The 288,358-nt window shown below is 41.7% G+C and overlaps 4 protein-coding genes and 1 long non-coding RNA gene across 28 annotated transcripts in view; 1 reads left to right on the forward strand and 4 right to left on the reverse strand.

The window, feature by feature from the left end:
• Window positions 1–87,563: 87,563 nt before the first annotated feature.
• On the reverse strand, window positions 87,564–127,731 carry LOC139623681 (uncharacterized). Of its 7 annotated transcripts, none has more exons than XR_011691574.1 (5): window positions 127,553–127,731; window positions 126,445–126,601; window positions 104,076–104,577; window positions 89,851–89,903; window positions 87,564–89,511 (listed from the first exon to the last, which is right to left on the reverse strand). It is a non-coding gene; the product is annotated as an uncharacterized lncRNA (long non-coding RNA). The 7 variants fall into 7 exon arrangements; XR_011691575.1 differs by having other exon boundaries at window positions 87,564–89,531; XR_011691573.1 differs by having other exon boundaries at window positions 87,564–89,903; window positions 127,553–127,729.
• tbx1 (T-box transcription factor 1) lies at window positions 116,124–126,354 on the forward strand. Of its 2 annotated transcripts, none has more exons than XM_071482086.1 (8): window positions 116,124–116,941; window positions 118,157–118,547; window positions 120,806–120,907; window positions 121,344–121,515; window positions 122,644–122,799; window positions 123,823–123,890; window positions 124,520–124,620; window positions 125,264–126,354. In XM_071482086.1, exons 1-8 carry the CDS (start codon window positions 116,758–116,760, stop codon window positions 125,644–125,646), a joined length of 1,557 nt encoding a protein of 518 aa, XP_071338187.1. In that variant the 5' UTR covers window positions 116,124–116,757; the 3' UTR covers window positions 125,647–126,354. The 2 variants fall into 2 exon arrangements, with proteins under 2 accessions (XP_071338187.1, XP_071338188.1); XM_071482087.1 differs by having other exon boundaries at window positions 116,129–116,941; window positions 118,208–118,547.
• A 4,083-nt stretch (window positions 127,732–131,814) lies between the features above and the next one.
• Window positions 131,815–156,924, reverse strand: gnb1l (guanine nucleotide binding protein (G protein), beta polypeptide 1-like). 4 transcript variants are annotated; one of them, XM_071482089.1, is made up of 8 exons: window positions 156,787–156,878; window positions 153,143–153,205; window positions 149,912–150,083; window positions 149,368–149,493; window positions 149,099–149,261; window positions 145,545–145,637; window positions 139,125–139,340; window positions 131,815–132,700 (listed from the first exon to the last, which is right to left on the reverse strand). In XM_071482089.1, exons 3-8 carry the CDS (start codon window positions 150,019–150,021, stop codon window positions 132,422–132,424), a joined length of 987 nt encoding a protein of 328 aa, XP_071338190.1. In that variant the 5' UTR covers window positions 150,022–150,083; window positions 153,143–153,205; window positions 156,787–156,878; the 3' UTR covers window positions 131,815–132,421. The 4 variants fall into 4 exon arrangements, with proteins under 4 accessions (XP_071338190.1, XP_071338189.1, XP_071338192.1 ...); XM_071482091.1 differs by lacking the exons at window positions 131,815–132,700; window positions 153,143–153,205 and adding exons at window positions 132,708–134,164; window positions 138,374–138,598 and having other exon boundaries at window positions 156,787–156,924; XM_071482088.1 differs by lacking the exon at window positions 153,143–153,205 and having other exon boundaries at window positions 156,787–156,923.
• Window positions 156,925–166,545: 9,621 nt separating this feature from the next.
• On the reverse strand, window positions 166,546–192,802 carry txnrd2.2 (thioredoxin reductase 2, tandem duplicate 2). 4 transcript variants are annotated; one of them, XM_071482093.1, is made up of 17 exons: window positions 192,658–192,802; window positions 190,191–190,256; window positions 190,029–190,085; window positions 189,789–189,933; window positions 189,140–189,214; window positions 187,967–188,045; window positions 187,544–187,606; window positions 187,238–187,308; window positions 182,652–182,671; window positions 182,152–182,243; window positions 181,925–182,057; window positions 174,851–174,987; window positions 171,972–172,067; window positions 171,287–171,379; window positions 169,975–170,046; window positions 169,626–169,723; window positions 166,546–168,986 (listed from the first exon to the last, which is right to left on the reverse strand). In XM_071482093.1, exons 1-17 carry the CDS (start codon window positions 192,731–192,733, stop codon window positions 168,863–168,865), a joined length of 1,497 nt encoding a protein of 498 aa, XP_071338194.1. In that variant the 5' UTR covers window positions 192,734–192,802; the 3' UTR covers window positions 166,546–168,862. The 4 variants fall into 4 exon arrangements, 3 of the variants coding, with proteins under 3 accessions (XP_071338194.1, XP_071338193.1, XP_071338195.1); XM_071482092.1 differs by having other exon boundaries at window positions 181,883–182,057; window positions 192,658–192,801; XR_011691581.1 differs by lacking the exons at window positions 166,546–168,986; window positions 169,626–169,723; window positions 169,975–170,046; window positions 171,287–171,379; window positions 171,972–172,067 and adding an exon at window positions 180,479–180,599 and having other exon boundaries at window positions 174,853–174,987; window positions 181,883–182,057.
• Window positions 192,803–195,322: 2,520 nt separating this feature from the next.
• arvcfb (ARVCF delta catenin family member b) overlaps window positions 195,323–288,358 on the reverse strand; it is a 227,768-nt gene continuing 134,732 nt past the window's right edge. For 4 of the 11 annotated variants that reach the window (XM_071482095.1, XM_071482101.1, XM_071482098.1 and 1 more), the window contains 19 exons: window positions 279,944–280,102; window positions 279,465–279,485; window positions 277,004–277,147; window positions 273,448–274,088; window positions 266,618–267,123; window positions 254,977–255,160; window positions 243,250–243,367; window positions 242,949–243,120; window positions 241,142–241,159; window positions 238,457–238,528; window positions 213,950–214,077; window positions 211,651–211,801; window positions 210,335–210,527; window positions 209,132–209,243; window positions 208,097–208,184; window positions 206,529–206,582; window positions 205,069–205,160; window positions 202,587–202,699; window positions 195,323–198,432 (listed from right to left, as the gene is read on the reverse strand). In XM_071482095.1, the coding sequence (XP_071338196.1) occupies window positions 202,598–202,699; window positions 205,069–205,160; window positions 206,529–206,582; window positions 208,097–208,184; window positions 209,132–209,243; window positions 210,335–210,527; window positions 211,651–211,801; window positions 213,950–214,077; window positions 238,457–238,528; window positions 241,142–241,159; window positions 242,949–243,120; window positions 243,250–243,367; window positions 254,977–255,160; window positions 266,618–267,123; window positions 273,448–274,088; window positions 277,004–277,147; window positions 279,465–279,485; window positions 279,944–280,102 (2,955 nt within the window). In that variant the 3' untranslated portion in view covers window positions 195,323–198,432; window positions 202,587–202,597. The remainder of the gene's footprint in view (window positions 198,433–202,586; window positions 202,700–205,068; window positions 205,161–206,528; window positions 206,583–208,096; window positions 208,185–209,131; window positions 209,244–210,334; window positions 210,528–211,650; window positions 211,802–213,949; window positions 214,078–238,456; window positions 238,529–241,141; window positions 241,160–242,948; window positions 243,121–243,249; window positions 243,368–254,976; window positions 255,161–266,617; window positions 267,124–273,447; window positions 274,089–277,003; window positions 277,148–279,464; window positions 279,486–279,943; window positions 280,103–288,358) is intronic. The other 7 variants (XM_071482097.1, XM_071482103.1, XM_071482096.1 and 4 more) reach the window with 6 other exon arrangements.

Here is a 288,358-nt window from a genome sequence, read left to right on the forward strand (position 1 = left end):
GTCAGAGTGAGTTTCTTAAGGTGTTCAGACTCCTTTTCATGCTCCCCATCATGACACTCAGTGGCAGCACTGATTCTTATATGTTTGTCAAATGATTCAGTTTCTACTCTCAAGACATTTGGAGACACTTTCAACTTGTTTTCACTCAACAGGAATTAATTTTTTTCCTCGGCAGCAAAACATGTTTCTTATGTTAATAGGTTAAACTGAGCTTCCAGAAAACTTTTAGTGCAGACTAACTCTTAAAGACACTGTAAAAGGACTTGAACAAACTTCCTTGCCTAGCAACAGTGCTGCCAAATTGGGCGGTTTTCCTGTTTGGGTGGATTGTTATAATTTGGGCTCCTTCTTAAACCATTACAGTGACTTCTACCCACGAGAAGTTTCACTATATCCCAAAGGTTTTTCAAACTGTAAGGAGGCTGCAGAGATGTGAGACTAAGATACACTGTGAAGTGAAAGGGACAGGTACATGCAGGAGTTCTTAAACCAACAGGAGGTTAGTTATTGTCATTAGGTCCATTTATCAACACAATCAACAGTTGTAACAGCAGCTGTAACCCTCGCCCAGTGACACACAGCTTATAGAGGCAGTTCATTGCCACAATTTGTGTCAATATTCTGAGTCAAGACTGAACACAGTGTGACAGTTTCATTTTAACTTTTTCCTCAAATATCATTACATCCACTGTCCATCACAAACAAAAGCTCCTTAAACATCATATTTTACTTTTCCTCAGTATCAGAGTAATTCATTGATAGTTGTCAATACATCCAGTGGTTCAATGGTACATAGCAAACATTACGGCAACAAATATAGACTAAGAAAAAAGAACCCATGTTAGCATTATACTTCCTGCCTTACACAAGTTTACATGTGTTCATACAACTGAAGATTTTTAACTTTTAATGTGACATTATCCAAAGGACTTTGTAGAAATAATAATAATTATTCTGATATTTAAGATGATATTCAGGCCCATACAGTGACGTATCTATCGATGATGATTGTGTATTGTATTGTCATTAGCTATCAAGATGTGCTGGTTTCTATTTTGTGGTTTTACATAATAGTAACATGTTAGTTCACAGACAACAATTCAGAAATCATTAACATAAATTTGAGCTGATGGGCAATCAAATAATCAATATTTTATATAATCCATATTACCTGTTCTGCAGATGAATTATAGACAGGCAGTTTAAACATTAGGTATACTTTAATGGAAGCCTTTCACCTTCACTGTGCTCTTCTCCTCTCCCTCAGTGGTGGTTGTGTTGAAGAGCAGCTGACCCTCCTAACTGTTACTGTCATCACCCTCTCTAATGTCAGGCCCTTCGCTGTGCTAAACGAGGCATTTCACCACCATATCAGGGGCCCCGCGCCACCGACTCGGATGCCCGATGCTTTCAACTCCGACACACCTGTGTGTCCCACAACATCACAGCCATTTCCCCCGTGCACTGACAAATGAGCACACACACGCAAACGCAAACACCCTCCCTGAGTCAAATGGTGACTTTTGTTTTTCACTGTGAGGGGCTGTTGTTGTCGATGAAGGATGGCGCTCGTCTCATCAGCGCGGTCAGAGTTAGACATGCTTTGGTTTTTCATTAGTCTGGTTTTCTTGTGGTTTAACACTGTTGTTGCTAAACAGATGCTGTCACAGATAAAATTCAAGGGAAATCAATCACATCAACCAATGCAGGATAGTCAAATCAAATGTAGGATACAGACGGCTCTTGACGGTGGCAGCTTTTCTGTGAACTCATTTAAAAACTACCTAACAGTAATTGACAGAATTTTTAATTTATTGTGCAGTTTAATTTGTGTGAAATATTCTTATTTTTTTTCACCACTTTTCCTACTGAATGAAATGTCTCACGCAATTAGTCATTTTCTACCTGGGTCTGCATCTTGTAATGAGACAGTGTCTTTTCAGCAAATTCCCTAAACCAACACGTTTATGCTGAAGTGACGAAACCCTCCAGTCTCTGTGGTTATTATTACAGGGACAAAGGAAGAAGTCAGGTGACGTCATATCACGACAAACTCGACATTTAGGAGAGACAGCTGTCCTTCCTGTTTCAAACCAGCAGTCACTGCTGTGTCTTTTAACCATGACTGTTCTATATCCTTGTGTAATAATGTGTTTATTATTGTAACCATGATGACAAATGTCCTCTAACCTTAAAAATCAACTTTTTTTTTCAACCCAAACCGTGATCTTTCCCTAAACCTAAGCAAGTTGTTTTTGTGCCTAAACCCAACAAAACCTTTACCACAACACTGTCACATCATCAAAGGGTTGCTTACTTTATTTTTTTAACACTTCATCTCTGCCACATCCCCTGCTGCTGTGGGGGCACAATCCCAGGAAACACTAGCTGTAGTTGATAATAATGGATCCTCTGCAGCCTCAACAGTCCTTCAGGTTGGGAACCACTGTGTAAGACAACCGAAGGCTCCTTAATATGACACACGGAAGTGTTCGCATTAAAAAGTACAACCAGGTGATGCTTTTTTGATCCAGAGATCTTAGTTTGTATTGTAAATAACTTCCTCTACTTTGCTGCTGTGTAAAGGTCACAACTTTGCTCAGATTCTGTGATGGTGCAGTGAAGTGTACAGGCTGTACAATAACCTGCTGAAAACCTAATGTTCTCCCTTCAGACACACTCCCTCTATGTGTCTAAGTGTCTAATACAAATTTTAACAGCTTTAATTCAACCCACTGAATAACACCATTCTGGATTTATCCAGGAACAAAGGTCGACCAGAATATGGATATTTTGACATTTAAAATAAAAAAAAAGCATTTTCTTCCACTTGCTCACACACACGAACCCACACACACACACACAGTCTTTGAGGCTTTTTACGTGGGTGAAATGTAACTTCAGAAAGGCCAGAGTGTGCAGGCCTCCCAGTCTCCAGTTCAGCCCACATCATTCTCCATGCATCATTACCACTTCAGGAACCTTGAGCCAACAAACTGTTCAGTGGCGCTGCTCTTATTTAAAGGCAAGAGGGGAAATGGAAAAATACACACACACACACAGAGGTAGAGAGAGAGAAATGCCAATCTAGACTACACACACTGATTTCCACGCTACAAAACAATAACACACTTCAACTTTCTGCATCAAAAACACTCACAAGTGTGAAGTAACCTCACTCAGTAAACACACACACACACACACACACACACACACACACACACACACACACTCTTCATTAAATTCCAAATGGACCAAATTTAGATCTGAGAGCTGTAATTAATAGTTGGAATATACACTCAACGCTATTAAAGTCCCCCCTCAGGACTTTTCACTGCAGAGGAACTTTCAAATAATTAAAACCAGTAATCAGATACATGCACAAGTGGCCAGTATGTGTCTAAAGATAGATGTGTGCTCCTTGTTTTCCCTCATCCCAAGACAATATTCGTCCCTGCACAGGAAAGGAAATGAAGAATAAATAAAAGAAGGCATTGGCCGCGCTGGAATAATTATACGCCACTCTATCCAATCTACATAAATAAACACTCACAAGGAAAAAGAGAAAGAGAACGCTCACGGTTATGGTTAAAATCATTTTTCAGGCCGCAGCCCACCACGTTTTGAGGCGTGTTTATGACTGCGAGCATGTTTTACATTGTAGATGAAATATTTGGTTTAGTTTGGCCGCGCCACGGCTGGTGAGTCACAGTGCAGGATTGATGTAGAGTGTGTATCCTAGTGTGACATTAACCATTCATCTCTGACCTACAGCATGGCAACACCAGGAACTCAACAAGCTTTCCTTCCAGCATTATGGGATGATCTGTTCTGACCTGCCAGGTGATAATTGTTATAAAAGATATGACCCTGAGAGTCTGAAGGCACCCTTGCTGCACGCTGACCTTACATCACTCAGGTTTGAACATTTGCTCAAGAACCACTGTAAAACAAACATAGTACACGGACAACAAAACATCAGTCACAGCACATAATATTCATATTTCAAAACATTGGTATTTTAGTGTTTTAGTCACAGTGGAGCAGTTAACAATTAAGTCAGAGTACAAATTCTCAATGTATGAAAAAATAAATGAGCATCAAGTTGCTCACTGGTTGTTTCCTTAAGCTTGATTTGTGGTTTTTCGTTAAGGGGATACGGAAAAGCTCTGGAGATTACACATGTAGCTGCTGTTGTTATGCCAATGTTCAAATTATGAAGGAACCATTATCTGGTTTTAAATACAGCAATAAATGATCGCCTTAAAGAAATAATTAAAGCCAAATGAAACCGGTGTCTCATCACGAGTACTTTTATCACTGAGTTATGCCACAGGCAAAGAACTGTGTGCTCTACTGAAACTATTGAAATATCATGTGGCGACTGCAAGAGCTGTGATTGGTCAGTTTGAGCTGCTTGTGTTGTCTGATGGAGAGTAAAGACAATACTTACTCATCTTTTTTTGTGATAGTAAGACACAGTAGCAAAGATATCAGCACTGCAAAGCCTCTGATCACCACCATCAGCAGTGGCGGATGTGGCTCGAGAGGCATCATCCTTAAACTGACCAAGAGGTGAGCGATTTGATTCTCAGCAAGATACTGAACCCCAATTGTGGTAAAAAAAAAAAAAAAAAAAAAAAACCTGTGTGAATATTTGTGTGTGAATGGGTGGATGTGGGTTGAGTGTAAGAGTGCTATATAATCCATCTACCATTTGCTACATCACACTTAAGTGAAGAACGACTATAACTCCTGAAACTGATTCTGGTCTGACATGGAGTTTTTTGTTCACTTTGTCTTTACACATGTATTTCATGGTTATTATAATGAAAATGCCGGTGGGTGTGATTGTCTGTCTGAGTCAGCTGTTACAGACAAGCTTATACAACAGCAAGGGTTTTTAGTTTGTAAATAGGATGAAGCTGCATAACATCACAGCTTCAAGACACCATCCACGTGTTTTTTTTTTAAGAATTTGTGTGCATTTTTAAAGACTTTACCCTGGGCATAAAAAATCAGCTATTTTATACAAAAGCTACATTAAAAATACACATATGCATAAATTAAGCAAGTTTAATTCAGGTTAAGGACTCTCCACAGACAAACTGTGTAAAATGAATTAATTTTACAATGAATATGCCTCAAACACATTGCTTAACATCTATTACATCTGATTATGGGAACACAAACAACACTAATTTCTGTCTAAGTCAAGCTGCTCTGCTAAATAAACCGCAGAAATCCAGAAAGTACAGCTACAAAGTCAGGGCTAGCTGTTCCCTGCTAGCACCACATGCCCAGTTTATCTGATAGGAAGCTATGAGTCACAGTCCTTGTTCACAGCTGTTATCTGTTTGCCTGATCGAGACACTTGTTGCCCTTAGCTGTTTACACTTATTCTGCAAAGGCTGCTGCTCCAGCTCCAGGGCTCTGTGGGGATGCTGGGCTCCCCCAGGCTTAACAGGGCCTTGATCAGATAGCACACCAATAAACATCTACACACACACATTTACTCACACACACAGGCAGGCCAGCAGCCCTACACACAGGTATGCGTGCATGTCGAGACTCAAATACAAAGCACGCATAGAGATGCATGCACAAATTCAAACACTCACGTACAGACCATGTTCTCAGACACACACCTACATGCACATGGATCAGACACATACTAGCAGGGGTCCAGATTAGCACCCACATGCATCGGTTGACTTAAAAAGCAGGACTAGTTTGGCTCGATGGTTCATTGGCCGCCGCGCTCCATCAGCTCCTCCATCAGTCTGTCCATCTGTCTGCTCGTCTGTCTGTCAGTGCTCAGATGAAACGCTCTGGATGCCCGCTCTGAGCCCAGCTGACAGACTGAACAGGCTTCACTCCACTGCAGCACAACAATATTGTCGCACTACTGCCTGTAACGCAGCTGCTCCACAACATAACTCAGGGTCACACTTAATGTCTAATCATTTCTAATGTGTTTGCATTGGAAATTGTGTGTGCACAGCAAATAGAAGGAGATGAAGTTGTTTAAGTCTTAAAAATGTATGTATTAATAATGTATGTATGTATTTATTAATATAAATTATATTTATTATTCATATTTATGGAGTTTTTATTACAAAAAATTAAATGGGGGGATAGTAAAATATGGGACAAAACAGTATTAGTCTGGTTTACAGGTGCTACTGTATTTCACTGGCATACATTAAAATGAATGAATGAATCTATCACAAACTGTCATTTTTACATACAGTGCTTTAGGTCTGAGGGCTAAACCCATGACAGGCTGCATGAAAATTCTCAGAGGTTTGCGAAATGATGAACAAATGGAAACCCTTGATTAATAAATAATAATCTCTATCTATATCTCTATATTATAAAAGAGAATTACTAATTATCATGAGATATTATGTCACAATGAGATTTTATGAGATACAGCTTTAATTTTTTTTAATTTTTATCCCCATTATGGATTAATTAATTGTAATTATGAGAAAAACACTTCATCCTAAGGAAAATAACTATGGTTAATTTTTTTAATATTAAATTTAACTAATTAATTTCAATTAATTTCAAATTTTTTAAAGCAACAGTAATGAACTTCCATATTGACACAAAATTATGCTAATGTTCACTGGAGATTACTTTTTATTCAGAAACAATGAAGATAATCTTTTCTTTGGTCACAACTGACAGACGTACAACCAGTGATATGGGGTCGCAAGTAGGCAATTCTTCATTATAAGGGGTCCCAAGCCAAAAAATTTGGGAACAACCGCTTTAAATAATCCCAGTGTGATGACAGTACAGTGCAACACAGTGTAGTGCAGCACAATTGTAGGTTTAATTAAGCAACAAGTTACTTCATAGTTTAAACTGCTGAACACTAAAAACAGCTGAATCCAAACTGTTTGTCGGGAGTGTGTTTACTGAAATGTGTCATCAGAGTTTAAATGGTAACAGATGCCTCAGGAAGACGTGTTATCAGACAGCTCTAACTCAGTGACACTTAGGTTTAATTAAAAAATCCTGGTGTTGCCCTCCCTGGCCAGAGGGGGGTGTAAGAGCCCCATGTGTGTGTCCCCTCTCTCTCCCCTGACCCGTCATCTGTGAGGGCTTATCACTCCACTACGACTACGGCTCAAGTGAAACACCCTCACTCATGACTATATAAGTATGAGTATTAGTGGTGATGGAAGCAGGTAGACTGGAGATGCCCTGCTGGTGAACCTCGACGTTTGATTGACACCAGCAGCCTGTCCGGCTAGTTTGAATTCCAGGCGGCTGTTCACTCAGCTTCTAATCGCTGCCTTACTCATTACTGCAGCAAACAGACAGATATTTGTTAATGAATCCATATGCTTCAGTAACCCTAGCTTCCTCCGAGGCACTGGGAGAGCACCCACCTCTCCTCCATGGCCTCTGCTGGGAGCAAGCTGGGGGTAAGGTGGAGGGGGTCAGGGCAAAGGTCAAGGGCGGGGTCACAGGGTTTTAAGCTGCTAAGGTTCATCAGGCAGAGGTTATCTGGGACTAATGGACTGGTTAAAAGCAAAGAAATGCAACAATACTGAGGGCCACTGTAGTACTCAGTGCAAATAATTTATACAGAGGGATAACACACATTTTGCATATATGTGTGTGTGCATGTATGAACACTAAATGTTTATTTGATAGGTTAAGAAAACCTTTTCATGAACGGAGGCTGACTGCTTCCCTTTGTGTTATTGTTGACTCACTTTAGATGATGCTACTGCGGCAGCAGATGTTTCCTGTCGTTCAAATAAAGCACATTTAAAATGAATTTAGAGACAGCAAGAGACTTAGCAGAACAGATGCCATTCACACTAAGCTCATTGTCGCTGTAATACAACTGTAATGAGTTTCATAATGAGATGTTTGTCTACTCTCAAGTAAATGAGAGGCAGGATTCATTTCTGATTCTGCATTGTGGTGGAAGATTAAGCAAAGTCCTGATTCCATCTCAAAGCACGCAAACTGCATTGTATCACAAACAGCATTTGTATCACAGACTGATGTAAAGTGATCCTCAAAGACAAGAGCCTGTGATTCCAGCCTCTGAACTGAGGCGAGAATGTTACAATAAGCCACGCGGTGATACCATTAAAACTATTTCAACCAGCAGGTGCCAGGTGAGTGTTTGTGGTAGTTGAATGTAACTTCACCAGGCAATCGTTTGCCTGATGACAATCCAGCATGGAAATGTTGTAAATAAATTGTTAATTGCAGGTTAGACAGTGTGCAGGATTTTCTAAATACTTAGGATCCAATATCGGTAAGTCCACGACTTTGGATTAGTTAATAGCTAAATATTCATTTAAAGTTCAATATTTCAACAGTTATAAAATGAATAGTCATAAAGTTGTACAGCCTAACGCCTTTGGTGAGCAACTGACTTTTCCTGCAGCGCCAAAAGCAAGCCAAAATTTTCACATATCCCTAAAAAAATATCTCAAATTATTCCTGCCTGGCACTAAATTTTGTACAGACATGAATAGTTTACCAGTGATTTATCCTTATGACTTCTGGTGACCCCTTCACTTTACCTCTAGCACCAACATGAGGTGGATATTTGTAGTTTTGAGTGAAGTTTGCCTTAAAATTTTGTACAGACATTCTTTCCCACCTCATGATAAATTGAAAGATCTTGGTGATCTCTTAACTTTCATCTAGCACCATCATCAGCTCAAAAACATTAATTTTTATTATATTTTTGACTACAAAATACATAAAACACTAATAAAAAAGCCTAACAACAAATCTATTGCCTTTGGCACAGACCTTATGATGAAGCTAGTTGGAGTCAGTTAAGTTTAGCATTTCTTTCTTTAAAATCTTAGTCTCGTATTCATACAGAGCAAACTGCTTTGTTATAATGTCTCAGGCAGACTTTCCATTGAAAATTGATGACAGCAGTTCACAGCCGCTAACTCTGAAGAATTGTTATGCTTGTTATTCTTTTAAACAGGTTCCCAAACTCCTAAAAACAAAGAACAATGACATAGAAGGCAGCAAAAACCGTTGTTGTGTTAAAGTGATAAATTACAACAATCTTATATTAAATAAAAACACAATTTGACATTCTTAAATGCTGATTCATGGCTGTACTACAGCTGTCTAATAAGAGTGACAGAATAACTAAAACACACAAGAGTTTTTGAATCACCAATGGAATAAATGTCTTTTCAATTTTGTTTTTCATTCATCTTTAAAGCATGAAGAACAAACATCTCCGCAAAGAGAAGCCCAATAGAGGCGTTCTTTATTCTCTCTCCTTTAAACTCCAGCATTCAGTGTTAAACAGTGTCGACAAAACATCTGTGTTCGGAGGTGCTCAGAGGAATAGTTTATTTCAGATCCCATGTTCTGCGTAATGAAAGTCACCTTCCCTACACTGGCTGGCACACAGCTCGGGAGAAGTGTACAGGAAAGGGCTTTGGTGGTGGATAAGGCCGGTCATAAAAGGCTACTGTGTGGGTGCTGAGAGACATATCAAACCCTTGTGCCACCAGCAGGCGAACTATCAAACAATGTTTTTTTGTTTTTTCCAGTCAAAATGTCCTGCAGTTTTCCTTAAGCTTTTCCGGGCTGTAAATCATGCTCACACTGACAGTGTGTCCCAAACACACACTACGCTTGATGCTTTTAATCTTTTGATCATTGAGCCAAATAAATACATGTTCTAGACCGCAGGGTGAAAAATAATAGGAAATGGCCCAGAGGCACAGTGGGCCACAGCTCACTGCATACCGATACGCTGTGTCTGTTTGCTGTGCATGTATTTGTGTGTATTTGTATATTTGTGTTGTGTGCATTTGTGTGTGTGTTCATTGTGTTTCCCTGTTTGTGTGATCCAGTAAAAGATACCTCACAGAGCTTAAAGGCAGATTCATTTCACATTTCTTCCTAAAATACCACAGCGTTTGCATAAAGCTCAACAAAGATGCTCAGCAATGAAAAATGAATATGGCCTGGCAGCAGAATTCACTTCAGCGCTATCGCCGTGTAACGGCTCACAAACAACATGACTGCTCAGCTCAGAGAGCTAACACCCACACCAGTAAAACTGATGAGAGCAGATTTATGCTGCTTCAAGCTTCATAAACAAGCAGGTCTGGAGGCTGCATTGAAAAGGAAATCCATTTAAGACCAGACAGAACAAATGCAATACAACACTATGTAGTGATGTGCAATAATACAATATGACAGCAAAATGGACACTTAAATGATCCTTGTGCCTAATGACATCCACAATTACTCCACCACAATATGGTTCAACATGTAGTCAGCATATTGCCATACTCCATTACAGCAGCTCTAAAGAAATTATGAGAAGAGATTATCATAATTTGAAAAGTGCCCTCAGTCCCCAAATCTCTATTATAGTTTTTAGCAGCCATGTTAGCAGCGTGGCTCTAGAGATAGGACTCAGTCAACTGTTGTATGATTTTGTAGAGATGATGCCCAGAGGAAGCTGACTGACTGTGATATCTCAATATCTGAGGTTACGTTTGTGGTTACAAATACCTTTACCAAGCCTTGGCTGTGTTTTGTGTTTAGTGCCAGTTAGCATATGTTAGCATGCTAACACGCTGAACTAAGATGGTTTTACTATCTTAGGTCATTGCTTATACATCGGCATGTTAACATTATCACTGTGAGCATGTCAGCTTGATGAGTATCGTATTTATGTCAGTACCACTTTGCAGTACAGCCTCCCAGAGCCACTAGCATGGCTGTAGACCTTTAATACTTAGTTGGTTTATAATCAAATACCCTTAAAAACTAATAGCAATATAGTACTAACTTATTAAGTACAAATTATTTAAAGCCAGCATACTAGCATTTAAAATAAAGATGGTAAACATATTTAAATAATCTTTTAAACATCTGTCCATTAGCATGCTGATATTATTACAAATGTCATTTGTTATTTTTGATGTTGTCAGTATATGTGCAACACTGGTACTGCAGAATCAAAGCAACTTTGCAATAAGTTTTTTGATTGCTCTGATATAGATATTTTTAGTTTGCAGCTGATGATGTGTGTTCAGTCTTTATCAAGATTCTCCTCTCAGGGTAGAAAAGAAACATTTAGGCTATCAAACATAATTTTTAAATGATTAGAATATTTCTTTTTAAATAATAATAATGATACCATATATACTAAAGGATAATTTATTTAAGTTTTTTAAGGCTATAATCAAAATCCTCTAATAACGTAAAATTCACATACTATTCATGAATCACACAATAAATACATATCCAACTACAATTCTGCATTAAGATCATCTGAGATGGATGATGTTCAGTAGCTGTTAAATTTGAATTAAAAGACAACATCAGATTAATATATCAGTCTGAATGTACTAATGCGATCAGTTAATCTCCAGCCTTGGCCTCGGAGTGTCACTCTCCTGGCAGAGCTGATTTGTCCTGTACGTTAGCAGAGGCATGAGAGAAGTTGACCAGTTTGTCTTTGGTGCAGAGGGAAGGTGAGCCGGGGCTCTGAGGAGCAAAGCTCATCCATCCAGGTGGCTGCTGACAGGGCCAGATAAGCATCTCACCCTGGGCAAAAATAACACAGCGTCCCATTGAGACCTGATAATTACACGGGCTCGCTGCCACACCAGGCCTGATGTATGGCCTCAGATAGCCATCTCACACCCACCTAGCTGCTGCACACACACACACACACACACACACACACACACTCAAACACTTGCACTTAACACACAGGTTGAATGAGCACATACACATACACAGTGAGATGGGATATCACTTCTATTACAGATCTGGAAAATGCATCTGCAGCTAACTTTAGCTGTAACAGAACAGAGAGGTATGATGTTTCACTTTACTGTGCACATTAGCCCAAGTGGTGAAAAATAAAGTTTCAGAAGTGTTAAGATGTGTTGTGAGGCCGCAGGTGTACAAGACTCTTTCAACACAGACTTTCACAAGATAAGAAATATCACTGACACTTAGCGTGACGGGGAGATGTTGCTGTGCTATCTTTTCTTGTCACCAAACATGCCACTCTCTAATGCTATACACTCAACAACCTGCTCAGAGCCTTATCCCAACAAATATCCCCCGGTCAAGTATTATCAATAGCAAACTTGAGATAGCATAGAGATGAAGCACTTATCATTCTATTGAAACCTTTCTCTACTGCCTTAAGTTAGAACTAAGATATGAAATATCTGAGGTTCAAATTTATTTTCTTAAGTCACTGAAAAAGAAGTTTAGAAAGCACTTTAACTTGACGTGGGCAGCCCCAATGTGCACTAGTAGAAGCTTTGTAACTTTGTTAACAACCATGAATTTGCATTGGTTTCTTGTCCACTTGGGGGCAGCAGAAACAAATTGAAATAACACAGACATGTCATTACTTTTTAAGTTAATATGGTCAATTCAGCAATCAGTCGTCCATCCAGCAGGCACAGAGCAACACTGGAATTAGCAAGTGGTGCTTCAGGCCATTCAACTCCTGAGGGAAATATATGACTCTTCATCTAGTTGCTATAACTTTTTCTGTCTGCTGTTTGATGCTAAGAGGCTAACGTACAGTGGGTTCATCTGAGATTTTTCCCTGAAAACAGCTGCATATTTCCTGCACATGGTGCTTATGAGAACAGTAAGAAACAAAACAGTCGTATCAGTGAGCTCAAAGGTGCTAAAATGCTGCATAGAGCAGAGGTGACTGCAGAGTCAGGGGATCATTATGACCTTTTCACATTCTGTACATGTTGTCATTTGATCTGTCATAAACATACTTATTAGCTTCAAGCTAACTTGTCTTGGGCTAGAGTCAATCCTGCATTCGTTTCTCATGTTGCTCACCTGTGTAGAGTGGTTTAGTAGTTTGGACAGGCTGAATGAACTGAGTAAACATGAGTGACAATTCAATATCAGTAATATCACTTTTTACCACCCCTGCCCAAGCAAAATTTAATTCACAGAAAGTTGTTTTCACCATAAAAATCCTGGAGAGCTGTAACAATATAACATGTATATAATATTTTCAGTCTACATCACAAAACTGATGACCCACCAAGAAGCAATTAACTGCAAGTTGTTAGCCCCTGGAAAGCTAATGTCATCTGGCCTGGTGAACCTTCACACGATTACATCAGTTGTGACTGCATTAAGAGATCCCTCCCCTGCTGTACTTTGCATAATCCCCAGAGTGTGAAGTACAAGCATGGACTATTGTACAAGCTTGCAGGTGATCCATTCTTTTCTAAAGTTGCCATTCTTCATCTGATGGGCTGACGTGCTGACAGCAATGGCTAATACGGACCATTGTGTGTCACATGGGACGAACAACATCTGATATGACCACCTGGAGGTAAGTTCACAGAGAAGGGGGAGAGTTCACGGCACGTCTGGCATCATGTGCTCGTCCCCTGGGCACCAGCACCTATGAGTTATGGTACAGCTATCATGTAGCTGGCCACTTCCTGATGTCAGCTACAGTCAGGACAGTGACTCAGAGACAGGTGTATGAGTGAATATGTGAAGAGGGGAGATAAAATCAATACATTCCAGGAGCACAAACTCACCTTTGAAGAATCCACCTGATATGACGTCAATAGATTTACACCGATCATCCTTGTTATCTGTGCTGCATCACGGCAGCATTTCCCTTTCTTTTCTTTCTTAATCCTGTTACTCACTTACTTGAAAGATTAAATGTTTTTTTGGAATAAAGAACTGGGTAGTTAAAAGGAGCAGCAATTGCCACAGTAACCTCACAGATAAAGAAAAAAGCATTAACTGCAGAGACTCAGGTTTTATTATCTTCATTAAAACAACATGAAAGTATTGATAAGACATGCAGGATATAAACTCTTAGGGTCTCTTTGCAAGCTGAGTTATGTGTAGGACAGCCTTGTGTAGCCTGGGGTTAACAGCATCAGGCTGAGGGAACATGTGCAGCAGTAGAAGCAACCCATCAAAGCCTCCCAGCCACAGAAACAGGCTTCATTAATCTCAGCCACCCTGACAGGACCATTGTAACCTTATAAATAGTCCAGGCCCGTATCTGATACTCCACAGTGACGGGTGGGGAGATGGAACAGAGATGTACAATACTGGGGTTGCACATAGGTGATATCAATCTATACAACTATGTAAGCACACACACACACACAGAAAGTAATATCCCCCCAGCTTTCTTTCACTACAAACCTCTTGCCACTTGCCACCCACTGCCGATCGCAAAAGAGGAGAGGATGAGATTACTGTGGTGGAACCTGAACCCACAGGTTTGGTTTCTCAGCACATGTTCTGTAGCATAAAACACGTCCTTTCAGGAAATGGGAAACAACAGAAAAGACACATCCACTATGGACTACGATGACAAATTGCCTCATTGTATGCAGAATCGGTTGAGGTGAATTACCGTGAGTGGAATTTGATTTAATCTAATTTTGTTTGATAATGTAATATTTTGAAAAACTGGCTGCATAAGATGTCACTCATAATGATTAGATGTATATTTTATAGCAACTAGTTGTTATAGGATGAGGCAGCTGGCATCTGTAATCTGGTACCCACAGGTGTTTGAGAAGCAGACAGTGAGAGGAGCCTGTCAATATGTTCAGAGTGTGGGCAGTTCGTATCCCATATGGTCGCTGTGGGATTTCAACAGGTTTTCTCTGCTACATCTTAGGCTTTCAGGCTTTGCCTTTTGTTTTTTCTCATTACTTTCACTCCATAGTCATGATCTGTTTTGCTCAACCAAACTTGACTGAGCTGGTCATGTCAGCAGCAAAAACATCTCTAATCTAAACTACAGCCATGCTAATGGCTCTGTGAGCTGAATGCTAACATGAGCACATGTTCACCGTCTTAGTCTAGCATGTTAAAATGCAGACATTTGCTAATTATCACCAAACACAGTAATATCCCATGCACAAATGTAAAAAAAAATTTATATATATTGAATTTCCATATATGACATACATGCACATATAAATAAAAACACCTATATAAAAATTATATATAAAACCTTTGAAATTTGAAATTGGAATAATTTCATATATTGACATATATGTCTAACCCATACAAATATGCATGTTTATGTATATATGCTTCTATTGTAGACATACACGATGTAACATAGATTTATATCCATCCCACAGCCTGTTAATTTAAATTAATTAAATTAATGAAGAAAAACATATATAAAAACATATATAAGGTCATATAATTTTTATATTGTGATGTTTTAATAAACTTGCATATATAAATTTAATATATATCATTAACATATATGGTTGCAACATGTGCAACTATATAAAACTTCATCATATAGATATTTTAGTATATGTACATATACAGAATTTTACCGTGGGTATTTCAAATATGTTGAAAACTTATAACTATATAGATTCAGAGGATGTATATATGTGATAATATGTGTGATAATGTGACATGTACTGCAACATCACTCTTGATATAGGGACATATCTGTCATATATTACATTTCTGTATGGAATAAGACTTTATAAGAATAATAAGACTTTACGCGTGTAACATTTTTCAATACAACTAACAAAGTGCTTCACACCAGTCAATATAAAACATGCAAACAAATTAAAGTAAAATATAAATTAAATGAAATGTAACTGTGGCTGATGGTAATGTCGATCATTTTGCGAGTCAGTATTGGACAAGTTAAAATTTTGACCAGATGGTGGCGCTAAGAAAAAGTCTGGGGATCAGTAAAGTCTCAAGTTCATCCTTTTCAGAAACGTTAATGGTTTTACCAAACTTGAAGGGAATCCATCCAATAGCTGACGGGACATTCCACTGAAGTTGAAAAACAGAACATCCAAACATGTATGTCTGTGCAAAAGTTCATGGTGATCCAGTAATCCAATAATTCTTGAGATATTTCAGTCTGGACCAAAAGATGTAGCAAGCAACAGACAAACACTGGCTTAATGAATTTCACTCAGCAAAGTGTTTCTAATTCACACCAGAGTCAGAGAGGGACTGGTTCTATACTGCAGCTGGTATCCAATTATATATTGTTATTCTATTGTGAAACATTATGACAAAGACACTAAATATCTGTTTTGCCTAGTTTTAACTTCATTGACGTCAAATATGAATTCAAACTTTGAAAATATTCGCCGCAGTGTTTCCTAAATGCTGAGCTGAGTCATTCTCAGCCTCCATTTCCTGACGACAGCCACTGTTGCTACTGTTGCATTATCTCCCGCTGTTATCATCTTGCAGTTTAACTGAGTGTAACAGACTTTCCTCCACTAAAGGTCCCTCTCCTGCTGTGTCCTCTGCTCCCACACAGCATAACATTTCTGGCTCATACACCTCAGCACATGGCTGCCAGCGGGGGAGAACATTCACACCACTGACCCGTGAACCTGTCAAACCAACTAATCCCCACTGCCACAGAACCTGCACCCCCTACTCCTACCTTAATTGCAAACAGGGTTGGGATGTAGCAATGTAGCATTTAGTTGTCAGGAACTACATGTAAGTCAAGTACAGGTGTCAGCCGGGAACATGAGCTGACGCACTCCTGCTCAGGCTGCTTACTACCAACTTTTAGGTTAATTTTACAGTTGATCTTATTCTTTCCTAAACCTGAGCTGTTTCCAAGGGCTGGAATAAAATGTTAATTAGAAATATTGTCCTATTGTATTTGTTCCCTTTAATTATTCAACAAGTGATCAACAAAGTCAACTTAAACCTGCCTCATCCTGCCTGAAGAAGCTGCGACCAAAACAAAACACAAGAATTTCTGCTGTTGGAGACTTTCAGTGTATTTGGCTAAAGGCTGTTTAAGAGGCATTTCCAACTCTGTCAGGCATTAAAGCAAGACTGTGTAACTTCTCTAAAAAAATGACACATTCTCCCTCTTATAAAGAATAAGATGAATTCATAAGCAATAAAGCAAAGCATTCAACACACTCAGAGATTTCGCTGCCAACTTTACTTGGTCTGGTATGAACAATCACTTATGTTGGCTAACCTTAACAAACTTTGTGTAGATATTTCAGTATAATGGATTTTGCAGAGTCAATTTGGCGCCTCTATGACTCCACTGCTTGTGGTGAGATGATACTGTGTGTTAGCATTAGCCTTTATCCTGTAATTGTCACTTGTTGCCACAATGACTGCTGTTCAGCAAATGTTACTGAGGCTTGGTTTGTGAGGGGACACTTCACTGCCAATATGAATCTTCAAGGTCCCGTGTTTTTTGAGCCTCAAGGGAATTTGTTTAAAGTTGGGTCTTATTTTGTTGTGATTGAAATATTGTGCTCACCCAAGTAACTGCTGAGAAACATGGGGGCATCATTACAGTGAAGTGTGTTATTTAGTTCACCTGAAATGCACATACCACATTGCAGATGAAAACTGTGTGCTATGGTGAGTATGATAAGTCAACCCCCAACAGCTTAAAACCTGTACCATCATCTGCCTTGTTGACTTGAGATCTGTTTGACTCCTTTTTGCCCAAACCTAACCTTTTCTGCTTGCAATCCTGCTTTAATAAACTGTATCTTTGGTTTTCATAAGGAGCCAGAATTCACAGATTATAGTTAGCTACAACTGCGGCAGAAGCTTCATCAACCTCTATCCCTCTTTCATTTGATCTTTACTGTAGAAAGCTGATGAAGTTCACTCTGTGTTTTTAATGGCAGAAGTCGGAGCCCCATGCAGAGAGGGGCCAGCTCTGATGGAGGACTGTGCTGCTTGAGGAGAGGCGGGACAGAAGAAGCCTGACTGGGTCGTGACAGGTCTTTGGCCCGCAACAGCTCCCATCAGTCACCCGGCCATGCACACCCCCACTCCAGGAGCAGTGTGTCAGAAGCTGTTGATGAACTTGTTTTCCAGACAGCCGTGCTACCTTGGCCTGTGGTTTCGAGAGAGGGAATGCACCCAGTGGGACCTGAAACTGAACCACCTGCTGCACTCGCCCACTCCACTCCCTGACTCCCAGCCTTCTCCGTTTACCAAACACCAGTTTCTAAGAACACTCAGCCACCGCTATTTGCCATTTGGCATGGTAGGGGTGTGTTTGATGGGGGGGGGGGGTTGTATTTGTGTTTGTGTATTGTATGTGTGTGTTTGCGTGTGCATGTGCGACTGTCCATCTGTCCATCTGGAACAGGGGTTATATGTGTATAAATGTGCGTGAGAGCATGTTATGAGGGGTGAGGAGACAAGCAGCTGAGGTCTAATGAGCTATAATGAGGTCTAATAGTGGAAAAGCCATCTAGAAGCCATGACCTTGGCATTATGACTGATGCCCACAACCATAACACATCTAAAAACAGCCTGGGAAACAAGCTAAAACACGCCGTAGTCTCACATGGTGGTAAGTCATCGTCCATATTTCACGGGAGGCGTCAAATTACCTCAGCGTTAGCAGCGATTACAGATTTTAGCGATTTGGCGGTAAATCCGCAAATTGGACTTTGGTGGCTGGTTTTGATGAGAAAACCATTTCCATTGGAGCATTTACGAGAATAACAATGATAGTTTAGCATGTTAATCATGTTAATGTTGACACAGGAGAAGGCAGCTTGCTCATAACACCCGTAATGCCATTTGGTGAGTGCTTTTATCCACAGCCTTGACTGCATATATATTTAGTGTGGGTGGCCACAGTGGGAAATGAGCCCTCAGTATAGCTACTGTCATTGTTGGCTCCATGTTGTGCATATCAAAATACAGGACACATTAATAGACTTTGTCAGGTATTCTGTGATACTAAGAGCATTTGCAGACTGTTGTCTGAATTTAGTGTTTATCATCATCTAAAATCTGTGTGCAAATGTATCATTATAATTTATTATTTGTAGGTAGTAGTTTAACAAAACAATCTTAACTTAAGGTGCACTTATTCACACTTCCCAAGCTTTCGACTGTATCTCAGTGTCTTCATTAGCATCATCAAGTTTGCTTGTTGTCATGGAGATGCTGACATGAAGGCTTAGTAGTTGTACGACTGCTTGGAATCAAAGTTTAATGTTAAAGTTCTGACCTTGGAAATCATAGTTTGTCCAAAGAACTCAAAGTCCTCTTTGTAGTTTTTTTTCTGGAGCTTTCTACTGTATTTCAAACCTATGGCCAAACAAAAGCATTCTACAAACCTGTAATAAATGTCTCTGTGTTTTACTTCCAGTGCCAACGTGCTTCCTGCAATATCTTTGCATGGCATTGCTCAGTGTGGTCAGGGTTAGGAAAAGATCGTGTTTATGGTAAATAAGTGTGGATAATATATGGGTAGGCTTCAGAAACAGGTTAAGGTTAAAAGAGACTGTGGTTACAGTTCTTAAAAATGCAAACATTCATTGCAGGCCTGATGGGATGTGAACTTGGTCCCCTGAGTTGGAATTTGTCAAATTTTATTAACAATGAGTAAAGACATACAAAACAACTGCCCAATATGCCAGATCAACTACAAAGTCTTACTTAAAAATATTATCAATAATCCCTCAACTATGTATCCAGAGTGGCATTTTCCCATTTGTTTTTCTCTCTTTCTTGAAGCAGCTCACCGTCTCACAGGTTTCTCTCTGTCCAGCAGCAGATCAGAGATGTGGCAAGTGGTGAGCTAAAAGGCCATCTGGACTGCAGCTGATTTTCCATGTATAACACATACACACACACACACACACACACATGCACGCATGCACACACACACACACACACTCTCACACTCAGCCTTGTTCACTTTTTTTAGTCCACACACTGCTGAAGCTGACGAGGTGATACCTTTTATGGGGCGGCTAACACAAACAATTCACAGGCCATAAGTCCTTGTCTCAACGGTTTTTGTTTGACCATAAATTACATAGTAAAGCACCCAAGGGACCTTATCCATTTAACCAGGAATATAGAGGAGATATAACAGCAGAGCTGTATAAGTGAAAGGTCGTCTCTGTGCAGAGAGGTTACATTTTACTTTAACACACATTATATTTAGCCCATATTGTATATGTAAATATAATTACCATTATACACCAATACTGACCATAATTTATATTTAATCATAGGTATAATGTTACATGCTGTGTCTGCACTGGTTCTTTACATTTGGTCCATGTTGGAGTCTCCTGTGAACTTAAAATAATTGGATTGCAAGTATGAACATTTATTCTTATATCATTCTCATACTTATTTGATATCATAAGTGATCTTTTCCACCCTGGAGCCTCATGAAAGCAACACTTATACTTTTATTTTTTGTGTTAAAATCAATCATTTTAAAGCACAAAAAACCCATGTGGTCAAATCATATTCTATCCCATAACTCACCCAACTGTGTATATTTGTGAGAGTGTGTCTGTGTGTATTTGTGTGTGCTGTGTATTGGTTTGCTGTGGCCTGCTGGCTAGTAAAGAGAAGGCCTGTCCATGTGGACTGAACACTGCTGGAAGAATAACAGCAGTTTCTGGTTTAGCCGCGTACAGGGACTTATTAAGCCTGGGAAGGTGTGTTGTTCACTGCACTAGACACTTAACAGCCCACATCAAACTCTCTCTCACACACACACTTGCACAAACATGGGCTGTGTATATGTGACTATACCTCCCTGCTGTTTCATTGCTCTGTCAGGGCCATTTAACCCTCAGACATTCACTTTATTTCAATCAGTGCCGGACAGGTATGCTGAGCACTGAGAGCTCCCCCTGCTTCAGGCGAGATAGGCTCTTCCACTAAATTAAGTTTGACTGGCAGGTGGTTGTGTTCGGTCCTCTCCTGAATGTTCAAACGGAGGAAGCTAGCTGGAGCATCATCTTTAGCATCAAAGGTCTCTTTGCAGCAGATCAGTCAGCCAGACTAACAGGAGGAATGTAGCTCCAGGGTAGACCAGTTTTCACTTCCTCAACCTGTAAAAAGGCCTCCAGTGGTGGAGGGAGCCAGAGGTGAAGGAAGTTAGACTGTGACTTCAAGGTGGCAAATTCAAATCCCTCATCTGGTCTATTGAGGACAGATATCAAGATGCGCTTAAGCACGACCCTTAAAGCCTCACTACTCCACCGTAGCATCGCAGTTAGCTGTGCTTTCCCTAAGAATCTCTGAACGGTTAGTTATTCAGTTTGGTTGAGGTGAGGAACTTGGTGAAGGTTGGTTGCAGATTGTGATCATGTGTAACAGACGCCAACGCTGACTGTGAACCAGCTCTCTCCAATGTCGGAGCCATACACAGCAAAGCCCGGCTCTGTGTGTTTTGTGGTCATGCTTCTTGCGTCTGACAGAGAACAGTCATAGGTTATGTTGAGTGTTTGAACAAGCAAGCAGTCTCAAGATGCCACAGCCTCAGTCTTTTCTTTCTGTTTTTTAACCGACTGAACCACCAAAATGCTCAGAATGAAGAATCTCTGACTGCAGAGGAGTCACAGATTTCCCGAGGTTTTTTTTTAACCAGCCTAAATGATAGAGCACTCACTCTTCCACTCCATATAAAATGACATATAGTCCCCTGCTTTCTCAGAATACTGCCTTAAGGGGAAATCTCAGAGGGCCCTTAAACATTTCTGCCTGGTTGTGTAAGACTGTGTGTTCAGCCCATAACAAAAGATGCCTTGGGCTTAATGTTTTGGAAAAGAGTTGAAAAAAATCTTGGTGGAGCTGACCCATGGTGCTCTGAGGTGAAGGCTATTGCTAATTAATACTCCTGTCTCACAGTTCATTTTATCCTCTGGCAGCATCCAGTCCTGGTCCTGGTCTGGTCCTGATAGACTCAGGATTTCAGTTCTCATTTGTGCATGATTGGCCTCCACAGGGCTGCTGATTAATAGCCATGGGAACACAAGGCGTAGGGGCGGGGCCTCATTGGGCTGCCTCGTGGTCCTGCAGCACAGTCTCTGCAGGGTAGACAGTAGTACAGTGCCTGTGGGGTTTGTTACATGCAGCACTAAGCTGCTTCTCTGAGCCTGCTGGGTTTAGGGACAGACGCTGATTGAGATCCATATGACTCCATATGTTCCTTCTCCTATGGATGCAATGTGTTTGATCTCCAAGCTTTGATCTTAAAGAGATTCTTCAGTGTCGTCCTTCAGATACCAAAGAAAAACCAGAGATCCTTCACATCCTTAGATGTGACTGTGAACCCTAAAATAACCTCCGAGCTCCCTGTATCCTCTTACAATGAGAGAGCACGATGACTGAAACCAGTGACTGGCACTTCATAACAATGTCTACTCTTTCTTTCAGGCTGTCACACCCTCCTGGGAATAAACTGTTGTGCAAAGTGGTTCATCAAAAGAGAAAAAGTTTTTGCATTTCAGTTGTTCATGCTTTCTTCTCTCTCTGATGTCTGGGAAACTAAACTGCAAGATGTCTGATCACAAAGAAAAAGCTCAAGAACACAAGCTGCCCTTGATCCATGTGAAGACATGAATCACAGAAGGTTGTCTCATTAAATAATTGACAAGTTTTGAATTTTCTATCAAAAATCAAGTTTATGTAGATGAGTTTTATAAAAGGGGAAATCAACAAACAACCTGACACTTTAGAGTGTTCCCAATCTTTAAACGTTGGAGTGTTTGAATTATGACAGGAGTTTTTGGGGGGGTTTTTTTCAACAAAAGTTCTGTTTTGTTTGTTTTTTTATCACAGTGGGCCTTTTATTGTGGTTGCACTGTGTCAGTGCAATGCTGCATTGTTACTGGGCCTAAAAATTCTCTGCCTTTTATAATAATTTTTATGTTTGATTTTTTTTTTTTTTACACAAAAAAGTTCAATTACATTGTTAAAAATTCTTAAAATTAATAAAAAATAAAAAATTACATTACAATACTTTCTCCCTTATTGAAAAATCAGAATCAAGAATATGCAAATATTATACATTTCAAGAGTTTAACTGCTTGCGGTGACCCTCATGGTTCAAGGGTAAAGATGTCGACCATATCGTCTGCACAAGATGTCTCCTACTTCACTGAAGTTCATCCTCAGTTTAAATGCACTGGAGGTTTCAACTTTCCACATGTAAGTTGCATTCTGGGCCATTATTGTCCTCCAATCCAAAATATCAATGTTCACTTGTGCACACACACACAAGGTGAGCACAGAGAAACTTACCCCCTTCACCAGATGAATGTGAAAACAGTCTTCTAGTGTCAACCTTTTGCACATCCATCATTCTGCACAGGGAAGCTCAAACATCCTCATGAAGCATCAATAAACCAAACACATTTTTGACTGTAAGGAGACTTTAACAGGCCTATATCACTGGATGAGGAAAGCCTGATGGTCACATAGTGGTATACGAGCAGACTTTTGTTGTAACTCACAGTAGTTTGGGCAGAATCCTGAGATTTTGTCTCTCCTTTTGTGAAAAGTCACCTCCTGTGTTTCTGCAGAGATCATTTTATGGTGTCACCTTTCTCCATAGCTTTCTGTAGGTGGTTCCCATTTGCCTGTCACAGAGCATATTGTTACTCATGCTATCTTTCCAGCTCCATCCCATTGCTACCACTGCTGCTGCTGCTGGAAACATAAAATCTATCATTTTCTAAGAACATTTTCCAGGCATGGCTCACCAACAGATGAGTGGTCAGAAGACCAAAGAGAAAAGTATTCATGATCAGGCAGTTGGATCACTGTTGTCTTATCCAAGCAATACAGGGAAGGAAATGGAATTTGTTTATATAAATGTTTTAGATTGTTACTTTAACCAAACCAAAGTGCACAACACTGGAAAAACATGCCACACTGTGGTTGTCAGTATGTGTCATGGTACGATTGTACAGTGGAAAAACCATATCAGAGGAATCCGAGATCAGGCCATGGGAGGCTGGCATCCGTCTGCTCCTCTGGCCATTCACAACAATACGCTCCAATAGGATGCCTGTCATAATATTAGCAGGAGCATTTTTTTAAAGGGCTCAGACAACCCCAAAATAATACGCTGTACATAATAATACAGAGCATCGAAACCATATCCACACCAATCCACACCAAGAATTACAAACCAAAACCTCTTCAGAAGAGAGAACATTCCCTTTGTTTGAGATGAAGATCACTTCAGTAGATGTATAAATTTGCACTGCATTGGATTTTTCTCAGATGAGACATCGGCCTAATTAAACAAAATCTAAATTACAAGGGAGTGACAGGTCCAGAGAATGAAGACATCCCTGCTCCACCTCCACAATTACCTGTCCATCCTCACCTCTGCCTCCCCCGGTATCAAGACTCAACTCATATTCTGACCATGAATTAGACCTTCAGTGCCCCGCTGTCTAAATGACTTCCTTGGGTCAGGAGTCAGTGTCCCATCACTCACTAAACTCTGGCTGATGAGTTAGTTAGGTCAAGGTCCCAAGATGGTTATTCGCTTAAATGAATCCTAATGCAATATTAGATTTCCTGTTTTTAAGTGTATTTAATTATGTGAATACATGTTCTGTTATCTGCTCACAGGTAAGCATTATGAAATAGATATCGCTGTAACTTTTTAGCTCCAAAATCTGCTGTATATTCTAGTTAAAATGAGTATTTTTATTGTCTTGTTTCACGTATTTAATCGTGCAAAGAAAAAGATCACCGTGTCTATTTTTAAACTGACTTTGTCCGTTTTTTTTTCAGCCATCACTTTGTGTGATTGCCCTTTTTTCCGCAGTGATTCAAAACCTTTCCCACAAGTTTTTGTTCATAGTTTAATTTTCTAAATGTGACTCAGCATCTGTTTTCTGTGGTGCACACTTCTTCTCGGCTGCCCTGCCCTCCATTTTTCTCACACGAATAACTCTTCATGTGAACTGCAGCCTGCTGCTTAGATTGCGGCTGTGTTTGCGCACAACCTGAAAGGCTCTCGATGACACATTTGTGGCAGGAAGTAGCTCTGGTCATTGAACACTATTCACAAACACAATAGCATGCAAAAGGCAATATTTACATCAACAGCAACATTTAAGGCTGTAACAATGTAGCCCACGTACTGCAGCATGTGTCAATAAAGCGATGCTACAAGAAGTCTAAATCCCAAGTTAATTTGTCCCCATAGAGTCTGGCACGGCCGAGTGGGGTGGGAAGAAAGAACCAACAATTGTGTTTTGTTTTTGCCTCCAGCTTCACAAACAGTGGCGCTCACAAAGTATCCTTTCTGTGCCGTTTCCTTCCACTCTGATTGGACTAATTGGGACCTGTTGACAGCGAATCCCATCCGTGCAGGAACAGGCCAATCACGTCCCAGCATCTGTCATCCCTGGCACACAGGGCTTCCACCCCCCCTCATAAAGGCCTTTGTCTCTGTGACCTCAGTGACCTTTAGTATTTTTTAATATGGAAAGCCTGATTAAGTCTCCCAAAACAGGACACGAAACATTTTGGTGAACAGAATTTTGTACAATGGATTAAGGTTGTACCCTTCATGATATAAACAGCTGTGTTACAGCTCCCTTACACTGTAAAACATGAAATGTTAACAAAAGCCAAAATGTTAGTAAAAATAAGTCATCAACACAAATGAAAGTTCCAGTTTGCCCACTAACATCCAGTTAATTATTTACTTGTATAAGTGCATCACATTTGGACTCTGGTTCCTGCTTGTGCTTTCTGCAGTAGTTCGCAGCCATGGTCAGAATAAGACCAATGTTACTCAGCTCTTACTCTTTAACTGATGACTTCACTGATTTCATAATAATAAGGATCATGATTATGATTAATAATAATCATAAGTCATGAACACAAGTATATGAAAATAAAATCTGGAAAGTTTAACTTGAACCTGACTTGAACTTGACAAACTACTTTAATGACATTGTGTTTATAATAAAAGAAGAGATATTTCAGTGTGATTTATTATGAGATTTTACAGCACAGGGGAGTCTTAACCAGAGTGAACATGGAGTGATTTCACAGTTTTAGTTTTCTTCCAAGTTTCCTTCTTGATTCATAAAGTTCCAGCAAAAGTGTACATTTTTCAAGTCAAGCCGATGACTTTATGGATCAATTTGCTGCATCCAGGGTGAATCTGTGCCTCTCTAAACACAGCAAATTATCAGCATTTGCTCAGTCTTGCTCAGGAAAGAGATGAGTTTGGTTTCTTGGCACAGCTTCATTTTTTCTTTAAATGTTTAAAGTAATTTGTATTTCCCATTTGTGCCAAAGATTAAACTGCCATGTCTAAAATGGGAAATTAAATTAGGGGAAAAGCCTTTTAAAAATAATCAATAATGAAAAATATCTCTGACACAGGCTGAATGCATTTGAATTTATTAGGACAAGCTTTTGGTTCCACTCCTTTGATAAACGAAAAAGCTTCTCCTGTTAAGGTGGAAATTTACGGACGAAACTTAATCAGAGTTAGATAAATCATACTATGAAGGAAACAGAAACATCCCTACTACATGGTTATTTTTCTTTCCTTTGCTTTGGACATGTGCTAAGTGACAAGGCACAACAGCACCTTTGCTTCAGCCTGAGACAAACGACCAGAGGAGGAGCAGGACTGAAGGGGCTAAGGAAGCCACTGAGCTCCATCCAAAGTATCTGAGAGCAACTTATCTGTCAGCACCATTATGAGCCTCTCATATCTTGGCCTGCACCTGTCTTTGGCGGTTCAGGGGTTTGGTGACACCCCCCCTAAAGCCCCCCCCCCAGACTCCACACCACCGTCCATCCTCAGGAGCTGAGGAGAGGCCTGGGGATCCCCATTCATCCAGGAGATCGACAGAGCAGCAGCTAGAAGTAAGGGCAGCTGTGATGAGAGAGAGAAAGAAAGGAGTGTGTACCATGTTCCCTTTGTGCTTTTAACTACCTCCTCTCTTGTCTTCCACAGCCATGTCAACACAATAGAGTCTTAACAGGAGCTGTCAGCAGACAACACTAGTGTGACCACTGTGGGCACCGGGGTTAGCCGGGATCACATTAGCTCTGTGTTTGTACGGCACTGAAAGCCAGCTAGCTACAGTTAAAGCACGTTTTGTATTGTTTTCTAAAGGAGCTCACGGCAGCTTTCAGCCTCGTGTTTACCGACACTGAACTCCAAAGAGGTAGCGAGTGTCACATCACTGAAGAAACAGGGAGAAAAAAAGTTAGGTAAGGTGTCCTGCACCGGGTTCTACTTTGCACCTGAGGTTTGATCAATATAGTCAAGTGATGACATGTCAATTTGCTCTGGCAGAAAAGAGATGGCGAGGCCGTGAATGGCGGCGCTGAGAGATGGCGGCAGGTGAATTGTTCTGACAGCGGATACAGTGTATCAACATGCTGCTTTTAAGTGTGTGTTTATCTCCCCACCGCCACTCAGTCAGTATTTTCTTACATTTGCCGCTCTATTTGACCAGTGCTTGTGAAACTGATACTCTGCCAATGCCCATTGTGCTTCTGCTTTTGTGATGAGGCAATGTTTATGAGTTATTGCACTGTACACACAGCCACGAGCCAGCTGCAGCCATTATTTGATGTTTGATACATGTAATTAAGTCACAATGGCACTTAAGAGCTTTAAGATGCGGATACAAAGGAGGTGGGTGGTGTGATCTGATAAGGTTGAATCAGCTCATGATTTTAGTTGTTACTACACAATGATTGGGCAGGTGGTTTAGAAAAACTGATTAAGAACACACAAGTGCACACATGAAAGAAAAAGTCCTGAGTAAGAGACCCCCTCTGGTGCACTGTGAGGAGCAATGGGCTCAGGATTTTTACGCATTATTTCTCAAAAGAAATGTTGAAATAAGCCTTTTGTGCATGGGGATAATGAAATTAAACATTTATTCACAGGCTTATGTAACAAAGTGAGATGGAGGTGTGTGAAGTCTGTGTTTTATAGCTCCCTGACCATTAGATGGCAGTAATGCATAGCTGAGCCTCTCCTGAGTGAGAGCTGTTCTTTTCTGCTTTCTTGAAAATAGAGAAAATGTTTGGCTGAACAATTGTGTGTTTGAGTTTAAAGCAGTGAGTCAGCACTGCTCAGTCTGGGGATGCAATTAGTAAAAATCACATAAACATAAGTGTTTGCTTCACATACACGAACACTAGAAACACTGCAACAATTTATAGTCACTGTCTCTAATTGGAAAGTTCAGGATGGGACTAAAGCATAGATACATAACGTAACCTAACTTGCCTGTCATACCTATCTGTAGCAGGAGCATATTTCCTCTCTTGATCTTTACCTGTGATACGCAGACAAAGGGTCAAACAGAGGAAACCTGAGCCCTTTTCCCAGGGTTTCAGCGTTTACTCTGAGCGCAGGATCGGACCACAGATTCCAAAGAGGCTAGCCACCAATAAACAAACAAGCAAATCAACAGAAAGCACGTTTGACAGAGAGAATAACTCACCGTGGTAGCCGACTGCTGTGGCTTTTTTGTGGTCTGGCTTTTATCTGTAAGACAACACAGAGGCAGCATCACAGGGCGCTTGGTCTTTCGTGCACGCAGTGGATCAAACCAGCCTTATCTGTAGGCACTGCTCACCAGTGTTTGTGTTACCTTAGCTTCCTACTTTTTCACGGCTAAGGATTTCACCTTATACCCCTATTTATTTTAGATTAAGATTATTTGTGTACTCAGTTTACAGTTTGACTCATTGCACATCCGCTGTCAACACATGCACATACCTCCAGAGACCTCACATTATAACAACGGTTTTTACTGTGCCAGATGGTAAAATTGAATTGTACTTTATGAAGTTTCCCTCAGCTCTGCAGAGCGGTTTAGCATCTTTCAGCCCATTGTTTTGGTTCAATCAAACTAGCGTTGTTTCCACATATAGCAGGCAGGTATTCTGACAAAAAAAAAGCTGATAAGCTCACTGTGACAGTGTAAGCAGCAAGCTGGTCAGCATAGAAGAGCATTTAGCAACTAAAGCGCCAGATGTTTCCCTCAGGAATTGTCTGAGACCAAAACAGCCAAAGGGAGAGTGAAGATTTTACCGACATTCACCAGGTGGCCAGAAACTCTGCTCCAAATGAATGCTAACATTGCTCTGTGTTGGTTAAAGGTGTAGATAGCTAACTGTCTGTCAGCTTAAATATCAACTTCATAAGGTGGTTCCTCCAGCTTGTTCCAAAATCAGTCAGTGCTTCATTAAACACATTTTTCCACACAGGCGGTGCTGTATGACAGTCTTACCTGTCCTCTTTCAATTGTTTGCTTACACTGTAACAAAACAGTTGCTGTGAGTTATTCTTCTGTTGTATATCTGACAGTTTGCAGCCTCTTAAGACATATTTGTTATGTTACAAGGACTTGTGTGCCAAACCAACCAGCTGATAAGTATGAAGTAAAGCATGGAAAAAGTGTGACAGCGTGTTAGACCTTGAAATGTCTAACGCACTGCCCCTGATTCAGGTGTTAACTACTCCCCCTTTCATCATGCCTTGTATAACTTTGATATTATTGTTGATTCTGCATATGAATTGAGCTCATAAAAATTCATGTCAGACTAAATTGTATTTCTTCAATAATGTTGGTACAATAAATTTATATGTGGGTGAGGTTTTATCCTGTACTACACCTCCTGTTATTAGTCAGTCTCCTTAGCTCAGGGGCAATCTGCTGCCTCAACCTGCCTTGATATTTATGACTTTCGAACTTGTATATTCAGCACCAGCAGTCTGGGAGATATGTTTATCCAGACTTCATCATAGTAGCATGAGTGCATTCATTTTCAGTTGCTGTGGACCCAGTGCTTGGCTCAGCCATTACTCCATTTTATTTAGAAATTTTGTAATTTTTGCATCATTAGGATAACACCTCAGAAATTGCATATTTATGCTTGCATACACATTTATGCAGGTAGAGGAAAAGTTTTTAAATTGGCATACTGTCTGTTAAAGGCATGATGTGACTTACCAAGACATTAAATGAGTGTTGCTTAAAAACAAAGATGCCTAAAAGGGCTGTAACAAAATCTGTCTGTCCAGTTGTACTTTTCTACATGTCTCAAACATACTGCTCTAGACAAGAGTTCAACACAAGTGGGACTGGGAGGGATAACATGGGTCTGTGTTTCAGTCACATTATGGTTATATACACTTCAGTTATCCTAAAGTAAAAGAGACACAGATGATTAAATATAACATTTATTTCCCACTTTACACACTGCAGTCAGCCAGGAACCAGACAGAGTGACAGACAGTATGACAGGCAGACAGACAGATGGTCCGTGGGGGAGATGAGCAGCAGTGACTGACATCCATCCAGCCCTGTGTGAGCCACATGCCACAGTCATTCCCTCTCAGCCAGGCAGAAAAGCACCACTCTTGTCTCTGCAGGCTGCGAGCTGCCAAATGCTGCAGTGTTGCTCCTCGTGAGCACAGCTCTGAACCCAAACCCTTCAGCCAAGTGCAAGAGAGGTATTAGGGCCCACGTCAAAACAGCTTACAGCCACACAGTGGGCGCTAAAAGGCCCGGGCCTATTCATGGAGTCATTCAAAGTGACAGCACCCTGAGCCTCCCGCTCTCTGACAACTCTGTGCAGTGGAGTGAGGAGGGCTGGTTCTTGGCTAATGTTAGGGAACATGGTGTAGCTCTTTGTTACCATGGGAAGCTGAGGTCTGGTTTAAGGCCTGGCTTAAAAACAGGAGTTTTCCTTTCAGAGAAAAGCTGGTCACATGTTGGTGGCAGCATTTACAGGCATTGAGTTGCCAGATATTGATCATTCTCTGTTCAGTGTCTTCTTCTGGTTAAATTGTTTACTTGAATACCCTGTGGGTGAGTCTCCCTGTTTGCCTGAAGAAACCAGGAACCCACCACATCCTCAAGTGAGCAACAGTGGGTTAATTCTAACTAATAATATAATTCTATTCTGTTTTGCTGTTTGACTGAATGCAGAAGCCTTTGAGAAAATGCAGAAAAGCCTGACAGGGCAGGATGTTCCTGTGCCTCGGTAACCTTTTTAAAATCAGACTAAACTTCAGTCACAGTTCTCACAAGCAGAGAATGTGCCTAACCTGGTTAACCAAGTTAGAATGTGTACATATGCTGGCGCAAATTCAAGCAATTACATAAAGAAAAAAAAAGTACAGGTATGCGTGTGTATTTATAACTACTGTTGGAAGCTCTCTCCTGTTGGGAGGTATTTTTACAGGTGCCTCATCTGCACTTATGTATTATTGAATTACACTGTGCAGGTTAACAGTTGTACAAGGGCACCCTCATGGCTAATTGGAGCGCTGACAATGAATTGCAAACATCCCTGGTTGGATACCAGCTCAGTGCCTTTATACATTATGTTAACCCCATCTCACACTCAGCACAAAATGAACTCATTTTGGTTTATGGGAAATGGTCACAAATCTGGTTTAAAGTGGTATTCAAGTGTTGTTAGTGCACTTTATAAAGAAGAATTTGTGAAAGACATAAATCGAAGCAGCAGAGGTTGAGATACCCAAACTTTAACTGCAAAATTAACTGATCTTACACTTCCCTTACTAGTGTCTTTCACTTAAATCAGGAGGGAACTAATATGGGAAACAAGAGATTATGAGAAATTAATTTGAGCTAAAATTGAATTTATTATGAACCGAAGGAATAGACTTTGATGCTTAGACCCCAGCAGGAAGAGGATCACTGTGGGAGGAGGTCCATAAGTTTAAGGTCCTTGCAATTAAGGGAAACTTCCCCCAGAGCCTAGACACTGTTGGTGGTGGTGAGGAATGAAGCTCAAGGATGGGAACGTCTTCATGAGAGGGGAACTTCTGATCAGATGGTTTGACTGGAACTCTTGAAGTTCAACAGCTTACGAGTGATTGGCTAAAGGCCAGCTTGTCAGGTTGTGATTGGATGAAGACGAGAGTGAGTGGGTGGAGCTTAGAGATAGCGGGAAACTGTGCTTGTAACTTAAAAGCCCCCAGGGGGTCAAATGCAGCTTAGTGTCTGGTAAACTCAAACTTTCTTTCACACTTTCACACCCTTTTATAATTAATTTCTGTATATTCTGAGATCAATTTTAAGTAAATCGATCTTCATGTGTAAAATTGATGTATTGGCCCTTTAATTGTCTTTAAAGATTTGTTGCAGATAAAGAAAGTATGATCTTGGCAATAAAAAATAGGGAAATCATGATATTTGAGTTAGGTCTAAATGGCATTTACTACATATTATATTTTGGAAGTTTTCTATAAATGTTTTAAGGGTTTATAATCAATTGTGATCAACTGGATTATTTTGATGACAACATTATGAAGGAGACAATCAATACTTTGCAATGAACCAAATTTTGAAAGTGGCTCAGTATCTAAAGGAATGAGCGAAGCAGAAGTAGCAAACATGATTTTTTATCTTTTCTATTCTGTTCATGAATATTTTCATCAGTTTTGGTTGCATTTGTCAGGATCATGTCCCTTTGACCCTTGACCCCTTTGGCTTCTTGTACTGTTGCTAAACAAGGTGTTGAGGCTCACTGAGATGAATGAAACAGGACACAAAGGCACATGACAAGTAAGTTTCAGTGTGACATTACTGGTATGTACGACAGGAAGGATCCAATATCACTCTCTGCTGAGCTAGAGACAGATTGTCCTGGCAAGCTAAATAAACAGTAGATTAATCTGTCTTCTTACTGCAAGCTGACAAACTCAGTCATGGATGAAATCGAGGCTTTTGACAGGTCGTCTTTCAAGATGAAGCACTGATAGTGAGAACTTGAGAAGGAAACTCTGAAATGTGAGGCTTCTGTCAGACAGATAAGAACAAATGATGAGACTCAGGGAGTACCTTATGACATCACTGTTGTTATGTTTGACAAATATTAAAGTGAATGACTGGTGAAGTTGAGTTAATATTTTAATATTTCATGGTTTATTTTATTTTGAAAGACCCAGTTTCAGGGTCACATTGACAAACTATAAATCATCAGATACATGTTTGAGATTCCAGACCTCAGCTGTGTATAAGTGTATATTTGTATATGTGGACTTTGGTGAATTGTAGCTTACAGTTTGTTAGATACCTAAGTGTGTGTATAGGGACACATAAATGGAGCATTTGTCATATTTGGTGCACTGCAGCAAACACATACACACCAACACATGATGTAAATTACTGTACATCAAGAAAGCTTATTGTGTTTCCATCTCTTTTTGACATTTGAGTTTTTTTGTGAATAGTGCTCACTCTACTGTACACATGTATGATGAATATTTATATGGCATAACATGTTGCAACCATATATTTTAACAATACAGAGGCTATTTCATTTATATGCATATTTATTAAAACAACATGAATATAAAAATTCAGTATGCTTGCACAGTATATGTTTTTCTTATTAATTTCTCATTATATTTAAACATATATAACTTCCCATTCTGGGAAAGTGATCTCAGACCTTTGGAACCCACTGTTTATAATATCAACATCTATTTAAAGGCTTTATGATGAATATACTGTATATTTATGTAATATATGTCTACAATATAAGCATACATTCATAAACATACATATTTTAATGGGCTGGACAGTCAAAAGTATAAAACTGTTCCAATGTCTTATAAGTTTCATACATAATTTTTACATATATCTTTTTGTTCTATATTTGCTTTCATATTTCATATAGGGAAATAAATGTACATGTATTACATTTGTGTATGAGTACATTCTCATCCTTTGTTTCAGCAAAATTAAACTAAGGTGTTTATAGATATTGTTGGTCCCTACAGGGTTTTGTGTTGGTTTCTCATTTAAAATATCCTGGAAAGCTGAGTCATAATTATCATCATCACTTAATCTACAGTTTTGGTCAGTTATTCCTAAAGTGAGAGAGGATAATGAAAAATAATTATACTGTTATATTTTCCAAAGATCTATATTAACTTTAGGCAAAATGCTATGTTTCTGGTGGGATTCAATTAGCTTGCAAATACCTAGTGGTTTTGCTGTGGTCCTGGAAAACATGGCTGAAACTCATTGCTCTTTTAACACAATGAACGGCAATGATATACAGTAAATTCTGGGTTAGAAATGTTGGTGTGTAGACGTCTGCTGCTGCACTCCAAATATGACATGCACTCCACTTACAAAGCGTATGCACACTTCTATCTATGATCTATCAAACTGTCTGGATGTGTAATATGCCTACATATGATATTACATGTACAAGTAGGTGCATCTATTTGAAATGACCACCACCATGTTTGTAATGTCTGTGTCTCAATTGTGAGTCTGATCTTAGACGTTGTAAGAAGGTGCCTAGTGAGGCGCTTGACACTTACTACCAGTGCAGCTCAGGTGAGACCACATCCATATTTCTAGCAGGAAATGTTGCTCAGATAATATCTCTGTAAGGCTTTTGATGCTATCCCAGAGACAGAGCTGCAGCAGGTGCCAGGGGACCAGTGCAGGGCCGCCCAGGCAAGCAGCAGGCTTGTCTTATCGACAAAGCCTCGTGTTGTCAGCACAGCAAGTGTTGAGTCTGCTGCTGGGCACTGACATCATCCAGACACACACAAACTCCAAGAAGGAAAGAACTGTTTGTTGTCTCCAAAGCTCATTTTTGTTCTGAGACGTTCTCCTGTATGCCGTGCTGAGAGCAGCGCTACTGAATCATTTTTCAAATAGACAGAGGCACACAACATAAACAGACAAAATTAACAATATTTTCTTTGAACCCTCTCCCTAACTCTTCAAACTGCAACACCCTTCAAAATAAGATAATAAAGTATAAACAATTCAAGATCCTACCCCTCAATTAAAAAATTTGGAAAAAATAAATAAACACAACATAGCAATTGGTAATGGATATGATACACTCTTATGATACACACTTTCTCCACTGACTGACAAAAAAATGAAGTGTCAGCAATTCTGATAATCAATTTTAATCATTCTACTAATTAATGATTGAACATTCACTGGGCCCAACTTCTCAAATGTGAGGATGTGCTCTATGGCATCATAATGAAATATCTTTGCTTCTTTTGTCTGACCAAATCACCTGGGAGGACAAATTGTAGTTTGCATTTCTTACAATTTGGGTGTCGTTTGTAGCCAGAATAATTACTCAATTAATTGGCTTAGCTTAGCATAAACAGGGACTTAGCCAACATAACTCTACTGAATCTACTGAAGGTGTCAAAATCATCATCAAAATACATCAAGGGAATATCTTTAGGAAGAATGGTGTTCATCCTCCAATAGAGACTTGAAGAATCAATGCCAAGGAGCATTAAAGCTGTTCTGGTGGCAAATGATGCCCCAATCTTACTAACACACTTAATGTTGGCTTTTCTGTAATTTGTCACCTAAAGAACTCTTCCTCTCAGGAAATTCCACTGAAAATTATAACTGCAATAACTAACTAAACTCAAACAACTGTCTTACACACTGTCTCTATTTTACCTTTGTTAAGTACCACATTATATCATTCTTTCCATAAAACTTAATAGTGAATTAGAAGGGAAATTATGGACACATAAAGTAAAGCTTTACTGAAAAAATAACTTAATGTATAATAAAAGTAATGATGAGTTCCAGCCCTGGCAATATTTTAGGTTAGGTCAAAAACTTTACCGCACAAGAATTAACCTTAAACATGCAAAACAGAGGGTTAGGTTTAGGGTTAGAGTTTATTGCTCGATAATAGATACTTTGTAAATAAATTGATACACAGTCACTGTATCAATAATGATAACAGTACAATACAAAATATAAAAACAAAACATATAAACAATAAACAATAAAAACATATAAACTTTACACCCTGTACCTCACATACATAAACACACACTGACAAACAGAACAGTCAGGTGGATTTCAGACTTTCAGACCATTAGCAGTGTTAAGCAACATACCAACACACAGCAAACATCAGTTTCTCCAGCATTGTGCTGTGGGACACTGTCATTTGGAGGCTTAGCGGAAGGAAAAAGCACATGTTACAAGCTAAATTCCACTGCTGAGGATGAGAGAAAATACCAAGCAGACTCACTGCACGCTACAGTACAACATGTGTGCCTCCCATCTGGTATGCATGTTCACTGTAATCAGTACAGGAGCATACACAGTGTTTCGAGGGCTCAGCCTCTTATTTGCACGGTTATCTGAGGAAGTGTTTTTTTAGCTGCACATCCGAGGGACCCTCTCCTCCCTGCAACAAGTGTTACTACCTGGTTTAAACCAGATGGCCTCGGGCTGCAGCAGCAGCAGCCAGCAGCAGGCAGTGTGAGCACTGTGCAGCATCTGATGCTGTAGAGGAGACTTTAGAAGATGAATATTTGATATGATCGATGGCAACTCACAGAAACCAGTGAACAAATATGTCTGCTGATTATAATTTCTGTGCAAATCTTGTGAATAGACCAAAAGCACCAATGAACTGATCCTAAAGGTTTTGTATGTGTCGTCAAAGCCTGACATAACACACACTGTCAGGTTTTGTAAACCCTCACTAGTGCACCAAATGAGTAGCTGAAAATAGTCCCCAACAAATTTACTTCTGGTTTCAGCCCTTTATCTGTTTGCCTCTCTCCAACTCTGTGCTGTTTTGTGGACTATTTATTTTAAAAACTTTTAGTGGAATTGGTGTCATGACTGTACTTATTCTAGTCTAATATTCTAATATTCAAGTAATTTGTTTATTCTGCATCTGTAAATGATCCTAAATATTTCTACCTCATACTCTTTATATCCGATTATATGCAGTGTTGATTAAACAGGGGTTAGTTATGGTCTCTGTGTCTGATGACTCTGTATATTAAACCAGTACTTTTAATTGTGACATATGACCATTTCAATATTTTTCACAGACTTTTCTACCATGACAGGAAAAAAATCTGCAAAAAATGCAATTCATTTTATTTATTTATTTATTATTTTCATTTATTTAATTTTAGATCGATTGTTACATTTCTAAAATAGTTTCAAAATAACATATCATCTGCAAATCGCTCTTGTTACGTGAACAAGCCTCAATTATGTAAAGCTAAATCTTTTAATATCCAGTGAGGTGTAATTGAGGGAAATGGGGATTGATAGGCGCTGGAAGATGATGCTCCCAGTGGCACGGGGTTAGAGGCGATGAACTGTCAAAACCATCAGGATTAACTTTGTCTGCTGTCTGCCTGTCTGTTGGCGAGCTGGCGTGTTTGACAAATTGACTGGAATCACTTGACTGACAGATGCAGCTCTGCACGCCAAACACACACACATGCAAGTTGAGCAGTAGGAAGGGAGAAAACACTGAAAACAATGATGCATCAGTACTAACAATCTAACAGTACAATACTTTAAAACACAGGCATATTTTTCTGCAGAAACTTTTACTTTAGCAACTTGTGTCTTAAGCTTCCTGGCCTATAAAACACATGACAGACATGTGATAAGACAATGAGCTCATCTTTAGATTACATGCTGTGTAAATGACTTGGACCAACCCCTAAACTAACAAGAGACCTCTAATCTTTGCCCAGTTTCAGGGCCCCTGTTGATACGCCAGAGTCAGGCTCCTGTAGCGACCAGTGTCATTGTTCACTGGGCCTGACAAATCTGGACAGGTGGAGACATTTCTCTCTGTCTTTGTCCACCCCCCACACACCCTCCCCCCTCCCCCTCTGCTCCGCCCCACACCATCCTGAAACTGGATCTGAGAAGTTGAGTCATGCACCACCATTCTTCATAACTCAGTACTATCGTTGCTTGAAGTCCTGTTGCCAAGAAACCAAATGTTTTGCTGCTGAGCTTTTATTTGGCCTTTTTTCTATCTGTCCCACACCCCCTCCCTTCACACACACACACACACACACACACACACACACATACACACACACACACACACACACACACACACACACACACACACACACACAGGTATCCCAGGGATTGCATCACTGAAATGCATTCAAGATCTCCCATGGATCATCACAAGGCCCATTTTTTCTTTTTTGCTTCCCTCCATCTGCAGAAGAGATTATCACTGAATTCTCTTTCTCTCCATCTCTCAATCCTCTGCTTCCTTTTTCATCTTTTTTTTCCTGCATCCCCTCTGTCTTGGTCTGCACCTCAGGTTTCTGATCAGCAACCATGGTTGTTGATTGACAGGTCTGAGAGCTGCGGCTAACCAATGGGAGTGATTAATAGGAGCTGCTCAGCAATAAACACAGAAGCCGTGTGATAAAAGAGTAATTCCTCAGTTTGCAGCTCAGCAAGTCTGAGATGAGTGGAGAGGAGACATGATGAGATGAGAGGAGATGAGCACGGTGAAAAAGCCTCCCAGCCTATAAATAGTCTGAGGCTGCCTCGCAGACAGCACTTCAAACAGAGCGGGCCCGCACTAATGATAAAGACAAATATCTGGGGTAGACCGAGGCATTATTGATTCTATCCATCACGCCTCGAGAGAAGCCTCGCTGGGAGGGCGTGTTGATGGCTCGCTTTGCCTACTGCAGTGAAATCAAAAGATCCGAGAGAAGCTGAAATTCAATTCCAAGGAGCAAACCACAAGCTGACTTCCACTGGTAACAACAGCTCCTGTTTACTTAGCAGCAAACGCAGGTGGTGAGAATATATAGTCCTCTTATTCTTCCCCAGCCTTTTCTTCACCCCTTTCAATGGACTGGACAGGACAGATAAATGCCAAACACTGATGCTCACTCTCTCTCATACACACACACACACACACACACACCAGCCACTATAGGTAAAAATACTCACAGCTACGCATTGTGGAGGTAATTGATTGAACTGTGGAGAGATCACAGAGAAATGGAGAGGTGAAGGTGATAAGTCTTTCAGTGATGCCCGCTTTTAACAAGCAACCGCAACTGCAAAATCAGATGGGTCAGCAGCATGAAAACAGCAGAGGAGAAAAAGGAGAAAAAAGAATGAATGAAAGAAGATTGTGTGTCAGCAAGTATCTCATGTTCATAAAAGCTGCTTTGCAGAACTTTGTGCTTTTTGCTTGAGCAAAATAAGCCCTTGAAATACAGTATGACGTGGATGATCCTGAAAGCGCCATTTACACAGAAGAGCATGTACATGTATGTTTAACTCATAAACTGGTGGCAGAAGACTTGTGCTAATGCTTTATATGACTGCATGCAAATACAAATGAAATACCTATTGGGTGTATATACAGGTAGAAGTACAGTAAATAATGCCATAGCACATTTGCATTTGGGGAGGGACCTAGACCCAAAGCCTGTAGTCCCTATGTCCTTTCACTGTAACTGTCCTGATAGAGAGCTAAACTGCGTGTGGCATTTTCAATTAAAAAACATACAAAAAACATATTTAAAAGTTTAGTTGCTTTGCCATGTACTTATATATAGGTGGCCAATAAGTATTTCAGTGATACACCATACATACAAAATGATTACACTGTAATTTGTGGAGTGTAATCTAAAGCGTTGCCTTTGTTTTCACTGCAGGCTGGAGCTGTGCCTGCTGAGTGCTTAAGATGTGAAAGAAAAAGGGGCCTGTGCTTGTACGAAGGGGTATCAGGATGGAGTGATGGAGGGATGTTGTTGAGGAGGGAGGATGAGGTCAGAGGGAAACGGATCCATCCATTAGGGGATATAATGAGAGGGAGCAGCTGCCTGCTGCTGGGTCAGACAACACACAGATGTGAGGGAGCCTCAGGGCCCGACAGAGCCCAGAACGCTGGAGTCCCTGTGGCATGACCTCACTCGCAGAGCCAGGGCTCCCACTAACACCAACACTGCTCTCTGCAATGCCAGGCCCTCCACTGGCTAAAGAAAGAGATCAACCATGCCCGAAACGCACCTGAGAAAACCCCTGTAGTTCCCAGAACATTCAGGTTGTTCTGCTCCTGTGCTGCTTGGCTAAACTCTGGGCGACCTGGAGGGGCACAGCATGCCAGAGACTGATCTCAACATCACCTCCACTGCCACTAGCTGCTGAATCAAATACTCTCATGGGTGGTTGAATTTTCTAAGCTTCAGTAGTGTTAAATGGGGTGTAGAGTACATTAAATTCTCTGTATATTTTTCTTCCATTTGAAGAGGTCAACAGAAGTGCCAGTTGGTGTCATGGTGTCATTTTCTCTTCTGGACATCTTGTCTTGAAAATTGCTGGACAAAATCTGCTGCTGGAAGTCAGATCTGAAACCTGAAAAAGTCCAATCTTATTTTATTTTTTCACTGCTTTAATAACTTCAACTTTACCTTTGTCTTTGTTCACATATTGGTCCTACTGATACATGCATCTTGTTGCTTGCAAAAACAACAGTGTGACTGATCTATTGTTTTAAGCCATGAAAGCTACAAGTAGACTGCAAATAGATGTCACCATTACTGCATGTAAAAAAGTTATTGTGTCTTTTTTCCTGAGCCCGTTTGTGCTGAGTTTTGGAGCCAGATTGAAGCGTGGGAATACCAGCAGGGTGACTCTTCGACTTTCCCGATGACAGCAATGTTCCCTTGGCAGAAACCAGGAGATTCACCCTGTGGTTAAAAAGGATGAAGCAGAAAGACAGAGAGAGAGAAACTGATGTCTGTAATGATCAGGGAAAAAAGGAGACAACTCATTGCCGTCCCAACTTTTACCCTTTGAAGGATTCACATTTTGGGAAAATAAACTTATTTGCTTTCTTGTCTAGAGTTAATCAACTTTACAGGTGCTGCTAGGTGCTAATCTAGCTGTTCATCTCCAGTCTTTATGCTAGGCTCAGAAAACCATCTGACACCTGGCTGTAGTTTCATATTTAATGGACAGATATGAGATATATCAATCCAATAAGCATGTTTCCCTGGCGGTGGATAAGTCATTACTGTAGCACAGGGGTCTCCAACAGGTGGCTCACGAGCTTCCAGTAGCTCACCCCCTGTTCAGAGAATATAGTCTGAACGAACCATGGATGCATTGTGTAAACTTTAAGCAACACAGCTTCACGCAGTAAGTCTACTCCAAATGCAGCTCAATCAAATACACACAGATGTCAAATGTAACTGCTTGGATATATTCTTCATGTATTATGCAGAATATTAGGAAAACACCAACACTTACACAATATTTCACACGAACAACTTTCCTAAATGTTTACATAAATGGTCATATATTTAATTGTAGATGAGGGTAAATACTTGGATCCTACTCTTGGGTTCAGAAAGCACATCCAAAGGATGAGCCATGCAGTAGCATTATTAGTAGTAGTATTTTTCCTGTTATACTCATTATGAGCACCATCACACAGTGCTAATGCACTGTGCACAAGCACATGTGCATGTCACACAAAAATTCACACAAGCATACGTACAAACACACTCACATATCTTAGATACTGCAGGTCCTTCATGGTAAATTAAGAACACATTCGTGGAACTCACACAAACATCTGTTACACATATATATACACACACACACAGACACACACAGACACACACACACAAACACAGACATAAAAGAATCGCAGATGATGACATACATGCATGCACGCACATATACTGATTTATGCTCTTCAGATCCCTCATTGGTGCTAGTGCGGTACACTCAGGTGATGACACTCATTTCACACAGACACACACATACTGAAGTAGGAACAGCGATTCTGGGAGGTGTTGACACACGCAGCCATTTCAGATGACTGTGCGGCTGACAGTCGGTGGTGAGTTGAGTGCTGTTCTCTCTGTTGTTACAGGCCCCTGCAGTCTCTCTTTCTCTCTCTCAGACGATGACATCCAGCTTAGTCACTCAAGAGCGGCTGCCTTGTAATGCATGCTCACTTTTAGCTGCAGTACTCTCCAAACACAACTGGAAGCTTCTCTCAGAGGAGTGGGACACTGTTGTCGTGCTTTCTCTCACAGACAATTGTAGTATGGACATGTTTGTATATGTGCCACCCGCTTTTAATCTGGTGAATAAAATGTTCATCCTGCAGCACCCCACATTTCACATTGCATATAGAGTGACACTTAACTCTTTTATGTGTAGATGTCACAAAAAAATGTCCTTCAGTTTTTTTATTTATTATGGTTTAAATAGCTTCTTGAAAGTTTTTTATGATTCAATTTTTTCATATTCTTACATTTTATCTTTATTTAATTATTACTTTTGTTTTTGTTCTTAAAAAATTCTCATCCTATAGTGAATTCTATTATAAACAGAGATTAGCATTCGGCATGAGATAGAACTTTAAGACTCATTGTCACAGAGAGATTTACAACACGTTTGGGTTTTGCAGCTTAGTCACAGTCAGATGTGAAAGCATATGATCCACTGGTTTTTATGTCAAGAAAAATGCTCAGGTATGTTGTTGCTGCAAGCGCTGAATATATAGTTGCGTGGCAACATTGCCATTCAGAGCAACACAAGCAAGAAACACAAGCCAGGCTAAAAGAAAGCCAGAGAGCACTATTTGGGTCATTGAATACCTCTGTGTTTACCCTGAGCCTAGTGTGGGATTGACGCTTCGATCCCCACCTCCTCCTGGGAGTTTTTCCACCCTGACATGTGCGACGGGGAAACTTAAGCCTGAGCAGATCTCCCAAACAGGAATTTTCACTTCTCCTCTTCATAATCCTATAACCCCCACCTGCCTTTAAACCACTGTGTGCATGTATGTGTGCATGTGTGACAGGTCTAAATCTTCTCCAAACAGCAAATCAGTACAACCCACTGCTCAGTGTAAGCACCCAACAATGAAGAGCAGGCAGCCAGCCAATCAGCACAGGGCCGAGCGATGATTGGACATGCTGCTTTATGACCTTTCAGGTGAGTCACACAAAGACCACTGAATATTTACCGAACAGCAATGGAAACTGTCTCCATTGCTGCTCTTGGCTGGCCCCTATGAAATGCTAATACAGAGTAAACATGTCAACGATGCCATGTTTTAATGTGAGAACTTTATCATCGTCTCTCTGTGAAGAGCCTGCACACAGGGGTCTTTCATCTGGGATCATTTGAGTAGGACTCTGGTAACAGAGCGGACATGCTAAAATAAACCACTGCAAAAAAATTTACATTTTCATAAGTAAGTCTGGTGTCAAACTTAGTCCCATTTTTTTAAGTAAAAAAAACGAATTTTTAAAAGCTTTCAAAATCCATCTTAAACCAAGTTTCATTTTAACTGGAAACAAATAAAATGATCTTTTTTTACTTATTTATCTTCATTATCTGAGAAATCATAACCCTCCTAAACCCTTTTCCAAACAACCAGTGATTGTACATATTTTTTGTAGTCTACGGGTCTCTCAGGTTGGTATGCACTCAATCTTACAGGTTTATTTGGCCATACGGGTTTATTTGCAGAGCACAAGTAGTAACGCTGAACTGTAATCAAATTCAAAGGAGCACATGGCCATTTATCTCAGGGTCAGGGACCTTGAAAAGACAACTATGATTTGGCACTGGTGCGAGCAAATCCATCCTTCACATCTGCCTGGACTGGCAAGAGCTTATACAACAGCTCAAGTATAAAAGCACACATCAAAAAACACTCACTAGACCACAGAGGACGCCAGAGGAAAGCTCCGCTTTTCCTCCAGAAAAACATTACGGAAGAGAATGTTTCTTAGAGGGAGCAGCAGGTCTGATCTAGCTGTTACTGTAGTTGTACTGTATTTATTTCCTTTAAGGCTTCCACTGAAGGCAGACTAGGCTCAGCAGTGAAAGGTAGCTAGAAGATGGCAGAAGGGAAATGAGATGGAAAACAGGCAGCTTACTTCATACACACACACATACACACATTTTTCTGGCAAACTACCATACCTTCCCCCATCATCATATGCCACTGTACCTCTGACTTACCAAAACACAAGAAAAGGGTTATTATTACAGTCTCCCTCGCAATATGCCATTTAAATCAAATCACTACATTGGTCTTTAAAAACATGTCACCCACCTGTTGCAGGAACTGGAAATTACACAGCAGGGTGAGAAAACAGGTAATTGGTTGTTTCACAGGAGCGGCTGCTGACAGGAGACTCTCTGTGCTTAATGTCATGTAGTTTAAAATGCAACATTTTTTTTCCAACATCAACATTGTGAAATAAACCGTGATGCTTTGCGATGATAACCACAAACCAATTAGACCATGGTTTCTTATCTCATGCTTGTGTTAATTTGTGCTTACTGCAGCCTTGTGGAAACAAGGCGGAGTCACAAGTTCCAGGGATAGTTTCCACCTTAGATTCACATTTGAATCTAAGCGGGCTTCATACAAGAATCACACCTATAAACAGATTTGTTCTTAAAGAGGAACTCCACTGATTTTAAAGTAGTACTGCATGCATATGCAGTAGTACTCCCCAAATCTCACAGATTGCCTCAAGTGATGTCACTTGAGTTGCATTATGGGTAACATAGGTTACCAGGTTTTGACAAAGAGGAAGAATGTGCGGAAGAAAAAAGATGATATCTCTGGTTCTGCTGTATCGATACCTGTTCAATATCTCATGCACAGATTTTTTATAACTTTAGTGTTTAATGTGACACCACAAAGATACAAATTAAATTTCATTATTCTGTTTAATGTATCAGTGATATAAGGCTGCCAGTGTACTAAGTGGTTTGACAGGGAATTATTCATTTATTTAGTCATTCATTTTTTTAATTTTTACATGCATGAGGACTTTCACATTTCAGTTGCTAGAAAAACTCACTGTTGCTGTCTAGGTGAGCAGCCTCTGTGATACCTCACTATAATTTTTGTGCCTGCCAATTTTCAACAATGGTCTCAAAAATGAGAGCGCTGATCAAGTCTTTTGCACACTTAGTGTTCATTAGATTGTAAAGATTGACAATATGTGAAACTACAGTACCCATGAGCCTGGCTGCAGATGCATTTACATAGTGTGTGTGTGTGTGTGTGTGTGTGTGTGTGTGTATGTGTCCACATGCTTGCAGGTAGATACATATCTCTGCAAACAAATGCACATGTCCTCACATACCTTCACATGTAATAAGACACAGATGACATGAACCTTTTCACCCAGACCTTGTTGATCCTTTCTGTGCTCATCAATGAACCAATTAATATGTTGAGAAAGGATTAGCATGGCTTTTAGTTCAAAAACAACATCTCCCACAGTGCCTCAGATGCGCTTGCTGCGGTGGAATGCCACCTGCCATTACGAGGAGATTACCTGTAATCTCTTATTACTTAAAACAGGGTGGAGAGGCTTTCATTGCAAGGCATCTTAAAAAATCAAGCTGTGCTGTCAGCCCAGCTTAAGACTTAGTTTATACACCAAGTCATATTTGTAGAGAAACATGCCTGCATTTGTAGCCTGGACTACTTAGTAGGACACAGCCTGAAACAACCGCACAGACATGGTTTTCAGCTCAGACTTTAGTGTCAACACAACTCAAAATGAGCTCCTATGATCATCAAAGTGTTAAACGGTATTTATCTAAACACAGAAAACTGCATGGAGATGTTTACAACCCAAATCCAGAAAAACAGAGGCAGCGAAGACATGTAAAGACAGAAACAGTGGTGAACATGAAAATATTGGTGTGTGAAATTCTCTCTCTCTCTCTCTTTCTCTCTCTCTCTCTCTCTCTCTCTCTCTTTCTCTGTCTCTCCTGGATAATTGCTGTTTTGTCTTGACTGCATGTGCTGCTATTTATTTGCACAGGAACTGAGACAGTTTCCCTCGGGGCGAGAGATGTTTTTCAGCAAGGAGTGTTCCCGGTGTTGTACAAAAAACTGGAATGAGAAAAGCATTGCTATTATTCCCAGCTCTCAAAACACCCACATATAGCTTAAAAGCAACATCACCAGAATATTAAACCCTGTACCAACAGATTACCTGATGTCTACTACATAAAATCATTACACAACTTGCAGCTGCAGGGGAGGACAGGCAGTTCAGCATGAAGTGTCCTGCAAAGTCAAACCACAAACATTTCTAGGCTCTGCATGGTCAATATTTATCTACGCAGCTAAACAATGGCTACCTTTCAGCTTGAAGCCTGGTATTTTGAAGTCAAACACAAAGCGCCGCCTGCAGACATCGGACACAGCGGTAGCACAAGCTTGAAGCGTTTCATGTGGTTGGTGGGGACACATTTAACTTTCAATGTGATCCCCATTAAGTTGGAGGAAAGAGAGGGGGAAATGAGGAGACAGAGAGATGACATGAGTGAGAGAGGAGGAAGTAAAAGGAGGAAGAGGGGTTGTTGGAAACAGGTCAACAATGAAAACCTGTGCAGCAACAAAAGGAAAGATGAGCTGATGTCGGCGTTCTTTCATAGCTGCTACCTTGATTGTTGTATAACCTGATATGTTTTCTGACAGCAGAGAAAGTCAGCTCCCAAATCTGTTTTAAGACCCACGCTCATCACACTACAGTATCGGTGTGCTCCTGTGTTTCACCTTTGTCTCTGTGGTCCAGATGTCAACTGTGGCTACTACAAAGTGAGTGTGCCATTGGATTGTGTCTATAAGGCCAGCCCAGAGCTGCATGGGGGAACGGGTGTCTCTGACATGTAAGGCAGGAGTTTGTGACAGGCATCTCCCCGGACGAATAGCAGGCAGAGTGAGGATGAACAGAACCTGCAGATGAAAGACCCAGTGCGGCTTGACCCACATTTCAATGTCCTCCCATCAGTCCCCAAACAATTCAGTTCCTGCAAACGAAACATACCACTGTGATACACTGAGGAGGAAAACTGTGTGAAACTGCAACGTATTTCTATAGGAAGCATCTGTATATTATTTTGAAAATATTTTGCATGTGTCTGAACATGCATGTGAGCATATGGGATTGCTTTTTGTAGACTCATGATGATGTGTACATCAGTGGGTGTAGGGGTGTGTGTGTGTGTGTGTGTGTGTGTGTGTGTGTGTGTGTGTGTGTTTGCAAGGATATATATCAAAGAGAAATGTACCAGGTTCCAGGTATTAATATTGACAGTAATGTACAGTATATCTTATTATTTATTATTCATACCGCTTATAATTTCAGAGTCACTGGGGGCTGACATTGGTCGGGCGTGGTCGGAGTACATCCTGGATAGGACGCCTCACAGGTCTGACATATAGAGATGACCACTCACACTTACATTTACAGTTGATAAGTTAACCTGTCCTGCATGTCTTTGGATTGTGGGAGAACATGCAAACTCCACACAGAAAGGCCCCAGCCGTCCGGCAGGTTCAAACCCCAAACTCTCTTGTTGTGAAGGTGTGACAGTGCTAACCACTGCACCACCATGCCGCCGTATATCTCATCAGTCCAGTCCAATAGCCATACTGCTTATCCTTATAGGTCACGAGGGGGCTGGAGCCAATCCCAGCTGACACAGGGCGAGGTTGAGGTACACCCTGGAGAGGTCACCAGTCTATCACAGCGCTGACATATAGAGACAAACAACCAGTCACACTCACATTCATATCTGCGGGCAATTTAGAGTCACCAGTTAATCTAATGATATATCATATTTCATCATACTGTATCATTTATCATTCTTTTGTTGATTTGTTATTGTTAAATAAGAAATAAAAGAATATCACATCACTGGGGGTCACATCAACGTACAGTAAAATTAAGTGAAGCCCTTCAGAGTCCTATCATTTTCCCAGCAATGGCTCAGTTTGCTCTAAGTACTAACATCTAAAACGAATGTGTTAATGCTTTGTTTGTGTTAAAATGCGACATGTAGCACGTTTAACCTGAAAGTGAACCGCATTGAGCAATCATTGAGAAACCTGATCCATCTTTAAATACAGTACAGTCAACATTTCAGAGGTACTACCTCTGATTACCAAACAATACACAAATCACACAAGGTTGAAATTGGGTAATATTCATTAACAGTGGTCCACTGAGCTGTGCTTGTTTAGGTTCCCTGCATGATTCATCATAATAACAGCTGCTTGGGTTAATGGTTTCAACTGAATAATCAGTTATATCATTTTGCCACGCCTTTGTTGACACTTGAGTCTTGGTGGAACCGCTTTTCAATTAGGTGATTAATTTCATTGAACTGACAAATTAGTACCTCCTGTGAAGAGCTTCCCTGAGTGTGAGAAGCTTATTTAGAAAGACTGCGCTTTATTTCACAATTAATCTGATCTTGATGAATGTGTCACTCTGGCCATTTGTTATCCAGCGAGGGAGAGAGCAAGCGAAAAGGAGAGCTCGACTGTTCCACTGCTAATATGGATTGTGGTTTTTATTTTTCTTGATGGTGGTTAGGTTAGTGTCTGGAGCCAGAGCCGGACCACCTGGGCCAGAGGTTTGTAACCAGGGTGTAGGTTTTCAGCTCCACACAAAACCAGTGTTTCAAATATCATAACTCTCAGAAGCACAAAGCCAAGATATCAAAGTGGTAACAGCTCATATGTAAAATGTGAGGTGAGAACTTCCACATGGCCTCAGGGCGTCAAGTGGAGCGGAGTTACCTTTTCCTCATTGTCAACAAACTGCTTATTCACTTTCACAGAGAGCTGAAGTGGATACGGGTTTGTCTCCCCTTCTATCTTGACAAATTACTGTGATTTCAATAAGAAGATAGCATTTTTAAATTATTATAATAATTACTGGTAATTCCACTGATGAATGTTCTACTCAGGGATGCTCAAATGTAATATCCACATGTGCTCCAGTACAATCAAAAAAAACAGCTCTCAAGTCAACATAGATCTCTGGTGTTAAAGGAATTAGCAGAGCCATTTCTTAGGATGTTTTATGACATCACACCTCAGAATATAGTATAAAAAAACATGTGTCCTTTTTTTCCTCAGCCATGTAGTGTGTATGATAGTTCATCAAGCAGACAAGTGAAAACACAGAGAAGTGTGTGTTTCTTGCAATGCCTGAAGCTTTTAGTCTGACCTTCTCCCCTCCCCATCTCCCTTTCACCTTTTCCCTCTCTCTCCTCTGCCCTGGGGCACCGAGGGTGGGACTTTGGGAGAAGCGAGTGAGGGGGAGGGCCCTGGCATCACCCATACCTAGGCTAGGAAAAAAGAAAAAACTCAAAGGATGATGGCTAGCCTTGACGTTGTTGAGACAGTGGCTGAGAAGGAGAAATGAGGTAAATATCAATGGCGGTGGTCTCACATAGCTCATAAGTCAATGTCTGCAGTTCACTGTCCGAGCATCAGCTCAGAGCAGCCCCAGGGTTTGCCCCACCACCACCACCACTGTCCTCCTGGAGAATTGTACCCAGGCAAAAATAAAGCAACCTGAGCCGCGCATAAATCATTAGGAACATTTGTTACCTCGGGTAATTGTGCTTCATTCATCTTCAGGCCTTTTTCCATTTGTCAGCTCCCAGAGGCTGCTGGGTGTCAGCTGTGCAGGTCTGTGCTGTAGGTTAGACTGTGCCTGACCAGAGCTACAGGAGCGCGGTCATACATACATACATTGGACATCTGCAACCAAGTTATTTACTTGTGGTGCTTTTTTTGTTTAGTTTGTTTTGTTTTTTTGTTTTCCTTTTTGTTTTTGTTTGATCATGTTTATTTGAACTTTATTATTTACTTCACACTTTATTATTCATTTACAGTGTAAGAACATCTTTAGATTTTTGGTATCAAACATATTATTGTATATAAGTATAGTACACAAAATATTAATAATAAAAATATACATTTATCCAGCCCTAACTAAGATGTGTGTGTATGTATCCGTGCATATAAACCATATATTGTCATTATCTCTTTACTTAAACTCAAAAAACTCAAAATTATTGATCATTTAAAACAAACATATAAATACAATTAATAAATAATGTAATGACAAGAATTAATTAAAACTGGTACAAACAGAAATTAAAAACAAAGAGATTAAGAATCTAAATGGCTATGCAGTCAGTTCAAAGTGTGGTGCAAAGAAGCCAAAAGCAGTTCCTCCAGGCTCAGTATGAACTCGAGGGACCTGAAGCATAAGCCAGTAATTAGTCCTGGTGTAATGTGGTTCAGTGGACCAAATTAACATGGAAGTGTGATACTAGGGCAGTTTTCCAAGAAGGGCCTTGTAAATAAACAAATACGCCTCTCAGAGAGAGAGGACCATCCAACCTTTCTGTACAGGATTCAGTGATCACTATTATAAGCATATTGTACCATCTCTAGCTTTAATTAATGTGAAGGTTGAAACTTTAAAATTAACTGAAGCAGAAAGACAAGTAGAAAATCGGAGAATTTTTCACTTCTCCAAACTGAAACTCCTGATATCCCTCCTTTTTCTCCCTCGAAGACCCCTCATCTCTGTTTCAGAACCGAATACACACACTGCACACACTACTACATATGCTGCAAGTAAGTGCCTGCTCTGCAGCCTCATGTTGGCTACAAATTAACATCAAACAGTTTGTGGTTGACACATAAACACACAGCTGAACGCAGGCAGAGAAGAAGCTGAATGAGCACAGGCTGGGGGTGTGTTTTCATGTGTATTGTGATCCGCTCTTTAGGCAGGCATCTATTAACACCAATTGTAACCTCACTGCCTTGGAACCTGTCTCCAGCTGTTAGCACCCTGCCACCTCCATTCACCTTGGTGACATGAACGTCTTTAACACACTGTTGTCTGGAACACACACGTTACGCACACACATACAGCTCTAACACCACTCTACTCAACAAAAGGCAATCTTGGATCTGATGACATCTCTCAGGTCCTTCTTTCTCTTAAAGCTCCTTTACATCTGTACTTAAGAGTAATTACCTCAGCAGGAGAATGTGACACCATATAAAAAAACAGCCCTGAATGATATAGTCCCTTTAGGCCAGTCTGTGAGGCCTGATATTCAAACTGATTGGCTGTTTCATTGCAATTCACAAAATCAGACATGTGTGCTGTGACTCTGAGGTCTGAAACCAGGCTACAGACTCAGACGCAGGCAGGTAGCCAAGGTGTTTCAGGGAGTGGATGTGATAGGTGTTGTTGTTCTGGAGAGATAGCATGTTAAGACATAGTAGGTATATGGGAATTTACATGAAACAGATGCAGGTTTGTTGGCTACAGTCGCCGATATTTCTGCACCAAACAACACTAAGGTTAGCTCACTTTGACAAGGTACAATAACTGTTATTCAACTGAACAGCAACATTTCAAGTAATGCCAATGAAAAACATGGTGGCCAACTTCAATGTGCATTCCAACCATGCTGTAAAGCTTTGAGTGCAGGTGTGTTTTTGGTTTTCCCAGTGTGGAAACCCCTGCATGCCCACAAAAAATGCTACATAAATCACCTGAGTGCTTTATTGAAAAGGTTTTTTTTTTACGGCAACAAGTTTGCAGGTCTGACAAAACGGCTTGTCAAATCGGATTCACCTGAAGCTAAGATATCCTGACTTTTAAGGACAACAAGTAACAATCCTGAAAATTGTTTTTTGGTAGATATTCCATTAGGTAAAATGTAAACAATATGGTCACATGAAGAACTAGGATAGAGTAAGAATCTGTAGAAACACTACAAGTCATTTTCAAACTTTAAAGTAAGGCCACAGCTATACTGTAAATAAGTGCAGGAATTGAAGCGAGTTTGCTTTTCCGTCTGATGATGAAGAAACTATTACAAATATGTGATGCACATAAAAAAGTTAAAAGTAATGTCAGGCTGTTTCAGAATGCCAAAGCAGAGAGGAGAGGAAAGAGGAGGACAAAGAGGTTAGTGCCTGAAAAGATCGACTAGCATATTGCATTTGACCCTGAGAAGTTAGCCTGCTCTGCAGCAGGTTGGCCGTGCGGCACAGCTTACCACAGTGATGTATCCTGGTTAAAAGTGGGCCAGGTTTGTGACACCACAAAACCTGAATTAAGCCCAAAGTTAGCTGGATAACCCACTAAATCTTGTTTTGTGGTACAGGACCCAGCCTCCTATTTCTACTGGAGGGTTTTTCTTTTTTTTGTTAAAAATGTGTAGTTGCCAAACCCAAGCTGAGATAACCCCAATGACATCATCAGGGTTATTTTCTCAAACTTGGCAAAGCTGCTCTGGAGCCACAGAAGATTTACACAGCTGTTTTCACAGGCTGAGTAGTTTCCTCCACGACAAGAAAACAAATCTTTAGGTGTAAATTTAGCAGAGTGTACTTTCACAGGACAATGTAATAGATATATCTGTCTGCCACAATATTATACTATTCTCTTCTCTCTCTCTGTTGTGCATGTTAATGTATGGAGCAAATAGAGACAATTTAACCAGAGCAAGAGAGAGAATGTGTGAAGTAATTACAGACAGAGGCACATTCGTAGAGTGCTCTCGGCTCTTCTAAGGATCGGGCCCACAAGTAGTTGGGTGGCTGCTGCTGACAGGTGAGGATGTCTTTTATCAACAGGTGTTAGGAAGCCAACGAAGATATGAGGACAGATAGCACAGGCAGGCGCTACAAACAGCCCAGGAAGAGAGTAAGAGAACGAAAGATGGAGAGAAACCGCAGACAAGGTGTGTGCACAACCACAGCCACATTCTCAGCCTGCAAACACCCTTTCACCACTTCCAGTGCTCCCACCCCCACCACCCCCCCTGCCCACACACACACACACACACACACACACACACACGCACTCTTATCTCTCCAGATCTGAAGGAGGCGGATGCGCTGAGCATCTACACATTGCCAGTTCCAGCATAATTAGTAGAGGACATGCAGCCAGCCGCTGCCCGAGCTCACTAACACACATTTGGTCCCAAAACAAACAAGCAGCGATCTAGAACAAACAGTGCTAATGCCCTGAAGTCAACCCAGCCTTGTATCAGGAATGTTTCATACCCTGCTCACACACTCCAAAGCCCTGCACATGGAAATTCATTATTAGGTTACAGCAGATAGATACACAAACATACAAAGGGCATGGCCGGCTCGTGGCAGAGGTGACACAGGCAGTTGCCTAGAGCACAGAATTTAAACTGTCTGACTGATGGTAAATGCTAGAATATATCAGCTGGAGGGACACAGTTTTTATCAGCTGGCATTATTTCTTTATGAAAAAGGTCCAAATCTTCATGTGGGCAAGAACGAAAACGATGAAAAGTGGAGGAGGGAAAAAACCCAATATAGTATGTTATATTATATCACCAATAAAATTGTGTGTAGACTTTCATTTATAGTAGTGATGCGGGTATTGCAGGGTCAAGTCATAAAAATTACTATTCTGATGAACAGCAGATGGGGTGCAGGTGGGTAAAATAATATATAATCCATGAGGAAATTTACATTACATTCTATAAAATATGAACATATTTGAAGTTTCATTTTTATGTGCTTATGAACTTTAAAATTGTTTGTGTTCAGGAAGGCTTTTGCGGATATACCTGTTGCTAATTTCATTTTACAAAAAAATAACTTTTAATTTAAATAAATGTTCATTCATTTAAAACCAGCTTACTTCTGTGTAATAGCATCAGGGGTAATGCCCCACTGAGTAATAATGGTGATGTGTGAGGACAAGACAAGAGGTTATAATAAGGCCTCTAAGCAGTGCTGCATCTTCAGGACAGATTGAAGGCTAAAGTGAGCTGCTCTAATAAAGTAATGAGATGGACTGGGGCTAGCCTGTTAGCATGCTAACTTCAAACAATGTGTAGTATTTTAAAAGCTTGGTATATTATACATTGTTAAAGCTTTCAAAAAATGCAGTAGAGTATAAAGTACAATACTTCCCAATGTAGTGGCACAAAAAAGTAGAATAAAATGGAATTACTCAAGCTCAGTACCAGTATCTCAAAATTGTTTTTAAGTGCAGTAATTGAGTAAATGCTCCTCCACCTGCACAAAGGTGACAGAGGCAACATGTGCAAAATGCAAGCACATAAACACTGCTTACGATTAAATTTTTAAAAGATTACATGGAACAGCTCTGTTTAAGTGCATCATATTATCTGATTGTTTTGGATTTTGCATTTGGAAAAAGGGTCAGGACTCACTCAGTCATTAAGAAAATATTATTCAATATATAATGCATGACATGCGAGACATAAACAAAGGTACATCTGGGATGGAGGTAGTCCATGAAGGGTTTTGTAAAAATACAAAAACGTGTGCTATTGAACATTAAACACACGAAACACCTAAGACAAACAATATGCAACGTACCATGAAGAATACAGTGTATTACAAAGGACAGGATGGATGCATCAGGACAGGGAACAAAGCTTCCTGCCTGCTCTGCCAGATGGGCACCTTCACTGTTGTGAAAAGTTCAAGCTGGCTTCAGTCCAGGCAACAGGCGCAACAGCAATATCTATCCCCAGGGAAACAGGGCTATCTCCTAGTGTTCAGGTAGCGGAGGGGGGAATGCCGGAGGTCAGCATCCTGCTTCTAAACCTGGAAGAGGAAACTAATCTGGGTCAAAGAGGGCCACAGTGTTGAGTGAGACTTCACATGGGGACGGGGTATTCAAAGTGTATCCCGCGCTCCACCATCTTCATTAAAACCCTGCACCTGGGCTTAAAACTGATCCATGGGTAACCCCCTCATGGTCACCACCAGTCAGGCCCCTAAACCCCCCCCCCCCCCCCCAATACTACTCGCTCTTCCATTTTGGGTCAAGCTCGGAGTTACAATACTGAGCTGATGTGGACGGGAAAGGGATGAGATAGGATTAGAGAGATAACAGAAGGCCAAAGCTGGGTTTGTTGCTCAGAAAAATGATCGCTGCAGTCTCTGCTTGTTGGTCTCACAATTAATAATGGGTTGTAATCAGAGACATTTTTCAGCGCCTCTCCTGGGTTTCAGGAGCTTGGCTTCCAGTTGCCATCCGGTGTTGAGAGGGTGGCACAGGCCCAGACCCAGCTAACACCTGATGAAAAGCCTCTGTTGGCTTTCATCTTACACATGGACACACACACACATAGAGAAATGATTAAGTGCTCACATTTGGGACAAATTCTCAAGCCACTTTCAGAGATGGCATATGTAACGTTACTGGTTTCATCTCCCTGAGAAAACAATGGATTTTTGTCATTCATACATAAATGTTCAGGATATAATGTTTCTTGTGACTTCATTCAGACATTATGGAACCAGTGATGACTGCATGATATTTGTTGATATTCTCTCACAAGCTACATCAGTGATGGATTTTAATGCTTATTTTGTTGTTGAAACCTTAAAGATGCCCTGTGGAATTCTTTGTTTAAAGTCAGTGTTTCTACCAAAGTGCATTGTGTGTATCCTAAGGTCTAAGAAATGTGCTGAGTGCACTTCTCTCTGCAGAAAACATTGCAAGGCTGGTTTGTTTGAAACTTTTTGAACCTAAATTATTTACATCCAGCTAACTAGCAGACTTTGCTGGCACCTTGCTGCATTTCTTGGTGCATTAGCACCAACCACTGATCAGTGAAAAAGCATGAAGCCGTTGGTAGGAATCACATCACTATGTGCACGTAAAAGAGGGACCCACTCATGGAAACATTGCTCCATAGCGCTTCTACACAGGGCACCTTTAATTAATGACCATTTTGAATGCAAGGGACATTGTCCTCTCTGTTTCATCAGTAAAAATCCTAATACTCTAATCTCAATTACCTTTATATTAGATACAGAAATATGCTACCTTGTGGGACTCACATGCTGCATATACTGTTTTGGCCAATCTTCTTTTGTTAAGAGATACATTAATAAAGCTCAGGTGAACAAAATGTGTGTTTACTTTCTCAATGCATGCTTTAATATTTGGCTGTTGTCACCCTCACATGTGCCATGTTGAGGACAAGATGTGCTGAGTGTTTATACAATGAGGTGCATGTCTGTAATAAGCTTTAGTCTTTTGTGGCAAATACGTCTAGGCCTGTCTGTTTTAAATAACACCGTGTGATCACACAAATATTTGTTACAATTGTTGTCTGTGCCACCACTCATTAAATGCTGTAAAGATAGTTATGTTATCTGACACTTTCATTGTACTCTCTATGTGTGGATAAAAGTATCTGTCACGTAATGTGTAGATCCTCAGCGCATCCGCATTTTATCACACAAAATCAAATGCATCTGAGGTGTGGATGTTTATGGTGAAGCATAATAACTCAAAGCTATTTGTGCTATGAGGTGAATGTTATTTAACTGCCATTCCAGTACATTTGTCTGCAGGCCTATGCCATATGTCCTGCCAAGAGTGTTTACACCAAAAACCATTCCCTCTGAGTAACTCTGTGCAGCCGAGCAGGCCATGAGTGGCGTCACGCAGCTGTTCCAGCTGCGGCCCGGTCTGAATCTGTGTTATTGTTACTGGTAGCATTACCACGCTTAAGTGCGACAACATAATTTGTAACAATACGAACAAATTAGCTCGATGCCATCTGTGTGCAGGATGTACTTATAGGTCTGTGAATGTAAAGAGAGCGACACAAACCACACAAACACAGAGGAAAGAGCCTGCACATAAAAACATGTGAGCACAACGTCTCTCTACAGTTTGTCTCTCAAACACAAGCAGGCTCAGATTTCAGGCCTTGTGGTCTCCCAAAGATATATCGAAGTACACATCAGGCTGTGTGTCACTACTGTTTACAGGAAAGTGATTTATGGGGCTTTTTGGGGAGAAGAGGGAAGGGTGATATGGTCTGAATGAGTTTCCGAGAGAAACTGAGAGGAGGTCACGCTACCATTAAATAATCACCAGAAAATTCATTAATGAGGATTATTTATCCAAGAAAAAATTGACAGAACTTACAGTATTTCATGACCATCATACCATAAGATCACATCAAAAGAGCCATTAGTGTGTCTACAAAGTTCAGTTTTTCGTCTTGCGGTTCGTTGGATGTGGAAACTTCGCATAATGCTTGTGCAAATGCCAGACATAACTGCATGGGAGCAAGATAAACATAGTTTGCATGTTTTCAAATAAAGCAACTGTACCAGACATGTGGAAGATCTATGTTCCTCTATGCCGTCTTCATATGACAGGCTCTTTGTGTTGGACTTGTCTGACTTGTAGGGTTCCATTCTATTTAGGCTAAATGTGTGTATCCATGTGTGTGTAGAAAGCTTGTGTCCATGCACTTACAGTACATGTCGAGCCATAGCGCACGTGCACACTTAACAGGTCCCTAGCTGTGTATTCTCAAAACACTGACGTCTTTGGCAAATATGCCATTATGGAGGCATAGTGGTGCACTGTCAGTAGAGATAGAGAGCAAGATAAAACCTCTAGTTCAGGAAAAAAAAAAAAAACCTCCACTCACAGTTTAACCGATATAAGGGCATGTAGCTTGTCTCATGCAGGAAAGAAAATTGGGCCTGAGCCTTTAGAAATACATACTTGTGACACAAAAAAAGTTAGAAGAGGCAGAAATGGTGACTGATCTGTGGAATGGGAATGTGTTCTGGTAGAGCTAATAAGGCTGCAAGACTGTTGACAATGTTGTGAAAGATAAACCTTCCTGCAGTAGCCAAAACATCGTCCCTGCCTCTCTCATTCACTTAGAGTCCAACTGAAATTTGAATTCTCTTCACTGTCTGTGTCAAGAAATGTAAACTATTATTATCTATTAGCTAATATTCACATTTTTCCATTTTTTAAAAAAAAACTTGTATAAATAGATATTTACATTTTGACAGAGGATGTATATTACACTGATTTAATCTCAAAGAGGAATTCAAATTGAAGTGACATTTTAATGCTATCTCTGCAGTTTCCACAACAATATCAATACCATTACATATATATATATATCTAATGATATAGTGTTTTTTTATGGTACAACAAGGACCATGTGTCAGTATGTTACCAGGAAACATGGTGGTATTTCATCAACGGCATCAGGACAAACTTCATTCTATTAAAGCAATTTAGATTCTGATGGGGGTCAAACTGAGCTGAACAATATCAGCCACATGTGCCGTGCTGCAGTTTCAAACCACATGAAACAAAAAGAGGTGGGGGCGAGAGGAGCAGCGGGGCACCAATTCAGTCCAGATTCAAACACTCAGTAGAAGGTGGCCAAGGCTCAAACACCAGAGGACCACCCCAAAGTCACCCAGCGGTCTTGCCAAAGACAAATGGGGCGCTGAGGCTTGGTGGCATCACAGAAAAATAGATCCAGTTACGGTGATATATGGAGTAGCTCAATCTTACTCTGGTGTTTTGGTTTTAATTGTTAAGTTGCATGCTGCCAAGAATGCAAGGAATTTCAACAAAGACCGAAAAGAACCAGTGGAAAAAAATCAAATTGATCCATAACGCTTTGTGTGCTTTGGCAGAGCAAGAATGGGCTCTTTTTTTTTTTCTTGGAGGGTGAGACGAAGACAGAGGTACAAGACTGGGAGTGTGGTGTTTATTGGTTTCTGCCAAGCCAGTCAGAGAAGCAAACACAAGCAGAGTGAAACCTGATCGACTGGCACCAAGCCTGGACCAGCAGTGGCGCAGCGCAGTGTCAGGGGAAAAACACTCACAAACATACACAAGCACAGGACCCAGGTCTCCAAATAATCACAAGATGAGCAGGCCAGATTGAAAAAAAAAAATAACCCAAACACATCACTGAATTTAAGGCAGAACCTAAAAATGTCCCAGCATGTTTTATGGAACAGAGAACAGGAGTGTTGTGGATGTCTGTCAAAGTCTGATCGAGGACTTTAAGAGTCTCCTCGGATGCTGGGAAGTTTTCCAATTGAAGTTTACTAATTCCATCCCCTTGATCCCATCCCACTCTTCCCCACCCACACACACACACACACACACACACACACACACACACACACACAGAAACACACATACTCCGGCCCAGCAGGAAAATCCCTCTGTGGCCAGGCATTTCTTTTTAACTTGATATGCTTGTGAATCACCCCCAGTGCTGCAGTGCTGCTCCACTAATGAACACAGGGCCCACAGACGGAGCTGTCCATGCCCTGCTACGCTCCCCGATCGCACTGGAAAACAGGATCCAGCTGCCCGGCACCCTGTCATTATAGAAAAAAAAACTCCCAGAACACCCTCTGCCTGCCCCTAGACCCGTCTCATCCCCTGACCACATCTCATACTCACCAATCATGCCTCCTGCAGCTAACCTTGGTCTGGACTTAACCTCAGGAACCTTTTCAACCCTAACCCCAGCTGGAGCAATAAGCTGCATCTCACATTATTCACTTCTTGTTTTGATTACTTGTCTTTATCAGAACACCACAGTCGAGAAGTCCCACGTCCTTCAGCATAAACACATGCTCGTACTGCACCTGAGAGTCGGTTCAACAACTGCAGAGCGAGAATAATCTTGACAAGTCTAGGAATTCATCTTCACTGTGCTGTTGCTCCGGATGCCTCAAATGCATTTTGTTTACATGCAGCATCTGACTTCTGTAGCTCCGTTTTCACGCTCACTGCACACAGTTCCTGATAGCTGTCTTTATTTTTGGTGATGCAATATACATACTATAGTGAAAGCGATAAATCTGCAGCGACAGTCTTGGATCTGTATCTGTACCAGACACCAATATAAATATGAATATGATGTATGTAGGGGAGGGGGGAGGGGGGGGGGGGATTCAGGGGGTTGGCATGAAACTCTCATCTGATAAACTCTTCAAAGTGGTGGGCTTGTGACGTGTGAATCTTGGCAGCAGGATGGCATGGGAAACAGCACACAGACAAACACACACACATGAAGGGACATTTGCGTATGTGCACACACAAATGCAGACAAAGGCACAGACACACACACACACACACAGCCCAGCTGATACCAGCATCAGGGCAGAGTGAAGCCATATCTAATATGCTGAGTGAAAAGTAAACACAGCACTGTGGCATCAGGGCTTCCCGCTCACTGACAAACCAACTGACTCAAAACAAGCCCGGGGCCAGAAGACTTCCAGGAGTCCAGGGTGGGGCTGGCTGGTTGGTCATAAAATGCACATGTACACAGTCACTCACACACAAAACAGGAACAAGAGTCAACTAGATATAATTGCTCTGTTGTTGTTCTGTCATTAGCAACTATATCAGAGATGCAGCCAAATGATTTACAGGGGGATGTGGGGAGATTTGTAAATCCAAAATTCCTCCAGTGGGAGAAGGCTGTGACAGTTATCACATTCATCCAGCACTGAGGCGGCATTAGTAACTGTTAATAAATGTATATGTTTTGATGATTCATGCATTCTCACTGTGTCCTCAAGCAATCCCGCTGATGATGTTCCAAACCTCTGTGGCATGTGACGCTTTGAAGTGAAACTACATCTCTTCACAAACCTTTGACACAAGTTGCATATGCCTCTGAGCTGTATTTTTATAAGCTGAAATCACGAATCTGAAATATGCTTCAAGGGGTTTTACAATTTGCACAGCATGTAAAACCTTCTATCCAAAGATCTTTGATGTGGAGAAGGGACAATACACTTTATGAGAAGGAAAGGAAGAAACCTCAAGAAAAGGATCATTGAAGAGACAAAATATTTCACAATAAAAAAACAAAATCTAAAATAACAACAAACAGACAGAACTGCTGATCTGGATTCATTGAATATCAATCAATTTAGAATATCTATATAACTGTACAAACTATATGAAAACAAATGAACAACCTAAGAAAATACATATTGCAGAATCTGAATTATTTTACTTTTGTTGTGTTTTGGTTTCTTATTTATTCATTTTACCCTCTAATATCTTATTTAGATTGGAAAGCCTGATTAATATTGTAATGTCATGTGTTCATTATTTGGTTTGTTCAGTGTGACCTAGTGTGTTCGATCAGTGCTGGAGCTCTCAGTCATATCACAGGGATTTCATTGGCTCCAATACCATAAACTGATGGAGTTTGCTCAGTTGCCGTGGCAATATATCTGTTGACATGGAGCTTCATTTCACTACTACAACTGTTACCAAGGTCAGGAATGAACTTTGATGATAATTTGTGGAGCAGACATACTGTATGTTGTTTTTCCTCTTTCTTATCTAGTTAATAAGCTTGTGACACCTTAGATTTATCCAGGGGGTTATCTTGTGCCATGACTGGACCCACAGATGAACACGATGTAGTTGGATTGACTGATGTAATAGTTTTGGATCTAATGTAATACAAGTGTATAATTGGATCTTGTAGATCTTTAACTGGCCCATCACAGATCAGTCCTGCATTGGGTGCTCTGCTCTGTTTGTTGATGTGTCAAGAGCAAACACCTCGCTGCTCTGCGATATTTTGACAATGAGCCTGTGTGTGTGGCTGACTGGCGTTTAACAGACTCCCCTGCTGGCTGTGTTGTAGACACAATAAAGGAACCATCAGACGTGGCAGAGGGGGATCTGACTTCTTCTCCACCCACACACTGTGCAATTCTGTGCTGCAGTCTGTCCTGTGGTCTGAAAAGTTTCACAAATCATGTTAACAAATATCCCAGGCTGAGTATCCTGTGGTTTTTCACTCCAGAGTACAAGGACTTGTGAGCTTTTGTTGTGGCCACGGAGATTCAAGATGATCTTGGAGAATGCTAGGAGCATGTGAAAAATATTTGTAGCCATAAAGAAAGGCCAATTGGTATTAATGGTGTGGCCTGTGGTAGAGGCCACGGGAAGTGTGCGTTTGAATCAGTGTGTGTATGTGTGTGTTTGGTCTGGGTCAGTCAGACACACTTGTTTCCCAGTAGGATGGATCTGATGGGGGCCACAGGGCGAGGAGCAGACAGATTCATCAGAGTCGTCAGTTCAGGGTGTCCGGTATCCCAGAGTGCAGTGCTGCAGCTGCCAGGCCTGCATTGGCCGCCATGATGGGCTCCAGGTGGGCAGAGAGGCAGCTTCAGATACAGACCCTCCAGTTAGGCTCCTCTGCTTTGAAACGCTGCAGAGGAGTAACTGCATCTAAACTTCGTCCGTCTTCTTAAAGGTGCTGCTGGTTAAGAGACAGTATTTTATTTGAATATTTTGTATTTCTAAATATTGTAGTGTATATTATGTTTATTTTGACTCCATTCGTTTAGGCTGTACAGTCCCTCAAAAGGAAATATTGTATCATATATTTGCTAAAATATAGCCTGACATATTTGGTATTTTTTAGAATTTTTTAGAAGAAGTCTCCCTGCTGGTTTTCTTACAGAAAATATGTACATAAATGTCTGCCTTGAAAAGATTATTTATTCTGTGATCATCACAATGTTTGGATGTGTAAAGGTTAACATATTGAAAATTGTGTCAGTGATTAAGTCAGTTTAAATGATTTCTTATGTAAAACTACAGAATGTTTAGGAAAGTCCTCTGCATTCATTTTTTATGGTCAGTGTTTGTTTATCAGCTTAGGTGAAATGTATTCACAAACACTCCCACCACTTGTTAGTTTGTCTGCAGCACAAGAATTTTTCTTAGATCCTTATCACACATTTGAAAAATAACCTTTAGCAGCTCTCGCTCATAATGGATTTTTGTCTCTCCTCTCCTTCAGTCCGGGATGCCTTGTTAAATCCGGAAATTTGTGACAAGTTTGATTTAGGGCTGTTTGGACTGAAACAGCAGAAGCTCCTCTCAGCAATCAATCAAATCAAACTGAAAGCAGTTATTTTTCTAACCTGACGTGCATTGCAAAGGTATGAAGGCAAACCTATAAATATACCACTGCATTCAGCTTTCAGAAACCTTCCACTTATCATGGAACAATTTATCTTTCTCACACTTCCTGTGGTGATGTACAGTACAGTCATCCCGACCACCAACAAGAAAATAATGAGGTAATTCATTTGCCAATTTGTGAACAAATAAATAATATAACATCTGACAGGTAATGAATTTGATCTTTAAAGTTGATCTTTATGTTGCAGAGTGAAACAGACAGCACATTCAAACATCAGAAATATGGCAGTAAAAACATGCTTTTACAAATATTGAATTTATATCTTGCATGTGTTGTGCGCATAGCTTGTCATCAATAGTAAGCTTAAAAATTCTACAATGCAGGCTCTTAATGTAAATCTCATTTTGTGTTGCACACAATCACAAAAGATGAGGTGGCCGCTCCCAAGATATTTAATTATACTGCAAAGTTGTATGCACCTATAAACCGTTCTAAATATACTACACTACACTAAATATGCTGCAGATTTAGAATGCACCAAAAGTGGGGCAAAGTTATATTTTTCAAAGTACAAGTAAGTCTAAAGCCTTAGCTATGAAGTCCAAGTCAAGTTAAAGCCCTAACCTTTGTGTTTTGAGCCTTAAATAAGCAGTTCTGCAGGAATGAGTCTTAAAACCTAGAAATTAGTGAGCATTTTTACACCTCTGGTTTCCTCATTCTGATGTCTATGGCTTTTTCATGGGTTTTTGAGATGCCTGAAATAAGGTTTGTGGTTAACACGAGGTCAAGACATTTTCACGTTTTATACTACAACTGAAAATACATCAGTATATACCCCAGTTGTGTTTTTTTTAAGCTATTATGTGCTTGCTCACAAGTGGCTGAATGAGACTACAGAGGTCATTGGTAACATTTAGTGTCATCACTCCAAACATGAAAACTACTCACCAGTCTGCTCTGACAGCCTGTTATTACTATTACTATTGCTAACTGTCTAAGAGGAAAGGCTTAAGTAAGTGCACTACTCCAAACGACAAGTTGGAAGTTTGCTGCTGGTTATGTTGAGTTCCCCTGGAGTAGTTCGTTTTTGGCCTAACATTAGCTTTTTACATCTGGTGATTGTATTTAGGCTTCAAAAATCATAAAAGTGATGTTCATTTGTGAAGATTATCATGCTAAACAAAATGTGTAAGAATGATGCATTTTTATTTGTCACTATTTGGCAATAATCCAAAAACCAATAGATAAATCCAATTGGCCTTTTGTCGAGTGAATCAGGGTGATGCTAATAATAAATATGTTATTCCTGCAGCACGCTATTATGGGGCTAACCTTACTAAGGTTAGCCTTACTGATACTGATGGTTTATTGATTTTATAAGAAGAAATTTATCCAACCAAATCCTGAATGCAAAGACTTGATCACCATGCTGACCTTGCCAAGGGCTAATTGAATTCATGTTTGCAAAGTTAACTAGCTTGTAAATAATGTTTAATAGTTGGGTAAAAAACAGTGTAGCTACAACGTAGTGTTTCTCTTAAGTCCTCAAATGTGGAACAAAGTTGGAGTTTGTTTCACTGAATGTCCTTCTGCCATTTCTGACCCATCTTGAATTTTTACATCCAGTTATTTATCTATTTTTCTGTTTATAAGACTTGTCTTGCGAACTGGAAAGAAAAAGAGAATCAGCAAGCTTTAAGAAGCGGCAGGGTTTTCAGAGGCAAACTCAAACTGACATCAAACATCTAATTAAGATAAGAACTGCTGTGGTGGTGTCTGAGGTAAAATCAACAATCTAGTAATTAACAGCTGTGTCACTTTCAGGAGAACTGATCCTGGCTTAAACAAACAACTGTGACATTTGCAGTGTAGATTCTCAAGGATATCCTGTAGAGTGACTTAGCTGGATTAGGGATATGGTGGGGTTTTTTTTACTATGTAGTTTTTATCACTTTGAAGTAAAAGCACGATATAGCAGCAGGGTGTGTAAACAATGCTAACAAGGCCAGGCAGTGTGTAATGTCCTGTTCAGGATGCTCAGCTTCTTGCTCCTCCTGAGCAGGTGCTGAGAGATGTCTTGTAGGTGTAAATGTGATCATTGTTCTCTTAAGCTTGTGTCTGCTAATGAGAAGCTTTGGAGATTGACAGCAACTCAAAATGGCATTGTAATGTATAGTAACTATTATCCAGTCTAATGTACACATGCATAAAATTAACTAAATGGCCACAAGTAAAATACATTTAAAATATAACAGCAATAAAACATGAAAAGGAATTAAATAGTTTCTACTTGTACAAACCCACATCTAAAGGCCAAGTACTCCTTCCTTAGAAGAAAAAAAAAAAAAAAAAAACGGACTCTTTGCTACCTCAGTGAAATTGGACCCACACCCAGAAAACACTTAGATCCAGATGGTACAGATGTGCTTCCACATGCGGACAGTGAAACTTCTCTAAATGACTGATGCTGAGACAACAACAAGGCGAATAAGCGATTAAAACCTCAAGAGCCCTATAAAAGTATTTTTGGTGTCAGGGTTGTCCAAATATTTGTCCTTAAAAGACACGCTGTAAACAGTTGCTTATTTAAAACATTAGCAGTCATTTGGAGTATAAATGTTAAGTACCATGCTCACTCTGTTGTAGTTATGTTTTTGGTCTCCACCAACTCCTGAGGGAACTGTCTGTCTGTTTTGAGTCTCTTCAGGTTCACCAGCTTGACTCTAAACAGTGGATTTGAGCTTTTCTTGCTGAAAACCGCTGCTTGTTGCAGAAAACAGCTGTGAGAGAGGTGAGAGTGAACCAAAGCAGTCAGTTTGAGGGGAAGGCGACTAAACAATGAGCTGAAAGATGCTGTAGAGGCTGAAGCTGAGGGGAGCTGCAGATTCAGGTGATAATTCTCAGTAGGGTCATCACTGCTCGTAACCTCCTTTAAGTTGTCACATTGCTTTTTCATACATTGCTATTATATTAAAAAAATATGACGATACTATTGATAAATAAATAATATATCTTATATAATATATTAAAAAGCTAAATGTGTACAATTCACACAGTTAATCAGTTAATAACATAAAGAGACAAAGCAGAAATGATCATCAGGGCCCATATTCACAAAACACCTTAAGGCTAAAAGTAGTTCCTAACATGCTGATTTAAGAGAAACTCCTAAAAATAATGGGAATTCAGTCCTAACTTTAGGACTCTTAATTTGTGTGCTAAGACTTAGGTGATAAAGTAGCACCTAAGTCTGGGAGAAGTTAGAAGTAGTTGAGAGGACTCTTAACTCACTAGGGCCAAATCACAAAAAAATCGAAAAAGGGCTGCAGTCACCGCACAACAGTGTGTTGCTATACTGGGCAACAGGGAAAATGCAACTTTGCAATGCTGACAACTTGGAGATCTCCCCGCTGTCAGTAAGCCAGCAAACTATTCTATTCACCAAACAATACATGTGCTCCATAGACCCCACATCATAGGACAATTCATATGATACCCTTTAGATGTTCTCCAACTACAGAGAAAGAAAGCCAGCTTCATAGCATTTTGTGCCATAGATGAAACACATGTAAAAATTATTACAGGACGAGGGCATATTCGTAAACAGAAAAAAAATCCCACCATCAACACGCGGATTGTATTCGATGCTACCTATACAATTCTGACACTGTTGTAAGGAGGTGAGGATCTACACAATTCATGGATCTTAATGGAGAGTGGCCTGAGGCAGCTGTTTGGCATCATAAAAGGCATCATATTCCAGCTGGATGTCACTTTGTGAGGGACAGTGGATATCCATGTAAGACATGGTTTCTCACACCCTACCTCAACCCACAGCCAAGACCTACATTACAACAGGTACAGGTACAACAGGCTGCCCGTTAGGCTTAGTTAGGTAGCCTTTGACAGGTGATTCCATTGAGTGAATTCAATGTAAGTTTTCATTGTGAAATTAAATTCTCCTGCGTCTAGACAAACCTTATGCATTTTAGAGAATGCCCTACTTTTGTAAACAGAACGTAATCCATTATTATTTAATTTGTATTTGTTTACTTCTCTGTGTTTTTTTTTATTATTATTACTGCAAAATGTTGCACATCCATTTTCACCAGCACAGACCTGTCTTTCATTGACCAATCACTGTGGTTCTTGCAAGCAAACTTGTCCATGGGAATTGACATCAGCCATAGCAAAGGAGTGGCACTCGTAGTTTTTACTTTTCCTAAGTAAAAGTTGGTCTCAGCAGCTTTGTGAACAGGATTTAAGAGAAAATTTTTAGTGTGACTCAGGAGGACTAGTGTTAAGATAAAACGCTTTGTGTATACAGGCCCAGATGTGTACCTCTGCTTTAACTTTAATAAGTTAATGGAATAATCATTTCCACCATTGCCACCAATGCACATATATAAAGCAGTATTATAAATCACTAAATTTAGATGATTTTTTGAATTTATAACTTCTAGACAAATGGATATTACTGCCACTGATGAATGAACAAGGCACAGATGGTAGGTCAGTGGCTACTGATGGATCCGATGCTAAAAACCTGGACAGAGGAAAATAATCTCCCTAAAGAGGCAGACTACCATCCCTTCAGCAAAAAGAAAAAACACATAACCCTTACCCTGTTCTGCAAACCATTAAATATGCCTTTCTGCCAGCGATTTTCTATCCGTAACTGTCAAACATCTTTACCTCATCACTTTCAGAAAGATAATACAAAAAAATTAAAAACAAAATTAGTGATACATTAACATACTGTATCATATTTTATGGCATTTCTCACTATGACAAATATTTTCAGCTCTGTGTTTATCTCCTTGGCAGCCAAGGTGCCAGTTTTACTCAGCGGAGGAAAACACGCATGGACATGTCATCATGATACAAACACAACTGCAGCGATAATTCAATTGCAGCTTGTATTTCTTCTCTTAACAGGCTGGATTTGTGGATCAACTTTTCTGACCTAGAGCAGTGTGTGGGAGCAAAGTCCGAAAAAGGGGGAAAGTACATGCATGTGTTTGTGTGAGTGAGAGAAAAATAGAGAGAGTTAACGTGGGATCCTGATCTCTCTGGGACTTACTCATTCCCAAATGTAATGTAAAACCTATGGGACAATGAGGGGCTACACAGTGCTGAGCTTTACCCGGGCCAGAAAGTCCACCCAACATGTTGTCAAACCATGAGGAATTTATTACTAATGTTGGTCAGCTGTAGCGACAGGGCGCGGGGGGCTTTTTTTCCAGAGAGGAAAAAGAGAAATCATTAATTATCTACACCGCCACCCTTGATCATTCCCTGAATTTCAGCTGAGTTTATCTCCAAAGCGTGCATTACCATCCCGACTGAGTCTCTTCAGCTAGCGTGTCCATTTATAAAGCTTGTGGCTTAACAGCAGGGTCATCCACTGACCTCGCCATTGACAGCCAATGGTGTGAAGGATTGGAGGGAGACAAGGCAGAACAAAGCAGACATGGCAGCAGTATATGCGCTGTGATCCAGACCTTGGCCTCAACATTGGCCTTCAGCTTCTTTCCCAATGGGAAAATGAGCCTGGAGCACCAAAACAACTGACTTTACAGGAATGTACAAGTAGAAGAAATACAACTTCTTGTCTGAAAATCGGAAGCACATTTAAAAGGGTTCATCCTCACAAAGAAAAAAAAACTACACAGATACATACATACATACATACATACATACATACACACACACACACACACACACACACATATATATATATATATATATATATGTGTGTGTGTGTTTGAGCTGCCATACTAACACTGTGGTGGATTAAGTTTTCTTTTACAGTTATTGCTATTGTACAGTTGCAGTATTCATCAGAAAGAGCTGACAACTGAAATGAAAAAGAAGTGCACCTTAAACAACCCTGTTTATAACATGCAGAGGTCTCTGCTGGTACAGGCACGTTGTCCAGTTTGAGTTATAGTCCCATCAGTTTGAAGGTTATCATTTAAAGGATTGCACAGTGACTCATAATATTATGAGAATTTCTCAACTCTGGAAGGTTATCACATTGACAATAATTTAAGAGTAAGTGTATAATGGTAAACGGCAAAAATACTGCATGCCATTGAAATGTAATCTACCAGGAATGTGCGCTTGCACAATGCTGTGTATGAGCATCTGAAATTAGTCAGGGAGCACTTATACAGACACCTAATCGTTGTCTGTTCAAAACTGATTACCGCACGGTTCATATATTGTATGTCTACAGCTGCTTTCATCTGGATCAAACAGTCATAATGTGCAAATACACATAACTTTTTGTCTTCTCCGTGGTAACAGCAAAAGTATGTCTTTGTAAAACAAACATTTCTTGAAATCAAATGATCAAAGCCAAAGAAATGTTTGTAATGTCATGCTATAAGCATAACATTTACGTGATTATAGGCAATATCATTGTATTGTTTGTTTCCAATGTTGTATGTGTTTAGTGTGTTGTCAAATATCCTTGTTTAGGCTGCATATGTTTCGAAACTAGACTGTAGTGGACATGATGGTTATATATAAAATAATACCGGCAACAGCAGTGAAGAATTGTCTGTTACGGATCCCCGATGACCAAATTATGCTGGAACACAGCTGGAAAAGCTGTAAACAGTAGACACACCTGCACAGGCTCTTCTTTACCAAGGCTGTCTGGCATCTGTTGAGTCTTTATAATGGCTTTGCTGCTGGTAACGTTTTCCAATATCCATATAAGGCTATTTGGACAAACACTAGTACAAGGATCGGCAAGTAAGTTTGGCCTTGGGCCAATTTTTTCCTAACCCATTACATGGTGGGCAAGAACATAAGGCTAATTATGAAGAGACTGATTGATTAAAATACAACATAAATTTACTTTAATGTGTCGCCACAGTCACATATATACGTTATTTTTTTCATATCACATCATATGTCCAGTATTTCACAGGTCTATCAAGCACAACAGAACCTTTGGAACTTCCTGTCACAATTTTTCATAGTAAAAGCTAAAAGCTTGTTTGAACTATAGAATTGCAGAAAGAAAAAAAAAAACATTCTTGCACTCTTATTTTGCAGTCAAAATTGCTAAAAAGGAAGTGATTCTGTGGGTAACTGTTACTGCTATGGCGGTGATCTATTGTAAACCAGGTGCTTTGCACTGCTCCTGATGTGACACAGTTGTGTCTCTCATTCACACTCAACATGGATAAAAGTATAATAAGACTTTTCAGGTGGAGGAGTGTCTCTATTTCGACATTAATGTGAGACTGTCAGTTCCATATTGTAAGATAAAAAAAAATAGATTATCAAAATAATCTGGCGGGCCAGATATTATTGCTGGCGAGCCAGTTCTGGCCCATGGGGCGCCAGTTGCCGACCACCGCACTGGTAGAATGAAGTTGTCCAACCATGGATAGGACACCCAAGCGCAGCTGCACAGAAAGATATGATGCAGTAGACCTGTGCAATGTCAACCACTGTTTTACTGAGCAAGCAAAATTTCCCACTCACCACTCACAATTAACATATTTATTATTCAGATTTCAACTGAGGTTGAGAGATATTAAACTGAGGGTGCAATGCATGCTTTGCACCCCCATACAACTGGGCCAGGGCAAAAGTTAAACCATTCTCAATCTTGCATGTTTTTCGCAGCAGTCCTCTGCCTTTGCAGCCCCACTGCATTAACACAGTGGCCCCATTCAGATGAATGAGGGAGCTGTTTTTGCAGAGTGCTGTTATCTGAACACAGACATCCTCTTCTTTTTATATTGAGGGAAATGGGAGTGAGGAATCAGGAGCCACTTTGAAAAAATGTACATTGATGGAACAACTTTTCAGGTCTGCACCTACCATTATAGATGTTTAGCTGATTAAACCCACATTGCATCCTGAAGGCTCAGCATGATTTCTGTTGTCCCAAATCAGTTCTCTGGACATCCAGTAGTCCCCACCAATACATGGACCTGTTGATATAAGAGGAGAAGCAACAAGAAGCAAACTAAGCAGCTCTTACTTTCCAGTAATCCATTATATCAAGTAAGTATCACAAAATAGATAGACCAGCAGCCATGCTACAAACAGTATGTCAGCTAGCATGCAGCAGACAACCTAAAGCTATCAACCCAACATATACAAGCGATACATCAGCCTGACACTCAGCTCACATTTACCCTCATGATTTTTGCATCAGAACCTTTTGATAATCCTTTCATGGCTGGGACAACCTGTCTGTCTTTCAGTTAAAGTTTCCAGATGTCCAGTTGTCATTTACAAAAGTGATATAAAATATGCTCTGTTCATTAAATATCTATTTGTTTTTAGTCCCAAATCAGAAATAATCCTGGACACTCCGGTTGTCATTCATACCAGTCTGTCAAACACTGCATTTTAACTTCTGTGTTACACTGTCAGTCAACCTGGCTCAGATTTTTATGCGTTGCTGTTAAACCTGGCCCGGCACGTTTAACTACTCCTAAAGCTAATTCATGCTCATGTTAGAGCAATTGTGTTTATTATCTAGGTTATGGGAGGGCAGTTAACATTAGAGGAAAAAGGGTGGGTAAGTAATCTGACCCTAAAGGTTTGGGTGCTACACAGAACCATCAGGGAAGGCTTTAATAAAAAACTTGGCAGGTGATTGGATGAACCATCTGTCAATCATACGACATAGTAGGGGGCGTGCCAAAGAGGAAAGACAACAATCTTTTTTTATTTTATTTTTTCTTTTCATTGCCTTTTGCCTTTTTTCCTTTATTTAAATTCTTACTCTTGAATCTATGTTTACTATGTTGAGCACAAGTCTGTATTGTTAATATATTTGAATGTTTTCAATAATTTAATTGAAAAAACAATACACCAAGAAGAAGAAATTTGCACAATAAAAAGCACCAACACCAAAGCTACATCTAAAGCTAGATTTAAAAAAGAGTCACAACTTCATAGCGGCCTATAGTTCCTCCCACGTAGAATGCTGATTGGTCCAAACAGCTGTGGTTCAACCAACATCCAGTACCTCAGAGCCTGGCAAAATGGACTCTCACTTGCAAGAAATCCAGCTGTCTCACAAGGTTATCGTGGAACTGAAACCAGCTGCAAGAAACATGATTCATTCCATCCTTTGTATGAGCATAAAACATTGCCAAGAATATAAAAGTGTACTGCTTCTTGAAACGCTCTATTAAAGTCACAGTGCTGTGGAAGTGCACCACAGGTGCGTTGGCTGCAAAGATGACTGCAGCCAAGCCAAAGGTTCGCCAGCTGACTATCAGTCCTACACATAGCGTAGTACTATTGTAGTAATTTATGTAATACATATAGTAAGTGACCACATTTTCATAACATTTACAAAGAATTTTATTTTATTTCTGTGGAGAATATCTGATTCTGATTGGATGGAGGTGTGCACATTGTTTTCAAATACCCACATGGCTCTGACATAATGACCTTGCCACTGTTCTAAATTAAAGGGGCAGCAGTTGTATAAAGTCAGGGTGAGCTTTCAAAAGACCCTTATGATGTCATAGTGATGTCATTAGGGTTGTTTTGTCTTGGGCTTGGAGTTTACATATTTATAAAATGAAACCTGCCCTACAAATGAGAGCTGTAGAGCTTGAATGATATGCGTATCTACCGAGCAGGTACAGTATAATGAAAGATGCCATTGAGTTGCAGTATGGGAAGTGTAGGTCCAGTGTTTTACAACTTGACTCATTCTGGGACTTAAAGTCAACATACCACAGCCTCTGCTACCATTCTTCTTTAAATCTGTCTCTTAATAGAAGTGTAATACTTTATTTTGCAATATTCCTTTAATTCTCATATTTACATTATTTACATAATTTCAGATGGCTACAGCTTCAGTAAATGCCTGCTCAGAGTTCTCATTTATAGAACTTAATATCCAAATATATGAATCAACACCAGGTAAAATTTTGATTTGCAGGAAGGTGTCATGACATAATACATTTCAGCCCACACATTGCAATTAATTTTTAAGTAACTGTAGGGCTCTTTGTAGATTATCTGTGTAGATTATATCTTTAACATGATTAACAACAAGATGACAGGGACATCAGGTATCATTTGTTGTAAGGAAATTAGTAAGGCTTCAAGGGTACCTCAGCTGGGGGCATGGTCGATCCCATGTTGCGTGTTGAGAATCACTCTGCTGCAAAAACACTGCTACATGGCTTCTTATGCATACACAATATGTCTGGTGCATCTCAAGCAGGCAAACAGGCAAACAGGTAAAGTTTGGCTCATGGCTGCTGTCCAAAAGCCATGAGTCACAGATCACAGACAGCAGATGGTGTGATAGCTCAGGTCCTTGTTAACGTTGGCAGAGAACAGCAGGGTGCCTCACTCGATCCCATCCCACCCAGCCCTCCACGTTCCTCCTCAATGCACAACACAACAGTCTATCATAAAAACAGAATCAGAAATCACAAGAAGCCTCAATAAAATTTAACAGGAAACAAAATGTGAAACAGTCAGAGAGGAAAAGTTATTTTTGGAAGAAGGGAAGAAAGTGATCACAGTGAGGGAAGATGATATTTTCTTAGCAAGTATACACGGCCTGTGTGTTTATATCTTAATTTGTTATTGTTGTACACTGCAGTATAATCTCTGTACAATCACAAGGAGTTTGACAAATGAGTCTGGAGCACAGTGCCAAGCTCGCTGCGCAATTGCATAACTCTCACCTCTGAGATTCATTAATAGCTGCGTAATGGAAAAGCAGAGCAGCAGCGGCAGCATTACACTCCACTGACAGAGAAATTTGCAGCTTTTTTCCTCACTTCACATCTTTGAAAAGTCTTGAGACAAATTCTGTGCGTAAATAACCATTGTGCTTCAGGGCGATACATTCCAGATCAGACGACAAATAGCCATTAACAGTCGTGTTATCAATCACACAGGTACAGTGCACTGTCACTGGCTCTTTTCATGCATTCCAAACGACAGTCATAACTTTGACCTGACAAACCCAGTCAGCTTGAGCAACTTCCCCAATCTATCAAAGCTGTCAGAGGCATAGCACAGCTTTGTTCTGATTAATTACACCTTTGCTGGTAGGAGCTGTCATTCAGCCAAACAGGTGATATACACACTATCATGATGTTGTGAATGAACATGAATGAGCGTGGGTGTCATGAGTCAGCAGCCAAATATTCAAATGAACATTATAAGACAGAGAGGGAGAAAGAGACAGAGAGAGAGAGAGAGACAGAGAGAGAGAGAGAGAAGCTAAACAAGGAAACCATTTAGCTGCCCCCAGGCAAAACTATCCAGTCTTCACTGTCCAAGAAAGCAGAAGTGCTACCAGTGTCAGAGGATCAGAGTTGCTGCATTAGAGTGACGAGTGAATGCAATTTCCCCTGAGAGAGATTGTATCATAATGATGTCAGTGTCTTTCTGTACACATAATATGTTTGAATAAACCTGCGGGGATCTCAAGGGAACTCCAGCATGCAGCAGCGTTACAGTAATGTGTTTAAACTGGCAAAACACACATCCAACCATGAGTCTCCATGAGAAACATTTCAAAGCCTATAAACTAAACATTCCTTTACATACAGTTCTTGCAGATCATGTTAGATTGGTCCAAACTGGACACATTAGCACAATAAACATCCATACTGTTGGTGCACGCATGTGTGCATTAGTGTGAATGTGCACACAGTATGAATGTTGGTGTGTGTGTGCAAGTATGTGGTTTGTGCTTCCCCTGTTGTCGTTGTTACCTTTGAGAATTTAGCACTGAACAATACACTGAAGTCACAAAGAGTAGCCTCAGCTGTACTTTGTGTTTAGCTAAAATTAGGAAATGCTAACATGATAAACGAAGATGGTGAACATTATGCCTGCTAAACATCAGCTTGTTAGCATTGTCATTGTGAACATATTAGCTTGCTGATGTTAGCATTTAGGTCAATGCTCAACAGTCCCACTTGTCCTATTTTGATGAAGCCCATCATCAATAAAGACTCTTTTATCTTGCAACCAAAATATATTACTTGACCCTTTCCTTAAAAATAAAATTATTCGTTAAATTGTATTTCTCAAGATAAAAGAGCCTTTATCAATAATGGATTATCATCACAGGCTCAGCAAGCTTATATACTAACAATGACAATGCTAGTAAGCTGATGTTTAGCAGATATAATGTTTTCAATCGCATGTCCCTAATGGAAAACATCACGAGTGATGGATAAGTAAAGATTTTGACTTGATGACAGCACAAGATGAAGTCTGGATCATTAATGTTATCACAATTCATTTTAGAGGAAAAGAAATATAACTAATTCCATGAAAATCCATCCACTATTGGTTGTGATATATCTGACAGACAGCATGATCCAGTGCTATATGAGTCTGAGCTCCACACTCTATAAGTGTCTCTGTCTGTCTGTCTGTCTGTCTGTCTGTCTGTCTGTCTGTCTGTCTACTGACTGCAGTGAAACATGATCAGAAATCAATAACACAATTTCGCTCACAAATGCTGAACAGCTGTGTGCAACTAAACAGCACACCCTCCATGAATCAACAAGTACTGGGAAGGGTAATTATACCTGTTAAGTGTGTGTGTAGGCACTTGATGTGTGCACATCTCACTATATGAGAAACCTGATGTGTGTGAGTGTGAGCTTTGTATTTACAGCAGGTCACGCTCACCCTAATCCCCATGCCATGTTATCCACAACATCCAAAACCTCTCAAACTACAACTTCCGCTGAAACACACAGCGGCACATCATACAGTACACTTCAGTGGTGACTTGCACCAGGTGCAGCCGCACACGTGCTCATTTTTTTACTCTCCACTGCACTTTCCACAACACCAGTGTGCTGACAATGAGCATATCCTCATGCCAACACACTTTCCCCTGTTAATGTTTCATGGCTTGCAAATCTACTAAAAGGGTTTCAATGAGGCAGCTGCCGAGGGAACAGGACGTGAGGACTTCTGTCCAAGGACAATGTGTCTCAGTTGACCATTACACATAAGCGCAGTGGCCTCCAGAGGCTAAACGTAGACCACCATGACACAGCCCCGGAGAGTTTCAAGTGTTAAAACATGTCTGGGAGCAAACTGAGACACTTCAGTCTGTGTGCTCAGGTTGACTCGAGGGCCAGTGGGTCGTCTGCATGCTAACGCTACAAAGCTCACAGTACAATCATGCCTCTTGATCCTTATCTGAGAAAAAGTGATGCAGACCTGCTCTAAAACGCTTTGCTGTGCTCCGCTCCACAAGCAAAAGCTTTTTAAAGATTGACTTCTTTGTGGAGGGGAAAAGCTCTGAAGCTCAAAGGAACAGCTCTGGCTGGTGTTTTATTACAACGTGTTTCTTCAATGGCCTAGTGCTTGAAAACAACTTTCCAGCTGAGCAGTTCTAGCATTAACAAGTCGTTCATCTTTGATGAGCTCCATATGCAAAAAAACAAGAGGGGAAAAAAAGAGCCTGTGATCAGAGAAATAAAATCATATGTATATTCTGTCACGCCTCACATCCTGTGGAGCGGTGCAAAATGTGGTGTGCTTGAAGGAAAACAAATAGCATGTCCCAGCACAAGGCTGTGTTTGTTTCTGCTGCTTTCATTGGAATTGCATGAGCAAATGTGAGCCTTGAAAACGAATGTGCGGCTTAAAAAACTGTTTTTACATGATTTATTTCTTCTATGGCGGATTGCAGGAATACTTTGTCTTATCTTCAGGAAGTATTCCAGCCTGCTGTAGGGACATGTCAGGAGCCAAGATCTCTCTTGCTCACAAGCAGTGTTGTTCCCTGCAGCTATATTCTCAACCTTGGGTGGTCACTTTACATTTTCTTATGCTTTTTTTCCACTCCCACTGATTCAAACATTGCAACACAGTGACAATGAGCAGTGGTTTTATCTCAGTTTGACGGGCCCTGTTGTGTCTTTGTCTTAACTAAGAACACCCCTCTTTCCCACAAACACAGACACACTTGCACATATGCACTGTCTGCATGGAAGACAAACACATTCATGTCATACTGTATCTGCAAGACAAAAAGCCTCCCATCGCCCAGCCCCACCCAGATCTTCACAGTTGACAGTCAAGTTCTGGGTCAGTCAAGCTTGAGCTCACATCCGTCTTGCCTTTTGACACACATCACAAATGAAAAACGAGACAAACGAGATTTCCACATAAAGGGTTGGAGGGCTCATCTTCAGCGTCTGAGGCAGCTTGCAGTTCTGGGTTCACCAGAGTACACATGCACAGAGACATGTACGTAGGCTACACACACTTGGCTTGGACAAGAAAAATGCTTTCTGAGCAGTTTAATTTGCTGCGTTTTCCACGGTTCTCACCAGCACCTATTCTGTATCAGATCACATTGTTCCTTTAAACCACCATTCAACTAGCTACACTGCATGGAGTATGTACAATGTAGTGTGTATGTGCCAAGCCAGTGTGGCAGATCCTAGGTCACAATAGTTCGGCTCAGTTTAGCTCAGCGATGTTAAAAGAACATCAGCACCCTGCGGCGAGGTTTATGCTTTGGTGGTGTATACTATGTGCCAGTGAAAGGGGAACCGGGGATAGAGTCATCAGGATTGTGGGATGACCCTGGGTTCATGGTGTACCCCCCCACTGCGTGTCCCTTTCATCAAGCAGCCCAGTTGTTGGTTTAGCTCAGGCCCTTCTCAGCAGGTCTTGGCACAGGGTAGAGCCCGTGGCCAAAGAGGATTTGGTCAGAGGAGGAGGGAAGTCTGCTCACGCTCAGCAGCAGCTTTTCCACTATCAAGCACCACCTACTTCCAATCATGCGTTACCCCCAAATCCTCCCTGTGCCTGCAAAACCGGCAGGACCAGATCTAGCAGAGAAGAGGTTTAGTCTAAATATTCCCTAAAGTTAACACAGAGAAACAAAGACACAAACTCCCACTAATGCACCATCACACCTTTCAAAAAACTTGCATGGGTATCCAACAAAGTTAGCAACATCAATCACATTTCCTCAGAGACGTCTTATATGTTATTACAGCATTTATCTTTTAGTGGTGAAGTGGCACATCACAGGCGAGGAGATAATGACACGCTTTATTGAAATGGAGACGAATGCACCCTCTCCTCACCATGGGTGGTCTAGTCAGGAGAACTGCATGGAGAAGAGCCCCATAGGCAATTAACATGCAAGCCAGACTGAAGATCTCTGGTTTATGCATTACACACAGCTGGGCTGAAGATATCACTCAAGTACATCATACAACAGAGTGTGTGCATGTTTCTAAGATTTAAGAGTAACAGCATGCGTTTGAGAGTGTGTGTGGTGTATGGACCTGACAGTGACAGTGTAAGAGTGGTGACGCAGAGCGTAAATCAAAAATGATTCCATTTACAGCAGCAAGTCTAAACCAGCAGGATCAGGAAGTGCTGTGGGTTGGTCCTAACTGGAAGATAACAACAAACACAGATAGACAGAAACTAATTAGTCATATATGTTGCACTTGATGTTTTTTTTTCAGTTTGAACTGTAGTTTTTTCCTTCAGTCAGTTTTACACTTAAATGGGCAGTTTCATAAACCTGGTGTACAAACCAAGCGGCAACCTCTCAATTGAAATATGAAGCCATGCAACAGGGAGCTGTTGAAAACTGCAGTTCCTTAAATGACCACTCAAGGCTCCAAGGGTGAGTTAATCCCCTTAGACTCCCATATTAAAATGCCCAACTTTACAGCAGAAATAATCATGTTTACAGCCTGACAGCCTGTTTTGGTTTCTAAAGCTAATTCCCCCTTCATGATAACTGTACAGGGGATGAATTTCCATATAACTCACCCAGTAAAATCTTATCAAGCATAAAGTTATGTATAATTGAGGGCATGTTGCTTTGAGTGACAGGTGGTGAGCATATACTTGCCACAAACTTGCTTTCACTGAAACCTTGGTTCCACACACACACCCCATCTCCCCTTTTTTGGATTAGCCAGGAGTTAGGTGGAGTCAGGCACTGCAAAGATGATGAAGGCAGAGCATCCCACTCTGAGCTTCAAAACTGCTCCACAGAAACTTACAGGTGACGTCTATGGTACAAATCCAAAAACGATTAAAATAAGACAGTCTATAGCAATTTTAGCAGTTCTGAGAGGCTGCAGTTATGCATGCATAAGCAGGTTCACAATGCTAATATTACTGATGTTAAGAAGGTAAAATCTCTTACCATGTTCACTGTGTAGGTATGTTAGGTTGCTAACATTTGCTAATATGTACTAAACACAAAGCACAGCTGAGACAGTATTGGACAATTTCGGACTGACTAGATGAAGACTGAAGGGGTCAAATTTGTTGAGATTTTTCAGTCTGGGCCAAGGTGGTGGTGTGAGCCATCCACAAAGCCACGTCGCTAACTTGGCTGAAAAAAATGCCCAGAAAATCCAATCTGCTTGCCAGACATTGTGCAACTGTTTTCACAGGCTGTGTAGTACGCCCTGGCACTGGTAAATTAACTTTGACATATAAAATCTGTTGAGTAGACCTCATAAGTGAAGCATGATATAGGATTTGAGACAGAAACAGAAATTTAAAGACTCTGTGATTATTGACAAGGACACAGTGTGAGATCTGTGACCTTTACAGACTTTCAGTGTGTCTGAAGTGCATTACAATCAACTATAGTAAAGTGAGAATAAAGTAAAAATGCAGATTTATGGACAGAAAAAGCAAAGGAGTCTGCAACGCAAACTGTTTCTAAAAGTCTTCATGTTTAATTTACCTTATAAAGAACTAAACCACCAGAGAGAGGGAGAATTAAATAAAGATCTCATCTTTGTCCAAACAATTTCTTTAGGTACACCTGATCCAACATGGGATTTTGTCTTTTTGTCTCATACTTCTTAAGTAACATAATGGTCCTTATTTTGTTCTCTCACATGTGCTGTGCTGATATTGTTGTCAGCTTTTAAAATAAGCACAAAATGCAAAATAAGATTTGTTTTTAAGCTTTTAAATAAGGTGTCAGAGCATCAGAAATTTGTCTCAGTGATCAAATTCAAGTTTTACTAGTTGCAGAGTCTCTAAGATACAGCTCAAACAAATGTAATCCACAAAGATACAGATTCAGACAGGAAGAAAATTGTAGATAAACAGCAGCACAATAACAGAGAAAAAAGATCAATACAACTGCATGTAACGTAATGTAACTTTATAAATGTAAGGTAATAGATTTGTGTGTGTGGCCGTCCTGCTGGGAGACACCACATCATTCATCATCTTATTAAAGAGGATTATAAGAGGAGGAAAAATGGATGGTTGAATCTACTTTCTAGAGAGCCATCATCATTGGATGAGAGTGGCAAGTGGGTGGGACAGTCTGAGCATGCACTCGTTTTCATTGGTGGACTGCTGTGTCTGCTGGTGACGGCAGCTGATCTCTGGGATTGTGCAAAGTCAGGTGCAGCAGTCAGTCAAAGCTCTGGCTCCCACTCAGCAGGCTGGCGAGCTGCCCTGAAACACTCACCCAAAGCCACAAGAGATACCTGCAATTTGTCACCCCTATAAAATAACATTCTCCATCTAAATTGTCATTTCGAGGCAGAGAAGTTTGTGTTCCTACAGGGAATAGCGCTTAGCGTCATATCTGTGTTTCTTACAAAGCATTTTATTATCGAGAACACCACCCACACCCCCCACCCCCCACCCTCCATCCCCACTGTATCCCCCAAGACATCCCCATCTCTCCCCACTCCTAGTGTGGTGTTTTTGTAGCAGTTGGCTGAGACAGAGGAAGGTTTTAAAGAAGACATTTAATCTTTCCTGGCTGTGAAGCTTTCAAACTAGTCAGTGTAAAGAGGGGCAGGAAAAGCCTAGAGGGCAGTGCATCAATTCTTTGTCTGACGACTGGTTTGGCAGAATGCCAAGGCCTGATTTCTCACACCATGCATGCCACAGCACACCTCAGGCTTAGGAGACAGAGAGAAACATGGAAAGATTGACGAATGAATTAAGATCATTATTAAGTTTCACTCTGTTCCATTTACAAATGCTGCGGACCTTGTTGTCAGTCGTGCCTACACAGATATCAGGTGGTCGGATTTCTTACACATAGGAAATATTTTTTCCTGTGAGCTCATTTTGAATGAATTATTTGCAGACTGTACAGTTGTTTCTTTGTTTACTACGTGTTAGGTCAGTTGATTATTGGCATAAAGAGGCATGTGAATGTCGTTGGAAAAAAATAAATAAAATGTTAAATATATCAAACTGAGTTTTGGGGGGTTTTTAGTTTTAGTATTGTGAGTATTAGTGCAGATATCACTAACAGGATGTGTCACTATTGGTTGCTTAATCATCCCTCCAAAAATATTTAGCTGTAGGCTATATCTAACAATAACTTTATGATATCAAGGCATTTTTTGCTTTACTTACTTACTGTGAACACTGTGTATTATTTTTGACCACAGCAGGGCCAGACCTATAAACACAAAAAGTCTGTGACTGACTGAGTGATTAGAGTTGAATGATACACCATTGGTCACCTGAATGCCTTAGCTAGGGCTGCATCCCTCTGACGACGCCCTAGTAGGCCGTGAAGGCCAGAGCGAAACGAGACAGTCAGGCCTAGAGAGGATTTTCACCAGCTGTGCACGCCCCTATTGTTGAATTGCAACGCATGGCTTCTGTCTCCCAAGAGCCTTGAAAACAGGTACCTTCTTTTCACAAAAACTTGAGGTTTTAAGGCCCTTGGTTTTAAAAGTTGAACAGTTCGTTATACATCTGAGCTGAAAGCCAATATTTAAAAATTTGAAGTGTAATTTGCTCACTGTTGTTGTTTGCAGCCATATTATTAACAGCACACAATGAATTTTGGGACAGGTTCGGCCACAAAGGGTTCACCTACTGGATCCTATGTTGTCCAGGAAAGAAAGGAACATTTCTGGGCCGCATTTGAAATGGGACAGCCTAGTCGCGCAGCTGTTTAGTAATCTGTCTTCAAATACAGTCTCCAAAGGATACAGTCCCTAAATTGGGACACAGTTTATGTCCTCATTTTCACACACTGACCATACATACTCTAGCCACATACTAGGCTTTGACCTAGTTTTGTTTTACAATAGCTCTGTATGTGTGTTACAGTTGTAAGAGGTATATGCTGGATACTGAATTATGCAGGAAGAATTGAGGATCCAGACCAGTGGACGACCAGCTGCATGGTTTAAGTTTCTAACAAGGAAAGTGTAAGAAGAATTTTTAATCTCCATACTGGAAAGAGTGGGTAAGAGTCGTAGTATAAAGGCTGACCACCAGATAAAATGATGACACTGTTGATCCCTGTGGAGAAATCATTACAGCAAAAACTTCATAAATTTAGTAACAAAACTATAATAATGGGTTTTTAAGACAGAATACAAAATGAGCACTTAAGCACTTCACCATGACAAATGGATTGGACAAATACAATATTGGCATAGGGTCTGCTGCTTTGTGCAATTGCAATGAATGAAACCACTTCAGTGTTTCCCTGAGAAAGGAAGGCGAGGGCTCTGGTCAAATTTTGAGCAGCCAAATCTGGATATTTTTTTTATCCCCTATTGTCCTCGACTTCTGAAGTCATCGGTCTCCACTGGTTTGCACAGGGGATCCATTACCATTCTGTCACCATGAGTGAGGTTACACGTGTTGCCATTCATCTCCCCGAGTGTTACCTCACACATCTGTCACAAAACATGTAGATGAATCGAGCAGTAAGACTATTCAGTGTTGTCATTATATATGACATAGCTCACTCAATGGTTACTTCCCTGAGGGCATCTTTTCCTCCCAGCTTATGTTTCATAAACTACTTTGCTCATGGTTTCTGAGACACAGGCCAAATACTGTAGATCGTTCTGTATGCTTTTCTAGAATATACCCTGCTTTAAGCTGTAGCCGTGCTGTAATTTTCCCCAGTGGTGGAGATCTTCTATGTTGTTATATCACGTGTGATGTGTGTTTGTATAGCCTATAGATTTGTGTGAGAGCACTCAGGTGTGACTCCTTTCTCCTGCAGGATTTCCTCCTTGGTGTCAGCTGAACTATACATAATCAACATTTACACAGCTAATTGTCTGGTGTACATTCATCAGTGTTGTATTAAACACATCACAAACCCCTACTGTCTACTTCATCATGCCAGAGGCCGAGCTTTGGAATGGGAACAGTCGTGTACTGTGTGACTACAATGGGCACCTTTTTAATGCTAATCAAACACTCATGTTCCCTACTTTCACACCAAAACACACACATGGAATAGTCAGTGCAAATATATAGACAGTGGACAATGACGAAAATACAGGAACTGTTTTACCTGTGAACCAATCTGCTAAGTCTCCACAGTGACCTCAGCTCTTGGATGTGCTAGAGGAACCATCTCCTTCAGTTAGTCTAGTCATTTATCTCACTTTGTCCCTGCATATGATTCAGTTTTATCCAACAAAGCTGAATGGATTATCGAATCCTCATGTTCTGCTTGCTGTTTGTTCTGGTGTTCCTGCACAGGCACTCCACGTTGCTGTTAACTTTAAAGATATTCCAAACACAACAATGGACCAAAAAACACCAGGACCTAGTAAACTCTGTGGTTCCTAATTTTAGCCAGAAAAAACTGTTAGCTCCTGGGATTTCTAGCTATTTTTTCTCTGAATTCTTAAAATGTGCTCACCAATAGAATTACACCACTGTAATATTGACCTTTTGACTTCTGAGGCAGGTAAAATAGCTACTGTTGAAATTACCGTTAATAGCATCAGGTGTGCTAGTTCCAGATCCCTGGTTACTGTATGGACATGCTAGCTCACTGGCATGGATTACTGAAACACCTCAATAGAGCAGAGCTCATGAGTGTTATTGGCTCCACCTGTGCTTTTCCTGCTAATGAAGATTTTCTGCTGTGAAAAAGGCCTTTTAAACAAAGCACCCAGTAAACAATGAGATATATTTTTGAGAGTGTATAGGAAAAAAAAAGAAAAGTAAAACATATTAGCTCATGGTCACTTTGACAATTCTAGATCTGTGATCGACTATGTTTGGGCAAGAAACCAGAAACTACTAATGTTTGTACTGGTAACTACTAAATTCATTAATGCTGACTTTATTTAAGTTAGCCTAATTCATTAATCACAACCTAGCTACAACTTGAAAATAAGCTGAGCACAGCATTTGTTGATCGATATTGATTTTTCTGACACACTGAAATAACTACTTGATCCAAATTATGAACATCCTGATAGAGGACTATAAAGTCTACAAATTCAAAATATTGATACAATCCATATAAAAAGTCAAGTTCCTGTGTTTAGCATGCCGTGCCTGCATACTTTAAACATTGGTCTTTGCAAATAAAAAATAACAAGAGACAAAAGGTTTGATAATTTGATTTGTTTGCACCGGAGCTTAAAAAAGTATTTTAGCAATGTGGCCACAGATGGCTTTTGGAGCCCAACCCTAATGATCAGTCTTTTCAAGTTTTCATACTTTTCTGTTTTACTGTAGCTTGTTAGACAGCCTTAACAACATGACACAGGAACGTCTCCGTCTAGTTTCTCCCTTTCCATTTCTAAATTTCCCTCAGTGTTTCTGTTTAGATTGGCTGCATCACAGTGGAAATACCGAAATAAGGAACTTCGCCCTGCAGCCTCTTGGCAAAATCAAGATGTTATCACACATGACCTCACTGACACAGCAGCGACAGCAGCAGACACATGAAATAGTGACACAAAGGTCTATGGAAAAGGCCAGGCAGGGAATCCCTGATATTCTCCTCCTTCAACACTATTATTACGTGCCACTGTGTGTATAAGATTATTATTATCATTATCACAGGGCATTCATTGTCAAACAAGAGCATGTGTACTCAGTGAACATCCCTCTGATGAAGAAGGCTTAAAACAACATATATAAGTACACAGAGAGGTTAAACACACAGATGTGCAGTATAGACTGAATGTGTGCACAGGTGTAAACACACAACTGCTGCAGACTGACTCTGAAACTTTGATGACTGAAACAATTAATGTGGTAAGGAGTGTGTACAGCTCAGTTTAGTTCATGTACTACTCAGAAATTAAAACAATGGTACCAGTGAGCCACTCTTATTACTTAAACTACAGGGAGTTTTACAGCCCTGCCTTTTAATTGATGCTTACAATCAATATGAAATATTTTCTGTGAGAACTATTAGAAATAGTATGGGTCGTGAAACATGTGAATTGGTTTAACCCCAGCAGGTACATCATGGCACTTGTGAAATGGAAAGACTCCTGCAGAACAGCATGAGAATATGCAGATGATGATTGGCAGGGCCCTCTGCAGAGCAGACTGGCTGACCGACTGGCTGACGGGCTCGCTGGCCAGCTGCTTAGGGGTTTTCCTTGTTTCCAGCTGGAAAGGAGGGGGACATCGGGGTAAGGAGAATGTAGCAGGGTAAGTTAAGAAGAGAGAGATAGAGAAGGAGAGACAGTGATTGAAAGAGAGAGAGACAGAGTAGGAGAGAGGCGGACAGAACATGGTGCCAGCGATTTGCTCTGCTGTTGCCTCGGGATCCTTAATAAATACATCCATAAACTTGCTGTGTCCCTCTCTCTCTTCTCTCTTTTTGCCAGGCACAAAGTGGAGGCTAAGAAAACTAAACTCATGTTAGTGCACCTTTTTTTTATTTCTACAATATAGCTTACTCAGCTTTCTAAGGAAATTAAAGTCAGCAGCTCTGGAAAGACCCACTGGACAAGGGCAGCCCAGCTAACACACTGCTGTTTGATATGTAGCTGACGTACTGTCCGCTTCCTATCATTCTGTGCATTTACCCTTTAATATTGAATAATTTCTTCTTAGAATCAATTAATGTCTTAGGCTACAGACACTACAGCACTAAAATTACACCTTACAGAAAAGCTTAAGTTGCTTTCCCACATTCTGTTGGTTAGTTTAATTTGTTGGTCTTAGTTTACACACAGCACCCCACAATGAGTGTAAAGACATTTCTAAAATCCACAGGGGAAAAGAACATCTCAAGAAAATGCCCTTTCAGAAGTATTCTGACAGTATTCAGTGCTTTGTCTAAAGTCCATTAGATTCAAGTGAACATTAAACATTCTTGATGAATGAGACTGTACTCCCATAACAACACAACCTTGTTGTTTGTGGAAGCAGCTTATTATGATGACGTGTGAGACAGCATCAGCCTTTTCAGCAAGTGGTCCAAAATCAAAGCTTTACGTTCAAGTGACAAAGTCAAGTATGGTTGTGGCTTTTAAGACAGAGGCAAAGGAGGAGGTCATGACATTGTGGAGCAACTCAAATTTTATTATTTTATAATCATGACAGTGACATTCTTGAATTTGCCCCTCTAAGTCTGCATCCACACTACTACACTTTAGTTTTAAAGTGCATCACTTTTGCTACATTTACACAAAGTCTGCATTTTAATGCTTCAACTCCCTTTCTCGTTCGAAGTATTTTTGCAACTACCCAACTTCAGAGTAGGTATGCGTTTTCAGGTGTGTTAGTATGGACAGAGATCATTTAGGATTCAGAGCTAAAACAGTTCACTGAACAGAGATTGTATCATTTTAAAACACTGTTTTAAAGTGAAAACATTGTAGTGTGGACGTAGCCTAAGTTTGCTATCCAAATAAATGTTTAGCTAAAAGGAGCTAGCTGTATCACAAAAACCCTAATGGCTTGCTGACATGGTTTTGTTGGCTGTTGAGCCTGTCCATTATCTCCTTAATGTGACAGTATCAGGAGCATTGTGATAATGTTAGTATCACTGAGCTAACTAAGTCAAAGTGAGGATGTTGTCAAGGCTACTTTACAACCTTGACAACCACATCTGAAAGAAGTTTGACAGTCACTGTAAACATACTGTACAAGACATGAGACACATGACAATTACCTTGATCTGGAACAGTGAAGAAATGGCTGACACCAATTACTTTGTAAGACTTGGTTGCTCAGACTGCACTGATTCCACCAATTAATTAGTTTTCAGTAATAGTGGGAAATGACCAGATGCCTATGTTATTCCACATTTTCTATCCATCTTTACTGCAGTTGGTGCAGTTTACTGCACAGCAAGTCCTTGTCATCTCTGTTTTGAAGCTGTGAGGTGTGCTGCTTTCTGGCCCTGGATGTGCATATATTATGATATTGCACAGAAACCAATCTGTGTATACTGTGTGTATCTATTTATCTGTCTATCTATGTTTTACATGTCTATGGCCTTGACCTGGAAACAGCCTGTCTGTAACCTGGTGAACTCTGCCAATCCGTTCATTCCTCACCCTTCCCCCAACACCCAGACGCTGCAGCTGTCCAATCTCCCTCTGGGGTCAAAGGGAACATCCTAATGCTTGTCCCACTTGAGACTGGCACCTGTTGGCCCTGTCTTAGCCTGCCCTTCATAAAGACAACAGAGAATTCAATAAAGCAGGCTTAGAGCCACGAGGCCTGATGGTGCCTGTGTTTGTCATGGCTTTCATCTTCCTCCTCCTCATTTCATTTGAATCTTAAGGAAATGCTTAAAATGTCAATTAGAAGGTTCAGGAAGTTTAGCTCCTAGACATATCACAGCTGAACAATGACGGATACATCAGTCGAGCCACAGTGGGTTTATCAATTGGAGAGAGAGGCTGCAGGGACTGTCTATGCTGGGACTTGTTACGCAGTGGAAAAAGTTGGAGGAAAATTGGCAAGCAACTTGTCTTCCTGAGTTTAAAATAATCAGACCCTGTCTAGGGCTTGAGTTTAAGATAAGATCATAAAAAGCAAATGTATAACCATCAAATTATACACCTGCTTGTCAATGTAGACTTTTATGGGTTGGGTTTATAAGGACAAAGCCAACAACCATCTCTTTAGTAGTTTCTATACCAATACATGGAGTATATTTACTGTAGAGACATACCAACTATAGTGGTATTATGTATAGCTTGTACCATAGACTGCCATACCAACCTGCCAGCTGTTGCCCATTGTACCTGTTTTCTCCACAATGTGATGGCGCACTTCCTCTTATTGGTGTCTTATTTTTAGCTTAATGTACGCTCAGCTGTCCAAGAGTGTAATTAGAGGGCAGATAGATCCCAGTGTCAAACTGACACATGGAAGCTGGAGGAAAACCAGTCTGATTGTGACTTTGACAATGTGTGAGTCAATGCTCTGATCCTCTCCTTCATTAGAGCAAATCCCTGCCACAAAGACAGATGAAGAAGAGATTTAGTGTAGTCTGGGAGGTCCGCCTAAAAAAGGCTAATGTGCCTTGTGTGCATGCATGTGTGTATTGTATCTGTGACGTAACTTGAAATGTTTCCAGGCTTTTTTTTTTTCTTCTTCTTTCCGCTGTGTTTCTATATCACCTCTTCTCGCTGTCACTCACACTCAGACACCCCTCTGCTTGACTTATAATTAACTGCAGTTGTTAATGGGCTCAAGAAGAATTTAGTTTGTAAGCCGATCCTACAATTAGGGCTTGTTGACTTTGCATAAATGTTGGGGGCTGCCCTCCCCAGGGGCGCAGGGCAAATGAAGGGCGTCTTTGAGGGGCTGCCAGGCCTGGCTGGACCTCCTGAGATGTTAGAGGGGAAGTGGGGTCTAAAACACACACAGAGGAACCCCTTCCAACAGTCTTACCCTGAATCCTTTGGGGTCATACAGGACATCAGGTTAACCTCTGGAAACTTAGATGAGACCCCATGGACCAGTGTGTCTCAAATGTGCATCCTCAAGAGGCTAACCATGCAGAATTATTTAAAAGAGGAAGTCAGCTTGGAACAACATGGATATAATGACAGCACATCTACGTTTATCAAATTAAAGTAACCCATGTATCGCTGTTTTAAAATAATAGACATTTCTTTTATGTTCAGTAACAGCACTCCACCCAGACAGGACTTCAGTTTCATTTAAATATGTATGAATCATTCTGCTAATCCTACCCTTCACTGCTGATGTTTCAGGTTTAAATCAACACTACATCCTGTATTTTATTTCTGTCTTTGTGTCAAATTTATGTCTGTGTCTGTTTCATTTGATTTTAAAAGATCTTCAAGAGTCTCTCAGTGGTAAAATTATAGTATTTAAGAGTTTAATGAGTTGGAACTGTTGAACATATTCCAGTCTTGAAACACAAAGCTATGTTTTATATAAATCAAATATTTTAATCTATTGCTGTAATATTCAAATATTGTGTTTTGTTTGTAGACGCAGGCATGGAAACCTTCGGCGATTCCTGACAAAGTATTTGTGGGTCTTCTCCAGAAAACAAGCCACACGATTGCCTTTCCTTTTACTGAATGCTGCGAGTCACAACAAGTGCCAGAGCTCTTTTTTCTCTTCTTCTCTGTTGCTTAAGAGCAAAGTGATTCAGCAACACAAACAGAACATGTTGTAAAGAAACTAAATGATCAACATATCCCTGACCCCATGTCAAATCAGCTTCCAGAGTTAATGCATCGCTAATATTTTGCACATAAAACCTTCAGTGGCAGCAACTCGATAGAAAACGGATTGTAACTCAAGTTAATTACAGTAAACTTTCATTTAAATATATACACAATTTTATCGATTTCTAATGCTGTTTTGATGCTTTAAAGCAATTTTTGACGAATGAAGTAACAATCCTTTCCTTACAAATGAAAACTTAAAATCAAAATCAATACAAAGCCCCCTTTCTTGGTTCAGCACCTTCAGGGGTTTTGGTGCTACAACCTTACTTGGTTTGTTGCAGCCAGTTGCTTTTGGTGCTGACATGAGGAAATCTTTGATAGACATTGCCTAACAATATCACTGAGCCTGTTTGCAGACTTTATGACAGTTCTCTACTTGTGCTACTACTATGCTTTAGCATTCACTGCTATATTATGTAATTCACACTTGTAGTCAGTTCAGCAAATGATAGAGAGGCATTCAAGAAAAAAAAATTGGGAAAACACATTTTTTTAAAATACTGCAATGGGGCAGCAGGTAGACAGACAGTGCGGGGTACTTCATAAGCTGTTATTTATTTCTGGCTTCATCTTTCAAAAACACTTATAGATTAATTCCTAGTTAACAGACAATGTTTAAAGTTGACTTTGGCAGATTTACATGTTGCCCTCTCAAATGCTGCCACCATTACTGTGGTGGCAGAGCTGATCAGAACACATCCACTCTGAAAGTGACAGATGTTTGGGTTGATCACAGTCGTCACCTGTGGCAGATGAAAGTAGCCTGTGTGATTGTAGAAAGGAGTCAAACTACCAGTTTGAAACAGGTTATGACACAGCTTTTCAGAAAAAACATCAAATCTGTGCGACCTCCACCATCAGGATGTGACACAGCTGTGTGGCATAACGCTATCTAACAAAACCTAGCAGGTCTCTCCTGTTGTTTATAATGTAAATCATCAAATTAAGGACTTCTGTCACTGGAATCAGGAGAAATTCATCACTTAATAAAAATCATTAAGGTAGTGGTGTAAAAGTGGAAGTTGGCTGGGAAACGGAGTACAAAGCTAGAGAGAGATATACTGGGGTAACTAGCAGCTCACCATCTCCTGGTCTTTAGTGTTCTCCAGTTAGTCCATTGTTGGCAAGCTGCTCACTACAGAATGAAAACACAAGGACTTTATGGAAATTATGCAAGTAAAATTTGTGTCATGGAGGGGAGGTTTGTGAATTTTACTTTCCTTTTTTTCTGAAGTTGAAATTTTCTGGGCTAAATTTGGTTTTGTTTTGTATATTATAAATTTTGATTAAATGACATATAAAGACTATATTTTCAATATGTAACTAGTTTCATTGGAACTCCTGGACAGACTTCATGGTAAAAGTGATTAAAAAGTGAAATCCTTGTAAAGGGTTATACAGGATTTACAAATGAGGTGCTGCTGCAGTAATAGCAGCTTGTCTACTTCCGGCTACGACCTGGACTCATCTATAGGGAAATCCGTTAACCTCTAAATGGTTAACTTATGCTTCACGTGGAGCCCCGTCCGTCACCCCCTCTGGAAGATCAGAGGTCAAGGTTAACTGGAAAACAGGTGTATGAGGCTGGTTGGACTGCAGGGTCTTTGCACACTTCATGCACATTGTGTTTTTGTTTCATATCTGTATCATTTTAATTGCATTTGACCTTAATAGACTTTATTTGCGTTGACATCAAGGATTCCCTCTTTCCTCTATTTCTGTCCTTTTCACACTTTCACTCTTCTACAAATCAGGGTGTAAACATGTCTTGGAAACACTTAGTGTGAAGATTGATTCATGAGCTCAGCTATGACTGTAAAAGTATCTTGAGGATTCAGTGTGTGTAAGAAAACTGTCTCTTTAGAAATGATCCTGCAGCCCATCGTAAATCACTCTTTCACCAATTTGTGTGCGCACAGAGTTTGGCTACAACTGTGCACACACACACACACACACACACACACACACACACACACACACTCACACACAGTACTTACAGGCAGACACACAGCAGCACACACACGAAAGACAGGCTCAATTCACTTCAAATGATCGGTAATTTATGAGGAGGACCTGCTGTGTTGTCAGGTCAGAGTTCAGAGCTAAACAGCAGCAAAGATATGCGGGGGGGGGGCTGCTTTACCAAAAAATCAGTGCAAGAGCTGTAACTTTCACTGTCATGCACCAACACCTCTGTGTTGTTCACTTAAAGTTCAGATGGCATGCTGTAGCTCAGGCAGAGAAATTCTTCACCATTGTTACATTCAAAGATCAGCGAGTTTGCCAGGCTGGTTATGTTTGTTAATCTGGCTCTTGATCTGTTTCTGTTTGTTTTGATGGTGTTGTCATGTGTGCATATGATGGTCCCATCCTGTAATCACAGATTTTCTGCTCTTCTTTTTCCTTTTATTAATTGTACAATAGCTTTTTATCCAAGGATGATTTCTTAAAATTAACATATTAAGAAATCATCAAGCGTACAAGATATTGCAAGTCTGAAGAACTTGCTTTGGTCAGGTGATCTCGACTATTGGAGAACCTTGACAAGAGACAGAAATCACCTGCTGCTGTTTTTGGCTGAGATGAAACCCTACAGGCTGTGAGCTCTCTGGTACATGACTGTTCATCCCTGCAGAGCAATCAGTAGGCCAGGTGACTCCCTTTGGATGGCTGCCAGTGCTTTACAGATCATCATAATGTTTGAGTGGTTGGCAACAGATATTACAGGTTGAAGGTTCCTTTTGTTTCTTCTAAATATAAACCTGTCTGGATGTATGAAAAACACAGAAGACCTTATTATATTTTCCAGAGCTGCAGGGTTTGTGACTGATTATTCTTGTGTGTGCACTGGCCTTGGATAGAATGTGTTTTCAATACAACTGTCTCAGATGTGTTAATTAAACTTTGTGGTAATTTTTTTAGACAATACTTTAAAGGAAAACACTAACCTTATTCATGTTGCTTTTGCCATCATTTCTGTTTGTAATAATAACATTGTACTCACCAAAGCAACTGCTGTGATATGGGAACATGGTAAAATCATCAAAACAAAACACAAGAAGTTAGATGATCATGTTGTAAAGACGCCAGAGGTTGAGACAGATGATCTAAACCACTTGGGAGTAAAACTAATTAATTGCACATCCACCATGTCGGTCATCACACTTGAAAACTGCATGGATAACCACTGTAAGAACATTAGGTGAAACATTTACTTAAAAGCTGAAATTTTCCATTCAAGTTAAAAGTCATGTTTACTAAGATATCATTCAATATCCTTGTCATTGATTAGTCCAACCTATGATTTGAGCACCCTTTGTTATTCCTGACTCTGTACAATTAGTGTTAACGCCAGTAAGCCAGACTTACTAGCTTCCAGTTCACAAGTTAAAGCTAGTTAGCCTAGTTTGCTAGCTTCCAGTTTTTAAGTGAAACTGAAACAAACCGAAGAACATGATGGGTTCTTGCAAATGTGAAAAGTGGTAAAAGCACACATTTTTCTATATACGAGCCTTATGTAAATTTAGCTATTGCTGCATAGGCGACTGTCTAGGAAAAACGTTGCGAGTTCCACATCAAGCTTCATTTGTTTACTCGCGAAGAGCTCCAGTGGCAGAAAGCAACCCTGTCATTTTGCTTCTCCTTCTATTACTTTTCTTCTTCTTCTGAAGTTAGCATGCTAATCAGCTAGCCTCGTCCTGGTCAGCCCATCCCATCATTTTCCAATACAAAGAAACAGCATCAGGCTGCCCTGAAGAAGTAGCGCTGCTCAGAGCGTGCGTTATAACCTCTTGTATTGTAAACACAGAAGTTCTTGGCAAGACTGGCAAGTAAACAGCTGTTAATGCTAACGTTGGCTATGTAGCAATAGCAAAAATTCAAATAGCTCCTTTAAACTACTGAAACATAACTAACACTATTTGGAGAAAAAAAAGTCTTGTATAAACTCCAGTCAGAAGCACAACACACACGTTGACAATCTGTCTCATTGTATTTCCAGCTCTCAAATGTGAGTCAACCGCTGCCATAGGAGACACGTACCTACCCAGAAACCTAGACACTGTTCCACAGTCATGTCCAAAAACAGTTTATCTTCTTGTGAAAAAATATGGAAATTTAAAAACTCAAATTTCAGTTTGACTTAAAGGAGCTATTTGTACGTTTTGCTGTTGCTACATAGCCAACATTAGCATTAACAGCTGTTACTTACCAGTCCAGAAGAAACGTTGTGAGTTCAGCATCAAACCTCATTCCTTTACTCACCAAGCGTTGTCTCCTGCAGTGGAAAGCGATGCCAATGTTAAATTTAGTTACAATCAGGATTCTTTTACTCAAGATAGCATACAAACCGGCAAGTTGTCGTCCGTTCACCACGTCTGGTCCCTTTCCGATACAGAGACCCTGTAGTGTCAAGGCTGCCCTAAAGCTCTTGACAAGACTGGGAAGTAAACAGCTGTTAATGCTAACACTGCCTATGTAGCAAAGCATAAATAGCTCATTTTTAAAGTGGTGCTCAGCAATTATCCTAAAGAAATTTTGTATTTCTCAAATGGGAAACCTCAATTAGCGTTCCTCTTTGCTGTTTCCGTATATCACAATGATGTCACTATTTCCCAGACTTGAGTTTGTGCAATTGACGCTTTGCAAAATGTTGAGACTGTGAGAAGCTTCACTAATTGCCTCATATTTCTCTGACAACATATCACCAGGCCTGTTTTAACGCTAACACAAACTTATCTGCATTCAGAATCAAACTCCATGTCATAGTGATTCCAGCATTTTGTCCACCTCCTTGTATCGCTTAGGGATGTTGTGCTTTACCATGTGTATGGAAGACAGATGAACGGTTAGTCCAGCTATTATATCATATCTCCCAGTGAGACACATGTTTACAGGACAGCAAATCGAGCTCTAATGAAGTCATCGCCAAGAGAAATGCTGGGATAGGCCTGCAGCGAGCATGTGTGTCCGATGCCAAGTGCCTCTGTACAGTGATGAACGACTGCAGCCGAATTTTGCTAATGATCATTTTGGAAAAGCAAATAGATGTATCCAGCATCAATATTTCTTAATTATGGTTGTTTCCTGTGGAATTCTCTGTTGACAAAAACAGGGCGAAACAATCAATCAGGCGAGAGAGAGAAAGAGAGACTCTGGGAAGCAGGAAAGTAAACCTCAAAGGATGGATTTCATCATTCGCAATGGATTTTCACCTTTTTTAAAGTGTCTAAGTGTGTGTGCGCACATGTCTGAGAACAGTAAAGGGAGTGACACACACATTAAAGAAAGCAAGTGTGTGTGGGGCAACCAAGAGAAAAACACAGTGACTTTCTCTCCCCTCTAAATCCCCTGAAGGCTACATGCCAGTGGCTACATGCTGCTCACAGTGCTTTAATGCCCCGTCAGCTGTGCCAGTGGGAAAGAACACACACACACACACACACACACACACAGGGTATCATGAGCTGAAACACACACACTGCAAACTGCACTCACACTGCTAACCCCGCAGCATAAAGGGCTGCAGCTGCTGCCAAGGAGCACATATGAATCCTGAGAGGGTTTGGGTATAGTGGCACCACATGTGTGTATATATTTATATATACATGTGAGCGGCCTGTGTGTAACTGGAAGCAATGGTGGTACTGGAACTGTGACTGCTCATAAGATAGTGTAAAGTTACAGCTACATGCACACTGATCATCTACCACCCGTCCCACTTTCTTCACACCTCTTTACCCTCTTTTAGTTTAACTTATTCCAGGACTCAGAGGTTCCAGAGGTTAAACTCCTGTTAATCTTCTGCATAGGCAATGTTAGATGACTGTTGAAACACTTCCAAGGTAACAGTAAAAAAAAAAAAAAAAAAACAGATCTTCAAAAAGGCGATTCACAACATCTTAAAATCTTTATCACTACAAGCCACTTCTTGATAAATCAGCAGACTTATCGCCCAGTCATGCAGTTCATCTCAGCTCAACAGAGGTTTCATTGTCTTTCTTATCTGTCTTTCTTAGCTTAATGTTTTACTTTCAGTCTCACCACTCCCATCTACCTAATTTCCATTTCAGCAAAAAAGCTCTGATAAACCCACTGTACATTTCTTACCTGGTAATAAAACAGCAGAAAAAGTTTGCAACTAGCTGGTGAAGAACACCTTGAGCTAAAAAGCCAGATATGTCCCTCCTGAGTTGGTAGAGACCAAAACAGAGCTAAAAGGACTGCAAATATGGGACTTGAATAAAGACAGGTTCAATGGAGGTGAACATACACACGACTCCAGATATATGCTAATGGTGTCGTCCATCAATGTCAGAATGCAGCAGTACCATAAATAATTCTGTAACAAATGAAAAAGGAGAGCTGGAAAGAAACATTAAAACCTGGCTGCTTTCTCAACAGCTGGCCAACCACTCAGCTCGGTCTTGGACGGTTATAGAAATCTTGAGATGCAGCCTCCCTAATTCCAGCATCAGAAAAGAGCATGGGGGGAGCGTCTCTGATGCTATCTGACCATCAGCTCTCATATACTGGTAACACATGTCTGGTAACACATTTTCCATATTAACTTTATAATACCCTAACACGCCCAACTAGCACTTACTACACACCTTCAGTCAACGTAAATAATGCGTCATGGCTGTGTTTACAGTTTGTTGTGCTCAGTTAATGCAGGTTCAAGGAGGAGTGTTATCCCCAAGGAGCATGTATAATTTTTGACACAAACATGAAGCCAAACACTTGAATCAGTTGACATTCAGAATCTGGGTTCATTTAGGACGATAACGCTGTGTTTTGTTTTTATGTGCAACTGAATCTGCGACACCAAGAAAGAATAATCATTTCCCAGATATGAAACTGAAATACTTAAAATAATGGTCATTATGTAAATCTATAGATAAGAATACCATTAAAAGGAAACTCTCTGCAACTTTATAGGCTTGAAGCTGGTTTTGTAGATATAATGGAAAATGCTCATTTTCAAACACAAACAAAAAGTTTACATCGTGAAAGCTTTAGTGTGTTTTCAAACATGCACTATCAGTCGTACTTTATCCTTCTGCCACCTCATTCATACCCACCCACCGCGCTCTCTGTTAACTAGACTCTCCAGTGTGAAAGGCCAGGATTAACCTTGGATTTGAAACGAGCCGCAAGCCCATACACTCACCAATCCCTGTGTCGGACCCACCCTCGTGAGCTCATCTCTGCCTTATGAATAGCCCTGGTCACAGGTGAACACACACACAGATAGACAGGGACACCCACACAACAAATAGGGGCAAATAGGCAATTATGCGTGCCGTTACACATGCAGACACACACATACACTCACGACATCAGCATGTTAGCTCTCTTTCTCTGGTTTCGTGAGAGTTTCTTCAGTCAGATTTGGTGGTATTGTTGCTCTGTCAAAGGGAGCTCTCAAAAGGAGGCAGCGATTTCAAGCCAGACGCAGCGCTGAGAGGGAACATGTCTTAACCTCAGACACCGCTCACACATCCACACACACATACACAGAGAGTCAGAGTGAGTGTGAAGGAAATCTTAGCTGCAGCTTCTTATCAGAAAGGTTCCTCAGAGAAATGTCCAGCTCAGAGCAGAGAAGTCGGATCTGTCAAAAGACCTGTTGGGAGGAGAAGGTTTAGCAAGTCGCTGCACGGTGGAAAAACTGTGTGGTAATTGTGTATGTCTGCCTCCCTTCTGCTCCCACATGTTATCACATATTCTCTATCAAAGTCCTATACAACTACTGACTAACTTAAAACACAGCTTTTCATAAGTTACAAACAGGTACATCAGATACATTTAGATACAATCACATTTAAAAGTAGAACACATTATAATAATAACTGTCGCTTCTGTGTTTTTAAATATGGATGGAAATTGGTTGTGGAGGCGTGTCCACCCATATTAAATTAAACCTTAATCAATATACAAATATCAGTCATCTAACTTAAACACATCATGTTTCAACAGTAAATATATATATTTGTTTTGATATATGTTCTCAAACACACACACCACATACATGGTAATAACAGAGTAGCAGTATTTTTCTTCTATTCTGCTGCTGCTAAAGTTACTACATATTCTTCTTATTTGGCTTTCATGTTGTTGACATATTCATGTTATGTCCAATCATAATCTACAGTCATAATTATCTATTTAAGTTGTCATTTCACTGTTCCACATCTCAGTCTCTCCATGTAAAATCTTAAAGTTTCATATTATCTTAAACTGTATTCTCATACTCAGTGTATCTGCAAGTGTCTGTAAATTGTCTTTGTTCATCTCTCTCTCTCTCTCCCTGTCTCTCTTACACACACACACACACACAGTGTCCTGTAGTCTGATCTGCTGAGGAGATAGTGCTTATTAGCGTCCTATAAATCTTTTCTACCTCCCAGTGGGGCCCTAAGTCGTAATTTACAGCAACACGTGCTGCTGATGTTCAGGCTTCAGCCAGTGTGAGTTTCTGAAGGCTGACAGCCGCTGATAGCCAACACTTACTTTATGCCAAAGATAATAAGACCATCATGGGACACTAAAACTTGTTTATAGCCACAGTTGTTATAGTGAATATGATAATGTGAACCCCAATCACTGATCACCAGGTTTTCATCACAGAGGTGACAGTGAATACTAATAACTGGATCAGAGGTTTAAATAAAAGGATGAGATATTATTCTAACCTTTGCTGCTGTTTCCCAAGGGCAGAAGTGCATAGTGCACTATACCAGCAAAATTACTACAATTAACACAGGCCACCACCTCCTTGAGTGGATACAGGGATGGGAAAAAGGAAAAAAAACAGAGGCGGGGTGAGGTAGAGAGGTGTTACAAGAAGAAGAAATGGAAGGTGAAAATAGCAGGAGAAGAGGGTGGAGAGGTGATAAATCTTGTCTCTTGTGTTACAGCAGGCCTGTCAAGGTTGAAACCTGACATTTACATGGAGTGGTATTGGCCATAACTCCAATAATAGCTCCAGAAAATGCAGGCTATCTGTAAAATGACGTTTGGAGGGAACTATTGTTGAAGGTGAGTGACAGCAAAGCAGCACACAATGCCTGGGAATAAGCGTGTAATCTGGGGTATCGGATTCAGCGCGCTGGTAAAACAGCATGCTGGGAGTGAATGGAGTCTTTGTGGAGGCTGTGGCTTACAGGCTCATTTGCATGTAGTGATAAACGTTGTTTACACTGGACATACAGCTCTGTGAAGTGGTAGGTAAACGCAGCAGGAATGATAGATTTACTGGCTCACATGGGAGCCAGACGGTTATGTAGCAGGCACACACACACACACACACACACACACACAGAGCAATTCATGCAGCAGGTATGCAAACATGAACTACACAGAAACAGATACGCAAACACACACTCAGATGGATCATTTCATGCAGCAGGGATGTAACATAGACACACAAGTACACACATGAAACAGTATCCACTCTCCCGGTGATAAATGCCTGCTTCATTTCTCTATTGCTGACGTTCATATTTCCAGCCAATCCGTCAACATCACGCTCAAACAATGTTTATTTTCTCCATGTAGATTTGATAAACATGTAGATATAAGCTAGAGCTGTCATGGGTGGAGGGGAGGTGTAGGGCTGACCAGGTCTACTGCCTCATTCCAGGGTGAGGAATCCCCTCTCTAAGCAGAGAGGGCAGGCTGCAGGGAGGGGACCAGGGGCCACACGGGGTCTCAGCCCCATTTAAGCAGCGGTGGATGATTTGTCATCCTCTGAAGGTGACGGACAGAGGGGTGGCAGTGTGGCTTTGCAGAGATGTGGAGGTGGAGGGGGAGGACAGGGGCAGCGATTTAAGGCAGTAAACGGGTTTCGGGTCACCGGCATCGCACAGTGGGCCAGTCACTCAGCTCCACAACTGGACAAGCTAGAGGGAACAGGATGGAGTCAGGCAATGTGGCGTGTGGAGACAGGGGTGATAGATGATCGCCTTCCACCTCCCTCACCCCACCACAACACCCCTCCAGAACCTGCAGGTCAGTGGAAATGGTAGCTCAGCCCTCTTTAAAATAAAGTTCCTTCAGCTCAAAGCCAGGCCGGGTATGTTTGTTTAACAGTGCCAGGTAGCGTTGTTTGCTCCGTGGTGCATAGAGGGCGGGCTGTGCTCTGCCCGTCACATTCGTAGATGACACTGGAGGAGGTGCCCGGCTTTTCTTTCTTACTCTGTCACTCCTGCTATTGAGCCATGGTGTGAAATGAACATGACAGCCACATAACTGCTCTGCTGGTGGGAGAAATAATATTGTTGATTTTCCCTGTTTCCCACAGAGAGTGGTAGCAGTGGGACGGAGCGTGGGTCAGACATTTTTCTCATGTGCTGCCAGCCAGACACTGCAGTAAAGGAAGATAAATCAGCTGAGGGTAAACACGCAGACTGTGACTGAGTGAAAAAGAACAACAACAGACAGCAGAATTCACCCTCTGTAAAGTGGTTTGTGGTTTGGATGATAAGGTGAAGTGACGATGCAAGTTTGTAGATAATGCAATCATACTCATAGATTTCAATGCAATAGTGTGGGGTTCTAATAGCTGGTTCTATTTTAGATATGACCCCAGACTGACAAAATACACAGATGCCCTAAGCTTTGATGGGCAAGTAATCTCTTATTGAACCTGTTGTCTCTGTTTTTATAAGCAATGTAGAAAACGGTAACAGGCTTGTCATTCTGGGGGCATTTTTTATGCCTTTATTTAACAGGAAAGTGGAGACAGACCACGGGAGAGACAAGCAGTAAAGGGGCCCTTCAGCTGGGAGTCAAACCAGGGACTCATTATGCCCATGTGGTATGCACTCTTACCACTTGGCCATCAGGTCACCGCAGGCTTCTCATTTTCAGTCAACACTGACTGTCACTATGTTTGCCCAGTTAAAATGAAAAATCCCCCCATCATCAGATAATAACAGACAATATCAGTTGTAGCTAATTGGCCTTTTGTCATGGAAGTAAAAGTCATGCAGGTCATAGTTAAACTTTTGGCTATTGTCTGCTTAATGTGCTCTCTGCAAGCTGGTGTCTGTAGCTGGCCAAAGATGATTTATTGGAGAATAAACTCCACTCTGTAGCACCACTCTACAATTGTGAGTACTTCTGTAGTTCAACAAGACCTCAGTTTCATTAGTTTCAGGAGTCTCAGCCAGTTAGCTTATCAACTTAACATTTCGGAATGGAAACCTCCAGTATTTGGAATAAGTAACTCAAAAGAATGATGTGTTCATCGCCAAAAGAGTCTGTTTTTGTGGAAAGAAAACCTTATTTACAGATTGACAAGAAAATATTTACAAAAATGTCATTGTACTGAAAGGCATCTGTCTGATCATTGAGTCATGAAGGTCACATAACAAGTCATGAATCATTTAACCTTTAAATTTAAGTAGAAAAACACTATAACTGCGGTGACACGTTTTCACACAATAGAAGAAATAGATTTATAGTTTAAAGGTCCAGTCCCTCCCTGCTGCTCTTTAATTTGTTCATGTCCCTCCACAGACAACTGCCACTTACCCGTGTGTGCGTGCACACAAACACAAACACTCTGATTCATTTGTTTATTCACATTTTCCAGGTTTGACAATTTATTTAGTTGTTTACATGTTTAGTCAGAGTTTTTTTAGGGGTGTCGCAATATACTGGTACTGTCACTAACTGTGATTTTTTAAAAATGAAATATTAATATTGTGTTAATGATACACATATATGTGTGGATGTTTTGTCTATCTTTTCATCTGGTTGACTTTCATTATCCATGAAGTGTAATTGTTCTTTTTGTACACTTTGTCCAACACACTCTCTCTCTACCTCCCTACACCCGGTTCATTTGCCAAAAAACAGACAAAACAAACAAACAACACAACAAACAAATTAAAGATGAATTTCACTGTTTTTTTTTTTTAGAAATTCCGATGATATCATTATCAAGATGACTTTTGGCCACGAGTAGTAAAAATAGTGTGAGAACAGTGAAATCATAGTGAAAATCTGATATTGTGACAGCGCCGTCCTGATTTAGACTTGATGATGATGAAGGTGATGGTGAGTATAAATGCAGGCTTGTCAATGAGTTATCTGTAGTCAGTGACACACAATTTAAGGCACACGTGTAGTCACACTCACATGCACACACAAACACACTTGACTAGATGTAGCCAGGTCTGACAGAGGCCCAATTGGTGTCTCTGTCGTTGGGTGGGCTGATTTAAAGTGTCCCTGAGGTCTCGTTCCAGGTAAGAAGACAGACAGAGGTCTGGAAACCCCACCCCCTCCCCACTGCGAGCAACCCCACCACACACACACACACACACACGCATGCACACACACTTTCTTAACCCAGATTTCTCTCCATCCACAAAGCATCCTTGCTTTTCTCACACTGGCTCAAACTAGCCCACCCCCCCAAAAACCCGTCCTGTCCCCAACGAGCAGCCACACATTCCAGCAGCACCCGCGCTTATTATTGGAGGAAATTTATAGGGCCATTTATTTAACTGGATCTGAATGACATTGGTTCTGGATGAGTGGAGCTAGGGCAAACTGCCGGGCCATGTGGTCCAGGGAAAACAGAGCAGGGGATAAATCAACTGAAGGAAGGGGGGAGAGAGAGAGAGAGAGAGAGAGAAAGAGAGAGAGAGAGAGAGAGAGAGAGAGGTGGCGGGTGGGAGGGTGGGAGACAGATAGAGAGACAGGGAAACACAGTAAAAGTGAGACACGAGAGAAAAGAAAGTAAAATAAGAACATTAAATGATCGGTCTTACAGTTGTACAACAATAGAGACCGCGAGCAGTGGTTAAGGCAAGGCAGGGCAAAAATTATCTATTGAGCCCCTGGTGACTCACACCGGCTTATTCAGGGATATGCACCATGTGTGCACAGCCTGAACTTAAATAATATTGTCTTAATTTTTGATTTTCTCACAGGGCCCTTTCACACATTTGCAAAACACTGGTGAACTGTACTAATCAGAAAAAAAGAAGTAATCAAAGGGTCAGTGTAGTTTAAAATCTGGATCTAATATCAGGAAGCAGGAAGTATGACACAAAGTGGCATTATTTCCTCCTAAACTGTTGAACTTTGGCTTTCTACCACAGAACATACATCACACTCATATAGACACAAACCCCATGACTCTCTGCAACAGTGAACTGTCAGGAATGTCTCCACATTAATAGAAGAAGCACATCCCATAGCCAAGGGGATCTCACAGGCTCTTAGCGTGTGTGTGTCTGTGTGTGTGTGTGTGTGTGTGTGTGTGTGCATGTGTGCGTGCGTGCGTGCGTGCGTGCGTGCGTGCGTGTGTCTCAGGTGTCTTGGTGATAATCACAGAGCTGACAGAGCTCAGACGTAGAAGACACCTTGAAAAAAGAGATGCTTTAAAATAACTGTGGTAATGTGAGTCTGGGACATTTTTGAAATGGAGTAAAAATAAATAGCTTGAAAAGACAAACTGTCAGTGAAAACTAAGGCAAAGATGCATCTGCTTTTGGTGGAAATATTTAATTTGCACTCCTACAAAAACTGTATGACCCAACTTAATGAGTGTACAAAGAAGGCAGGTGCAACACTGGGAGGATATGAAAAAAAATATGAAAAGTTTTAAAATGAGTCAAATCTTTCTCTCTCTCTCTCTCACACACACACACACACACACACACATACACACACATGGAGAGACACTTCCAGCTCAAGCTACAAGACATCCATATTGTCACAATCTTTGGCTGGTTTTAGGTGAGAAACACAGGCTGCATACACACCCCAGTGGTCAAATCCAGGTGAATAAAGTGGAAAAGATAAAAACAAAATAAAGGTGGATGAGCTTTTTTTGTATGTGAATATAACTGATTACATAACACAAGATTTGTCATGGTTAGATCTTTCTGTTTTGTTTCAATGTTGCCTCCCAGGATTTATCATCACCATCTGTTAGCAGGTAACATGTATGTTCAAATCACCATTTAATACTAAGGATGTGTCCATGAGATGGCCTATAGTAACCTTGAAGACTAGAAAAGATTTTGAAAAAACAGTACCTGGCTGTGATTGTCAAAATATAAGAAATCATTTTGCCAACTGTCAATAATCTATTAGTGGAGAAAGAACAGGATTTACTGTGTCTCTGTGGTTTTAGTTTTTAGTGTGGATAACAAACACTAAGAAGAACCTGAATACACAAGTGTGGAAGGAAGACATTTTCAGTGTGTTTTTGATTGGATGTGGGCATAAAGGAGCAGAAACAAGCTGGAGTCTCATATTCCCAGATGTGAGGGACAATTACAAAAAAAAAAAACGCAGACAGCATATCCACCTTCAACCATGGATGTATCGAGGGTTTCATCACATGCCAACCTGTGATCTGACCCCTCGTTATATTTGAAAACCAGTGTGATCTGGTGCTACCAAGTAGTGACCCCCCCCCAGGATATTTTTCTGATCCTAAATTTGAATGAATGATAGAGAAAAGATTGCAGAGGTAACCTGAGCCCTGTCTACTCAGCCCAACCTAATGCAAACAATCCTACACACACACGCACATACTGGACTAAGTGACTGACACCGACGGCTGTCACAAGCCACTGGGGGAGGGGGGATCGCAGATAATCTCTGTCCACAGTAATGACCTGCCTTCAAAGCAAACTCTCCTTCGCACACACACAGACAGACACACACACACACACACACACACACACACACACACACACACACACTCATACAGATGCAGACTCCTCATCCTGGATCCAGAACATACAGACACCAGAGCCAGTTTGAAATCAGAAAAAGCTGACGACACGCAGCAGTTTCCTGCTCGCTACTGATTAGACTTTGACTAAACCTAAGGAAGGATTTGCTCCATTTGAACTTTTTCAATACTACACCGACTGTCCTAAAGGGGGTGCTGCGTTATTTGTTTAAGTCACAGACTGTAACGTGTTTGCCACTCGCTGTGTATTCACAGAATGTGATAGAATGATTCATCTCATTACTCACTGGGGGGGGACTACAGGGTTTTGTTTTCTTGTTTTAGTTACGGTGACATTTCAGCAGATCATCAGTCATCACCGGCTTTTCTACACAACATGCACACATACACACGTACATGCACACACATTACAAAGAATCTTTTTTTTTTTGTTTGCACACAAGTAAAATACACACAACTTCTATATTATAACTTTAATACACTGCAGCATTCATCATTCGCACACACACAGCTGTACAGGGCAGGGCAGTGCGTGTGGGTCAGTAAGTGGGAAGAGTTGGAGTGTGGCGTTCTCACCATTGAAAGCAGCAGCAGCGGGGATCCCTGCGGACTCACTCCTGTTTACTCTTGTTATTTGGTCAAGCAGACGGCTCTCTGTCCCAGTATTAAGCCAGTTCCCATTTCCTGTTTCTGCTCAGCACAAACACTCAACCAGAACACCTGAAATAGCTAGTGTGTTATTGCTTTATGGCAACAGATAAAATAATAACTCCAATGTAATACAAATAAATAAATAAATACAGTTTGTACACGTTCTGACTTTGTTTTTTTAATCTTTGTATTCATCTTTGGTTAATATTCCAGCTTGCAACAATGGAAGTGTAAATGCATATGTGTAGTGGTGTGGTATAAATGTATGGAATTGCCCTTTGAAAACTACATACCTAACCAGCTACACATACACATCAGCCTTTTTTTTTACCCATCCTTTTTTCAGCATTGTGACAGCTCCACTCCCTCCAGCATCCAGAAGCCTGAGCCAGGCCCTTCGGCCAGGTGAGTCCCGCTGAAAGCATTCCTGCATTGGGGGGAAGAAGATGAGTTGGGGTGTGACTTTAGAAGAAGGACCCATCACCACCCACGAAGGCTGCCACGCTCTCTGCTCCTCTGAAGGCCGCCTACCTGCTAATTTGCATCAGTAAACAAGCATCCGACAACATCAAAGTGCCGACAGCAATGAGGCCTGACGCGGGGATGGACTCGCGTTTAAGCATGTGTGCAGGTATGTGTGTCTAAATGTGTGTGCATGTATCTGCCAGTGTGTGTTTTATATGGGGGAATAACTTTCATCATTGCAACACCGGTTGTTAGTGGAGGATTTGTAGGATTTGTATTTTACAATGGTCATTTTTTTAAATACTACATTTTTTGTACTGATTTTGGCATGAAAATGGTCAAAGAAAACAACATCATCTGTATCAGCTTTCATAACACAAACCCTTGTGTGTATATCAGTATGCTAAAAAAAATCCATCAATGTGAATGTGTGTATACATGTTTCTTTAGATGGGCTGCCACCCACGGAGACATGTCAGGTAAATATTTGGAGGGTGAGGGGCGGTGAAGTGTCCAGCGTCCAGAAAGGGCACATGCCATCCACTCCACGCAGGCATGTGATACGGACGGAGACACCTGATCCTGCATTAGAAGCTAAGCAACATCACGGCTCACCCCAAACATCAACTTGAAGCAAAGGGCCTCTAGCCAAAAACCTGTGTGTGTGTGTATATGAGCACAGCAGCCTGACCTTCACGTACATATTCCTGCTTATACGTGTGCATCATATGAACTAAAAATCACAGAAATCTGAAAGACATGGAAATTCACAACAAGAAGTTGATATTGTTTTTCAGCTCTCATTGTTCCTCTAAGGATGTGAATGCATGTGTGCATGTGTGTGTGTACTGGGAGGGTTGTTGTCATATGTCACTTGGAGACACAGGTGATGACAGAGGCTTTTTAAGGTGAGTTTCCAACAGCAAGAACACAGGCTGAGGGTTAAACATGGCGGCATATAGTTTTTGGTTGGTAATTCATTCCAGCATGAGACTAGACTGTAAAGATTATCAGTGATGCTTCGCTTTCATACTAAGTAGCTGCTTTTATCCAGGTGCATCACATCTGACCTTCTGCTGTGCCATGGAGCTGTGCAGGTTATGTCCCGGTGCCCAGATGCCCACCTCTCCCCCTGCGGTGCCAGGTGCTCTTACACCAGCAAACCACACAGGGGAGCTACTGCTTTTTCCAAAGTCTGTAACAGAGACACACACACACACATATACACACACACACACATACACACAGAGACACACACACACACATACACACACACACACACTCATACGGTCTCTCCAGCCAAACATTCCCTTCAGTCAACCTGCTGTACAGGGTTCAGCGCGGATCAGCAGATGGAAGCTGGAGAGGCAGTGATTCTCTCTGCCGCCACAGGAAGAGTAACATTTTATAATAAAAAGCACACAAGCATAACATCTGTTGTCTTCTGGTTTTTATTGCTGTCTGCAGATTATAATAAGTTAACCTGTGACACATAAAGATCACAGATAAATAACTCTGACTGCTTCTGAACTGTCAAACAGAAACCTATTTTGACTACCTAGAGTATAACTTATTTGATATGTAAAAGTGGGTGAAGGTACCATGTAAATCCGGTTATATCTAGTTTTTGCCATAACCAATAATGTTATTTTGGTTGTATTTTTACATATGAACATAGCTATATTTTAAATAGCTATTTTGCAAGTTAGATATCATGTTGTTTTCACGGGCAGTTCAGCAACAAAGATTTTAAGTTTTAACAGAACTAATTAATCAATTTTTGTATTGCACGTGCAAAAGGTAAAGCTTATTCAGATGGTGAATTTTTTTTTCTTTTTTTATGTTTAACTTCAGTTGTATTTTCATTATGTACATGTCGCTGTTTAAACATGTTGCTTTCTTGAGCACGACAGCAAAAAGAATTGAATGTTTCGAACAAGACAAAAAGGTCAAATTAAAAAGAAAATCTTTTCAAAGGGAGAAAAAACACAAAGTGAAAAATATTGATGTCCAACCCTCTTCCTCTTAGTCATATGTAAACACAAGTCGGTATCTAGGACAATGATGTCAGATACGGTAAGAGACATACAGCAAGCGAGGACATGTTCTAATAAATATCATTACATTCAAGCCGGCTGAAAATATGCCAGCCTGAGAGACGCACTGTAGGACTACAGTCAAGATTAATGAGCTGAGAAATCAGACCCAAACACAAGGGCTATTTTTTTCCACCTCCAGCTCACTCCAGTGTTTAGGCCTTCTTAGCCCGAGCCGCATGGGAGGTTGCTGCAACACGAAAGATTTCTGCTCGTCTGTGTTGCTTGGTTCATCTGTCAGAGAGTCCATCCATATTTTACGGTGCGGGACAGGACGATAGGGGCCTGTGGAATACCTGTATGACAGCATGGGTACAGTAGTGTGATATCAGTGTAAATGACAGGTATTTAAAACTGTGGCAGACACACTCAAGGAAATTTGATCCGTCTGCAAATATGGGCCGGTAAATAAAACTTGGGTGATCAAGAAAAGTGTACTCAGAGTTTTACTGTAAAACCAGACGACTGAAATTTCATCAGGAATTTGGATTATAAAACATCCTGCGTTTTTGAGGTTATGAGCTTTTTGTTTATTGTAATTTCTATTGTCCCTTTTCACGGTTAAAGCTCTAAAAGACATTATGAATGTTATGTCCTGTTTGTCATTCCGCTATTTTTTTTGTTTGATTTTTGTGTCAGCTGCATTAATAAAAGTAAATTTTATTTCCAAAATAATTGTAAAATGACTGACTGTACTAAACTGTAGAATATATCATGTTTTGTTTGTTAAATGTATATGTAGTCCTACTTTCTACGTTCTACAAAACTGATTTATTGTAACCAGTTTTATGTGTTTTAAAAAAAATAATTAAAAAAATACTGGATGTGTGATAATTTGATTTTCTTATAAACCACAAATTAATTCTTTTAAATTTTAGGGTCGAGCTTTTGGTTTTTAACGTGACCTACATTTTCCTTACAGAAGAAATTTAAAGGATATATTATGAACAACTCTGAAAATGCTGACAAAAATTAGAATCCCTTTAAATTTTAATTATAAAAAAAGTTAAAATGTGGACTGTATGAAAAGGTTAAGAAAACTTTTTTGTGTTATAATACATCCAAGTTTTATAAATTATGGTTTCTATCAGTTCAATTTTAAAAGGAATGTGAGTAAATATTTTTAAGAATTCCTATTAAACAAATTCCCATTAAACAAATGCATTTTAAATAGAACCAGAAATGTTATAAACATTATGTGATTACAATAAACACTTCTGATTGGAGTTTATAAATTATACTTATAACAATACAATCAAATAATGTAATTTGAAACAAGGAAAAAATACTTCTTGACACAAAAAGAAAAACTTATCACTTTGTTCAAAATGAATGGATTCCTTTGGTAAATTTTTTTTCCTGCTTCAGTACAATAGATGAGGGAACTTTTTCATTATACAAGGGCCATGTAATCTCTGGACCCTTTGTTTTCCTTTGGCTCTCAAATGTTCCTCGCCACCTCCAGAGCTGGCTAATGGATGCAGATGGAGGAAGTGTTTGACATTATGGACACAGCAGTGCTTGTTTTAGAGGAGCTGGTCATGTGGTTTGCCCTAGCAGGCCACACAGTACCCCCTTAATGTGACCCAGACCCCCCAGCCAACTCCAGTGGGTTTCAAGAACTGTCCGCTCTGGGGGAACTGAGTGTCAGTTTAGCCCCCTGGTGAACACAAGTCAACATGCCTTAATCCCCCCATCACCTAAAGTTACACTTTTGGGTCTGCAATTAGCCAGCAGGCCAAATCCCCTCCACGCCCTACTGAGCTCGCTCTTTCCAAGCCTTGACATGGTGCCGCTGGTTTCCATGGCACAGTGCCGGCTCGGGCCACATGGTCCCTCATCTTTCACTGTCACCGTGCTGGAGAGGAAGCGATCAAAACAAACATGTGGTGGCAGGGAGTGCCTGATATGATGAATCGCTGTAATCAGCATCAGACAGCCCAGCGCTCGCTCTGATTGGTGGAGACTGCTTTTGACAGATTCTCTGAGTGACTGAGCGACGAGATACACAAAGCGAGATCTGTGACCTGAAGCACAGCCTAAAGACCTGATCCAAGCAAAACCCCCGTCAAGAGGAGTCTGCAGGTCGTTCTTCACTGAGCTACGCTGAATTTGACATTTTCTAAGGTGGGGAAATACTTGCAACATGGAAGCTGGGTGTTTGGTGGGCGCCACGTCCATTATTAACTGGCGCACAGCCATGCCAACAGGGATGATGGGGGCGTAAATTCCAGACCGTGGTATCAGCTCCATTCTGCACATTGTTTACCTCCTGTGTGACTTCCTGCTTCTTCATCTTGGAAGAGGAGCACAGGAAGGCCTGATATTCCCCCCCTCAACCCAAATCTCCTGTTCGCCCAAACAAAAAGCCACATTGTAGCTCATTTTCCTGTCTCATTTCCAACCGGGGGTGTGGTATTGGCATTCCTCAAGGTCAAATCTCTGCATGCCTCTGATCCCCTAATTTCACTGTCTGGGGTTGGTGTGGGGGCCTCTCTAATGGACATGTTATCCACTTCCTGCTACTGGTAAGATGCAATCTTGAGCCTGCTGTCACACAACAAATTGCCACGTTAAAACTCCGCTGAACACCTTCAGCGTTTAAAACTGGAGACGTACTCGAGGCCTCATCATCTTACTGACCCCTGAGGTCGGAGCCTTTCTTCAGATGGGCCAAATGTGGGCGACGAATGTGGGCGAGCAAAAAAAAAGAGAAAGAAAACAAGATCAGCCCCTGAAAGGTGCATTTAGTGACTGGAGTGACTTTAAAGGAAACATTCACTCAGCTGAGTCTTTGGAGGAAAAGCAACAGTCTGACCACCCCACTGGCTCACACATTAACTCTGCTAACACAGTTATTAATTTCAGCTAGAGAGGGAAAGTAGTTAAAGGGATACACACACATGCACACACTCACACACACACACACACACACACACACACACACACTCATACACATGCACAGTGGATCTGTTTGTAGTGGCCTTTGACTAGAGGTCTGTGGTTCAAGTTCACGAAAGCAGCAGAGGCCGGGGAAGAGTGAACAAACCAGGGCGGCTGAGGGAGGGCAGATGGAGAGAGTGACCTGGGGATGGAGGGATGGAAGAAGTTGGGGGAGCTGAGGGGCATTATGTGCTGGTCGCGGTGGGAAGGGGGTCTCAGTCTTGAGCCCCCTCTGCCAGAAACAACAAGCAGGCCTTCTCATATTCAAATAAATACCAAGCCAGTGGGGAGTAGGGAGGGGTGGCAGATAAGGAGGAGGCAAGGGGCGAGAGCCAGGCTGGAGGATGGCTTCTCTGCTACACTGAAGCCTATTTAGGATCACAGGCCAGGCCGAGAAGAGCAAAGCAGGCAGTGACAGATTTATAATGAGCGTAGACTCTGCCCTTGCATTTAATACCGGGCTTAAGACGTATTAGAGAGACAAAGGCAGCAGATCCTGCTCAGAGAGAAGAAAGGCCTTAATTAATTTGGGGAGATCACGGAGGCCCCGGGCCCACATCATCGGTTCTTTGTGGCAGGAATGCCAGCTATTTACCGGTGCTCCAATAGGGCTGCGGGAAGAGGCGAGGTGATGACGACTGGGGCGGCCGTGCAACAGATAGGAAAAGGATACTTTTCAAAAGCTAAAAGCTTCCCAGTTTTAAAACAAAGACAGGAGGGAAAGAGAAGAAGTGATTTTGAAAAGGGATCTGACTCCAAGCAACCCCCTACCCCACCCCACCCCCCTACCCCAACCGTCCTATGTCCTACACAGACATTCCACACTGTTTTTCGCTCTCTCTCGGTCTCTCCATGAGAAATTCAACTGATAACAACTCTTACAGGAATATTCAGAACACAACAGTACCACACACTCTGTACACACACACATACATTGACATTTCTCTGTCCTGGCGCCCGTTGGGCATTTTCCTATGCTACCATATGTTAGACTGTATCTTACAGTAGTTGGACGATAACTGACTGTTCAGCCCTTTCTTCTTTACAGTGTTGCTTCAGGTGTGGTGTGGCTGCAGAGAGCAGAGAGTCGAGGCCGGCCTGCATCGACCAGGTCGCTCACAGCCTGCTGAAGGGCACAGTTGGCAGCTGTCAGGCCCATTCGTTAACTCTGAGAAGACATGTGGAGAAAGGACCTTCCCTTCCAAAATAAACAGATAGCGGTGGCACACATCTTCCCAGGCAACTGCAAAGGGGGAGGGAGTAAGTGAAAACTGTGCTTTTCACTATGTGACTCTTTTTATTTCTGCATGGCTGCTTGAACAACCAATAAACCTCAGAATCCAAAAGATTAGGAAGCAAATAACAGATATTTTACTATACTGTATAAACCAACTGAATCAGACTAAACTATATTTTCATAAACAAATTTTACAGAAAGACGTTTTTCAAAATTTTATGTGATGTAATCTAAAAGTATGACATTACATTATGGGATACAGTAGGGTTGTTTCTGAAGCATTAACATGCAGCCGCTGACGTTTTTACATAATAATATCTAAAGCTGAAGCCTACACCCTGTTTTTCCGTGTTTTATTAAAGTGTGTGGGAATATATGTTGGAATTTGCCTGGGACAGACACCAGGGAATCATCATTTTCACCTTTGGTCAACCATTGTGTTCATGTCCATTGTGTTTTTATGCACATGTCCTTTTATGATGACCCCAAAATACAAAGAGAACAAGGCTGAGCAGGAAAACCACATTTATATGCCAACAAGGAAATGTGTTTTGACTCATTTTCCCCCCTTTTCTTTCTTCTTTTTTTTTTTTTTTTTTTTGTTGTTGACAAAAATAGGAATTCTCTGTAATATCTAGGAGGAGGTACAATGACCTTTAAAGTTGTAGACTAAAACAGGAGTCCACTAAATCTCCCAGTTATAAAATATAATTCACACTAAATCATATCCAGGTTGGGTGCAGTGATATTTGTATTATTACTGTATCTACTGAAAGTGACTAGAGGATTACTGAGCTGTAGTCACCTTTACGCATGAGCGAAGGCCCATTGAAGGACGCTGTAGATCTGCAAACACCTGTGGCACAATGTGAGCACACACGACTGTCAGTGTTTACAACCTACCCTGCTGCAAAAAGTTTACACCGTAATAATGTCTTTGTGTATATTAGACACATTTTTAGACACAAACCGACTTTTCTTTTTTTTTCTTTTTTTTTTTTTTATTCATCATGGCAACCAAACAAAGCCACGGAAAAAGTCTTCCAAATATCCAACTAACCGCTCAGTGACAGATGATAGAGATGAAATTACAAATAAGGAAAAATAAATAATGACAGACATCGGACAAGCATCCGTCACATTCATCACCGGGTAAAATGTTTGGACGTTTTTAATGAAAAACACCACTTCGTATTTGCGCTGATGTGGACGTCTCATTCCGGGAAAGGAGGTGGACATTTTTAACCGACGCAGTGAATGAAGGCATACACACATTTAGTCAAGCGACAAAACCAGAGCCACTACTGGTGCTGTAAGACAGGAGACAGCTTGCACCTGCAGGACTGCACATTCATTTTTAGCACTTTTAGCAGTCAAAAGATCCATATACCAGCCTCCAGTTCACTGTATCCTCCACTCATCCGATGATAACGTGATTCAATTAGAATGAATTAGAGGGACAGAGCCGGCAGTGATGTAGGCTAACAGCAAAACTGCAAGAGCCTATTATAACTAAATAGTCTTGGTATTAATTTAAAGGCCTGTTGAGTTCACAACTGCGCACCAGAGTTCCCTGTAGGAATATTAGCACAGGCCTTTTCATTAATTAGCCTACGTTCATAAATACATCCATGGAGGTAGGCTAGTTTATTCATTAATAAACAATGAATAAACTACAAAAAAATAAAAATAAAAATCATTTTAAAATTTCCAAATTTCCCTGTTTCTGTTTATCCATGAAAGTTCATTTATGAGGTGTAAATTCACTGTTAAGTGATGTCTTATTTAAGGACCGCGGCTTTTAACTTCAGTTTTCCTCTGAAAATATTTTATTATTATTCATATGTTTCTCGCTAGTTTTCTTCTTATAATGGGCACCGGAGGTCCTGTAGATAGCTGAGGCGCCTTTTTCAGTATTTCCTCCTGCATACCTGCCTCTCTCCGTGCGTTTCCTCAGGCCCCGCGGAGAGAGGGGACACCCCGGGCCCTCTGCTGTCAGCGGTCAACTGCTCACTTCCTCTCCTCCATATTCAGGGATTTGGACCAATATTTAGACAGGATAGGGTTTTATACTTGGAGTGCGCCGCCTCGGTCCCCACAGCTCCGCTCACGCAGCCTGAACGTGAAAATCACCGGGAATAACTTGTGATTTATTATCTGTGAAATGATGGGAGCGTGTCATTAATAATTGTGGCTCATTAAATTAAAGACTGGAGAAAAAACATCTCCGCAGCACAAGCGTAAAGACATGAAAGGACGTTTTATGTTGTTTTATTGTGCATCCGGGGGGGAGAGAAGGAGAGGCGAGGAAGAGAGCGCACACACAACAGGTCCTTCCACATTACCGATGACCTCATCACATGTCTGTTTGATAAGAACACCAACCACCAGCCGCCGGGCCCTGGCGTTTACAAGATCTGTTCCATTTAACGATGCCAGGGCGGGAGTTTTGTTTTTTTGTTTTTTTGGTTTTGGTGATTTGTCGTGTTACCACAACAGGACACACAGGATCACACAGGCCGCTCCTACAGCAAGAGACTCCTGCAAAAGACAACAGGAAGAAAACCACCAACATGTGGATGTGTGTAATGCACCAAACCACTGAGACAGAGTCACAATGTGTTTGCAGTGTTCTTATTGAAAAGCCTTTACGCACTTATTATTATTATTATTATTATTATTATCATTATTGTTGTTATTATTATTATTATTATTATTATTGTTGTTGTTGTTGTTCTTGTTATTATTATTGTTGTTATTATTATTATTATTATTATTATTATTCCAGTGCGTAAAGGCTCATGTCAAATGACACGGGGGTCTCCTGGTTGGCCCCTGTCACGTTTGTGCAGTTGCCTGTCAGCGTCACACAGAGTCTCACTGTGCTGTGCAGAAACAAGAGCACTGCCTCAGGGATCACAGGCTACACATTCAAAAACTGAAAATCAGAACGGGTAGCTTCTATTTCCCTGTGTAAAATCATTTAAAAATTTAAAAAGTTTAAAAAACAAAAACAAACAAACACAAAAACCCACTTAAATCATTTCTAATAAATGAATAAATAGAAGCTGTAAAAACAGAGTGCATCCTATTTTCAGCTTCATCGTGTCAGATGTAAAATGCAGTAAATGTAAAGTGAACCTGCGGATGCATTTATTAACTTCATTAAACAACGAAATAAAACGTCGCAACCGACGTTAGACCACTCCACGTCAGCGGGGCAGGCGCGGGTTCCCACACAGACAATTCAAGCGCCTGTGGCCTCGAGTGTTTTATCTATTTGTTACTTTTATCAAGGATGCTCGCCCGGAAAATTCCCACCAAAATGCGGAGTTTCATTCCATTTAAACAGATGGAGGTTCAGTGATGACCGAGTCCTCGGCTCTGTCCCTCTCTACGGACAATATGACGGCCGGAGAGGTCCAAATCATATCCGTACTTTCTTCCACTCATTAAAAGTGTCAAATTTCCACAGTGGCCTCAGTGTAAATAATTATCTTAATTATTCTAGAAAAACAGAGAAACACACGGTGGCCGGGTTTTGCACTGACGGGGCAGCTACAGGGGGATGCGACTGTGAATCCATCAGTCGGTGAACAGAGGGGTGTTCAGGGCTGAGGGCTGCTCACACACTCTGCTCACTTTGTCTGCTTGGTGTCAGGTTTGGATCCAAAGAGCCACACTCTTCAGGACTCCGTCCACGGCTGCTGGCCTTCCACAGAGCGCAGCCATTTCAATCCAAGTCAAAGATGAGCGATGAAAACCACAATAAATCTCTATGTCACCAGATTGGAACGAAATCACTATGATAGTGAGGTTGTAAATAAGCAATTCAAATATGCAGCGTTAACATGATTGTATTTTCATCTAGCCTAAATGTGAGCCTCCCGGTGTTTCGCTCAGCTGCAGAGACAGTTTCTCTGCGTGATTCGTCGCTGTCGCACTTCTATGCGCTGAAATCTATTACATTTCTATTCCTGAGGAGCTTGACTGTCTCATTTTACAGTGTGTACTTTACACGGGCTGGCACCTTCTTTTGTTGTAGGCTTTCGATTTAAATTCTGGCCCTGCCACTTCCTCCACTTGATATTTTCCTGCCTGAAATCAAATGTGGCTTTTTGTTCCACAGCCTTTTCCCGCTCAAACTTCACCTCTAATTCAGACCACTGCGCAGCTGGGCCGCTGCTGAGGCCTGCGAGCGAATTCCAACACAGACTCTTCCCATTTTGATCTGCTCCTGTATTTTGTCTGTTATCACCTGAGTATTTACGAAGGAGGCTTCCGACTTGGCAATGATGAAGTGAGTCGGTGTCGATGGCATCATATCTGATAAAACAGGCCGGCACACACTGGGAGGAACACATCACCCGGGCCATGGTTTACACTGGGTGTCACTTCACCATGCCTGATTTCTTTTATAGAGTAATCAGTTTATGAATAAACAGAGTGCTTCTATCTATCTATCTATCTATCTATCTATCTATCTATCTATCTATCTATCCATCTATCTAAATATTTGCCCTAAACAACATATTGCAGTGTTTTATTTATGCTCCCTCCCTCCCGTGGAGAAACATCCAAAACAAACAGGACTAATCCTCTAACTGCTTTATCCCATTAGACCCCCGCTGCTGCCTTCACACTTAATTCACGGACTCCGGTGTAAATGAGACTCTATCCGGTCACCATCGCTGCAGCTCCGACAAAACACACCTCTGGTCGCCGCACATTAAAGCTGAACCTCGATAAGATGAGAGCCAACAGGGCGACACTGGAGGCGCAGGGCGGAGAGGTCAAGTCCAGCCCCGGCCTCACATGCCACGTCTGTTTATTCTGTTTACTGGCTGGAGTTGTGCTCAGTAAAAAAAAAATGCCTGTTTGCCTGCGTGTAACAAGGTCGCCTGTGATGTAAGAGGTGAGGGGTTTGTGCGTAAATCAGAGATAAATGTGCGTGAAATTCAGGTATTTGTACCATGCTGCCTTTGGGACAGTGGGCTCAGAAGGCTGGAATAATAAATGGGGTTTGTGTGGATGCGTAAAACAACCCCCTATATAAATAGTGGCACCCATGAGTGACATCTCTTAGATAAAGTGAAATATCTGCCGCCTCCCAATTATTTAATATCAATGTGGAATTAAAATCAGTTTCTGTTCTTGGTAATAATAATAATCTGTTGCAACCTTGTTGAAGAAAAACTGCATTTGGACTTTTTTTTTTTTTTTTTTTTTTTTTTTTTGCATTGCAGCCCCTGATGCTCCGGAGCAGCTCTGTCTGGGCTTGGACTGATAAAATATACACACGCATATATAGTGCGGTAATTTACTGGAAAAGAGGCGCACTCCGGAGCCTGACATTGCAGTGACGTTGGAGTTGAATTCAAATGACTGACAAGGTCTTATTGAAATAAAACATCCAGTGCAGAGCGCAGACACTTTTTCCTGCTGGTGCAGGGGAGGCGTGGATCTTGCTCACTTTTGACATTCTCGCAGCAGTGGTAGCTTCTCCTCAAGGCAGGACTCAGATGACACCACCCCGCCACAGACCGGAGGAGAAACAGGGGAAGCTCTCTCTCTCTTCACTGCGGATGAACTATGTTTTGACACCAGGACTTGTTCAGATGTTCATCAGATGAATCAGAGCACCGGGGAACTTTTCGCGTCTTCACGGTAGCCGTGGGAATACTTTAATAAGAGCAGCCTGCTCCAGACTCTCGCACACACCGAGCGCCGGTGGCGGAATGTGAAAAACCCCATTTTGGCGCATGTTCCTCTCCATTGTGCGCAGCCTTCTCCTGCTTTCTGTGCGGTTGGAAAGCGGAGGAGGAGGAGGAGGAGAGACGGCTTTTCCCAAATCGATCCCTTGCCTATGGACGACGGCGGTCCCCTCTCTCCAAAGGCAAATGCTTTCAGTATTGCCTCTCTGATTTCGGCTGCAGAGCAAGCAGGAAACGCAGCGTTTGACAAACAGAGCACCGGCCTAGACAAGCCAGACCTGCACAACCACAGTTTCTTTAAAATGCACTACAGCACTGTGACCCGGGAAATGGAAGGTAAATCTGTTTGTTGATGCCCATAGAGCTGCTGTAGCATGTACACATCTCACTCGAAATTACATAACACACTTGCATCAGCTCGTTTAATCGGCATTTTCAAAATAAAAATAATAAATTCAACTAAAGTCAATGCGTAAAACCCCACATGCGTGCGTTTTGTTAAATGCAGGGATGAAATTAGTGTAAAAATAAATTCTGGCACAGCTGGCCTTCTATTAAAAATAATGCAGATTAATCCTAGAAATCACTATCAGGGAGGAGAGGTCTGCACACAAAGCAGCCAGAGTGGAGGGGAAAAAAAGTTTCCTATTCCAAAACGCCAAAGTGTTGCACAAAGAGTCAACTTTAATTCGTGGACAGGATCACATACATTGACAATGAAACCGGGAGGAGGAGGATTTACACGGGTCCCCTGCGTCTAATGGTAAAAACAGACCATAATAAGCGTATCCAGCTCGGAGAGGGGAGTATGTCAATTCCTACATCTATTTGTCCAATAACCAGAAAGCAATAGTCACCTGCTGCCTGTTTGTTTGTTTGTTCATGCAAATCAGCGGGTGTTTACCTTGTAACCCGTTCACGCCGCGCTCCGCCGGTCAGCTCCTCTATTGTTTGTTAACGGGGCTGATGTGGGCGATACCCTTATCCAAAAGTTAAATGGGTGCCGGAAAGCCCATTAAAAAGGGGCGCACTTCTCTGTCAATCAGTCTCGTCCCAAGGCGAGGAAAAGGCACATTACCTGCAGTTCCTTATCTAAATAGAAATAAGAACCGGTTTTATCGCAAAGGGGAGGCCCTCTGCGTCAGATAAGAGAGGAGACGGGGTTGCGGTGGAACACACAGCAGCAGCGCACAACAGGGGCCGCTCGGAGCGCAATCGACCCAAAGCGCATTCACACGCACTCGACGCTCGTTTGTGTCAGTAGCTGAGAGATTCGACGCAGCTTTTTTTTTTTTTTAATCGAAACATTTCGGCATTATTCGGAAGTATGCTATTTTAGCTCAGGCAGACTGTAGTATGCTGGCAGTGGATGCAACCTCAGGGATTAACCAACAGCCGAGACGGAAACTTTTAAACCGAAAGGGGTGCATATGTGCCTGACATCTTCATTCGGAGCTCACTGAATCCTGCTTCTGTGTTCACTCTCTTTCTCATAACCGACTAACAGTACAAGGCATATTTAGTAAATCCAGTTTTTTGGGATGATTTCAGCCATATCCAGTCCGTGGCTGACGCAGCTGTCCCATTTTTGCGATGTTGCAGCCTTCACGACGAGCAGCCTGAGCAGCCTCAACACGCCGGGGGGCTACCACCTCTCTCCGTCCCCCGGGGACCCCTACAGCCAACATGAGTCCCACTTCGAGCCGTGCCCGGCCGCCCAGCACAACTACAACTACCCGGGGTCTAACCCGGGCCAGGCCCCGCCGAGCGACAACGGGACTCCCAACTGCTCGTCGTCGTCCTCCAGCTCCACACCGAACAGCAAAACGATCGTGAAGAAGAACCCGAAAGTGGCCAACATTAACGTCCAGCTGGAGATGAAAGCTTTGTGGGACGAGTTTAATCAGCTGGGCACGGAGATGATCGTGACCAAGGCTGGCAGGTGAGCTGGAGAAATAACACACAGCAGGCTTCTGCCATTGTGACATATCGGCTGATATGACTCCATATCCCTTAGGAAGAGCAACTTTCATCTTTGAAATTTGAGTGTTTTTCTTTTTAATTCTGAGCATTTATGCTGATGCCGCAAATCACAAATGCGGCACATACAGGCCTAGCTGGAATTAGTCTTTTTATTTGAAAATATAAAAACTATGATTACAGCAAATCAAATGAAGGTAAAGCAGTTTAATTTAAAAAAAATCTCCTTTTCCTCTGGAGTTTAGCCTATAACGAACTTTTTTCACTGTTCAGCTGTTCTTTTCCTCTCTTTGTGGGTCCAGCCTGCTTGATTTATTTATTATAAAAGAGTCGACTGAAACCAGGCCGAGTGGATTAAATGAAAACACTGACCGAAGCTCAGAGAGAATACATGCAGAGTGAAGCAGTGCAGGTGAACAGCTGAGGCCTGCAGGTCTTTAAGAGCCGTTAATGAGGAGGTCAAAACGCGAGGAGACGTGTGTGTGTGTGTGTGTGTGTGTGTGTGTGTGTGTGTGTGTGTGCGCCAGCTGTAAACACCACGCTGATGTGATCCTGCTGCATATAATAGATTCAATAAGGATCACTGCGAGAGTCGGCTGCTTTTCTTCAGCGTCACTCTCAGTTTTATACACAGCGCCGTTACAGAGAACATTAGAACATTACAGAGAACATTAGAACATTACAGAGAACATTAGGGCCTTAAATCTGGGAGTCTTTACACGCGTGGACGCGCATCAGATCGTGTACTAACTGATTAGGACGTTGTTGTTACTCGAGCCTCACGACTGGTTTACTCATCACTGCTTCAGTCTCACAAAAGCCCGTTTTTGTTAGATAAATCGCGGCCTATCGATGCACTACTATCTGTTTTTATTTGGTTATTAATCATTTAAAAAACAGTAAACGGTCATTGAAAGAGAGCTGATTAATTTCCAATTTGAGATGACTCAGATCTTTTATTGCAGAATTTATAGGCTACTTTATCCCGCTTGTGTCGCCCTGCTTGGATCCTTATAGGCACACAGATCCTACCAGCGCTGACCTCTGACCCTTGCGGAGAGCCCATAAAATGTTTCACTAATCCTCAGTATATTTATTATTTTCAGCCAGCATGCACTAAACACAGCCGTGTCCAAGCATTTCTGTATTATATTAATATAAAGAGCCGTGAGATAATTGATGTAATCCCGAAAGTTAGGCTTGAGTTTCCCGCGGTGCCTGACAGGAGAAAGGGGATCTGCAGCGGAGCACTTTAAAAGCTCCTCCAGCCTCACCTAGCCACAACACTGACGTTAATTGAGCGTTGATTTTTAGGATCCCTTTCACTGACTCGGCAGATTACTCAACTTTCAGCTGGTGTTGTTGGGGGATATGGATCTGCCCGGCACACAGTAACCTAACCTGGGCGAGGTGGAGGGAGCCGGGCCGCTGCATCTGAGAGGCTGGAACTTCCAGCGGCGACTTTCTCAGATATAATCAGAGAAATGATCGTTATTCAGTTCATAAAGGTCGTTGGTAGTGTAGTGTCAGCGTGCAGAGAGGACCGCCTCTACATGCTCCCCGCTGGAGCCTGGTGTTTTCATACAAATAGCCTATAATTCTGGATATTTTCCATTTCCCCCTCTCGGTCCTGAGAATAAAAAAAGAGGAGCACCACCTCTCAGACCCAGATAACGTCCGTGTGTGTGTGTGTGTGTGTGTGTGTGTGTGTGTGTGTGTGTCCTTCCACTACGTGTGTAGGCCTTCGTGTGTCTGGAATTCATCAAAGGCACAGAAGAGAAGTTAAAGCGTTTTGCCAGAAGTTACAAACGCTGAGTTAAAAGACAACAAACCGAGAGCTCCATTCAGATCAGACGGAGTTTTATCTGGTTACGCACGGACGGAATCACGTCATTTCCAATAGTTTGAAGCCTCCGTCTTCTCGTAGCCTCCAGCTCGGGCCAAATTCAGCACCGTGGGCCTGGAGCTGCATGTCTCTCTGCAAAGTGCAAACATCATGTTTTTTTAAAGACTACTTTTGGCAAATAATTCGTTGGCTCCTCTGACGAATTCCAAATGGCCTAATTCAAACAGATGAACACACTGATGATCCAGTTTTAAAAAGTAGGACATAAAAACAAAATGTGCACCCTACAAGCAGCAGTAGCAGCCATTTAAAGCCTGGATTTAACAGTCGCCCCGTGTTTTTTTTTTTTTTGTTGTTGTTTTTTTCTTTGCCAGGAGAATGTTTCCAACTTTCCAAGTGAAAATATTTGGGATGGATCCCATGGCAGACTACATGCTCCTGATGGACTTCCTGCCTGTAGACGACAAACGTTACAGGTAACTTTGTGGACATCTTCAGACTGAAACACACATCTGCCACTGTGGGGCTGTGAAACAGTGTAGCCCACTGGTTAGGAGGTTTTCACTGACGCGCACAGTCCACGGTCTGCACTATGAAATTCCACAAGCAAAATAAAAACTACATTACGAATAAATGTATCAAATAAACGTATGAAATGTAAATGTGTTCCATATATTCAGACACTGATAAATATTTCCACGATTAACCAGTGTGTGTGAAATATGTCGGTGCAACATTGCAGATACATTTTTCATCATGAGGCCTGCTGTTTTTTCATATATCCTCAGTGTCAGTGTGTGTGTGTGTGTGTGTGTGTGTGTGTGTGTCTCGGCACGTCACGGAGATGTTGTTGACCTGTATTTTAGTGACCACCGGAACCTCCTGTCTAATTCTCTGCTCTGGATCCCGCAGGTATGCTTTCCACAGCTCTTCGTGGCTGGTGGCGGGTAAAGCTGACCCCGCCACACCGGGCAGGGTCCACTACCACCCGGACTCCCCGGCTAAAGGCGCGCAGTGGATGAAGCAGATCGTCTCTTTTGACAAACTCAAACTCACCAACAACCTGCTGGACGACAACGGACATGTGAGTGTGCACCGGGGAGTGGGGGGGGTGCATGCAAAACAAACACTTCGGTTTGACCACAACAGCGTGTAGTGTGGCCTGTAGGTCCGACAGTGTAACAGCCAACACACCGCGGATCACTATGCAAATAATTTAGCAAAAAATAGACAGCGGTTAACTGACTATCGTGATGGTGCAGATAAGAGCCGCTTCACTGCCAGTGGAAGGTTTTACCAACACACTCAGGGGTCCCAAATACTACAACTGCAACAACAAGAAGTCCCTCATTGTGAGGGTTATTATAAGGAGGACTTGAGCAGTTTTATTCGCCCTCAGGCTGATTGATGCAAAGTATTCAACTTTGATATTTTGACTAATAGTCAGACGTGGCCAAAAGCCTATTTTCAATCCACAGAAATGGCGGCGCACATCAGGCTCTACTCCAAAAATGACGGCAAGGAAGTGGAATATTTCACCACTGGAAATTATTTCAGCCCTTCCCGCTCCATCTTCCCCTCTCTGAGTGTTTCAGTGTGTAGTTTCATCAGTTGTGAAATCAGACATGAGAAAGAGTTTTTCGTGATGTCGGGGAATATTTTAGCAAAATGCTGAAAACAACACTTCAGGATGGAAATGAGGATTTATCGAGGGTTCATCGAGGGCCTGAAACAATTACCTCATGGTCATCATTTCTAGTCATGATTTTTAAATAAGAATTCTGATAGCCTAATAAATAATCTCACACAGCCTTTATATATATTCATATGAGCGTCATAGTTTTAAAAGGCCCTGCGCACTTAACTGCTTATTTCCGCATCTAATGGCATTTACCAAACATCCGTCTGTCCGCAAATAGCCTGCGCAGCTTATAAATGACTGACAGGGTTTTTAATATTAGGAAGGATAAATAAGATCATTTTTCACTGGTAAAACTCACCAAACTACCTCGTTTAGTCTTTACGATATTTTATTTTATTTTACTTGATTTTATGTAACCCTAATTTATTTGTTTGCCAGATGTTAATTCGGTACAGCCAAACAGTAAAAGTATAAGACCGAAAATAGTTCGGCCTATGAACCTTTAGTTTAATGTTGAAGTAATTGTGTATGACCGCTGATCCATCCTTTCTTTATTCCTTTATTTTACAGATCATTCTGAACTCCATGCACCGCTACCAGCCCAGGTTTCATGTGGTTTATGTGGACCCCCGCAAGGACAGCGAGAAATATGCAGAGGAGAATTACAAGACGTTTGTTTTTGAGGAAACCCGCTTCACAGCGGTCACAGCCTACCAGAACCACCGGGTGAGCCGCTGTTTTCTACAGCAGTGTGAGAAAGCTGCAGAAATACACAGCTTTGCATCTGTGGAATGGGACCAGATTCCCATATGTAGCACGTATATCATAAAGCAGGCTAAGCACAGAGTAGACGGCTATTTGAACATAATAAATAAAATAAATGCCATAAATGATGACCACAGGTTGGCAGGTTGTTGTTTTGTTTTTTTAACTCACTACTGATTATGACACAGATCATAAAAACAGTATCTTGTTCCTTCTGCGCGCACGGTGAGAGCTGCTCAGCTCTTGGTGCAGCTCTGCCGCTTGGATGTGGCTCTCTGTGCGTAAATGTTTCTGCCCTGCGGCTCCTCGCTGCTCTGTTTTCCGTCAGCCTCAGCCTCCGTCCACATTCAGTGTGAGAGTCGCTGCGGTTTGGTGATTGGGATATTTGTGAAACTATTCTTTTGTTTGATAATGATTGTCACAGATTTTCCAAAGTGTTCATTATTTTTACACTTAAAGCGCTGGTTTACAATTAGAGCAACAATTACAGTTATATTACCGCGTTTAATGTGACTCATGAAATTAAGATAAAATTATACAAATTAGCAGGAACACAATAAAATGATGATGATGGAGATGAGACATATAGGCAGTGCACGTCTGAGTGATTCTGAATCATTTATGATCGGGCTGTGTTGTGTCTGCATGAGACGCTATGCAGCTGTCAGTGTGAAGATGGTTCAGAAATCAGCATAGTCCAGGACAATATAAGCTCTGTATTAACTGGCAGCCTTGTTTTAAATAACACTGAATGACCATGATGCTGAACAACAGACCTGTAACTGTTTACTGACATGTTTTATTAAAGGCGGCAGTGTGCTCAAATGTGACACCTAACAGTTTCAGTCCATCAGGGCAGCGTCTACCTCTGCTGTCATTTCTAAAAGAAGTTGAATGCACTGATTAATAGAAAAGGAAATGACATTTTGTATAACTGCAGCACGCAGCACTGAGGTTTATTTGGTGTTGTGCTCTGGATTTCAGATCACACAGCTGAAGATAGCCAGCAATCCCTTTGCAAAGGGCTTCAGGGACTGTGACCCAGAGGACTGGTGAGTGTTTACACTCAGAGAAAATACTGTCTTATTGGCATGTTTCCACATGATGTCAGATTTTACAAAAGAGCTGGCCGGGCAGAAGAGCATTTGCAAAATAGTTTTGCTATTTGTTTTGCTATGCACAGGTGGCAGATGGGTGGAGTTTGCCACATAAAAGAGCACGAGTGCCACCACATTTCGAAATCACTGGATATTGTTTGAAAGTCAATCATCTTTGCTTTTCTGTCAGTAACAAATTACCAGACTCTCTAATTGTTGGATTACGGTAAACCCAGTCCATCTGGAATAATCAGGAAGGTGGAACAAATACAACGACTTTTTCCAAGTGCAGTTCAACCAGCTCTGTTAATGACTTGTTTTCTTTATAGCATTTAGTGAAACAATTACGCTTAAGTTTATAGGGATTTGCGATTATTTTATGGAACGGGCCAATCTGAGTCATGTAAAAACACTTCACGTTTCATTCATTGTAAACTGGGGGCCCGTTAAAGTGTTAATGCTCATTACATACATCAGTGTAAACTCTTAAAATATGCATTCATCAGTTTAACATATAATAAAGAAAATGTATCCTTGACATTCATTAAATGAGTATGTAACTGAATCCATTCTCTCCGCTCCAGGCCTAGGAATCACAGGCCAGGCTCTCTGCCAATAATGAGTGCCTTTGCCAGAACAAGAAACCCAATGTCATCTCCCCCGCAGCAGAACGGCACAGAGAAAGGTCTGCACCTCGCTCTTTGTTTCATTTCAAAACTGCTGCCTGGCATCAGAAAATGAAACACAGTCATGTTACGTAGTTAAACATTCAGAAGAAATACTTTTCTTTCAATTGTTGGTGTATTTCACTCGTTTCTTTTTACTTTTTTTATCTTTAGCACAGTGGTGCATTTACAGAATCATGCCAATAGTGGCTTTTAATTAAAAATCAAATATCAGCCAGTCAATGTCATCCACTGCGAGGTTCTTACGCTACTATATAACTGCTTACAGCTTCATAACACAGTCAAACCTGCAATGAAAATAAGATTGTCTTCACGATGATTTTATTTATTAGTTTACTACTACTAATAATAATAATTTTATCAATTGAATATTTGTTAAATTGAGAGTTAAACCTTGACTTTAAAAAGCTTGTAATCCACCTGAAAGAATTTTATAATAATAGCGTCTTATTGAGAGCTCCTATGTGTATTTGTTCCTGGCCTCTCCCCAAAAACACAAAACCTGTACATGTCACAACACACTGCAGCGCGGAGGGCATGAACTGAACACACACATTCTTTAGGACAACATACACAACCTGCTGGTACAAAGTATTCACGTGTTGGCTGCGTCTGACTGTCCTCATGTCTCTCCCTCCACAGAGGACAGTAGGCGGGAATACGAGCGAGACCCCAGCGGCACGCCCATACACGCTGACCCGGCTCACCAGCTGATGTCCCGGGTCCTCAGCCCCGCCCTGCCCGTCCCAGGAGGCCTGCATGCCGTCCCGCTCACCAGTGGTCGACCGAGCCCTCCCCATGACCTTCGGCCAGACCCCCACCCTATAGGGCCGGACACCCTGCACCACCACCCTTACAAGTACCCCACCACCTATGAACACTACCTGGGGGCCAAGACCAGGCCGTCGCCCTACCCTTTACCCAGTATCAGAGGACACACGTACCATCACCACATGAACCCAGCTACAGCTAACATGTACTCAGCCACCAGTGGCCCCTCTAACTATGACTACGGGCCCAGATAATGACTGCTGTCCACCGGCGCTAACAGCACGCAGCACTGTGGGAATGGAAAAAGGCAGGAAAGGCGACACAGCTCTGTCTGTTGATGGCTCACACAGCCTGTGTAACCTGTGTGCGTTTACAGGCTGAAACTCCTTTCTGCTGGATAAATCCTGCCGTATTTATTTAAAGGAAATGCATCTCTGGGGGAAGCATGGGCATCTGCTCTGAGCCCTCAAAAAAGGTCTGATTTGACCTTTGAACCCCAATGGCAACAGCTCTACATCAGGGCACCCTCCTACCTGAGCGGTCGGACATTGAGCCAGCAAACACAGGAGGACAGGAGGGACCTCTCCTTAACACAGACAATACCTTTGATCACAGACTGGAACAGATTTTTTTTTTGTGTTGGATGCACTTTTTGATTTGCCTTGTTTTTATTGCTTTCAAAAAAGCCATATGTTATATAGTCCATCAACCTTCTAGGTAGACGAGATGTTTGCATGTTGAGCTCACCAGAGAGGGTGTCGAAACACATCAAATGTTTTTGTTTGAGGAAAAAAAAAAAAAAAATACGAGATTTGATTTTGAAACATTTTGGACATTTTGAGCCGCTCTGAGAAGCTTGTACCATGGCACTGACTTGCAGCAATACAAAGTAAATAAATGAAGCAGAATGACTGTTCTGTATCTGTAAAATAAACATTAAATTCTTGTAATTCATAAAAAAATAACATTCTTTGTGCGAATCTTCCATTGAAAGTCCCATCTGCTGTTGCACAGCTGAAGGGGAAGGGCTTCAAAAGAAAGAAAAACCTTACCTCACTGATAGCATTGTTCAGCTTTCTCCGTCCGGATTTGCCCTGTTGGAATAGACTGAGGTGTCCGCTGCTCCTGCAGTCATTTGGAGTCAGGACTTGGAAGCTGTCTAAACATTAGACTGCACTATAGTTCAAATGTTGAGATCTGCATCTGCACCTACATTTATGAAAAAAAAAAGCATATACATACATAAATGAGTCATTGACCATACTTCCTATCTCTATACACACTTCCCTCTTGATAAACCATGTGTGTAATTACATTAGGGCAGTGGTTACTAATTCATACTATTGTGCAAATCATTTGGTCAAACAATAATTTAATTAATGCTAATTCAGAAATTTGTTTTCAAGCACCAACTTTCCATAAAGTAAGAATACCATGACATGACACACAAACGAGGAAAAACACTAGCACTTGCATTTCCCCTCTCCCCAGAAGGACATCATTGCTCACATTTAATGGGACAGTTGTGTGATATTTTAAGAATGTCACCCGCTCCTATCTGAGCAGCCATTTCCATCTCCTATTTGAAGTCCTCTGAGGAATGCTTTGTTGTCAAGGTTAATCTCGATGGGGAAAAAACGTCTACTTTGGGATTTGTGCCTGTCACGATACGAAGGGAAACGTAACCTGATGATTCATTTCAATAATGTATTTTTTCTCCTTGAACCCAGCTGCCATTGAGCGGGGGGGGGGGGGGCTGAGGGCGCCTGACCTCTGACTGTTTAATGGCTTGTAAAGGTGTCAAAGGTTAAATAATGTTTCCACGCATTTAAACGCCGACTAATTGGTTGTAGAATTTTTTGCAGTTTGGACCGTGACAAAAACATTGGCGCTGCTTACTTTATAACTGAACTTCATTGAAAAGCCAACATGGAGAATTCATTTGAAGCCAGGCTGAAACGTCTATGTTAGCTTTTTAACCTGTGGGAAAAGTTAGTTTGACAAAAACAAAAGTGCCAAATCCATTCAGTCTATAACTAAATAAATGCCTTCTGGAGGGAGGCCTAGTTTTTCATTTCAAAATTGCACAATGCTGATGTAATTTGGTTCGACATTTTATAGCTTTATCTCTATGAGTCTATCTTCAGCCCATTAAAACACCTTTTGACGTGGAGTCATAAGAACCGTGCTGCTGTCTGGTCAGGGAGCGGAGGTCTGGGAGGTCTGAAGCCGCCTGGCGTGACCCGTCGCCGGCTGCAGGTGCTTACAGTCCGCCGGTCAGGAAGCGGAGAGAAACAACGAGAAGAAACGGCGTTCCCCCCCGCAGCGCCGGGGATGGTGGGGGGCTGGGCGTGGGTAACAAGTGGGGATCAAAAGGTGAAACTCGGACTAATTATAGGTTTCAAAAACACACACACACACACACACACACACACACGTAATATTGAGTGGAACCTGTCTACATAAGGATAACCGAGACCTAATTATCTGTGACCACATAAAACACACAAACTACCAGCAGTTGCAGTTGTATTTTCGGTGGGGGGGGTCTTCGTATTAATACAGATGATCTTTATTTCAACGAAGATGTACTTTTACTTAGGTGAAAATGTGGGCTACTCAGCTAAAAAGGTGCACCAGGTTTAAACGTTTCATTACACGCACGTCTGTGATCAGGCAGCTGAGGGTCCACAACTGCGTTAAGTAGAACAATAAGAGTGTTGCAGTGATTCATTGGCTCATTTACAATTGGAACACTGATGTAAAATAAAGCAGTGGTGGAGAAAGCAGGTTGTATATTAAGTATACAATTACAGCCACTTTTTAACTTTTAGTAAAAATAGTAATAAAACAGTCCATTAGCCTACATGTCCTGCACTGAAAATGTCAAGTAAAAGTATTAAAGCACTGTCAGCAAAACCTGTTTAAAGTATTACAATTAATCAGTGCAGGAATACTTCGCCTGTGTGTTATACAATTGTATACTATTTTATTTAATTATTCTTACTTGCGTGTAAAATCATAACTTGTATAGTAACAGTAAAGTTGTAAAATAAATGTAGTGGAGTCCTGTACAGTATTTGCCTCTGAATTGTAATGTAGCAGAAAATGTAGCATTTAATGTCAATACACAAGTAAAGTAGCTACAAGTGGGCCTACCTTAAATTTGTACCTAAGTACAGTACTTGAATAAATGTACTTAGTTACTTTCCACCACTGCAATAAAGAGAGCCTGATTTTTTATCTCCACATATCCAGGCCTGGCACAGTGTGCATCAGTCTGGGTAGGCCTGACATTAAAGCCTGAGGCTGTTTTTAAACCCTGCCCTGCAGTCTGAAGGAACCCGTAAAATTTAGGAATATGAACAAACACAGGAGATTATATTCTCCCTATTATTAGAGTTTAGCATCATAATGAAGCTTAGTTTTGCTGAATTAACATTTTGTTGAGATTACAGATATTTTGAATCCTTGCAATAGCAAATAAATGATTGTGATTTTTTTTTATCTAAGTGAGCAAATCAGAGAAATTGCGCCTACTGGAGGAATAATTATGAACTGCACCTAAACCAATCTGATCAGCATGGTGCCTGCATTTGAAAATATTTTATGCATTACATTTCTACACATGCACCTAAATGGACTCTGGTGTGCTTTCAGCAGGTTTAGGCCATTTTTCAATTTTATATCATTCATTTCACACAGAGGAGAAGAGCAACTTGCTTGGGTCCACTTACAATTCAGTTTATATGCCCAGATCGCTGAGGCTCCAGGAGACAGGGTGCCAAGGACTTGCCACTGAAGTATGAGGAGGCAGAGGATGGATGATAATGAGACCTGAGGCATCATTTGACACTCAGCTGCATCTGGAACATCTGTTGTGACAGGCCTACCAGGGCCTCGATGCATTCGCCGCAACTCTGTACGTTTCTGGTGAAGAGCTTCGCTTGGACAGTTTTTAGAAACAAGGCAGGTAAAGCAGCCAGAGTCATCCACCTAAACAACAGAACACATGTTTCACATTTCCCCCCTCTAGCCTCTCCACGAATACGAAAGGTGTTACGGTTTATGGCGTGCATGAGGTTGCTGACGGACATTTTATGCAGCCCATCAAAACACATCACCATCACTGGGCAAGAGCCTCGATGTATTAGTATTAATTCACATTTGAAAAAATAAATAAAACCAACTTATCCATGATGTGAAACATTGGCTTTGGCCTGTACAGAAAGAGGTTGTTTTCTTATCATCATTCTTTTTCACCGTTTATGTTTTCTTAATAATCAGACTCAATGTGACGCTTTAGCTGGTAATACAATCCATGAATACACCCGAAAGCTCAGGGAGTGACAACATCCACCACACACACACTTCCACACCAACACAATCCAGCGGATTATGTCCTATCCCAAAGCCAGGATGACCTCTGACCTTGAAGACCAAGGAAGACACACATTAGGTGATAAGTGAAGCACAGGGCCTGTTGTGCAGACGGTCTCCCTGTCCATTTATTGACTTCCTAAATGATCCATTATGAAGTGATTTACGAGGTCCACCAGCCACTTCTAAGACCGGTGGGTTGCTGTCTACTCCATTCAGCAGACATCTGCACCAATGGAAGTAGCATTTGATTTATCAGAGAATGGACGGAAGCTGGCCCACGCCACCTCGTGTGTTTGTTCAAGGGCAACAGGAGAGTTAGGAAGCTATTATGAATGCAAGATGTCACCAGAGGGGTCAGACACAAAAGGTATAGATGGAGCTCTGCGGGGAACAAGGAAAACATGTCATTAAAACCAGGCACTTGGAGAAAGAAAAAAGCAAGCAAAAAAAGTTCTTATTCCAAGTATTTTTCAAACAATATCAAAGGATTTTTCAATAAGTCTCAACTACAAACACACCTCATCCAAATCATAACACTGAATACCGACAAGACAAGCCACCAAACCTGCAGTTACACACAGTTTTCCATGACAGAAGCATCATGGCAAGGAAGCTTGTCTAGCAAATGACCTTGTCTTTCCTCTGTTCGCTAATGATTCGTGGCCATTCTGCCGGCCTGGCTCTTTGATTTCTCAGGCCTTTCCTGTACAGCATGATGAGCTTCTCAATTTGGGGTCATCCCAGGAGACAAAGCCTTTATGAAGCAGAACGTCGAGCGTTTGAAGCCCTGGCCCCCGGCCTCTTGTCACAGCGCTTTAACACATGAGCTCCCATGCTGCTCATTGACTCACAGAGATATTATTAGAGACAGTGGACAGAAAAACAACACCTCTCTATTTTCTCTGGGACTTTCACAACAAGACCCTTGGCCTTCGTCTTGACAATGTCGGTTTCTTAAAAAAGACATCTGTATTTAGAATTACGTGGGATAAATGTAATAGTCTGACTATTCTATCACAAAGGACGTTTAAATACATCTTATTTTAAAGTAAATCAGCTCATAAACAGGTAAGGCTAAGAAAGGAAAGCGACTGCAGATCACCACCTTTACAAAACCAACATCCCTCTGTTCTCTGTGCCGGCTGTGATTAACCTAGTTACACAAATGCAGCTCAGGTCAGGCTGGAGGGCCTGTGTGTTAAGCTAAGACCTGCTAGAATAACAACACAGGATTACATAGCTGCTCAGGTGCGTTTGTATGCCTGAAATTCAAGTGCACTGGAGCAAATCTCCAATCAGATAAGTCAACACAATCACATACCTGCGCAGAGCATCACATCAGGCTTTAGAAAACAGTGTCCTGAAAAAGCTGGCTCCCTCCAGTACTACCATAATTAACTATCCACACCTATATGCACTGCAGCACTTCTTTTAAAATGTGATATAATATAATTATTGATGTCAGTGGTTGGTTGATAAATTGGAAGAAAAGACTGTGGTGTGTGTGTGGGTGTGAGAGTGTGCGTTACACCTCTAGCAGCACCACCAAAGAGTGTGATTGTGCGCGGTGCAGATAAAACCCACAGTGAGATTGCACCCGTAGGGAAAATGTTCTGGAGCAGCTGAAAGAGGTCGACCCTGGTGTAATCAAAACCTGTGGTGCATTCGTGTCTGTCGGGAAAAGAGGTTCTGTAAAGCTGTTTGCCTCAGAGCCAAGGTGCCATTTAATAGAGGAGTGTGCACTCAGGTGAAAAAGAAAAGTCTTTCATCTTAAAGAAAAAGTTTTGTCCTTGATCTTATGTATTTATTTTCTTTATTATATTTCTATATTATTTTATCATTTATCTCATTTGACACAAACGTTAGCATGCTTTTATGTTCATTTATGTGTTTTTTGTGTGAGGAGCTTGGTGCGTGTAATTTCTTTGATGTAAACCACTTTGAGCTGCATTTCTTGGTCCTATACAAGTTTATTATTGTTTGAAAGATACCAGCTATCTCAACTGACTTAAGAGCAAAAGAAACAGTGAATGTCTGTACAGGTTTGACAGGTGACCTACCTCTCCTGTGATTTTTATTTTTGTAACAAGCAAAAGTAAACACCGAATTATGTCATGAGAAAATAAGGCCCTGATCTGGAATGTAGTCTTCAATTTCAGTCCAGTATTATTTCCTTGCATCTTCATTTTCATTGCCTAGTCACCATAAGTCTCTAAGAGAAAATTCACTCAGTTATCCGTTTATTAGGTGAGCCTGACAAAGGTAACATGGTGTAGTACAGTCCCATAAATCCTGCCTTCATGCAGGTTATAATGTTCAGTTTTGGTTATGAAGCAGTCTCAGAGAGGTTCTGCTGCACTCTACTGCTGCATTATACTGCCAGGTGTTTCTACTATTTTATCCACACCTTTCATATCAGTGAGGGTGGGCTAGAAACAGAAATACCTCTCTGTGTTGTAACATGGGAAACAGGTTAAAAATCATTTTATCATGCAGCAGACAGAGTATTTTTTCATTTTTTCATGTTTAGAGGATTTCTGGGAGAATGCTGGAAATACCTTCAGAACAGCAGCTGCACCACATCAGTACATGACAGTTAAGAAAGTATTGAGTAAAAGTCTGTGTATCCCCCTGGAGCTCAGAGGTTCAGCCAGTGTCAGCTCCCTCGTTGTATATCGACCACAGGCTGATCCTCTGGTCCTTGGATCCAGCAGCCAGCAGTCTTTGTCTGCGGTCCTGGTGGTCTGAGAAGGCCACGCTTAGCACCATGTCAGTGTGGTATTGAAGCACTGCCAGCGGTCGCAGCTTCTTCCAGCCAAATACCCGCACCCGATGGTCCCAGCCCGCTGAGGCGAGCAGCTTACCATCCTCCCTGATACACAGCTGGGAGACCCCCGGGTTGACCAGCGTCACACAGTCCTGGAGCTGTGAGACAGAGGGATGAGAAGACAGTAGCAGGTGTTAGAGCCATGTATCAAACATGTATCTGAAACCTTTACAGGTAATACAAGCACTGACACGCAAGAAGATTTTCTTTTACTGTGTAAAGGTCAAAGAGGCTGAGTAGTCATTACTTTGTGGTATCGGTCAGAAAAATCCAAGAAAACCAAATAGATGTGATTAAATATATACTAATTAGGTCATAATTAGGTCAGTAAGTCGATCAGTCATGTATCAGTATGAGAAACTGTGACCAACACAAACACTGACCAGGAGAGACTATCAGCTGATCTGATGACTGAGGTCCAAGTGTGGGGCTGGATGTCTGTTGAACCTGGCTGTAGACTTCTGGGACTCAATCATCGGCCACAAAACATTACGGCAAGAGGGCTGTGAGCAAATCTCTCTGCGTCCCACTATTTGGTTTGGAGTAAGGGAGGGCTATTCTGCAAGCTTTGAGCTACCTTTGTCACAGTTTGTGAGAAAGAGAGAGACCATCTCGATGAAACGCTTGTTTGCAGAGGCCTTGTTGCTTTAAATGCCTCTGATGAATTACGCTCACACTGAAAGGTCTGGTCAGCGGGAGAAGAGACCCGATAAATACACTGTTGTAACATCTGCCTGCTAAAGATTAGCCACACTTCTCTCCCCCTGTGATCTACAGTGTCCCAAGGACTGTATCAATCTCTCTAAAGGGGCAACTCTCTGACATATTATAATGAATGGCGGCTAAGATCACTATCTAAAGGGCCTGCTGTGGTGGGCATTCCAGGGGAGTGAACGTGCTCTTCCTGCAGGGAAGGGATCTCTGCTGGATCTTTAGATGAGACACAAACATCTGGATATGGGAGCTGAAATCAAACTGGACAGCATAAAATTGACTTCATAAGTTGTGTCTTGGGAGACTAATGACCCTGAATAGGAGGAGACGGTGGAGAATTTATCTGCGTGCTCCCGTTCCGGGAGGGAAACATCCACAAGCTGCATGTGGAAAATATAAGCCAGGTACTCACGGCCCTTGTGGATAAAGTGGAATGCAAGCGAGAGAGAGAGAGAGCAGGGAGGAATGTCATTGATCAAAACAGAGCAACAAAGCGAAATTCAGACCAGGGAGAGTTGGGGATTTTTTTTTATTAATCAAACCACCATTGCTGGTACAGCTAGTATGAAACAGAAAGTGGCTGGATAGACCAAACAAGCATTGATACAAAGAAAACTGGAGGGGTGAAAGACTGTTTGGAGCTTTGTTATTACCTCAAGAATCTGGTATGCCACTACCTCTCTCCATCTGGTTTGCATTAGAGGCCTGATAATGATGGGTTTAAGTGTCTGTTTTTGTTTGTTTTGCTTCCCATAGTTTGTGTCAGGAAAAGGTATTTGTTTCATTAAAGGGTCAGTTGCAGGCAGTAGATGGCTAATGATGCAGTAATGGTCATTCAGCAGGGCTGGCTGGAAGCAGAAATAAAAAAGTGGTGAGAAAAAGGTTGTCCTGTGCTGGAATTTAAAAATTAATGATGCTCATGTGAAGCGATGCTGGTTGCTAAGCTACCAGTGATCAGTGTTTACTCTGTGATTTCATGTGCCAGTGGCGCTTGACGGTAACAGTGCTGAAACAATTAGTTGATTAATTGATTATTTGATTAAACTTTGATAATTGTTAATTATGAAATTCAATAAATCGTTTTTGATGAAGTCTTTCATCAAATAAAAACTCCAGACATGTGCTGGTTCTGTTGCTGCTCTGTTTTATATCATTGTGAACTGAATATCTTTGGGTTTTGAATTGTAGGCGTCACCTTGGTGTCATCAATTGTGTTAGCTGCAGCCTGACAGGAGTATTATTTACATATTATTAATATATATTTTTAATATATTCATTTTTTATTTGTTGTTATATAATCAAGTGAACAGACAGGGAGTTACATCGATGAAAGCTGCTGATCCATAGGTCTTACAGAGTAACAAGTAGTAACTGTTATCAGTCCACAGTTATCTACCTCAACTACTCATCCCATGCAAGTCCACAAAGGGTCCCATATTTTGTAAAACTGAAATATCTTGTCCTTCAAAATAAAAGCCTCCAGTGGCATGAATTCCAGGATCAATCCGATCCATCATGGTCTGACAGGGTATCCAACAACAACTGAACCTTGGATTAATTGACAGTTGGTGGACGAATCTCTAGCATACAGGCACTTGGGTCAAAACTAAGAGTTAATCAGTATTTTAGTATCTCATCAAATTAAAAATGCACAGCATCATCCAAATATACAACACATATCTTCATACTTATATTTATAGAAGGCCTGGGGGCCTGGAGGCTCATTTTTCTTTACACTTCCTTGGATTAATATGAAGTCAGTGCATTATTTTAAATTTTAAAGTGTAATTGGTGCTCAAGTAACCAGCTAGCTCTGATCACATATCACTGTCAACATCATCTGTAATATCTGGTCAGATGTGGATTTAGTGGGATGATAAAAACAGAGTGGTAACGAAGAGATAATTAATCAAATAGCTAACAAAATGAATTTTAATAACCAAAACAGTGCAACATTTTGGATAAAGATTCATATTTAGTGTATAGACATGAAGGTGTTGTTGATCTTCTCAAACTCTCAGCAAAAAAGTAAAGAACAAGCGACTATGCCAAAAATATATTTCGTTCCAGGTTGTCAATGTGAATATTAGCTTTTTTATTTAGTCTATTAAATATCTATTTCTATGTTGTAGGAAATAGATTATTATATTATTTCAATTATTATTATTATATATAAAATATAATTTATTATTATAAATTATATTTTGGACTGTTGGTCAGACAAAACAAGCAATCTGAAATCGTAACCCTGGGCTATGGGAAAATATGATGGGTATTTATTATTATTTAATGACATTTTACAGACTATTAATTCAGAAAATAGCCAGCAGATTAATGGATAACAAAAATAACAATCTCTTTGTTTTAAAAAGGAAAAGTGTCTAAATTATACTGTTGTTAGTGTTGGTGTATTCCAGCAGCAGTGAGAACGCTGCACTAGCAGTGAGAGCTTCACCACTGCTGAATGAATACCAAGAAAACGCTGCAGACTTCCAGCGCTGCCATTAACCAGGCCTCAGTCTGTAATGAAATCCATTAGCTCTAAACGGGGAGTCTTGGCTCGGTTTATTGGACGCCCCATTTTTCGTCCTATTGCTTCCCTGCTATCTCATCATGGACAGAATCCTTCTTTGGGTTTCATCAGTCATTTCTCTGTTGTTTGAACACTCCTTCCTGGCCTGTGTTACAGCATGCAGACACACACACACACACACACACACACACACACACACACACACACACACACACACACACACACACACACACACACACACACACACACACACACACACACACACACACACACACACACACACACACACACACACACACACACACACACACACACAGCAGGCTTGCTGTCTAAACGCCAACTTTCTCAGCTGTCAGGAGGCTACCAGCTCTGCTCAGCAGCTGGGCCCACAAGACTTGCTGTGGATCTATGACAGATCCAACACAAACTCACACTTCAGGATCCTCTTTTGTAGCATCTCACCGACAGAGGAGACGTTCAAAAGGAACGTCCACTTGGCAGATTTCATTCAAGCCTTGCTACACTTTTCTCCCTGTCTTTCCTGTCAGACTTGGCACCGATCTCGGCGTTCACGCTCATCTACTGAAACGTCCCATCATCGCTCACTCACTCGAGCCTAGCGGCTGGGAGGCTTTTCGCAGGTATTTCTGACACACCCTGTGCCTGAATCACATACAGCAGCGGGGAGATTACAGCCTTTTGTCACCTTGCCTGTCAGAGCCTGGCTCTGGCTGACAAGAGATGGATGTGTCAAACAGGTGAGCAGCCTCATTCAGAAAAAAAAGGATGGGGGGGGTCACTCAATAAAAAGAGCCATAATTTTTATGACAGCCAGCTTGGACATACATTAGTCCGCCAGCAGACTGAGGTTGGGCCTCAGTCTGACAAGTACAAGAATTCACAGAGGACGCTGGTCATGCAGGTGAACACTGAGGGAGACAGTGGGGATATTTTTACATGGTAGTGAAGATGAGGACCAGGAGTTTCACTTGCAGAGAATTGTCATCAGTCTCAGAAATAGCTCACTGTCAGCCATGCTTGATTTGCACTGCTAATCTTCCTCTTTCTCTACCTGCTTTCTCTTTCTCCAGTCCGTGACCTCTGTCTTTCTCTTTCTCCCGGAGCAACCCGTCACTGCACTTGTCACTACATTTGAGTGGCCGCCTAAATATATGTCCATCTGGCTTAACAGCTTGTAAACCCTAACACCCACGCCCTCATAGTCTCACCCAGACACATTCCTAAAAATGCTGCTCGTAGGAATGTAGGAAAAAAAAAAAAAAAAAAAAAAAGGGGGCTGAAGATGATGCTTCATTACTATGAAAAGATATCAGGCCAGCCAGGTCAAACAGCAGATAGAGGCCTCTGGGAGCCATGTGTAATACATTAATCTCCATTCCTGAGGCTATCTGTCTTTATCTGGCCTTGATAAGCTCACTTCACAGCCCTTCAGCTTCACTAAATCATAACTGCACTGTGTTGTGTCACCTTCAGTTTCCCCTCCATTTCACAAAAAGCATCTATCTGCCCTGCCAGCCAGTTCCTCTGCACTGGACTGGATCGCGGGGGTGATTTGTGGGAAGTGGGATGCTGTGGCACTTATAGCCTCCTCAGCCTTTATTGCAGCCTCCCACTGTGAACTACTGTTCCCTTTACTGCAGATGTGTTTTTTGTTTGGTTAAGGGGCCTCCGAGGTTTTGATATTTTTATTACCTCTCACGGGTTGTCCGTCAGGACCTGGGGCCTGGGTCCGCCACCCAGTATCTCCCCCCGCCCCCTTGCTGCTGCCACACAAAAATACTTTTGTGGGAAGAACTGAGGATAGCTGTCTGGACGTCACACTGAGCTGCACTTCGGGATAATTTAAAAGCCCCTGTTGGATACTTTCCCTCTCCTTGTGCTTTTTTCCTGTCATCCTCATCCTGGATTACATGCTGAATCAATATTTTGTTGCTTGAGCAAAATAAACCAAATAACCACTCTCCTCCTGTTTTTGGTATATTGAATCAAGTCCTTGATAGTGTTTTTCTAGACGCATTTTAAGGGTGAAAAAAAGGGGGTTTTGCAAATATTTCTAATTCAAGCGTTCATTTGTAAAAAGCCTTGGAAAGAATAATACCCCTTCACTGTGCAGGAGTGTCCTATATCAGCCTCAGGTTCCCCTCGGCTCTGATTCATGGGAGTTGGCTGAAAAATGGGAGCATTCCCTTTTGCTCATGAAATCAAGAGAAAATACAGTTTCAAATGAGGCGTTAAGTCTCTGAAGCGTTGGCTGTTATGTAAAAGGAATTATGGTAGAGAGCTGGTGTGATCTCTTTTGGTGTGGCAGAAGATAGTTTGGACCCCTCCCAAGTATTTATGAGTGTGAGCGAACCTGTGTGCACTGTGTTTTGAAGGTAGGTGTGCATTTTGCTTTTCCTGGTTAAGAGGAAAGTTGTATTAGTTCTTTTTTTTTTTTTTTTTTTTTAAACCTGCTAAATGAGATAAGTGTGCATGAGATTTTGTTATGTGACTTTATCCAGACCTATAGATATTATCCAGACCCAATGTATGACTAGTGTGTATATGGGTGGTTAGACTCTGGAGTGACAGCGCGAGCCCGGTCCTCGGCCCCTGGCCCTGCCAACACTGTGTAACCAGCTGCTGATTTATGGCCTCTGGAGCCCCGCTGAGCCTCTTCCTCTTTGGCCCCTGATGTTTTCCAAGAAAGCCCAGAGAAAGGCAACACTCCTCCCATCTCCACCGTTACCTTTTTTTAGAATATTTATGACATTTAACAACAATTAGTTCACAGGTAGGGGGTTCAGACCTTAACCAGAGATCATTGGCAAAATAGCTGTTATGATTTGATTAAAAAATATGCCGAGTCATCACATGCTGCCATGGACAATGCAAGAAAAGTAGAAAACATATTGTTAAAAATAGTGGATAAATGGGCCAAACAGTTACCTAACATGAATAGAAAAAAATATATTGCTTAAGTAACAAATCGTTGAAATAGTCAGTGAAAAGTAATAGAATAAAATAAGTGACATATTTAAACAGCTCAAAAGTATTAGAAAAGCTGTGAAAACACTAAAAGTAATTCATAAATTAATAATAAATGTCAATAAATAATATCAGTTCAAATGAACACATATGGAAGATGACTGGTGGTGCAGATGAGGAGGTGCTGTAGTTCCTCTAACGGGGCTGTGGGGGTTCATCAGATTAAAAAGGTTGGGAATCACTAAACTACACAGAACTACAACCCTCCTTAAGCCTATTCTGCTGACCTGCAGTTTGCTCTGTGTGTCCAGCATCCAGGAGGAGAGTCTCTTCTCTGAGGAGCCTGATATGCCCCTCAGACGCTGGGTGTCAAAGGTCAGGCACATGACAGGTTCAGGGTGCGCTTTGGCTTGGCTCAGCTTGGACCTCTGGGTTACATCCCACAGTAACAGGGAGCCGTCCTCGTATCCAGCCAACAGTAGAGGTCCGGGGCCCGAGTCTGGCTGCAAGTAAGGGAGGATGATAAGGGGGGGGGGGGGGGGGGGGGGGGGGGGGGGGTCAGGAAAATGGGAAGGAAGAACACAAAGAGCAGTGGGGTAAGATGTGAGCTGAGAGCTGTGCAGTCAAAACCACGGAAACCACTGTGTGATGCTGGAAGCCGACCGGAGCAGAGGTTATCGTGCTGGAAGCTCCTGCTGACACTCAGGGAGAAGCTGTGGGCTCCATTCGTCAGCCTGCTGCTCTCTCTTTCCAGCACTCCATTACACCACTCCTCACTTTGCTCCTCATCTATATCACTGAGCCGCAGACGTCGCTGCCGGCACCCATAAATATAGTCAAGTGAAATACTACAGAAATACTGTTTCTCCTCAAGCGCAGTTCTCATTTCGATTTTTTTTTCATGTTTTACCTCTGTCACTTTACACTATTTCTTTCTTATACTTTCATGTTCAGATTTTCTACATTTTTATTTGTGCAGTCCACTTTCTGAAACTTTGACCAGAGATATTTTACAACTTTTTGCAAGTTTTATCTTGACAAAAAATGCCAAAAAATGCTAAATAAAAGATCTAGATTACAATTAGCTCTGAACAATATGCTAAATATATATATATATATATATATATATATATATATATATATATATATATATATATATATATATATAGGCTTGTGATACAAGTCACAATTTTAGTTGGAATGGTCAAATTATAAAAATGATAATTATGTGATTTTTGTTTGGTATTGTCCAACTTGGATATTGCACTTGGCCATTTAGCAATTTGATAAAAGTTTCAATTTATTTTTCAGCACTAAGTAGAATCAGAAAACACATCATGTAACAATTAATGGGGCACAACATCAGGGCTTTAGCAACATTACTCATTTATTCTTATTAGCAATTATTCTTATAATTATTACTCTTAATATTATTTATCTCACATAACATTTTCCAATTGTTTCTTATGCGTCTAAATCACAGAAAATCACATAAAACAGAGTAAAGAAGTAAAGCCTCACACTGGAGAAGCTTCAACCAGAGTATGACTCAAGAAACTGTTTCAGCTCCAAATACCTTACAGAAGCTCACACACTAACACAAACTAATGTAGAAAAACGCACTATGATTCATCTTGATTCATCCCCTTTTAACCCCAGGACCCAACAGATCCAGGGTTCAGAACTCGTAAATCCATCAGAGTAAATCTGTCAAATGACATGAAATTCTCAAACAGGCATCAGACACAAAACTGAAACTACAACTCCTCTGTTAAAAATATATAAAACAAGCACAGCACAAATGTAAGTACATGCACATAAAAAGAGAGAAGCAGTAAAACATTTAAAAAGAAAGATCAAGCAGTGCCTCCCCACTGCTGGGAGTCAGAGATCACCTCTCATGCTTCCTCTAAATGAGTGTGTATGATCAGCTGGGCTGGGAGGTTGTGTGGAGATATACAGTGAGCTTGTAAATCACTTCAACTACATAAAGGTGAGCTGATAAAAACAGGAGGCTTCATATATCTTTACACTGCCAGAGGGAAGAAAGGAAAGACAAGGAGGGACAACTGGTTGATCAAACCTACATTCTGCTCTCCAGAAATCCCTCAATTCCTCTGTGTGCTGTGCCTTTTGCAACCTTAACTCACCTCTTTACATCCACATTATGCCTGTTATCCAAACAGTGATTTGAACTTTTCCAGGCTACCTATGGATTCGCAGCACCGATGCACATTTGCACTGATTCGTGCCTTTGCTTTTAAATACCATCAGCCCCTCAGCAAAAAGCACGGTGCCCTGCAGAAGCAAGGAGGGAAAGAAATTTTTTCCATATGTGCGAGGGGGGCCATGTCTGCCATTTTTCCATCCATCTTAAAGTCCTCTTCTCACTTAACGCTCGATATTTCTCTTCTTTCAGCTTTAAACAAATTATAGACAGAGTCGTGTATTCCTTCCAAACACATCAGCGAGGACGAACACTAAGGGATTATGAAAACAAATAAAAACAAGTGAAAATCAGTGGCCCCTGCTTGCTGGCAGGGTCCGGGCTAAGCGTTCCAGGCTTGGGGCCCACTGTTTCACTTAAGTGTAGGACCTCCTTGATTGATGATGTCATGGGTCAGAGGTCAGGGAACCCTGGGTAGACACCTAATTCATTATATCCTCCACAGGCCTTTCTACAAGAGGGCTCTCTGCTGGAGTGGGGCTGGGGCTCTGGGAGGAGATTCATCACCACAACAGCTGAAGAGACAGATGGATGGAGGCTGGTCAGAGAGGCAGGACCAGTGAAGATAGGTCTTCTCTGGCATGGCTGTTAACAGTCAAGTGACCATTTCTTCATAGCTGTATGTATGGAGCACATTGAAGTGCAATGACAGGACAATAACTGTGCACATAATGTGTGTTAAAATTTATTTTGAACAATTACAGGCACTGTAATTCTGTCATAAGCATTCCAGTGAACATCAGAATCATTATCAAGGCCTCTGGGCTGTTTTTTTTTTTTTACATGTGTCCAGTCTGGTGGTCAGTCAGGCAGCTGGTTAAGACCATTACAGTCCACTACAGTCCAGTTAAACGTGGCCTCTAGAAGAGTCAAGACTCCATGGTCTTTCAAGATTGAATTCATTTTCTCTCTTTTCTATTCTTCCTCTAAAAGAGTCACATTAGGTGGAGAGTTTTAAAATCCCCCTCCTGCTGCTGCTGAGGCAACAAAAATGCTGTAACCCATAGAGACACTCAAACAGACGCCAATAAATACAGACAACATAATGATAACTGCTGAACCATTGGATCCAAATTGACTTTATTCCTCAGAGTTTTCAACTTCAGACAAAAAATCCACAGCAATTTTTCTGCAAGACTTGCAACTAACAATTATTTCATTATTGATTAATCTGTAGATTATTTTCTCTATTATTCCAGTAATTGTTAGGTCTATAAAATGTCAGGAAAAAGTAAAAAGTTCATCCATCACAAAAAACATCCCTAAAGCTCAAGGTGTTTTCTGCAAACTACTTTTGTCCAAATCCTAAAGATATTGAGTTTTCCTGTCACAGCAAATACTTTACAGTAGAGATGTTAAAGCTATGTAGGTAACTTAAAAATAACTTGAGCATTTTACCTATTTTCAGAATAATTGCCAATTAATATTGTGTTGATCAATCCTAATTTACTGCTATTTCTAGATTTATACAAACCCTTGTTTCACTGGTTCTGATTCCAGGCACAGATCCTGTCCACAAAGTATTGCCTATAGATTTTCTAGGCCACATACAGTTTTATGCTAGTCCTTCACTGGAGGCTGTTAAACTGACCTAAACAAAACTAAACTGAATTCTCATTTGTACCAATGATCAAACAGAACTAGAATTTTTTGAAAATAACTCTGAAAAAGTTATTAGTAGTAAAATATATATATATCAGGAGTGTGAGCAAAGTGTAGGAGATGATGGGTGTAATAGTTAAGAGGAAAAGAAAAGTAGCAGCAGCTTCACATCACTTCAACTCAGTCTATGGCATCGACTTCATGCACATGAAACAACAATATTGGGCCTTTTCCCTGATGTTATTAATATTTTCATCATTTTTCTGATATTCAGCCTAACTCTGAAAGTCAGATTAGTTCTTATGGTGTTTATGTAATGAGCAACATGAGGTTAAGTCAAGTAAAAGTTATTTATTTGCCATGTCATGTTCTTTATGACAATTTATGTCATTAACTATTATCATAAGTGCTCCAATATTGTAGTGTTAGTTATTATAGTCATCTTGTGTTTATTTAGAGCAGCTAAATGAAAAGTTTAAATGCTCAAACATGGCCACAAAATAAATTACAGCACTCCACAAATACATCCTGGTTACGTACTAGTCTGCAAGTGACTGACCCAAGGTTTTTCTTCTGTTGTGTGGTTTGTAACTAACTGCCATGAGTTGTACTGTGGCATTATCTATGAGCGCATACATGCTGTGTTATTTTGTGCATATTGATTCTATGGTAGATATGAATTTAAAGGAAATGTTACTTTATTCTATTTCTAGGATGCATTTTAACATCTGGCCTGGAACAACAGCTGATTATTAGGCTTTAGGTTCATTTACAGTTTTTTCTCTGCTGATTAATGATCAATGTACCTGACAGATATACTAATACAAAAAAAAAGAATAAATAAGTAAAATCTAAATGTAATTAGAGAGAAATATGTGTGTGACAACCTGAATACATTATATATATAGTAACTCTTATGTCATTTCTTTATGTGGGAAGTTCCTCAAAAATCCTGAACAACCAATAAACAGCTTGTTTGCTGATGTGGCTGCCACAGGCCTCAGGCAGGCACTGCTTCAACATAAGGAACCAATCGTTTCCTCCGGTTTTTGTCCCGGCCCGCCATGATGTCATGGCCACGAGGCAGCAAGGTGATGAGCTGAGAGTGATGGATATCTGTATAGGAACATTTCCTTTCCCCCGCCAGCCTCTGTTCACATTAAAAGCCTTGCACATCATACATCAATACTGTCCCCCTAGCCAGGCCCTATATCTCTGCACAAGTCAAACCCACATGTGGAGGTACTTTCTGCCTTCACGTCCACTGTGCTGTTTCACTGCCTCACAGCCAATCAGACTCAGAGAAATCAGACAGCCAGCTCTGTCACCTTTCAGACATAGCTCAGCATCTGAACTAAATGCCGGGTGGGATTTTGCTGAAGGGAAGCTGAATTGAGAAGAAAGTGAAGTTTAACACTGCGTTTAATCTGTTCCATAAACTCCAACAGAGACGGCTTACGGGCCGACAATAAATCTGTTGGTGAGTCTGTCATGGAAATAATGGAGTTTAATCACTTCTCGTCTCAACTGTGGGGAGAAAAGTGGGAGGGATGGAGAGAGGAGAGACGGAGAGGAGTTAATTGTCAGTGGCTTCTTCCTGGAGTGTGTGAGACAGAGAGAGACAGGGTGGAGAGAGGGGATGACGGTGTCAGCTGTTGCCTCCTGCTGTGTGAGGTTAAGGAAACAGTGGGTAGCATATGAGCATTTGATGTGAAAGACAGGATGAGCTGTTTTTTTTCTGATGACTGACAGACACAGTGTCTCTCCAAATTGCCCATGTGTGTGTGATTGTATGAAAGAGGGTTAACACACTGGGTTTTCAGTCTTTTCCCAGTGCGTGGACGTCTCGACTCACTCAGTCGGTGTAACAGATGAACATGCCTCAGCCTTGAAAGGAATCAGCCTGAAATGATTTAAAATCACCTGGGCCCTTGGCTTTGAAGTCAGACAGCTGCCTGTGCTGTATTACAATGATATTATATAATTTATAACGATATAATTGATCATTATGTTTCCTGGCACTCAACGCTGAACCAGCATCAGTTCATAAATCAGATGATGAAAGGTGGGTGTAACAGTGAAATCAAAGGGAAAGAAAGAAAAACACAAACACAGTGTCAGCAGGCACTGTGAGACTCTCTAACTTGTCTGCATGTCTGGCTAATAACACCACAAACACAGTGTCACCTTTATGGTTTTGTGTTTGACTTATTAAAGTAATTCTAATTAGTATTAAAGGAATACAGGGCTGAATGTGCACGGGCCGGCAACTCGCCTGACACTGGCTTTAAAATGACTAGCTCTGCTTAAGCTTTGATTTCTGTTGCCTGTAAACTGCACAACCCATAAAATTTATTCAAACCATCCACAGTCTGGTATAAACCCCGCTCCGCCCCTCCCCAAAGAGTTAATAATTAACCATGAAAATAATTACAGAGTCTCGTTAATGGCTGGAAAATAAAACCTTCGACAGCATTTACAAAACAGAAAGCAAACTTTTTGCTCGGATCGGACTCAATGTACAGCTGCAGGCTGATATATGGCTGTGAACCCCCGGCCCTTCCAAACGCTCTAATTACAGTGCTGGGACTCTGCCAGCTGAGAAGAAACATTTGGAAAAATGGCCCAGGACGAGTTGTTGGGCTGTAAATCATGTGCCACATCTCACATCTGCATTTTTGTCGACTTTCCTATCATTGCATCTTGTTATGGGCCGCCAGCCAATCAGAATGAAGCAGGTAATTCTAGAATAAATACCATTTAAAAGGTGGCGAGGTGAACTCATGGAGCTTGACATGTAGTTACAGAGGGGCACAATGCTGCTGTTTACGATGGAGGTAAAAAAAAAAGACACTTGAGGCAAATGCCTGGTGCTTACCTGCCACAGTTTGATACACATTACCATCCCCAGCTTAGTGTCTGGTACCAGGGCGCAGACTGGAGTCTTACTGGGAAGCTCAATAATCTTGATCTGCAGAGAAAACATGATAATCAAATCTTACAAAGTCATAAGCGAAAGCTGAATCTGTTCACTTTCACTCTGTGAAGCTGCACTAAGGTAGAGCAGTGATACCATGTTTACCATCTTAGTGTGGTGTGTTATAGTGCTAATATTTGCTTATTAGCAGGACACAGCAGCACAGCTGAGGCTGATGGGAACATCAGTATGTGTTTGAACACAAACTAAAGTACTGGACATCTGATCCAATACATGTAGATGAAATCTCAGAGGATAAACAGAGTTATTCGGACACATCATCTGGAAACAACGAACTGTCTGTATAAACTGTGGCAGTACATCCAGTACATGTTGTGATATTTAACTAAATAAGTGAAAACTTTGATCTGGTGGTGCTAGACAAAAAGTCCAAGCAGTAACCACATCCACCAGGATCTGTGGATTTCTGGACAAAGTTTCATGGCAGTCCTTCTGAGTGGTCAAGATATTTCAGCCAGACACTGCCAGCAAGGCTAAAAAGAGATTTCTGTGTCAACATGCTAAACTGCTTTAGCTTTTGGTCCCAGTGTATCTGTTTTCATTATTGAGACCCAGTTACAAACACACAAATTGCAGTGGTTTGTATACATGTCTACAAGCTGTCTGCCAAGTCGTGATTTGCTTGTTTTCTGAATTCCAATAAAAAGGCTGCAGCCTGAATCTTTTATTGTGGTTCAGGACCTCCGCGGATCAGAGTGCCTCCACCCTGCAGTACAGCACCATCCATCAGTGCAAAGCAGCCGCGCCACTGTCTATAATAAATCCTGCTAAAGTCTGACCCTGCGACATGAATGGTGTTTTCCTGCACACATTGGCACTGATTCTGATAAAATACACAGCCTAATGAAGCCAGTAATAAAGTGTATGTGTGTGTGTGTGTGTGTGTGTGTGTGTGTGTGTGTGTGTACACACATCACAACCAAAATTCATTGCTTCAACTTCCTCTGTGCTGATGATCTGCATATTCATCCTCATTAGGCTTCACATTAAACAGCCCTTTAAGGGAGTGATCTGTATTTTAGCGCTGGGCCACATCTGTCCTGCATGTTTACCTCTGTGAGCCTGACAAAGAGGGCATTTAAAGACTTCTCTGTGCCTCAGGTGATCACTGTTCTTGTGTGGCATCACACTGCCCATAAATAAAGTACCCACACTATTAATTCATGTTGCTGCCATGGAAGGAATCTAACTGTGAGCAGTAAATAGTAAAACCAAATGTGTTCTTAGTTACATATCTGAAGATCAACCTACCTACACACTGATTACACAGTTGTGCATGTTATGTGTTAAGTGTATGTATTGTTTCTTGAAGGAATTCATTTATGTGGGTGTTTGATTAGATAAGCATCAAATGATAAGGATCTGTCTTGGCCAGTTATGTCTGTGGAATGAGGCTGGGGAGACAAAATGACAAAGTCGGCTGTGACTTGATTTGGTCTACCTTTCATGGGTGTGTGTGTGTGTGTGTGTGTTTCTGTCTGTCCGTGTCTGTTGGGACAATGGTATTATTGAGGTGCTGGGAGTCACAGGCGCCCTGATGCCTGGCTTGCTGGACTGGGGTTAGCAGAGGCACGTTTGGCAGGATCAGGTGACTGCTCTGTCCCTTTCAAGTGTGGCTCCTCCGCAGTGGAACAAGTAACATGAATCTGGAGGCAATAAAAGATGGCTGAATCGCTGGCTGCCCTCTCCCCATCCCGCTGCACCGCTCAGACACTGGCTCCACACAAAGCCATACAGACTTGTGGGCGTTGAGCATTAACTAAGCGACGGACAGAATTTGATTTCGTTCCAGTGCACAACCTGATCAAGCCTAGGAAGTCTCTGTGTAACTCAACAGTCAAAGATTAAAAAAGTTAAAAACTACTTTGACCATTTCAGAATAAGAATCAGAATCAGAATCAGAATCAGAATCTGTTTTATTACCAAGTATGTTTCCACATACAAGGAATTTGTGCTGGTGGTTGGCGCAAACAGTAACATAAATAGACTTAGGGTAGGGAATTTACAAGTTAAAAAATTAAAATAAGATTAAAATAAAATTAAGATAAAAAAATATACAACAAAGATGTGGGATATTTGCAATAATGATAAAGACATGGGGAATGTAGTGCAAAAAATATAGACAATGTAAAAAATATATAAATATAATCTGTAGAGATATTTACACTGTGCATGTAACGGGAATGAGCAGTAGTTCTATGGGGGGGCAGGGGGGATCAGGGGGATCAGGGGGATCAGTGACAGTGGGGCTCTCTAGCCTTGTTGATAAGGCTGATAGCAGACGGGAAGAAGCTGTTTTTGTGGCGAGAGGTTTTGGTCCTGAAGGACCGCAGCCTCCTGCCAGAGGGGAGTGTCTCAAAGAGTTTGTGGCCAGGGTGGGAGGAGTCAGCTACTGCTCTTTCATCAGTGAGAGGAGGTTTAGAAGCAGGAACAACCTTGTGGTTTACCATCCAAAAAGCACAGTTACTCCTGCTTTCTTTGCCTTCACAGAACCATTAACTGCTTTAGACAAAAGCATTCACTGAATGGCATGTTACTAGCCACAGCCAGAATTAACCAGCATTTAGCTGGTGCCTGGTATTAAGTTCCTATCTTTGCAATGAGCATGCTGACTCATGACATGGCTGGTCTGTTAATGATGCTGTTCAGATAGCTGTGTGACAGCTCCTGGCTGCAAACTGAACGCTCGCATGTCACGTTGACTCACGACACATTCGCTGGTGATCGGCTAAAAATATTTTCTTGGACACCTGATTGAGCTCAAGCCATTTCACACATATGGGCCAGATCACGTGCAAGAGATCACAGCAGTGTGGAAAAAGATGACAGGACTTACTAACTTCATAAACAGCAGTAAAAGCCGCAAATACGCGTGTGTTTAAAGTCAAACAAATTAACTGGCATAAGCAAGTCTGGTCAGGTTCATACAGTTTGACATTTTTTATACTCAAGTCAGACCAATTTACCATCCAACCACCCACTCACCTATAAATACCTTACCTCCTGCTGCACAGAACACAACATGTGCACGTGGATTTGATTGGTTTCCTGGTTAATTTCACCCAATTAAAATGGAAAATACTAAAAATATTGAACGTTTAACGGACAGCAAAAGCTTGAAAATAGAGCCATTTAACTCGAATTCAAAAATGCAGCATTTTGGAAGAAATCTCACATAAAAACACAGATAAGTATCATTATTTTTATATATAATTACACGACATTAACAACCACACTTTGGTGAATGTTTAGCATGAAAAAAGGAGAGATTCACTCCACCTGTTTTTTACATGCACTTACTTTTTTCAAAGCTGCAAGGGGGCTAGTGCACATCCCAGCATGCACTGGGTGAGAGGCAGGGTCCAAACTGATTGGTCACTATTTTATAAGTGAGCTAAAGGACTCAGACACATTCACGCTCAGATATGTCTCACCTCCTCTGTCTGTTGTCCAGCAAAGGCCAGCAGGTAGTTTCCAGGGCTCGTCTCCAGCAGGGAACACTGACAGAATCCAACGCTGTCGGTCCACACCGAATCCACCACCTCACGACGACCTTCTCTCAGGTCCCACAGACAGACCTGCATGTCCCGTCCCTGACTGCTCCACCGACAGAAAGAAAGAAATAATATACAGACATATGTGCTTAGTGAGCAGCTGAACAAAGTGAGAAACGTTTTGAGAACACAACATCAGTTATCCTGACCTGATGAGGGCCTCCGTCGACTGCAGCGTGCTGACCCAGATGACCGAGCTACCAGAGTGGCCTTCTACAATCCTCTCAGCCCTCCTGCTGTTCAGGTCCCAGATATGGATGACACCCTTCCCTGACCTGCAAAACCCAACTGGATGGTTTATGGAGGCTGTTTAAATCACTCATACAGTAAATACAGTGTGCAATTCAGCACTGCTCTGCTCTCAACCATACCTAAACCAAGACAATAGCAGGAGTGGTCTGATTTGCTCTTGTTCAAACAAACAAATACCAGAATAACATCACAACTTTTGGTGCGTGGACATTTAAAATAGCTCATGTGACACTGTGCTCCCTCCAAACACAGCACCTGAAGTGAATCTGATGGCTGGCTTCATTTCTACTCATATATCTATGAATAAACCTGTCTACATGTAGTTGTGTCTTATGATGGACTTGATGAAGCACTAAGTTTGTAGATTTCCTAATCTACTCGTAACAAAAAGAGGAAGAGGTTAACAAAAACAAATCCAATATCAGAATATGGATTACTCACCCAGAAAACAGGAGGGGAGTGTCCCCTCCATGGCAGCTAAAATGGAGGGTGTTGAGGGGCCCGCCAGCTCCCCTCAGGGTGTAGACAGGGGTCGGAGCAGGACGAGACATCCCAGGGTCATGAATTCAATGGATGTATGCAAGGAGGCCACAAACCAGCGTCATTACAGCCACTGGAACACACAACAAGAAAAGTGAGTTAAGATATAAGTCACTTCTGTGACTGAGCTGAAGATATGGAGAGGTTTGAGATCCAGTCAGCATCAGCCAGGATCACACAGGACTGATTACTGTTCCATTACAATCAGGTGAATTTGGCTCTTTCAGGTGAAAGTTAGGTGTAAACCTAACAACCAATATTGGCAGAAACCATTTCATTTTGTTTTTCCACAAACACAGTCACTCAGAGAGCAGCTCCAGTTTGCCTTGAAGCCTTTCTCCTCCACACAGCAGACAGTTGTGTTTAATGCACTGTCTCTGTTTTCTCTATTGTCAGTAGCTACAAACCCTGTGGCCCTCTCTCTCTCGCTCTCTCTCTCTCTAGTCTATGTGATAACACCTTTCTTACTCAATACGTCATAAATCACAACCTCTGACAGCTTAATTACAGTAAACACACAGAGATTCAACCTTCTCACTCCTCTTGTGATCAACAGCCGTTGTCCCAAAGGCAGAGGTAAGAACTCAGGCTTTCATGTCGTTTGTAGGCCAGGCAGTGGAGGAAACCCAACCAACCGCAGGTATGCTTCAAGGAAATAATGTGTCAACAATAAATTGCAGTATAATCACATGTGAGTGTCTGATTACAGGTGGCTAATATCCATCAATTCATCCATTTTTTTAAATTGCTGAGCCAATGAAACAGGCGATTTGATCAATATTCAGTATTTTTCTATACTATTCAAACTATTTTTTTACAACCAAAAAGAAAAAAGAAAATTCAGGATAACACATTCCACCTACTCACTGTTATTATAAACAATACAACACAGAAAATAACCCACTCAAATGAAAGTGAACAATTAACCTAAAAATGCAAATAAAAACTCTCGCTGGTTTCACTGGCTGACAGCCCTGAGGCTTGTGAGTAAATTCCTCTCTTGCCACATGAAATCTTTTTTCTACCCAGTTATCTGCAATAACATGTTCACCATCTCTACACAAGAACAAATCCTAAATATGACTTTTCCAAAAGGACCAACATCAGCCTAACCACAGTCTTCAGAGGTAAAGTAGAACACAAGACTCAGTTTCTGTCAGCTTTACCTCACAGATCATCTCTGACCACAGTGGTGACATGTTTTCCTCTAGTGCTACCACATGCTAACACACTAAACTAAGAGGATGAACAATTTCAAAACATTAGCATGTTAGCATCGCTGCTGTAAACATGTTAGCAAGCTGATGTTAGCTTAAAGCAGACATGATACATATTCCTTCTACCACTCACTTGCTATTCTGCTGATCAACAGTGAACTGTGGCAACACTCAAGAAATGTGCAAAGGCAAGACAATGACTGCTCGCTAGTAAATACGTCAACGATGCAGGACTATTAACCTCAAAAAAAAAAAACAGACAGCTTTGCCAATGTTTAATGAGGAAGGAAATGTGCTCAGCATGTCAGGCCTTAAAGACTCACAGCAAGCTTTGGTGAATGACACCGACTTTAACTGAGACAACTCCTCAATCACGAAGACTCAGCACAGGATGGATAACTGCTGTATACACTGGGGTTAATAAGCACAACTTCACCCTCAGCCCCTAACTCACAATCACCCCCTCCTCTACTTTTACTTATCATAACCTCTGCTCCCTGCAATCAGAGGAGGCTGAAACTGGAGCCCGAGGCATTCAGGAGCAGCTCATTTCAGGAGGTTAGTGGTTAAATTGTCCATGTGAACCTGTGAAGCGGAGAGACGGACCTCTGACCAGCCTGCCTAATTAAGGACACTACGCCGCAGTCTGAGGGACTCAAAGGACACAGTCGACCCTCCAGCTTTACCACCGCATGTCTGGAGGAGCAAAACAGAGCATTTTTCCATGCTCACTACAGAAAAGATTACTAATAATCCTCCAAATGTATAAAATGACAAAAAATGACACGAAGCATGACTAAATTTGACACACATCTCTGAACCAAAGCAACAGGAAACCCCTTCAGCCAACAACTGTACAAACTTGTTTTTGTGTGGCATGAAGAAAATGGCAAAAACCGTCAGCAGTAGTTTTGTGAGGGTCTATCAGTTAAGCTGCTCCTCCTGTGAATGGGTGGGTAAGGCTGCATTCCTGAGCCAGAGTCCTGTGCCTGTGTGAATGTGTGACAGGGGGAAGCTCAGCCTGATAACAGGTGGATTAAGCGTTCCTCATTGTCCTCCAGCAACAGGCCTGCGCGGAGCTGTGAGTCACGGACACAGCAGCCCGAAACTGACTGTTTTCATTGTCACAAGACCAGGGGCTGTAAAACTTTCCACTGGTAATCACAGCTCACTATCAATTAAAGACAATAGCAGGGGACAGTGATGGAGATGTCACTTTACAGGGCACGCGGACTGCCAAACCAGCCCTGCACCTGAATGATGAGCGTAATGGCCACTTTCCCCTGCCACCACCTCCTCAGTGAACTGCTCCTTCTGTTTTCTAGGTGTCAGAATTTCCAGGCGCTGAACTGACCCCCCAACAATGGCTCTGTTGTGTTGGCTACAAGTGAGTCACCCACAAACCCAAATACAAACATGCAGGCAGCTCAGGAAGGGAGAGAGAGAGATACTGTAAACAAACAGCCCGGTGACAGGATGTCACTCAAATCTACTTGCAAAGACCCTTAAATTGTTCTCTGCTAACAGAGACAGGCGGCCGAACAAACAATCAAGCCAGTCACTTGTCAGGCTTGTATGTTTGACATGAAAACACATCTCTGGTGAAAGCAAAGATACCTAGCTGAAGAAGCAACAGTGTGAAGCCGGGGTGGACGTGAACCTCTGGTCAAAGATCCTCAAGGACAAGAATCTTGTTCTCTTTAGAGAAGCATCAGCAGCTTAATGAAGCTAATACGCTTTCATAAAGTGAAAGAGCAACAGATAACAAACACCGCCAATAGGTCAGTGAACTTTCTCATGAAACATGTTCACAGGAAAAATCTCAGATATTACAGCAAAGGGTAACAAGCCAGGCCTAATTAAACCTGTGTGTCGTGGACAGGGCATAATAAATCACACTGACTGATTAATATACCCGAGCTGGATGTGGCAGCCAGTGGGAAGAGGCAAGAGAGGAGGACTGAGGCTCCTGCTGGCCCTGCAACAGATAAGACAGCTCTGGGTAATCTGACTCTAAGTCCGTGGATAAAGGCAGTTTGTCTCTTCTTGGGCCGTCTGTCCACACCTAGTGGGTAATTAGGCCTAATTATGAGAGAAAGGTCCGCTTCCCCTTCATGTTATTAAATAAGAGCCAGCCTCGTCCGCCAAGGATCTCTCAACACCAGCAAGGGGCTGGCGACCTTCAGATCAAACGCAGCCACTATCTATGCCCCCCCACCCCACCCAAACCTCCACCCCTTCGACTGCAGCGCCCATTCCCCTCCTCGACATTGCTGCACATATGAAGGCTTGAGGAGGGAGTGGACAGAGAGGGTATTCGTTATGATATGGGCATCAAAGTTTTTTTTTTTTTGGGGGGGGGGGTGGGGGGGGGGGGTGGGGTCCTGTCCACATTCCTCGCTTAGCTCTTTGGTATCATGTGATCAAGCAGCTACCCACTTGAGCTGCCCCCTTGTCAAATTCTGCCATTCATAAATAAGAGCAGGGAGGGAAGGATATACTGATCACAGGGGTTTATTATAGAAGCTTTATAATGCCCCAGCTTCACAGGAGCCATTATGGAGGCATGGGATCCCAAGATCCTCTGCTGATACCAGCCTCGTCAAATATGAGATCTGAGCTGCATGATGAAAACTGAAAGTAGATTACACATAGCTCAAAAGCTGCATTCTAGATAGCTCTCTCAGTGAGAAGCCAACTTTATAACCTATTAAACCAAGAGTATTTTTTTCTGTCACATCTTTGCCAGCAAAATTTAAGAGAAATACGCCTAATCCATCCATTTCTGCTACATCATACTTCAGCTATTAGTCATTCTGCTGTTTATCACAGGCACTGGCCTTATCTGCTGTTTCCCTGCTTTTCACCGTCTCGCCAAGGAGGCACTTCCACCTCGCTGGCTGGTCAGAGGGTGGGTGGTGAGCTGGCTCTGAAACCATTAGTCAGCCCTTCTGCCCACCAAATAATACAGATCCTTCTGAGGAGGAAACCAACGTGCCAAATAGAGAGCGAGGTCTATTATAAAAAGTCCAGCTAGACAAACAACATGGGAAGTGGCAAGGAAGACACACGCCCTTTATTGTGTCTTGGAGGGGGTATCTGGACTGGATAAACAGTTCAGTGTCAGATAGAGGCTGAAGTCAGACACAAGTGCACCAACACCCACTGTCAGTCACAGGTCCAATGAGCGGGAAGAGGTGGCATTGTTCGCGTGAATGGCGTGAATGCTAAGCAGGGGCCATAGCAGATAAGAGCTCAATGCCTTGTGGGTGTCATTGAGGCAGGCACTGATGGAGCACTGTGTCAGGGGGTCCTGATTTAGGAGGTCCTGACTGTGGTCAACAGGTACCAGGAGCCTTATCTGTTTGCATTATCAGCCATTTCCTCCATGAGGTCATTTGCCTGGACACTAGAGGATAAAGGACCACAAGAGGGTCGACAGCTCAAGTGTCATCATACATCTCCACACACTCTGGGTGTGATGGCTTTTCAGATCTACTGGGATTTTGCTGTTCATACAGAAAAGACATGAAAACAAGTAAATGTTGCTGTAATCCCAAAAAGACATCACACAACAGGGGATATAGAGCAAGGACAACAACAAGAGGTAACACTTTGTCAAACAGCACAGGCTGCAGTGTTAAAACTGTCAGTCATCTTCAGGCGTGTGAAGAGTGACAGCATGAAGACTAAGTCATGAACAGGAAACGGGCTGACAGAGTGCTACATGCTGCATTTCTACATGGAGAACAGCTTCCAGAGATCAGTCTGAACTTTCCCAGCAAATTTATAAGCACACAAGCTGAACAAAACCCATACAAGTACAAATCTAAGTTCTGCATTATCATGGAAGATGCAGTGAGATGGACAAAGGAGCTCCATGATCAATTTCACAGCTAGAGAGCACACATACAAGGAATACCGTCACCGAGTCTGCATAATCCTTCAAATTCACAATTTTAATATGATAAATAACACAATATATAACAAAAATGATTCACAACTTTCAAATCTGTATCTGGACTTGGATCTGCTGACAGATCAGGCATAGGATACATATGATGGCCCTAAGAGCCCAATGCACTTCAGCTAAAAAAAATACATGCAAATAGACAAAACACATATATAGAAAACATCTACATCAATTTGACAACACATGTGCTGCAAATACTCACAACAAAACCAAATAAACAAAGGCACTGCAAATACACAAAACACAAATAAAATTCAGTATTTGCAGCACGTTTGTGAATTTGGTTGTGTTGCATTTGCAGCACACGTTGTCAATTTGATGATGTTTTAGGAATTTTGTTGCGTTATGTCATTTTCATGTGCTGTCTGTGTTGCAGTGCGTTGAGCTCTCAGGGCCAGCGTACTGTGTCGTAATGTGTCAGCCCTCTTCATTAACTGTATGTGCAAAGGGTCAAGAGCAAATAAAATGTTTCTTTTAATGCTTAATGACTTGCTTTTTACAGTGTTGAGAAATTCAATAAATACATTTTGTATTTGCTGTCAGGTCAGGTCTTACACACACTGTTTTTCCTCAACACATTCTCCGAGTTTATTTATGACCAGTCACACCAGGCTCGATTGAAAAATTTCTGTTTTACCCAATACTGACCAAACTCTTTGCACGAGCTACAGTTACTATTGGATATTGTGAATTTTTTTTAGTTAATGAAATAAAATGTTAAAGTGTTTTAAAATCTGAAGAAAGGCTCAATATTACTCTGTTTCCTGAAGGGAATGTATTTACGGCTTCTCACTTCAAAAATCAACTAAATGTCATTTGCCCAGGTGAGGCGAAACATGTGTACACAACTGTACATGTACATATCACTTCCAAAGCTCCAGAAACTGCCAGAAAGTTGCAAATTAGCTGTAATGCAACTTTATTTTACAGCATAAAGGTGTGTGGGAGAATCCAAATACAAACATTATTAATGGATTTCTTCATGGATTGCAGGGATTATATTTACTTTTTTTCTCAACAAAAATCACTAAACTGACCTTCAGTAATGGTAATAGTTCATACACAAGCAGCTTTTAACTTTCATTGTCATACACTCTTCACTGCCACTCTCTAAAATATGAGTCATAAAGCTATACTAAGATCAATTTGATTTAAGTTAATGATAAAATGTTGCCGTACTATATGAAACATGAGACCGGATCAAAAACGACATAGTTAATATACGAGAAGCGTAGCTGAGAATGATCAGGACAGTTTGTCGTTAAATAGCCATCTTTTTGAATGGAGTTTGGTATGGTCGTCCCTGCATGTGACTGCTCGTTATCACGCTGTGTTCGCGACAGAGTTGATTCGTTTGCTGAAGCCAACGCATTAATCGAAATGTTGAAAAAGTAACACAATAACTTGTAGCTTTAACTGTCAGTTTCGTGACGTTATTTACAAGATAAAGGTTAGCAACAAGCTAGCAACAACCTACAGTAACAGCAACTACACAGATACTTTATCATAACACGTTTATGTTGTTAGCGCTGGGTAAAATAAAGTCACTACAGCCATGTTGGCTTTAACAAGGCTCAATAAAATACCATTTCAGTGAGACACCGGTGCGTTGACAGTTGTCAGAAAGTCTCAGCCAGCTCCGCAGAGGAGGAATACAAAACATGCGCCAGAGTCGAAGGACCTCTATTTACAACCGATGAGCTGCCCATGAAAGTGCCTGTACAAAAGAGTCATATCTCTCTCTCTCCCTCTCTCTCTCTCTCTGACTTCCTGTATGTGTGTGTGTGTATTTGTAAATGTTACATAATGAGGACCCTAAAAAAGTATTTTCCTTACAGAGTGAGGACATTTTGGCTGGTCCTCACTTTCTGACATATGTTATATTAGGGTAAGGGGCTAGGGAATGCATTGTCAATGAGTGTCTTCACAAAGATAGAAGGACAAGTATGTGTGTGTGTGTTCATCACATTCATAGTTAAGGATATGTGTGTCGGGGAAGGCTGTATCTAGAACAAGGTGTTCATTTGCAAAGAGAAAAATCATGCTATCAAAACAATGAAATTGAAAAATAAATAGTTGGTTTAATTGGCACCACAGCACACCAATATAAGCTACATATAATTGTAATATCATTAAGATTACTGTAAGTAGATTTTCACTTGAAATGTCTATTTTCTATTAAATGGAACAGAAGAGAACAGGTAGATTGGAGAACTGAGACCCACGATCCTTTGAAGATAATAATATGTCACATATTTTGCTCTTTTGCCATTTTTATAATTTGCTGCTAAACAATCTGACTAACTAAACACCATCAGAAGTGAGCAATAACTTGCAAAGCCTTATGATACAGCACGAACAGGAGTGTCTTTATTTTTTTCAGCCTTTTCAGTCTAATTGAGAAAAAGAGACAGAGAAAACACAGGGGCTTAATCCACAGAGCACACAGACTCCTTTCATGGGAGTGCTGGGAGAGACCTTTATTTGTCCATTCCTATCATAGAGAAAGCGGGTTTCAAGCTCGGCTAGGTCTGAGCTGGAAGATTAGATGAAACCAGAGTGTTTTAAACCTCTTCTGTGGCTGTGGATTAGAGTCAGACAGTCCCCCTGCACTCTGAAATGAAACAATAAGGAGTACAGGTGGCTCGGTGGGAGAGGGTGCATAGCGTGTAGAGCAGAGTGGGTTTGAAACCCAAATAATCTATTTGTCCTAGCAACAAAAGCCCCCACAATTAGACAACATTCATTTAACTTTAAACAGCATGGAGGAAAAATATCTCAATGCATCAGAATTTATGCTAGCAACATAGTGGAAACATTTGGGGGACACAACCCTGTCACAGTATTTATGCAGGTGATGAGTCTTAATGTACATATGAATTTGCCTAAAAGATGTTTTTACATCCAGGCTTATTGTACTCTGTATTATACTAAATGAGGATTCAATATTTTGGATTTAGAGTGGAGCAGGATTACCAATGTATTTAATTCACTAATGAGATAGATCAACTATATAAGCACTTAATGACATACATGAAAAGGGCAAGTGAGATGTGAGTTAAAACCAATTAGTGCAAATGGAGGTGGCAGGACGGTACCCCTCAGCAGGAGGTGGGAGAAAGTGTGTGCTGCCCTGCATGGACAGATACCATGGCCTACATCCCCATTAATTATTCCTGTCATCTCATCTTACCCAGGGGCAGGGAGAGTGTATGGGACAATGTCAGAGTGCACTTAAGAGCTAGTACCTCAGTCCCCCTGTGGGTCAGAGGAGGAGAAGGGGGAGGGGTGTGACATGGTTGGGGTGTGTATACAGTAGCATCCATCCAACCCAAGAGTCTGCCTGGTAAGGAAATCCCTGGAATCCCACTCTTGCTCCAGCCGCCTGGCCGTGGGGGCAGGCAGGTCACTTTACAGCTCATCACCAAATTAGAAAGGCTGCGGGTCAGTCTGAGCAGCAGCCAGACCACAGGGAGATAGAAATAGATGGGAGTGCTACGATTGAATTTGCTGGCACTCATTCACCAAGCTCCTCTCTCATCATGGAGAGGTAGAGGACTGCACTGTACACCATGCAGGGCAAAACTCCAGGGAGGAACCTGACTCTGCCTTACATCCCCTGAGACCATAAAGTAATGGATAGGCTACATAGTGTGGACACTGAGAGCTACTGTACCAAGAGACTGATGAGCAATAGGAATTTTACATAAGTTGGTTTTTAAATATGAAACTACAGTATGGAGGAAAGACATAGCCTGTAATAGGAACACTTCACAAAAATTAATAATACAGGACCTCTATTCAAGTTATGAGCCAAAAAAGAAGCTTGATACCACTCCCTCATCTGTAAATTCAACATAAAGCCAGGGCCAGCAACCAGTTAGCTTAGCTTAGCAAAAGACTGTAAACAGGTGGAATATAGCCAAGGATAACAAAAACCTCCTACTTCCACCTCTGAAGCTTAGCAACTGCTCATTGGTTCAATCTGTGCAAAAACCAATGGGTAAAAATGAAAAGTTGAGGCTTGTCATCACCAACGTTGTTGCCAGGCAACCAGCAGAGACTGTGAAAGTTGCTGTTGCCAAGAAACAGCCTGACACATGACACATAAGTTTTGGTACAGATTTAACAAAGATAATCTTTCATGCTTTCTGCTGGAGAGAGCCAGGCTAGCTGTTTCCCTTGTTTCAAGCCTCTATGCTAAGATAAGCTAACTGTCTCCTGGCTCAAGGCTCTTGTTTAACGTTGCGACATGACAGTGGTGCCAGTCTTCACACCTCAACACAATAGGCAACAGTGTTTTTAAAATGGACACAGTTAAACTTGATGTTCCTGAATCCATGAACTTGTAAACTTGTTTAGCAGCCTCTGTTAAAGCGCTATTATGAAATATCATCATATCTTAAGAGGGGCTGTTTGCGCCATCAAAAGGTAATGATGATTTTTACACTTTTGTTGAAGCTAACACACATTGCTAACTGACATCCACTTTAATCTTTCTTATTTACATGGCATTTGCAGCAGCTACATGGGCGAGTGATATTAAGTCTTGCTTCGTGTGATGTTTCTGTTATTTTCATTCCACCATATTATGTGAATAAGAAAGTGCAGATATGGATGATGGTACACCACAGGATACTGTAGCCTGTTGATCACTGCCAGCTCCACTGGTGTAATGAAGACATTTTGTCACACCAGGAAATGGATATGAATAATAAAATGCATGACGGATGAACTCAGGTCAGCAGCTTTGGTTTCAGGGTCCTGCTGTTGGGCAGGCTGGCTCGTTGACACTTACACGGCAGGTTTATGTCATATCATTTAAACCATAAGCATGGGCAGCCAGAACCATCCAACCACCAGTCAGTCCAAGTTGTACATATCATAAATTTGTGAGAGTGATGCTATTTCCTACTTGATGAAAAGAACCAGAGATATGTCAGTGCTGGCCACAATTGCACCACAGCTTGCAGTTACAAATTTGGGCATTTTGGGTGTCGAAGTAGAAATTTGTATCTCTGTTATTCCTGTAGATTGAAAGCATAAGCTGAAATGTTAATGTTTCTAATAAAGTAAAACAGCTTCTTCTAACAAGATACAATCTTTTAAAGTTATCAGCAGGTTTCAGAAAACTGGATGAACTTCACTTTTCCCTCCCAGCTGCACAGAGGCAATAATGTATGTTTGTGTGTGTGTATGTGTAACTGCCTCTCTGTATTTTCTACGTGTCATTGAGTAAGTATGCATCAAGTTATCAGAACAGAAGAAGAAGATACAGCCCATGGGAGTGTGTGTTGGGTGTGCAGGTATCATAAAATGTTTTCCTTGGGCATCTGAGCAGGTGTGAATGGAGAGATCTCAGGGAGGGCGAGGAGTGACTGGCCTGCATGTCACTTTGACAAATAGAACAAAACACAGCTTCGATGAATCACTATGTAGCGAGAAGGAGAGAGCTGATGCGCAGCCACTATCAGCAGCTCTAAACCATCCTCCCTTGAAATGGTGATGAGGAGGAGGAGGAGGAGGCAGCCAGTGTCTAAATGTAATATTCTTATCAGTTCTTTTTGAAACTCCCCTTCACTGATGAAGCCGTTTCTCATGGTCACATCCAGAGCAGCGTGCAAGGAAAATTATTATCTCTGATGCCTAACGTTAGAATGTCAGAACTCAGCTTTTTTAAGAGTTTATCCCAGTTATTATGTTACACTCTGTCTGTTATAGTAATTTATATTATTATTCTTAATGCACATTGATATGATGAAACAGTTTGTCTTAACATTACATGCAAGCTTTTCTGTGTGCACCCAATACCTTGTTTAATAGCATATCTACAGTATGGTGGCCCTGGGAGCTCAACAACACTGCAACACTGCAAACAGACAAAACACAAGCAAATTGAGAAAATATTTTTATCAACACAACCAAACACAGACACAAGCTGCAAGCTTGTTTGGTTGTGTTGTGTGTATTTGCTGCGCATGTGTTGTCAATGGTGAAGATGTTTTCTGAAATTTACTTGGTTTTTTAAGTTGCAGTATGTTGAGCTTCAGCGCCACCGTACATATCTACTCAAAAGTGATCCTCAGTGACTCAACCTTGGTTATTGGCACTGAGCTATAATGGTTAAAGGCTTTTTTTCCAGGCAAATTTATTATCTTCTTTTAAACTAGCTGCTGGCTTTAGCTTCATATTTACCACACAGACTTGAGAGTGTTATTGATCTTCTCATCTAAAGTATAATTTCCAAAATATGAAACGATTACATTAAATAAATAATAGGAAGTTCAAAGTCAGGTTTTGATGTGTGTGACAAGCTTTTGATTTTTGGTAAAATAAAATGTTTTCAGTATTAAAGCTTTTACTTATTCCACAGAAAAGACTTGGTAAATTACAAAAAGTAGAATTTTACATCATATATGGTTCAAAAAAATTATTATAGTTTTGCCCTACTACCCTGCAGTTTGTCATTATCATCTAAAGACTCGGGCCATCTTTGTTCCATTGGCAAGCGAAAAGAACAAAGATAACGATGATCTAAAAATGCCTTTGGGTGGACAGAACCCAGATCAGTGAGCCGAGACGCATGCCATGTCTCCTCTTCCAGTAGACGTCTCAACACAGTAATGACCACTTTTCATGTTGCTGCTGCTACTTCATTTGTCACACAGGATGACATTAAGGCCAAAGGTTACTCTGTGCAGGCTAATTACTGAGATGGTTAAATATACACCGGTCTGTGTGTGTGTGTGTACCATAGTTTGGCTGTGACAGTGACACTCCTGTTATAGAACCGTCGGAAAATGTAGAATTTGTTTTGGAAACACAGAGCCGAGGTAAAGCTCTGCACAGATTGAATGTTAGGGAAAGTTCGTTTGTACAGACTGTATACCCACACCATGCCATCCAGACATGCAGCGAGTTTGGACACTCTAATACAGGCCATACACAAGACAGCTCACGTTACTGACACACCCACGCATCCACATTCCCACCTGCCCCCCCACACCACCTCATACACACACACACAAAACATACCATGCAAGCCATCTCTCATCAGATGAGTGACCAACAAATAAACACAGGCAATACACCCTGCACGCAGAATGTGTAGCGTGTGTGTGTGTGAGAGAGAGAGAGAGAGAGATTAATTCACAAGCTGCTTAGCCGCTTTTATTGGCTAAACAGGAAAGACAGAATCAATCAGAGAGGCATCGACAGCAGCCAGAGGGTGAGCCCAGCATGCAGTCCCTCTGCATCACATGACATGTCTGTCTCTGCAACTCAGCCTGAGTGTCTGTGTGTGTGTGTTTTCTTACTATGTGCATGTTTATGGACAGGGCCATCAACAGGAATTATGATCTATGCCAGTTATATTCTTAGGCTCAAGCAGTTTCTTAGATCTCCAGCCAGATGTGTTGGCTGCAGAGTGAGAAACCATCATGACACTGGAAGGTACTTTGATTCATGTGATGTGACTCACACTGATAACACCAGAGCCGCGGAGCAGACACGTTCAGAGAGGAAACTGTCATGCTGGCGTTGATACTGATTCTGCTTGTGTTTGGGAAAATCTTCAGGAAGTGTAATGACGTAGTTTACAACCCTCTGGAAGCTCATATTTGATAGATAAGTTTTACATTTTCCAGAAAGTGGCTGCCTACAGTTTTATCACAACTTGATGAACTGAATAGTCTTAAATCTGCAGGACAGTAAAATTAGAGCCAGGACAACTGTGGACAGCAGCCATATTGGAAACATTTCTGAGTAATGGCTACACAAAGATAAGCAGTGTAGTGCTGTTCAGTCATAACATGTAATCAAACACACTGAGTCATATTTTAACATGAGATTACCAAATAAGTCAGATTTACTTCAGGACATTCTCTTTTATAAAGCCGGTTTCAATGATTCGGACCCACTGGAAACTTATCCTCCCACCTCGCTCCCATCCAGGCTGGTTTTCAGACTTAACTTCAAGTTATGCAATAAAGCTGACAGACTGAATCTTTCTTTTTGTCTGTTTTTGTAAACCTCCTCCTGAGCTGTCCCTTTGTTTTGATGGTGAACATGATTCACGTAAGTCAAGCACACATCTGATTTCACAATATCACAATCAGACTGTAAGACTTTTATCACTCTCAAGTATTTGCACACTATTCCTGCAGTCTGCATGTGATTTCACACATATATATGTGAAATCACAGATATATGTTTGCTTTAGGTTATTTGAATACAAATAAAAAAACGTGACCTGTGGTTTTGTAGTGAAATTAGCATTTCTGTCATTTGCTGGATCTCATTTAAAATGTCTGATTTGGTTGAAGAAATGAAATAGACACAGAAAAATAATAAAGTCGCTCGGTGAGGCTGTACTTCTGCACAGTAGTGCGATGAACTGAATCATGTCAGCATGCTAACGATCTCAAAATGACAATGCAAACATGCTAATGTTAGTAGACATTGTAGCCTCAGTTAAGCATGTCAGCAAGATAAGTACATTTGCGAATAACAATGGCGCCAGAGGAAATGTTAAAGGATGTTATTAAAATAAATTCTGTGTGCGTCATGAATATGTGTATCAACTTCATAGCAACTTATCCCATAACTGTGAAAGCATTTCACTAAAAAATGTCATCTTGATGGTGGTGCAGTAGGAGGTCATGAGGGCTCATCCTCTGGACATCCATAAGTCACTTACCTGGAAGGAGGGCTAAAACTGCAAGAAGGCCATGCAACCAATCTAAAGACTTTTAAGCAGTTTTTCCACCCTGTTGAGGCCTTTATACCTCTTTCTCATTTTCATGCTATTACCTGTCTGAGGCATCATGAGTGACTTGATTTAATCTGATCAGATTTAGGTTGGCTTTATGAAACTGCTTGATACTGGTTCAGTTTCTAAGGCTCTTTCAAGACAGGCTTTTCACATTAGGCCCTTCTGCAACACTGTTTCATTCCTGCACTTTTGTATACAGCTGTGCAACTTGAGCAATTTATGTTATTTGCTTTGATGAAAAAAGTAATGCTGATCAAACAGACAATGATTCAGAGCTTGTTTGAGGTGTAACAACATAATCATAATTCCTGAAAGTCATAGTATAGAGAGCCAGACGTCTTGTTTAGATGAAAACATCAGAGTGTGTTGTGTTGCTTTTTGCATGCTGTCTGGCCCAGAGGACATGGTTTGGCATGCACATACGCACAATGTCCCTTTGTCGTATGCCGTCATCAACATCAGCTCAGTAAATCTCTGCTTAGCTTCCAGTAGTAATAAGACAGCTTCCTTTGTGGCAGAAGACCTGACTAAATGATTTAGGAGTTGAGGCTGCTGATCATAATTGCTCTCTTAGTGATGTCTGGGGATCAGAACCAAAGACTACGACGCTGAAGCCCTCCATTTTTACTGTTGGCCACAGGCACTAGTATTTTGCATAGGGCTGTGGTCTGTTGGACTGGCCTAGATAGGACAAACCCAACCGCAGTGCTACATGTAGCTCCTTTTCAAACACCCACATCCTGTCAGATAAAGGCAGCTGCAGCAGCCATGTGTATTGAATTTAGACCATTCCTGAGGGTATCCTGCTCTTATCAGGGGTCAGATAAGCTCATTTCACAGGCCCTCACCTCTACTGGGCTACCAACAGACCCCAGTCTGACAAGAGCTGACCTTGTCTACTTTTTCTCAGTGTTTGGCGGTTGAATGAAAAGTCTGACTCTTTCTAGAAGTTACAGTTGTAACAAATTCAAAAATGTGAAACAAGCAACACGACCTTGACGTTCATGATGGGGAGTATTCAGACTGCGAACTCGCTCACAATCCAGAGTGAAGATTAAAATGTCTTTGCTATGATGAGTCCCAACAGAAGAAAGGGGGTGTCTGCATTGTGTAAATTTGTAGAGTGAATGACAGGTGAAGGTACACAGCTTCATCTCAACACCCTTGTTCCTATGGCTGTCTCTGTGAACCTACCACTATGCTTGGTACATGGCTTCAGTGGGTGCTTGGAGCTAATTGTCTTGAACTTGGGAGGCCAGATCAGGGAGAAAGCACCAACATCTACCAGACCAGTTTGGAGACTCACCTTGGTTTATCAGTCTGAGGGCCCCTTCTACATCAAGCCTTCTGAGGATCTCCTCCCCAGCCACCGCACCCCATCCAGGCCCTGCAGGCATCTCAGGCTGACAGCTCTTGAGCCAGATACTGGCAGTACAACAGAACAGTCATAATTGGCCCCTATTCATTTCTCAGGGATAATCCTCACCTAGGTTGAGCCTTTTCTGTTCCTAGCGTCATTTTTTCGCTAATGTTTACACAAGGTATGTATTGGTTTCTCCTCCTCCTGAGGCTTTTGCTCCGGCTGAGGGGCTGTATACCCAGCGTCATGTGTTTTAACGTGCGTCTGAGGGTTCTGCTCTTCCTTTTCTGCAAGGCTGCTGGGGCTCAAGACCTGAAGTGACAAAGGCCTTGTGAATGTCTGACTCAGACAACTGTCAGTGCTCAATGGGCTGGATTAAGACTGAATGTCGATCCGAGCGCACCCTGACATGTTGACATGTTCTACTAAGTGCATTTCAAGGTGGATTTAGCCTGTTTGCTCCATTGTGGAGGGACAGGAGAAACACAATTGCTAAATGGGGCTGACTATTCTTGAGGTGGCGGGTGAACTTTACTCCCGCTGTCTGGGTCAGGACTGACACCCGCTTCACTCTCAGGGTGAGTGAGACTGCTGTGGACCCTGAGGAGGTTCAGGGGTTTCAGAGAGCTCTGTCCTTAACCAAACAAACACAGTGGAATTTCTGCCATTGTTGGTGCAGAGGGTTGAGTGACAGGGCTGCATAGCAGACTGCCTGTCAGCCCTCGACTCCGGGTCAACATGTGACCACCCCTTTTGACAATTCTTAATATTAAGACTGAGCCATGTGGCATTAAGATAAACCTGCTCAGATTCACACAGGTCCATATTTACATTGGCTCTGTACTGGATTTAGTTTTTAGACCCCATGAATTGACTGGACCTGGTCAAAAGGCAGCCCTGCACACAACCCCAGGCTAGCCCAGCTAGCAGTTTCCTCCTTTTTCTAGTCTTTGTGCTAAGCTAACTAGCTGCTGACTTGAGCTTCACATTTAGTTTACAGACATGAGAGGTATCATCTTCTCATCTAACTCATGCTGTATTTCCTAAAAAAAAGCATTACATTCATACTTTACATATGTAAACTTTAGCTTTGCTTCCTCTCTGTAACACAGACATAATTTCTTCTTTTGTTTATACAAAATGAACATTGAAAAAGACTCTTTACATTCACACATGTACTGTATGTGTCTCTGTACAAGTAAAACACAAACATCACATCATTACTTTAATGGCGACACTGTGCATTCCAGCATGTTATTACTTTACATATAAATTATGTATTACAAAGCTTTAACAGAAAATTACACTTCTCTATTTACAACTACTAAAGTTTGCGGCCAGGTGACATCAGGCCTGCACTCCCCAGTTTTGGGTTTTAGTGCAGGTCATCATTAGCTGGCCAATCTGAAAGTTGAACCCTGACCCCCCCCCGGCACACAGGTGAGGCTAACTGGTGTGGGAGTCTTGAGCCTGGTGTAACTGATCAACAACAACTGCAAGAAATGATTTAAATTAGACAGATATGTCTTAAAAAAAAAAAATACTATTTGATTTTGTGCGTGTGAGCAGCCGTGCTGTGTATAAAATAACAGAGCAGAGGAGACAAAGCAGGAGGGAAGTGGAGGGTAAAAAGCAAACAGACATTACAGTTCCACTGACGGCCTCAATGACTTCCCTCACGTTGCTTTAGGCCCACCCTGGGGTCTCTGAAGTGGCTCGTTAAGCTCAGGAACATAGACTCAATTACCCTGGGCAAACATGCCACTACCGCTCGGTTTTATGTTGGTTGGCTGGTTGGTTCTGTCCGTCCCTTGGCCATCCTACTCCCCACTCAACCCGAGCCCCCCAAACCCCTGCTGTGCAGCACCGCAGCATGTGAGCCCTCTGTGCTCCGAGTGATAGAGTCAAGCTGTTCCTGCTGAGCGGAGGTCAGGGTCCTTCAGTCAGCACCTCAGCCCTGAATAGAGCACACAGGAATCCCCCATCCCTCCCTAACCAGAGCTGAAACTCGGCTCTCTCCTCCAGCCCAGGTCCAAATAAACCTGGTAGCTCTCTCTCTCTCTCTCTGTCTCTCTCTTTTTCCTCTCTCCATCTCCTGGCACGCTGTCACTCCCCTCATCGAAATCATTAATCAGACTGGGCAGATTAGACTTCAAATAAAAATAAACTACAACCACCAACCTCCTCTTAGTTCCCCTGATTTCTGTAGCAACCACCTTTATTGACAGTCCTCTCCTCCTCCTCCTCCCCCTCTACTTAATAAAGCCAAGATGTCCAGTACAGGCAGCTGTTTGAACATTAGAGCACTTTGGCAAACTGTGGGGGTCTATTACTGCTTTACTGATATAAACAACTTACCTTATCTTTGATAGTGATGACTCTTGAGGCCTAACCTGCCATCCATGTAAATACACAACAGATAACCCTTATCAGTTTGGCACCAATAAAGGCAGTCTGCTTTCCAGCTTCATCCCAAAACACATTTCTTTTATAGGGATTAAAGGGATTAAATGTGCGACCTGAAAGTATTCAGGCTTATGTTTTATCCAGTGACTAATTTATCCTGTCTTCCACTCTTGGCTCAGAAAAAAGGGGGAATTGGAGGGTAATAGTGCCACCTTTGGGTGAGGCTGAGTAGTACAGCTGTAATAGACCTCTCACAGAACTGTTATCAATAGATAGGGTTGCTCTGTGCCTGGGCTGTGGCATCCACACAGCTTTTGACAGCACATTTGTAGCCCAACTGCATTCCCTCATCAAATGGGAGGTAGAGGGGCATGGGAGGAACAGAAAGGGGTTCCGAGTCTACTGGACCCTGCTGGGCCCTAAACAAGCCGGGGCTCCCCGGCCCAGGTCTTTGCTGGCTGACTGACAGGCGGCCTGCCGACTGTTTGTGTGTGTCCATGGGAAATGGGGCGGTGTCGCTGCGGCGACGGCTCTGGGGCCATCCATCAGTGTCATTGTGGGGGTGGTGGTGTGGGGGGTGCATGGTATGTGTCACCTCCAAGACTAATGGACAGGAAGTACAGCCAGAGAAACAACAATATTTGCAGAATATATATTCAGAAAAACGTTAGGGCTCGGTCCACATTTCTCGTATGGTTTCAACAAAACCCTGAGCACAGGCCTTAATCCTGATTGATGAGCCTGTTTATTTAAAAGAAGCTCACTCTGCGGCCGAGGCTCTCACTAACCTGATCTGCTGCCATGTGCTTTTAAAGCATACACACAACATGTATGTATGTGGGATAATCATGATCTTAATTGTCACATGACATGCCAGTGACACTGACCTGGGCAGCCAGTGATTATTTCCATGACTGGCCTGATGATGATGAGACCTACTGCACAGGAGGGAGGCGCATCAAAAATCTGAGAACACTCTGTGAAAGTGGGGCCATTTCAGGGCCACATTAGAGAGGGAGAGGGACGAGAAGAAAGAGCAGGAAAAAACCCAGACTAAATTCTTTCTGCTGTCACTGAGGGACCCTGTGTGCTCACTGGTATTCAGAGGCCGAGGAGCTTAACCTCAGCAGCCCGTGACCGTGGCGTCCAAACCAGAGCGCTTCGTGATGTTGACCTTGACCACCTCCTCTGCACAGGTTGGGTGGATGCCTACTGTCTGCAACAGGTGGGAATATGCTGCCCCACACCTGAGACACACAAACGCACAGAGAGGTCATTCATGTCTCATGACTGACAAATGCATAAGTGATCTACTACCCTTTAATAAGTTCTGCAATTTCTTCAGATTTTGTGCTATCAATCATTTTGTAAGAGCATGTTTGTGCTCCATATAGTGTGTATCTTATTTTGAAACCAAAGCTTGTGTCTGCTAAAGACCTGAGAGATGAACCAGCTATAAATCATCAGTGATGCGCTGTTTTATTGAGGCAGTCCACTGTTTATATCTATTTATTTTTTGCAAAAGACCTATTAATGATCAACTAAACTTCACATACCAGCAATAAGATGTACTAAATCACAAAGTATATATTTTTTTAAATAAAATTGAAGTAAAGGAAGTTATTTTACAGTCCAACATCTCCTGAATCACAACAGCAGATCAAAACATATGGCTTATTTTTCATGTATCTGACATTAAAGTGTGAAGTAATTGACTGAAATGTATTGCTAACTAGAAACATGAGTGCTGAGTTGTGGGAAGATGTAAATCAAATCAACCCAAAAATATTCTGCCCTGTTGTTGTCGTCTTTGAGATAAAAACACATCAGCTCATTGGATGGTTGTTTCGTAGAACATCAATGAAGCATCGATTTATTTAACTTACTGGAAGCCCATAGCAAAGCCCTGCGTGACTTCTCCAGCATTTGGACCAGTGAAATGCAGCCCCAGGATCTTCTGATCTCCAGCCCTCTCACATACCACCTGAGGAGATCAAAACACATTCAAGCCGAGGAGTTGAAACCAACAAGGTGTTAGTGTTGCTCTGTAGCCTATGTGGCTCCCTCATCTGCGTTTGGCTGTAGCTGTCAAACTAACATTTTGGATTTTAGGATCTTTTTTTTTTTTTTCTCATCAGAGTGGCCACAGATGGGGTCAGAGTTTGACAGGATTATGCAATAATCAGACCATTCAGAATATTTCAAACTCACAGTATGTCTACAGTTCAACCCTACCTTTATGTAACACTGGCTGGCGTCGCGCTCGGCGACAGTGAATTCCAGAGGCTTGTAGAAAGCGTGGTAAACCTACACAGACGTAAACACAGAGGACGAGAGATATAAACAGAAACATGATATAGCATATATTATTGTTGTATTTTGTGTTCTGCTTACAGCCAATCAGGGCCTCACAGTGACGAAGACAGCCTCTTGTGGATCTTTACTTTACTTTTTACCAGCAGAGCTTTCTAATGTGCAAACACAAGAGTTTCCAGCAGTGTTGTGATGATGACGATGTGATGATGATCTCTGCTTGTGCACATTTTCTACAGTGACACATAAACTTTGGCTATACATAACAGCTAACAGAGTGAAAGGAGGGTAAACAAAAATTATTCATGACAATACAAAAAAAACAAATACCCCTACTGAAAAAACTGAGTTCTGAAAATGGAGGAACTTAACTTAAAGAGCATTGTAACAAGCAAATTAATAACTTATTACTGTTGTTATTATACAACTTATTTTTTCAATAGAATTAAATTTAATATCAGCTCATAGACCCTTATGCACATTGTAGTCTGTGTTTAAATATCATCACATATTAATTGTAATCATTCACTAAAAATGCAGTTGCACAGCCTGGTTCCTGCACAGTTACAATCTATGTAAAAGCTGTATCTAAATCTCAGTGCTCGCTCATGATGCTGAGGGGTTTCAAAGTCCTTACAGAGACGTGTGTCGTGTGTTTTATTCTATGGGCAAACGTGCCGACACAAGTCGTGAGTGCAATGCAGCTGTCGGGGGCTGGTGCTGCAGCTCCTCCTCAGATCTCTGCGCACCTGTCATCACCCCATACACACCTCAATCAGGCCTCCTGCTTGCCTGTCAGTCACAGCCGGGAGCCCCACCTCGCCGGCTAAACCATTTATCTACAGCCCTGTGCAGGTGTTGGCTGGCATCTGGCACACCACTCATGTACACAAGCTGAGCTGCTTGCTTTTGCATTATGTGCGTGTCTCAGTGTGTGTTCAGGGGTTATGGGACATGAAAAGTGCAATTCCCTCTACGAATAAGGAAATATGTTGTTCAATCAATTTCACAGAAAAGTGAAGACAAAGGTTTTACAGACCAATTACTTAGAAAGCTAGTGGTTCATAAAGATATGATTTCAATTTTCAGTTTTGTGTTTCAAAATGAAAGTTACATTTTTCACCCAAACACTGCATATTGTAATATATTAACCAAAAAAAACATATCTTAAATTAATATTTACAGTAGGAAATTCCCTGCTTATAGCAGTATTATAAAACCATATCAGTGTTACCTCTATGCCATCTTTTCCATGCCTCTTCTCAGCCTCCTCCTCAGACAGACCCACACAACCATACTCAAGAGGGGTGAACACTGTGGTAGGCACCTGTCAATAATAATACACACACAGAAATATAAACTCCAGCCCCCACTCTGGATGTTATATTTAGGTCTGACATTTCTAATAACCTCAGTTATTACAGAATTAGCTTGTCTGTTTAAGTAAGAAACACTTCTGCTTTTCATTTCAAAAACAAGAAGCAGCACAAAATTTATCAAATAGAAATAATGGTGCATTTTTATGCAAGTTATTTAAGATGAAAACTGTATCAAACAGATATTAGTCTTAAACATCCCCCAACTCTTACTATGTAAGATGCAAACCTGAACGCCACTACATTGAAACCCTCATGAAGACTTGCAGAAGGATGGATTTCAGTGGATATAAGATGATGAAGATTGATGATATTGTGGAAAATGCTTGTATGTTTATGCTATGATTAATCCTGAGGAGGTTGGAGGTACAGATGGATGCGGGTGTGGGGACCTAAGAGACTCCAACCACAAACCACCAGAAATTATTATGTTGTTATTTGAATCAAATGAAGCATAAAACGAAGGCCACGAAGACACAAGCTGTGGAAAGATGGAGAAAAATAACCAGCCTTTCAGTGTGTGTGTGTGTGTGTGTCTCTTACATTGTCATAGTTCATGAGCTCTGTGCTCTGACCAGCCAGTCTGCGGGCCAGAAGTTTTCCTGCTTTAATGGCTGTTGGGGTCAATTCAGGACGACCCTAAAACAGGAGAAAATTGAACTGACTTTGGCACATCTGTACCAGTAAACACATAAGATCCAGCTTTGTCCTTGAAGTCACAAATAATTTTAAGCATTTCAAACAAGCTTTGTTTAACAGAGGTGTGGGGGTTTCAATCATTAGGTCAGTCATTTTCACTTTAAAAATATTTGAATCTTTTAGGTGTACACAGTGTAGAAACAGTGTAAATACAAACTCACAAACTTGGTGAACCATGAGTCACTGGTGAATGTTAAACATTTAAACCATCTAACACTCAAAATCTCAGCGTCTGTGTTTTTGACTGTACAGTTCTGGACGTCTGCCAAAACAGACAAACACACAGTAATAGATACACACCCATACAGCACACACACACAAACGCATACATACACATATATACAACTGGTGCAGGAAACAGCAGGGCTGCGGGGCAATTCTAAAGGCATGACTAAAACCTGTTAAATTACCACTGCACATCCTGTTGTCTAAAACATCCCCTGCACCTCTGCATGTATGTGGATGTGTGCTCTGGTATTCCAGTAACTGTTTACACACCAGACAGTCTGCGTCATTGTAACGCATTTCTTGGCACTCTTTTCTGATAAGAAAAAAAAAAACAAATCACTGGACAAACTGAGAGATATCAACCATTCTGGTTTTAAAAAAAGGGGAGAAAAAAGAAAAAGCCGCCCTGCTGATGTGAAAAGCTGACAGACAGATTGGGGTGAAGCACAACTCATCAAAGCCAGCTGTCAATCAAAAAGACGCTCAGTGAGTGTGTGTGTGTGTCATGAGGCCTGGGAGGCAGGAAGGAAGCACACAGCTGGTCGGGGTGAAAAAACAACACCGACATTATATTCAGCAGGTATAACTAGTATTAACACGGCCGGTTAAGCTTCACACAGTGCCAGTGGTTATATGAAGGCGGGCTGGAATAGCTTCACTCAGTGTTCAGTCTTCTGCCAGGTACTCACTGGTGGATAATATGTTTTGAATATGTAAACAAATGAAAATCCTCTCTTCAAGCTATTCCAAAGCTTATCTTTAGTTTTGTGGTGCATGTGGTGAAAAAAACCCATCTCAACTCAGTTTACCTGTATTTTGTTTTTAATTCTATATGATAACACTTATCTGGAGCTTATCCATTGGACAAACTAAAATCCTGATAACATTAGTTTATAGTATGGACCTACATCTGGTGGCTGCAATTTTTTAAAGCAAAAAATCATTGTTTTCCATATTTTTATTTTGACTTGTAATAATTATTAGTTGGAGGTTAGTGAAAAACATCTGTATGCAGATTTATACTGGAAGTGGGACAGGCCCACACCAGATGCTGTTAGAAACTGTATGTCAAATTTGTTCCACTGACATTTATACTCCCCATATGTATATGTAATCTGAGTGCCACACAAAATATACAAAATTAGGAAATGTTTTAACTATGTAAGTTCATAATTTGAATTATAAAGCATGAAAAAAGTAAATCTAAACTAAATAAAAGTCTAAATAAAGGTTGAGAACTGTTACTTGTCTGAGTGGAAATGAGTAGTGGAAACAAAATGGGGGATTAAAACAGTGGGCAAATACAAGTCGGGGGGGGGGGCAGATATATAAAAGGTAGTCTGAAATGTCTATGATTCTAAAATAAGAAAAGCTACTGAAACAAAACAGGCCATAATAGCAAATAAGGACTATATATTTAATGGTATAATTTAAAAAGATTTTGGAAGAGGGTCACATGAAAATAAAATTAGTCTTCAGTGTCCATGAAAAAAACATATGTGAAAGCTACTGACAAAAATCTGAACTACAATTACCACCTCACAGTCGAATGCCTCTGTCACTCAGACTAGTTTCAGATTACATCCCTGTGAATGTTTGAGCCAAATCTGAAGAAGTTCCGTCAGCGCGTTACTGAGATACCGTGTCCACAAGAAGGGGACATACGGACACATACATGCACTGTTCTGCTGTTGTTGCACGAGGTGCCAGTGTCTGATAATAAAGTGGATCATCAGTCCAGCTTCATCCTGCACTGCCCAACAAACCTGATGAAGACTCATAAAGTTATTGAGGATGAACCTTGCTGACGTCTGCAAGTTTTAGCCTGTAGCCTATTCATTCATAAAAACTCACGTTGCTATGGCTACAAGCCGTTCCTTTTACTGCTGGTACTGAAGAAAAAGCCTGAATCTGGTGATTAAAAAATATAAGGAGTGATTTTTTCCTAAAATATCTAAATGGATTTATGAACACTAGTGAACATTGGAGATCCTGTTAATGAGGGTCTCTCTAAATGTGGCAGTGTGTGTACCATGTCTGTGTGTTTGATTTGACTGATGCATGACTCAGTGAGGACGTTGACGTGTGACGTTTCAGGTAAAGTCAGGAAAACAAATATTAGTGCAAACGATTTGGATTCTAATCATATCTGTTCATTAGTACATTCATATAAGCACATACCATGATTTATCAAGTAATCACAATCAGGAAATCGCAAAAATCGTAGCTTCTGCATTTTCTGTGATGCTACAATTTTTCCAGACCTGTTAAGTGTTTGATTCCAGTTTTGTCTCTCAGAGATGACAGACCTCTGGCTGAGCTGTTCAAACTATGACAAGCATTTACAGTGACTATGATGGGTGTGGACTTCCAGCAACTGTGGTAAAGTGTTGTTGTTTAATTTAAGGCTAATAATTATGTTGAGTGTTTTTCCATTCATGACTTGTATCAGGGCTGCTTCTGTTGTCAGTGTGGCGTCTGTCGACATCTCTTACCTCACCGATATCACCAAAAGCGTAGATGTTTGGCACTGAGGTGGATTCGTCAGCACCCAGAACTATTTTTCCCGTCTCATCGTTGAGTTGCACGCCGAGCTTGTCGAGGCCCAGGGCTTTGGTTTCAGGGGCTCTACCTGAGGTCAGTGGGAGGAAACAAAACAAGGAGAATACTACGTTAAGAAGAGAAGTATGGAGGAGGAGACAGGCGCTCTGTACAGTGTTCATAACACATTCTGCTCAGGGTTTAAGACATTCCCCATCCTTCACAGAAAATTAAATTACAGAATTAAAGGAGTTATCAAAAACCTAGATACCATAGGCAGGGAAGTTATCTGTACAGTGTTCATAACACCTACAATAGCATGTAAAACAATAAGGTTGTCTGAAACCAATGGGATGTGATCCCCCCCCAATTAACCTTTAAGGGTTAAACCTGCAATAAATTCCCCCGTGAATTTCTACTCTTACCAAACAATAAAAATTTTGACAGACAGATGCATAATGAGAACTGTTCCACCCTGACAGAAAAAAAGACAATGGAAGAAAAAGCTGTTTTCATTTATTTAGCAACAAGACTAAGTCTTCAGCCCTGCTAGCAGCTCTGAGAGGCTGTATGTAGTTACAGTGGTGCTTTGAGCTAAATGCTGATGCTTACATGGCTGCAATTACTATGCTAACATGCTGATGCTCAACAGTAAAAGTGTTTACCATAGTAAAGATCTCATCATTTTAGCTTGTTAGCATGCTAACATTTGTCAATCAGCACAAAAAGTGCAGAGTAATAGAAATTTCATTAATTTTCCTTATATTTTGTCGTGAACCAAAGTACTGAGCAAATTTAAATCATGACCTGATGATGGCACTAGATGAAAAGTCAAGAAATCACCAAAGTCATTCAAATACATCATCTGGGAACCGTGAATGTCTGTATGAAATGCTGTGCCCATGCATCAAGCGGAGGTCAAGCTAAAAAAGCAGGTCAGTTTTCACTGAATAAGTGAACACTTGCGGGTGGCCTGGTAGTCGAGTGGTTAGGGCGCGTACCATGTTAGCAGGCAGTCACCTGTTCGGCTCCCAACCGGTCCGACTCTTTCCTGCATGTCATTCCCCTCTCTCTACCCCCTTTCCTGTCAGTCTCCACTAATCTACAATAAAGGCATAAAAAGCCCAAAAAATAAGTGAACATTTAGGACACTAGAGGAAATGCCAGTGGACAAAAGTCATTATGAGTCACCTTCCATACAGAAGACTAATGGACCTTTAATATCTCTACTAGATTTAATGAAACTCAGAGTTTTAGGGATAATTCAGTCTGGATCCAAGTGATGGACTGACGAAACCATCCCTAGAAGTGACCTTACCAGACTTCTGTGGTCCACTCCTTGTCTCAACTTGAAGCTAGTGGCTAGTGGCTAGAGTCATGCCACCAGCTTGGCTAAAAATGTCAAATATTTGCTGCTACCATCCTCCCCAATGTGTGGATTTTCTGCTTTTCTCAGTTTTGAATCACTGTCTTTTGAATATCTCTGGTTTTTAGACTGCTGAATGGACAAAACAAGCAACTTACTAAGAAGATCTTAAGACACCAGTTTCAGTGTTGGGCCTTAAAAGACAAATAATTGTAAGACACAAGTTCACACCTCCTAAATGAGGAAACAACATCTGGCCAGCTGAGTGGGAGCGCTCGAGAGGAGGAGGAACTGATGCGCAGCTGGGAATCAGTATCCCATCGACCCCAGGGGACACACCGAGGTGTGATTTTTGACACTTCCTGGGATACGGTTGACTGATGCTGTCAACAGTGTGTCTCCATGGTGATGGGAGCGTGAACCACTCGCTCCCCCGCCCTCTCCACAGCTCCTCCTAACCTGCCTGGGTAGCATAATAAACACCCAGCCCTGAGGTACCCATGTAGATGCTATCGGACAGCAAAAATAACAAACCCCCAAGACCCTTTTTCCTGGCTGGAGCCAAAGAACAACGTGCTCCCCCTCCTCTCAGACCAGGGGGCTACAGAGACCTGTCTAGTACTCCACAGTATGGGTGGCTGAATGGGATAGAGAGCACTGAGGAGGAGGACAGAGGGCAAGTCACGCAGAAATCAGCAATTCCCAAAAGCAGGATCTCTATCGTCACAACACTGGAATAGTCTACATATATATGTTATTCTGTAATCGGTGTAATTTCTAGTGAATTACAGTGAAATTCAAATATTCTACATATAGCTGTCTAAAGAAAGTGTTTTATTAATGTGATATATTAATGGTTTATAACGCTATAATGTAGTTGGAAGCGGATTCAAACTTTAACTGATGTGTTTGTCAAAACTTGTAACTTCATCCTGTGAAACATCTGTAACTGGTGTATAAACAGTAGAAATAAGTGAATAATTGACAATAAAACAGATGTACTCATTTAAAACATTTATTTATATGTATGTATACGGCCATGTGATGCCACTGAAATGCTAAAAGAAATTTAGTGAGTGGATCTTGAATTTTTTGGGATGTATTTTTTTGTTTTTGTTTAACTGCTTCTTCTGAGGTCAAGAGTAATCCACCAGTTTAGCTTTGCATTGCTGTGACACTGTCAGACCCACAAAGGACCTTTAATATTATTTAATGCCATTTCTTTATTCACATATTCTTCGCCAGAACCTGGTACGTGTATAACTGACAAAGAAACTCCACTGCAAACAGATCAGATCAGGTCAGAAATTCAAGTGTGTTGTTAGCAGCACTGGTAACAAGCCACTAGCCTCAAGTAGAGACAGGGCTGGGCCACAGAGGTCTGGTAAGGTCACTTCTTTCTAACTCTACAACGCCCAGATTTTTTTTTTTCCATTTTCAAACTTGTTCAGACCCATCCAACACTGACTCAGGGGACATCACTTGAGGTAATTTATCAGATTTCATGCAGCTCCCTCTGGAGCCACAAAGGGTTTATATAGCTTTGATGTGTAAATTGGTGAGGTTCCCCTTTAAACCTTCAAGTTCAACATGTCATTACAAACTGTAAATGTGTATTAATACTTAATAAATGCTTTATAACACACTGTAAGATTTGGTAATCATATTAAGTGTTATTACAGCATTAGATTATACTGAGTTATCAACCATTCATTACCTGTTTATCCACCAGTTGCTTCATAGGAAAATATATAATTGATGACAAATACATTGATGAACACTTGTTCTCATGTCTGCTGACAACTATATCACATACACAATTTCTTACATGTGGCTTAAAATAAAGTGTTTCATTAGTCTGAGGTTCAGTGGAATTTGGGTCCATAACAGTCTACATCCTGCTGAGGGTTTACCTCTCTGACAGTGCCTGAAGCTGAAACACTAAATACTTGATGTTTTGCTTTAAATATAGAATTTCAGCATACATTTCTGCAAAAATATCAGTATTGGCCTAGAAAAATCTTTATCAGTAGAATCTGACCGGTAAGTATAGATTTCTCTGTTCATATCAGGTGTTCCTGTCTGTAGCTCCACTCAGTGCTGTACTGTGGTTGTGGCCACAGCTCCATTGTACAGCCAGGACACAACAACAGTGAGCCGGCTGATAAGGGACTTAGTAGGGACTGGGACACATACGCACACTGTGGTCCAACAGATAGGCCAATCGGAACAAAGCCTGTTGTGACATTAAGAGGAAGCCTCTACACTGTTAGGCTAATGAGCCACAACAAACCTCCACAAGCTGAAATGAGAGCTGGACGCTTATCTGATCAATCAAATAAACAAAGACAAAAGGGAGAGCGAAGTGAGGGGGAGACTGTTATTCTTGGAGGAAGAGAACATGCAGGACGCCAAAAATTGATTAGGTGGTTCTATTTCAGGTTTTATGAGGCAAATCGATACAGTGCTCAGTAGATGTAGGAAAATGTTATTGTAGGTTCTGTGTATAAAAGGAGATGTCAAGGAAATGGGAAATGTCACAAAAATTAATAACAGTGGTTTTATTTTATTGACAGTTTGGGGTGTTTTAATCACCACTGTGTCCACACTGTGTCCACAAATGAGATGTGTGCAACCTAAACCTCAATCTGTGAAGTCATGACCAATACTTTTAACTTCTGTTTTCAGCATGCTTTCAATTTATCACAACTCAAAACTGTACGTCTTCTTACTCATCTGAGCCAGAACTCTCTCAGCCATTTTAAATAGAAACATGAGTGATGAGATCCTACAAGAACACATTAACACAATTGTAACTGAAGTCAGACCAGTTTGGTTATTTCATAGGAAAGATTTCTGTGTTTGTGTTTCTGTGGGTGAAACTCACGGGTTTGAAGTGAGCGGGTCAGAAGGTAAAAAGGTGATATAATGTACCTCTGTGCACCAATCAGAGCTTAGCAAGATCTGAACTGAAAGGTGATGACAATTGTTGGGTTGTTTAGTGATTTTGTCAGCACTGTCAAACTTGACCCCCACACATTCTTACTGAAAGCAGATTAGCTGAGTTTTTTTGTTTGTTTTTTTTACCGTAAACTCTTAATAAATAATACCTAAAGATGTTTTGGTTTTTTTTACCAACTTTAATGATTTGATTGTTGTTTATTTAATTATGGATATTTAATGTTATTGAGAAATACTAAAAGATTTAAAACCAAAATAAAAGATAAAAAGCAAGATCAGGTCTGCCTAGCTGTCCCTACTGCCCACAAACCATCTCTGTGATATGAATTGTATATTTTTGATCATTCAAAATGTTATTTTCAAATTCCACGGTGATTGCAAACCAAAGGGTAATACAGAAAGATTTACAGCCAGAAGAGCAACATCACATCAGTGACTTGAACTGCGAGAGGCAAATGTCCTTTACAAACTATGAAATGTTTTTAAATGACATCCTTGAGTACTGTAAGGCAACATGAGGAGGAGGAAGACTAATGTGTCCACTGTCCGCATGCAGACAGGAAGCGTGGAAATGTTCTGTTTCCTGGTGTGTTTCTGGACACACCTGGACAGGGGAGCGGCCATGAGGCCAGGAAGGATCAGGGGAAAGGTGGAGGGAGACAGGGCCGGGGAGAAGGATGTAGCAGACAGTTGTGATACTGTCCCCCGGTCCCCTCTGGCCTTTAATAACTCCACAGAGGCCTGGGACCCTGCCTGGCCCCTAGTGTAAGGTCACAGTAAAGGGAAGTGGCCTTGTACTCATAACTCCTGCATGCACACATCAAAGAGCAGAGGCCACGTTGTTACTGGTTCTCACTGAACTGTATGGGAACAAAAGCTGTCATGGATATACATGCAGCAAAGGTTCGGGTAGTAGCACTAACAGAGGAAATAGCTTCTGGTATTTTGACAACTTCTGGAAGCTCATTTAATGAGTAAGACCGGTTTGATGTAAGGTGGTGGGAGTTAAAGTCTGTGGTTTGGTGATTAAGATTTAGCTACAGATAAAAACTAAACTGAAATGATCCAGAGAGTTTGATGCACTGTGAATTGGGATCAATTTTTTTTTTCAAAACCCAAAATGTCAAGTACTTGGCTGAGTTTAGGCGAGGACTCTCACTCTAATGAATATAGGAAACATACAGGATGCAGCCTCTCACGCATGTCATGACAAATACCTACTGACACACGCACTCAATGCAAATATCATTCTCACCAGCAGTGTCACGCTGAGCCGATGTGGGAATTCAGCCACGGGTGAGAAGAATGAACGTCATCTCAGCTGTAGGGTCACGCACATCCTTGTCACTGTCACACGCATAGAGCCAAAGGACCCTCTTTCCCGCACGCACACACACACACACACACACACACACACACACACACACACACACACACACACACACACACACACAGACACACAGACACACAGACACACACTCTCAAATAAAGCAAAAACCTGGTAGTCAGATTTTCGGAAGCACTGCGTTGTCTTTGAGAGCACTGAACACAAATAAACTGACGGCCGTGGCTCTGACGGATGTTCCCTCCATTGTTACGCATGCTGCTGGTGGAGCAGCAGGAGTGGAACGACAGAAGAGAGAATAGATAGTGAAGCTGAGAAAGAAGAGGCAGAGAGCTGGTAGTAGTGGCAGGCAGAGGGCCGCGGGCAGGGACGGCAGTGACAGATGCAGGGTGGGTTTCCGCAGGGCTGGCATAGGCAGGAAGGAGCAAAGAGGGAGAACAAAGAGGGGAATGCAGTGACCCTGTGCCTGGGTGCATCCTGCCCTGTCCTGCCCCTCTCCAACCAGAGAGCCACAGAGCCAGCAGTGGGTGATTAACACTTCCCCTGGCCATGCCCATCACTCAGGCTTTATTACTTTGTTTTCAGCCTTGATTCTTCTGCTATCTGCTGACACCGCACTCTATTGGAAATGACAATGAAATTGATGGAGGCAGGGAGAACGCAGTCACACCAGTGGTTTATATTAGGGATATATTGTTACATCAGAGGGAAACAATACAGGTGGTGATTTACATTCAATCCCTAGAGAGGTTTTAAAAATAGAGGATAAAAAGTGAATTATTGCACTGTACTGTACTGTGAACTGCCTTCATTGTAAGTTTAACAAATTTCATACTTCAGGTGTTTTAATATATGGTTTATAAAAGTAGCATATTGTTGTAGTAGCAAGATGCAAGATTTCAAGCCAAGTCACTTTAGCATATCGGTCAACTCTCATTTTCCTTTAAAAGCAGTGTTTACGGTGTCATATTCAAGGTGTGAGGCTATGCAAGAGATGACACCTGATTTAGCTTTCAAGTCATATAGTACCAGTCAAAGGTTTGGACACACTTTCCCATATTGGAATGGGAAAGTAGGTCCATTAATGTCCAAATCTCAAGCCTACAGCTTTGATATCTGTTGTCCATAACCAACATAATGAGCTACAACAATTGAGAGATATTTTTTAACTTAATTTTGATAATTTAACACATTCTTCATTATCATACTAATTCAGGTTAGTTTTGGATTTAAATCAATTTGTGACACACATGCACAAACAAACACACACACACACACACACACACACACACACACACACACACACAGACTCACCAACTGCCCATAACACAGAGTCGTAGGTGTCTTTGTGCTCACTGCCTGTCTGGGTGTCGGTCCAGGTCACCTGCAAGGCTCCTGAGGAGAGTTTGTCCACTCTCTTTGGGACACAGCTCCATGCAAATTTGGTGCCATAAGTCTCCATGTAGTCTGTCACCAGACCTGCTATTTGCTGCGGAAGCAAAAAGAGAATACCCACCTTCAAACATGATGAAATCCCAATCATGATATGCAGATAATGCAGGCTGTAGCACAGGGAGCAATACCTGATCAAACCCCCGGAGGGCGATGCTGCGAACCATCACTGTGGTGTCCAAGCCGATGCCTGTGAGGAACCCTGCACACTCCAAAGCCACATCTGAGCAACACCCGGTTGAGGATTACAGTGACTGTACAAGACTGACATTATTGCACAACAAGCAGGTGGCTTAAAAACGAGAGGGAAATCACACTCACACATCATCTTAACAAGATAATAGTTCAACTGGATTTGGAAAAATGCCACAATGTTTATTTTATTATGGTTTACCAAATAAGGGCCAATAATGTTTCTTAAACTGGAAGCTTTTCTGAAGGCTGTCAATGGCACTGTGATTTTACAACAACTGCTGAGTTATTCAGAAACACAATTTAAAACTGGTCTGATGTAAATGTTACTTTTTATTAAGCTAATAATAATTGTTAATAACTTAAGCATTTCTCAACAGATTACCACGGGACTTATACAGTGGCTCCATTTATAAGCTCTCTGGCAGACAAAGGATACAGCTGGCTCCAACCACAAGTCTGGAAAACACAAACACAGAGAAGCTCTTAGCTGAACTAATAATACAATAAAAATACATTTCACCATTTGTGCAGCACACTTTGGCCAAATAAAACAAAGCAAGTCCAAAGCTGAAATTGTTTACTTTAAATCCTAGAATTAGAGAGGTGATGAATTACAGAACTTCATAACCTGAGAGGGAAGTGAAGAGGTGTGAAGAAAATGTAGAAAAAGGGGACAGTATGTGTGGATGTGTGCGCACTTGAGGTATCAGTGTCAGTGTATGTGTGTGTGGTCCAGGTGAATCACACGTCTAATCCAGCAGCGAGATTTGTGTGTTGAGGAGGGCTAATTGCTAGCATTTAGGCTAATCCCTAAAGATGGGGTGTGCCATGTTCAGGGCCACACATCAGTCCGCTGAGTGAAGCTAGTCACCCGCCTGGATGAGGCCCCTCTCTCCCTTGTTTTTAGCACTTCAACTCAAACCTGCTTCCCTTTAGGTCTGCTCCACCTGACAGCTCCGGGTGCCTGAGGCACATCCTGCCCTTGTCCACACTAACACTAACCACTAAAAGCCCCAGTGCCCATTTTCCCCATGTCTGTGTAATGCACAGCTGCACTTAGCATGTATTGTGAAGGGGCTTAAAGAAGATTAGGCAAAGAGCTTTAGCTTGATTCAACACTTTCATCACTGAGAAACTGCGTCCTTTCCCCTGAACCTGCGTCTTCCCCACTGTGTCTGATTGTATTTTACATTGGTCTGGAGTCTGTACAACTGCAATATGTATTTCAAATAAAAGATGACCCTGAATACAACCTTTCCAACCCTACTGACCCTTTTCAACAGCGGTGACATCTGTGGACGTGCAGGCACATTTGGGACACAGACACAAAGAAAGCCATCTACCCAAATAGAAAGACACCTAGTAAAATGGTGCCCTCACCACCTTTATGCATTTACTAAATGGTTGGAACACACATTCTGTTCACTACCTAGCTATATAATGAAAACATGGGACAAATCTAGCAAAGACAAATCAGAAAAACTCAAATTATGATATGCATATGAGTTTGTTACCTGCAGTCGAGAACATGGGAATTTAAATAACATTATTTCCATCTTATGCACCCCACATACTTAAGTTATCTTACATGAAGTATTAAAGTATAGACTCTTACAGTGGCCTCTGGGAAATCTAAACTCTGACAGTCTTCAACAGTTTGACCTAAAAGTGTAAAAAAGTGTCAAATCTACTTCCTGCTCCCCACTTTGACTCTCATCTATCTTTGAGACAAACTGCCGTGGCACATTCAGGAAAATTTCACAGGCATCCAAACAGTCAAAACTATAAATGTGTTTAATAAAAAGAATCAATGTTGAGGCTGTCTACTCCACACATGTGGTTAACGTCTCGTACAACTCTGGATTTCCATCTGAGGTAACAAACTGGACAAGGAGCCACAGGACAGACAGCAGCCAAGCCTCAAGAGTTTTATAATGTTTCTTACAGTGGAGTGGTAGCATGTGGTCTGGAGCTCCAGCCAAGACTTCACTGGACCCACAAGTCCTGTGGAAAGAGGTTTTCTGTTGATCATCGGTGGCTCCTTGTTAACCTTGGGCAGTTCTTCAGAGGCCTCGACAACGATAATAAAAACACTAGATCTGGATACTCCTCCTGTGTGTCTGTCTACAGTGTGGGTAGATTTTGTTGCAAGTAAAGGCTTGATGTGAGTCCAACTTTGACTTTTTTATCAAATGTTGCTTACACTCCCTGAAAGCATTTGAGCGTAGACACATGGGGCACACAAATTAAAGTCGCTGATTTGGTATTGAGCTACATGAACAGAATGACAATGAAAAAAAAAAAAGGCTACTTGAACCAGCAATTAAATCATCCTGAATACAATAAATGATCATCTGATTTTGTCCATTCATGTTTGGTTGGAGAAAGGAAATTCAAACATGCACATTAGCAATACTTCAAATGTCTGTGCTGAAAAACTGAGACTCCAAGATAATGTTCCAAGAGCACATTTTACATTTGAATGTGAAAGTATTTTAAATTTTATCTGAGTAGTAAAGGGCCATTTAGACCATGAGCGATAATATTGCAAATAATAAAAAAGAATGGAAACATTGGGGTTCTGATAGGCAAGGAGTATTCAGTTAATACCAATCACCGATACAATTAACAAACTATAACATATGCAATTATATATCTGAAAGATAAAGATAAAAAGCACTTAACTGGCTTTATAAGATTTTCAAAAAAAAAGTATTTATCAGACCAGGGAGAATGTAGTTGGCAGCATGGTGTTGTATGTAAGGCTGACGATGTAATCTATGTAAAATCCTATGTGGCTTTAGAAGAGAGACTTTTATTTTGTCAGGTGCACGTGTATCTTTATGAGAGTAATCCGTTGCAAAGTAGAATCCATACAGTTTCCTAGAAAGAGGTATTTTCTGTTTCACTCTCATTGGCTTTACCTCCTCTTTTAGGGTTGGACTTTACATTGTCTGCATTTCCTTCACTCTGTTTCCTTTCAGTGTTTTCCAGTGTAAACTGCTTTAAAAAGTGTGAAGTCAATGCACTGATATTTTTATGTTTTTGGTGGTTTTAACTATTTTCATTAATAAATCTGCGAATTAGTAGAGAGGTTCATCAAGCCAAGTGTGTGGCTCCTGGGTAGCTTGTGATGCTAGGGTGCACTGCTGAGACCATGCCACACTTTGTGACTGTTCTCATGGTATTACACAGGGACAGAGGGAGTTTATGCAAGACAGCCAGTGACTTCCTTCTTTCTCTCCTGCATAGGGGTATGTGGCTTTATTCATGACTACTTTCATGTTTTATTAATGGTATTGAAACATAGACTCATTTGTCTTTTTGTGCATCTTTTTTGTGATGTCAGTGTGAATATTAGACTCCCCTCCCTGCTCTGGATTCTTTTCCTGGGAAGGCACAAAGAGAATTCATGCAACACAGATCCTGTGAGTGCTTTATGTCTCTATAGTTTCAGGGTAGTTATGTTGATGCCATCTGTGGTGTGGTCCTTGTCCAATATACAAAACAACACTAACACAACACAAACCTACTACTGCTCCATCTCATTCATGTACTGGCCTATCCTTCGACCAGTATCAGAGGCCTGTTGGCACGTGCTCAGTGCTTTCTCCCAATAATATTATGATGGCAGTGAGCTCTTGGCTTTGGCCCTGGGTCCAAATCTGTCATTTGTGTGTGTGTGTGTGTGTGCTCCAAGGCCCATTAGACACCAATCACTCGCGCAGACCTCCCCCCTCCCACACCAGCACTACCTCCAGAAACAGCCTTTCGGACCTCACCTGCACAGCTGACAGCTCTGCAGCACAACGACAGTTCCAGTTCTGGCTGGTGTGTGTGGTTTCGTACCCTTATAGAGGAAGCTAATGCTAATGCTAACCCACAGCTAACCCCTTACAGCCTGCGGGGAGGTAGAGGACTCCACTAACCATCACTCTCTTACATCAAAGAAATTCCTGAACTCAAGTGTTCTCTCTGAGTGGATAATTCTGCTTCCTATACAAATATGTTTTGTTGAATGGGTGAGTGCAACAGTGGTAATTGTTTGAGGCTACAGTGGCCACAGCGCACTCACATTGATTTGTTGACTACAAATGACTTCTTATTGCCTCCAAGTGGTCAAAAAGCAGAACAGCACACTTCCTCTATACTGACATACCACATATTTTAGATTAAACGTTATAGAGGAGCCAATGATCCTAAACAAGGCACAAAATTTAAAAAAAGGAATAACATACTGCATATTAATTGCAAAAAATGTACAGCACAACTTTAATTTAAAGCCACAATTAAATAGGAATAATTAAAAAATAATTAAAATTCCATGCCCCAGGTGCAGACAACCTAGCTACATATGAAGATTGAATATCAAAATAATTACTTCCGCTTATCTGTCTCCATGAAGCAAACAACCACTGCAACCCAGGTATACCACAACCACCAGTCACCATCTGCACGTTGTGCCAAGAGGAAACATCAGGGAAAGACCAATTAACCAGGTGATGACAGGAGCTAAATGGCTGGATTAAAGGGCTTGTTCTGTAAAGGTCAGGATGCACGCCGCTAATCTGAATCATGAGGCGAGGACAGGCTGACAGGAAGGGAGAAAAACAAACTGCATGTCACTGATGAGTGATTACAGTGCGTGACAGTGGGACGTGTCGTGTCAGTGAGCAAGGTAGCTTGGAGGGTAGAGCAAGGCATTAATACTGCAGAGGTTAGAGACTGTGTTTCCCTTGTAGCTCTTTGTATAGAGAAAGACGCCAACAATCCTACACATACTGTGCTAAGATGTATATATTCAAAGGTGATCTCAGTATTTTGGAGCTTTTGGAAAGTCTTCATATAAAAATATATCTTAATGCTTTTGGTATAATGGAAAATTGTCTGAGCCTGAATTTAGACCAACTAAACAGACATGAGGTGCACTGTGTGGTTGAGATCTACTTAATATAACAGTTTAATACAAGAGATTGGGTGTTGGTAGGTGGGGCGATGTTTTAGAAATGAAAGCGTCCTCACGTTTTTCCAGGAGATTTTTTCAGCCAGAATATGTCATCACTGGTGATGCCGTGCTCCATCGCTCCAGGAATCTGTAATGAGAGTTAAAGCAGTGAACATACGCATCAACCTATCAATCAACTATCAACAGCTTTATCAATAACAGGTTGCTCTTTGGTGTGTTAAGGCTTGTCTGCAGCTGTAGGGTATCTCTCTCTCTCTCTCTCTCTCTCTCATTTGTACCACAAAATCAACCAAGCAAACAACACACACTGGCAAAGAAAGAGAGAAACATCTGAGAGAAATGATAATAACAATCATACTTACATTTGTGGGGTACTTAGGCCGCCCACCTGTGGCGATCACGATGTTCTTGGCAGTGAGGATTGTCTGCATGAGAGAGGAGGGAAATGTGAGCTACCAGCCTTTGTTCATATCCTTCAAAAAACAAGGAAATGTCAAATAAAAGCAAGTGGTCTCCACAGTATTCTGCATTCAGGTGATGATGGAAAGGCTTTGAAATCACTGAAACAAGTAACAGCTCTCTCCATACACACTAAGTTAGGATCCCAAAGTTGACTGAATTTAGATTTAGAGCTTCAATTTAAAAAAAATAAAAAGAAGCAAATATAAGCATATAAAAATGTATTTCAATCCAAATTTTAATCTAAATAGTAAAAAAAAAAAGTGGTAAAAATGAAACTGTATGAAGAAATTGAATTAATGTTTTAATGTGAATTAGCAGCTGACCTCTTTTCCTGCTTTGGTTAGTCCTTTAACAGTGTGTTCATCCACCAGATTTCCTTTGACGTTCAGATACTTCACCTTCCTGCAAAACAGAAAACAAACAGGTTGCTCCTTGTGGTGCAATAACCTACACTGGTGCAGATCACATACAGTAACTGTTGCAGATAACCCCTCTTGAGAGAAAGGGGTTTACATGCAGCAAAGGGCCACAGGCCACACTCAAACCCGGGCCACTGCAGTAAGGACTAAGCCTAAATGGTATACATTCTACCTGGTGAGCCACTGGACCGACCCCCTTTATTTCAAATTTCATATATATCACATTTAATTTCAACCCACTTCATCAAATTTTAACTCTAAATTTCGCATTTTAAATTACAAAAAACACCCTTTTGATTTGTTTTTTCATTGGTCAGCAAGAGCCAATTCTAATCTCAAACTCACGTGGTGGCTGTACAACTCACACCAAGACCAAATCTGACTTAATTATCAATGATTAAAAACGGAACATCCATACAATCATGAATTATCATATATTATATTTGTAACCAGTAAACTTGTGTAAAATGACTGCTTTGCACTGTGGTGAACAGTGTCTCTCCACTGGTCTGAAAACACAGCCTCTCAAGGCTGATTGTTAATTAAAGGGAAATGAAATCACATAAGATGCATTATTAACATTCTGAATCCAGGCAGATGATCTCACTGGGCTGAAAACAGTTTAGGTTAAACTCAGGCACATTCACAGAGACATTAACACCTGTTTGCCTTCCAGCCAGACACTCAATCAACATGTGGTCGGTGACTAGGAGTCCTTCAGCTGCGCACCAGCTGAAACCTACAACCTTCAGCAACATTACATGCCAAGAAAATATGCAAGAAGGGAGGAAAGACAGGCTGTATGGTCATAAATATTTATGATTATCTTAAAGAAATTCTGCTTATGAAAATATATGATTGAAAATGATTAAAAAATGCAATAGGAGGAGGTGTGACATGATTAGTGGGTGAGAGACGGATAATACATCACACCTGTGCAGCTGTGAAAAAAACTAAACATTAAGATTATCATGGGACACTAAAACATCCTTCATTGCCACCTTTAAATCAATCAATTAAATAAAACATCAACATTGAAATAATAAGTCTGAATAAATCAAGCAGATCTGGACTCACTTGTCCTGGAGCTGAACTCTGTGACCCCAGTTCAGGGACCTGACGTGGTTTTGAATGGCCTCTGCCATGGTGGCCCTGGAAGACACACAAGAGGTAAAAACATAAACAGACCACAAACCTGCATTCCTGGACAAACTAACACTACACAGATGAAGCTCTGAAAGATGCCTCATAATGTGCCTGTCATTGTTGCTTTGCATGTGTGGGCTCACAGGTACAGCAAAGGGAAAAGAAGCCAAAACATCAGCTTTTGGGATATCAACCCTAAAAGACTAAGCAAAGATGCATTTTTAAAATGAATGATTAAAAAAAAACTGACTCACTAAAACCATGCACACACTTCTCATTTAAATGATTTTTCTTTTCAAGTTTTTTTTTTTAAAGGACTTGACTGCTATGTCTTTATTCTTAGAGAACAACATCCAAGTCAGTAAATGTAGTGAGCAAGGGGAACAGAAAGGACAACTGAAACACTGTGTACCTGCGGAAGAATGTAATCACATCACTCTGAGAGTTCATTTACTGACCTTAAGTAATACCGTCTTACTGCAGCTACATCACTAGATGGTGCTGTTCAGCTACCAATTCTCTGAATTTCTCAGCTGATGAAACATTGTGATATGGTATGTTGTGCTTGGGTTAAACCTACCAGTCATGGCAGACTGGCCCTGAGATCTGCCAGCCATATTTCTTAGCATCCTTGACTGCAGTGCCAAGAAGAGCAGCCTGGTGCATGAGCTTCTTAGGAATGCAGCCAACATTAACACATGTACCACCTAGACCCCACTTGGTGCCTGTTTGGAAAAGCATTTCAACAACAGTGCGTTTATATCTTCAAACAAGAAATAGCATTTTTTCTAATGAACTGCCACAACAAATTCCATTTGACCTTTCACAGATGGCTCCACATAATCCAAAACAGCAACTTTCTGTCCCAGCTGTGCCGCTGTAACAGTGGGTATAAAATAATGGTATTATTAGATAGAAATCACTGTGTAAAGCATAGATTCCCAAACATTAAGGTATAATGGGGACTTTTAAAAGAACTCACCTTCTTTGGAGCAGGCAAGCCCTCCTGAACCACCACCAACAACCACCAGGTCATAGTCATATTTCCCTGTACGAGAATATATGATGATCAATACACAGACCAAGTAGAAATGATTATTAGTGATTATTTGTGATGCATTTACCTCACATAAGTTTTTATACACCTATCACCTATAAGGTAAGTGGCACACTAAACACCATTCAAAGATCTGGCAATTGGTTGGATGTGTGTGACACTACGAAATTACCAAGAGAGACAATTTATTACTGTCATAGTACACCTGAGTGGGGACAGGGACAGGTTTAAAGAGTCCAAGTACAGGTTTAGCAAGGCGGTGAGAGAAGCTAAACGTCTGTACTCTGAGAAACTTCAGCTCCAGTTCTCAGCCAATGACTCTGCTTCTGTCTGGAAAGGGCTCAGAAAGATCACAAACTACAAACCTAAACCCCCCCACTCCATTAATGACTTCCGTCTGGCCAACGATCTGAATGAGTTCTACTGCCGCTTTGAAAGACAGTGGGACAAGCCTGACACTAACCTCCACATCAGAGCCACATCAGAACCCCCCTCCTCCCCTACCAAAGGAACGTCTCTCTCTATCCTGGAGAGAGATGTCAACAGGCTTTTTAAGAAGCAGAACCCCCGCAAAGCAGCCGGTCCTGACTCTGTCTCTCCATCATCCCTGAAGCACTGTGCTGATCAGCTGTCTCCAGTGTTCACGGACATCTTCAACACCTCACTGGAGACCTGCCACGTGCCAGCCTGCTTCAAATCCTCCACCATCATCCCTGTCCCCAAAAAACCAAGGCCCACAGGTCTAAATGACTACAGACCCATTGCCCTGACCTCTGTGGTCATGAAATCATTTGAGCGCCTTGTCCTGTCCCATCTCAAATCCATCACTGACCCACTCCTGGACCCCCTGCAGTTCGCCTACAGAGCCAACAGGTCTGTAGACGACGCCGTCAACATGGCTCTCCACTTCATCCTCCAGCACCTGGACTCCTCAGGGACTTATGCCAGGATCCTGTTTGTGGACTTCAGCTCTGCCTTCAACACCATCATCCCGGCTCTGCTGCAGGACAAGCTCTCCCAGCTGAGCGTGCCTGACTCCACCTGCAGGTGGATCACCGACTTCCTGTCTGACAGGAGGCAGCACGTGAAGCTAGGAAAGCACGTGTCTGACTCCCAGACCATCAGCACTGGATCCCCACAAGGCTGCGTTCTTTCTCCTCTGCTCTTCTCCCTGTGCACCAACACCTGCACCTCCAGCCATCAGTCTGTCAAGCTCCTGAAGTTTGCAGACGACACCACTCTCATTGGACTCATCTCTGATGGCGATGAGTCTGCCTACAGGTGGGAGACTGAGCGTCTGGTGACCTGGTGCAGGCAGAACAACCTAGAGCTAAACGCTCTGAAGACAGTGGAAATGATAGTGGACATCAGGAAGAGCCCAGCCCCACCCACCCCCATCTCCCTGTGTGACTCCCCCGTGGCTACCGTGGAGCATTTTCGCTTCTTGGGAACCACCATCACACAGGATCTCAAATGGGAGCTAAACATCAGCTCCCTCATCAAAAAAGCTCAGCAGAGGATGTATTTCCTGAGGCAATTGAAGAAGTTCAACCTGCCAAGGACTATGATGGTGAACTTCTACACCTCCATCATCGAGTCCATCCTCACCTCCTCCATCACCATCTGGTACGCTGCTGCCACGGAGAGGGACAATAACAGACTGCAGCGTATCATCCACTCTGCTGAGAAGGTGATTGGCTGCAATCTTCCGTCCCTCCAGGACCTGTACGCCTCAAGGGCTCTGAGGCGTGCAGGGAAGATTGTAGCTGACTCCTCCCACCCTGGACACAAACTCTTTGAGACACTCCCCTCCGGCAGGAGGCTGCGGTCCTTCAGGACCAAAACCTCTCGCCACAAAAACAGCTTCTTCCCATCTGCTATTAGCCTCATCAACAAGGCTAGAGAGCCCCACTGTTGCTGATCAATTGCACCAATCACCAGAAAAAATTCCTTGTATGTGAAAACATACTTGGCAATAAAACTGATTCTGATTCTGATTCTGATTCTGATTTAAGAAGTGTTGTTCACCTCACTACACAATACAACTCACCTTACTCACACTCACACTTATTCTTAAAGAGCAGATTCTCGTATTATTCCCATGTTAATGCCAACATATAAAGGGCTGCAGTAAGCAGCGTAAAAAAAGTGTAGTTACAGTATCTTGTTTAACTTGTTGTTGCTGTTTGTTAATCTTCAAACCAAGCAGCCGAATTCAATTAGCCTGAATTAAATTAAATGAATTAACCAGATAAAAATAACCAGCAGACAGTTACAGCTGCTGGTGGTGTGAAAGTTAGCTCTGTGCTAACAGAAACACCTCCGACTATGAACTTGACCCCGGTCTATTCATTGTATCTACACACATTATTAGAACAACATATTGTTTTACCTGTCAGGTTTCTTTTCACAACATACAAACAATTAGTCCTTTTCCACCGGTGTCTGCCTCTACATAAGGCAGCCATGTTGTTATTATGAAAGGACCTCGGCCTCGGTATGCGGTGGCTAGACAACTGCCTGAATAGAAATGGGTCATAAAACTCTCTGCTGAAACGTTTACCGAGTTTGATACGATCACTTTTTTTAATAAAATTCTGTTATTTTAATTATTGATGTTTCTTCCGGCTTAAGATAATCTATAAAATATGGTCTTTTTTTATCAACTGCTTATATGAAAAAAGTTGTACATATTTTACCCTTTCTCAGCTTCTCAGCTTGTAATGCACTTTACACTTCACTTATTACAAAGAGGCATGATCACATCACGCCTGTACTTGCCTCTCTACATTGGTTCCCTGTTAGATTTAGAATTGATTTATTGACCCTGGTATGTGCCCTCTTCACCACTTAGATCTGATGGATCCCTGCTGGTTTCTCCAAGGTCACAGCTTGTCACAAAGGGTTACTGGGCTTTTGCTGTCAGAGCCTCCGCTCCATGAAGCATCTTGCCTGTTGAGCTCGGAGTCCTTTGCTTCTTTTAAATACCTTCTTAAAATGTTCCTTTTAGTGAAACCACCGGGAAATGTTTGACATAGGTTATTTGTTGTGATTATTCCTGTTTATTTGATCTTATTCATTTATTGTTTTTACTTATGTTATTTATTTGTAACGTTGTTGAGAAAAGTGCTATATAAATACAGTTTATTATTATCATTATGATCATATTCTGTCATATTATTTAGAAGCAATATAAAAAAGGTTCAATAATACAAAAGTAACCATTTTCATGGATGTACTGCCACATGCAGGATATGTACATAAATTATTTACATTCAATATTATTAAGTATTTATTGAAATTCAAATTTTTGATTTCATTTGAACAGCATATTATTCATTGACACATTTTATTATATAACCTTTTAAAAATGTGTAGTTCTGTTATTTAGTAATATGGATTGTGGCATAAAGTCTGTTATTCTGTGCACACCATGAACACTTAACACGTCAAAGCAGGTTAAATTAATAATAATCATACTGGCTTCTAGTTCCAGGGCCCTGACAAGTGTCATGGCTTACTGAAAGACTTTGTGGAACTGAGCCATCCTCAGGGTTAATAGTTCCACCTTTGTTTTTTCTGCTATGTCTGTCAGCTCTCAAAATGGTCTATTCATGCTACATTAACAGTAATCTATTTCTGTAATACAGTAATAATTTTTATCAAGACAGGAAATGTTGAAGAGGCATTTTTTCCAGTTGCATTCATTTGTCACTTATTTGCATAAAGATTTTTAAAATGATCACTTGCTGGCTTATATTGTCTAAAAATATCCAGCGTTAAAAACCGGAACATCATTTAATGTGGCAGATCCTGTACTTCTTTCTGTCATAACTAAAAATATAACCAACTGAAATAAGGCTGCCAAAGATTCAGACCCTTGGGAAAGTGCTAGATCTTGAGAAGCTCAGTGCTGCAGCAGTCAGAGGGAATTTAATGGTTTGTTCAAGGAAAATTCATTAGGGGCCAAGTTTTCCAACGCTAAGGTTTAAACCCTCTTCATCATGTTTTCAGTTACCCTGCTTTGTTAGGACGCTAGCCCATTGCCTCACACAGTATATGCTTTATCATAATGTATTACAACACTTCTTTTTTTAATGCAGCAATGCATTTCAGAGGGTTTTCAGGACAGAAAAACACAGACTAAAACTCACATTCTTCAGGCAATGTTGAACATTGTTTATTTATTAGGCTAATACTCTATAGAGTTGGTTTGTCAAAATAATAAAAAAAACTTTATACTACTTTACTTTATACTCTCACACTCACTCTCTCTTATCTTCAGAGCTGTGTAGCCACACAGATAGTTTTAAGATATTTTGCTTGTTTCTCACTTTTCTACCTCCATCACCTACAGTTAAGGTGAACTGAATTACACCTGTGGTGGTCACACCATTGGAAAATGATCAGTTACTTTGTTATCCATTACTTTGGATAATCCACAGTAAATACTTAACATGAAGACTATTTCAGACTATTTTAATATCATCCACTCTGCGGAGAAGGTGATTGGCTGCAATCTTCCATCCCTCCAGGACCTGTACGCCTCAAGGACTCTGAGGCGTGCAGGGAAGATTGTAGCTGACTCCTCCCACCCTGGACACAAACTCTTTGTGACACTCCCCTCTGGCAGGAGGCTGCGGTCCTTCAGGACCAAAACCTCTCGCCACAAAAATAGCTTCTTCCCATCTGCTATTAGCCTCATCAACAAGGCTAGAGAGCCCCACTGTTGCTGATCCCCCTGATCCTCAATTGCACCAATCACCAGAAAAAACTCCTTGTATGTGAAAACATACTTGGCAATAAAACTGATTCTGATTCTGATTCTGATTTGTTTGGTTAAAAAAAAAAAAAAAAAAGTTACCCTATGATGTAAACTGTTAACGGTGAGCACCATTAACAAAATTCCATTTTTATTATTTGGGCGAACTGGCCCTTTATAATTCTGGGGTTAAAGGGCGTTGTAGTCTCTAGGGCCTGCTATCATGACTGAAGACCTTGAGTCTTACTGGAAATTAATAACATAATGTAAAATAAGACACAGGGCAGGCAACAGCTTCTTTCCAGGCATGATTTATTGAAAACACACCAAATTTATACTCTACAAACCAGTATTTTTCCGTTATGTTTAACAAGCGTAATATTTGCCTCTGGGTATTAGTAAAATTAACGTAATACATTCTGTCACTGCGGCATCGCTTCTGCTCGCTACGAAAGCCTTAACAATTTTACTCCTCTAGGAAACCAAAACCATTTTTTTGAATGACTATCTTTTTAAAAGTTTATAATACAATGTAATACAAGGCAGAAACCGCACCAACAGTCTAAACTACTTGGATTTCGGGGGGTGGGGTGGGGTGTGTGGGGGGGGGTGGGGGGGGGGGTGCAGGACGAATTAATGAATGAGCAGAGTGGAGGAAAAAGGGAAGGGGTGATTGACACAGGAGGAGAACAGGGACGAGGTGAACAGACGGGATGGAGAGATGACAGTTGAAAGGGAGCAATAAAGTTATATAAAACACACTTATCTTTATCTACCATGGAAAAGGTTAAGGCACATGATAGGTACAAACACATCTGCTACTGAATAGTACAGTTACTTTATTTTGACGGTCTTGAATCAGTTATATCTACAAAGGTAGGTTTGTTTGATTCGATGTGTGTCCGTGTCCTGCATTTATTTTACAGTTGCTTGGCTTTTTATTTTGTAAATGTACAATGTTCTGCACATCCACAAAAACAAAAACCTTTTTATGAATGCATGCAAATACACCTCTGGATCCTTTGGTTGTGGTACTGCATAGTGCAGTCAGGAATAGACAGTCATATGGGTCTTTGTTGTGAGGGTTCAGTATTGTCCAATGAAAGCACACACTTCTGAGGACACACAAAAGGGATGCTGGGTATTTTATAACTTTTTTAACCTCTGAAATTAAATTTTATACAGTATGTTTTTTTGTAGTTTATTGATTTTTACCACAACGTACATTTTTGTAAACACTGTGTAAAATATGCAAGCTTTATAAAGTCACATACGTCACAAAGGAAAATCAGACTTCAACGCAGGCACATGCCGTTCGCCGTGATGACGCATGAGTGACACCAACTTGGACTGGACTCTCTTTCTGTCTCCCATTCAAGCTGAATCAGGAGACAGGCGGCTGGAATGGAGACCGGACACATTACCACTGGATTCTGAGTGCAGTCTCACCAAGCAAGAGAAAAATGGCAATAAGATTCAGTATCTCTCTGGTTTTCTAAATCTCAACTGCCCGACCTATAACGTTGTAAAAATATATACTATATGACCAAACTTGAAGTTTTAATTTATACAGTGTGATACAACTTTTTTAAAATTTTTATTTTGACTTGAATATTCAGATCCACTCGTCCACCTGTACTCTCTACCTGCACACGAATGAATTAGTTAATATCCAAATGACACCACAAAAAAACTGGCACTTGGAAAGAATAAAATATAAACATCTGTACAGATTTTCTTCATGCTCACGACTGAATATTTCTCTTTAAGATGCACTGGTGAAGGAGGATTCAAGGTTGGTGGTAACTTGGTCTGAATGCATTGGGAAGAAAAATCAAGGGACTTGTATTAACACTGCCATCTGTTGTCACCTCTGTCTGACCCCTTGACCCCTCCGTACTGTCTGTTTCAAAGATGCAGGGGCTGCCAGAGCATTAGTATTCATCATCTTTAGAAAGAACACTGCAGATAAACTTTTTTTTTCTGTGACCTTTTTTTGACAAATACAAAATATAAATAGGTGATCGTCGGCGTAACTCGACAATATTTGACACACACTTAAGTTACGTTGTTATTTCTTGCTTACAAACGTGGTGAGTCTTTATCAAATGAGATGTGCTTTCCAAACAATGTGATATTAATATACAACTAAGAAGTCTGTCATTTTTTGTTTGTTTTTTCCCTTCATTTTACTGTTTTTTTCTTTCTTTTGACCCTAATATACATTTATATAAAACCCAACAAAAATAAAAATGCTTTTAGATCTATCCTTTCAACAAGAGAACAATCTTCTGCCTCTCTTTTCAAAAACACAAATCATTTATAAACAAAATGCCTTATATCCTCTTTAATACACATCATTGACAAAGAGAATCCAACCAGGAAATTCAAAAAACCATGTCGCTACACAACTGAAGTGGTTACACATGTAACCACGGCTCTGTGACTGAAGGTCAACATGCCACTTGGCTCATACATGTTGATCACGATGAAACAGAAAGTCTCTCCATTTTATCTGACTTTTTGAATGCAGTGTTAACAAAACCTGTCACTCCATCGGATGTACACACTTTGTCACTTTCCTTTCTCCAGACCACAACCTGCAGACTCCTTGTTTTATAAAATGGACATCAACCACCTGTTAACCACTTTTGATTTCAAAGCATCTCAGTGCACTTTTTCTTTTTTTTTTTTTTTTTGAAAAAACACAGTGAACCAAATGGATTGTGAATCTATGAGAGCAGGCTGCTGGGAGTACATGTTTATCCGCTATGCTACAGCTCCTCTCAGGCTCGGTTTCTCTCCTCTCACTTCACTTCCTTTCTTGTGTCCAGCCCACCATTCTGAAAACAAACATTCAGTGACCTTCCAACACACCAATTCAAACCTGTTCATTTCGAAGCTTGACAACAAGCTGAAATTAAAATTCTCCAAAACCCAGAAAATCTGGGATATGATCTTTCATCGGACATGAAAACTGAAATTAAAAACTTCATTTTTCCATTTCTTCTCCCACAGGTTTCCTTCCAGCACACGTTTCTTTTCCATTCACTTCCTTCACTTCACTTTCTCGACCCGCCACATGTCCATTCCTTCAACAGCACCGGCCTCTGTCCGTTTCTTGTCACTGGTAGAGCTCAACAATAGTTAACACTGTAAAATTCACATGATGTCCAGTGGGAATGTAGATATGAGAAAGTAGTAGGAGTAGTCACTTTTTATTCTTTTAAACTTTTTTCTGAAAAGCATGAGAATGCTGGCTGCTGCTGGGTAGTCGGTGCTGTGATAATTAATTTTTTTAATCCTCTTTTCTGTACAAAGTCCAACTCCAAAGATAAGCTCCATGTGAAATGGCAGTGGTGATATGAGAGATCCTCCTCTAGCTGGGGGGTCGCACTTTTAAGCCTGAAGCACATGGACAAGAGAAAAAAATATTAGTGGAGCTGTTCTATTGAGTTTGAAATAAGAGTAAATGAAGAGTTTCAGTCCAAAATGCAACATATTTACTGTAAAAATTACAAATGATAATCTTCATACTGTATAGTGAGTTAAAGAATGAGGCTGGTAATATTCACTATTTTTGATATTGTCTGTAAATTCAATGAAAAGACCAACATCAAAAACAAGTGTCAACACTGAGCATTCAAGACCTTCCTACCCGTAAAGGGATAGTTTGGGTTATTTGATGCGGGATTATGTGAGCTACTTATCTACAGTCAGTGTGTTACCTGCAGTAGATTTGGATCAGTGTGCTCCCAGTTTAGAGAAGCTGCTGAGAGCACCGCTAAAGAATCTGACTGATGTGCTGCTGTGGACAGGGTCATCCGCAAAAACCACAGAAAAAGCTAATATCAGTTGTATGCTTTATTTTGAATATTTTCACTGCTTTATCTTGCTGTCAAACACCCCTGTTTGACAGCTACAGTGCTGTAGTTGCATTTGTGCATAGCAGTACAGTAGTTTAGTGGTTCACAAATTGTAGTTCCAAAGGAAAGTTCTGTTTGACAGCGAGAGCCCATTTATTGACTAAGTAAAGCTTTAAAGCTGCAGTATATTAAAAGCTGGAAAAACAACTGTGTGTAATGTGAAAGGAGTCATTCATATGGACAGACCCACTGAGAATTAGCACCCCACTGCGGCTCCCCCCTGCTCCAAGTTCATTTAAGCATCTTTTAGCTCTTTGTTTTGATTTTCTAGCCCCCAGTTCACCATTTTGTTTCAGTGTCACTGCAACAGGACTTCAAATGAACGTTACACTGCGTCTGGTGAATGTTTAGATGGGCAACTGTTTGCTGACATGTTTGTCTTATCAACCAAGTGAGGTGATAATATGTTAGTGTTGTTTTTACAGCTTATTGTGCTGCCCCCATGTGGCCAAGGGAAGAACAGTTACTGAGGGTGCAGCGGCACCTCAGCAGCTGAGGCCGGGGAGACCTGACATGTAACGTCCCAGCTCTTTACGTCCCTATCAGCTGCAATCTCTCTAATGTTACTACAACAGTAGAAAATAGTACATTTGTGGGACTCTAGTTTCAGCCCCACATTACCACACAGCTGGCATGCTCTATGGCACAGAGGGATAAGCTGTATTAGGCTTTGGCTACACAGACAATATTTGTTACTGTCATTGTTGGTTTTGGTCGTTTCAAGGGATTTGTTGATGATAAGAAAAACTAAAATGGAGTTTCTCAGAGTTGGAGTCACATTTTGCTCATCACTGGATATGAGTTTGGACTGAAACACTCCAGTTTAATTCCACTTATGCAAGACAGCTAGACAATGACTTGGCATTACAACAGTACTTGACAAATTGCATCCCTGTCAACAAATGCTTCAATCATGACAGTCCAGATGGCAAATGGAGGCAAGAGACAGCAAAACAGATGCTGCATGTGCTAAGTGAAGTGAAAATGACTTACCTGATGGTTCATTCTTACTTTTAGCTGTAGCTGTTTTTCATTTTTACTGAAGTGGTAAAATTACAGTGTATACCAAAAAATCTTCTCACTTATCTAAAGTCACCCTGTGAAGTATTTCCTATGATAATGCAATGGATGGAGATGATAGAACTGAACAGATGGCAGTGACAAAGGTGACTGAGACAGGAAGATGACAATAAGGAAGTGAGTGAGGTCTGATAGGAGAAGAAGAAAACAGCGGTGAGGAGGAGGCAGGAGGAGATAGAGATGCTGCTGGTACAACAATGACAACTACTGAAGCTCACCCAGATCATCTGGCAGCCTGGCAAAAGTCTTTTAGTAGTACAATAAAAAGTGGGAATTCAGTCAAGAACCACAAGGCAAAAAGTCACTAATGCACTGTAAATAAAATGTGTGCAGGTCTGAGGACATTACTCAGTTAGATTTACTTCCTTGTGAATTATGTCACAAATTACTTTTTATAGCTGAGGCGCATGAACATGATTAGATTTTAGTGGTTTTAGTTAAAGCCCTATTCAGCGAAACTGAAACAGCTGAAATGCACTTGATTCGCTACTAAAAAAAGACATTTTGAGAAATCTCTCGACCTCACAGAGAGGCTGAATTTCTTTTGTTGTGTGACTTAATTGGAAATGTGGACGTCTACGTTACATAAGAATCCACTTAGTAATAATTTATACCATGAATTTAAATGTAAAGTATTTAAATTAACTACTTCAGACTTCAAATTGTATGTAAATTGAATTCATGTTAACTCACCCTCACATGAATTCATGTTACATCTCTGTCTTCTGCATATTATGCATGAGTTGATAATGTATGAATTTGTGTGTGCGTGCATTATGTGTTGGCTCTTCATCACAATTTTAACTTACATGAATTATTTATCTGAAGTCATCTTGCTTTGACCCAGGAAATTGTGTGTATGGCACTGAAGAGATTGTGTGGATACGTGTGTGTGTGTGGGTATCTTTTCCTTTCTCCCTACCGCTTTTCATTAAGGGATAACTGAGTCTCTGGAGGATCCATCTGGAGTGCAGAAGAATGATTCCCCTTCATCATTTGCCACCACTTTCAGGGGAAGCAGTGAGTGAAGCTAGGCGCACATTTCAATCAGTCAGGTGGTGCTGAATTGTAAACACACACCAAAGCCTGTCTGTTGTCTCTGTGTATTACAGAGGGGAGAAGTCACGTTTGTATGTTATGTTGCATAGACATATTACAATAAGTGGATGTTAGCCACTCAAAATTTTAAGTAATTTTTGGAACAACAGGCCTTTGATTGTAGACATTGGCTCAAAAGAGCAGACTTCTCATTTCTAAGAAACAAAATCGACAGTTGCCGACTGTCAGTTTCTGGCTGAAATGACAACTTGTGCTAGGAGAGTTTATCAGCTGCAGCTAGCTTATTAAGCTAATGTTTTAGCTCAGTGACTTGTTTAAACTGCTTTCTCCAGTGGAATTTTTTATAATGTTTACACCTGGTCCTAGCCCTAGTTTTAAAACAAGAATCTTATAAAAGGGGTCAAAAAATATATGATGTGATAAATATAGGTAATGTACCAGGAAATATTCAGCACCCTCACTAACTGATGATCCATGCAGAATAAAGAAAGTAAGTACGATAAGGTAAGGATTGAATTGTTATTTCATTCTAATATCCTGATTGGCCGCTTACCCACATACTTGTTTGTGTTTTCAAACTGAATGTTTTCACTTTTAATGTTACAAGATTTGAGATAAGGACTGAAGAACATAATGCTGGTGATTGGGTGATGGGTTTGACTAAGGTTGCTGAAATACAACAATAAGCAGATCAGAGCTGCAAATGTCAGCCTGGTCACATCCAGGACCAGCTTCCACACACTGAGGAAATGATACACTGTGGATGTGCAAGTCATGACATGCTATTGATTGCAGCTAAGGTTAGGGCAAGTAAACACACCTAAGTCTATTTCTTAAACCTTTGCTTTTGTGGTTTTGTTTTTTGGAAAAGCTTGAGAAAGACACCAACCTCTTTTAAATGCAAGGTGTTGATTTTACCACAGCCCCATGCAAACTGCTTCAGCATGTGAAGAAATTTAAATCTGGAGAGGCCTTCTGTGCCTACTTACAGTTACTGTGCAAAGTCTGAACAACTGCTGTTTGAGAGAGGACTTTAGCAAACAGTCAATTAAACTATAACAAATGAGGCATGCTTTAATTAAAATCCACCCTCACATTTTGTTACACTAAAGCACCAACGTCAGGTTGTGATTGGTAGTGTACTTCAGATGTTTTCAGTGTCTAATTAAATGTTTTGGAGCAAGTGTGTGCAATATAAGAGTGTAATTATGAAGAAATACAGTGCCAACAAAATTCTACATAAAATCTAACATCTTTAAACCTTAAAAATAATTTCCAGTCAAACTGCAAGTGAATTTTGTAAATGTCAATGAAAAGACCAAGGTGACTTCACCAGCTGTGGGTGCAGGGAGACAGCAGGTCACATGATACAGTGTGAGGATGAAAGGAAAACAGGCGGAAATGATGAGCAAACAGGGAATGAAAGGATGCTACAATCCAGCTCAAAAGGTGAAGGTTGTTATTTGTTGTTGTGCTTTTATTTTTCAGACCTACCATGCATGCATTTAGACCCAGGAGTCAACAGGCTGGGGCTTAACATCACAAGCGTCCACCAGACTGACCGCAGGCCTGTTACTCCTGATATAGTGTTTCCTATTTGTGTCATTCTGTGGCCACAGGAGGACGGGTTAAAAAAAAAACACAGCAAAACAAAAAGAGGTCAATACATTTCAGAAATACACGCACGCACACATACACATGCATCCAGGATCAGAGAAGCCAGTGTTAGTTCCCTGCCTTAAGGAAAGCTTGGAAAGAAGTCAGAGTGATTACAAACGTCATACCCAAACATGCAAATGTAAGAGGGAGAGAGCAGTTTCACAGCCAAGTTGCATTCAAAGCGGGCAGAACACCTCTGGGAAGTACAGACGGCAGACTTAGAAGACAGCTTTGGAGTAACACTCGTAGGTCTCTACACTCTGAAGACAAACACGACTATGCTGTACTCCTGTCTGTGGCTTCAGAGCTGGTAAATGTATCTGCCCATTCAAGAAGTGACAGTTTAACTTAATTTCTAACTGGTTCAGTAGTTAAGCTAAACATGATGAAGAGTGAAATAAAAAGTAAAGTAGATTCAAGTACTAAAGCTGCTACTTTGTGCTGTTGTAATTTGCAGCTACAGAAGCATCTTCAACAGCTGTAAAACCTCATGTGACACTGAAACCACATAAATGAAGATGTTTAAGTTGTGTCATCAATCATGTTTCATTAAATGAGAGGATGCTATAATAACATCACAAGCATCCACCAGACAAACAAACGAACACTTCAGAATAAAATCCTCTTTCACAAAACTCTGACGATTCCCTTTCATTATATTATGTATAAATATATGTATAAAATGTGTGGAAAGAAAATTGTGCAGATAAAAACCACAAATAGCAACTTCACACCAGATGAAAGTCTTGTTTATCCAGACCTCCAATGGTTCAGCTACAAAAGAGGGCTTTTCTGACAAAGTCAGAGGTGAAACTAAACCTAAACTTTCAACCAGGGAGGGCAGTGAAACAATGCTTTTCAGCCTGGTGTTAAGCTCCTCTTATAATCAGAACAAATCACTGCAGCAGAACCTTTAATATAAATACAATTTTAAGAGGAAAAGAAATTTTGAACTGCAACAGTCAGTTGATTTGATTGGGAGAGGACAAGGTTCAAATGTGGCTCATACAATAGACTGCTGTTGTAATGACAACAATATTCATTTTTAATTTTAGTTTACATTGAGAGAAAGCTTTCAGCAATATACAATATATAAGCTCAAGTCTCAGCGTCTCCTCTCTCAGATATTTTCTACCACACTAATGCCACCAATGCGAAAAGTCACCCATAAAACTTATGAAACAACTTTAAATGTTAAAGACTTTTTAAAAACTAAATCAAAGTGTTCCTCTTACAAATGAGAGGCTTAATCTGTAACAATAAAAAGCACCTTTGCTGCTAAGCTGCTATGTCCTTACTTGGTCTATTATGACCAGTGGCATGTTGTAGCTAATGTTAGCTAATGCTAGCAAAACATGGACACTGGTCAGGTAGATATAGCTTTGTAATTGACATTACTGTACCTTAGCCCTCTTGCAGACACAGTGGACACTGCTCAGGAAAAGTTACATAAAGCTCACTATAAGATACTGAATTTTACATTTTTTTGCTTTATGTATTTTAATCAAAACTGTAACACTATTATTATAATCATCTTAAACTATAACAAACTGTACCAGATCCATAAAGAAACATGAATTACCTGATAAAATGCCAAACACCGACTTTGCTTTGGAAAGGTTTTTAAGCATTAGTTTTAACCTGCATGGAGGAGCATTTGCTTTATATAACCGTTCACCTAAAGAAACATTTGCCAAACTAACTTTAATGGGCTCTTCATTGTAGTTATTTTACAATCCCACAGGGCAAATCCCATTAATCTAGCACTAAAGTAGATCAAATACAAACTACAATAAGTACTTGAGAGTCATCCGACACATGTCAGACATCCTCTGAACCGTGACTCCTCATTGACAGTGGATTGCCAATCAGCCCGACAATAAACAAACTGTGGCTGTTGTGTGTAATGGCTGTATAATCAGCAGGCAACCACCTGATAATGCAGCAGTCTGTTCATTGCCAAGGCAAGGGTCGTCTCCACGAGGAGTGCTTGTTGGCGGGTTCTTTTAATCAGTCTCAGATTAATTACTTTGCAGACACCAAAAGCTTACACTCAATTAACTGGTGGCTTGCAGATCTGACGCTCTCCACAGCACTGAGCTGCAGCGGGCAACATTAACAGAGAATGACAACTTCCAGCCTATTTAAAGAATCAATAGAATTAAGAGCCTCTAATGAGGACCACCGCAGAAAACGTGAGGAGAGAGGGAAAGAGAAAGAGACAGAGGGAGAGAGCATGATAATAGTTCAGTGAGGCATCATTATTTCCTCCTCTATCCCCCGATCCCCCAGGAGATCAGAGGAGGTCTGTCTGTACCTTCAATGGCTCCCGTTCTGTCAGGTCCACTGAGCCGTCGCCTGTCTTGTATTTGCAGTCCTTGTCCCTCTGGTCAATGGTGGAGTAACCATCTAATGAGGTCAGAGAACAACGGTCAGCTAACTCCTCTCCAACCAAAAAAACCTTGACAAGTAACTCATAGTGTTGAAACGTGTGTTAAATGGGTTAGGGAGGTTTCCTGCACTGGAGGATTCACCACAGTGGCAGAAGTGTGGTTGGACACAGAAAAGTAGACTAAAGATGGCTCCACATTCTTAGTTTGTGTTTGCTGTATCTAAACTTTATGGCACTCATATTGTTTACCACCACAGTACCTCTAAAACAAACTAATTCAGTACTTGCATGTGGTATTTGACGCTGTCCTCAGAACTGTCTTTAAAAATGAGCACTCACACATTTCAGCTCAGGGCCACTATTCATCAAGCATGACAGAGAAGGAAATCTGCCTTAACCAGAAAAACCTCTCCCATACTGTGTTTGGGCCTACTGGTTAGATTATGAGTTAAAGAATATATAATTCTTAACCAACAAAATGACTCATATTACAGTCTTTTCAGAATACGGTGTTTATGCAGAGGCGGGAGACATGAGGTTATGAACAGACATCAGGCAAATATTGACAATTTTAACCTTGAGTGTTATACAATAGAAAAATTTAATTTTGCAACAGTAACCGATAAAATCCGATACAGTCACTTTTTCTCGACTCGTTTTGAAGAGCAATCATACAAATCTATCTGCTTATTCATTCATATATTCATTAAAACTACTGATGGCAGAGCAATGCATCCTACCACAGTGTATTTCTCCATACTGCATGACATCATACAAATCATTTTTCTGATCTGAAAGATCAATATGAGATCAAATGCTAGTTTGACTTTTAGCACAGTTCCTAGGAGGGATTTTTAGACGCTGGATAAATACGGGCCCAGAGGCTTGGAGGTAAACCAACATGATACTAAGAGGGTGACTCTGAGTGAGAGGGTGAAAAACCGAAACTCAAACAATTATAAATTAAATTGTCAGAGTTGCAGTTCTACATTTTTAACAACATCAGGATCATTTGAGTACAGCTGAGGAAATCTGGACTAAGACATAATGAGCGTGTATTTATTATGCAGTAAGTGGAGAACCACCCACATCTTTTGGTGTTGAGCTTCTAATCAAGGCCCAGCTTTGTACAAACATCTTGTCAAGAGAGGGGTCTTGCATACAGCATCAAAGGGTGTCATGTCTGAAGCTCGGTCCAAAGCCATCGTACCGAGTTCAGGATGTTCAGTGGTTTCAATTTTCAAATTAAAAAAAAAACAAATCTTGGCAATGCTTAGTAGCAGAAGAGATGTCAAATCACAGACGACACTGTGGGACACTGCAGACAGATTAGAGGAGAGCTAGTTCTTCTTTGGCTAAGGACGATCATGCAGTCTCTCTCTTACCTGGACCCAGCTCATCCATAGGTATCATATCACCACTGCCACATTTCCTGGTGCCTGAAAAGCATTCATATGCCATTTGTATAAAAGCGGCACACACACACAAACTGAGTCATTGTGCCAAAATGCTCTGCTTTTCAGGGTAATGGTTCTCGGCCAGTGACTGAATAAAGCAAACTGAGAGTGGGCAGGCATGAGTGCCACAAGTCATGTGCGTGTATGGATGCAAAAAAAAAAAAAAAAAAAAAAAAAAAAAGGGGGGGGCCATATAGCCAAAAAATCAGGACAGTAACCTGCTGCTATACTATTGACTCCTCTGTCAAAAAGATGTTTGTTGTTGGGCCAATGTACTGCACAAATTCCCCTCCCTCCCCCACACATTCTGCTGCTGTTATAGAAAACCTCTACCCCAGTTTTTTGATTGCACACAGTTACACACACTTATTTAAGAGTGAAGGAATATTCATTGTCCCTGACCTTATTAAATTAAATTTCCCTTCAGACAAACTTTTTTGAGGGTGTCAGGTTTTGGTTCAACAACAGCTGAATGATGTTCAAAGCTCCATTTCCCATTTAATGTGCTTTGTTTTTAACTCTTTAATAATGAATGGTATTACTGCAACATATAACACACCACAGCTTCCCCACACAGGATGAGAGTAAAAATGTGGCAAGCATGGTGCTTAAATATAGACATGAAAAAAAAAAATACACGTTCTCAGCAAGTGGACACACACTGAGCCAGATGCTGTTCACCAGTATTTGTTAGTGTTTTGTTTAAACCTGTTTTAAGGACTGCACAGGTGGGGTACTCCATGTCAGGTCAACATTACAGTTAGTTTATGTCATGTGTTAACATGTATTTGCAGGGCTTCTTAAAGGATAAGTCTGGTTACATTATATATTTTTTCACTTGTTCATAAATGCAGTGAAATGACCAAAGCCAGCGACGTATCAATCACACCATCAAGTACTGTATGTAGCCATATTTCATTTATCTCCATTGCTGTCCAAAAACGAGCCACACTGTTGCACTGGGTGACATCTTCCATTATTGCAGTGAACATGGGCACTGTATTTTATTTAAAATCAGTTCCACATACACCATATTGCTGCTGAATTAGAGCACCAATGTATTGTATGTATTCATCCACAATTGAGAATAGTTCCAAGAAAAATGCACCGTTTACTAAAAATCTATGGTGCAGCTACTTCAGGGAAATTACGGAATATGAAATATAAAAACAATACATTTAATGTTCATGTTTTTTATAAATCTAAACTAAGACTTTTTTAGTTGTGCTTTTTTTATGGGAATTTTTTAAATCACAAAAATCACCAGTCTTATCCTTTAAAGTAGTCATTGGACTCTCAGTATTACCATGGTTACCATGTCTTACACATTTTTTCTATAGTGAAATAAATAACAGCATTTCATTGTTCCTCATTTTACTGAGGGTCTCTGAGGTATTTTCTACCTCATCCCAACCATTTATCCTCTAAACAGGCAAAAACAGCAACAGACCTAAACACACACACACACACACACACACACACACACACACACACACCTTGGTTCTTTTCCATCAGGGGTAGAGTGGTGTCGTCATAGCCTGGCTTGCCATTCTTCGTTGCTTTAGGGGTGGCTGTCACTGTGGGCTGAGAGAAGTGACAGAGCAAGCAGCATGTTAACATAATACAGCTCAAACAGGTACAGTACATGTAGAACCAAGAGAATTAATTCTCTCTCTTATATATGACATATATGTCCTGGTATCAATAGTGATGTTGCCATACATGTCACCTGTTAGGGGATATATTATTATCACATATATACACCCTCTGGATATATGAAGACAGAAGTTTATAATATATATGAAATACCCATTGTACAAATTGTACATGTACATATATTAAAAATATATATGATGAATTTTTATATGGTATAACACCATATATGTCAACAATATATACATTTAATTTATATATGCAAGTTTATTGAAACTACATACATATACAAATTATATATCTTTATATGTTTTTTTTTTAACTTATTACTTATTTATTTGAAACATGTTAATCTTTTGGACCTTACTGTATATAATATCAACATAACATATGTCTACAATATAAAGATACATACAGAATCATACATATTTGTATGGGCTGGAAATACTGCATATGTCAATATATGAAATTGTTCCAATTTCTTGATATACATATATATACTGATGTTACTTTACATATAGGCTATGTTTTTATGTTATACTTCCATATATTTCATATATGTACATACAGTATATTACATTTGTATATGGGCAGGTTAGGATTTAAACAATAGTGATTTTTACCATTCTACAGTAAAAGAAAAAGTAAAAGTAAAAGTTCATCTGTCTCTGTCTTCAACTGTCTCCGGCTTGTTTCAGACACATGCTGTATTTAAAAAAAATTGTCACTGCAGATTTATCTCAATTATTTTACCCAATGATACTAATAACATTTTTTGTCATTTGAATACTGTCATCATTACTGGAAAAGTAGTTTTTCTCTAAATGTTTAAATAATATATTTGAAGAACCTGACATTACAGGTGCACAGTTCTGTACCTGGAAGTGGCTCTTGTTCCAGCCGTCCTTGGTCAAAGCGTTTCTTAGCTCCTTATAACTCCACACTGTCTGCAGAACGTGGGACGCTGCCTTTGTTTCGCGAGCTGATTGGCTGAAAGAATCACAAGAAGGACAAAATAAATTAAGAAATAACAAGAGCAATTAAAATCAAAAACCCCATCATATAATCCCCAAAACACTGATGGCTGGGTGTGTGACATTAGCACGCTGCCACTGCTGCAATCAATCTCTTTATTCAAAGACTTCAGGTCCCCTGAGTGGCTCCAGGGTCTAGTTTTTAATTCATAGCCAGATGAGTGCACGTTTCCCTTCATTAGCCACCTCTGAGCCACCAGTATTAATTACTTGTGGGTGGGGGCTCACTTCAAAGGAAGCTAATCTCAGAGGGGTCAGAGGAATCACAGCTATTTGGTCTGTGAATGACCGACGGATATTCATGCTGCTTAGAGTGACTGTATGATCAATACTTCACCACACGAGGACGAGCCTTTGAAAAGTGCTGTTCATCTTAAATTAATAGTGTGGGGTTGTGCAGACACACTTCACTTTGGAAGAGCCGACATTATGATGATATAAGACACTTCTTGAAATATCAGAACTAAAATCTGTTAGTTTGCGTTATCAGGTTGTTCAGGAGAACTTAGAGGAACAGCTTCTTTACTTGTATAAGCAGCAGCTTCAGAGGCACCCCCGTATAATAATGCCCTGCAGTTCTAAAAGCCTGTTAATTAATATGTGGTGGGCGATGGTGTGTGTGGGCTCAGGCTTATTAGAGTATAGTATTGTGGTAGCCAAGCTTGGGCTATTAGAGTAACATTACATTATCCTGCAAGAATATAAAGGCTCATGATGCAAACTGCATTCAAGGTCACACCGTTATTATCTGTACTGCATACGTAAAGGTCTCTGCTGTATACTCTCACTTCTGGTATGGTTAACACAAATATGAACATAGAGTTTCTCTTTGGTTCACTGTGAACAATACAAACTGTTTGACCAGCAGATAGTACATGAGTGTGAGTGAGAGTCTTTGAGTAAATTATAACATTTCAGCAGTGTATTTTGTGATAAATACGCAAACAGTTCTGCCAGAGTTGAATGGATAATTGTGAATGTGCCATTTGGGTTCATCCATGAGAAGAAAGTTGCCAAATTAAAACATAAAATCCTCGTAAGTCTTACCTGGTCCTGTTGATGGCGACCAGCTTCTCGATGGCCTGCGCCTGGATGAGGGAACGAGCGTTTTCAGAGCTGTCGGTGACGATCTCGTGGATGGTGTTGAGGATGGCGACCACAGTGTCCTCCTCCAGGTTCTTAGCTGGACGCTGCTGACCGCTGGGCAGGTTGCTCACCAAGTCCCGCATGGCATAGCTTCCTATAAGGTCAATATTTTTTTAAGGTTAAGCAGGTGATAGTGCTGGGATAATAAGGTTTAATTTTTCTAATTAGATCAGATTAGGTATATTTATGAAAATGCAAGTAGTGGAGTACTGAATGAAGGCTTTCAATGAACTGGGATCATTTAAATTGTATCTAATGTTAATTCACCTTGATTTTTGAGACAAAACTATTTTGACTAGAAACAGTTAATGTTGTCACACACAGAGGGAAGATTTTATCAGCTGCTGTCTGGCAAAAAATGTTTTAAAAAGGTACACATTACACATTACACACCCACATACAAATTTAAATGACTTGTTTAAATGCAGCTCTATCAACAGGACTGTAAAAGTTCAGACCTTAAAAGGATTTAATTATGTAGTATTAATACAAAAAAAACTAAAAACTATTCTAAACCTTACATTTTATCGACCAAGTGACACAGTATGTGCACTTGTAAGACTGGTGTGTAGGAAACTGAAATATAATAAAAACAAAAAAAGTATTTAAAGGACAGGTTCAGGTTTTTTCAAGTCCGTCTTAAAACTTATATGCTCATATGTCCACTTTTAAAAACAACAGCGAGACAATCAAATTTTTCCTCCTGCCCACACTGTGATGGATCCTTTCCTAACACAACTCCAGTGTAACACATGGGGAAGATAAGGTACGATCCTCCTTTCTTGTAAAAATGCAAACTGAAATGGAAGTGAAACTAATATGAGACTTATCAGTGGATATCTGGTACTAAAGACTCGCTAACTTTGGAAGATACCCACTTGATTTGGCTCAGACTGCTGAAGCCTCATATTAGCTTTGGCTGAACTGAAAAGTGAATTGTTGCACAGACCAACAGTTGCAGATTTTGTTTTCTATTTCTTGTAATGGGATTAGGAAGAGATCTCTTCAAAGCCAGAATCGACAGGAGGGATAATTACAGCCAATGACTCTTTCAGTGCATATATGAGTATGGGAGTGTTGTGTTGAGACAGAACTGAAAGTTTGAGCCTATCCTTTCAGAAGCCATTTAACAGTTATTGTTGTTGCAGTGCAAAAACAATAAGAACGTCAGTGTGGGGTCTGATGTGTGTGTAGTATTGATTGTTAATGGTCTGTACCGATCAGGTCCTTGTTGCGGCGGTCGATGGACAGGTTGCGCAGGGCGATGGCCACAGCTCGGACCACCTTGTCAGAGTCAGAGCGCAGCAGCTCCACCAGGATGGGAAGACCTTTCTCCTTACGCACCGTGGCTCGGATGTAGTTGGACCACTGGAGGGGAGGCAGAGGGACGTTGTGAGTGCCTTTTATAAATTCAACCTTTAACCTCTAGTGTAGGCTGAGTGAGCGCTTGCTATTGGCAGCATCCTGCTTGGCATTCATGCAGACCTACAGATTCCCACCTGGGAGCTGCCCAGCAAGAGCACGCTGGAGGAGACCAGGTCACCTGCACAGCATCAGTCGAGGGAGGGGAAGGCTTTTCTTTTTTTCTATCATTCACTCAGTTACTACGAGACAGCTTTGCTCCTTGGTCTTGACTAATTCACAACATTACACAGTGGGGTTCTGAATGGACATGTGATATAATTTCTCTTAATTTAAATAATCAGCAGATCTTACTTCTCAATTTTTTGTAACATGAAACATTAAGTTTTACATAAAAGGGTTTCTCTTCTAAGCACTGACACCCCCAGAGATGTAATTAACCCGAGGATGGGTGCATCTGAACCACCAGGTGGCAGTAGTAAGCCTTGGAAAACAGGTGAATCCAGTGGCACAGAAATAAGCAGAAGCAGAGAATGAGGAGGATTTAAAGGAGAAGCTCTGATATCCTCCCAGGGAGCAGGGACACGCTTTGTCCAGCAACCAGATGTGCCAGTGTGATGGGCTTCCGGCTCCACTGTTTGTGAACCTGGCCAAGAATTCTGATCGGCTTCCACTGGGGAAAAAAACACCAAAGGAAGGAAGGATTTCTCCTCAAAATGCCCACCTTAGCTGAAAATCACTACTATTGAATTATTCAGAGCAATACATGTGAGAGTCAGGGCTGGATGTTAACTCATGAAACTAAAAAAGAGTTGTGGTGTTTTTTTTTTTCAGAGGACTGAGCGATGTGTTTACAGTCTGACACATGGGTGTTAGGAGAGGTGGTGTCGTGATAATGCTGCTGTGGGCTGACTACAGCCAGCCCTGCTGAAAAACATAAGTGGCCACTCTTGCCCGAGGTGCTGTGCATATACTGGCATCTGACAACTGGCCTTCCCTGTTGATAATTCACCTGCCTACAAGCCAGACAGCCTCCCAGCAGCTCCACCGCCGTTCTAATTGGAATAAATGTCTGAACCTCGCTGCAGACATCCTCACATCATCCGTCATCACAGGCAAACATCTCCCAGAGATCACAGTGTGTTGTACGGTAGTTATCAAGGCCTTATCTAGTCATGGAATCCCACATGGATGGAAGGTAACAAGGGTTGCATAATGTAATGTAAAAATAATGTAATGTAAAGTAAATCCAAACCAGTTATAGTCTACAAGTGGATTGGAGAAATTTATCAATGAGCAGGTGACTGACAAACTCAGTGCTGAGAGAAGATACATGCATGGCTGCCTCTTCAGGTAAACACAGTGGCAGGAGCTGCAATAGCTCAGCGGCTCAGTCCTGACTGCGGGGCACAGGTTCAAGTCCCTTGCTGCACGTCATCCTCTCTCTCACTGTCAGAATAAAGGCAAAAATGCCTATTGTTTCATTAATTGTTAACCTTATTGTCTATATTTGCCTATATTCTATGATAACCAATATAGGCAACAAGGCAATAATCACAAATTCTTCACATAGAAGGTGGCAACCCTCGTCCTAACTGAGAACAATCTTATCAAAGAACAGATTGTAACTACTATGTATCTCGATCTTATGAAATAAAATTACATTTCTCTTTCCAATACTCCATTCTCAAAGATATTTTATGCTGTTCAGATTGCTTAACTTTGACAGTACAATGCTCATTTCTCTTGTTTTCATCCACCAAGCATCCTGGAAATCAATTTTTGAGAAAGATTTCACTGTCTGAGCTGCCGGCTTCATTTGTGCCTCTTTCTTGAGATTCACTTCTAAGAAGTACACAATTGTTATATGGTTTGCTGAGACCCTATGGAACCCTCAAACCCTATGGCTTTGAATGTATGTTTTCAGAGACACAGTGCATTTGCACCTTGTTAAGGTGACTCTGAGCATCTCTGGGTTCAGGTCTTGTGTCCCTTTATTGGCTCCAGATCTCTCTAGATTTTTGCTCCAATCAGAGTCCTTGTCTATTGAAAGGACAATGATGAGAAGAGGAGCAGCAAAAAGTGCAATATATAAATAAAAAAGTCAGGCAGAACAGTGTGTACGTGTTGTACCCTCCCCAACCCTGGACTCACGGTCCACTGTCCAGCGCTGAGGTTTTGCAGAGCCCCGGCAGCGGCCTCCAAAGTGTTGTAGTTCTGGCTCTCCGTCAGCAGAGACAGGTAGAGCCTCACCACTTCCGGCTGATACAGCAGCTCAAAGCCTGCAGGGAAATACAGAGAAACACACAGACTGGTCAAACTCCCTGGCAAGACGCAGGCCAATTAGGCTGCATGAGGGTACAGGCAGTACAGTGCAGAGATTCATCTCAGATTCCAGCGAGAGGGAACAGAGCAGGGTCTGATAACAGAGGACAACTTCTCAAACGCCACTGAAGTTGGATTTGCAAAGTTCCAATGGACATGTACACAATAATAATTTGACAGCACAGAGCATGAAAAGCAGGAAGTGTCCACTGTGTTTCACACTAGTAACATGTTTATTAAGAAAGGCCTGAACAGTCTCTATGTGGAAGCATATTATGACTGAAAACACTTCAGGATTATAAATGAGGAGAACACAAGAAGGAGAAGTTATTGATCTGACAGAAGTGTTTCAGAGGGACGTTTATCTCACTGGCACACAACCACAACAGTCAATCATTAGGCCTTCCCTCTGATGGAAACCTAATTACATTATCAGCTATTAGACAGAGGAGGCGCAGGGAGAGACAGGGGCGTCAAATCACATCCAATCAAATTCATTCATCCAGGCTTTTTTTCTTGTTTTGCAAGGACATCTAGTCAGATTTCAGTAGCTCCCCCACTACTGTGACGATCCTGAAGGCAACTTCTGACAACTACACACACGCTCAGGTTTTATTTTACATCAGTCTCAAAGAAGTAGTCATGTAAAAGGATCTCAGGATGTTTAGCTTGGAGAAGCTGGAGAACAGTTGATGGCGAAAGTGTTAAGTAAATGTCTTTAGAGCGGGGAATCAAAACAAAGCCAGAAGTACGGCTTCAACAGGGGCACAATCTGCTATTACTCTCTGAGGCTTTTAACAGGCTTCTGCTGTCTGGATCACAAGTTAGCTGATGCTTCGGAACTAGTGGCTAAAATAGTCTTTTACAGAAATACCATTTCACCAGCAGCTTCCTTCCTATCCGCTACAACAGGACATAAGCAATTTTAAATCCTTTTTCTATCCCTCTAGGCTCAAATTAAAGAAACTATAACCCACTGTTTCTTCCCATATCTTCTCAGGGCTGTATTTCCAAGGTTTCTATTTGAAAACCCCTGTATTATGTGGGCAGGGATATATGGAAACCCTATTTGATTGATGCACAAGGACTTGACAAGGCTGAAGTAGAACAAGAGAATCTTTTTGTAAAATGAGTGTGAGTTGAAAGTATGAATAAAAACCCTCAAGAGGGAATCTTAAGGTAACATCTCCCTTTTTTTACTGAATTATTTTTTTCAGTGGAAGAAAAGAAAACAGCTAGAGAAAGAAGAGTGTCATTTTTGTGCTTGAGAGGCACAACAGAAACACACAAACTGACATTTGTGCCTCTAAATCCACATCTCACACCCGTAATTTGCAGAGGGCGGAAGTCTGGGCGCACTTTGCGATTGCCAGATTCAGACACAGCAACATAGTTGTTAACACTCAAAGGGAAGGGTTTGCAGAATGCGTGTGGGAGGAGGTGCCAGGTCGGGAGGATGTCACTGTAGGTGCTGCTTGAGAAATCTTGAACTTATTTTAAAAGAAGCAGCAGAAGCAGGAGTCGTTCCGGTTGTAACCATGTGCTAAAACATGAATCACATCAATAGGTTTTCTGAGGGGTGATGCAAGAGGGGAGAGTCTGCAAACCAGACACTCAGCAACATTCTGCACGCTCCTCATATTTCTGGGCCTACTGGGTGCACACTCAGCAAACTGGAGACCATCTTGCAGGCAGTCCTGTTGACAGACACTTCATCTCCAAGCCAGATTCTGTCTGCACAAAATGTCAGCCATGTTGAACCTCTTTTGCCAAGTTTGCCTGTGCTACAACACTGTGCCTATTATGACAGCATTTTTTCTTTTTTTTTGTAATATAATCTGCAAAGCCACATTTCCTCCATCTTGTCATTCCTGGGGTTTTGGTCTGGCAACCAACTGAAGCGACTTATGAAATTGGTGTTTAACAAATGAAGGTCTCGAGACAAAAAAAGACATGTACTCCTCAACAAAGAAGGATGAGAGCTGAGGCAAATTCACTGGGCCTTCAAACTAATTCCCTTATCCTTAGTGGAATTTCTCGCTGGTGAGCCAGGTCTGTCTCCATTGGCAACTGTATACTGTGATGTCATTGTCATCAATTGTCTCCTGCTAGCCTTTTGGCCTGCTAGCTTTCAGTTTGTTGTGGAGAACTGTAATTCAGAGCTGTCAGTGTGATGTCAGCCCTATATTCTGTGACAGGCTGCAAACATGGTGCGACTCAGTAAATATGGATGTAGTGAGAGCAGAGCTCTGTTTGCCCATGTTTCAGCTATCATTGGTGCATATAGTTAGTTACAGCCACACGGACTCAGAGTTGCAGACACCGATGATAGACTATTTATTTATTTACCAAAGCTGCAAAAATACATAATTGCAAGTAAAAGTCCTGTATTTGAAATGTTAGACTGACTTGCAGCTGGTTCACTCTCACTGCTCTCATCAGTGTTATTTCCAGTAACACGCAGCTGTTTTTCAAGAGCAGTCTCTGATGAACTGTCTTCCCAGCACCAGACAACACAAACACACAGTTAGAGACAGGCCCGTGAACACAGTGGAGCATTTCACCACATATTTCCCTCAGGAGTTGTTGGAGAGAAGAGAGCTAAAAGCAAGTGAATATGGTACTTAGATTCATCAGGGTGACACAGACAGGACTCTGAATGAATGCTAATGTTGCTCAGTGTCTGCTGGATGTGTAAATAAGCAACTGTTTGGTTAAGGTTTTGCCAAATCAACTTAAAAGGTGATTATGTGTCAGACATCGCTGTGTTTATAGCTTGTTCCCGTTGCCTCCATGTGGCGAAAAAATATAAATAAATTCAGTTTGTTCTTTAAACTATCCAAAGTACAGGCACTGGTTCTGGAAGCAGACTGGTCCCTGTCTGAGTCAAATAACTTTATATTTTTCATACCAGACTAGTATTAATGATGCATTAAGATTTAAGCAGCACTTTAATGTTGTAGCAGGTCAGAAAGCTAATTCTGTATTTTTTAAAAATCTGACTGTGAATGTTTTCATCTGTAAAATAACTGTACCTACGGCTGTCTAATAAACTAGTACAAAGTTCAAAATTACAATTAGAAGTTTCTCTGAAACAAACTTTTAGAGACAGTATTTTAGTAAATGTACATGTAACTGTTCCAACACTGTTGAAATAAAGCAGTAGATGGCCTCCTCTAACCACCTGAAACACAATTAATAATCTATAAATGAATACATTTAAGTGTAACTAACATTAGTAGTGACTCCCTGTGAGCTCAGCCCAGCGTGACTATTTCCCTGCTTGTACTGAACGTCGCTGTGGCAAACATCACACACAGCTGTGGCCTCCTTACAGGACTCCTGCTGAGCTCTGCTTCACAACTAATACTGAGGGACAGACACACAAACGCACACAGACACACACACGCGCGCACACACCCACACATGCACACAAATACAAAAGGGCACATTTGGTAGCGTACACACAAATTGCTCTGGAGATCCAAGCTCATCCCTAAATGAGGTGAGTGGGGAGGAGCAGCAGGTTATTATTCAAAGAAGAAGACGATGGCGACAACTCCCACAATTGAGGCGAAGCTCAATTAGTGTCCGGGCACTGAGGAGAGGGGGCTGTGTGGCGCTGCGCTACATGAAAACTGGGTTAAGTTGAAGTGATTGAGTGATGCTCAGTGCAGAGCTTTGGCTTTAATGTGCTTCAAGCAGCTTCACTATTGGCTGCAATTAAAAATACAGTGTGACAGGCTGGTAAATGATAATGGATTAACTGATGGGTGAGGAAGGGACCCACACACACACTTATACATGTATGTGAACATAATGAGGACTCTTCTCTCCGACTCACACACTGGGACAAACACCTCACTGACTCAATTCTCTCAGCCATCTGCCTCGTCTGGGAGAATTGGCTGCATTCGTGCATGAACTGGATATGCACTTCTGCAAACACCTCTCGCTCTCTACACACACACACACACAAATCCACAAACACACCAATCCCTCGCCCGGGCATGTCAAAAAGTGATGTTCATCGATCCGGTGTGCCTTCATCGTGTACACGATCTGTTCCTGCTTCTACACAAGAGCTGTACTAGCTCCATTTATTCACTGCTCCATTTCCAGCCACAGCACTTGCATCGAATCAGGGCTACATGATGGTGTATCACTCAGAGGGGAGTTTTACAGAGCTGTGAAAAGAGTGGAGAGAGATGGAGGAAGATGAAGAGAGAAAAATACAAAACAGCAGAAAATTAAAAAAATCCTACTATACGTCTATTTTCTGTGACAGGTTTTTCCTCTTGTGTTGTCCTTGTCATACACCCTCTGACTCCTCACTTCTGGTTCATTTAAACCACTGGTGTCCAGTAGAGTAAGAGGAGAAGCTTTCTACTGTTACTCTCATTGGTAAGTGTCAGTGCCGGGAAAGTGTCACTGTGGACTACTTCCTGGGCACCATGGTCACAGGAAGAACATCAGCTTCCTCATCAAAGAACCTCAGCAGAGGATGAACTTCCTGTGGCAGTAAAAGAAGTTCAACCTGCAAAGCACAATGATGGTGCACTTCTACGCCGCCATCATTGCACCTCCTCCATCACCACCTGGTACGCTGCTGCCACTGCCAAGGACAAGAGCAGACTGCAGCGTATCATACGCTCTGCTGGGAAGGTGATTGGCTGCAATCTGCCATCCCTCCAGGACCTGCACGCCTCCAGGACCCTGAGGCGAGCAGGAAACATTCTGGCCGATCCTTCCCACCACGGACACAAACTTTTTGGGCCACTCCCCTCTGACAGTAGGCTACTGTCCATCAGGACTAAAACCTTACACCATAAAAACAGCTATTTCCTGACTGTAGTTGTTTTGTCTTATATTAATATTTCTTTTTATGATATTTTTCATATTTTTATTGTAAATATTTCATTTTAAAATGTTTCTATTTTTATTTAAGCTCCCTGACCTGCAGTACTTTCTTTGTTTTATCTTTCCTTATATTTTTCTCTTTACTATGTTTATTGTTATGCACCAAAACACCAAAGCATTTCCCTCGTATGTGAAAATCTACGTGGCAATAAACCTGATTCTGATTTCTGAAAAGACAGAGACATGGAAGACAGGGTACGAAGAGGACAGGAGAAATACTTGTAGAGCAGTGCTGACCACAGGGTCACATTTCCCCCCTAAGAAAAGCTGCATAAATAAATGAGGCCATTCCACTGGGGAATCCTGAAGTCACTGAGTCTCCAGTCTCATTCCACATCTGAAACTCATGCACATTTAACCCTAGCATTCCCCTTTTTATGCAAGAGTGTCTTTATACGAGTCCACACAGGCGCATGGAGGAATGCTACACTGCTAATGAAGACTTCTGCAGGGCACAGCCACCAACCGCAGCAGGGCCATGGCTAAAACAACACATCATTAAAAGTGCCACCGCTGTAATAATGGTTGTGACTCTCTCAGGCTCATTAAAAACCAAAAAGTAAACAACACACGTAAACAAAACAAGCAAATTGGTAGGATTCACAGGGGCTTAAAGAATGCCTGGGTCACAGTGTTTGCAGATGATGCTTTCTGTTATTTTTTGGGTTTTTTTCACTGCTTGAAGAAGCACCTGATGGATGAGGTTTACAGACGGCGTCAATGCATACAGTTCACTCTGGAGCAGCTCATTGAATGACATTATGTTTCTAATCTACATGTAAGAAGGCCAAATGGTTGAAAATTGATCAAGACATGACTCTTTTTTTACTACTGTTTATGTTTCCTTTCTTTTGGGGAAACAAATAAAAAAATATGCATAAAATTTTCCTGAAGGCTCAAGGGATGAATGAAGTAAAACAGTTTAAGTAGTGAGATACTGAGAAGAATGAACGACAGTATTCCTCTAAGGTGTAAGTACTGCTAGAGGAGCTGACATGCAGTGAAATCTGAATTCTATTTGTATGCTGGAGATGCATCTTAATGTCAGGCGTGAATGTAATCAGGATCAGAAAAATACACTTAATTGACTTTCAAATTCTCTTCCCGCTGCTCTTCCTGTTGTAATTTCTGCTGTGGCAAACGGCTGTGAAAATCTGCTCCTCCGCACAGGTTAGACTGAAAACAAACACTCTTTTGCAAATACAGTTTGACCCATGTCTGGTTTAGTTGATTTAAATCATGCAAGTGTCTTCATTCTAAGCTGGAGGGAGAACATGTGATGGAGGCTCGCATTCCCTTTCTCTCCACAGCCCTCCCGATAAGTTTGGAGCAGAGCAGAGCCAAAACACAGAGCACAGCCAGGCTGCAAAGGCTGTTCACCCCCCGCTCACCCCTTCAGACTGACAGGATCCAGGAGTCAAAGCTTCATTTTCTCTTCTCGTACCCGGTCGGCCCCTGCCACAGACTGGCATCTCTGCGGGCAGCCCCAGGGCAGTGCACATTAGCATACCCACATGGTGGTTTGGCCTTAGTTTTTTGGATGTTGACAAAGGGAGGCAGAAGGTGGCAACAGGCCCATCTCTTGGACAGCATACCCATCAGCTTTGGGCCACAGAGATGTCCTGGTGTGATGTGGTGGTTGTAGACAGGCAGGAGGAAGATGGTGCAGGAGACAGAGTGGAGCAAAGAGAAAGATTCCAGAGACAGCACAAGGCAGCACAGACACTCCCTCCATCCATCTTTGCCATTTCATGACGGGGGTCCTGCTGCAGCACTACCAAAAGTCTGCTCCATGAAAGCTTGTTTCCTACCATTTAGCACAATAAGACCCTTTTCTGCAAGCTGCTCCTGCAGTGACAGGGGAGTACTTCCTCTTTCTTCTGGTGACAAGCCAGCAACGTCCTACTGTGGGCTTTTAGTCCAGAGAGGACAAATCAACACCGGTAGCGAAAACACGCAGAGACACTGACACCAAATTGTCTAAAATGTCCAAGCACTCTTTTAACAAAGGCCAGTGGAAGTGCTCCGTCTCCCTGCTACAACCCCTGAACTTTGGACAGAAACAGAGCCAGTGGGGCTCTTAGACTTCAGCCATAGATGTATTCGGTTTTCTGTGGCTCACTAAAGAATGTGCCTCGCAGCTATCCAGCCTCTCAGTGGATCAACAGTGGTAATGCTCTGGTTGTTTGTTTCCAATGTTCCTCCTGCTAATGTAATAGTGTTCCAGGGCTGGAGGTGAAGGTGTTAGTTTATATTAGAACCTGCAGATATTATTTCCCTTTGGATGAAAAACATATTGACATGATATGTCACTTTTCATGTTGTGTGGAGTATGAAAAAGCTTTTCATAACTATTGGAATAGTTTCATAGCTATTCAGCAAATGGACTTCAAAGTTAATATCTTTATATGTGTATACATACTACAGAGCACCTGTCTGAGCATGCAGCCACACAGCGCACCTGTGAGGTATAAACTGTTTATGCTGTAAGCAGGTGCCGCTAACTCCATGTCTGGCACAGGTAAAAGCTGCATGTCATAAATCCAGGTGCTCTTGGTTGGTACCAAAATGAACAGGGTGGAAAAGTAAATCCCATCCTCCCAGTTCTATTTACCACTTTGTCGGGTCCTGCACTCAAATCTGAATTACGATATGTGACAACACTGGAATCCAGGACTGTAACCAAACACATTACCTATCAAATTACCCTTGTTATCAGTAACCATTAATGCTGTTTTGTTAGTAGTTAAGTTGTTCGTTAGGCAGTGCTACTTTTGATACACTTGTATGTTGTTTTTCTATTTTACTGGTGTTGCTGATACAGGTCTTCATCATCATCATCATCATTATCATCATCATCATCGTCATCATCATCATCAACCTTTATTTATTTTCTCAGAGATACATTGAGGGGTGACCCTCATTTTCAATTATGCTGAGATTACAAAAGCAGAACGAAAACAAAGGAGACAATCAGAATACAAATCAGTTCCTAATAGTTCCATAGTTTTAAACTAGAGGTCGAAAGGAGGTTAGAGGAGGAACATCAGAGAGACTCAGCCACATGTTTGAGTTTCAGTCAGACCCAGATTCAGATGAAGAGTGTGTTGTGACCAAAATTGGCGACTGCCTGTTGTGAACTAACCGACACCATAAACAAATACAAGATGCTAACTTCGCTAACCGTTCTGACAATGTTTCAGGTTTATTTTGCCCCCCCCCTCGCCTCTGCAAGTTGACAGGATTGGTTCTGTAGGTTATCTGATGTATGAATCCCTGAATGTCTGAATCTGTTTTTATGAGACTGTCATTGGTTCACTGCAGTTCCAAGCTGGAAATACACAGTCATGGTGTTGACTGCTACTGTCTTTAAGTAACCAGACAATATAACTGGACACCCGTGACACACATGTGTCAGTATTAAACTAAAGACAGCAACAGTGAGGCCTAACTAAAGAGCGTGGTACTGGTGTTATATATGTCACCACAACAACAACTGAAAAAACGAATTAATTGCTAAGAATCACCAACAAATAACTAAGAACCTCCCTCCACTTCATGCTGGATGTTTCTTCATCCACCAAAATCATGGACAGTAAAACTGGGTGTTATCCCACATTTAAACATGATTTAACCAACTCCATGAAAAGACACAGGGAGAGAAAAGAATATGAGATAGAAAAAGGGGGAGTTTAATGTAATTCTGTGTAATTCTCTAGTTTGTCAGTCAAGTGTATGGGACTACACACAGACGAGAACCTCCGTTTACAGAGACAGCTACACACAAACCTGTGACAATTGTCTCATGTGAACGGGCTGTCGCAAATCATAAACATGGGAATCTTTCCCATTCCTTCCTTCCATCCCAAATGATGTGAATGCAGCTCCAGAGACTCCATCATACTGGTTTACACACAGTTTACACACAGTTTACACACTCAGCCATGAAGCTGCCGGAGAATCCACCAGGCCGCTCTGCATCCTACATGCTGCACACAAATGCACGCCCAGCACAGATACATGTCTGGACTATGCTATTAATTTGGCTGCAGATGGAGAACGGATACAGAGGAGGCTGCAGCTCTGCCAGGAACATTTCTTTTCTCTCCCTGTTTCTCTTTCTCTCTTTTTCATCTTTTTTTCTCATCTTCTTCCACCATCTTCCTCTCTTCCATCTCTCTCACAGCCTCCCATATCTCCACCAAAAACACAAAATGCAGCAGACATGCCAAAACTGCTCTGACTATTGATGCAGACAATATGTAGAGATGAAAGAGTACATGATGGTAGTGCTAGGGGTTGCTATGGAAACATGCTCTCCATCAACTCTAACAAATCTGCTCATTCGATGTTCATGTGAGACAAATGGGCCAGCAGCAGCAAAACACGGAAAAGGATCAAACTGCTTTTCAATCTGCACATTATATAACACTACAGCTTGGTCGTTTGGGTGGTAATTTATGTAAATGGAGACCTTTTTTATCTTTACCTAAAAGTCCCATAATTCCACAGCAACTGACCAAAATGTTAGCCTGAAGGCTGCAATTAGAGGCCAAGCCCTGCTTGTGCTCCATGTAAGCATCGACAGCTCCCTCAGACGCTCAAGTGCTTAGGAGTGGAGAGGTGTGTGTGTCTGCTTCTGAGAGTTTTCGTGTGTATGACTGTGTGTGTGTGTCTGTGAGAGTGGAGTGTGTTTCAGCATCACCTTGAGTACCTGCTCTCCTTATCCAGGCAAGTCACGTCCTAATCCAGACACAAACGAAGCTAGAAACTCAGGCAACAGCAAGAAGCTGCCGGAGAGTGAGGAGATAGAGGGGAGATGTAGAGAGAGAGAGCGAGAGAGAGAGAGAGAGAGAGAGAGAGAGAGAGAAGGGGAGCCCACAGAGACAAGCTGTGGGGGGCGTTGGACAATGTTTCCTATTTCCTGTTTGGCAGTTTTAGTTGCTCACCTGAGACTGAAAGGCTGAAAAACAAGCTTAACTTGTCAGGGTAGTGTCGTGCACCACAAATTCCAACTTACAGTCAATTCCCAAAATGCTACACCTCCACATCTGACAGGGATTTCACAGGGAGAGGAGGAGGAGGGGAAGGAGGAGAGGAGAGGAGAGGAGAGGAGAGGAGAGGAGAGAAGAGGAGAGGAGAGGGAATGAGAACCAGAGAGGGAATAGAGAGATATGGGGATAAGATGAGGTCAAAACCTTGTATATGGCTTTGTATAGTGACTCAAGCACGTCCCAATAAGACGACATGTTACCAGCAGTCACTTCCAGGCCATTTCCAAGCTGCTGCTCTGCTGCTACAACAACGATCACTGAGAGAGAAGGCTTGAAGCAACTGGGTATCTCTCTTATTTTGCCTCTACCACAGTGCAAACTGCTGATCCACCTCTCTGTCTCTCATTGGCAACTCTCTTCTAAGGAAAGTAGCCAAGGTTTTTTTACCAACAAGTTGCTGGAGAGGTCTGATGAGATGAAAACTGTTGTGGATATGCTGTAAACAGGATGTCGAGCTGGACCATGGCTGTTCCAGCCAAAAAGGGAAAAGACAGGACTAAGAAAGGCTGCAAGAGGGGAGGAGAACGAAGCAGATGACAGGTGGATAAAAGAGTGACAGAGGAGGAATGGAAAGCAAGTGAGCAGGGAGCAGGAAGGGAAAGGATAATACAGTGGCTGAGCAAGAGGAATGAGGAGGGAGGATGGAGGGAGGATGCATAGAGAGAAAGAGGAAATGATAAGTGGATTTGAGTTATAAATGTTGTATGGTGGGGGGAACAGCTGTGTGATAAACAGTCCACAGAGATGCATGGATCATGTCTGGGCAACGAGACTGTAACACAAGAGAAAAGAGGAAAAATCCAACTACAATCTACCTCAAGAAAAACTGATGCACTGCAGCACAAGCTAAATACCATACTGGGTAGTTTGAGGAGGGGGTTTGGAGGCTGGGTGTCCAGCCTTTGGGAATAAGCCTAGATAATCCTATGGCCTGCTGGTGTGTGTGTGCGTGTGTGGGGAGAGATATGGCAGTGACTGGAACGAGGACTGAACAAGGACTGAAGATAAAGGCCTTAGACTGAAGCAGATGTGGGGTAAGAGGAGGTGCAGGGTGAGTGGAGCCTGGGCCTGCAGTCTGGATGATGGAAAGTAATAAGTTTAAACACACACACACACAAACACACAAACACACATACAGAGAGAGAGAGAGAGAGAGAGGGAGGGAGAGAGAGTAGACATTAGGATGGAATCCGTTCTTGAATTTTTGTGTTCAAGTTGTTGTCATCAGTCGTCAGTATTGCAGGTAATTGATGATTTGCCTCATCAAGCAAATAATAATGCATAGCAGCTCCCTGCAGTAGAGTCCCATCACAGCACAGCAGCCGCAGCAGTGTGCATAAGCCTCAATAAGGACTGATGTGTTGGAGGGTGATGCCCGGAGTGCTTTCAGAATTTGGGCTGACGTTTGCAGGGGCTGGTTTGGGCTGGGGGTTAGATAAGGGGAAGTGCACTCCAGCAGCCCCAGAGACAGCGTTCCCAGTTTGTCCTAATCCTAAAAGCCTTTTTTCTTAAAGGTGAAAACACACTGTTTAAAACATGTTAGAATTAAATAACCTTCACCTTGCCATACATAATACTACTTATCATACTAATACTACTATTATCACTACACTGCAATACAAGAACAATGCTGTTTATTTATTTCCATGCCTTCTACATGCATCAGCTGCCTGAGACATGCAGCTTTAGGCTTTTAACTCTCTGTCATATACTGTATGTAGTGGCAATGTGGATATTTAAGACTCATTTAAAACTAATACATCTAAAAACAATAAGCAGCCTGAGACAGTGTTTTCAACCAACTTATGGAGCCAGCAGTAGCTTAGTAGTTTCTAACATTAAAGTCTATTGTTGAACTAGGAAGGTAAATTTGCCACCGTACATTAACTTCATATAAGTGATGCATGAATGAAGAATGAGGGGTGGGGCTCAGCGATCAGTCCAGTGATTTATATGGTGTGTGTAATATAAACCTGGCTGTCAATATGTGAAATACTGGCCTAATGGACAGTGTATCACAACCATGTCTGTATGTCTAAGTGAGAAGTGTCACAGTGGGGTATTGCTGTTATTGCTATTTCTTTTTTTTTGTCTATGGCCCTGTTGCTTCAGTAGTTTTGTGTATGTAATAAGTCTAAAAGCTTTTACCTCTTGTGTCTACAGAATGGTTCTGTACATACACACACACGCACACAAGTACACACACGCAGACACACACAGGTATTTTGTGTGAGACCTCTTCTCAGGACTGTGTGGGTAAGTACAGACTGATTGACATCTCTCTGGCTTTACTGCCACTGCTTTGTTGCCCCTGTTGGGGCAGAAAAACCTCTCTGTGCACTGAGATCTCAAGTAATTGCCACCATTGCTCCACCAAGCTGACTGAAAACGGCTGTGTGGGTGTGCATGATCTTGGAGTTGCTCTGGTTGTTCGAATGTTTTGAAACATTAGCATCAGGAGAATGTGAGTATTTTAGAGCATCAATGGTGAAATACATTTATGCCTGTAGGCGATAAATGGAGGGAGAGGATGCTGAGTGCTGATTTAGATGCTGAGAAATCCAATAAGACAAGATAAAATATGAGGAAATGTACATGGCTCCTGGTTTTGTCATTGGCTATAAAACCTGAACTCCACCCAGCTGGTGCATTACAGCCCGACCAGAAGGCCCTCAACAAGCGCACCCTCTGTCTCTAGCAAGACTCTACATCTGGAATGCAGGATGACGGCTGTGATGGTGTTTGACGGTGGTGGGATCTCCTGTGTCTGTGTCTGTATCAGCACCCATCTCTTATTTAATCCCCCCGCCTCCGGTTTGTGAAATGGCACACTGAAGTGTGATGGATACTCTGGATTAACTCTCGCCTTGGAGGATGACAGTCCATGCTTTCCTCCCCGTATACAAACACACGCACACACACACACACACAGAGCTGTGGTCAATTTTCCCTGGTAATATTCTGTCTCTGCAACACCCCGACAAACAGCTCCTCCTCTAATAGCCACATAATACCACCCTCATCCTCAAGGGCACAGCGCATTGTCCTTTATGGGTACATGCGTGTGTGTGAGATAGAAAAAGTTTGACAGAGTATTTCTGTGCATAAATGAGCTTGTGTGTGTATGTGTGTTTGTGTGTGTCAGAGAGGGACTGTGTTTATGGACAGCCGTATGAGTTTGGACTTGTGTATATGTGTGCTTATAAGACTCAAATGAAAGGCAGTGAGGATGAGATGAGTTGCCCCCGCCGACTTAACCCACCCTCAACCCATCGACAACTCAAACTCACATAAAAATCCAAAATACTTTATATTTATATTTATTTTTTATTAAAGACGAGAGAAATATATAACTGTGGATGCTGAAAAAGTGTTTCATGTCGCCCTCTTCCCACTCACTCTTCTCACTCTCTTACATAAACAGACGCTGACATCTTTCTATCCTCAGCCTTTTCATATTTCTCCTTCTAGTCATCTCTTTCATGGCTCTTGTGTCGTCAGTGGAATATTGTGTGATATTGCACACAATATTGTGAGACCTTGGCCTTTCCGCTCTTCTGCTTACTTGTTTACATGGGGTGCACAAATTTTATGTGGAACAGGGTAAAAGCATCATTTAAATCCCAGAAAAGTAATCTAAAGCATTATACACAGAGTAACTGTGTTTGATTTTATGCTCAGAGTAAAACCTCAGAGGAGGGACAGTTTGATTGGACACCCGTCAGTGCTCAGCTCTTCTCTGCTCCCTGTGACCCTCCCCTTCGATCGTATACAAGGACAGCAGTCCTCAGGGTCCTGTTTACAACAGTCTAGACTGTTTACAACCAATATTTCATTTAGTGTTTAGCAGTAACAGGACAACTGGTGACTTCTGGGGGGGGGGGGCGTTCTTACCCCCTCGCTAAGCCTCTGTTCTAGCTTCAGCGATGCCAGTCAGTGTGCCATTAATCTGTTTTTAATTAGATTAAAGCATCTCTCGCAGAAACAGGAAGCAGCACTCTTGCGCCTCAAACAGGGCCAAACAAAAGCTCCAATTGGCAAGTAAATCTCACTGCGCTTCCTCCTACTTCCCTGGACTCATTCTTGTCTCACTTTGCTCCAACTGCTCAGGTTTGGGGAGATGGGGGAGGTGAATGACATGGTTAATCAGCAGGAGAGCCTGATGTTGCCGGCTAATGTGGATTCCCAGTGGTTCTTCCAGAGTCCCACAGAGCCTTGTAGGAGGAGAAACACTGATCAGGGCCACTGAGATATTTGAGGGTAAGGAAAGTTTAAAGAACTTGAGAAACAGTTGATCACTGCTGGGGTAGAGTGGGTGGAAGTGCTGCTACGTTTATGCACCGCCACAGAGGAAATGCTGGGAATTAGAGACACCCCACTATCCTTTGCCAAACACAGGTGGATAAAAGCTGCCATGCATCAACGCACACAAACACACATACTAATCTGTGAGGACTTCATCCCACTAATGATGTGTAGAGTAGTCACTCTCCGCGACACCTCCTAGGAATAGCATTATTATGCAAACCTCTTTGTATTTCCAACAAAACACAAGGTGGTCCCACTTAAACAAACCTCTCGCTCCCCACGTTTGCTTGTTTTTTGTTTTTTTTTACTCCTCCTCGCCTTTTCATCACTGCCTGTGTGAAACAGCTCATCAGAGGAGTGTGGGGAGATGAAGGGGGGTTCCAGTAGCTAAATGTCAACTGAGAGCTGCTGTGTTCTGTTGCTCTTAGGTTTATTTTCAACAACTGAGGAGGGAAGGTGACTGGCACGTGCAGAGTATCAGATTCACAGGCTCAGTGAATGGTGGCACTGCCAGCAGCTGGTGTGGCAGAGTGGGATTCAGTTTGAATCTCAGCTGAGGTGGGGAGGGAGGGGTGTGGGGTGACACATCTATATATCTACACTGTTGCTGTGCTATGTCCCCAGTTAATTGAGGCACCATGTTACGTGCTTCCCCCTTGTTTTCTCCCACTCCTCGGGTGCTCCTGATCCACCACAGCCTGTTGAAGGGAGGCTGGTAGTTCTGTGTTCGGTTTGTGGTTTTTAGTTGAGTTATCTATTTTGGGTTAGTTTGGTGGGGGGGGGAAGTTGACTCACTTCGGTTTAATCTTAGCATCATTTTAGCTGTCATCACCACTGCGGCAAGAGCCTGAGAACAGAGGCTACTTACTGACATATCTACACTTGGACAGAGTTAAGAGTTTTGCTTTTGCATCCTGAATAGATGAAATAATCTACACCTTTTCAACATCTGGCTAAAATACTTCTCATATGCCTCTTGGCTGTGTTTCTAAATGTCTTGGCCATCCACTGCACCCAAGACGCATACAGTTCATACAGTGTAAATGGGCTTATACAACATCTCTGCCTTGGCTCACAGGCATCAGTTATCTCTTGGGGCAGTTGTTCCGAGCAGAAAACTGTAAATAGAAATAATAAAGACAGTTTGGGTAAATTCTATCTGATGTTTTGCTTCTAGGTTTTTGTTTATATTTGTTTATGCTTTATTTAACTAGAACGTCTCCTGAGATCTTTTTTTTTAATTTCTGTTTGTTTGTACCCCATTTAGCTTTGTCTCCCCAACTGAAGGTTACGTTTGAAATGGAGCAGAACTATAAAATCAATTAGTCACTCATCACACGCCGTGATATACTGGCCTCCTTTTCTTAGAGGAGGATTGACTTCCCTCCGGACGTGACAGCATCCAGTGTAAGAGAGCTGTAGAAGCAAAGTGACACTCTGTATATTTGGCATAAGGAAGCTGTCTTCCCCAGGGAAATGTAATGACTACAAAGAGATGCAGAGTGATGTAAGGTGCCAGACAGTCTGCAGAGTGGACGCTATGTGTCAAGATAGCAGAGAAGCTGAGAGTGAGAAAGTATGTGTGAAAGTCTGTGAGCATGTGTCCGTGCAAGTGTTACATGTTTATAGGCACGCTTTCTGTTTGTGTGCATGCTCTGTGTATGTGACATCTGTGTGTGTCTGAGTGCGGACGATGAGGTAGCTAGTCATCATCTTTTGGGGTCTCACCCTGCCGCGAAATGTGACGGCAGGAAGTGAGGAAGAGGAGGTGGAGGAGGGAGAAACTGAGAAGTGTATTCATTCTGAACAAAAGGGTGAGAGATTCACCCGAGCGATCAACAGGCTGCGTGCTAGCAGGAAGTCAGCAAGGCCAGGATTCAGCACACACTACCTTGGTGTTAAATTCCACAGGCATAAAAATGGAGCACACCGACATGAGACTGCTGTTTGGGAGCTGCAACACAGAGGAAATTATTCATGATATTCTGCTTTAACTTTGGGTGTAAAGCAGACAGAGAACAGGCCAGAACTTTCCCTCCCATAAGAATTGTGCTACGCTGAAGCAGACTTGGCAGCAGTTTATGACGCAGAGATGCTTTATCTTAAAAAATGGATCCGCTTGAACATATTTGCTCACTGTGGCAGGACGTTCATCGTGCCTCTCGGCAGGACGATTGCTTTTCTCGTCGGAGCTTCCAAGCCACAGAGATATTACAGGGAGGATTAGACGAATCAGATTTGTGCCACAGAGCCTTTAAGTGAAATACTTCTCCTCTATGTGCAGCAACATCGGCAGAGAAAAACAATGAAAATGCAGCTCAGTTTTCCTTAATTCAATTGAGGCCCTGACTTGAAGAGCTCAGATGCATCAGAGACTCCAATAGCAAAACAGTCAGTGCTCATTATACTACAAATAGAGATATCCAGTGGGATGATATCAAAGAGGGTTACACAATGCAACACGTAACAGCAGGCACTATTGTTGTTAGTCAACACAAAGACCTCTCCACAAATTAAATGCTTGGCTTGCAAGACAAAGCAGCGAGACGTGTTACACAGTTGTCGTCTTGGTAAACGCTGCTGGGTTTTTTTCAACTGCTCAGTGTGTTTGCGAGGTGAAGGGAGCGCAGTAAATCTGCCAGGGATGGAGAGAGCACTGGAGTGGCAGAGAGAAAAGAGAATTAGTAAGTGAGGTGCAAAGAGAAAAAATAAAGAGAACACAAGGGCACGCTCATGGAAACACTGAGGCTTCTCAAGGCCTTTATTGCTGAGTCAGATATCTCATTATCACATATGACTAATTAACACCACCTAGTGCAGTTGTGGTCAATCAGTCTCACTACAAACTACAAGCAGTGGCAGAAAGATTCATCATGGTGGAAATACTGTGAGCTCTACCGAGAGAAACAGCGTTTCCAGTTCTTTCCTCATGTAATAGTGACACCAGTGAGGAGCAGCCTAGAGGGAAAGGGTCATCAGGGTTGAGCTGATGTGGATTTGTCAAATTGACAAAGTTTTAATAGTATATATGAACCTCCCTATCATGCTGCACAGAGGTTAGGCTGGTGTACAGTTTGAACTTCCTGCAGGCAAAAAGGAACCTTCTTTATCACAGCTCACATCTGATACTTTAATATACATGCTAAAGGCACAGCTCCATGGATGATGTTGGTCTGTGGGTCCATCACTTTGGTCCAGACTCAAACTTCTCAACAGCAGACGTTCACTATCCCCAGAGGACGAACCCCACTGAGCTCTGATCTTATCACTTTCCACTGAGCACCATGAGGATGACATATTTGGCTCTTAGTGACATGTCTCAACGTCCACTGAATGGATTTCCATGACACTTGATACAAATACAATACGCTTTATGTTCCCTTCAGCAGGAATCGTAATCACTTTGGTGATTCCTTGACTTTTCTTCTAGCGCCATCATCATGTGAAAAATGTTGATTTGTCTAATATTTTAATATCTGCAAAATTAAGGACATTTCTTTTGGCTTCAGCTGTACTTTGTGTTTAGTGCTAATTGTCTAAAGCTGATCTAAACATTATACTTACTAAATATCAGCAGGTTAGGCTGCACTCTTCAGGCCAAGTGTGGTTGTTGCCTCCATGTTGCTGTAAGGGCAATTAATGAATTAATGTTCATCATTTGCCCAGGTCCACGGAGGTTGGACTGTACAAACTATAAATTGTGTACACACTACAAAAGTAAACTGCAAGCTTGTGTTGTGAACTGTGTGTATGCATCATGTTTCACTTTGTGTTTTGACTTTTTTGACTTTTTTTCTTGGTGTCATGAGGTCGCCATCATCTTTTATATTGTACAGTGTGCAAATCCCTGATTGTGATTTGTATAGAAGTGTGTATGTGTGCATGCTGCATCTGTGCTGAAGTATGACCAAAGTGTTAGTCAACAAATAACTAATCTGAAACTGCTTTATAAACTGAGCTCTCTGTACGCAAAGGAAAAGACTGTCAAATCTGTCAAGGTCAAATGATTCAAGGATGTGAGCATTCATTCATTCAAAACTCACTCACATGCTCAGGGAGGATGTGAGTTGCTTTTCACTTTCCTGCAGCATGACACCTCTCTGACAATACAGCAGAGGGGGAGCAGATGAATGGGGGGTGATAAAGGCTGCATAAAGGGTAAAGGCTAATTAATGTGGGGTGTTATATTTCTCTCAGGACAGCCAACAACTGTTTATGTGGTCTCTCATCTCCCTCCTCACCTTGGAGGAAACCTCAGCGAAAAAAAACCCCCCTCATTTTCAGTTTTCTTTGATTCAATCTTTTTATTTATTTTAGCTCTCAGAAAATTAGTAAAGATCTGCACAAGTGCACACGCACAGTAATTGCACATCACACCTTCTGTCTCCCCCTCCCTCCTCCCCTCACCTGACCTTTCTCCAATCTAAAGGTTTAAGCTGTGGTTTCAATTAACTGCTGGGAAAATGTTTCATCATCTCAGGGTCTCACTGCCTCTTTAATGAAAAGCGCCTTTTCATACCTCTTAATTACTTTTGTTACAGCCATCCCTCTCTCTTTTCTCCATCTCATGAATACTGCACTGCCACTAACTCTGGACTTTTGGACAAAGTGGCCACATAATCAATCACAACAATAGTTTATTAGATGAAAAACACAGAATTGATTTTAACTGAGTTATAGTCCACAGAGATTTTAGTTAGAAGAGCGTTGATGTTCGCTTAATAACCTTCAGTCACACTGATATTGGACTTTTACTTTGAAAAGACAATTATTGTCAAATCTGGGGTGTCAAACTGTGCAAAACAACAGTTCCTAAAATAACAAGTGTTTTTCCAGTTCCTTCTTAAACTTAAGCTGCTTGGTTAAGGTGAGAGAATGATAAGAGATGTTGCAAGAAGCCACTTGGTGAACCACCCTCCACAGTGCTGTCGACATGGTTACAAGAAAGCAACGCTGCATTTGGTAGGGGGCGAGGTACAAGCTACAAGCCCCTTTTACACAGCTGTTCAAAGTGGGAACATTGCACCTTTATTCTCCGTCACAGTTCTGTTTAAAGACACTAACACAGAACTGGGGGAGGGGCATTGTTCTCTCTTTAATGCAGCAATGGAGGTAATCACAGGGCAGGAGGAGCCAACATGGCAACACAGACACTGACACTGTTGTGTTACATGTCACGTGTCTGATTCCTGCTGTCTAAAATCACACACTGGAGCAACATTATGCTCATTTGTTCGGTTCACTGTAAACAAGCAAAGGGTGTTTTTCACTGCAATATAGCGTGAGCTCTGCATGACCGGGGCTACAGCCCACTTTTTATTTTTCATGTTAATGTGTTGTTGCATTGTTTTGCTACTCACAGGCAACTACAGTTGCAACTGAATTCACTTGTGTTGTGTTTATTTTTATTGCACTCAAAACTCCTAGAGCGAGGTGCACACGCTCGCTGTACTCATTAATGCACATAAAAAATCCACATGCTGTGCAGGCGCATTAACAACACACTGTGCCACCTCCACACATCCCTTCACCAGCCCTAAAACTGCCTCTGCTCTATGGAGCATCCTTCAGCTCATTGTGTTGGTTTTACATCTGCTCTGGTTCACTCACTGATCAAGCCACTGTACACTGCATCCTCAGCACTGAAGCAGCGAACAGACAGCGTGAGCAACTGTCTGTTGAACATACTGGAGCGTTTCTCTCAGGAGAGGTTGGAGACTGTATCCTCATCTTTAAGATTTCAGGTGTCCCAAAACATGAAGCTCTGTGTCTGCTGGATGTGTAAATAAGCAACTGCTGCCTGCTTGTTCTCCATAAGTGTTGTATGTTGTATTTACAGCTTGTTCATCTCGCCCCAAGTGGCCAAAAAAAAACAACAATTAACAAAACTTAAAAGATACAAAAAATGACTAGTTTCAACGTGTATCCAACACTACTGTCTAAAACCTTTAAATACCCATCAGGCATGATTGTCTTGTCTCATTCTCTTTCTCTTTTGTTTCCTTTTCACACACACAAGCACGCACGCACACAGGTACACACACACAAAAACAATGTGATTAATCATTTCCCACTGCCAGATCAGGCCTGGTCCCAGTGTTGACCTCTGTCTGTCTGACATCAGATCAGGACCAGGATACACATGTAATCTCCCGTATCTCCCTTAGCCATCGCCACAGAATGAGAGCAGCTCTCTCTCTCCCTCCCTCCCTCTCTCTCTCTCTGCAAACACAGATGACCAGAGGATGTGGTGCTGGTAGTGTGTGGTGGAGTACGTGCCTGAGCACACACAAAAATACATTTTCATAGACAAACAAGCAGCACCCTAATGACTCTGATGTGCCTTGAAAAGGAAAAAAGCAATAAATGTTCTTTAAAAGTCACTGTGGGTTTTGCCCTGGTGATTAAGCTTATTATCCATGCTTCTCACTGTTGTTATTCGCCTGTGTGTCGAGCTAATAAACGTCAAATATGATTTGTCAGTCTGCGAGCGAGGAAACTCAGGGTACTCTCTACAACGTGAACTCACACACACATTTCAACCGTGCATGACATTTAGCTCTATAACAATAATTGCTTTCTCTGGATTCCAAACTCAGAAGGGTGTTGTTTGCACATTGTGTAATGTAATCACACCAGAATTGCTGCCGCTATAGAACGACAGTCTCAGCGTGCCAGCTTGGCTTTTACCCATGAACAGCCAGTGAGTGGAAAATATTAATTATCCTTGAAGTTCATCTGCTTCCTTTACTTTAGAAATGATACAAATGGCAAAAAAGCACAGCAATTAATTGTGATCTCGTTTAAAGACAGCTCACTTTGCCGCGTTAATGTGCTTAATTAACAGTCAAACAGGAAGTGGTATCGACTTTGAGAACCTGCCACTAAACACTGATGAAGGTGCTGATGTGTAAATACCACATAAGTGTGTGTAGCAAGAGCAGGGACATTCCAAAGACACTGCTAGAGAGAGATGGACAACTGCTCTCACACACACAGGCACGCACACACACAAACACACACACACACACACACACACACACACACACACACACACACACACACACACACACACACACACATGCACCTTTCCACAGAAGAGGGTATTATTCAGACTCATACACAGGCAAATACACATTCAATCACCATCCAGATAGACTGCTGTATATGCTGCATGCTAATTTGTTTTTATGACAGTTACAACTGTCTGTCGGTGCCAAAATGCAAAAGCAAGCAAAGAGACCATGACACACACACACAGTTAGTCACAGACTGTCCCCAGAACAAGTTCAAGAGTCTGGGGACAGAGTTACATTCTTCATAGCTCCATGTATTGAGTTTGGCAAGTTACCTTTATAACTGATCACATGAAATAATATAATATTTATACAAAAAGAGGAGAGGAGAGGAGAGCAGAGGAGAGGAGAGCAGAGGAGAGGAGAGGAGAGGAGAGGAGAGGAGAGGAGAGGAGAGGAGAGCAGAGCAGAGGAGAGGAGAGGAGAGGAGAGGAGAGGAGAGGAGAGGAGAGCAGAGGAGAGGAGAGGAGAGGAGAGGAGAGCAGAGCAGAGGAGAGCAGAGCAGAGGAGAGGAGAGGAGAGCAGAGTAGAGGAGAGCAGAGCAGAGGAGAGGAGAGGAGAGGAGAGCAGAGGAGAGGAGAGGAGAGGAGAGGAGAGCAGAGGAGAGGAGAGGAGATGAGAGGAGAGGAGAGGAGAGGAGAGGAGAACAGAAGAGAGAGGAGAGGAGAGGAGAGCAGAAGAGAGCTGAGGAGAGCTGAGGAGAGGAGAGGAGTGGCTGTGTATGCTGTGAGATGATATGTATTTTTAACTACGAGCACCTTTTCTAAAAAAATATTTTAAAATATTTTATTCTTTATATTGGGACGGGCTATGCTTGCTTCAAATTGAAAGTGGCTAACATTACATATTATATTACATATATATTACATATATTACATATATATATATATATATATATATATATATATATATATATATGTATTATTTGTGTAGTGTCAACGAGTCACATTAAAATCCAAACTGAAGTAATTCTGAAACAATTCCTCAATTAAGCTTGAATTTGCTGAATTCCTTCATATGAAAAACAGAGGAAGGCAGAAAATGGCGTAGTCCTCTTAACTTTGTTGCAGTCAGTGGTCAAACTGGACCATATTGGGCCATATTTGTCCAGTGACAGTAAAAAAAAATGCTAAACAGAGGAAATGGCAGTGGTTTTGAGTGCATTTAAATTGTTAGTCCATATAATCTGATCCACCGCTGAGGAGAAGGCGCCTTTAATGAAACACAGAAACGTGGAGGTTATTTTCATTGGCATGAAACAAACCCTGATCAGGCCCAGACTAGTTGAGTGAATTAGCCAATTAGAATCTGGCGAAGTGCTGCAGCGCTGATGAGGGGGTGTGGTCCACAATGGCCCATTCTTGATAGTACAGTATACTGAGATTGGTGGAGTAATTCAATAATAAAAACAATGTTTCTGAGTAATATTTACTTAAATTGTTCAAGTAGAAACAAATTCCAGACTGACTGCAGTAACAAAATCAACCCCCTGGCACCTGGATAAAGAAGATATCATGTTTACATTTGGACAGAGTAAGGCCAGCTCTTTCCCCATTTCCATTGTTCGTGCGTAGATTAACCAGCTGCTGGCGTTAGCTTCATATTGGTATCAATCTTCTCATCTAACTTTTGTCAAGACAGCAAAATATTTACCAAACTCACACTTTTCCTGTCATCTGTCAGTGATTTTCTTGATTATTCAACTAACTGATCATGTGTGCGATAAAATATCAGAGAATTGAGGAAAAAAATTCTCAATAGCTTGTTTTGTCTAACCAAAAGTCTAAAAATGAAAGATATTCAATTCACTGTGATTCAACCAGTAAATCAGCAAATCAATTGAAATCAAAACAATAGAGAAGCTACATTGAGCTGCACAATGTGCTGCACAAAACATGCTCAGTGACACACTGACAGTAGGATGACAAATACATTTTATGACTATGTTAAAACTTAACAAATCATCACAAACAAAGCATTAATCATTTACATTTAATAACCAGAGCATTCACAATAATCACTCAAAATCAGCAGGGGCAGGCACAAAGAAACAGCTGTTTGCAGAAGTCTCTCTCTCTCTCTCTCTCTCTCTCTCTCTCTCTCTCTCTCTCTCTCTCTCTCGTAACTTCCCTGTTTGGGCCGAACGTTATATTTACAACCAGGAAAAGCAGCAGGCTAAGAAACCAAAGTGACGTCTACTGTATGTTTAATGATCTCTGTTAAATCACAGCATGGTACTTACACACAACAAACAATGTGTGTGTGTGTGTGTGTGTGTGAGAGAGAGAGAGAGAGAACAGTTGTCCATCGCTCTCTAGCAGTGTCTTTGGAATATCCCTGCTCTTGCTACTCACTCTTATGTGGTATTTACATTACATCAGCACCTTCATCAATGTTTAATAGCAGGTTCTCGATACTACTTCCTGCCTGCACATGTCAGTGTTGCAGGCATTGGTTATATGCTTAGGGATGCTGTGTGAAAATATGGCAGTGAATTTTAATATTAATTTAATATTACTACTACTAGTGATAAGAAGAACAAGCTGAACATCATCTTGACATTGACAAACGGCATAAGCTATGGGCAATCGCTCTGATGATCATCGATCAGCAACATCATCATCACAACCCTCCTCACTTGTGCTCCAGTGCAGTGTTGCAGTATATAAAAAAACATGGCGGACAGAACTGATGCTCTCACAAGCTGCCAACAATCGACTGGAGGCACAAAACCTGCTAAATTAACAGAGCTCTTTTTCTGTCAAAGGCCTCCCGCACTTTTGATGACCAACAAACCAGACCTGCTTTCAACCAAACACTCTCTGTCTCTGCCAACATTGTAGACTCACTTCCTCTGTCTTCTCCTACAGGACAGCTAAGTAAGGCGAGTCATTTGCAGACTCCATCTCCTCTGGGAGTCTCACTCAGCAGTGAAAGCGTTAACACAGGGACGTCCTGCTTGCCAGACGAACGCCTACCTTTCGACGGCTCTGTGCGCTTGGGCAGATCCAATGTGTCGTAGTTTTTGTCGCTCTCACCGTTTTTCCTGCCTGGGTAGGGGAGAGAAGAGGGGACATGATGTCAGTGTCATATCCTGAGACCACTGGATTGTAAAGGACAATGTCGTAGACACTGGAGTTAGACCGATACGAGTTTTAATATCATCATCTCTGGATCACAGAGCATCTCAAAATGATTTAACGCCTCTAATAAAACTACAATTAGTTAAAGCTGATTTCAATGGTTGGGTCGTACAAAATGACACTCCGAGGGTAAATTTACATATTGGTCTAATCCAGGTCTACACTACACACCTACCAACAATAAAGCATGAATGTTTGGATGTACACACAACACAGACAGCTAGAAGCATGATATGTTCAAACACACATAGGATACACACTGACTTCTGTATCATACACCAGTATTGTCACAGGGATGAGTGGAGTGCCAGACTGCACACACACATAGAAATGATCCCACTTTCTTTCCACAGTCACATACATACACTTTACTAATGTAGCAGCAGTTCTTCCTGAGAGACAAAACACCTTGAATAATGCAGTGGCAGAGGGTAAATGGAACGGGGCGGTGGTGGTGGGTCGACCGCAGCGCAGCTAAGGGTCAGCTCACATGCACAGGGACAGTAAAGAGATACACAGACAGAAAGACTGACTCCTTAACTAGATGGAAGAGAAATTTACAGCCACTGCTGGAAGAAGAAGTTATGAAGCGCTCGCTCTGGGCTGAACCCCCACTTCCCTTCAGGAAACAAGCTCATACATTTAAGTTGCCTAAATCAAGTTTAAGGAATAATTAGCTTTTTTTAAAAATGTGGATTAAGATATCCTCCTGTGAAAGGATATACTGTATAATGGATCAATGTTGCATCAATTATGGGAAAACTCAATCTGAATCATGAATGATTCTTCTATGGATCAATATAATATTCATTTTGCATATTTTATGTTGCACATCAAGCCTTTGAGGAGGGTTTTGCTATTCCATGGTCACAAAGTGCTTTCAGACATAAAGCAGAAACACCACCATGTTCTGGCTGTTGCCCCTGGTTGAACTTCTTCAGCTATAAAAAAAAAATGCTGAGTTAGTTCTACAGCGAAAACATTTTAATGTAAAAAGGGTGGATAAGGTGCGACTATGGCTCAGGAGGTAGAGCGGCTCGTCCACTAATCAGACAGTCGGTGGTTTGATCCCTGGCTCCTCTGCATGTGGAAATGTCCTTGGGCAAGATACTGAGCCCCAGACTGCCTGGGATGGCTGTTCCATCAGTGTGTGAGTGTGTGTGAATGGTAGAAGTGCTCTATTTGTAGATGTAAGCACTGAATGACTGTATGTGTGTGTGTGTGTGTGTGTGTGTGTGTGAACAGGTGAATGTGGTCGATAACACTAGAAAAGCACTATATAAGCAATCCATTTACCATTTTTTAAGGTGCACTAGCAGTTGGGTACAGGAGCAACACAAAAAGAAGCAAACAAAGCAAAAGGAGGAGTTGTGTACACACTTAATCTTTCCATTCTTCAGTGTGTGGACAACCTGGACAAGCATAAAGGCTGGAAGCATGGAAGCGGAGGCTCTAACAAAAGGTAACAAAACATGTGTGCGCTGTCTGTGTGTAGGCTGTCCACTGGGGTAGCTGTTTCTACCACTTCCACGCTAAGCTAAGTGACTTCAGGCTCTATCTTCATCAGTGTGAACCTTCTCATCCATCTCTTGGCAAGAATGTGAATATGATTATTTCCCTAAATGTCACATTATTTTAATTTAGGATCTTTCCAACTAGTGAAGTTTTCTTGGTTATATGGCCAGGAACACACCAAATGCCTTCCATTCCAATCCAACATTCAAGTATCCTGCAAACCCTGTGTAAACAACAGAGCTGCAGTAGAAGTGATGGAGCCGACATACAGCCAGTGTGAACACACACATATGTTTTTCTGCAGCAGATCAGCAACAGCAGCCGCGACGCACACACAACGTACCCAGTGTGTTCCCGGCGTAAGACTGACGCCCTCTAATTTTTTCCAGGGAAACCCCCAACTTTTAAAGTAAGTGAACTGTGGCACAAAGTCTTGAATAGTTGCAGCTTCAATACAAATCTGATCACATATCTACACACACACACACACACAAACACACACACTAACAGGGCCTGCAGTAGAGCTTGACATTTGTACTTAAACACAACACAAAGCTGCACAGCTTCACAGAACCAGACCAGAACCAGTTTGAGGATACATTTCCGGTTTTAATTTCTAGTCCTGCATCTTTGATTCATTTGATTAGTCAAGCTCTACTTACACCCTGACGAAAACCAATGGACTTACCTCTTTCACCAAGTGCTCCCTTTACACCTCACCTACTTCTAACAAACTGTGAAGATTGGGACGGGTGGAGTCTATAATACTCAGCACTATAATAGGTAAGTAGGTATGTGAAGGGATGCATGTGGAATGAGAGAAACACCCAGATTTTCTGAAGTCCTTGGAAGTTTCTCAGGTTTTTGGAGGACACCCAAACCTACTTTAAACTATATTCTACAGCAAAGGGACAGGAGGAGGAGGAGGAGGAGAGGTGGGAGGATGGAGAAGAGGAGGAGGAGGAGGAGAGCTGAAGTGAGAAGAGTTGAAGGGGGGGCACTCACCTTGATTAAACCATTCCTCTATAGTTAGCCAAGGAAGCAGCAGCAATGCCAAAAAACACAAAGCAGGGAGAAGAGAGAAGAGGCATGGTGAAAAAGATGTGTGTGTGAGTGTGTCAAGAAGCTGTGCAATACATGTGAAACACAAAAAGGATCATCTTTCACTGAGGAGTGAAGGGGAAGAAGAAAAAGAGAGCAAAGAGAGAAAAATGAAGGAGTACTTTCAAAATAAAAAAGAGGCAGGATAGGAAGCCATTATCAGTCCATAGGTGTTGTCTAGGAAGGATTTCAAAGAGTTGGCATCAGTGGAATGGCTTTTTAGAGAAAACAGGAAGAGAGTGCAAGAAAAAATATAAAGGTAGCAAAGGAGAAACAAAGAAAGAGAAAAGAGACTAGAAAAGAGAGGAATTAGCACCTAGAGCTATGAGAGCAGGACAGAGAGCAGCAGTGAAACATATATAAAAACAGCACAGCATTTGTATAAGTGCTTCATTAAACTCAGCGTGTGGGCTGAACAGAAATGTGCTCAAACATGGAAATAACAGCCAAGAATCAGACTGTTTATTAGCCAAAACAAAGCATGAGCTGCTGAGCGCGTGTTGATCATAACGTTACGCTCTATACTTGAAAGTGACATTAAACTGAAGAGGGTGCCAGACTTAGCCTACTTAAGGCAACAAATTACAGAGCACATAGCAGACAGTGTTGCTTAACTATCCGCCTCCATGCTCCTCTTTAGCTGCGTTTAATGTTTCTGTACCTGAGCCTGTTTTCTCAGAGAATACCTTCAGGCTCCGCAGCAGCTAAACACATCTCATTATTTTAGTGCGTGTGTACATGTGTGGCTAATTGGGTTCTTTATAAATCTGTATACATGTAAGCGTCTGTGTTGTCCTGACCCCTGAACCCTGATTCTCCAATGAGTCGTTAGGGGTCAGGGGTCACTGGCTGGTGGTCACACCTCATTGGCTGACTGATTAATGGCGGCCATTACTGTTGTACAGCAGGGAGATAACAGTGTCGTTTAGCTAACAGCCTGGGAGGGTGCTGATTGAGAAGTGGCTAACAACTCATACGTACATGGCACATCTGTTAAGGTGAGTCGGCAACGACAGAAACATGAGAGACGTCCATTATGAAAGTCATTTAAGTGCTCTGCTGTGTAGGTGAGTTAGTGTCTGTGAGTGTGTGATGCCTTCACTTGTTTTATGTGTTTTAAATCCTATATACAAACCAAGTATCACCTGGGACAATACAGTTGATGCTGAATAGATTAAGATAATTGATGAAATTAGGCAGAAACTGAAGAGATGATATGTTTAAAAACAGAATCAAATGTTTGTTTTCTGTCTGAACCCCTAAAAGAGTGAGCACCTAAACTGATTTCTGTGAATGGAACATGAACATGAACACATCTTTCATGTAAACTTGTAAACTATGTACACTAGCTGTTTCAGTATTACACATCGTCTGTCAATTGTTTTTACATCCTACGTCTTCATGAAAAATACAAAGGCACAAAGTATGAAAAGAACTATGACAATACTACATGCATCTCCTATCAGTCATTTTAGCAAGATTATTTGTAATGAACTTTTCTGATTGGTCCTAGGTCGCCTTATATGCAGTGAAAATCACCATTATGTTTTTATGCATATTCTACGACTAATTAAGTAAGAGTAAAAGAAAGAGTTGCAAGACTAGGTGTTTTATTGAAGAGGTAGAAGCCTAATTTTGGAGTTGATTAGTGGTGATCCCGTTTTTCTTTTTTGTTTTTTTTTTATCTGTCTGCCTCTTTCCTGGTTCTCACCCTTGGCCTTTTTGCCTCCAAAGCAGCCGGCATCATCCTTCTTCTTCCTCTGTGGTCCTGTGGAACCAGGGGCCTGTAGTGCTGAAGGATCCTGGAACTTTTCTGCCCCTGGCACCTCTTTGTGGACATGGTAGGACAGGTTCCTCATAATACAAACACAGTTCTCCACAGACTAGAAGGAAAGAGAAGAGACATCTTCAAGTTTATCTGTGTGGTACTTCAACATGAGCTCAGTAATTCCTGTTTAAAAGACTGAGAACAGAGGCCGTACACTGTGCAGCTGTACGTAACGTTGTCCTACCTTATTGTCCATGTCTTTCTTCCCTACAGCTGATTGGAGAGCGTGCAGCAGGGCGTCCACCAATCCCTCGCATTCCCTCAGTCTGCGCCGAGCCTCTGCTCCGTCCGAGCTCACATTTCTACAGAAAAAGTCAGACACACACACACTGTGAGTGAGCATGAAAGAAGCATGACGAGGAGCATCAACTGCACTGTCGATCAGACGTACAGGAGCTGCTCTGAATTTTCTCCTCTGTCATTTCTGCGGCTGTCCTGCAGCAGATCGTTTGAAGTTTATGAAGATTGTGAGAGAAGTTCTGTATTATTTAAAGTTTTGATGTGTTAGTTAAGAGTATACATTATACAGGACAGTATACTGAGATCCATTTGGTATCTTCAATTGCAGTCAGTATTTGAGGCAATGGTCATTATCTTAAATTTAAACACTTTAATCACATAAAAGCCCCTAAATATGAGAAACTGCTGATGCACACTGAAATTCTCCATTTACAACTAGTATCACTACAACTCCAAGTGGTACTATTGTTACTACAACTACTATTACTACTAGATTTTGCATGGTGGTAAAGAATATAAAATTCAGTTCAAGCTTATTTTGTCATTACAATAAAAAATATAGCAATAAAACACCAGGAACAGGGTATAAAATTCCAATTAAACATAAAACACTGACATCAAACTTTTTGCTTTATTTGTGGGCGACATTAGTATCACCTCAGGAGTAATAAGGCACCAGTGTATTGACTGGTTGACAATGAGTGGCAGATAAAAAAGCCTAAACAACCGTGTGAGTGGTTTGTGGGTGACCCATGGCCTGTCTGCCTCAAACATACAATGTTAGAATCCCCACTGCTTTAGAAATAATCTTAAGAAAATGATGAATATAAATTTCATTTTTGGTACAAAGGGAAATGCCATCCCTGTTACATCAGCCAGCGCCCTGAGCAGCTCTTATAAGCATAGCAGCAGAGCTGGTGCAGTCTTAGTGTGGCTGCCTGACTGACTGTGAAAGGCAAGGCTTTAAAGCGGGTTAAGGGACAGCTGGGGCTCCCTGCTCCTCTCCAGGGACTTCATTTATGAGGGCTTCCAACCCACATAATCCCATTAGCCGACCCCCAGTTAGTCCTATGGCAGAGTGGCAGCCATGTGGAGGTAAGCAGAGCTGGAGTGCTTCATAGTGCTGTGTGGACTGAAACACGAATCACATCCAGCACTGCTACACACATTGATGTTTCAGTTTAACAACAAAGGACACGAGTGGATGGCCGGTCAATGTTGTTCTATATCTGAATGACCTGTGTTCACTAATTATTAATGTACAACTCAGAATGGAGACACATATCCACTTATTGACCTACGCAGTGGGTAGAACCCTATACACACACACAGAAACATGTCCACCTGCCTAACACAGAGTCATCTTCATGGCCAGTGTGTGAGTATTTCTGCTATTTGTCAATGGAGACCCACATAACCAACCTGCAACTCATGCTAATTAAAACTAATCTTTGGTAGAGACAAAGCAGACGGCACCGGCCATCTGGACTCACTCATAAACCAAACACACCCGTCTTCAGCTGCCAGAAAACAGTCACCACCGTCCCTGTAAACAGATCAAGAGGAGCGTCGCCTTGGATTTATTTGACAGGAGTGTGTTTGGGGGAAGACAGACAGAGGAGTTTTATTGTCAGCTGTTTCATTTCCAGGAGTGTTTGAGGGAGCAGTTGTCTTGGTGGAAGGTTTATGGACGGTGCATCGGTCAGTGTGAGAAGATGCTGTTGTCTTTGGACAGGTTATCTGGTGGTGTAATGTTCAGTTTGTGGCAGGGGTTGAGGTCTATAGGTGCTGATGATTATTGATCAACCAACAGTGGACCATCTGCTTTTGTAATACCACACTTCCCCACCAGGTGAGTAACCTACTAATACTATCGAACATCGAGAGCTGAGCTGCATGCATTTCCTTTTCAGCTTATTACATCAGGTCCAATTACATCTATCTTCAAGCACTAGTCAGCAGTAATCACTAATATAGATGGGTAGATTAGAAAAAAATGCGTGTGCAAATTGGTTAAATCATACTTTGATGGGGTGTCCCAATGGCTGGGTGGTAGGGCATATACCATATGGACATACTGAGCCCTGAGCAGCAGGTCCCGGGTTTGAGTCCTCACTGGCTGGAGCCTTTACTGCATATCTCTCCCCCACTCTCTCTCTCATGCTTCCTGTCTCTCTCCACTTTCTCTATCACATAAAGGCATAAAATCCCACCAAAAAATAATGTCAAAAAAGAAAAAAAAATCAAGCATTGATTGTGTTTTCCATGTAGCATTTAGTTACCTGAGGAATTATGACAGTGGTACCAAGTAAGGTCTTGAGTGTATTTGGTACCGTGGCTACATCTGAAAGCTTTTCCCTGCAGATGAGACATTCAGGCGTGGGACAGGTAGTTTTCCCCCCGACAGAAAAACCCAGAGTCCAAGTAGCGTTCAGCTCAATGTGAGCGCAGTTCTTTTGGTCAGAACAGGTTCGGTCATCTCAGTCTGTGTTTAAAGTGACAACCTGGAAAACTGACGTGCTAAAAAGTGTTGCTATGACAACCAGCAACTATGACATCAAATGCCACCAATCCTAGCTCCAGTTTGACTTCACATTTAACCGGATTTGTAGCGATGCTAGCAGCACAGCCTCAGAGCTTCAGTGTTGGTCTGCTGGACAGTCAGTCCACTACTTTAGTCCACGACATTAAGAAGACTTGAATGATCTCCTGACTGCTCCTCTAGCGTCATCATCAGGTTCCCATCCTCACATCTCTGGTTTTGAGAGAAATGTCTCAGTTACTATTTCATGGATCGCTGAGAAATTTGGAAACACAGATTCATGTCGCCCCCAGGATGAACTGTATAATAACTCTGGAGGTAACTCCTAAACTTCAGCTTTGTCATCATGAGAATGTTAGCATTTAGCTCTAAGTGTCTTCTTTCTGTGTCATTTATCTTATTTGTCCATTCAGGCTAACATCACCAGTACTGGTGTATTTCAGCATCTCCAACATTTTCAGATATTGAGCCATTTTAAATATTTAACAGCCAGCAGAGCCTATGACAAAACTGATACAAATGTTTACTCTAAAATTTTGACAGTCAAAGAAAACAATGACAAAAGACCAAAAATGCAGTGACACTGCAGTTCTGAGACAAACGAGGACATCCTCTTCTCTGTGACGACCAAGTGCAGAAATGCAAGACGTACACATCTCCTCTAAAGCACAAGGTCTTTTATTATTAACCGTGAAATAGTTAGCTCTATGAAAGAAAGTATTTTTAGACTATAGTCAGTGTGCTGTGCTTGCACTGTTCTTTCTAATGGTAGAAAGAGAAAATGACTCAACTACTCACTACAGTTTTTGGTGGCCTTATAAAATTAGCATTTTATCATTAGAGGCTAAAAGAATAAGTGGGTCTGCATTCAGAGGTCTGTCTGTATCTGCACAGACACTGACAGCCCGTCACTGTGATCTGGATGTGTCCATAGTGTGTCTGTTTTATCAGATGAAGTGTGGGTGTGAAGGTCACTCAGAGCCATGTGGCCACCAGAGGACAATAGAGCAGCTGGGAGGAATAGACTGGAGCAGGACTGATGGAGACTGATGGAGATGGATGGAGACATGGCTGACCTCTGCTATCGCCCTGCAAGGTCAATGGCAACACTGAGAGACCATATGTGTACCCTAGGGGTGGGTATCCTTTAGGTTTTATTGATTCTGATTCAGCTTCTTATCTTATTGTGGTTTAGATCCTTCTTGTATTATCTGAGTGAAAAGAGAAAAATACAGCGTGCTGGAAGCCAAGCAGAACTTTATTATCATCATATTTAGGCTGCTAGACAAAATCAGCCTGACATATTGCTCATGCTGGGTTTTCACTGTTTGCAAGCTTATTTTGAAATAGACATTGAGATATGCCACTGGATAAATGAAAACTTGAACCTGCTGGTAGCTCTATATGAAAAGGCAATCTGGATATCTGTCATCCACAGAATGAACAACACTGACTTCCCTAAAGCCACACTGCCAGTGATGCTTAAAAAGACCAGTATATAAACATACACAAGTGCTCAAGTGTTAGCTGTTCAAAACTTATTTTTGCTTGACTTGGATATATTAATATTATGTGATTCTGTAGCATTATGACCCTTCATAGGGAGATCAGAAATGTCTGCGTTCTTAAACCCAGTTCAGTTCTTTGTCACATTTTCTCTTCACATTAATTCATTTTTGAGCAGTGATTCCCAGAATTATTCTTGTCTTTTGTTAAAATGATCCACACCTCTCATGATCTGACATATCTGACATATTATGACTCTACATGTGCAAGCAGGAAACCCAGCAGTTGATAGTGGAAACAAGCAGCACATCTATTCCTGTTCTTTTACTGGGACCAGTTCCAATTCAGGAAGAGCTCTTGATACCCAGCCCAGGTGTTCACCTCCACTCCCAACACCACCACCAACACACACAGTGTTTCCCTTTAACTGAGCCCACAGAGTAAACACTGTAAATAAGATGGCCTCTATCGACAAAGGAGACCATAACATAAAGCTATCCCTGGCTTGATTGAGGTGGATGCTGCGTCTCTGTTGGCACAAGTAAACAGTTTCTCCCTGACATCAGCGCTTTCTCCCCCTGCGTCTAGGCAACTGCGGGGCTTGGTTACAGTTACCATGGAGACACATTCTTGTCAGCAGTGTCTGTGCCAGTGCCATCGGTGGTGGAGGGAATGAGAGGGAAGATATTGTGATATGTGACGGGGTTGAGATATGTGGCATCAGGGTGACGAGGTCTGGATATAGAGTTTGTGAAAAACATACAGGATATACACACCAAAAGAAAGCAGAGAATGACAGATGATGAAAGAAATCATGAGTGAGAAGCAGAGAGAGCCGCTTTCCCACTGTGGCCCTGATGTAAAATTCCATGACTTCTCTGTGACTTTCCTCGGCTCTATCACGGCACTTTCATTTATTCCCTCTTGGTTCATTAATGCTGCTCTTCAAACTCAGCAGAAAATGTTCTAAAATTACAAGTAAGTTTCCGCACTTTCTACAGTCTGAGAAAACTGGCTGGAAATCATCTAATGCCATGCAAAAATGTGTGAGAATACACTCTGGAACTTTCTGCCTGAGCTGGATTTGGATGTTATATTGTCCTGGATCTCAACCAGCACCGACTGCAGGAGAAGTTCTTCTTCCCTGGATTACAGTCTAGACAGGCTTGGCTGGCCCAGGAGGAGACGGAGCAGCCAGGCGTGAGGCGTGATAACCCACATACACACTCCCTGTCTTACACTTTACTACAGTCTGTCGTTCTGAGTTGAAGGCAAAACGACAGATTCAGCTAGAAGTGAAGAGATACTTGGAGAGGGGGAAAACTACTTGGAAGTTAATAACTGTCGTCTTCAGTGGGTGACAGCATTTAAATGAATGAATGAGGCAGAGGGGATGTTTGACTGAGGTTTTGCAGTTTTGGAGGTGCACTTGTTTTTTGCCTGACGTTTACATTGCAGAACAATTTGAATAGTAGATACTTGTATCAGCCGAGTTTCCACAAAACAGGTGCAGGATGCATAATTTTGAAATCAGGGAAGTTTTTAGATAACTGCTGTAGTGCTGCAACTAACATTTGTTTTCATTACAGATATTAAGTAATGAATTAATCATTTGGTTGCTAAAATGTCAGAAAACAGTGTAATTTCCTCTTATTATGTTATATATCTTATCTGTTTTATCAGCCACCGATGCCTGAACAACTGTTTGGGATTTAGGTAAGGATTCAGCTTTATCTCAGACTAGATCCCCTCAGGACTGAAGTAGACCTTCAGTTTTAAAACAAATGGACCAAAGCGGGTCAGGTGAAAGGCCACTGTAACAGTGAGGTGCGTCAATGTGGAAATGAGACGTTAACACCATTTTGAATGACTGACTTAAGCAGGACTCAAGGTTTCGGATACAGTGGTTGACAACAGTTAAAGCAGAGGAGTGTGACTCAGTCATTCCAGGTTGAGTGATGGGGATGACTGTAGCTCACACTGGGCTGTCACCAGCTGAGGACAGACTTTCTACAGTAACATAAGCACTCAAGATGTCGTATCGGCACTGGAGACGTGATTCTTCCAGGACTGATGAGGCCAAACACGACATCTGCAGGACCACCAGAATTCAGGCTGAGTGAGTTTCAGTTGTAAACTTTAACAAAATGTTGTGAAATGTTGTGACAGCTGGCGTCTGTTGCATCAATGATCCACACATGTTCACAAAGACTAACATTATTAGTTATTATTATAACATTATTTTCTTTATAAATCCAGTTTTCTGCTTTGGTTTCCGGAGCTCTTTCACCAGAGAAGAGCTCATTAATATCAGAGAAACAACTCCAGTGGATTTTTTTCCTACTTTTCTCGACTCATCTGTGGGATTATTGGACATTTTGGTCAGAGGTGCACTGACCGTTGCTCTCGCAGTGAAACGCCGGAGGAGAGGAAAACGTGCCGGTGCGCTTGCGCGTCTCCGCCGGCGCGCACTCCGCACACCTCTCCCAGGTATCTTTCTCTCCAACGTGCGTTCACTGCCCAACAAACTGGATGAACTTCAGCTACTGGTGCAGAAGAACAGAGACTTTTCCTCATCTGCCGTCCTGTGCTTCACGGAGACGTGGCTGTGTGGATCGATTCCGAACTCTGCGCTGGAGCTGGCCGGCTTCCAGCTCTTCAGAGCGGATCGCGACACAGAGCTGTCCGGCAAAACCAAAGGTGGAGGAATCTGCTTTTATGCAAACAGTGGCTGGTGCAAAGACGTGACAGTGATCCTGCAGCACTGTTCTCCTGACCTGGAGACTTTCATCATAAACTGCAGGCCCTTCTACTCCCCCCGTGAGTTCACCTCAATCATCCTGGTCGGTGTTTACATCCCACCACAGGCCAACGTGCAGGAGGCACAGCGGGCGCTCTCAGACCAGATACTGTGTGTGGAGCAGACCAACCCGGACTCCGTAGTTATTGTCCTTGGTGACTTTAACAAAGGGAACCTCAGTCATGAACTGCCCAAATACAGACAGTTTGTTAATTGCCCGACCAGAGAGGGGAACACTCTGGACCACTGTTACACCACAATCAGTGGTGCTTATCACGCCGTCCCCCGGGCTGCACTGGGCCACTCTGACCATGTCATGGTCCACCTGATTCCCACATACAGGCAGAAACTAAAACTGTGTAAACCTGTTGCGAGGACATCAAAGCAGTGGTGCAGTGAAGCCATAGAGGATCTGCGGGCATGTTTGGACCGCACTGACTGGGAGGTGTTCAGGACTGCTTCCAACAGTCTGGATGAGTTTACAGAGGCTGTGACGTCATACATCAGCTTCTGTGAGGACTGCTGTATCCCATCACGCACCAGGGTGAGTTATAACAATGACAAACCCTGGTTCACAGCTAAGCTCAGTCAGCTCAGGAGGCAAAAGGAGGAAGCTTTCAGGAGTGGGGACAGGTCAAGTTTAAAGAGTCCAAGTACAGGTTTAGCAAAGCGGTGAGAGAAGCTAAACGACTGTACTCTGAGAAACTTCAGCTCCAGTTCTCAGCCAATGACTCTGCTTCTGTCTGGAAAGGGCTCAGACAGATCACTAACTACAAACCTAAACCCCCCCACTCCATTAATGACTTCCGTCTGGCCAACGATCTGAATGAGTTCTACTGCCGCTTTGAAAGACAGTGGGACAAGCCTGACACTAACCTCCACATCAGAGCCACATCAGAACCCCCCTCCTCCCCTACCAAAGGAACGTCTCTCTCTATCCTGGAGAGAGATGTCAACAGGCTTTTTAAGAAGCAGAACCCCCGCAAAGCAGCCGGTCCTGACTCTGTCTCTCCATCATCCCTGAAGCACTGTGCTGATCAGCTGTCTCCAGTGTTCACGGACATCTTCAACACCTCACTGGAGACCTGCCACGTGCCAGCCTGCTTCAAATCCTCCACCATCATCCCTGTCCCCAAAAAACCAAGGCCCACAGGACTAAATGACTATAGACCCATTGCCCTGACCTCTGTGGTCATGAAATCATTTGAGCGTCTTGTCCTGTCCCATCTCAAATCCATCACTGACCCACTCCTGGACCCCCTGCAGTTCGCCTACAGAGCCAACAGGTCTGTAGACGACGCCGTCAACATGGCTCTCCACTTCATCCTCCAGCACCTGGACTCCTCAGGGACCTATGCCAGGATCCTGTTTGTGGACTTCAGCTCTGCCTTCAACACCATCATCCCGGCTCTGCTGCAGGACAAGCTCTCCCAGCTGAGCGTGCCTGACTCCACCTGCAGATGGATCACCGACTTCCTGTCTGACAGGAGGCAGCACGTGAAGCTAGGAAAGCACGTGTCTGACTCCCAGACCATCAGCACTGGATCCCCACAAGGCTGCGTTCTTTCTCCTCTGCTCTTCTCCCTGTACACCAACACCTGCACCTCCAGCCATCAGTCTGTCAAGCTCCTGAAGTTTGCAGACGACACCACTCTCATTGGACTCATCTCTGATGGCGATGAGTCTGCCTACAGGTGGGAGACTGAGCGTCTGGTGACCTGGTGCAGGCAGAACAACCTAGAGCTAAACGCTCTGAAGACAGTGGAAATGATAGTGGACTTCAGGAAGAGCCCAGCCCCACCCACCCCCATCTCCCTGTGTGACTCCCCCGTGGCTACCGTGGAGCATTTTCGCTTCTTGGGAACCACCATCACACAGGATCTCAAATGGGAGCTAAACATCAGCTCCCTCATCAAAAAAGCTCAGCAGAGGATGTATTTCCTGAGGCAATTGAAGAAGTTCAACCTGCCAAGGACTATGATGGTGAACTTCTACACCTCCATCATTGAGTCCATCCTCACCTCCTCCATCACCATCTGGTACGCTGCTGCCACGGAGAGGGACAATAACAGACTGCAGCGTATCATCCACTCTGCTGAGAAGGTGATTGGCTGCAATCTTCCGTCCCTCCAGGACCTGTACGCCTCAAGGACTCTGAGGCGTGCAGGGAAGATTGTAGCTGACTCCTCCCACCCTGGACACAAACTCTTTGTGACACTCCCCTCTGGCAGGAGGCTGCGGTCCTTCAGGACCAAAACCTCTCGCCACAAAAATAGCTTCTTCCCATCTGCTATTAGCCTCATCAACAAGGCTAGAGAGCCCCACTGTTGCTGATCAATTGCACCAATCACCAGAAAAAATTCCTTGTATGTGAAAGCATACTTGGCAATAAAACTGATTCTGATTCTGATTCTGATTCTGATTAGCTTGTTTAGCATAGCAACAGCGCATAACGTGAGCTGGGGGCTCACAACACTAGCAGGTTACAATCATGACTCTTCACTCTGTCAAAATATAATGTTGACTTAAATATACACCTCATGAATATTTTCACACCACGGGTCTGTTGCCTTGCTAGTCACTTTAATCTACTGCTTGCACACTGAATATAAGGAGGGGTGTGTGTGTGTGTGTGTGTATGTGTGTGTGTGTGTGGCTATGTGCACACTCCTCTGTTGCTTTTGGTTTTTTTTTGCTGTGATATCGCACATTGTGAATTTTTTGTGGTACTGGTGCCAACAACCAAATTTCCGGTATCGTGACATCCCAACACAAAAGTTGTCTCAGAACAATCCTAAAATACTGAACAAACACACTGACATGTTGTCAGGAGGTAATGATTTACACCGTGGGCTCAGTTTACCTTCACTCAGCCTTAACAAGCTTGAGACTAACTTCATTTGTGGTGATTATTTAATTGTTACTTGTTTAGTGTGCGGCTAACGCTGCTCATTGGTCTCAGGGTGGAGAGGTAACAAAGTTACACAAGCCACATTAGAATGATAAGGGACAAACAGAGAAACATTTACCAACCAAATCCCAAAGCACAGGAGATGAGATGTCCACAGCTTATGTAGTCGAAAGTTAGGGTTTGCCATTAAGAGCTGCTCTGCACTGGCTTCGTGTTACATTACACATTGATTTTAAGGTCCTTCTCCTTATATACAAAGGCCTTAATGGGCAAGGATCAAGCTACATTGCTAACTCCCTTGTTAACTACAGACCTATAGAGTTTGTCTACTGCTGGATTATTGATTATTGAACAGCCGTAGGTAAACTGGGGATGCATCATTTGTCAGTTACGGCCCAAAACTGTGGACAACACCACCTAGAGAAATCAAGGAAGCAGCTCACTAAGTATATTTTAAAAGAAAACTTAATGTACCTCTTCACCTCCGCCTTTAACTAGCTCTGAAACTGTTCACTTTGCTCCTCACTCCACACACTGATCAGCACTTCTTTTAAATGCTGTTATAAGTATTGATGTCTCACTGATTTTATGCTTTATATGTAATCCATCAAATTATTTTAATTATTTATTTCATTCATTTATTTCTTCTATGTTATTGTTTTATTATTATTCCATCTCATTTTACATTAATGTTTTGTTTTATTTTGTTTTTAACTTAACATCTTTTTATGTTCATTCAGTCTTTTCATGTGATGCACTTGGTGCCTGTCATTTCTTTGTTGTAAAGCACTTTGTGCTACATTATTATGTTTAATTTGTTTTATGTTTTCCTAGAGTCACCCAGCAATCCCACTGCAGACAGACATTCAACACATTACACTTTACATACACACAGACGCAGACTGTGACAGGAGGAACACAGCATCTGCCACAACATAAATTCTCTACAGAACATAAATCTGAGCGTGGCTCTGAACAAGAGCTCACATGTAGACTCATATCTGTCACACCTGTCCACAGCTACAACTGGTATTGTAGTGAAAACAATCTTTAAAGGCTGTGGGTGTGTGAATGGTTTCCACTGTAAAATCCAGGATGATCTCTGTCCACATGTTGTAAACTTGAACCTGAATAAATCTACCACCTGTCTCTACAATTTAGCCTAATGTCTGTCTGTGTTCTTCCTGTTTTAAAATGAGTTCTGTCCAGAAGCCTTCCATCTGCCTGAGCTCCAGGCTTTCATCCATTTGATGAAGGCAGCCAAGAATTTTTGCTACTGAATCTTCATGTCTGATATTTGGTAGAATGTGAACTTTGTGTTTAAATTGTGAATTTGTTTGCTTTGTTTTTTGGTGCCATTCCCACTTCAGACTTTCATAACCAGGAGATATTCAGTGCAGGGCTACTGATTTCATATTTACTCTGCCAATTACTTTTTAATTCAGTTCAATTTTATTTATAAATCACCAAATCATAACGTATTGTCTCAATGCACTTTATAGAGCAGGGTTTACACCTCACAATAACAACAGCTTCAATTTATCGATTAATCAGTGAAACAACAATGAAAAATGTAAATTTTAATTTCCAAGAGCCCAAAGTGAAATCTTTGTTTTATCCAACCATCAGTCCAAAACACAAAGATACAGATTTAATGTCACATATGACAAAATAAGGAACAAACAACAGCCATTTAGTCGGCAGGAGTCTTGATATGAAATGTTTTCAAATTCTTATAAAATGAAGAATTTTAAACTTTTCTCACATTTCTATGTAGAATCAATCTGAGGTCTCAACCTTCCTCGCCTGCAATACACCTCTCAAACACCCCTGACCTACAGTTTAATGAATGAATAAATGTTTAATCAAACAACGTGAATAATCTAAGGTGGTGATTTATGTATGAACCAACCTGAGGCAGCCGGAGGTGTTCTTGAAGACCGTGGTCCACTCGGCATCGCGGGGCTTTGAGTCCTCGTTGGGCTCATGCTCCCACCCCGAGTGGGGGATTATGACCTCGTTGGTCATAGTCTGCAGGCCATGGTTGATGATCACCATCTTCAGAGGCTCATAGGACGACAGATTCCACAGGGTTCCTGTAGGGAAGCAGAGGAGGAGAAATTAAAAGACAAATTAAGACGATTTGGAAAGAAATAGGCGGGAATGAGGAGGGAGTGAGAAAAAATGGAGAAAGAAAGTGATATCGATGTAAAATAACGACAGCTGTATAGCAGCCAAACATACTGCAGCACAATCAAAACCACATTCAGACTGGCAGTAACATCTGAACAACCACATCTGAAAAAAATAAATAATGGAGCAAAATTGGTTGTTCATTAGCCAGTCGTGATGTCAACGAGACACTGAACTGTGTTAAAGAAAAATCATTGCAATCCTTTTATTATTGCCCCACGAGAGCTTAGCAGAGTGCCACTATGTTGTGATCAATACTGAGTTTATATGAAGCCAGATCACTGTGATATTTCTATATTATACTCATGATGTTGCTATAGGAACACTGAGGCTTCATTCACCTTATGATACCTTATGTTATTTCTCAGGGCAGTGTCCCGACAGATTTACAGTCTGTAGATAATGTGTGCATAGGATTAATGATGATGAACTATTTTAGCTTTTCTTTTAACACAAACAACACACACTCTCCTCTTCCAAACAATCCAGGCAGAATGAAAGAGCATTTTTTATTTACCTGCACATCTCTATAACAGGCGGCCTATTTTATGCTACTGGATATGTGCATGCTGAGGTTTCACAAAAGGAGAGGCGGCCAGGCAGACAAAGCAGAGAGGAGGCCATTTTTGGCAGCGCAGCCAGGCAGCCAACCCAAACAAAAATAAAATGCCGCGTTAAAGCAGCAGCGTGAGATGATCAGACACGTGGAGGCTGTGGAGTGAGGCAGCCTCCAGTTTGAGGAGAACAAACGCATCACAACATAAAGACAAAAAAAAAACCAAAAAAACAAAAAAAAAAACATTGAAGTCCATGTTTGACAAGGGTCTGAGTTTCTGTTATTATTCAGCCAGTTCTCGGGTGTCTCTACTCTACCTCACACTATGGATCCTTATATGCTGCTTGTCTATTATTCTTCTATTTAGTTAATTATTGCAGCATAAGTTTTGAGGGATGTAAACAGGAAGTATAATGTTGCTATGGATTCTTCAGTGAGTTATGCTGTTGGCTATAACTTGAGCTTTCTTTAAAATGTAAGCTGAATTAGCTGTTAGTCATGTAACAATGTTGCTGCTGACTGCTCTCACTGGATTACTCTGATACTGAAGCAAACTGAAAAAGTTATAACGAGTTATAAGGAGCGTTTCTTAAGCGGATTTGTCTGAGTTAATTAGATCATCAGAAAGTGTCCCACTAAGTTTATAAATATGTGTATCATGTCTGTCTGCTCAGATTTGATTTAAGTTATGATTTTCGACGCAAACTGTGGTAATGTTTTTTTTATGGCACTTATCATTAAATCCTAACTAAGCACCTTAATTTCCTCAGTGAGCTTTGTGTCCCAGCCTCTGCTGCTGCCTTTAACTGCTGCTTGTGTCTGTGAACAGCTCAAACTACAATAACTTTCCAGTGCATTTAGAACTTCTTGCAGTGTCTTTGCTTCACGTCTCTGCCTCCACACTTCCTTTCAACTCTCCCATGCCCCCGCATGGGGAGGCGCACTTGTTTGAAAACCCCTGGACCAAAGGAACAGTGACCGGGTGCTAGGGGGTTATGATTATCTCCACACACACACGCATACGCACACACACACGCACACACACACACACACACACACACACACACACACACTCTGCATATCATAAAAATGCACTTGTGGACACACATATACAGATACCCACAGTCTATTCATTCCCTCTTGCTCCACAATAACAGACCATTAGCAGAGCAGTGAAACTGTCATACTTCCTCGCTCTGCTCTTTAAAATGATTTCTGTACATTTTCCAGACGGTCAATATTTCCTCTGTTAAATCATGGAGGAAAAAAAAAAGTCTCGGCAGACAGACCTGCACTAAAAATAACTCAAGACCTTCTGGTGTGGTTGTGCCTGGAGAAAACTGGATTCCTACGCCAAGAGAAAAAAACTCATTAGACTAATCCACATACTGCGTCATATTTGAAGTCAGAATGCAGTTTATTACCTTTACTCTGTCTCCATCTAACCAAGCAGAAACTCTGCACCACCATTCCCTCTATGTTTACAGTTGGTGACTGCACAGGCTTCCTGTGCGTCAGAGGCTACCAGGCTACCAGTATCTCACTGGGAAGCTATTAGACATGTGAGCTGAGGTGTGGCTTCATTCTAGGCCAAGTTCACACACAAATCCAAGGTGTGATGCAGGATATTGAACACACTCCAAAGCCTCAGGACAACTTTATTTAGAGGACAAACCTTTGTGCTCACAGATCATGTTTATGGGACTTTAAAAGAGTTTAGTGCAGGGAGAGATTTAACATTTTGGATGATCTGTAGCATTACTAAATTCTGGTCTTCCTTAGAGACTCAAATCTTGTGCCATCATACCCTACCTCACACTATCCACTTGTTTCAGAGAGCTTGTTGGGTAAAAAACATGTCCTGAGAGTAAACATTGGCTCTCAGAGTGAAATGTTCCCAAAGCCTCAAACAATGACTGTTCAGGTAATTACACTGTTGAATGAAGGCTGGTTTAATTTTGTGCTTCATGTGTTTACTGTTAATTTAATCTCTCTGCAAATTCAAAATTGATTTCTTCTTTAGAAGCACTTCATGGTACGTTAAACTTGAGAGAAAACAAGCTGAGATGTTATTTAAACATATGGATGTTCCTCCATCGTTAGAACTGAAGCTGTGATTGAAGAAATGACACCAGTATTATTTCCACGTTTGTTTTCTGTCTCTATTGCATATTGCTACCTACCCAGAGCTGCCTGTCTGTGTGTCTGTGTGTAGGTTGTACTGTAGTTTGGACTATAGCTTGATTTCCTGTCTCCACTGTTTTCACATTTAAATGTTTTTGGTTTGAATATAAAAAGTAAAAAAATATAAATTACATATAAAACATGACATAACATGAGAGAGCCAGTGCTAACAAATAAATCAGCACAATTAAATCCAAATAAAATAGTTAACGCTATGGATAAACATTTTGGCCTTTTATATCTGTATAATTGAGCATCTTTGATGATTTTCAGCTCTCAAAGAGTTGGGTTTTTTCCATGGTGAATATTTCTCCAGTGTCCTCTCTCACATGGTCAGTTTTGTCATTTATTCCAACCAAAGTCATGAGAGCCAGTGAGAGTAAGTCTCAGCATCCAGGCATAAATCACATAAGCAACAAATGTGCTCTTGGGTGTGTGTGTGTGTGTGTGTGTGTGTGTGTGTGTGTGTGTGTGTGTGTGTGTGTGTGTGTATGTCTGGTATGACAGCTAGCTAACATTCATGCCTGCCCACCAGGCTGACAGCTTGATTACCCCCACTGTTGTGTCATTAGCATCAGTTTTAGATGTGACAAGCAACATCCAACATGCAGCCAACACACAGGGAGGCAGCTGGCAATGTGAGCTCAACAAAGACAAGCAGTGCATGAGGAAAATTTCATGAGCAGAGGAGGAAGAAACAAACAGTACATTAATAAACGTCAAAATAACCTCCTCATTCATTTGAATTATATACTACGTATATATGATGTATGAAAGTTTAACATTCAAGCCTGATGTAAAAGCCTTGTGTTTGCCCTGCTGCTATTGTTTCTACATCACCATGGAATAACAGTCCATACCCAACATGGCTGGAAATGTATTTCTGTAATATACCAGCAACTGTCTATGACTTGTCTTTGCCAGTGCTTCGGCAAAAAAAGTACTTTACAGAAACAAATATAGGTCTCAGTGCTTCAAGGTAACAACAGATACCTGAACTTTGATGCACAAAGTATCATCCAGCCATGCAAACTTCTTCTGTCCCCCCAGGGCTGTCCCCCATCACTTACAGTATTGCAGCTGAAACACTGCTCAGGCCGGAGGAATCAGTCAGCTCTGCACTGATCACATATGCCAGAGGGGAGGAAAAACATGCCTTTGCTGTGGTTGCGATCCATCAAGTACGACAGGGCTACAGCCCACAGACAGAGCGTTATTAAAGATGACAGCGAGCTGTGGAAGTGCCGGTCTCCATCCCACGTCCTGCCACTGTTTCAGAGCAGTGACTCCGTTAGTCCATTTGCTGTCCTGTATCAGACTGTCAGAGGTGGGCGAGGCAGGGATGACCTGCCGTCTCATGGGGACAGGCAGATACCAATCAACTGTGATGTCAAAGACTCACTTTGCATGTTTGCATATTCACACTGAGTTTGGGTTTGTTTGATAAAAAATACACCTGATTTTAAAAGGCTCCATCCATACACACAGAAAGAGGAAGCTGGAGACTGTCAGGGACCTTTTATTGTCCTTTTGGAGATGAATGCCAACACTTGGCTCACTTAAAGGACTAATTCAACATTTTGGGGAACATGCATATTTGTTTCTTGACTAGAGTTAAATAAGAAGATCAATACCACTCTCATGTCTGCACAATAAATATGGAGCTGGACCCAGCAGCTTTAGCTTTAGCACATGGACATGAGAGTGGTATCAATCTTCTCATCCTCAGGCCTTTAAAGTGAAAGTGTATTTCTCAAAACGAAACAGCACTGTTGGCAAGTAAACCACAGAGTCACCAAACAGATAGACAGCAGTCATCCGCAGGTGATCAAAATAAATATTAATAGATATGTATATGGAAATGCAAAACACTATTCATAATATTACAAGAAACCATCCAATAACTGTGAAGCTGGTTATTTTTCCAAAGTGTGGGTTAGGTGTGCACTTGTCGCTCTATTAAACAGACAGTAATGGAGTTAAAATTAATATTGCATTGAGGGAAAACAGCGTAGTCTGAGGATGAATGTCTAACACCAGTACACACAGTGATGATGACAGTGACTGTCCACAGGCAGCTTGTAGGTAAGATATTAGTCCTTCTGTTAGATAGTCATTGACAGGCTACAGAACATTTTGTGGCTGACACGGACATGTAGCATGTGTTGAGTGAAGCTGAATAAAGTTGAATGAGATTGTAACACCATTAAGTTATTGTACTATGACAGCTCTAAAGCCCTCAGGGCCGTCAGGGGAGGCTTTGCCTATGGCAGCACAGCAGAGGCAGCGTTGCTGTGTTCAGTCCTGTACTGTCCTGCAGTGACTCCTCATTAATAGATACTGGCTTGTTCCAAAGTCAAAACCATTTCCTTTGTTCTCTTTGTGGTTAACATTTAATAAAACTGGTCTGACACCAACCAACAAACTCATCCACCCAAACAAACTGACGTCTGCTTCACAGATGACTGCTCTCTGAACTGCCTACCTACAGTCTGGGTGTGCTGCCTAGCAAAGCAAAAAAAAGGCTTAGATCTGTTTAGTGAGATTGTTTCATTTCCACCTCCAGGTTAGTTTTCTCCCAAGTTCGTTATCTAATACAGACAGGATTCCCAGCAGGGCCGCAGACACAAAATGCTAAGACTTTACCATGACCTTCTATAACTAAGTCAAACTGCTTTCAAGATCTAAAAATGTTATTCCTGGCTGGTTTATTAATGTTGTTTATCTGCTGAGAAAAGTTCTAAAGGGGTAAACAGTCTGGTTGAGCTGGTCATGAAGGAAACCATCCACAAAGCAGTATGTAATGAAGTAAACGTGCAAAACAAGTTGTAAAACATATTATGATATATTCATGTAAACAGAACTCACTCAGCTAAAAAAATACCTCCAGACCTCTGAGAAAGTATGTATACACTTGCAGTGCTTGAATTTCCAAAAATAAGGAAATGCGTGGGGGGACTTATGAGGGAAACATTGTGATCTTGTATGTATGTAACAACAATCTGGAACAGTTCAGGTTTTCCTGTGATTCACTTTTGTTTTCTTTGTCTTAAATCCAATCCAGCCGCAGGGCAAGTTGAACACGCACATTATTACCTGCCTCTTCAATCTTTTATCGCCACAAACAGCCAGTTTTGATTTGTCAGATTTTTGCCAGAGCTTGACATAACCCAACAACGCTCAGATCAAAACGGTATGTATGTATTTGTATAATTAAATGACGAGATGAGGAGCAAAGGAGACAAAATGTGATCTGAGTGTAAACCAAATCATACCTCCTGTTTCTCTTTTTACTCCCTTTCCTTCCCTGTACACCCCCGCTCTCTCTGATACCTGGCTGTGAGGCCTGGAGGGACTGGGACAGGGACTGGGAGCACCACTGGAGCTGTGGCTGAGCCTAATTAAATTATCCAGGCACCACTGGCAGGCATGTTGCTCTTCAAGCAGGACTATTAACTTAGCTCTGGCCATTACCGTTCTCCTCCCTGTCCTCCCTCCTCTCTTTCTCATCCTCACCCTTTACACCATCCATTACACTCTCGGTGGTGAAGACAAAGGGTGAGGCAGTTTGGAAAAAATCGAGGGAGAGAGAGAGACATGGAAGGAGGAGGAGAGGGAGGAGACCTCAGAAACTCTTCCCTGCTACAGCAAACAGCAACTAAAGTAAGAGAAATGGAAGATTTATATAACGCGCGTGTGTGTGTGTGTGTGTGTGTGTGTGTGTGTGTGTGTGTGTAAGGCAGGAGCCTGAGATCAATCCCCAGAAAGCAGTTAATGAAATGAGGTAGGAGGGCCTACGCAAAACCATGCACACATACACATACTGTACACACACACACACACACACACACACACACACACAGTATGCTAATGACGACTCAGCAGGTCGTCTCCTGGATCATGGTGGGAGACCTCAGATGTGTTGCCCTTGTCAGAAATGACTTTACCAAATTCTGCATATCATTGAGTATGAGGCAGGCCCACAGTGAGTGGATGTGTATGTGGGCTAGGAACACACTGTATGAGCGGACACACAGTTTAGGTCCAGTTAGTGTCAGGCACCTGGAACATGATGGATGTGACTCAGTGTGTTTGATCACAAAACTCATCGATCTTTGAGAATTCAATCAGAGTGGTATTCTCCAGAATCAAGTATTGTCAGGATTAGATTTAAATACAGTACAGTGCAGTAATCACTGTCCTTCACTGTCCTTGTGATGCCCTTAAAGGAAACGCTGCCAGCAGCTGAGCAGTGATTTACATGTAACGCCTGTGTCTGCTGCCCCACATCCACAAATTTAGCAACTTCCAGGAAGCATCCAGTGAAGTGGGCACGTGAAGCCTGTTCTGTTTCCACAGCATTTCTGGGTCAAGTGAGAGATATGACAAAATCTGTGTCTTTAACTGGGTTTATTTCTGTCAGCTTGGGTTTGAAATTTAATGTATTTTCATATCTGCCCTGAGATTGGCTGATAGTATCTGAAAACCTTCTTCTCAGCAGACATTTAAAGTTGTCATAACAGGAAAAAAGCAAGTGTAATTAATAAAGATAGTAGTGGCTAAGTCTCAGTGAGCTATCCAAGTGAGCCTGCATGCAAAACATCAGAGGTCAGGGATCAGGAAACCTAAATGGAATGCAACCATTACTAAATAATGTTCTCATTTTTGCTGTGCTCTCTGGTCTGTTGTCTGTGACTACAGAGGTGATTGACCCAGGAGGCTGCTCAAGAACGTAAACATGTACACTTAGGTGTCAATGGCAGCTTCTGCAGAACAGATTTTCATCAATATTCAATCAATATTTTTATATTAACGATGGATGTAATGACTAAAATGATCACTCTTAGTAAAAAAGCCACAGATTAGATAATGATTATACAACTCTGCAGTTCCCCTCAGCTCTGCAGAGCATTTTATTGTCTTGGTTTTACAGCCACAAATTTACTGTTTGGTCATCAACCTTGTGCACCACCTGATGAGGAGACAAAGACTAACTGGTGACGATGATGGAGCATTTTGCAGGAAAAGACCCAGACTGTTCTTACAGGAATCAGTGAGGACCTAAACTAAGTTCAAACCTCTCTCTTTCTCTCTCTCTGTCTCTCTCATTGACCATCCAAAAACTGTCTGTCGATCTCTTCTGCTCTGTTTAATAACAGTGCAGCACCTACATACACCAAGCAGTGTTGTAGTGACAGTCAGCTGATCACAGTGTTGTGTGTGCATATGGTTATACACATGAAACGATGGCAGGCAAATTAAACTTAATATTAATTCAATACTACAAATACCGATGATAATAATAAGTTCATAAATTAATGGGAAAACAAGCCAAATATCGTCTTGATATCCTGTGTTTATTTTACAGTGAAACAACTGAAATACACTTAGACCAAAACGTCCACTAAATAGTGCTGCATATAGTGTATATGTATACATATATATGTCTATACAAAACAACCCAGAACCATGACACACACATAAACATGTGTTTACACATCATTGCATTTTTATCTTTAAGGCCCGCCAACTTGCTTTACATGCTTTCTTCATCCAGACAACAAAGGTGTGCGGCAAGCACCTGCCTGACTGGCAGTCACCAAACTCCAACGCAACCCGCAGGAGAAGCAGGAGACGAATCAGCTTAATAATCTACATTTCCATGGTGGGAACTGCTGGAGGGCACAAACAGCCCAGAGCCTACTGGGAGGGAAAGTAGAATTACTCTGAACAGCACCAAGCTCTAAAAATATGAACCACTGGTCTGTCTGTCTGTCTGTCGGCTGTGTTGGAAAATAAAACCACTTGGTTCCTTCCACGTCACCCGTTTCCCCTGCAGAAAACAGAGCTCTCTGTGGTTTTACAGGGACGGCACAGACTCCAATGGCAACTCTTAAAACACATGGACTAAGAAAAGGGGCCTCTATTTAAAGACCCCCAATTATATTTAATTGTAGAAAAACACAGCCAATTCTAGCCACACGGGCTGAGGCTGTAAGCTGAGCTTGCATTGTGACTGGCCTGTTTTCACTGGGGCCAGAGCAGCAGCAGTGGAAACATAAAGCTGGAGACATAGAGAGAGAGAGAGAGAGAGAGAGAGAGAGAGAGAGAGCGAGAGGGGACAGGAAGACAAACAGCCAGTATGTAGATAGTGAATGAAGGAGAGAAAAAATTAAATTGAGCGAAGGAGGGTGGATAATGAGTGAGAGAGGGAACAAGTAGAAAAAAAAATTAAAGAGCCTCCCTCCATTCTGTCCTCCTTGTCTTGTGGTGCAGGGTTATTTTTAGCTGCGATGGGGAGCAACACGATGCTGTAAAGACAATCATTTCTGCTGAGGCACAGCCATCGCTCACCACGACATCTCTGTCACAGCAAAGGAAACACACACACACACACACACACACTCTTAAGCTTGCAGACACACTACAGTTCAACAAGCACAGGGATTTTAAGGACCGGTACCACTGTCAACACCTTTGAACTGAAGCTGTCAATAGCCAGTATCTTGTCTCACAGATCTTCAGTAAATAACATCCATTTAGGAACCACTGACAGCAGCAAAACCACAGCTACAAAACTGTTTTCCTTCCCTACAATGTGAAATTACCTAAAAAGTAACCTCTCCTTCGTCTCAGGTGGTGCATATACTATATTTTACACTTGTCGGCAGCTTCACAAAGGTCAAGTGTATCACTTTAAAGTGGTTCTCGTTTTTCACACCTGCAGTGAAAACAAAAGCCCCTTCCCAGATGGCGAAGCAGGCATACCAGGCAAAGTGTGTCGGGTCAAACCAATCGTGATGGGGATTAGCTGAGTACTTGGAAAGACACACACACATGCGCGCACACACTTGCACATACACACACACACACACACGCACACACACATACACACCCACACACATACACGCACACCACGATATTCCCCAGTTGGCATTTACTGGGTCAAGGAGTAGAAAACCTACCATGGGTCATGTCTGAATCAATAGTTCCTCTTCTAGGAATTAAAACATGTTTCATTACACAATGCTTTCCTTCTACAATCAGTGTTCATATCTCAGATGCATTTCCATGGAGAATCCTTCCACTTTCTATGTCTCTTCTGCTCCCAGTAAAGGAATCAAATATCACAATGTCTGGTCTCATCTGTGACCCCTGTGACCATTTATTGAACAAATAAATTAGCTCATTACCATTTGTTACTCTTTTAACAAATAGTAACAAGTACTGGATCTCTGCATATGGATTTGTATGACAGACAAACAAATAAGAGAACATTTGATCTTCTATTTGATAAAAGTAACACAGTGAAACCTGCTGCAAAAACAATGAGGTGTAGACAACTGCTTCTTAATGTTAGTATGACTCACAGCCCTGCATTACCATGCAGAGCATAGGATTATGGCAGCCAACTCAGTACATTCCTGGATGGAATATATAAGTGATGGGAAGTGTGCAGCCCGTGATTGGAAAAGACTAAGGTATGCGCTCAAAAGGTTTCAGAACAGACAGATAGAGGAATCCTACATTTAGTGGAGAAGACGGCCGACTGGATTGGCTACAACAGTGCTACGCAGGTGGTTTTTGATTAATACAAGAGTCCTTTACCTGTGACAGGGCAATTTCTAATGATGTTTTATTTAAAGACATATCTGCAGTGCTTATTTCAAATAATTTCACCCACATCACATCTTTTTTATGTAGTTTGATTAAAAATCTGAGACTTAATAAAATGCTGTGATGAGTTTAAGACAAATAAAGTCATGATATTAGCAGAACATTTTCTGATACTGATATATCATGAAAAGGAAAACAACAAATTATTCCAGGTTTTCCAGTGAAACATCGAACCAACATAAAAATTTAGCTTCTCTTAGATTCAGAAAATTGGAGCTGATAACAATCACCTGCTTGGATAGTTTCAACTAGATGTTTTAAAATCAATCACACATGAATTTAAATAGGTGATGTTGTTGCCTGGCAGCACGGTGGTGCAGTGCTAAAAGCTGTTCCCTCACAGCGAACAGCTTCTGGGTTTGAAGCACTCAGCTTTCTGGAGCCTTCCTGTGTGGAGTGTGCATGTTCTCCCTGTGTAGTTGCTCTGGTTTCCTCCCACAGTCTGAAGCCACACAGGTTAAAATTGCCTATAGGTGTGAATGTGAACATGAATGGTTATCCATGTGAGAACCCTGATCCAAATCTGTTTTCCATGACTAGGTGTCTATAATAATGAGTAGGACTGAACAACAGGGAAAAATAATAATAATATTGTGATTATTTTGACAGATACTGCTGTTCGAGTCACAATTTCAGTGGGAATTTTTGAATTTAAGTTTCACTGAAAAAAATAAAAAGATGATGCTGATGAGATTTTTGTTGGGTCTGTACCAAACATGATTGTGAACTTTGACTTCTGGAGAATATGATTTGCAGGCAGGGGCATCTCTGCAGCACCACAGTGTCTTTATAATGTGTTTGTTGTGGCACATTGTAACCTTATTACCATATTGTGATTCAGATAATAGTTTCATAAATTATTAAGCCCAGCCGTCCTACTTTAGCCTCATCATGTGATTTTGTGTGTCTGTTGTTTAATGTGTATGGAAATGTTTCTTCTTACCGGTGATGAGCTCTCGGACCTCCATGTCATTGGTCTTCCTCAGCAGGCGGACGAGGGCTGGGATACCGTCACAGTTCTTGATGGCGACCTTGTTGTCATTGTCCTTGCCGTAGGAGATGTTGCGCAGGGCGCCACAAGCTTTGCGGTGGACCTCAGATTTGGGGTGGTCCAGAAGCCCAACCAGAACAGGAATCCCCTTCAGCTGACGCACATCCTTTTTAATCTTGTCATTTTCATAACACAGGTGCTGCAGGTAGGCAGCGGCGTTGGACTTGACCGGGTCGATGGGGTGGCCCAGCATGGCGATGACCTCAGGGAGGTCTGGGTCACGCCAGCGCGGGTCCTTGCGGATGCTGTCAATGGAGGGTGAGCGCCGGCCGCCCATGCGGTCCAGACTGGCCATGCTTCCTCTCTCTGGCTGGGCCAATGGTGCAGAATACATGCCATGGATGTAAGGGTGGCGCTCATCGATCAGCTCAGCCTCAATGGGGTCATCCGGGTACCCTCTGGAAGATAAGAGAAGAGAGGACGATGAGGACGAGGGAGATGGACGAGGTAAATGGAGGGTGACTCAGACAGATTTGTCTGAGAGAAGAATTAGTTAGCCGCGGGAAAGACTTTGAGAGAAGCCAAGCGAGGTGAGAGCCACTGACTAATGAGGGGAAAAGGGAAAGCAGAGGATAGGGTGAGTGAGAGGTGAAAAGCTGTGGGTGATGGAGGGGAAAAAGGAGGGAGTGCAGGACAGAGAGTGAAGGGGAGATGTGGAGATCTGTGCTTTGGATCCGTTATTAACAGGGATGTGAGAAGGACTGTGATGCCACAGTAAGCACCATTCTCCTTATTGTTCCTCCCTGTCAGGTGGTAGCAACAAACATGTCAGACCTCAGCAAACATATAAAGTGCTGCAGAGAGAGATTGAGAGACAGGAAAAGACTAGACAAAGAAAAAGTAGGCAGTTCACAAAGAAACAGAGACAAAGGCAAGAACCAAAGAAAAAGCTTTGAAGGAAAAGTCTTGTGAAGTTTTTTAAGAGGAAGCCACCTTATAGAGGGGATGTGGCGACTTCTCCCTCAGGGAACAGAGAAAAGAGCCGTGCTGTCCCCACAGGGAGCTCTGTGAGCCCCTGTGATGCCCCGAGGGCTGCCTTTGCTCACAGTGCCGAACACTAGCATGCAGTTACTAAAATGTTAACAACCATCTCTGCGGGATGTCTCTGCTAGCATTACACTCACTGGCATTGCTACTATGGGGGTGGGGACAGTTTTGAGCTCTTCTCATTTTCGGTGACAAAAATAAGTGCTGTCCGCTGGGGAAGAGGGGAGGTGCTTTTGAGGGTCCGTAGGGAGTTTCCCTTAACCAATCGTCTACAAGCTACACTCTGTTCTCTAAAGGCAGCCTCATCAGTTCTCTATCAGAACATGGGCGTCAAAAACATGGGCCTGCAATCCGAACGACAGATCATTTGCTGGAGCGCAGGCTACTTATTTCACTTAAGGCTCTTCAATCACAGGAACGATTCTTCACAACGATGGAGTCAGGGGAATCACATTTTCCATGCAGGAAAGTTGCACAGAATATTTTTGAAACAAAAATTCTTCCTCTTTTTGAACACACACCGCTGAGTTGTTTAAAGGGATGGGAGAATGTTTGGCAGGAAAAGTTGTGACATGGGGAGAGGAATTTAATTAGGGTTGTGTAGTTATGCACAGCCTTTATCACCCCACCCACCCATCCCACAGCTTGAGACTTGTTTACCCTCGTTACATAATCCAGCTGGTCTCCTCTCGCCATCTTTGATGTATGGCGGTTGGTGGTGCAACAGAATGGCGGCCAACGCCGTTGGTTGGCAGGGAATTCCAGACCGAGCTCTAATTTTAATGAGTTTTATGTTAATTATGTGTTTTTACAGTTCTTCCCAGGCATGCTGGGGAAATTGATACGAGATGAACCGGTTTATAAACTCCTGACCGAGCAATGTAACGAGATTCTAAATCCCCTATTCACATGGATGGAAAGAGGATTGATAGAGATGGAGTGAGGCACCACTGCAGTTGAGTACAGCCCTGTGTCTAAATGCTGAAAGCAGCGGGAGCCAAGTTCAAAGACCCACAGTGCTGAATGGCTGGGGCAAACTTTGCGAGCCAAGCTTTGGGTGTCATGGGCACATGTCAAGAGCAGCTGTGGCTCTGGAGCTCTCTCAGACAGGTGCTCTTCCAGACAAAAAAAGAACATGCTATCCTAAACTGAAGTGGTTCTGGAGTATCACCACACTTTATTTCTCTTTTAAAAGTTTTTTCCAGTTTTGAGGAACATGTTGGACAGCCACAAACCTCTATACGCAGCCTGTAACCACATTATGTGAGGAGGGACCAATCACGAGCCTGATTACAGCACATCATTTGGAGAGCGACTGCTGCTTTGAGGTTTGGCAAAGACACCGAGCTGCATGACAGACTGTGTGGAAAAAGAGGGAAATCCATGAGTACGTGCGCATGAGTGCACGTGCTAGTGGTTACTAAATGCTACCTTGCATACACCGAGATCTAAACACACTCTCGCATCCAGCTTTCAACTGCTCTGGGACATTGGACATGACAAGGCAACGAGAGGCAGGGAAAGGCCATCCTAAAGAAAGGGCAGTACACAACCTCAGCATCTCTCTCATTATCTGTCACACTATGTTTGTCGCACACTTTCTCTCTCTCTCTCTCTCACACACACACACACACACACACACACACACACACACACACACACACACACACACACTCCAGCACACAGATGAGATGTACAGTTGTGTAGCTCGTGGCTCATTTAGATCGGGGCCGATGCGGCTGGGCTTTTGGCAAAGCAGGCGTCGTGGGGCTGAGTGATGGGAATGTCAGGATTTGCATTTAAATTGCCGCCATTGTGTGTATAGGGAGGGGTGTATTCATAGGATGTGAAAGGGCTCTCCACTGCCAGACGCGATGCTCTGAGCATGATTACAGCGGATCACTCTCCTCATGTTAATCGAGCTGCTGGATGTCCGGGCTATTTCTGCGCATCTGTGTGCTCGTCTATGGATGCACGGGTGCGCTGTTTTTGTTCTAAGGCACAAAGGGATAGAAGAAAAGATAAGCAGATACAAAAGATATGAGATGTATGCATGTTCACAAACTTCAGGACCCATCTGGACTTTGTCACATTCTCACTACTCTTCCTCTCCTTCATCTTCTGTCAGTTACTTTCATCAGCCTTCAGTCACAGCCGTGCCTGACCCGTGTCTTTGGCAGGCCCATAAAAGGAGATAAACTGCGCAGGATTAGAGACTCAGAGGAAGATGTTTGCATCTCATATGTACACATTACATCCCCGCTTCATTTATGAGCTCTTCACAGACTGTCCCTGCCGAGCAGGCTGCTCATTTTGAATTATGGGCAATAATTGCTTTATGATGCTCAAGAGTCTTTCTGGGACAGAGAACAAAGAAGAAGAAAAGAAACAGCAAATCTGGAGTGTTTATGTCTCGCCACTTCCTAATTTCTCTGGCTGTTTTGACAGCATTATTCACTGCCAGCTCTGCTTGTTTTCATTCAATTAAAGGAGAGTGACATCAGTCAGAAGTTTCTTCTATAATTCAGGGGATGCTTCTGAGAAACCTCAAATATGACAGGCGGGGAGTATCACATAAAACACAGAATTTGGCTCTGGGTGGAATCCTCTTGGCAGGACAAGGAGGACTGAGCTGGCTAGTATCAGATCACTTCCATGGACTGCCCCCTGCAGACACCACTAGATTAGAATGATACCCCCTCCCTCACAATAAAGCCATGGGTAGATGTGTCCTTCTATGTGTGTATCTTTATGTCTGTGTGTGTGTGTGTGTGGCGACTTCTAGATGCAGGTGGGCAGGTGAAGCAGAGCAGGTCGCCCAAGGAGAGATGAGCCATTAGAGATTGGCTTAAAAACGCCCCTGTGGTCGGGCCGAGTTCAAAAGCAGCTATTAATCACAATGGCGTGAGGACACACACACACTCACACACACACACACACTGGGAGGTGCTCATGGACACACACACTGACAGACACATAAAGGATGATGTTGGGATGTAGGAAGAGGGCGTGGGATGCACTCACATCCAGACAGTGGGAGAGAGAGAGAGAGAGACAGAGAGATGGACTTAATCTGCAAAAGCTGAGCAGGGATCCTGAAATACTATAAACCTTTATTGATACACCACTGTACCAAAGTTTTAAATTGCTTCAAAACTCGAGACTGAATACTGACAAAACTCAGGAGACAGAAAAACCAATGACACAAGAAAAACTGTCCAGACATACAAATAAAACTAATAAAAAGTTTCACTGAAAAAAGCAGAGCAGATAAATCATCAGATAAATATGTATTTCACTGCAATTTCATGTATAATTCTTTCTCTCCATCAAGCTTTTCTAATTCCACACATGACAGTCTTCACAGGAAAAAAAAACATGGTGCTTGCCTGGCATCACAGCTAATGACAGCAGGCTAATTCATCAGGACAATGAAACACTAACAGCTCCATGACCTCTCACCTCTGATGTAGACTAGGAGCTCTAATTATTCCCCATGTGACAGAAGAACCTGAGTAACTGAGATGAGAAACACAGCAAATACAGATGCTTCCATAAAGAGGTGTTAGATGATCTGTAGCATTTATAAACTGCTCAACAGGTCCAGTTGACCTTTTGCTGCTCAACTGGCTGGTGTTGGAAGAGGGACAGCAAAAAAAATGGGCAGCAAGCAGCCCTGTGTATAGAAGTTTCTGCATTTGACATGTGTCTTCCTTTGCTTTGCCGCCCCTCTGTTCATTCCAGCTACTGTATGTTAACACTAAAATCCAAGAGTGAGGCATGCTCACACAACCAAGGAACCTTGGCAAGAAAAACATCATCATTCCCATCCCCGTGCGAACACACGATGGATTCCACTGCTGTGACAAAATGCATGCTCAGTGCCGATGTGTGAAGCTGTTACAGCACTAAACATCTTCATTTTTGTCGGCACATAATTGAGAGCTTGCAATGCAATGATAAGCTGTAAATAAACCACTTTAATTCCAAGCTTCATTACAGCACTTTGGAGTCGCCGCTTCCTTCTCAGAAGAATACTAATGGCGGGAGAGAGGGGGAAAAAAAACTGCCTGTAGTATACTGATGTTTTGGTACTGTGATGTCAGCTGATACGAGTGCAGGAAGAACGGAGGAAAGAAGACACAAGGAAATTTTTGTGATTCATTTTCTGCCGCAATTAGCCAGGCAGCAGTCAGTCAAAAGTGGCTTCAAACGAGTGCGTGTTTTGTGTTTGGGCATTTCACGCGGGCAGCTGCCAGTGTGCGCATGTGTGTCCGTCTGTGAGTGTGTGTTTCTGAAGGGGTGTCTGTGGCTGTTAGGGCTGTGTTGTGACACATATAAGGCAGGCTACAAATTGCCTGTCACAGCAAGTGCCTCTCACTAGGCGGATGGGGGAGTGACTCATTTTCTGAAGATGTGGATTCTTATTGACTGTTTGTGTGTGAGAGAGAGATTCTGTGTGTCTAAGTGTCAGAGCAGAAGTCAAAAGTGTGTAAAGACACAGAGTCTGATTAGGCATCCGCTCTTTCGTGCCTTGCACACATCAGCGGAGGGGCCTTTAAATCCAGCTTGTTGCGTATGCATGAGTGTGTGTGTGTGTGTGTATGAGCTTAATTAAGAAGGGAAAGCGAAACTCAGGCGCTATCAAGATGGAAGCAGACCTGGATTCAGCGTCACCTTTGATCATCACAAAACACACACACACACACAGACTAAGACACACACTCTTTCCAGTCTTCCTCTTTCTTGCCTCTCGACCTCCTCAGCTCTGCTCCTTCAGATCTGGCTTTGGGCCCAAACATTTTGTCCTCAGATCGGTGGAAAATTGCAGAGAACTTGAAAATATCCATCTGCTTCAGATCACTGCTCAGAGAGAAGTCTTTAAAACACACTCCCCCCCAACTCAACGTCAAAAACCCTGCTTCGATTCACTTGAGGGTGGATGTTTTTAGAGGACCCTCCCTTTGGGTGGCAATGAAATGATTGGAAGTTATTAGGGCACAAGAGTCCATTTTGGGATCTTATTGTTGAAGGGTAACAGGCTCTTTTTCTGCCTGCTGGAGCCAGGGGTCATAATCCTCTCAACAAAGGTTGCATAAAGAAGCATTGGCTTCGAGCAATAACTGACGAAAGCCTCCTGTCCTCTCCCACTCTCCCTCCATCCCGTTTATCCTCCCTCATCACATCTCCAAAAATTCCCGCCTCTTTACCTCTGACACAAACACATGTTCACTATCCCTTCCCAGAAAAATGGCAATCAAAGACTTGTTTTTTTCCTCGCTTCCTTTCTCAAGCAAGTTGCTCAAGGAGAGGAGACATCTGTTTACAGTGTAATGTAGTCTTTTTTATGGCAAGAACAAGACAAGTATTCTTTATTCTCTCTCATCTTAACAAGCCCCATCTCCTCTTGTGTCAAGGCAAAGTCTGTGCTCATGTATATGAACAAGAACACACTGTCCAACGTAAAAAGAAAAACATGTATACTGTATGAATGTGCACACCTTCAAAAAGTCTTCAGAAAATGAGTCATTCCCCCAACTGCAAATCGTTCTCTCCTTCAAGCTCCAGTTGGCTGAATCCTTCAGCCTTAACACAACTGTCTTTTAATGTATTAACACCAGGTGCTGATGTATACAAACAAATACTATGCAGATTTTATCTGTGTAACGTCTTTGCTTTGAGGTAGACTAGCAGACCTGCATAAGAAGCAAACCCCCACTCTCTTTTATCCTCACCTGACTCGGGGCCCATCACGGAGAGGTTCCCGGTGGGTGCGACCTCGGTTGGCCCCCTGCAGGGTGCGCCGGTTGGCAGTGGAGTAGTCGGGCTCCAGCTCGTACGGCTCCTCTTCCTCAGGACCCAAGCTGCGGCGATCATCCTCCAGACCATATGGCTCAGGCTGGAAGCGCTCCGGCTGAGAGCGGTTCAGATCCACAGTGCTGGTACCCATAGGAACCTGGGGCTGGGCAACATGGCCATAGTCATCCTTCCGAATAGGAAGCGTGTAGCTGTTCTCCGGCCGGTAGCTGTTGGGCATGTAGGGGTAGCGCGGCGGCCGGAAGTTGACCCCACGTGACAGGCTGCCGTAGTTGTCCGTCAAATCAGCGTAGCCGTCATGCAGACCATAATGGCGAACGTACTGGCTCTCAGGCGTCTCACCGTATGAATCGTTGTAGGAGTTGTTGTAGGAGCGTGTCAGGGTAGAGGTTGCTTGAGGAGTGATGAAGCGCTCACCTCCATTTTTCATGTAGCGCCTGTCGATGGAGTCGGTGTAGCTGCCCAGAGGGGATGAGCCCTCGGGCAGGGGCAAACCATCGGGGCCGAGGGGCACCTGACGCACTGTCCGCGTGGTCACCGTCTTCACCATCTTGGTCACCTGTAGAGGGCAACACATGAACACGTCAGATAGTGTGGCTTGTAAAAGTTAAGGTGACAAATAAACAGGCAAAAATAAATGATAACTTTAAAGTTTTCCTTTGTTTTCAACCCAGGAGAGATCTGTGCATTATAACACTTTAAAATTATGTTTCATATAATCATGGGTTCTTGAAGACTCAAGCATATCCAGCTGTTTTTGAAAGTAAGTTTTTGTTCTTTTTATGCCTTTACTTGACAGAACCTTTACAGAGAGACAGGAAATTCAGGGGAAGAGTAGGGGAATGACATGCAACAAATGGTCAGGCAGTCTGGGTGTCGAACCAGGACTCGCTACTCAGGGCATATGAGCCCATGTGATACGCACCCTAACCACTGAACTCTGAGGTCACCCTGTATACAGGTGTTTCTGATGATGAAGTTCGTTGGAACTAATTTTCATCAATCATCAGTCCAAATTTTAAAGTGTACTCACAAAAACATGCACTGCCTGCACTCAGGGAGGAACCTCCTCTGCATTGGAGGTGGACACTAACTGAACAATAACCAAGTGTAAAGCCAGTGTCACCAGTTAGTGTTAAAGGAGTTAGTGGAAAAACTCTTCACACATGATCTAATCTGTTGACAAATACTGTCAGCCAGCTCTAAAGCCAAACTGTTGCAGATACACAGTAACGACGGAGACTCCTGGATTGTGCTGTAACTGAGAGATCTTGAAGTGCTACAGCTCCACTGGACCTTGAATCCTCTCTGTCCCCAAGGGAGTGCAGTCTGGCAGCATCACACTCTGTAGCAGGTTGTCTGTGATAACCAGACCTGGATGCATCTGTCCCTCGCGCTCACTTCATCCTATAGCTAAATAACTCCGCTTGCTCTGCTGTCACTGAGGCTGTCTGACTGGAGAATTGCAGACAGCAACTCCCCTCCCTCCCCCGGCTCTCCGCCCATACAGAAACCAATTTGCTGCCCAGTGAATTCTGCTGTGGCCGATAATTGGCTATTTTGTCCGCGGCTATAAATTCATCTTCAAAATTAATGAGGTTGATGAAAATTAATCGTCGTCTACAGGGGTGCAGGTCTGATGCACTTCGTGTTGTGCCTGACAAGGTGTTGCAGAGAGGTTCATTCCCACTTGACGAGCACAGATTGACAGTTTGAATTACATGGGGAATGTGAGGGTAAAATAAAAAAACACAACTCCGCTCATTCCTGACAGGTTTAATTTTTGATACCAGCCCTCTTAATTGTAATGTTTTTTTTTCTAGGCCATAATTCTAATTTTAATCAGGCGCGAGGAAAGGCTTGTAACAATACCACGAAACCACAGCGAAACATTAACCCTCGCTACAGAGGAGGGTGCCAAGAGCAAACGCACAAACCACAGAACTGTTGTTCAACAGCATCCTCATTAACTTGGTTGAAACAAATAGAAATTTTCACTGTCCTTGTTTCTTGATTACTCCCTGACTGCGAGCTACATAACAAAGCCTATTTCAGGAATGCCAAGGTTCATTTCCATGTTGGGAGTAATTACTGAGTAATTTGCGTTTGTTTCTGATGCTATTTTGTCCTGGCTCCGCACAGTTAAAAATAAAGAGCTAATTTGCTTGATTCACATTAGCTAAAGCCTATGTATAACCTTTGAATAAAATACTCACGTGTGTGCACTTGATTCACAGTGATAGACCATGGAGGAACCCAAACTAGGCTGTTCTGATGTTCACATCATGGGCCCTAATGCTAACTCTGGGATTCATGTCATGCCCTGCATGAAGCCATTGGGCCAAGCACTGATCACCTGTGTGCAGTTTGTCTTGCACTGTTTTTTTGTGTAATTGTGTGTTTTTTACTGTTTGTGCTCTTTAAATTGCCCCCTGGGGACAAATACAGTTTCCTGAATGGAATTGAACTGAATTATGTCGATATAATAAATGTAATTTATGCAATAACATTTACTTTTTTTTATATGCTGGATTTTCCAAAGCGGTACAGCTCCACAAGGAAACCTAAGCTTTCCAGAGAGAGAATAATGTCAGGATGCATTTGTTCATATCTCTATACTCTATCCCCTTTTATTTACAGTATCATCATATTTTATTCTATTCTGTTCTGGCTGTCAGCGCTGAGAGGAGAGCACGCTGAACGCTACAGCTTCCCAGCCTTGACATGCCCAGCTGCCTTGTACTAACACAGCTTTTTAGGTGATTTGCAAGGGCTGCAAAGGGAACCATCACACAGGTTTCAAACACTCTTTGATGTATGCTCAAGTTCACAAGGCGTTAAACCGTCACGCAAGGGGAAGCGAGAGGAGGCGAGGGACCTGCGTTTCAGAGGAGCCTCTGAAATATGCTCAAGCGGGGTAAACAGAGCTAAAAGAGAATTGCAAAAATTGTGAAGAGTGTCAGTGTGTAACTCTGTGCACATGTAGAAATACTAGTAGGAATTCTCCATGTAGAAGTACTATAGATTTGTAGTGTGTGCACATGCATGGAAAGTCATGATTGTATTGAGAAGTGTTTAGGAAGACCACAGGCAGTTAGACACAGGATTTAACTGTTTACCAAGCTTTTAAAAATGGAGGGAAAGGCAGCAGGCGTCAAACTGTCCACTTTACGGCACTATAAAAGGTTTCACAATCTCTGCGGCATTCAATTTATTGAGAGCTTAAATGGACATGGTGGCTGGAGGTTAGTGGGAGAGGATGAGGTAGTAATTCAGGTTTTTAATCGGCCTGTGATTGTGAACCCTGAGATTCATTTTCCAGCGCATCAGCAAAGATGATGGAAGCAGAAATTGTTAGTTTCTCCACAGTGCTAGTGAAGTCAAAGTGGTTAGATGTGGACCTCTTGAAAGGAAAAAGCAGGCAGGGGGAGGGGAGAGCACAGCAAAGATCACACAGGTATCGGCGTCCTTTACTGGTTCTGTCTCTGACGTGGTGGGAGTCGACATGGAGACCGGGGTGGGGGTCCGGGTGGCAGGCCTGGACTCCACTAACAAGTTGTCAGTCACCGTCACTGGGTGGTAGGTGCGGCGGGTAATGGTTTTGACCACTTTGGTGACCTGGAGTCGGAGGGATGGGTGGGTACAGCTCTCAGCAGACAGCTTTAGATCGCTATTGCACCCTGTTGTTTTGGCTCTGTAATGGCTTGGGAGTAATGACACAGCCTTGCACACAGTGAAGCTACATGTAGCTGTGTGCAGTTTGACAGAACTTAAGAGTCTTCTTGCTTTGCTCCAGAAATTATTTTCTGCAAAAAGAGACTAGAGTCTGTCTGAAATAAAAAATGTAGATGTAATGTAGAAAGTTTATGTTCTTTCTTCTTCTCTGTTCAACACTGACACTTCATTTCTCACAGCAGTTGTACCTGATGGAACTACCATTTGGCATTTTTTTGAGACATTAATAACTAACTCCTACCCACTGAGGACCGGCTCCCTGGTGTGTGCCGGGTTGTGAAAGTGCTTTTATTTGTTTGTATGGTCTGCTTCCACTCTCATTAGCTCACATCCAGAGGAAAGAGGAGGAATGCTGCTTTTACGGGCCGGACTGAGCTCTTCCTCCGACATGACTGCTGTTCCATTCAGTGTGTCTGCCAGCAGGAAAAGAGGGCTGGATGATTGCCAAAGGGAAGCATGGCATGCTGGGACAGGAAGATGGACGTGGATCTAATCGAGCCTGTGCATGTGCACATACACGTGCACAGTGAACTGGCCAATTCCCTGTGAGATGCATTGATTGAGAACGTGAATAGAGCCAAAAGTTCAGAGGCCATTCATAGTTGTTTTCTGATTGCACATAAAATAAAAAACTCCCACTCTGATTGAATCTGTCAGCTGAAACTTACCATGACCCCCTGCTCAAACACACAATTGAGTGCACAACATGACTCTGCTCTCTCAAATACAGTTGCTCTGTCTGGGTGCCAGTTTTTCTGTTCCTTTTCCACTAACTAGTAGTAGTGCTGATACTAAATCAGCTCCAAACATGTTTACCACCGAAAAAACTTTTTGCCTGCAAAAAGGGAAGATGTGTTTCATCTTCCAGCAGTCAGATGGGGGATAACCATCAAGGGGAAAGAGTGCGTTAGCATTAGACAGTATGGCTAGACTTTGGTTCAAAAGAACAGATAAGCACATAAATAAAACTGTGAGTTGCTGAGAAACAACAAGAGAGGCAGAAAAGAAGAGAGGGGAAAAACAACACATGAAAGTGAGTCAGAGAGAGGAGAGGAGAGAGGGAAAGTGAGGAAGACACGTGGAAGGGCTTCTTTGTGTAAATCTTCGGCTGGGTCTGGATCCATTTGCCGCCACAGAGATCTTGGCTTCCAGAAGTTCACCCTGAACATTAATCTGCTTTTCTCCTCAAAGTGGCTTTTCTCCTCCCAGCAGGGAGGCAGGCCCTTCAAAAGAGCGTCCTTCCTCTTCCCTTCCCTTGATTAGTGCAATGTTTCCCCTGCATGTGTTTGTGTGCATTACTCCTAAGACGTTCTGTGTGTGAATGCATAAAATCATGTGAGTGTGAGTGTGTGTGGCCAATCCCCTTGCAGTAAACAGGCTGGAGGGCAGTGGGTCCTCCCTGATGAGGGATTAGACCAGGCTTTTTAATTACAGTCTCATAGTCCCTGGAGTAGGAGCTCCAGACTGCGCTCTCCACCCCAGCAGCAGCTGACTGTACTGTAGCTACGTTTACATTCGAATCCACAGCAAAATGTTGCAATGTAAGCTTATGTTTGAGGGTATGTCACAAAATGCAGAGGCAAAAAGGAAGAGCCTCCAATCCCTACACCTCACATCTAAGATGTTGTAGATTTGGAGATCTGGGGTGGACTTTGAGTGCTGAATGAGAGTTCTGCTTTACATGTCTAAAGGTGGCCATAGTGATTCTGGTTACTGCTTAAAACAAACAAAAAAAACCAGCCAGCGATAAAAACTAACTTTAAAAAAAAATCACGGAAATTATATTTCCTGTCACAAGGATTAATAGTGTATGCTTATGATTTAATTGTTAAGTTATTCTAAAATTAAAGACACATTATCTCATATCATAACATTTCTGTGGAGATGTATAATGTGTTATTGGTGCTGAGCAGTGATATTGTACCTCCTATAATGTTAATTTTGAAAGATACAACTTCTAGAGAGAAAAGACAAAGAGAGACGGGAAGAAAAGACCATGCAGAAGAAGAATGATGAGTCTCATCCCAGGAGGTGGAAGCAGCAAGCGGTGACTTTAAATACTTTCAAGACTGGAGCATTGTTGGGCTTGTGATGAAGCAGACTGTGTTGCACACTGCTGCGGTAGCCTCTGTGGGCACATAGAAAATGGTGGCCTGGTGGGAAAAGCTATAGTGTAAGTGTAGTATAAAAGTCAACTCACCTTCACGTTAGTTGACAAATCCTTACAGAAAAACAGCAGAACACAGTAGAGGACGAATCAACAAAGGAGTTTTTAAAAGAACACAAAACTAGGAGAACACCAGGGGAGTTGGCTCGTAATAACACAACAATCAAATAAATAAAGCCATGAGAAGGAGATGAAACCACTTTGGGCTGTAGGATTATGGGATTTAGAGTTCTTAAGGATGGAAGTCTGGGAGGGGGGGCACAGTACTTGAAGCACTGGTCTATAAGAATCATTTAAAGCAATATTGAAATGGATCAAAGGGACTTTCTGGGAGCTGCCACAACAATGCAGCTACAGGTAGAATATCAGTAGCATGCAGCATGATAACATAAGAACCATCAGTTAAGTTTTTTAACAGCTGTCATTGTCTAACATCGGTACAATATGAAAACAGCTGGTTAATCAATCAGCCATCAGTCTGCCGATGAGCTGAGTGCACCTCTGCATCTTACCTTGGTTTCTGTGCGCCGTGTGGTGCCGTCATCAGAGGTGACCACTGAGACGTGGGAGGTGGGGGTGCCAGGGTCCTCCTCTATGGTGACCGTCTCCTCCACCACCTCCTGCGGCTCCTGCATCATGGCCAGGGATGTGGCGTTACTGGGGCTCTGCTCCTGCACAGACAGAGTGGGAAACAAGTTATACAAACAGAATTTATTAGCTGGAAAAAAGGAAAAGAAAAGTAAAAAGGAAATGAGGAAAACAGCACAATTTCTAGGTAATCCTCCATTAGATGAAGAACAAGATGAAACCTTAATTGGGCCACAGCAGCGACAAATGATATTAGAATCCAGCGGAGAATAATAGTGCATGAATAAGAGCATTGCAAACGAAGGGTATTAAATATAATGCCACCCATAATTTGCAGTGAGACACTTGAGCATCAGCTAGAGGGATGGAACATGAGAAACACAGAGGATGAATAATAATGTGTAGAATACAACAGCACTAAAATATACTGAGACAAGGAGATGAATGACAAGTGTTTCTAATATAAAAACAGACATGAAAATCACTGCAAAAATAATAATGATCTCTAATATCATGTGACAAACGATTTAAACACTGACAATATTTAGAACTATCATATATTATTTGTATACACATGCATTATGCATTACAACAAGGAAAGTTGAAAACCTATTATACAGCTGGACCACGTATGGTTCAAGTGTAACATTGAGGACGTAGATGAAAACTGCTGTGGAACCGCTTCAAATGGCTGACATGGCCATGTCATGTTGTCATTCTGCCCAGTGTCAGCTGGTTTCAGCTCTTAGTCTGTTTGCTCCTCTTCTCCTCTCTGTGCTCACATATACAGCATTTTAATACAACTGAATTTACAGTTTATTTACATTTTTTTCTGCTTATGTTGTCAGACAATGGAAAGTATGAAACGTTGCCCTTTAAGACATGTTGACTTCCAAGCTGCTGCTAAAATCCTGATTTTATAACCATGATGTTGTCTGATAAAATCATCAAACGCATCAGTTAAAGACAAAGACTGTGCTGTGATTTCAGCTGTATTTACTGTAAAATGATCAGTCAGAGACAACGTTAGAAGCAACAGAATATCTTTCTTATTTAGTTTCTCACATAGCGCACAACCTCCTGTATTTGTCCCAAGTTGCTTTTTTGAAAAAATACTAAGTTGATAACACTGTAGGCTGCAAACCAGCCCCTGACAGAAACTGTTTCTGTCAATTCATTTTGAAAGAGCAACAGACAAAGGGAAAACACCAACACTCAAACAGTCAGTCAGTCAGTCACAGACTGCATTTATAGGTTTGACCCCACTGTTTCAGTCCATCTTAAAATGTTTCACCTTGTCAGAGATATGCAATCCACCCAAGTAGATATTTGCACTACTTTTGTACATGTCAAGAATATCTGCATGCACACTGTCCATCTTTTCATTAAGAAATGTTAAATTTATAAAAAGCATCTTGGTACTGCCAGGTACTGGAAGAGCCATTCAAAAGCCCATCATCACAGCATATCCAGAGGCTGTGTTTAGACAATACACACAACAGACAATTTATTAATATTTAGCGCCAATGGTTCTAAAATGATTTATTATTACAAAATAGTATATACACTTCAAAAGTCTGAAAAAACTACATTGGGCAGGAACACAACTTTTTCAAGTAAGGGGGAAAATGCTGTTTATGGTTCAAGAAACCAAGTTCTCTGGAGTCAAAGTGGGACACATCCATCCACCACCACCCTGATCCCCACAGCCTTACTTCCTCCTGCCTTGCTTCATATCGTGATTAGGTTTCCAGCACTGAGAAGAATGCATCTGTAAGCACACACACTCTACTATACCAAAAGGAAACTATAAATATAGAGGTTTTGTAAGAGGGAGATTTTTTAAGTCCTGACAGTTTGTGATTTATTTGGCCCTAATATTATAGCCAAACACTGCAATGCAGGGTAGCCAGCCACTCTTCACCTCTTGAGACTTCAAATTGAGTTAAAGCTTCTTTCAAGGCAAGCAGAAGCCTGGAGGACTGTTTTTGATTCATATTTCATTGGGAGACCATGAGTTTGAAGAAAATGTATCCATGGGCTAAGGATGAAAGTGAGTATAGAGTCCCGGGTACTCCACCTGACCCTGCATGAATGTATGAGAAAAATGTGTTTCTTGCTGCATTTCCTGCTGATGTGAAACGATATGAAGCCAGTGGTTGGAGGTGCAACGCCCTGGCATGGCCCACTGCTGTGCGTGAGTGTGACAAAATTACAGCCCTTGTGATGAAGAGGGGAAGGAAGGACTATGAGGCAATCACTGATAACGAAAAGAGCATGGAGCCAAGCAAGGGAGAGGAAATTGAAGGTAATGGAGAGGGTGGAGAGGAAAACAGCAGGAATAGGACGGTGTAGTGGAAACAAGGAAAAAGAGAAACAGGAAGTTGTAGAACTAAAATATTTAAGTATTTTTTTCAGGTTGTCTGACATCATTGTTACTGTGTGCACTTCCTGTTTCCTCACCTGGCTGGAAATGTAATTTCACTCATAAATGTGACAAAACAACAACCAATTTCTGTTTAAAATGCAAATTTTAAACTTGAACTTTTTGACTCCTTTTAATCTTAATCCAAAGATAAAGTAGAAAGCTATGAAAATCATTGTTTTAACTATTAACCCCTATTAACCTCATCATTGTATCTATTTGCAAATTCACCTCACGTAGAAAAATATGAGGTGTAACTTATCCACACTGGCCAACTACACCAAGCTGCAGGGCGAGACAGAGTCAGGGCCAAGGAGAGAAAACTTTTTTTAGTCTCCACTGTGTTTTCTTGAAACACTACAAGTGACGCCTTATGGAGGAAGACTGCTTGTTTTCTTCATGTCTTTGAAGACACTAACAAGTGAACAGTTCTTCATTGATTGGCCAGCTCCTCTCAGGCTTCAAAGCCCCTCACAGTCCTCATTGATCTCCAGTCCTTTTGCTGATCAGTAAAAAGTTTGCACTTTTTATGCTGAGGATATTTTCCCCCTAATCCCACAGCTCTCCAGCCTCTCCATGTCCCTGCTGGGGTAAAACACCTGGGCTCTTGTTTTGTGTGTATGTCTCATCTCCTTCAGCTGCACAAAGAAAATGAAAACATTCTCTACCTGCTGCTCTCTATCCAGTAACTGAGAGTCAATTAGTACTCTGAACTGAGCTTAGTTAGGTCATTACACCTGGAGAAAGTCCCATTACTGGGGTTAATGACTAGGAAGGCTATCTGCTGCATAGAAAGAGGCACGTTTATTTACACGCAACCACTGCTGAGCGGAGGAAGAGACATTCTTTACCACTGCCCTCGGGCTAAACATCACACCTCTGCAGGGAAGGGCCTTATAATGGTATTCAGAGAAGGTCAGTGCTGATTAGTTGCCTCCGATCAACAACCTCGTTCACTTCAATTATTAATGTGAATTACCTTCTTGACTCGGTCCAGTGATGAAAACACCAATGGATAACACTTTATTTGAAGAGTCTCTGAGGGCATATTGGATCCATTCAAAATGTAAAATGCCAAGTAAGACAACGAGTTCAGACATAGAAATGCAAAGCTCACTGAAAATACAAGGTCTGTCAGGATGTGCGTGGTCTTCCAGGTCTCTTGTTACTTGGCTGCCTGTTGTGACTTCACAGATAATCCAGCTGCCTCTAAAGTTGTATTAACTTGTTTTAGTTTACAACAGGCTCCACTATAAAAACATGCAGGCCTGCTCCACCTTGTCACACTGCTACAAACTACTGACTGAACTCATTAGGAATTACATTAAGAGCATTATGCTGTGTAATGCATGTGTGTGTGCATGTGCTCCTAATTGCATGTATGGCATGATTTGTCCATTCTTCTTCAGTATAGGATGACACAGATATCATGTACCTCTTTGGCTCTCAGCCAATGAAATCTGGACAAATTAACTGCATCCCTGTGACGTTTCATTCCTTTGAAGTCTCATTGGGTGGACCCAGAGGTGACACTGTCGTAACAGGAATATGTAATAACAGCAGCACCATCCTCCACTTGTTTCACATAGCACTTGGCAAAGCACTGAACAGAGAGGAAGGAGGGATCCTTAGAGGCTCGCTGACAAACTGGCTTCTTGATCCAAACTTAATGCAATGTCTCTCGTTCACTTTCCGCCGCTCTCTCCCTCTCTTCTCTGCCTGCACTAAGTGCGAGTGTGGAGTTGAACTTGACGTTACAACCCCTAAATAAATGATTAAAAGCCGTCTGGCCGTGAGCTAGCATGGCTGTTTGCCGGTCCTGGGGGAATAAGAGGCTGATTCTGAGTCGAGGAGAATCAGGAAAGCGTATCCTTTAGTCAAGGGCGGGAGAAGTGGAGTACAGTGAGCTAATGGCTGATCTCAGAGAGATAAAGTGGCAGAAGGGTACGGGAGAGAATGTGATAAGGGAGGGGGAGGAAGTTTGTACATGTAGATCTTGTGGTAATGGTTTGTCTTAGCCAGTGGAATATTGGTAACCTCTGAGTTGGATAATGGAGCTTACGATCTGATGGTTGCAGAGTGAAATTCTCCAATCAGCTCGATCAGAAAAACAAGGGAAAAGTCTCTCTCAGCTAAAAACAACACTGAGTGCATTTTAGTGCACCTGCTCCCTGGCACAACTGTAGATGTATTGAATAGAATGCCATGAAAATGCGAAAGTATGTGTCAAACCTGGATAAAGAGGATAAAAACATATTAAGGATACCTGGTGAAGAGTCAAAACATAAGCTTTTGTAAACTTAAGCAAGCCTATCTGTTAAGGATAAAAAAATACACCTTTGGGGCCTGAGCCCAAGTAAATGACAAAGCAACAAGAACCTTTGTCTTGTTGCCTAGCCTTAAAAGCCAAGAGCTGGACACAACTTGTGATGAGGGCTTGCAAGAGCTTTCCCTGTTAAATCTCTTCTATTCGTCCAGTGGCAGCAGAGAGGCTGAGGTGTCAAACAGACAGGGATTTGGCTGTGAAGAAGGCCTGAGGATTTGTACATCCTGCACTTTATTCATTCTGGTGTGGTTGGCTCTGACTAGCAGTATGAGGAAGAGAGTTTGGTGGTTAATCAAGCCTCATCTTTCTGATCAGTGGGTAGAGACAGACTGACTTGTGCTTGTATTTGTGCTACACAAAGAAAAGAAGATTTCCTAGTTGTGTTTGCTACATTATATTAAACTACAGGAAATCATTGTGTCTATCCGACCAGGTATGAGAAGAGACGTAAGAGCTCGAGCTCCTTCATAACTTAGCAATGTCCGACACGATCAATGCCTCCAAAAAACAATACCCTTGACGAGAGCCCTTTAGCAGTCTCCTGTGGATTATATTTCATTACAATAGATCTTGCAGGGACACACAGCTCCTTAGAAGCGACTAATCTCAAGTGTAATGGATCGCTGTGCTCTGAAAAGAAAGGGAGGAGGAGTAAGTGGAAGACAAAGGCGGGGGATGAAGTGATACAGCAGTGTCAATTAGCATCAGCCCGCTATCTCCCATCAATCCACACCCATTCATCATCTGTGTTCAATAAGCTGCTCGGTGTTGTCTGAGGATGGAGTAAAATGATGGAAAAGGAGAGAGCGTACACTGATAAGGGGCTTTCCCTCCCCTGGGACAGAAACACAACAAGAAAACTTCAGTTGGAGTTAAGAGAATGAGTCATCACTGCAGTAGGTGTCCAAGGTGTATGGTACAAATAGAACAGACATGTTATTGTCTTTGTAGTGAAAGTATTAGTACTAACATAGTAACAGACACATGTCAAAATGTCAACACATTTTCAGGGCTGCTGACTGAACTGTCCTGAGCGTGAGTAAAAATCTTTGATCTTTGAACACATATTTTCTGAACTTCAGTCAATCAGAAAACTTTTCAAACTGTAAACTGTATTTTATTTAAGAAAGGTTCTTGACTTGACACTGACATACTGAGTAAATTGTGTGGGGCTTTTTGTAAGTTTTCTCTGTGGCCAGATGTGGTTTCTTTCCGGGATTGTGTGACTGTCTCTTGGCAAGAGCCTCAACCATCGTTGTGTTTATAATACAAGAGTTTATAATATGCTCTTTGAACAGTGCTATGTCTTCAGGGCAGATTGGAGGATACATCGGGTCACTATCGGAAAGTGACGTGATGGGCTGGGGCTAGCTGTATAGCATGCTAACTTCAATAAAAGAAAAAAAACTGACAGAAACAAGAGTTAACATTGATGCTGCTTTCCACCGCTGGAGACAGCTGTTGGTGAGTAAAGGAATAAAGTTTGATGCTGAACTCGCAACATTTCTTCTTGACTGGTGAGTAAACAGCTGTTGATGCTAACCTTGGCTATATAGTTATAGCAAAACTTACAAATAGTGCCTTTACATGACAAAAAAAGAGTGGTGCATTAGTGGTTAAGATGTACACCAAATAACCACGACATCCCCAGTCGATTTCTGGGGACCTATATTAGTTCTATGTCCTATCTCTTTCTTGCTTGCCCATGTTTCCTGTCTGTGTCTACACTGTAACTATCTAATAAATACAAAAAAATAAAAATAAGAAAAACTTAATCATCTATCCCAAGCTAAGGTATTGATAACAACACTGGTACTAAAATGCTGGCATTTGATTGAGAGCGTTATCAAATTTTACCCAGCCTTTTCCAAGTTGCAAAGTGATACCTAATTTCTTTTTCAATATCAAAACTGCATTTTTTCATTACCTTAGTTTGAGGAATATGATGTTTTTCTGCAAACAACTTTTTTATTTACCAGAAGACATCAAAGTTCTCAAAGGTTTAATGCTGTCAGTGCTCTGCTGACACTTTTGCTGCCATGCCTGTCATTTGCTTCAACTGCTGCTGTATATCATTTCCCACCCCCACAATAAGTTGCAACTCCACCCCAGCATCCATCTGTAGGTCCTGTAGTAGTGTAAGTTCCCCTTGGGAAGTTATCATCATCGTCGAGTTTGGTGGGGAGTGATAAGGTCAGAGCCTAGAAACCAAATAGATACACTGTAATTAGTCACATGATAAACCATTCAACATGAGTTTGATGACTGAAATGAAATTCAGTCTACAACTGGAAGAATCACTATTTATAATCAGGATTTGTTTGATCAAAAATGATTTAAGTACAGCAGTAATCTGATACCAGGTGCTACAAACACCTCTCAGTCAGTACCAAAAACGTCCTGAGCTTCAATACTCAGCTTCACATACAGTGAAGTAATAATTAGGAGCAGCTTCTAGGCTGCAAATACCAGCATTTACAAGTTAGATATCTTTAAATTAAGCCTCACTTTTAAAACTAGTTGAGAAGTCAAAAGAGACAATGAAAGCAAGAAAGGTAATTATCTGTAAGGAATGGTTCCTATGAATAGCACCACATGTTTCCTTTGTCAATTACTGCAGGTGTACATGAGGACAACTTTTCCCATTCACTCCTACACAACCTCAGCGAGCAGAAATTTGATCTGCAGGCCTCAGTCTGAACACAGTGGGAGGGAGCCTCTGGTTACTTTCAGGCTGAGACAACAGAACCTGTCAGATCACCACCTGGTCATGCATACCGCCGTGATCAGAGTCACCTTCCTTCCTGATACACACATACACAACACGCTCAGTCTTAGCCTGACCCCTGTGCAGTGACTAACAGGATTTCACTGCAGAGTCATGCCAGCAATCATTACATGGCTCTTACACAATTAATCCTCCAGCAAAGATCGCCTGGCTAACCTTGGGTCGTCCAATTTTCCATCAGCCCCTTCTGTTTCTACCACCTGCCCTCTCGGCAGCTCTGCACAGCAAAGAATCACATGATGAAGTTCAACAGAGAGTGAGGGAGAAAGGAGTGTGTGAGAGCGTAGTGCACTAGGGTTACCCATTAAAAAAACAACTGTGAACCGTGGCCGTGTGATCCAAACATCCAGCCAAAACAAGCCTTGTTTGTAGGATGAAGCAGAGGCAGGAGGGAAGTCAAGTAGAGGAAGGGGAACTAGAGAGGCTGACAATGCATGGCACAGGCCCAAGACAGCATGCTCTCCCAGGGTAAAGACGGAGAAGGGGGGCATTCAGGCACATCCAGGGCCAGCCACGCAGGTCTCATCACAATTACATTCGAGGCAGAGGTCCCAGCTCTCTGGAATGATTGGAAGTCCAACTGACCTGGTATTGATGTGTGTGGTGATCTTTGTGCATTTGTGTGTGCTTCAAGTCTAAATGTCCTTCCAGTCAACAGTGTATAGCACACACAAAGCACACACAAGTAACACACACAAGAGGGGAAAGGGCCAAAGTCCCAATGATGCAGCTGGGAATGATGGGACCTTAATCTTTCCGTCTCTGGTGACTGATCCTGAGCCAAATCTGGGCTTCTCTCC

This window comes from Trachinotus anak, unplaced genomic scaffold, assembly GCF_046630095.1.
Source record: "Trachinotus anak isolate AG129_WGS33_773 ecotype Australia unplaced genomic scaffold, CSIRO_AGI_Tana_v1 ptg000008l, whole genome shotgun sequence".
NCBI classification, from domain to species: domain Eukaryota; kingdom Metazoa; phylum Chordata; class Actinopteri; order Carangiformes; family Carangidae; genus Trachinotus; species Trachinotus anak.

Excerpts from the sequence above, each read along its gene's own strand:
- tbx1 (XM_071482086.1), top strand. The coding sequence starts at position 116,758 with ATGGACGACGGCGGTCCCCTCTCTCCAAAGGCAAATGCTTTCAGTATT. Across the intron at positions 116,942-118,156 it reads TGTGACCCGGGAAATGGAAG|CCATATCCAGTCCGTGGCTG; the intron begins GTAAATCTGTTT and ends GGATGATTTCAG. Across the intron at positions 118,548-120,805 it reads ATCGTGACCAAGGCTGGCAG|GAGAATGTTTCCAACTTTCC; the intron begins GTGAGCTGGAGA and ends TTTCTTTGCCAG.
- gnb1l (XM_071482088.1), bottom strand. The coding sequence starts at position 150,021 with ATGTCTCGTCCTGCTCCGACCCCTGTCTACACCCTGAGGGGAGCTGGC. Across the intron at positions 145,638-149,098 it reads CTGGACAACAGACAGAGGAG|ATCAAGATTATTGAGCTTCC; the intron begins GTGAGACATATC and ends TTTTCTCTGCAG. Across the intron at positions 139,341-145,544 it reads TGTGTATCAAACTGTGGCAG|CCAGACTCGGGCCCCGGACC; the intron begins GTAAGCACCAGG and ends CCTTACTTGCAG.
- txnrd2.2 (XM_071482092.1), bottom strand. The coding sequence starts at position 192,733 with ATGGCTGCCTTATGTAGAGGCAGACACCGGTGGAAAAGGACTAATTGT. Across the intron at positions 190,257-192,657 it reads TGTGAAAAGAAACCTGACAG|GGAAATATGACTATGACCTG; the intron begins GTAAAACAATAT and ends ATTCTCGTACAG. Across the intron at positions 187,607-187,966 it reads TAACCAAAGCAGGAAAAGAG|ACAATCCTCACTGCCAAGAA; the intron begins GTCAGCTGCTAA and ends TCTCTCATGCAG.